The 288,358-nt window shown below is 39.2% G+C and overlaps 4 protein-coding genes and 1 long non-coding RNA gene across 8 annotated transcripts in view; 2 read left to right on the plus strand and 3 right to left on the minus strand.

The window, feature by feature from the left end:
- The first annotated feature begins 17,936 nt into the window (after positions 1–17,936).
- Positions 17,937–127,472, plus strand: COL14A1 (collagen type XIV alpha 1 chain). 2 transcript variants are annotated; one of them, XM_079300104.1, is made up of 49 exons: positions 17,937–18,064; positions 21,216–21,337; positions 26,916–27,032; positions 28,050–28,193; positions 31,220–31,306; positions 50,986–51,141; positions 51,637–51,756; positions 53,111–53,275; positions 53,649–53,810; positions 55,110–55,258; positions 56,207–56,336; positions 60,643–60,788; positions 62,083–62,212; positions 65,385–65,524; positions 67,165–67,291; positions 68,166–68,305; positions 71,154–71,286; positions 72,400–72,471; positions 73,527–73,678; positions 77,401–77,530; positions 78,560–78,682; positions 80,005–80,154; positions 80,799–80,915; positions 82,726–82,872; positions 83,778–83,852; positions 85,036–85,175; positions 86,383–86,506; positions 88,019–88,162; positions 90,087–90,251; positions 90,884–90,922; positions 91,124–91,262; positions 93,530–93,672; positions 94,540–94,649; positions 95,816–95,974; positions 99,850–99,924; positions 100,211–100,297; positions 105,007–105,060; positions 105,465–105,560; positions 106,766–106,819; positions 107,260–107,313; positions 112,860–112,913; positions 113,741–113,812; positions 115,901–115,936; positions 116,362–116,428; positions 116,945–117,133; positions 124,061–124,138; positions 125,063–125,218; positions 126,547–126,639; positions 126,730–127,472. In XM_079300104.1, exons 2-49 carry the CDS (start codon positions 21,250–21,252, stop codon positions 126,864–126,866), a joined length of 5,565 nt encoding a protein of 1,854 aa, XP_079156230.1. In that variant the 5' UTR covers positions 17,937–18,064; positions 21,216–21,249; the 3' UTR covers positions 126,867–127,472. The 2 variants fall into 2 exon arrangements, with proteins under 2 accessions (XP_079156230.1, XP_079156231.1); XM_079300105.1 differs by having other exon boundaries at positions 126,748–127,472.
- LOC306799301 lies at positions 113,699–124,735 on the minus strand. Its single transcript, XR_013773574.1, has 3 exons — positions 124,624–124,735; positions 124,149–124,217; positions 113,699–113,810 (listed from the first exon to the last, which is right to left on the minus strand). It is a non-coding gene; the product is annotated as an uncharacterized lncRNA (long non-coding RNA).
- A 1,905-nt stretch (positions 127,473–129,377) lies between the features above and the next one.
- MRPL13 (mitochondrial ribosomal protein L13) lies at positions 129,378–158,822 on the minus strand (the record flags this gene model as incomplete). Of its 2 annotated transcripts, XM_079300109.1 has the most annotated exons (7): positions 158,767–158,822; positions 158,120–158,243; positions 155,418–155,511; positions 153,717–153,777; positions 144,190–144,276; positions 143,737–143,858; positions 129,378–129,666 (listed from the first exon to the last, which is right to left on the minus strand). In XM_079300109.1, exons 1-7 carry the CDS (start codon positions 158,791–158,793, stop codon positions 129,642–129,644), a joined length of 540 nt encoding a protein of 179 aa, XP_079156235.1. In that variant the 5' UTR covers positions 158,794–158,822. The 2 variants fall into 2 exon arrangements, with proteins under 2 accessions (XP_079156235.1, XP_079156236.1); XM_079300110.1 differs by lacking the exon at positions 129,378–129,666 and having other exon boundaries at positions 143,733–143,858.
- Positions 158,823–158,840: 18 nt separating this feature from the next.
- On the plus strand, positions 158,841–187,944 carry MTBP (MDM2 binding protein). 2 transcript variants are annotated; one of them, XM_079300106.1, is made up of 22 exons: positions 158,841–158,989; positions 159,506–159,586; positions 160,632–160,705; positions 160,823–160,968; positions 161,449–161,507; positions 162,371–162,515; positions 164,027–164,144; positions 164,686–164,820; positions 165,592–165,686; positions 166,461–166,533; positions 168,112–168,229; positions 171,049–171,222; positions 172,200–172,313; positions 173,615–173,779; positions 174,138–174,231; positions 175,852–176,007; positions 178,250–178,345; positions 181,374–181,640; positions 182,836–183,067; positions 184,265–184,378; positions 186,048–186,113; positions 187,583–187,944. In XM_079300106.1, the coding sequence occupies exons 1-22, from the start codon at positions 158,914–158,916 to the stop codon at positions 187,616–187,618; spliced, it is 2,634 nt and encodes an 877-aa protein (XP_079156232.1). In that variant the 5' UTR covers positions 158,841–158,913; the 3' UTR covers positions 187,619–187,944. The 2 variants fall into 2 exon arrangements, with proteins under 2 accessions (XP_079156232.1, XP_079156233.1); XM_079300107.1 differs by having other exon boundaries at positions 164,030–164,144.
- Positions 187,945–193,972: 6,028 nt separating this feature from the next.
- SNTB1 (syntrophin beta 1) overlaps positions 193,973–288,358 on the minus strand; it is a 108,116-nt gene continuing 13,730 nt past the window's right edge. Inside the window, exons 2-7 of the mRNA XM_079300108.1 lie at positions 247,233–247,449; positions 231,423–231,630; positions 204,956–205,095; positions 198,062–198,258; positions 196,378–196,568; positions 193,973–194,201 (exon numbers count right to left, since the gene is read on the minus strand). Coding sequence (XP_079156234.1) covers positions 194,109–194,201; positions 196,378–196,568; positions 198,062–198,258; positions 204,956–205,095; positions 231,423–231,630; positions 247,233–247,449 — 1,046 coding nt within the window. The 3' untranslated portion in view covers positions 193,973–194,108. The remainder of the gene's footprint in view (positions 194,202–196,377; positions 196,569–198,061; positions 198,259–204,955; positions 205,096–231,422; positions 231,631–247,232; positions 247,450–288,358) is intronic.

A 288,358-nucleotide genomic window follows, 5' to 3' on the forward strand; every position in this document is an offset into this window, starting at 1 on the left:
ATGGAGGTTTCCTTTTTTTGTCAAATTATAGGGTAATGCTTTAATAATTTCAGACAATTCTGGGAATTAAATAGTAATTTTTAATGTTAATTTTTTAGGAAAGTATTATTCTAATTTTTGAGACAGGAGAAACTGAAACAATATGTTTTTGTCTAAAAAGTGTTTGTCTAATGAAAGACAGACTGAGAAATCAATTATTGCAATTATGAGTATTTTCTTCCCAGTGTGTAATTGGAACTAGACCACTTGTGTAAGTGAAAAAGCACATGCAAGTCACATACATAAGTACAGTTAGACCACACCACTCTTCAAATGAAGTGAGAGAACTTCTAACCTTTTAAAATAAAACTGTCATTAAAGGTTTTCATAGATCATCTTTTTAAAATGTCTTTATCTAGTGAGTGATGTGGCTTATATTTTTCACTTATATTTGTTACTTACATAAACAAAAATAGTACCTGCCAATTCAGTAATTCCCTTTGTATACTCACAGTGCAGATAAAAATACCATTAATATTCCAGAGAAGCTGAATGATTTTAAACCATTAGATTTCTCTACAAACTTGTACATAAAAAAATATTTATAGTTTAATTTTTAAAAGGAGCCACTAATGCAAGAGACAATTTAAGAATGTCAAAGGATATCATAGGAATCAATGATACAATTAATTTATACTATAAAGACAGTGTTTTATGTATAGCTGCCTAATCTTTGTACTTGCAATTCCTCAGGAAAATTCTGAAATATTCAGAAGGGGGTGGCTATATCTGTCAAACTGAATGCCCTCTAGGAAAATGGCTGTTGTTTTGGATTTAGGGATCCCCTCTCATATTGGCCATGGGAGCTATGGATTTCCAGTATTGTTGAAACTCAAGTTTTATAAGCACACACTTAAAATGCAATGCTTAGATTTAACAGCAGGGGTTTGAAGCAGACACTGAAATTTAGGTAGTACAAACTGTTCTAATGTCTCCTTTACAAAGATGCTGCCATATATCCATAGGTTTCCCATCCTGTGTCACCATAACTCTCCTTGAAATTAGAGTACAACAGTCTCTTGCTGGCTTTTGTATGGCCTTGTCAAATAGTAATCATAATTTTTTTTTCCCCAGAATTTGCAGGCAATTTACAGAGGAAAACTCTCTTTTTATGTGCAACCTCTTGCTTTTGTTCCTAAGGGGCTTCTACATAGAGACATCTACAAACTGCTCCCCAGATTACAGTACACAGACAGCTATAGGTATTCTGACCACTTCAAATATCATTTCCATCATGCCTGAGCAGCTGAACTCCTCCTCTCCAGGGAAATGCTCCCATTGCTCCTGCTACTCCTGCTGCATGCACCCAAGCAGACCAGGCTGGGAAACACTGGTCAAAAGGACAGCACACACCTACCAGACCAGTGATTTATGGATATATTTGATTTTCTTTCCTATTCTTCTTACTTTGTTGCATAGCTGACATTGGTCTTACACAATTCTTCCAGCTCAAAAACAATTTCTGGAAGATCTTGGTGGTCCTGCTTTCTTTGTATTTTTACTAGTATGTTTTTGAGTGCCTCTTTACTGTGATCATCATCACTAGCTTTTCATAAATTAGCAGTGCTTATTTAGCAAGCCTAATATTTAAGGAAAACAGGTGAATGAGCCACTGCTTTACAATCAAATATTAGCACATGTATAAACAAAGCCTTGAGGCAAGAGACCAAAGTAAGAAAAAGCTACTATAAATGATGGAATGAAATTAATTTTAGGTATAAAATTACACCACATCTACTCTTAAAAGAACTGTGTATGGTTCATAACAAAGATGGGCCACAGCTTTCATGGATTTTCTCAGGTTATGGAGACAAAAGGTGAGACCTCCACAGAGTGGTGTTTCCTTTATGCCTCTGGGTGAATCCATGACTTCCTCCATCCTGAACCAGCTGGAGCACAGCTTCCAGCCATAGCTGGGCTTGGAACCATGTAAACTCCTATCTTCACTGCTTGCTGTAAATGACTGCAGATTTTAGAAAATTTGTTTTCCACTTCAGGTTTTAGAGTTTCACTTATTAAACAGAAAAAAAAAAAGGATTAATTTCTCTGTCTGTCTGATAAAGAAATGCTGCATTTTCCCCCTTTATGTTTGCAGTGGGATGTGTGATGAACACTTGAGCACTGCCAGGGGTGAGACAGACTCACAATGTCCTATTAAGTTTCTTAATAACATCACAGAGGGAAAAAGTGTTATACATTTATGGCTAAATTTACAATTTATGTTCTTAAGCCTGCCTCTTCAATAAGAACAAAGTTGTAATTAATACTTTTACATTTATGAATACACAATCCTAAAATGCATTACACAAGAATATAGTAAAGATATGTTTGTTTGGGAAATATCTCCCTTTCAAATATAACGAACTACCCAAACAAAACATGTCCTTTAACAAAATAAGTTTCATTTACATTATGAAGTAATTTAAATTTTTTTTTTTCATATCTTCTATTTATAAAATAGAATGCAAACACTGCATGTATCAACTAACAAAAAGTACACATGCAGGCTTGACTGAAAAACTATTTTGTCAATGGAGTCCAGAAATGCAAAAAAAATTTATTAGCAAAAGTTTCATTTAAGTATAATGTTGAGCAAAGCTTGGGAAATATTAACTGATTACACTCAGAAGTGATTAGTAGTGTGCAGGATCAGGAACCCATTTCATTTCCCAAAATGCCCTAACATCCTTGCTTTGCCTGCAAAATATTTCTAGAACTATGATAAGATTTTCTTAAAACTCATTAAAAATCTTAGATGGAATGCACTAACTTTTATGGCTTAACTTGGAAAAGCAGAAACATGAAAATATTTAAGATCTTAATGTTGCATTTTCCCAATGTCTGTTTTGTTTTATAAGCACTTTCAGCTCCACTGCTTTCTGAAGATAATGTTACAAACCCTTTGTTTGTAACTGCAGCTGGGAAGTGTGTGTCTTTCATTTGTTTTGCCAGAATAAACAAGATCCTGCTGAATATTAAAATATTCAGTATTTCATTTTCTATTACACTCCATCAGGCAAATCGTCTATTAAATGCTTAAAAGATGCATTTACAAAAGAGTGCTGAGTTTGATGTTAATGTTTGATTTTCATGATAAAATGTGTGTTATTGTGTGTTACATTTTTGTTTCATTTCCCACTGTATATGATTTTATGATTATTATTCTCCTAAGAAGTTATTTCCTGGGTGTTATTGATTCACATTCCTTATAGTATTCAGCATTCCATTTAAATATAAATTCCCTTGGACCTTATCTTCTATATTTAGAGAAAGAAAAAATCTTCTGGTTCAGAAATTTTAATTTGGAAGATGAAGGCACAAAAAACATTTACCTTAACTCTTGCTGATTACTGCTTCTTTCTCAAAAAACAGACAATGCTGTCTTAATGTGCAGAGCTCCAGGAAGTCATGTAATACAGGAATAAAAACTTCACAATTAGGATCAAATTGTCCACATTTTAAAGGCTCTTTGATGATACCCTTTTCCAGTAGTTATCATGATTAACTCCTAACAATGGGCTTGTGATTGCAAAGATGACCTTTGGCACACAGGTTAATGCAGTGCTCTTTTCCCAGCACTGCAGATAGTCTGAAAAAACATCACAGCAGGGTGATGGCATCTTCTTGTACTTACCTAATTGGAATTGGAGCTCAGAAATGAAGGGCTTGGTTCTGTTGCATACACATAAATGTCAAGTGCCATCGAAGATGCTTTTAGGGTATTAGAGACATTTTTTCTGTAGCGGAGAGCAGCTTCAGGGAAGTTTGTGACCCCTCAAAATCACATCTAGAGATTAAGTCTCAGAGGACATCTTAAATATTGTAGGATACTTCAAAATGTATTAGACACCTATATGTGAACAACTGAATGACATCCCTAATAATCACCACTTAACATCTGCTAATCCAATTGTCACTGCTGGTTAATTTTTTTGGAGTTACCCAGCTGTATATTCAATTAGCACTGTTGATGGAAAAGAACATCCTGGCTATCTAGCCAATTCTGAGAAGCTGCTGCACACTTGTATCGTGCAGAACTGACTGTGAAGATGTGCTGTTATTAAATGTCTCAAGAAATGTGTATCCTTTTCCTCATGCTTTTAGTCAAGATACAAAGTGGCCTCTCACCCAAAGATTGCTTTGCTTCTGAACTGTGTATTGTCAGTTAAGGGGACCAGAGCCATTTGCCAGCTGAGCTGGAATCTGTGTATATAAATTATAATGTATAATTACTTCCTGTGTGTTTCAACAGATTCTCCTGCTTTTTGGGTGTTACTGTTTTTATGTTGTCCTGGAAAGTACTAATTCCATCCAAGGAGTCACAGCAAGGCAGCAACTGCTCCCCTTAGAGAAATAGGATCATAAGAAGGAGTGGCAGCTACTGCAGACCCAGCAGATGAGAACAGATGCAGCAGCAGCTGAGTGTTTCCACATAAATCCGGGTTTTATTTCACTGCTTACAATATGACAGGTATTGTAGCTCTTGGGAGCCTTGAGATATTTATATCAGTGACGGTTCTCTCTGCTATGTCCCTTGCACACCAGTCAGTCACATCTCAGTGTTTGACATCTCAGCCTTTGCTACAAGGGGAGTTTCTGCAGAAGGGGTCAGTGTCCAGACACAAGTGAGGAAATTAAAGTAAAATTTATAGAGGGCTTACGTGCCCTCAATTAAAAACCCCTGTTAACTCACACAGTGTTTAGAAGGCTATTGGAACTGAAGATTTCACCACTAGTTACCTAACATGTATTACTAACTGGCTAATACCTCTTCATCTTGTTCATGTTCTTCATCGTTTTACAGGAATCCTCAGAATTCCCCACTCCCATATCCACTACTTCCAGGTATTACCACATGAGCTCCTAGATCCAATGTACACAATGTAAAATCCATGTCCTGGATATCTAAGCCCATCAAGGAAGCCTGCAGAGGACCAGATCTGAAACTCAGTCTCTTAAACCCTTGCCCAGTGTGCAGCCTGCAGGACAGCTATTCAGTGAACAATAACACACCCCCTAATGCAAAGACAACAGTGCCCCACATTGACTGCACCCCACAGGCCCCATGGCTGTGGAAAAATATTTCCCTTTGCGCATTTGGAATCTTCTGCAGCTATAAGTGCATTATTTGCAACTTGGTGTTTCGGTTTTGGCAGAGTCTTGTCACCAGCGTGCCAGGTACCCGTCACGTACACCATACTTACGGCCTCCTCAACTCCACAGTCGTCTTCCAGTTCCCCCCCAGCTCCTCTCCCAGCCGGGCTCTCCTGGCTCTGAGAAGCCGAGTCTGCAACCAGCCCTGGTGCCAGGCCCTGCTGGCTGAGCTGGCTGAGGGCTGGCCTAGGCCCAGGCTCAGGCTCAGGCTCAGGCTCAGGCTCAGGCTCAGGCTCAGGCTCAGGCTCAGGCTCAGGCCCAGCCCAGCCCCGCTCACAGCCTCAGTGCAGCGTGAGGGAGGCTGTGCAGGCCGAGTGTCCCTCATGCACCCAGAGCCGCCTGTGTTCACCTGGGCAAGGCCATATTATAAATTACGCACCAAAATCGGGTAGGTTAACCAATAAGGCAATTTATTAGTTTGTTGATAAGGAACAGGCAAGCAGCGCTGGGGACGTGGGGGGTCTGTGCTCCATTGACACCTTTGGTCACTGTCCCTTTTACGGGCGGTTTCTCGGGGGCTGTGACCTGCCCTGTGCTGGGTACAGCGTGAGGCTCTCCACCTCCACTGCTCTAAGGCCCCAACTCCAGAGCTCTTGGCTCCTACTTAGTCGGGTTATCTTAAATAAGCAAAGCAGCTAATAGTTATAAAGGTTATTTACTACAAAACAACTCTTATTACAAAGCACATCAGTTTCAAAAGGCAGGCAGACAAGCAATGGCAAAGCAGTAGCAAAGCAATGGCAAATGCAGTGGCAATAAGTGAATGGCTAAAAGCCCTGGCAAAAGCCAAAGGCTAAAAGCAACAACTCTCTCCAATATAAACTCTTATATGGGATTTTTCCAACAAGCTAAGACACAAACTCTGACCACCACTTCTTAACCTATTAGAATTCTGGTTTCTTAGCACACCAGGTTACGTATAGAACTAGGCATACATACAGCCTATCTTGTTCTATGTGAAAAATGTAAGCAATATTCTTACTATAGCTCTATTATGTCTATGTCCTGTCTACAGCTGTGGGCCTGGAGCCTCTTGCTAAAGATATCAGTATGTTTTCAACCTTCACTAGAACTCGTCCTGCTGCTGTAATCTAAACCCTTTCACTTACTAAAAGCATTAGAGCTCCTACTAAAAATTACTAACTTCTACTTAAAACGTCTACTTAATGTGTGAATGGTTTAATATACTTCAATCCATCCAAAGGCTTTAATTCAGTCCCTGCACCTTGATTCCTCCCTGAAGGATTCAGAGAATCCCCTAACTCGCTGACTCCAACAGTACAGGGTCTGAGCAAGCCTGAGCATGCTGGCCAGCACTCCACAGCAGTGGCTACAAGCCTCCACCAGGTCTGAAAAGGCTTGAAGATGTTGTTAGGCTGCACTCCTGGCAAGCAGGCAACAGCAGGGACAAGCCTGCTCATGTCCAAACAAGCTCACATTTTCCTTATATGTAAAAGTGGATACAATTAATGATTGTAGTGACAAAATAATAAAAAAATACATAAAAACTAAAAGTATCAACAATTTACAACAAATATAATGACATTTGTAGATTTTATGTTCCGTGTTCATGCTTTGCTTTGGATTCAGTATTCTTGTTTATATTGATTCCATGGTGTATTTTCATAATGACACGAATCACTATGTAACATCACACACCCACAAAACATCTGCAGTCTGCAAGAGGCTGGGCCAAGCACCCAGCACCCAACATAGCATGTGCTGTGCAAGATTTGTCCCAAACATTCCTGCCTGTCACCCAAAGCAAGCATTGGGAAGCCCACAGGCTTCTCAGAGAAATAACTTCGTAGCCAAATAATGAGTATTGCTATGGTTCACACTGTTTTCAGTACAGTAACATAAGTGGGAATTTGTAAGTAAATATGACAAGTTAACATCTTTTGAACTATGAGAGCTGTAAAATGTGGGTTTCATTCTTGCAAAAAGACAGAGAATTATGAAGGGTTTGCATGTTTAATTTTACCTCCATTAATAATTCTGATTTTGTTACTGACACTAATCACACACTGAAAGCCCTATAAATCTTACACACTCACTAGGCAAGTGAAGAAAATTAATGCTAGTCTAAGAAATAGTGTTGAAATTCTTCAAGAATGCAGTTAGGCAAATGACAATAGTGATTAGAAAAATTTATGGTGACCTGTTTTATTTACCTACTGGAAAATCAGATATAATTCCATTAAGTGTACAAAAATGCTGCCTGACTGTAAGATTAGCAGAAAAATCACAGTCTGACTCCTTACTGATTTTGACAGAAGAAAGGTAAGACATCTCATATTTAGGAAGTTATTTTAAAATTGCTCTGGACTTGACCACCAAATGCAGCCTTGGTTTAAAAATAAATGCTACTCAGCACGAGAAGCAGATTTGACTATGATGAATCTGTAAATGAACATCTAAAAAATAAAAAGGCCATCAAAAAGTAGACTGGATGATCCTTGTGCCAGTAAAGAATTAAATAATTAACCTGTTGCACTGGTATTCAGGGTAGTGATTCAGTGTCACTAAAACACTGGGTGTCATTGAGGCTGTCATTTCAATAGGCCACTTTCAGTGTGGCATACTAAGCTCTCACCTAATCCTGTGAACCCAGAAACAAGCCACAGCACTGCATTCTTACTGTGCTCCTCTGCTGAGGAGTTTTATGACAAAAAGTTTTAAATATGAACAGAATATACATAGCAATTTGAACTTGTCATATGATTGTACTTTTTGGACTTGGCAAATGGCCATAGGTGGATTTTTTAACAAAAAGATAATGTAGTAAGAATGTACTACACTTGAGAAACAAAGCTGTTCTTCACTTCTTTCCAGTAATTTCTTTTTTCATTAGTGTGCAGGCAATAAATACCCAAGTTTTTAAAAAACAGAACAGCAGATATAATGCAAAGAAAATGAAGCTCACACTGTAAAGAAGTGCAGAAACACAACTTTAGGAAACCTTTATGCACTCACAGTTGATGTAAGTAAAAAAAGCCTCATTACTGCCTATTATTTTCTTTGATATAGTACAGAAGCAACTAATGGACAGATATCTGGATGGTTCTGCAGCACCTGATGGAGACCTGCTCAAGGAGAGCTTCTGGGTGTGAGCTGAGCCTGAAGATTACAGAATTTCAAAAGTGCTTATAGATCACTTTGAAATAAGCTGTTCCTATTCTCCCTCTTCCCTTTCCAGTGAGTTTTGCTCTTCATTGTAATGGAACACAGTGAAATCCTAAAGCTGCTTTTATCAGTTCACAAATTCAAATCACTATTGTAGGCTCCTACAGTTTGCATTTAAGATCCAGTGCAGAATTATTTTACTGAGGAAATCTCATTGTCCAAACCCATATTCTCCTGTTCAGCTTCCCAGACCTTCCAGGCTGGCAGCCTAAACCATGACAGGGCACAGGGAAGACAAATGGGGGAGTTCTCCAAAGATTAATATCAATCAAATAACAGTCTGATTCCCCATTGGACAGTGATCTCTGCTACATGGGAGACAGGAAGGCAAGTTATTCCTTCAGATGGGTTTAGGAAAAAATAACTGATCTGGATGAAATAGGATTGTGGTGAATGTTGCTGTAGTTGAAGTGCTATCTGATTGTCTGTGTACTCAGTCTGTTACACAGGCTAATACTAGCTGCAACAAGGCAGCATATGCAAAAGCAATGTGAACATAGAGTCTGTTATTAAAAACTCACTTCCCAGTGCAAAAGCATTCAGAGTTTTCAGACTTTAAGGACCAATTTGTCGGGTTAAACCTTGTTATGTGAAGGGACAGATTGGCTGATGGGTCAAACAGCAGTAACTCCTTTCCATGTGCTGGACAATAATAATAACAGATTTATGATTAACTACTATTTTTATTATTACAAAACACAACATTGTGAAATGCCCAGTGGTCTAAAGTAGGTGTTTTGACTGTTCTTCCAAGACTGCAAACCTCAAGACAGAGATTTTGATTGCATAAGACAGTGAAGAATATCTACTAACCCAGCATTATCTCTGAAGATTATGTTGTAAGAAACACTGTATAAGAAACAAGACATTATTTTTATTATGTTTTTTGTAACCTGTCTGACCTCAAATACTGTGTTAAACAGGCCAAAGATAAACTTTTTTCTGTGCACTGTAAAACAAAGAAAATTACTGTGACTAGTGCCAATATTACAAGAACATATAAACTATAATTTATGAAAGATGCCACCAATAAATTAAAAATTACAATACGGTCCAAAAAGTGATAATGAAAAGGAAACAGCAAAAGAGTGATGGCATGGGGATTATGGTACTTGATCAAGAAGCCTGAGATGACAAGTCAGTCACTACAGTTTAACAAACAAATACTAGAAAATTATGTAGAGACATGGACAAAGTGTTGTCAAATATTTTAACCGATTTTTGTGGAGGACATGAATTGAGGTGATGTTCAGAGCAAGAAGCAGATATTGCAAAAAGTTTTTACAACAGCATAAAATACAGTCTATAAGTGTTGAGAGTGAGTGGAGGGAAAAATAGAAAAAATGCTAACCCAAAGAGATGTTTGAGATGTTATCTGTTTTTTGTGGTTGTAGACTATTGCCTCTCCTTTTTTTCTGCTTTCTCATTTTTGTCACAATACCCTGTAATTCTTTAAATAGTTAGATCACTTTGGAGCACAATTTCTGCTGGGTCTTTGTTTAAGGCTGGAGTACACACTTGCTTTCCTCCTGTGTAATTTCCTGTTATTTTTTACTTTATATTTTAGGTACTTAATCACATTCAGTGGGAAGTGCATGCACTTCCTGGGTGCATACACAACACAGAGCTAATTCTGAAACAGATGCAGAGCAGAAACAAAACAGCCTCTCCTTTATCACAGCAATTCTTGGCAAACCAAATGACCATCTCAGTCTCAAGGGGAGCTCAGACTACAGGCAGAGGAGCTCTTGCAGTGCAGGTACCACTATCTGACCTCAGTAATCATCCCGAGCAGCACTGCAGTCCATCCCAGGGCAGCAGCTTTTCCTGCACAGAGGAGCTTCAATGGGTTGGCTTTGGCTAGCTGAGTGGAACCTTTCTGCACAGAAGGGGAGTAATCCAGGTCTGTACAGCTGATAATTTCTTGACTCTTATAATATAGATCAGATAGTTGTGCTTTAACAGACCCAGTACCTGAATTTGGATCTGCGGAAGCACAAAAGACAGAGGTTTGTGAATATACAGAAGAGATATTTATCCAAGACTGCCCCCCTCTGTTATTGCTTCACAGCTAAAAAAGGAAAAATATTTCAAACTGCTGTAAATTCTTCTCATACCTCATAAAGTGAGATTTCCAGTATACTGATTTTTAGTATCAGTATTTATTGGAAAAATAAAATGCAAATAAAATAAAACATAAATAAAGTTAAGTACTTCTGAAATATAAACATGGAAAGCATGCTGAATTTCTTCAGTGAGTATTTGAGTAGGGGTGATTTTATTGAGCTGTTTGCAGCAAATAAAAGTACTAGTATTTCTCTTGGTTTTTCTTATATGGAACTACTCTAAAATACAGTCGACAATATTTTACAAAAAAAATTACAAATTTTTTTTTGCATTTTCTTTGGTACAGGCAAATCTCAGGACCATTTCTGTTTCATAAAGTTTCTGCTAAGGTCAATTCAGTATTTTATTCATGGAAACATAACTTTGTATGTTTAACATATGCTTAAATATATATTGGAAAACTAAGTCTATTCCTGAAAACTCCAACTGTAATGCTTATAAATAAGTAGGGGAACAAAGTACCCACATCTGAATCTCATCATCCACTTCAAACCCTTTACAACAAAAGAAGCAAAGAGAACCAGGCTGTTTAAAACTGAAGAAATTAAACAGTTTAGTGAATAAAAATTTTGAGAAATATTAGGTACTATCTTAAAGGCGAATGGTCTGTATGTTTATTCAGTGGCATAAAAAATGCTATGTGATATTATTCTAGGAGACAATTATAATTATTTTTTGAGTCTACTGAACAGATGCTTTTCTTAAAATTGCAAATTAGAAAAATTGAAAATTCAGTTTTTCAGTAATCTACAAGATGCAAAAACAAATCATGATGTAGGCAACATTTAATAAATCTTGTTCCTCATTCAAATGTGTACTAGGAAAGCACTTGAGTAGAGTGAGGCAGACCAAAGATCCATAATTACACTGTTCAAGGGTGTTCAATGTAGGAACTCAGTGCAGAAGCTCAGTAGGAGAAAGAAAAAAAGCTCTGCTTCTTTTAGGAAATAGATTAAAATATGTGCTATTTGGAAAAGAATTCTTTCTTTTCCATATATCCCTTGCATTCATTACTTATGGTATTTATTACAGAGACCACCACAGTATTGCTTTCAGCTCCTACTGTTTAAATATTCATTTCAGCCAGGACTTAGTTCCAAAGAAAATTATTTCGTGCACAGAGAGGCAGAATCTGTAACTCTTATGCTTATTCAGTAAAATATGGGGGAATCCTTCCCTCACTGTGTTAAGTTGTACCATTAGTGGGCTGCAAATTATCCACACTGCAGCTAAATCCAGTGAAACCTTTCGCCAGGCTAATGTGTTTGTATTTTCCCATTTCAAGCTGCTGGTGGATCCAACTTCATAAAGTCTGGTTGCTGTTTTTTACTCAGAGCACCCTTCCTCCATGCTGGCAGTGCCCCAGGACTACCCACCAGATGCAGTGCTCTCTCAGGAGGGTTGATGAAGTCCCAGCATGTAGCCTGGGACCAAATGGGACCAGCACCCACATTAGGACTGCAATGTATTTATCTTAACTTTAGTAATGCTTTCCCCCATGACTTCCTCATAGACACATTGCTGAGGCATGGACTAGATAAATGGTCAGCAAGATAAATTAAAAATTGGCTGGATTTCTGGGCTCAAGGCGTTCTGATTAGGAGCATTAACTCCAGCTGGAGCTCAGTCACCAGAGATGTACCTCAGGGGTTGATACCAGAGCCAAAACTGCTTTGAGTCTTCATTATTGCACTGGTCAACGGTGGAAAGTGTACCTTGAACAAGTTTGCAGATAGCAAAAGAGCTGGGAGGAGTGACTGAACCATAAGATGGTTCTGCTACCATTTATAGCACCCTCACCAGGCTGGAGAAATGCAAAATAGGAACATTTTGAAGCTCAGCAAGAAGATGTACAAGCCCCTGCCCTTCAGAAGGAGTAACCTCAGACACCAGTACATGCCGGTGGTTCACTTTTCAGAACAAGCCCTAGAGCCGCAGGCACTAAGCTGATTCCATCTGAACACAAGAAAACATTTGTGTTGGGGCCAGTTTCTTCCCTTCATTGTGAAGGTGGTCAAACACTGGAGTGGGTCACCTGGGAAGGATGTGGAGTCTCTATTCTTGGAGATACTCATAACTCAACTTGACACGGCCCTGGGAATCCAGTGTAGGAAACCCTCCTTTAACAGGGTGGAGTTGGACTTGATGTTCTCCAGAGATACCTTCCAAAGACTCTGTGGTACTGCTGAGTCCAGAACATTGCAGCAGATGAGGAAACCCCTCCTTCTTGTCACAGTCTGAGGGAGAAGGAGCACACATGAGCCCACCCTGTCCAGTGAGGTAAGATGGGCTCCTGTCCTGTGAGCTTGTCAGAGAGGATAACATCACTTCTCTGGTGCTCTGCCCTTTCACTGCAGCTATGAGGAAGCTGTGGGTGCAGGAATTTTCCCCTTCAGTATCTCAGCAAACTGAACTCAATCTGCTTGCTGCTCATGGACTTTAATAAGTGGCTGAGCTCCCTCTCTAAATGGATCTGGACAAGTTGCACTTGTCAAAGACTCAGAAGAATGAAAGCAGCTCCTGACAATGTTGCCAGGCTCATATTGCTATATTTATTCCTCAGACCTGGCCAGAGAAAGTCTCAGAAACTAGCTCAGATGTGGAAGTGTAAACACGTGGTAGATAACCTCACCTCTGAAATCTAAAGAGTTCCAATTTGACTATAGGATGAAAAGCCAGCTTTACAAAACACTAACCTTCTTGCCATAACCTTCTTCATACTCAGAAGAGAACAGAAAAATACATGATTGAATAGTATTTGGGTTTTTTTTTTTCCATTTCCTTATGGTCCTTTTGCCCAGTTTTGCTCTCTTTCCTGCATGTTTGGAGGAGCGGGACCAACTCTAAACATGAACTTTTGCACTTTGATGGCCATGGCATCAATCTGGTTTCTTCTGCATCCCTTTCACTTACCTCATTACATGTAATAAGCTTCAGATGAATAGACCTAGCAGTTCACTAAAGTGCTGACAGCTCTGAAACCATCAAGGAAATGAAAATTACTCATCAGACATGTCAACAAATAATGAAGCAAAACTGGACTACTTTGACAATTCCTGCCTAAAAACAGAGATGCAAAAAGTCACATTTGTGGGCTTGCTATCAGACAAATAGTTGTAGCACGAAGAAAGCCACTAGAAAAATAATACTTCACAAAAGATAGCTACCCTTTTCAAAAGTTATTTCACTGCATATTCATACCACAAAATATTTGTCTAGATGAATAAAAAGTTAGAAAGTAAGCCTGCATGGCTAATATGTTATAGAAGGTACATCACAATTAAAATACTTTTTCTCTGTTTTAATTTGGGCAGAATACAGTCCTAAGTCCTTCACTACTCTCTCAGTGCATGACTTGCTTCATAGATCACTTAATTACTGCAAGTGTTGACAGACTGATCTTGGCAAACCACTTTTCAGAGTGTTGTATGTTCCATTATATTTAACAAAATGTAAAGCAAAAGTCAGTTATACTTCACTTCAAGTATTATTTCTGTCTCTGTGTTATGAAGTTCCTTGACTAGCAAAAAAAGAAAAATCTACAAACACTTGTTAGGCTTAGTTTGAGTCATTCAAATAGATGTGTCATAGTCAAGATCTTTGAGTGTGACTGGAACTTTTGGGTGCTGGATATCTCTTGTATATCTCTTTATAAGAAAAGGAAACCAAATTTTAGTTAAGAAGTTAAAATGCTAGTTAGCGTTAAAAACCTCATTTTAATAAAAGAATAATTGTAATAAAAGATACAAGACATGATTAGTTTTGTTAATTTCCCATTTGAAAAAATCCCCCAAAATTGATATTCTTGTTTCTAAAATCTTGTGAAAAATGGTATACACAGCATTCTTAGCATATTAAAAAGGCAGAGAAATATTCTAAGTATACCCTAAAAAACAGGAATATGAAAAAAAAAAAAAAAAGGATTTATAATTACAGTGCAATTCTGCCCCACAATGACCAAAACCATCTATTTTTTGGTTTCTCTTCAGTTTGCACAAGACTGCTGCTGGTGTTCCATTGCTTGCTTTAACCATACCATTAGATATTCAGCCAGCTCACTCTGAGGTCATGAGCCTACACTAATTCTGTTCTTGTGAAGGATTAATGGAATTGTTTCCAGCTGTATTTCCAACATCATTGCCATGTAATCCTATTTATAGAAATTTTGTGGAATCTACACTAGCCAAGCAAAAGATAGTCCATATCTTGCTGATGCAATTACTTTAAAAATGTGGTAGCTGTAAATAGTTGTTCTTTTGAGATCACTGAGTCTTGGTAAATTCAAAATAGTGGGAAGTAAATTTATGGGGCACATTCACAATCAGTAAATTCATTCTTAAAATTCAAAGATTTTTTTTGTTTGCTTACTTGCTTCTAATGGAAGACAAAAAGGAAACATTGGTAAATCATTTCTACATTATTTGTGCTCTTGCTCTATTTCCAGATGTCCACACTATACAAACTCTTTCAAGGAACCTTATCTATTAATTTGTATCTTGAACTTGTGAAAAATAGTTCTTCCTTAGAATAATACACAGATCTATTGTGCCTTCCAGAGAAAGCTGAGTAAACTCAATGGTAATAAGCATCAGCTCTAAAAGTGGTCAAATTATGTTAAAAAATAATTATAAATGAGGAAAAGAAAATTATAATAAATTCAACCAAGTTACACTTGAAAGCACAGACTTTGTGTGATCTTAAAATATTAACTTCGATTCTAATGCAAATAGACAAAAACTCAAGTATAAAGACATATGAAAGCTACAAAGAGTTATAGAATCTATTTATACATCAGTGGGATCCTCAAGAGCTTTTTTGTTTGAATCACAATATTCGAACTAGATGCAGCCACAGGATGGTGCTCATGGGCTTTGTATACTACATTACAAATCTGGGAGGAGGGGAAAAAAAAAGTGAAAGAGAGGGAGGCAGACACTGTGCTTGGTAGGCTGTTCCATGTTCTACCCCGAAATACATGAGCCAGCAAGCAATCATGGATTGTGTTGATTTACCTCTCTACATTTACCGAGTCTTCAGGGCCACTGCAAATAGACTGATCCATCAAGGGAAGTCACCAAATGTAACCTTTTTGGACTTCATTGAAGCTTTGATACTGTACCTCACAGAATCCTTCTCTATTGTCCAGCACACATCTGAATAACTCAGTTATGTGTTAGGTAAGCAACTGGCTCACAGGTCAGGCAAAAAGAGTTATAGTGAATGGGGTCACATCAGACTGGTGACCTGACACTAGTGGGGTTCCACAGAGCTCCATCCTTGGCCCTGTGCTCTTCAACATTTTCTTTAATGGTCAAATTAATGTCCTGAATGCAGGACTCAAAGGAATACTAAGTAAGTTTGCTGAAGACACTGAACTGGTAGGAGCTGTCAACTCTCTCAAGGGCAGAGAGGCCCTGCAGAGAGACCTCAACAAATTAAAGGACTGTAAAGCCAGCAACTGTGAAGTTTAACAAGGGCAGGTGCTGGATTCTGCATCTGGGATGGGGCAATTCTGGCTGTTTGCATAGACTGGGGAATGAGAGTCTGGAGAGCTGTGCCATGGAAAGGGACCTGGGGGTCCTGGTAAATGGCAACTGGAACATGAGCCAGCAGTGCCCTGGCCCTGGAGGGCCAGCACTGCATTGCCAGCTGAGCAAGGGAGGGGATTGTCCTGCTCTCCTCTGCTCTGGGGCGGCCTCACCTCGAGTCCTGGGTGCAGTTTTGGTCACCACAATATAAAAAATATTAAGCTATTAGAGAGTGTAAAAAAGGAGGGCCATGAGAATAGTGAGGGGTCTGGAGGGGAAGCCATATGAGGAGCAGCTGATGTAACTTGGTTTGTTTTGTCTGAAGAAAAGGAGACTGAAGGGAAACCTTGTTGCAGTTACAACTTCCTTGTGAGGATAAGTGGAAGGTCAAGTAAAGATGTTTTCACTCTTGTAACAGGACCCAAAGGAATGGCCTGGAGTGGAGTCAGGAGAGGTTTAAGGTGGATGTCAGGAAAAGGTTTTTTACCTGGAGGGTGGCTGGGCACTGGAACAGGCTGCCCAAGGAAGTCATCACAGCACCAAGTCTGACAAAGCTGAAGAAGCGTTTGGACAATGCTCTTGGGCACATGGTGTGGGACTTGAGAAGACTTGCATAGGGCCAGGAGATGGACTTGATGATCCTCATGTGCCCCTTCCAACACAGCATATTCTATAATTCTATGATTCTATGTGCTATTTCTTGTTTTTCTGGGTATTACTGTTTAGCTAAATACATAAATTAGGGACTGAAAGAGGTACAAACTGTATCATATTTAAAATCAATGAGCTGAACATCTTTTTGCTTCAGAGGAATTGTTATCTTGCAAGCTACTCTTCTTGCCTGGTCTGTGTATTGGCTGTTGCACACAGCTGGCAGTGCAGTAGAATAACTGCAGGTGACAAGATCTAGGTATCTGGTAGATGCTTTTTAGATCTAGGAATGCTTTTGAACTTTTGCTGTTGAAAACAACTGGACTTAAAGAATTCCTTTAAAGCTCAAACACTTCTGCAGTTTAACTGGAAAGATACCCCATGTACTATGAATTTGGACAGGAATCTGCAGGACTGGGAATCCTACTCAGCAACAGAAAGTCCTGCTTTACACTTAGTCACAGTCATCTCCCTGTGACACACTGCCTTCTCCTTCTCTAGAAGGGGCTCCTACTTACATTAAGAAAGTATGTACATATCTGTATCTCCTATGAGTGATTCTTAATTTCAATACTTCAGTGATTTCATTTGTAATTTTATACAGACGACCAGGCATGTTGTAATGAATATTTCCATTCACCTCTTAAATTCTCAGGACTTACAGACTTTGTGAATAGAAACCGTAACTGTAAATTCAGTAGGATATACCACAGGGCAACTCATATTTCCATGCAAAATATAGAATATAATTCTGCAATTCCATGTACCATTGCAGTGTCTATCCATATGGCAAAAATACGCAGTTATGTACTACAACACTTTTAATCAAGGTTTATACTAAGCCTGAAAAGTGTTGGAACACTTTTATATAAATATTTCCCCAATGAGTCACTAATCCACACATCTCAAGAGCTGGCGTGGGGAATACTTGCATTCCAAGCCGTACTGCGGAGTAGGCAGCTTCTAAATCATTTAAAAACGAAGTGAATAAGGAACTTTGGAGGGAGGAAAATGAGTTAACAGATAGCAAACCCAGAAGACCGAGGACGCTAGCAGCCCAGCACCTGCCCGTGGAACGCTGCCCGCGCCCCCAGCGCTGCCGCCCGCGCACCTGGGCGCGCCCCCGCCGCGGGGGTCGGGCTCGGGGGCGGAGGGTGGGATCTCAGGCATCGTTTATGCCTCTTCCCTCCCCCCTCCCCTTCTTTCCACCTTCTGCTCTATAATTGCCCGCCTCCTTTCTCTTCCCGTTCTCCTTATCAGATGCGGAGCGGCCAGCGGGGAGGGAAGCGGCTCTCCTGCAGCAGGCTCAGCAGCAGCAGCCCCCCGTGAAAAGGAGCGGCCGCTGCCCGCCGGCCGCTACCCGGCTGATGCCCGCACAGGTCGGTGTGCGCTTCGCTTCGTCCCCATCCAGGGCAGGGGCGAGGCGGGCGGGGTCGAGGCAGGACCGGAGCGCTTCCCATCCACCTGCCCGGCCACTTAAGCGGCGGCGGGACCGGAGCCCCGGAGAGAATGGGACGAGGGAGGAGGAGATGGAGGAGTGGAAGGTGGCGAGCTCAGGCTAGGACGGGGAAACCCCTTTAGAAAGCCCCCTGCAAAGGGGGTTTATAGCTGAGAGTGATTAAACCCCGACCAGTGCCGCTGTTGGTGTGGCGGAGGCGCTGGCTGCTGCCCGCGGTGCCTCCTCCCTCGCTCGCTCCGTGCCGCGCTCTATCGGGGCAGTCGCTCCGCCCCGGCCCCGCACGGCGCTTTCCTGGCGGGGCTGCCCGGGCTGGCGAGCGCGTCCCCGCTCCCGGCCGGCATTCCCTGCCTCTCACGGGGCCATTCCCCGCCTCAGCTCGGAGTCGGAGAGCTCCGCGCTGTGCCTGCCTTAACCCGGGGCGGGGGGCACTCGCTTCCACATTAGTGGATGCTGGCAGTCCCCCGAGGAGGAGTCGGGGGTCAGGAGCGGAGCCCGTGAGCCAGGCTGGGGCCGCGCTGCGGGGCTGTGCAGAGGCGAGCGGGTCCCGGTCCCCTCCACCGCCTCCCTCTGCGGGTCCGGGGCACGGCCGCTCCGGCTTTGCCCAGGAGGAACCGTGAGCCTGTTCCCGGGCAGCGCGGCCGCTCGCAACGAGACACCGAGATAGGGAACAATCCCGAAGGACCCGCCCGTCCCGGGACCGCGCCGGGGCTGCGGAGGCGGCTCAGCCTCCTGGGCTGGGTGCGCGGAGCCGGGGCGCTGCGGAGCACGAAGGCGTGTGCAGCGTTGGTCCTGCTGGGAGCTCCTTCCCTCAGGAGCAGGTGCCCTGTCGCCAGGCCCGTGCCACGAGTCCTGGAGCCCGGCTGCGAGAGATGCTGCGGGGAGCGCGGCTCATCTCATGGCAGGGTTCTTGGCTTGCTTGGTGTCCACTCGTAGCGCTAGTCCGGCAGATAACTCATCTACCACATACTTACTAAAAGGTTAAATATATAAAAAGCAGAAGGAATAGGATATAATTTTTTAGTCCCAAACGATGTCAGCCACAAGGTGGCTGCAGACAGGGTTTGCTTGCCCGGTTAAGTGAACCCTGACCCAGAGGTGAACTTGTGTGTAGCTGATCCAGCACCAGTTGTGTCCATTCCAATAAATCTCATTTCTCTGGCTTTTCTCTAAAAGCAGCAGTAGAGAATGTTTTTAATGCTGGATTACCGATCAGTTAGTATTTAGAACTCTTGCTTTGAATGAGGGTTTATATCAAATGTAGCAGATTCAGCCACCACTGAGTGGATATTTTAATGTCTGGGTAATTATGGGAGGTAATCCACACATCGTCAGTGGTAGCTGCCAGGAAGAATGAGTTGTTTGCTGTTCTTTGAAGAATCTTACTTTATTTGATCCCAGTATTTACTTGATCCCAGTATTCCTGAGTTAGGGGAGCAGCATCAGTATCCAACATGAGATACAGAAGAGGTGGATTTCAGTCTATTTTGAGATACTTTCAATTCCTCCTATTGCCTGTCACCGGCAGCTGTCTGCTGAGTGTGATCCTTCGGTGTTTGAGGTTTTGAGGTGTTGAAGTTTTGTTTTGTAGTAGGAAAGCTGGGAACTCTGCACAGGTTTCTGAATTATGTGTGGAGGATGGGTCTAAGAACTCTGCATAGCAGTATTTAAGTTCCTGGTGCACATCTTTGATTTGGGATCTAGGTGTTTCCCTCTGTTTTGAGAGATTTATACTATGAGATGGTCTCAAAATATGTTTTTAAGTGATGTGAAATTTGTTGATAATTTGGTTAAAACTTTGATAACCTCCTTTGGAGATGGAATTTGCAAAGTATAATCCCCCTATGTATTTCTAGGAGTTGTATCAAACATTCAGGACTGGGATTTGTGACAGCAGACCTACCAAGTCCTGACTGCAACTATAACAGCTTGCAAATACTCCGAGAAGGAGATGTAGGTCTTATCCTCCTCTGTTTAATAATGACTGAGGCACTTCAGTCTGCTTTCTATATCAGTGAATAAGCCACTTGCTGTGTGCCTTCAGGGGAAGGGAAACATGGAAGGCAAAGACAGTGATGGTATCTCAGGAATATTGGAGAAAATGACAGAGGAGGTAAATGGAAGAAACCTGTAAAACAGAAATACATAAACCAAAATGTACCCAAGTAAGCCTTCAAATACTCTACTGACAGCAAGAAATCTACTATGAACTGTCATGATTTGTTAGTGTTGTAGAATTTTAACAGGAGAGGACAGAAAAACATCTTCTTGGCCCAGAAAATTGGCTAAAACTACTGCAGTAAAGTTGAGTGAAAGAGAAATATTTCTGAGTATGGTGCTAGGCACATGTTGATATATCTTGAGACTGGTATATTGAGAAGGTAGCTTCTGTGGTCGGGTAAATTAACCACTCTGAAACTTCCTCTTTGGCACCAGAATTGTTTCCTGTAACAGCTAGTTCACCTAGGACTACCTTTAGTATTCATATACTGCTGCATTCTGAAGTGTTGATTTCTCCTACCTGGTTAAGTTAGCCTAAATGGTTTTGGCCATGATGTAAACTACTGTAGGTGCAGATAATACAATAGAGAGCACAGGATAAGCTGAATAAATAGGAAAAGGAAATTGGACAATGGGAAGAGGATGTGAGTTCCTTCAGTTCTACCTTTTTAAAAAAGCTTTAGAGTTCTTTGCTCTTACTAAGGTTCTTACAAAATTGAATTGTATAGGAATACATATTGAACTTAATTATCTATAACATACTCTATCTCCAATGCTTGTGAATGGTTGGCAAAGAATATACAGTTTATTTTTATGTGGGCCAAGTTTTCAAAACTGTTGAGTAGCCCAAGTGGGGTTCTTTGTCCATTTCAGGTAAAATGTGCTTTGGTCATAAACCTGTTGCCAGGAAAATTTGTCTCCACTGATGTCTGTGGTAAATTCCTTGTTTGTTTTTTTTGCTTGGGTTTTTTTGTTTGTTTTAATCAAAATCCATATTTCCCCCACAATTTTCATTAAAGTGGATGCCTTCTCTTTGCCTGTTTAATAAGTCTTTTTGTTCCATGTGTTTTCAGACCTGCTGATACTGTGTATACTGAGGGGAAGAAGATGCTTTGTCGACACGAGATACAGAGCTGTTTTCTCTTGGCTTTTCTATCTGTCACAGCTTTTTTCATCAGTGATGTCCAGGGCCAAGGTAAGGCATAAATAAGAAGATGGAGCTGTTCACTCTGATGTGCAGAAATAGGCCTTTTATTCAATATGCCAGTGTTACTTCCCCCTTAGTAGGATGTGAATCCAATAATACTGAAAAGAAGCAGGAATTTTACTGCTGGGCTTGGGGAGCAGGTGGGAGTAGAATTACATTTTCATGTGTGCTCTTTGAACCCAGTATCTCAAATACACAAATTTGCTCAAATATTTGTGCCATCTCAAAATTAGTTATAAACAACATGTTTTTACTCCTATTTGCATGGAAGTACTTTTCAGAAATTGCTCTTATTGTTCTCTATGTAACCAAGTAATTTTGAAGGATCAGCTATGATATGAAGCTTTTATGGAATATGTATTTTTTTCTGTTTTGGAACACTGTTGTAGTGCTTGTATCATTCCATATTGCACAGATCTGTTAAATGTCACAGACTACTTCTGCAGCTTTTAAAATTAAAATCTCCTTTGTGACTATTAAAGGATACTGCTGGGGTTGTTAGGCTTACATATTTGTTGGATTGCATTGATAGTAGCTTGACTGCTAGAGAAAATTTATCCTATCCCTTGGGGAAAGAGGGAGGAAGAATACCAATGAGTTTTTATGATTTCTAAAGAAAGGCATTTCTCTCAACTTTAGATTTATGTAATCCCTTTGATATGAGATTGCATGGGCATAAATGGGAGTACAATTGGATCCTGGGGTCTTTGAAAGCATTTTGTATAATGTGTTATTCATGAGCACATTTGGAGACTATTGGCAATGTGAGGCTTTCAAAATCCTGATAATGCAAGTAGCAGTGTTGTCCAGTCTGCGTGGCACTCGAGTGCTGGGGGAACATACCATCGTGGATGTCTGGAAACCTGTGAACAATTTACAATCTTCTCCCAGAAAACATTTAGGGACACGTGTAAGTGGTCATACTCAATGTCGTTGATGTGAGGTGAATCAAGAAATGTATGTTCCCAATGTTCTGTGCATCATTCTGGTCAGAAATTAGGTCCAGAATGTTTGTGACTTAATGAACCAATAAAGCAAAGCATATGGTTAGTCTTTCCTCTGTATTTCAGTCCTAATACATATGGTTAAGATTTGCAAAACAGGACTGGGGATTTAGATCTATCTCCAGAAAGTTTTGTGAAATTCCTTGATCTTGGAAAACCATATTCTTCTCTGCCTTTTTTAAACTTTGAATCAATCAGTTACAGTTGGAAAGATTTCTCCCTTTAATACCAATACAATGAAATGAAGGTCAGAGAGGGTTTTTTTTCCACAGTAATCACACTAGCAGAAGCTGGAGTTGGTGTACTTGATGAATAAAGAACAATGCTTCCCTTGTTCTTAGACTCTTTCAGCAAGTATCAGCTATGGAATGCTGTCAGCAGTGTGATATTAAGCTAGTGCATCATTGCCTTAGCCCAACATGATTGTTATTCTATTGAATTAGGTGATTTGAAGTCTCTGCTCCATGTTCACAGAAAAAATGTCTCTTGGCACATTAAAAGTAATAAGTTGTTTCTCAAATTTTTTCTTTTCTCAAGGTTGTCACCTCTTGAGTTAAGCTCTTCATGCAGTTGGCTAACTATTTGCAATTTAATACTATTTGTTTGTCTTTTTTACTCAACTGTCTACACTCTGCCAAGGTGTAGGAAGAGCTGGCATTAGTTCCAGCTTGTGTTTCCTTCCTTTGGCAAAGGTGCTCAGGTAAAGGTATGCAATGTGACTTCTTGGAAAGGAGAATATGTTTGTGAGACTGAAGCCAACATGCCTGAAGCTACAAATTATCCCTTCAGAGGAGCTATGTGGTTTCATCTCATTTTTTGCCCTATTGCCTTATAAACCACATAATGCTGTACAGTTTTTACTCAACAACAATTATTTTTTCAGCACTGCTGTTTCTTCCCCATTCAATATAATGTATAAATAACAGCTTTTGTCTACTTATGTTCTTATATAGTACATGAAAATAATGCTGGGCAAGAAAAACACTTGAGAATTTTTCATGTATTCATAAAGTAACTTGCTTTGGGAGTTTTTCTGTATTTAAAGATGGAAACTTTTCTTTGTGTAGCAATAATTTCCATGTGTTACTACTGTAATTGCTAAGTAATTGCAGTGCATATTAACTTGTTCAATTCTTATGACAACACTAAATTGAAACCCACAATATTTAGTTACTATCCAAACTTAGACTATTGAATGTCTTAAAAAATTGTCCATAAGCAATTTATTGTATTTTTCCTTTCCAGTAAGAGTTGAGAGTAAGAGTTGTGTTTGTAGTGCTAATTTACCTGGTGGCATAAACCAAAGCCTTGAACTTGTCAGTTTTCTCTTGGGTGACTGCTCTAATGTTGCTGACAGCCATTCTCTTTTGCATTCCTGTAAAACAACTTAAAGAGATCTAGCTACTGATTTTTATCAGTTAACTGACTCAGCTTGGATTAATTTTTTTCCCTTTCTGCAAGAAGTGAGATTTTGTTCCACAGGCAATAAAGGTCCAAAGAAATAAAGATATCCTCTTCAGGTTGGTGAATGCGTAGTAGTTCCCATCAATATTTTGTTGTCTGTTCAAGTGCTAGATTTTTAACTTCCTTAGCTATATGTACTTTTCTATGCCAGAACGTTAGTCTTTGCACAACTAAGACACAGTTGATTATCTGCCTAGGGAATAATTATTTTCTTTCTTATCGTTTATTGTTGTGTGGGAATGTCCCTTCCACTGCACTGCTGCCTTTGATACAAAAAGTACCCAGTGAAAATTGACCAGTTATGTAAAGACTAATCTGGCACAACTTTTCTAGTCCTTCACATTGTAACTCTGTAGTATACAAAAAACCTTCTGGTGATCGTGTCCTTCTTTGCTTGTAAGATCTGTGATTGTTTTTAGGGGCTCGTATAATTTTCCTGTTTTGGTGATGGCTAATAGTGATTAGACCAGAACTATGCTTCTTTGTTAGAAGGTGATTTCATAAACTGTCAAGTTGACAGTAGGATGGAAAAAAATGACAAGAAGGGAAGAAGATAGCAGAGAAAGTGAACTCTGAAATTCTAAGACCTGATTGGGGTTTTTTTTGTCAGTCCTTGATGTTACTTTCTTGCTCGCTGCTCTGCTTCTTAATCCTCATACAAATTTACCATTTCATCCCAGTAAAATCTGCCACTTTTTCACACTTGCATACAGCCATTGTTTAAAAACTTTTCAATTCCTAAGGCAAAATAACAAAAGGAATTGTATTTTTGTGAACTTCTAGGTATGATTTGTTACTCTTGTTCATTCAGCCCAAATTTATTGTGATTTATGTATAGCTCAAAGACCCAATGAATCTTGAGAATGAATTAAAAGCTGTAATCCATAATTACAGTCTGCTTGGCTTTAAAAACTTTTTGCCATAGTCTGTCATGTTTTTACAATTATAGCATGCTGAATGTTCTTGCAGAAACCTGCCTAGCAAAACATTTTGCAGTACCAGGGCCAAATTTTCAAAGAACTGATGTTGTATTCGCAGTGATTCCTGCACACAACCTTGCTTGCAGCCTCTTTCTTTCTAAACTTTGGGGAGGTGACAGGCAGACTGAAGATGAGGTCTGACAAGATTGTGCCCAGCAACTAAGGAAATGCATGGGTTGGGTTGTGAGCCCAGTGCTGTGAATCAGAACAGCTTTGAATGTGTGGAGTTCATGTGCTGCTTGCTGTTTCTGTCCCTTTGCCTCTCTTCTTGAGCTTATTCTCTGAGGTCTTTGAGAATGCACAGGTGTTGTGAAGCGATTCTGGTACTTATGTGCTCTTTTCTGTGTTCTGATGTTAAGTCCTTCAAGGAAGAGAACTGCAGAACCTGCCCTGGTCTAACAAGACTGCCTCTTAGGGAATGAGAGGCTGGTTGCAAGGGAATGTATCTCTTGTATTAAACCTTCAGATTCTTACTTCTAAGACCCAAAATATATTTAATAGTAGATGACATGAAAAATCACACACTTCTCAATCTCAAAAAACTACAGCCCGCCTTTTTCCTTCTTTCTTCCCCCAGGCTGCTGGAAAAAGTAGCACATAGGAAAAAGTTGTTGGTTCAGGACAGGTCTTTGGCTGCTGCTGGTGCTAGAGCTGCATTGGCTGTAGCAGGTCAAATGGAGAGGTCAGAGATTGTTGGCCAGCACATTCTGCCTGGCTCAGATGCTCCATGTGCTGTAATCCTTAAATCTCAGAAATATCATGAGACTGTTGGTTTATTATATCTGAAGGACCAACAGACTGTGGGTATGAGCCTAGTCAATTAAGAGCAATCTTAGCCTTGAGGAAAAGAAATTGCCACTAGCCTGCTTCAGATTCATTTTCCTGAGTTCTTAGACTTACTAACAGAAACCTTAAGGATGTAGTGGCAAAGGCACCAAGGTTGGAAAATGGAGACTATTCAGGGGGTTGTGGAGACAGTGGGAAGAGGAGGAGTTATGTTGGAGGTGTTAAAGCCTCTAGCTTGTATCTCTTCTGTTGTTCAGTCTCTGAGTATCTTCCCTGGCTGGCTTTCCCTGTAGGTCAGTTTGTTCTCTGTGAGCCAAATTCTTTTCAAATGTATGAAGACTTCCCCTTGTTGCCAGACTTGGATACCCCAGGCTGCACTGCCAGCTGCTCTGCTGCAGTTCTGCAGTGAAGAAGGGATGTGCCCCCACAAAGCAAAGTGGAAAGGTTTTGTAGAGTGTGGTACAGTATCAGTGGAGTTTGAGCAGTAGGATGCAAAACTGTGAAAAACTAGTTTATGTGCAGAGACACACAGTTGCTGATATTATGGCAACAACATGGGTTTTCCCATTTGTTCTTGTGTGGGTCGCTTCACTGATATTTGGCCTCTTGTTCAATCATTTCATGCTTTTGTTCTTTTCACCTGCTGCTTCAATTTGAAACCTAGGTGATGGCACAATATAAACAGAAGCCAAATTTTACTTACCATCCCCATTGCCTCTAAGTCTTGACTTGCCTATGCATGCCTGCTAGTGTTGATGAGACTGAAGCAATGTTTGCAGCTGCAAAGCTTTGTGCTGCTTAAGCCAGGTTTGCAAATTGGGCAGCTGCTGTTCCCTTTGCCTTGTGCATGCCTGTCTTTTCTCTTGGTTATTCTCTCCTCACAAGGATTTGAAAATTTGGCCCTGGATGACATTAATTGTGGGGAAATGCCCACAGTTATGAGAGGTAAAGGAGTGTAGGTCATGCATATTTTCAGTGTAACTAAGAGAGCAATTTTAATTCCCATATATTAACAAAGAGCATTTTTATTACCAGCTTTGCCTGCTAAACTAGTGTCTTAACATCTAACATTGTTTGTCTTTCTATCATCTGCTGTTAGGTTGTTTAGTTTGTTTTGTAAAGAGATAAATAAAAGGTCTGTCTGAGGGAAGTAGTGCACTTGGGGATGTAATTTTACAAACTAATAAACTGATGTATGTGACATTTTAAATAACTTGCATCCTTTACCATTAAAATTTTGTGTTGTCTTCCTATATGTGTTTATTTTTGTTTGTTTAGAATTGATTAGTCTTTATTTGAATTTAAAATGTTATTTTCTTTCCAAACTTGCAGTGTCCCCACCAACAAGACTAAGATATAATGTAGTGAGTCCTGACAGTGTACAGATTTCTTGGAAAGCCCCCAAAGGGCAGTTCACTGGATATAAACTTCTTGTCACACCAAGTTCAGGTAAAAGTCTGTATGTTCTCTTCTAAGGTGAAAAAACTGTCTTCCTAAGGCATAAAAGCTTTCCAGAGTTTAGTGTCATCCTCCACAATGAATAAATTGTGATCAAGCTTTGAATAATGAAGTACAGAAGAGAGATTGATTTCACTAGAGGGTGGTCAGGCACAGAAAATGCTTAAGGAAGTGGGTCAATGCTAGTTTTGCTTTGTGTGTAGTCTTTTGGAATTGTCATTGACCATCTGTCTTTACCTTTCTTCCAGTGGGGTGTAAGGAAGTCTAGTAAGCATTCAAGGGAAAGCACTGGAATCCTAATTCAGTCAACCTTTAAGGTGGATCTCCTTGTCCCTTAGCCCTTAGTGAGCACTCCTGAAAAGATCAGAAAAAATAAAAAACAATCAATCATTCTTTAAAAGTTTTTTTGTATGAAAACTTGAAAAGATAGACAATAAAGTGGCTGTATAGAGCTATAAAAGTTATACTTCTGTACATTTAAAATTAAATTTAGATACAGAAGCAGTTTTAACATACAGCTAAAATACATCTTTCTACATATTGGCATGCAATCTTTATATATGTAAATGGACATAGAAATGCTTAGTATTTATTTTTATACCTGAGAATTTCTTTGCCCAAAGAAAGTTGGCAAAGCAGTAATTCAGAGGTGATGTGGGTACAGTAGAGTCAGGACTGACAGCCAATCACAGAGTGAAAGTCTGTAGGTATGATGTTACCACTTGACAGATTTTTGTAAAAAAAGTGATTTGGCTGGACACCGTGGCTGTTTCACGAGGCCCAGATACAAATGCTGATCTTAAGAATGTTTCTGTTTAATAAAACTGGTTGGACTGCCTATCCTGTTGCTTTTCTGGGGTGTTCTCTGGCCTGGCTGTATGGGTAGTCCCAAAATGCTTAGGTCATAGTAGAGCTTGAGGTATTTTTGAGTTCTTATGTTTACTGTGCTATAAGAAAAGCAAACAAAGTCATGCATTTGTTGGATTTTCTTTGTCTTTTCTCCTATAGGTGGAAAAACAAATCAATTAATTCTTCAAAATACTGCAACCAAAGCAATTATTCAAGGTCTTATTCCAGATCAAACTTATGCCCTTCAGATCATTGCATTCAATGAAGACAAGGAGAGCAAGCCAGCACAAGGCCAGTTCAGAAGTACGTGTCTCTTTATGGGTGACTTACAGAATGTGTCAGTTATTTAATGTAACTTCTGGAACTGTAACAATGCTTACACAAAAGGGAATGATGGAAAAACAGTTTTCTGTAGTGGAAGGAAAATCAAAGCCATGTAATTTACCAGGTGTAAGTACAGGTGGAGCCTGAATTGATTTCATAGTCTATTCTTGCATTAGGCATCTTTGTTTCCGTTGGGTTGGCATCCCTTTGTTCCTCCTTTCATTAGGAAATTAGCTGGTATTTCATGGCAAGATCTTCAGTGAATAGAAAGTGTTGTATTCTGATAATTTTAAAATCTCATTTTTATTAAAAGAATGTTATAGCTGTGACAACTGGCAACTAGATTCCAATTCGGTAGTATGACAGGCTGATTTCTTAATGGTCTTCAGTGGTCAAATATGTTTTAAAAATTAAATTTGTATATGATCAAGACATGCTCTTAATGTATAGATCATAGTGATATATACACATTTTGTCTGATTTATCTTGATATTCATGTTAAACACGTTAAGTATGGTTGGTGGAGGTTTGGCTGATAATGTGGCAGTGTAGTGCAGTAGAAAGCCTAATGAATTCTGACACTAAATTTTTCTCACTATCTTTGCTAAACTACCTTTCTCTTAAAACCAGCACAAGACAAAATATGCTGAGTACTTGATGTAATGTGTATCCAAGTCCTTTTAGCTTTTCATCATTACAACTGTGTGTTTACTACCTTAAGTTCTGTCCTGGTTAGGAAATCCACAAAACCACAGATCACTTTAGCAATAAAGAAAAGGCCACAGAAGGCTACAGTAAATGTAGCTGTTTTTGAAATGGCATTTAGGAAAAATAGAGCTGGCAACTTAAGAATATGGGGATTGTGTTCTATTTAATATGCTCTGTTTGCTGCACTTAAGGCTGGAATTTCATTTAAAAACACGATGCCTTTCATGAGTAAAACCAGATACAGCATATATACAAATTCTTTTTTTGCTTTCCTGTATTATAGGTTTTTTTTCTCTTGTTCTCTGACATGTGGCCACTAATTCTTGAGATGAGAAAAGGTCAAATATATAAAGAGCTTTGAGAATATCATGTGGTTTAGTGCATTGGAAATATGGTTTTAATGCTGTGGAGCTGTAACTGATGTACGAAGAATTCTCAAGCTTACAATAAAATTTTATTGTCAAAAGAGTATTTCTATTTATATAGCAAGGTGTACATTCTTACTCTAATACATAGTGTTTAATGAACTAAGATCAATGGGGATTTTTCTTTCCTTTGAAAATGCAGATGTAAAAACACGTGCTAGATAAAATCTTTGTATATGTAAATACTGGAGTAAAACTGCTGCCTTGGTTCTTCCTATGTGGTTAGAATTTTGACAGTTCCCAAATCCAGAAATCTCTGTTAGGATGTGACCAGTTTGTCTCCTTTGAACATTTTCAGACTTTTGTACTGTTTTCTCTGCAGACTTGCCCCTCAATAGCACTAGCATTAGAGGCCAGCTAATTGGCCTTGCTTTTGGCCTTTTCTCAGAGGAGTGCTCCTACAAGAATAAGCAGCAGCATTCTTTTTGGCTGATATTATTCTGATACTTCACCTCTCATGTTAGTCAGAGCCTTGTTCAGTCAAGGATTAAACCCAGACTTCTAAGACCTGATGTTGTTGTGGCATTATCTGTAACTCATCTAATAACCAAGATCTGCCTTGGTAAAAGCTGGTTCCTCAGCAAACTTGTGGACTTGGATTGTCTCCCAAATCAGTTTCACAATTGTTTGCTAAAGACAGAGGTGACACACAGTCACACTTACTGTCCTAGTAAGGAGTCAGAATTTCAGGTTTTTTGTTCTTACCTCTGTACCTGGAGTGTGAGCACTGTGGGTTCAGTGAAAGGTTGTCATACTGAGAAAATTGTATTCAGATGTATGACAGTGGCTCGTTTTCTTCCTTAGTGTTGTGATTGTATTTTGGATTGGAGCTGGTTGATTCAGGTATTCCACATACTATTGGGTAAATTAGTGAAATCCATTTGACTTTGGCTCCACTAATGTACAACAGCATATTTGGACTGTCTTACATAGTCAGGAGACAGATAACGTCCCTTCATGCCCTCACAGTAGTTTTTTGAATCACGTAGCACAGAGAGAGACTTTGTGCTGGTTGAGGATCTCTGCCTGCCTGGGTGAATGTCAGTCATAACCCAATTTTACATAAACTAAGAAGTGTAATTGGAGTAGAATTTTATTTTCTGTGGAAGATATTCTCAGCTTCATTGTTTTAAGCTTTTCTGGCTGCTGCAGACAGCTGGAGTGTGGATACCCATTAGCATTCCAAGAAAATTCTGGAAGGGCTTTTTCTTCCCAATACGTGACTTTAGTAATGACTTTGTCAGAACCTTTCAGACTGTTACTAGAGCAATACTGGCTACTAATATAGTATTAGGAATTGATAACCAAATTGGGTTCTGCTTGGCTGTTGTGAGAGTTTTGGGACATAGTAAGGGAGGTATCCCACCCACTTGTGGAATAGGAAACTGTCCAAGTGTCAGTTCTGGAGCAGCCTTGCACTCCTGGGAGTATTTGGTGCCCTGAATACAGATTTGGGCATGGTATGAGCTGATTCTGTGAAGAGGACAGTGTAACAGCTGGCTTATGTGCTTTTGTGTTGACTGACTTGGAGTGGAACTTTGCAATGCTGGACTCTCCCCAGCTACCTTTGCCAATTCTCTGGCCTGTATTTCCAGTGTGGGATCTTGTCTGCATGGGCTTAGGTGCTGATGTCACTATTTGGACTCTCCTGTGTGAAAAGAGTCAGTTTTGAGAGCTTTAATGATGATAGAATGGGGAGAGATCCATAAAAATAATAAAAGCAAAAGGAGGGAGGGAAAACACGGAAACAATAACTCATCACTGAAGCATATCTTCAGATGCTCTGTGCAACTGCCTTATCAGGAAGAACATTACATGCTTCTAACTGCATTGTTATTAGATTAATTGATTTTTTTCCCTCTTACTTTACAGTTAAAGACATAGAGAGAAGAAAAGACACAAATAAATCCAAGGTGAAGGATCCAGAAAAAACAAATGCGAGTAAACCAGCTCCAGAAGGTCAGATCATAACGACTTATGTGATATTCTGAAAATAATCAGCTTCTTTATTTAACTTGGCCATTGTAGAGATTTTCTGTAAGTCAGTACTTGTCATCTGGTTCCCAGGGTTAAATTAAATAGAAGGGAGAAACCAGTATTTTCAGAAATATTGAAGGGTTGCTACAGAGGTGTTGCTTTTAGTTCTGTGTTTTACTTTACTTTTTTGTTAAGTCCTAAATGCCATTATGAATAGATGAAAGGAATTAAAAATAATTTAAGGTAATACTAAAATTATTAAAAGCTGCTTGTACTTCCCCACTGGGTGCACTTTGCATAGTGGAAGAATCATGCAGGTGTGTGTCTATGCAATAACTTCTTATCTTGGCTGTAAGACAGACTGGCAGTATTAATTTCCACCTTAAGTCAAATTAATACTAGTGTATAATTAGCCATGTAATAACTTGGTAAGTCTATCCTAGTGTAGGTTGTATATATGAAAACACTTGAAACATTTTGAGGGAGGGGAATAAAGGAGTTAATTTTGTCCTGTTGCAAGGAGCCAATCTTCTGGTGAAATGTGACACTGCTTGCCATGAGACATTTGCCTAGTACAGATGAAAATCTATTTCAAGCTTAATATACAGCTCTATTTCCTGTTTTTTGTTAATTCAAATAGCATCTTCTTTATGAAGTAACCCCAACAGTAATTATTCCATTCAGTGGTTATTTATGGTATGCAGAACAAGAAGAGCTTGGCATGACCTTAAATAGTCTCTCTGTGAATGAACTGGACAGTTTCAAGGATCCTATTTTCCCCTTCTATATAAATCTGTCTCCAGCAATGCAAATATCAAAGACCTCACCCAAAGCTCCTTGAAGCCCATGCAAATTTTTCTTTGGTGGGTTTTTATTCTTACCACACATTTTGTGTCATGTTGTCTTTGTTAACACTGTGCAAGTTTGTTTCCATACAGCATTTCTCAAACCAAAGCACCCTTGAATTCCATGGGGTGCATTGGAAGAATGTTAGCTGGTGTTTGCAGCACTAAAGAGACAAGTTGTACCTGCTAGTGCAGGCAGGGTAGTGGATAGGTGATCCTTCCTACATCATGTCTCAAGGAAGGCTGCACTGGAAGAAATGACAGAACTGAGAAGGAAAATGTGATTTGCTTTCTTAATGAAGGACAAGTGATAAAAGTTGAAGGAGGGATAACTGGGTTTGTACTTGGAAAATGTTGATTAAATACAGACAGAGGAAAGTGTCTGCCAGACTGCAGGAGAGAATTTCTGCTTTTTTCATGCTGTAAGGGCAAAAATACAATTGGCAAGAGGAGCTTGGATCTGCTGTCTCTCCCTTTTTAGGATTCATGTTTACTTTTGAAGCCTTTAGTTTAGGCACTTTCCTCATCCCTGCACCACTTTTTGCTCATCTGAACTTCTTCAGTTGTATCAGGGCTGTGTATAAGAGAACAAAATACATCTTCATCCAGCACTTGTGAAAAGATATTGCCTTATAGTTACTGTAGATGATTTTAGTAGAAAGCTGCAGTATTCATTTAAAACTAAGGCAAAAAAAAGTTCTCCATCAGCAAACCTGATCATAAAAAGAAAAAAATATTATGCTAATTTTTATGAATTCTTGTTTATCCCTATTTCCAATTCATCTATGTATTACTATAAAGTAACAGACTTTTTTCCTCTAGTATAGCTATTGCAATTTTCTCTGCTTTGTGCCGTATAATGATTATTCAAAGTGATGGAGATTGCAACTGAATTACTATAGTGGGAGTAGGGTTAGATTTCAAGTGAAAATGTTGGGCAAAAATAACAGCATCAGCAAAAAATATATAGCTGGGGTAGAAGTGAATTCGGAACTGATACACAGATAGTAATGGTATCAAAACTTTCTTGATTTAATATATAAACACTGTTCCAACTCCAATTGAAATTGGATCAAAGAAATAAAGAAAAGTCTGAAAGAAATGGATTAAAGAAATAACTGCAAAATTTTACAGCAAAACCATGAATAGTAACTTGATTCTCTGCAGATGTTTGATAGGAAATTATTTGAGTACAACCTAATGAATTCAGGCCAGCATTTAATTGGTTTCATAATCATTTAGTGTATGGCTAAATTTGATAGATTTAAAAGCAACCCTGATAAATTCTGTGTCTGTTTATTTTTGGTCAAGTTGGTTAGACCTTGGGAGTTTACACTACAGAAGAAATTATTACAATCATAAAATCAATAAGGTTGGAAAAAAACCTGCAAGATCCTCAAGTCCAGTCTTTGACCTAATACCACCATGTCCACAAAAACATCTCATGAATGCCACATCCATTCAGTTATTGAATCCTTCTGTGGATGGTGACATTTTTACCCATAAGAAGAGTTGAAAATAACCATTGTCCAGACCGTTACTGTTATGGTTATGGCTTCTGCTCTTGTCTTGAGTAAAGGAGCATAATCCCCCAGTTATTAACATCAAGCTTTGTTGTAAACAGGTGTCTTCTATGAGCATGTGCACACCACTTGTTACAGAATGCTTACTGTAATGATACTGATGCTTCTGTAAACCAGAAAATCCCAAAATCATTGTTTTGGGACTAGTAAAGCACATCAATGTACTTGTCAGTGAGTATGAAAAAAGAATGTGAACTCTAAGTATTACAAGCTCCAGGTTGTGCATTATGGTAAGTCATGTATCCTGCTGATTGTCCTGAAGGGCAGTACAGGCACATAATCATGTAAACTTGTTTGTAAATACTTAGTTAATATCTCTTCATTGGAGTATACAATAGGCCCCAGAAATTTCTCTTTCAGTTTCAATGGGACAAAGGTTTCACCATAACCCTTCTGCTCCTAGAAACCAGCTCTTTGCAAAGAAATGAAACATGTAAATACATGTACTCATGATTCTAGGTAATTCCAGAGCATTTCACTCTTATTTTCATCTGTGGTTTGGAGGGTTGTTTATGTAGTAGTGTCTGCTAATTACCAACTAAGGCTGTGAGCAGTGCTGGGAGATGTAAATGCCTTCTCTTGAAGTCCCAAATCTACCTTCTTCTGTCCTTAAATTAAATTATGAGGGTTTTCCTCTGTCTTTATGGAACTCTGTCAACATCTTGCATGGCTTGCTAGAAAGCAGGTTCAACAAACTAGATTAAAATGTCACATCTATTCTGTCCTACTCATTCAAGTAGTTGAAAAAGATTTACTCCTTTTCTGCTGCAAGTCTATGCTCTTATTGCAATCCAGCCTCCAGTGTGTATCCAGTAATGTCATGGTGCCAGATTAATTCAGGCTTAATGTCTAGCACTCATCCATCAAATACTCACTTTATATTTGATTTCCAGAAACTTTCTGTAATTCTTCTGCATGACTGTTTTCAAGTCTTGAATCTCCTTTCCATGTTTTTGAGAACTTGTCATTTTTCAACTTAGTGATTTATCATTGCTGTGCACACTCATAACAATGTCAGAAGCCTTTTCTCTTTCTGTCTGTTGAGAAAAAGCTCACAGATGCAGCTTCTTTCAGCATGCACTGATATTTGAGTGCTTGTACCCTGGCTTCTATCCAACTCCCTCATGTACAAAGCTCTTTTCTGTACAGTGACAGGGGTTAATACATTCTGTGCCTTCTCAGATGTTTTACAGTTTCTCAGAGAGCTTTTATGACTGATTCTCTAATCAAATCCCTTTGGGGAGGGGAGAATCAGTGCTTTGACTATATCCTCTGGCAAATATATGGCTATATCTTTCTCTGCAGAGTATTTCTCCACGTATCTGAACTGGGTTTAGTTACCTTTTTCAATACAAACAACAGAACACTGAGGCCAGTTTTATCTGTTGACACGGTTGGGGGGAAAGTTTAGTTGAGAGGTGTGGTGGTTTAGTGTAGGCTAGCAGCCAAACTCCCACCTAGCTGCTTGCTCATTCCTCTCCCCCACAGGATGGGAGTGAAAAGAGGAAGAATAGGAATGAAAGAGTTCATAGGTTGAGATAAAGACAAGGAGACTGCTTACCAGTTACCATGGTAGGCAAACAGAGTCAAGTGGGGGAAGATCTACTTAATTTGTTGCCACTTAAAAAATTTGCTAGTGTGGGTAGTGAGAAACAAGAGGCAAACATTAAAACAACAGCTTTCCTTTCCATTTTCCCAGGCTCAGCTTGACCTCCTCCCAGACTCCTCTCCTCCTCCCTTGTTATCACTGCAAGTTACACTCAGTCCAAGTCCCTTCAGAGAGGAAGCAAGTGGTGCAAAAGGGCTGTTGAGAGGTGGTGATCTGGCCATAGTGGTCTCTGTATTCCATTCTTTTCTTCTCCATGTTCATCGTCCACAGGCTGCAGAGAATATCTGCTCTGCTGTGGAGCACACTCTCCTCTGACCTTGGGGTTCTCTCTACTATTTCTCACTCTTTCTAACTCTCCTTCAATCTTTGCTGGGCATTTCTTTTTCCCTTTTTTAGATATCTTTTCCCAGAAGTGCAACCACCTGTCCATGGGCACTTGGCCCCTTTTCAAAAAGGCCACCCCTGCTGCCTCCATCCTGTCAAACCTGGCCACAAACACCCAATACCAAAGGTGCTTCATTAGTTCTTTACTAGAGTAAAGAATTTGACCTGTCCTGTTTCAATATTCCCTTATGCAAATCTCAAATCAAGATGATTTGGGACAGCCTAGGGCATGTGTGGGTCAGGTTTCTCTTCTGAATCAAGTATCACAGGTTAAGCCTTACATAGTCTGTAGACATAAAAACAATGAGAAATAAGCTCCCATAAAGGACTGTGATTTATGTATCACAATGTTAGTTACTTTCTCATTGTAACGTGCTTGTAAGAATCATGCAGTGAGTATGACTGGTTAGGGAGGTCAGGAATCTTCACTGCACAGCCCAGAACACCATGGTTTGTTCAACTTCCCTAAATCAAAATTGTTTCACCCCAGAGCAAGCCCATTAGGGGCAGGTGTGGTTTTTTCACCAGTTTCTATGAAAATACAGTGCTGTGGTGCAGAGTTAAAATACCTGGGGGAATTGCAGCTTTTTCAATCCCTTGAGTGCCTCTCTCTGATGGGAATCACCTTTACCATATGCTTGGAGCCAAACTGGTAGAACATTAGCTGAGCTCTCTGGGCTGGTCAGGAGCCAACTGGAAGCTCTAAGAAAATGGGTGTTGCTGCCCAGTTCCCTGCCCAAATGGAATGCAGAGGAAACTTTAGGAGAAATTCATTGCCAATAAAACCTAGATCTGAGTTCCACAGTGTAGAAGAGTGGGACAAGCAGGTAGAAACTTAGGACAGAGAATTTATAACTAATCTATTGTCCGTGAGTATAGAATGGACGACTTGGCAATGGAAAATTTAGGTAGTGGGTGAGTGAAAAACAGCATAGAAATCATACTGGGCTTTAGAGAAAGAAAAGCAGAAGCTCAATATATTGTGCTGTGTCATGCCATACCTTGGTATTATGTGCAGATGTCAGGCTACATTATCTGTATATATGTAATATAACCTGAAATAATGTTAAAAACAGCAAATAGTGACTTCATGTATCCTTGACCAATAGTCCTGCACTGTATATTAATTTAAATAAAAAAGTTGTTGAGGAAGAGGTAAAAATTACCTGTAAGGTTTCCTTTGAAAGTATTTAATATTAGTGACCTTTAATTTAACCTTGTTACTCATATTATTATTGTGTTTGTGGTTATACAGATATATACATATACAAGTTATAAATACGATGGAGAATAGCTGCTCATTTGGTCACAGCTACCTCTGATACATGCTACTCCTACTCTCCTTTTCTTCAATACTCAGTGATATGCAGAGAAAAGATTTTGATTATTTTGTACTGAATTGGGTTTTTAGCATTTTCAGGGTTTAGTATCATAAAATGTTCTGAAAAGAGGCCTGAAGCCATCTGTCATGTGATACCCACCTGCTAAGTAGTAATAAGTATGCCTGCAGTTTCTTTCAGGTGAGTGTGATCTGACAGTGCTCAGTTGCCTGTATAAACTGTGTAGACATATCCAAAATTATTAGTTTTGTGGTAGCATAGTTTTTGATATTTTTTTTTAACTTCTTAATGTGTTGTACATTATTTGTGATGTTATTATTTACTTAACTTCTGCAATCTTTCAGTGTAAATGTTTCTGAACTTTTTTTAATATAATGTATTTTTGATTCAGTGCTATGCATCTATCAGACAATGCAAAAGGCATATCCTTCCTCAAAATGCTATAGAATGCATGTCTGAGGTTTCTGTTAGCTCTTGGAGTGAGGTGGAATCAGTCTTCTGATGGTGATAGAAATGAGAGGTGTGGTAAGCTTAAAAAATATACTGCTTTCCATTCTTCTTTCAAGATTCCTACTACATTTGATGCAAATGAGCTTTGACATTCATAATTTTATAGCTGTTGAATGGCACTATTTAAGCAGGGTAGGAAAAATCCACAGAGAGGTATATTAAGGTACTATTCAGTTGAAGAGACTAATTATCTAATTCATTAACTTGTCTGTTTAGTTAATGTCAGATGCTTCAGTAAGTATTACTAGACAGTGTGAAATGAGTGCTGTGAGGTATTTGACTAAGCCACAGGAATGAATACCTTCTGAACTTCTGCTTCATTGGCAGTGTTTCATAGTTTTACTCACTTCATCCTGGCTAATGTAACTGCAAATGTTGGTTTTAGTCATGATTTTTTTTATTACTCGCTGAACTCCTGGGCTATGGAACTCATTAACTATGACTTTGCACGACCTATAATTTGATTTACTAGCAGGGTTTCCTTGAGCTTTTTGGAGGACACTTTAAGTCTTGATTATGAGCAGCAGAAGAAAGAAATGGCAACTATGCTGTGTGGGTATTTTCCCCCATTGCCATTATGTTCTTCCTAAGCAGTCTTTGTCTTTTCTCAGCTGTTGCACATTTTTCTGCTTCTGCAATCTAAGGGTAAAAGCAAAGTTTGTTGTAAAGTACTTAGTCTTCTATTTTAAATGCTTTTTTTTTTTTTTTGGTCTTGCTTTGGGGACCATTGAACCCTTTATCCCAGGGCCTCAGCACCAACCAGTAGCAAGACTGAGCACACAGTCCCAATAGGTCTGGGGTGATCAAGCACAGGACCTGGCCAAGCAAGTACTAACTAGCCATTTGTGCAGATGGAACTGGTCCTCTTGATGTCTTTATTGTTCTCTTTTTCCATGTGTTCTTCCCCAAACTACCTTCCAATGCTTTTGGTTCCTCTCCTAAATGCATCCTGTTACATCTTGCACAATCCCCAGGTACTTGTTCCTGTGTCTCCTGTTTCATTCCCCCCTCAGCTGTGACCCACCAGTCTCAACCGTACAGACCAAGTTAAGAAGTAACAACAAGTTATCCAAATGTGTTTCTGATTTCAGAAGATGCAAGCAGGATGAAACCTGTGTACTAATTGTTTAGTTTCCGGGTCTATGCTGGAATTGCACAAGAGGAAAACACAAAGTTTCTGCATACATTTTGTTTTCCTTTAGTGCAGTATAATATTGAAGGGTTGCTTGAATCAGATACAAGCAAGTTGACTCCAAAACTAATAGCAGTGCAGTGATCCTTTCAGTACAGCACTCTCCCTGGTGAATGGAATTTCCTGCTCAGAACTAGCTCACTCAACATCTTCTACCTTATTCTCCATTCCAAAGTGTAGAGATAACCCTGGCCATTAGTCCTTTAGCATCAGTTTCTTGATGCTGCAAAATGGGAACATTGCCTACTTCAGAGATAGAAGTCCTCCACAGTATTTAAATAACCTATGTGATAGTTTTCATTTTTGGATATTTGTAAATGAAAGTCTGCATCAGAAAATATATTGAAGTTTAGAACTATTGATTGCATTTGTTTAAATTCTAGGCTACTGCCTACATTTCCCTAAAATATGTCTATGCATAACGCTGAGGCTAATATTTCACCTTTGCAGTGTCTGTAGGGACTATGGGGATGCATTACCTTGTCATGGATGCACATCTGCTGTCATTAGCTTCCTCATGCCTGAGGCCATGAGCTCTGTGTAGGCTGTTACTTCAGGCTTTTTTGTTTTTTGTTTGTTTGGTTGGTTTTTTTTTTTGTTTACTTTTCAGTTCTGTGCTTACCATCTTGACAAATATGTTTGTAGTCTTTAGCAAAAGCTGCCTTTAGGCTCTGAGTGGCATGCAGTGAAATTTTCAGTGACATTTGCAGTGACATGCAGTCCTTTGACCTGATTGTCAATAGCTTTTTTGTGTGTGGTGTATACCTGCTTGTTCTAGCATTTACTAATCAACTAAAACTTATATGAACATAGAAATGGATCTGTTTTCTATGCTTCTTCAAGGGGAGTGGCCCCAGATCCCTATGCCTCCCTTGAGAAGACTGGGTAATGCTTGGATCATGCTCCAGCATTACTAGAAATTTTTGGACCACCGGAAAGCTTTGGCAAACATTATTTTTTATTATGTTCCCCTCACCACCGTGTTCTTCTGATCACTCTGAGGTTACTTAGTTCAGACATTATTTTCTAGACCTGATTTTGGTTTCAGACTCCGTCTCTTTGGCTTTGGACTCAGATGTGTTGCTCTGCCCAACCTTAGCCCAAACAGAGAGAATCCATGATATCTACTATCTCAGCTTCCTCTGGTGAAAGCAGCACCTGACCATCTGAACTTTGCCAATAGGGCTCTCATTTAAATGCCTACAGCCAGTGGTCTCAGTGGTTTCAGTGTGGTTAGATCACCATCCTGATGTGTGCTGAAGATGTGTGCACTGGACCCCACGTAGAACCTGCTCAGCAATCCTGTCCCCATCCATGTTAGGTTATCAGAGCATGGGTTTTTTTGACAGTGATTGTTTTTTAATTTGTGCCAAATGTCATGGCTTTCCATTCTTCCCTGGAACTCCTCATTTTCTCTCTCAGCTTTAGGTGATGAAAATATCTATTATATTAAGGAGATGAAGTCGACTTGTCAGAATATGCCATTGCTCTCTTTGATATGTGAGCTTTGGATGCTGTACCCAGGCCACGTTGGCTTCTGCACTTTTCAGAAGGTAGAATTTGATGAGAGGCATCTTTTAGGTTTCCAAGCTAGACTAAACCTGTGAGCTGCCATGCAGAGCTCTGTATATTAGAAATTCCTTGTTTAATACTGGAGGACTTACAGGAGAACTTTGACACAAGAAAACTCTTGGATAAATGCCTCTTTACTGTCCAAAAAGTTTAGCTCATTTTGCTGTGGATGAGCAATGCTTATTCCAGGAATTCATCATAAGGATTTCTCTGGAGGAAATAGCTTTTGGGTCCTTTGAGTATTACTTGTAACTTGGATTTCATTCTGCAATGGCAGTGTTTCTATGGACCTGGCCAGGGTAATTTGGAAGACTCTTTTTGGTCTCTCATGACTGAAAAACGTGGTGGGAAGTATCAGCACTGACATGGACGGAATTCTTAAGTGCTTTGCCTTTGCCATCATTTGGTAGCTGCTTTGGAGAAAACTAAGCAAGATACATTTAGAGATTGCAGCATTTATATCTACCATCTGGCCAAATTAACTAACACACAAGTGTCTTCATAAAATCTGAATAAGAGAAAAATATACTTTTGAGAGACAGCTAGCTTGAAACCAAAGACCTGGAAATTACAGTGAAGCCTGGAACTGGGAAATGGTTCACGTTGAGTTGTACATTTTGATCCTGACAGAAGAAATTCCAGGGAAGAGTGAGACAGAGAGAGATTGGGAGCAAGGGGTTGACTTTAACATAAAGAAGTCTCTCTTAGTGTTTGTAAGAGACAAACATGTCTGTTCTGGATAGGTGTAAAATGTTATTTATTTGCATTAGTCTAGGTTGTGAGTGCTAATTTGGAGGTAACTGGATGATTTCTTCAATTTGTATGTTCCAGATGACAAACCTTTGCTTTATTCTGAAAATAGAAAGCTTGGTGTTAGAAATGATGACCAATCTCCATTCTTACCAAGGCGTTCCACTGGCTTTATCTCCTGGCTCTGCTTTTCTGTAGGAGGGAATGCATTTCTTCCTGAAAGTACATTAATATCTGGTTAAGGTTGTGTATTACCTCTAATAAGTGTTCCTGGCCAGGTAGAAGCTGGAGATTGGAGAGATTGCCTTTCTGTGATCCAAAATGTCCCTTCCTACGAACTCTCCTTGAATGCATCTGCTTCTCTGAAGTGTAGACAGTGCTGACATTGATATCTAGAGAATCTGTAGTTTGGAAAATGAACAACTGTCTGAGTAGAGCGGCTTACTCTGTCTTGGACCTAAATGGTAGTTTCATTTTTTTTTTCATAAAGTGATCCAGCTCCTGATATCAGATTGACAACTTGATTTAAAAGATGCTTATCCTCATATTTATAACCCTTGAATTATGTTTCTCCTCATATCTGCACAGTAAATGTGGATAATACTTCATAAATCTGAACTATTACTAACTGAAAACTTGTCTGGCCTCTTTTTTTCATTTAGTAGCTTTCCCTAAGGCATTGACCTTTTTTTGTGCAATTTATTCTTAGTTGAAGTAGGAGGCTGCTATTCACATTCTTGAATGATGGATTAATAGAAGCTCAGCTGAATGAATGGCCTTTCATTATCTTCAGGCTGATTTTCATCTCTTCAAGTCATTAGCTCTTGAGTATCCATCCAATCAACAGTGCACTGGCATGGCTGAATTCTGCTGGCAGCAAGGCATGTTCTCAAAAGTCAGATTCAGGGTCTGTGTTGACATGCTTCATTATTGAAACACTTTCATTACTACCCTGCTGAGACATTCCTTAACAGTTCTTCATCATCTGGAAGCATGAATTCAGTCTGAAGTCTGTAGGCTTGCTCAGGACTATGTGTATTCTAGGTGAACATCTTGGTATGTCATGAGTGGTGCTTGTCTTTGATATAACATGGAAGCCACATGGCAACAAGTTGAAACTCCAGGCCACTTTTTTAAACTTTGAAGAAGAAGCAAAAAGAGCTCTGGGGAGGTGATAGCAGACAGATATATTATAAAAGGCTGAAGTGCAAGACCAATAACCTCTTGTAGGAATGTGTAATCATAAAGGATTGATGCATTCCTCAGCAAACTCGTGGATTTGCATATCCTGATGAAGAATCTTCTTTGGTTTGTACTATGATCAGCAAAATGGGAGAGAAAGGTTAAAGTTCTACTATCTGTTTTCAGGGACTCTGAGATGGCCTTGTTGAATACAGCTATAACATACCCAATTTTTGGGTTTTAGTTGCCTGCTGTATAAGTTCCCTTGCAAGGCTGGTCTTTACAGTTCCCCCTTTGAGAGGAGGAGAGTCTTATTTCTTAATCAGTCTCCTTCATTTGTTAAACAGCAAGCCTGAGCTTGTACTGAGGAGAGATTATTTCAGGGTAATTTCCACCCTTACTGCATGATCTGAGGTCTTCATGTCCATTCTGGGTCTGTTGAGGCAGGACTCTGTTCCTGGGCTGTCAGCCCCTTTTCCTGGTATCCTGTGTGCTGGGTAAGCCTTGGTGTTACAGCTGAGATATGTCCCTTGGTTAAAAGGTGCCAGGTGGTAGCTAAAATGGAATTTGCCTGGCTGTGGGGGTCACATTTTCCACCTCAGAGGTATTCTCACCTATCTGTTGGCTGTACTGATCACACTACTCTGCGTGTAAGGAGGGAGTAGTTTCCTTATCTGGCTGCTGAGTTTGGTGTGTGTGTCTTTGGCTCATTATTCTCCAGAGCTGTGGATTCTTGTATTCTGTCCTTCTGGAATACCCAAAGGAGCTTCTGTGGAACACCAGCACCAGCTTGGTGCCTGAGTATATTTAATTTCCATTTATGAAGGAAAGTTAGCAGATTAGGGCTGCATAGAGGTGCAGACATCTATCTCAGAATGAAAACTTGTGTCAGCAGGTCTTTGCTTGAGTTTGATTTGTTTATGTGGTTAAAAATGTGGACTAAAATTTCTGGTCTTTTGCATTGATCTTTCCAGTATGATAAAGGAAGGGAAAACTGTAAATTGTGAGCACAGATGGTGGCTCCTGTGGCCTGTGAAATACCACTCTTCTCTCCATACCCTCAAGACCTTTCAAACTCAACATGCAAGTTTAGCTCAGTGCACAGGCAGGGCAGTGGAGTCAAACACTGCCAGATCAGCAAGGGGAAGCACAGAGTCCTGCCCCAGGCAGGGATGACCCCCGGCACCAGCACATGCTGGTGGCCCACTGGCTGGTGTGGAGCTTGGCAGAAAAAGCCCTGGGTGGCAGGTGACAGGAATGTCACCAAGGAGGCAAACAGCCTCCTGGGCTACACTGGGAAGGAAGCTGTTAGCAGATTGATGGAGGTGATTTTTCCCCTCAGCCCAGCCCTGGTAAAGCCACATGTGGAATTCTGTGTCCAGTACTGGGCTGGCTCCCCGGTAGAAGAAAGACATGGACTTGTTGAAAAGCATCCATGGAAAGGCCATGGAGATGATTGAAGGTTTGGAGCATCTTTCATAAGTGGAGAGGCTGAGGTGGTTGGAATGCTCAATTTGGAAGACAGCAGGTTTGAGAGATATCTTTCCACTGTGTAAAAATACACTCTGGGATGAATAAAGGAGACAGAGATTCTTCTCAGTGGTGTCCAGTCTAAGGACAAGAGGCAGTGGACACAAAGTAACTGTAAGTTATATTTAATCAAAGAAAACACTTATTTTACAGTGAGGATGGTAAAGCAGTGGAACAAGTTACTCAGATTGTAGAGTCTTTCTTTCTCTTGAAGACTCTTTAGCCTGACTGGACATGACCCAGAACAATCTGCAGCTGTTGCCCCTCCTTTGATTAGAGCAGTTTGACTAAACTCCCTTCCCATCTCCACTACCCTGTGATTCTGGGAGTTGAGATTTCTCAGTTAGATATTCACTCAGACACCTCTGGTAGTTAGAGAATGAAAGAATTGCTACTTTCAAGAGGACATGAATTCCATCCTGAATTTTTGTCAACATGTGGCATCCTAAATTAGCAATACTTTTAAAGATCACTGCATATTTGTATTAATACAAGCATGTACTTTGGTTGCATTATGAAAATATTATTTCAAGAACTGCATTAAGTTAATATAAAACCTCAAATCTGGGAGCCTTTTGCACTGTAATTGTATTGCAGCAACCTCTTTTGTATCTAGAAACATTGTCCATAATATCATATATACTTAGATCCATAATGCTGAGCTATAATTTAACTGTGCTGTAGCAGTTTGTTTCAACTGGTTTTTAATGATTTGTGTTAAAACTACTTTCATAAGTGCACAGACTGTTCTCTCAGAAGGCTCTTTTCTGTTACTTTATCTGCTGTGTTACAAGCTCAGGCACAGACCAGTTCCCTATCATGTTTTAGAGGGATTTAGATGTACACCTTAATTAATTTTGAGTATTCCTGAGTACCATTTTTGTCTGAAGTGCTCTGATTAATTGTCTTCTAGACAGCCAAAGAAAACTTTCAGGGATTTCATATATTATTAAAGAAAAAGGAGAAAAATGCCTTTTAAATTCTGGCATATTTGTTACATAGGAATGGTGGATAAATATGACTGCATTAATAAAAGAAATGCAGCTTTCAGTCTTGGAAAATAATTTAGATCTTGAGACAGCTGTTTCATTAAAGAAAATTCAAGAACTGAGAGGAAAGAGAAGTAGAGAGCTATCACTAAAATCTGTAGAAGAGTTTCTTAGGTTTTGTGTGCTTTACAGGAGGATTGCAGATCATCTTCAGTGTGAATTGTGGCTAATTGGATGCAGTATATTGTCATGCTGGGCTTCAGGTTAGGAAAAACTTGCATGTTTGTTCTGTGTTGACATGTTGCCTGTTGGAAGAGAAATTATAACAAATGTTTTAAACTCTCAACTTAAATTCAGGGGAATTATAAAACATATTTTTCTGTGTAGGTACTCAGACCAGGAGTGTTTAGTGTTGCTGTTTGGTAAGCTGCTGCAGATATTGTGTTCTTCAGTTCTGTGAATTAATAATGGTCTGTGAAGAGACATCAGCACTTTCTTTCACAGTTACTTATTTTGTCTCTCAAATTAAGAAGTTCAGATTCAGAAAGAAAGTTCTAGAAGTTTTTCTTGACTAGTGACTACTTTCTGCAGAAGTGAAACTGTCATTGAGTGTGTATGGAAAAGTGCATAGAAAATGGCTCTATGTTTCCTTCTCTCACACTTGAGAATTATCACCAGTATATATAGGCAATTAATGTGTTATCCACTAGTGCTTGGATTTGTTTTGTAGCCTTAAATTCAGAAGGTATTCTATAAATAATATTTAGTAACTGCTGTGTACCTTTTGGAAGCATAAAATTTTTTAACTACAGTATTCACTGTCAAATATGATGTGATTAGACACAACACATTCAGTAATTCTTAATATTCTAACTCCACCAAATAGCAAATTTGTAGGCTTGCCAGTTGGGCTATATCAGTTTCCTGGAGAGGAATAAGGCACATGGAAAAGGGCTGGCTGATTTTTCTTTTTTCCTAGGGGCCAGGGACAAACTTCTAACCTTGTTGGGCAGCTGTTTAAACCTAATGTTCCAACATTTGAGTCCTTCAAATTCAAGCTATGGTTGGATCTAGTTTAAAGAACAGCAGTTATGTTATATGCATTTGTCTAGTCCATGGGCCTGACATATGGGATGTGTTAAAGTGAGGTCCAAGTGCAAGGATGATATCACCAGCACAGAACAGTAATATCAATGTCAGAAGTGTGGACTAGTGAGTTGCTGAATTTTTGGAGCTAGACACTGCCTCACGTTCCTTAGTTTTTTTAACCCTTTATAAAAAAAGTTGTGACATTTTGCTGATGTAGATTTGCATTGCCCTTGTCCTCAGTGGTGCTTCTGCTCAGTGTGGTGCTGTCAATCACTGTGGAGGACTGGCTGTTCTCTGTCATTCATGCTTTATTCACAAGGTATTTTTCACTCACTGCTGTCATCAAGCTTCTTGCCTTTTGTGCTTTGTTATCTCATGAACGAGTCTTCTATTCATACTGTGTTATTATTATTGACCTCTACTTGAACCTTCTTCCTCTTCTTCCACATATATTATTTGAGTTTCCACTGTGACAGAGAGTAAGAAAGGAAACGACATTGCAGACTCAGAAAGAATTATAGTCTTAACTTCTACCAGAAGAAGTGTGTGTTTTGGCTCTTGGAAATGAGAACAGAGTTTCATACCGAGGGGAGGCAAAATATCAAATGTGTTTCTGTAAAATGTATCATAACTGCATGCAAATTGAACTGTTTGTCTAAAGTCTTGAGTCCTCCCATGTGCCTGTATTTGCTGCTTTTCCCTTTGCCTTTCAAGGAACTTTCAGAGAGTAGTGGTATTAACTCCAATAGTCAAAGAACCCTACTCTAGATTAAAAACCATAGTTTTGCACTTCTGTGTGAGTAAGGCTTGCAGGATTTTTGGTTGAATTTCTGTTTTTGCCATCACTCACTTGCTCACAAGTCATGTGTGGAAGAAAAGCTGCAGGTAGGGAATGCAGCAGTGGAGGGGTGGTCAGTGTTTCCAGGAGCTTGTCAAGCCTGCTGTGTTCTTGTGTTCTGTGCAGCCCCCACGCTGCCAGAGCTTCTCTCAGGTCTCTCTGTACATTCCCTTCCCTTCAGTGGGATGATTCAAGGGTCCTGTTTTGCAGGCTCCAATAACACACCCTCTATCCCAGAAAATTCTATTTGGCTTTTTCTTTTAGCATTGCCATCATTGGCTTCACTCTCAGCCAGTTTTGACATGGTCTTGAGAGTGGTGTAACACTTGCATATTGGAAGTGCCAGCAAATCACCTTTGGTGTCTGGGGGCTTGAGGAATCAAAAAGAAAACTTTGGCAGGCACGAAGCTCTTTCAATGCTGTCTCTTTGAAAAATTTCCCTGAAACAAAGAAACCAAAATCCTTCATAGTGATTTAATTTTTGGTGGTACTGAAGCAGGTTTCTGCAAATAACTCAGCCCAAAACGTTGTTGGTAGTCTTCTGCTGTATGTTGGTGTCTTTGAAGCTGAATTTTTGAGCCTGTGCCTTCTTCTGTGAAAAGCAGAAATGAGCAGAGTCCCTTCCTCCTCAGCTTTCTGGCAGAGTGGCACATTCCTACTGCCAAGTAGTGCTAGGAAGATTGTAAATTTGTTACAGAAAGTGCATTAATATTTTACTTTCTTCCCATTAAAAATTCTCTACCAATGGTAAGTGAAACAACTGAAGACAGTTGCTAGTGTAAACTGTATAGGTTGTTATTCTGACTTTACAATTTCTGCAGTTCTGTTATTTTTGCTTACCTAAAGATCACAGGCTCTGTTATTGTTGTGGAATGCAGCACTTGAATCAGAATTATGGTTTCTATATAACATTAGGAAACATGATACAAAATTTGGTAACTGGTCTCTTCCCTACTATTCTGCTTTTGAAATTGGTAAGTATTGTATAATTCAGGGTGAGGTGGGACCTTCTCTGTCACTAATCTTTTCTTGATGACCAAGTAAAAAGGAAATAAGAACACTATTGAACCTGATCACACTATTGAACCTTGTAGTAGACTAAAGCACTGAGTGTTGAAAGCTTTATTATATGGAATTATATGCTGTCATCCTCCTTTAAGAAAAGTTGTTGGGAAAATTGCCTATTGAAGTTGTTTAGATACTTGAAGTGTTCAAAATTGCCCTCAAACCCTACAGGAATTAATGACAATTTATGATTGTATGGAAAGATTATTGAAAAAGACATTTGCAAATACTGCCAATGGAAACTGGCTAAGCACAGTGGAGTGCAGAAATTATTTGCTTCACACTGTGTCTTTTAGACTAACTTTATTAACATGGTATTTGTGTTCCTATCAGGTTTTAAAGATTCTATCACTGTGTTATTCTGTTTAATATCTCACTGTTGTTTATTCCCTTTTAGGGAACTTTCTACAATTCTATTAAGTACAACAAGGAGAAAACATAAGCAAAATAGTGGGTGTACAGAAGTAACAAAACCTAAATGTTTTATGCAGAAAAGATGCAACAAGTATCTCCTACCTACGAAGAATGAAACAAATTTTCACATTGTGACCTTGCAGTACAATCTTGGATCAAACCACACGTTTCTTTAACAAAAAATAATTGAATTATACTATTTGCATTGATCTGATGATGTGGAAATAAAACATTGAAAGGAATGTTGTTATTGTTTTCTTTATTCCTTGGATTTTGCTTCACTAAAACGGATAAAAGCTTTCATTACAAAGCCATCACTACAGGATTAAAGAAGCCTTATAGGCAAAACTTGTTGATATGAAAGGATATGAAATGTTACTAAGGGTAATAACTGGGTTTCATACTCAGCACAAGATTTTAGAAATAGAGAAGAAAAATACAAGCACACAAATCCTGTTATCTTCCTTGGGCTCTTTGATTAAACTGCTGGGATAACACTGAAAAGGTACATCTGTGCTATTGTACAGCTGCTTGGATGTGAATCAGGGGTCCTGGGCTTTCATTCTTACTGGTGTTGAGTAGCATTTTACTTTGCCAGTAGTTCTTTTGAAGCTTGAAATGCTAGTCATGACCAGTGTGAAAATGGCACAGTGTTAATGGAAGACAGATACTGGAAACAATGCAGACTGATGAACAGGAAGTTTATTTGGCAAAGATATTTAAAACATTAATTTTTGCCATGACTAGTAGATTCCTATTAAATCACAAAACATATTCCAGTTCCACTGAAATCAAGGGAAGTTTTTCTGTTGATTTCAGTGACATAAAGATTTGGACCTCTTTTGGATTTATGTTCCAATTTAAGATCATTTTTCTGATGCTTACTAAATGTTCCCCAGTGTCAATACATTAAAATGTGTTGCCAATTCAAATAGTGTTGTCTTGTACTGTAAAAGCTAAAATAAAATATTTGCTTTGGCATCTTTGTAACTGGAATTTTTGTCATGTGTTTAGAACTTATTTTTCACTGCTAGCTGCACGTAGGAATGTTCCCTGTTCTTCTAAAAACACTTGTAGTACACGTTTAAGACATTAACTATAACTTTATGGATTGGGTTTAATGCTCAGTGGATTTACACTACAGTATGAATCTAACCCTTAATTATTACCAATTGAACTCCTTCTGCACATCAGATTGCTTTTGCCTGTGAGATTATAATTTTATATTTAATGGAAAGATTGTCATTAATAATATGTTGTGAAAGGTTAAAGTTGCTAACTATATGTTTTATTTTATGTATCAGGAGAATTTCTTGGGAGCTAATGCAAACACCTTTTAGATAATTTCTCCCAACTTCTTTTATTTGCTTCTTTTATTTTAAACATCTCTGCTCAAATCAGTTTATTTCTGGCAGTGTACTTGGTGATTGCTGTTACCACCATGTTGAACTGTTAGTATTCTTTGTGAACTAATGTATGTAGTGGGTCCTGACAAAAATTGTGATGTAAACTGGCCTGCAGCTTAATCCACTAATCTGTATTTTTTTTACTGTATTGAGAGACATGGTTTTCATCCCTAAGTGGTTTGTGATGCATCATATCAATTCTACTAAACCTGCTTTGCTTTGTCTTTCCTATTTCACTCCTTATTCTATAGCCAATCAATATTTTTGCACTTCAAACATAAGCTCTCGTTTCTTACATCTGTGTAACATCATCCCTTTTTTTTTTTCCTCCCTACAATATTAGTCTACTGTTTCGGCAAACTTAATTTTGCAGTCACACATCCACTTCTGCGGAATATGACAGTTGTGTCAGAGATTCTGAAAAACTTTTCCATTCCCTTCTCTTCCTGGCATTTTCTCAAACTGAATGGGACACTTCAGTTTAGGCCACTCTGTTGGTTTATAGTGCAATTTGTGTCTAATCTCTGCTTCCCTTCCTTTGATTTTCCTGCTGGTTAGTTAAACCTTAGAGACCACTAGTATGTACTTCTGCTAATTCTCATCAGATATTTTCTGTTGTTTGGTTTGGTTGGTTTTTTTTAATGATCTCATATTCTTCTGTTTTCTGTATACCTGTAAGACTAAACTTCATTCTCATGCCTGTTCTCATAGAAACTGTGAATTTGAATCTGAGGCCTTTGCATTTTACCTCTGCTGTATTGAGCACCTCCTACTTAGGTTTAATACAGCACATTCAATTGGCCTTCAGTTTTGCTCAACTCCCAGGAGTGAGATTAACTTCTGGATTTACAAGTCTACAGTGGTGCCTAGTGGTTTTCTGTAAGGCTTTTCAGATGTATAGAAACACCTGTTTTTCTCTGACTGTGAAAGGAGCCTTAATAACTGTTTTATGTGTCTGCATCTCTAGGTAGCTCTGTCTGCATTGTCTGTGCCTAAGGCTGTGTGTCATGCCCTCTGTATGGGGACTGAAATTGTATATGTGCATTGGGAATGAAAACGAACTCTTGTTTGGTTGTTCTGTATGACAGTTAATTTTTTCTTTCTCAATTATTTTTAGAAGAAGGGTTTCTTTTCATAGGTCTCCCAAAACTAATTCTGAATGCTTTAATGAAAGAACTGAAGTAGATAATGGCCAGACTATTCTATAACTGAAGTTAGGCACATCTAGTCATTTTGCTTTTTTCTCACTGACTATGGAAGAAGGCTTTAATTGCAAAGCTTGGTGGGAGAAGGAAGGAATATATTTATTATTGCAATTTTATTGTTGAATTAATAATATTGGTTTAATTTTAATGATTCACAGGAAGCCTGTTTACCTGTAAAACTCCAGCAATTGCAGATATTGTGATACTAGTAGATGGTTCTTGGAGTATTGGCAGATTCAATTTCAGGCTCGTTCGACTGTTCCTGGAAAACTTGGTTTCTGCTTTTAATGTGGGATCTGAGAAAACAAGAGTAGGTGAGGTGCCACACTTTTTTCCTAATATTTCTGTAGCAATATAAAGGTGTTATCATTTCAGGATAGTTAACAGCTTAAAGCTACCATTTTTGTGCAAGATTCATCCCCATCTATCACTGTCACTTCTCTCATCAGAATAATGCTGCTGGGATGTTTGTAGTATTAATTCCTCACAGTTTACTGTGATCCTCAACTTAGTTAACTCTAATGCAATGTCTGTGAAAAAATAAAAACAGTGGAAACAGTAACTTCAGTCAGCATTAACCTCAAACACTTGCAGTTTAATTTTTGCAGGCAGAATGTGCTAGTGAATGGATTTTCTTCTGCTTTAAACTGGCTGAAATGTTATATTTCTGATCTGCTACTGTTCAAAAGTACATTCAATAAAATTGTTCTTAAAAAAAATTCTTGCAATCTTAATAACTGTGAAAAAGTTTTGTATTTGTATTTTTTTATTATTATTATTATTATTATTATTATTATTATTTTCTTTAGGTCTTGCACAGTACAGTGGTGATCCCCGAATTGAGTGGCACTTGAATGCCTATGGCACCAAGGATGCTGTTCTGGATGCAGTCCGTAACCTGCCTTATAAGGGAGGGAACACTTTAACAGGTACTGTGTGTGTTTGGGCTTCTGCCTTTTATTAAAAACATATTCTGCTGCACAGCCCAAGAAGTGTCAGTGCTTGTTATGAAGTGTAAAAAGGATAGGGGTTTTGCAGCTTGCCAATGGCTTTATCCAGTGTCATTTAAGTCTTTTCTGAAGTGCTTGTCCATTGACTTCACTGGGAATCAGGACAGGGTCTCATGAAACAAAGTTACCTAATGCTCTGTGCTGGAAGTAAAATCTTTTACCTGCTGGGAAGAAAATGCAAAATCCATTTATAATGTCCATGCACAGAGCTTTATTCTGGAGAAGGAAAGAATGTTGTTTCAGTATTTGACAACTGGTAATACTAACGTTACAAATGACCACCCAGGGCTGTTAGATTTCCATTGGCTTTTTAGCAGTTAAAGCACTGACACCCCAGAGACACTTGGTGATGGGTAAAGGGGGGATGCCTGACAGTCTGGGAAAAATACAGTCTCTGAATACAATTCCAGTGTCATCAAAGCTGCAGTTAGTAATGTTGGAGTAATATATCCAAAAACCCGGACATGGCTTTAAGTAAATTGCCTTTTTTTATTTTTTTTTTCCCCTGGCGGGTAAGCAAAGGGAGAAACAATGAGCAACAGTCTTTATTTTGGTAGAAAGAGTGATTGCAGTGGGACAAAGGGCAGAAGACTCTAGTATAATTCTAGGAATGAGATTACTGGGTGGTAATTTTATATGGTGATTGTTTTTTATGGATGTTAGAAGAAAATGAGTTAGAAATGTTTGGGAGACTTAAAATGAGTTTTGAGATAAGATCACATTGTGATGTGTAAGTTTGTTCTGGAGCTGTTGTTCTTATTTCCTTTTAAATACTTAGTATTTATTAAAATCAGATTCTCCCTGAGCATAAATAAAGCTTTTTTTTTTTTTTTTTTTTTTCTCAGTTTGAAAATTAGAAAAAATACAAAAAACCAAACAAAAATAAGATTATCTGTAAAATGAGGATTTATTAAGCTGTCCAGACCATGTGCTTTCATATAAGCCATTCAGGTAGGAGGAGAAGGAACCTCCTATTCTAACTCAGTAGAACTTGGTAGAGTAAGAAAAAAAAAGATTATACATTTGCAGGAATATCTATTTAGGTTTTCATAGTCAGTTTAAAATACATTGATCAAAAGACGGCTAAAAATAAATTTCAGCTTCCCTGTAGTTTATGTTGCTTGTTGGAATTTAGTTTTTCAGTAAATGAATTCTTCTTTTATGCTTATCCTTAATGAGAATTTTAACTTGAGTAGAAAAACAAACACCGATATTGGCAAAACTATTGGACATATTCATCTGTAAAAGTCTTTTAAAATGTTTTCTTTTTTAGGTCTTGCCTTAACTTACATATTGGAAAACAGCTTTAAGCCTGAAGCAGGTGCAAGACCTGGAGTATCTAAAATTGGGATACTGATCACTGATGGGAAGTCCCAAGATGATGTCATCCCTCCTGCTAAAAACCTGCGGGATGCTGGCATTGAGCTGTTTGCTATTGGTGTGTATTCTGCATACCATGTACATGCCCCATGGTACTCTGCTGTATTTTTATCTCCTGCTGGATGTACTAAGGAAGTGTTCTTTTCTGCCTGTATCCAATATCTGTCATCATTAATTCGTGTTTCTTATAACATTGGTGTTGCGACTGGAATTAAGCAGTATACATGGGTGCTACATTTTCATGAGACAGCTGAAATGATGTCACACTGGCAGAAATTAACATCTTGAATTGAGATCCTAAAAACTGCAATTTGTATTTGGTCATTAAAACAAATAGAATTTTATATTTGCAATTTTTGATCAATCCGTGTGTACAAGATTATTTTTCTTTTTCATTGCAAAATTCTCTTTATTTTCCTTTCCAATAAAAGGTGTAAAGAATGCAGATATAAATGAACTCAAAGAGATTGCCTCTGAGCCTGACAGCACACACGTCTACAACGTGGCTGACTTCAACTTCATGCATACCATTGTTGAAGGTCTTACCAGAACAGTGTGCTCACGAGTAGAGGAGCAGGAAAAAGAAATCAAAGGTGAACAGAAACAAAATTTAATGTAACTTGTGATTAATTTAGAGCTACAAATCAAAAACCTGCAGTAGACTCATGCTATATATTCCTTTGTTTGCAATAAAAGTTCACTGTCAGGGAAGTTATATTCCTAGTTATTGTTTAGATATCTCTGATCTTATGCTCTCTGTTTTTAGTAGAGGTAAATATTATGGTATTTGGTAGTGCAAAAAATAAGTACCTTCTTTCTGCTGTAACTATTTCCAAGTGCTGGGTTAGGAAATCTTTTTGTAATACAGAGTTTTGGGGATGAATTAGTTTAACAGCTGCACATGGAATTGTTATGTTCATGCTGTGTTTTCCATCTCCTAACTTAATAGTTTTATTGTCTCATAAGTACTCAAGAGTTTCAACTATTTAGATTGCTTTGTCCTTTCTCATGATGGACTTTCTTCTCTTTTTTCTTATTTAATGCAAAAAAAATAATTTGCTTCTCAGGAAAAGATGGCAGCGAAGAAAATTGTTCTTGTATGAAAAAACCTCCTCTGTCTCCAAGTATTTTGGTTTTTCTGAAGAGAAGAAATGGCTATGAAAAATATGCCATTTGCTAGAAACACAATTCTACCTGAGGCTTTTCTTTCTGAAAGGTTTCAGTGGATTTTGTTTCTATTTATCTGTTAGAGATTCCTTAATATCACAGAAATGCTGAGTTATTCTCTCTCTCATAATATATATGGATATATGAAATATATATGCATTGAATATATATATTTAATATAATATACAGATATATGTAATATATATCAATAAGGAAGACTCTCTTGAACAGAAGAAAATGGAAAAACCATGGATAGATTAGACATCTTTGTGGAAAAGGATGATTGCCAGAGAAGATGATTGTTCACTGTGTCTCTTCAGCAGGCTGTATCAGTTTCCAACCTGCTGGGGTGCACATATCACAGCTGTATATGTATTTGTATGCTTTTCATGACTGGGAGAAAAGCAACCAGAAAAAGAAAATGAAAAACCCCCAAAAAACAGCAGAAAGGTCTGGAAATAGTGATGGGAAGAAGGTCAGGAAGAGACTTGGTGTTGTATTTTTGTAATTTTCATATAAAGGTTTCAGAAAGACCAGGGGGCTTTAGTCCCATATTCAGTACTCATTATTACTTCTTTGTTTACATTGAAAAGAACCTAAACAAGTGTGCAATAGCCAATTACTTGATTTTCTGATGAGGAACAGTATTTAGAGCTTCAGCAAATATAACAAAACAAGCAACTATTATGCAGAGGGACTAAAAATTTGTGTTGTCTCCAACCTAGGAGCAATTGCTTCTCTTGGGACTCCTTCAGATTTGGTCACTTCAGAGGTAACAGCCAGAGGCTTCCGAGTTAGCTGGACCCATGCACCAGGCAAAGTGGAAAAATACAGGGTTGTGTACTACCCCACCCGAGGAGGACAGCCAGAAGAGGTAATAGGAGGAAAAGCTGCCCAAAAGTTTTTAATGCAGCAGGGGCAACTAACCAGACAGGAAATCCATGGTCCTCTTGTAAATACACCCTGAAATTCTCTATGAGGGCTCCAGTAAGGAGATTGGTCACTCTAGATGGTGACAAAGATTAGGTAGTTGCCATGCTATATGTCTGTCATACAATTTAAAGTAAATAAAGTTCTTTTAATAATCATCACTTTCAGGGGGTGGGTGAAGTTCCTGCATTTTTCCTTACACAAATAGTTACTTGAAACAATTCTACCAACACCCCCTGCACCATTCTGTTTACAAGAACAGAAGAGGTAGGAGGTGATGGTAAGCCACATTTTCAGTTTTAAGAAAAAATTATTAATAAAAGGAAGATGGTACATTTTGGGAAATCTACAATTGGTCATTGAAAATTTGGCTAGAATTGTTCATTCGGATGGGACTTCAACATTTTGTAGATGGAAAAAATGCAGTGGACTCCAGATGACAACTCATCAAATTGAATTGAAATGTAGAAGAGCAAAAGGATTTAACTAAGATTATGTTTTCTTTCCTTTTGACCTAGAAACTAGTTTAGGATGGATATATGTTGATGGAATGTTGAAGTACTCTCTGTGTGTATGTATGTGTGTATGTAGTACTAAAGGAATATTTATGATGATATTATATAAAAAAGTGCCACATACGCACACTTAAACTGTATTCCATACACTTTATTCAGTTAAGCTCTTCCTTTGTTCTACATGGTTATTTATACCACATTAACATTTTCACGATGTATTTAGTTGCTGTTCATTTCAGACACTTTACTGTATACAAATGCAGCATGAACTGAACTTTATTACAGTGTAAAAAGTGCCTAAAAGAGGGATTGATTGATTTGATGGTAATATAGTTTGTTTGCTTTATGCCTATTTAGCTATATTTTCTTTTAAACAGGTTGTGGTAGATGGAAGTGTGTCAACAGCAGTTCTGAAAAATCTGATGTCTTTAACTGAGTACCAGATAGCTGTGTTTGCTATCTACTCCAACGCTGCGAGTGAAGGGCTCCGTGGAACAGAAACCACACGTGAGTATCCTTAGTGTGCTTGCTGCAGATTTGGCTTTTAATCACACTGTGTAGGCATTAGCCTTTGTCAAAATTAAACACAGAAGGGAGTCTCTTCCAGTTTACCTTCTTTTAGTGCAGTTGTATTGAATTAGATTTTGTTTTAATAATTCTGGGCTAAGCTTCTAAGTCCAAATGCTCTGTGGGTATTTAAACACTGAGAAAGGTTTTATCTTTGGGCTGAACTTTGAAGTCGGTTGCCTTGAACCCTAAATTAGAACATTCCTATATTTTGGGTGTGGAGCCAAGTTTTACAAACTGGATTTGTAGCTGGAGATGATCTGATGAGTGGGGATTTAGGTGGGACCGGAAATACCTACATGTGATTCCAACCTGTGCCAAAGATTTCAAGGTAACTCTGTAAATTTCTTTCTCAATGATTTAATTATTTTCTTAATGCAAAAATAAGAATTTATTTGTAAAATGTGAATAATGTAAATATAAAATTTGACATTAATTTGTAAAATGATGGCTTGGGATATTGTAAGACTTAATAAATTTACAGTTTTATGTATTTGTATACAAAGTGCAGGGTTCTTTTAGTAAATATGATAGATATTAGGAACAGAAGTAAAGAGTGATTTTATAATCCAGACTAGGAGACAAGAAGTCCATATGCATCAGTATCTGATGAGTACCTGCTGAAAGAACAGAATAGCAGGGCTCAAGAAATCTATAGCATTTCTACAGTACTTTACCGACTTCCTGACCAAGGAAGGAGCCAGCCAGCAGGAGAAGGTGCTCTGCTGTAGCTCATACACAGAAACAAGGAAGAACTGATGGTGGAGGAGGAGATCACATCCTACAAGCCCAGGGAGGGTCTCCACTGACCAGTTGGTAACCAGCTGACTGGAAGCTCACATGGATGATCAAGAAGCTTGTAACAGAACTCAGACATCAAAAAGAAATGTATAAGACATATTTAAGAAGAGGCAAATGATGCAGGAGAAGTATAAATCTGCTTCCTGATCTTGCAGGGGTAAGTTTAGAAAAGCCAAGGCCAACCTGGAGTTGAATCTGATGAGTGATGTGAAGAGGAAAACAAGTTTAACCTTAGAGATTTCAAAAAAGAGAAGTGCGAAGTCCTGACCCTCGTGAGTGACAGCCCGTAGCACTGCACACTGAGGGGTGACCAGCTGGAAGGCAGCTTTGCAGAGAAGGACCTGGGGGTCATGGTAAACAGCAAACTGGCTGTGAAGCAGCAGAGCTCCCTTCTGTCTCAAGGAAGGCCAAGAGCCTTCTGGGTTGCAGTAGAAAATGATTGCGAGCAGATTTTGGGTGCTGATGATTCTTGCCCTCTCCTCAGCACCAATGAGGCCACATCTGGATGCCTGGTTCTTATGCTGGGCTCCCCCCACACAAGAGAGATGTGCACTTATTGCAGTGACTTCCATGAAGGGTTGTAGAGATGATTAAGGGCTTGACACATCTTTCATAGGAGTCTGAGACAGCTGGACCCTTCAGCCTGGAGAAGAGAAGGCTCTGGTGATCTTGTCAGTGTGTCAAATTCTTGGATGTAAGGAAATGAGAGGAGTGAGCCAGGCTTTTCTCAGTGGTGCTTATTAACAGGACAAAAGCCAATGGGCACAAATTAAAAGCCCATGAAATTAAATTTGAGGAGAAGAAGAGATGATTTTATTGTAATCGTGGTCAAACACTGGAATAAGTTGTCCAGAGAGGTTGTGAAGTCTGCATCTCTGGAAATATTTCAAGCCAAACTGGACAAGGTTCTGAGCAACTGCTTTATCTGAACCTGACTGAATGGGGAAGTTAATTAGACCAGATGACCTCAAGAAGTGCCTTTCATCCTCAGTGGTTCTTTGATTCTGTGTCAGTGCAAGTCTTCTCAATCTGAAAACAAAATAGAATAATATAAAATTATTTTTGACTTTTCTTTTAGTCTCAGTCCCCCAAAATGTCATCTCCAGCCATGGTATACCCTATGAGACAATGTTAGGACCTGTTTAATTTATTGAGGCTGAGAAAACAGTCACATACTGAGCCAACAGGATTGTTTTGTATTGCACCTGGTATTCCTTTGAAGTCACCCAGTCAAGTTCTGACGGAGCCCAGCCCTGCTGCCTTCCAGAGATTTGATCAGATCACACCCCAAGGTCGTGCAGCATCAAGCATTTTATACAGCTGTCTTTGACAGTGTGTTGGAAGTAACAGTCTGATATGTGCAACTGTTAATCACTCCACATGCTAAAGATACCTACAATGTTAAAGTTGTTTTGTTTGGTTTTTTTTACTATTCTAATGGAGAATTATGAAAAATTGTAGTTTGCATTCTTGCCTGTGTGTGAGACACTGACACATTAAAATAATCACCAATTGCATTTATTTATATAGAACATTTTAAATAGTTTACAGGTATGTGAAAACTAGACAGATATATGCATAATGTACAGATAGGAAGAAAGTTTTGTGATTTCATAGTAACTTCTAAAGTGAAATAAATATGAAATTTATTCACATATTAATTTGCTAAAAATATGTTTTTACCTAGTTTATTCCAGCTGCTGTAGTTTATTCCAGCTTTTTTAAATTGGTTTGATTTATCCCTATGTTACCTGAATATTAGGATAGTCTGGTAACTGTCCAAGATGCAAACCAGCATTATATACTACATATTTATATTTTAGATTCTGAGCTCTTTGGCTGAAAATTCCAGTAGAAAACACCAGTTTTATTTCCAGTCCCCTCTTTATCAGTTTTTTTATATATTGCCATAGTATCTAACCAGTTCCTGTGGAGAGTTAAAATGCAAGTCATAAAATACAGTTAGAGGACACTTTGCCTATAGATGTTTTAGAATCAAAATAAGGGGAAGAACAGGTGATAGATCCTCTCACTGTGACCCTGGGACAGTTTGAATAGGAATGGGACAAGGTGGTACAAAGTGGCTTCAGGATATGTCAATATGTAATTTCTTGCTGTAGGTATAAGAAATGTGAGTGGAGCTCTGAGCAAGGAGGCTGAAGTACATTTGAAAATGTTCATGGGTAGTTTCTCCCTGTAATTACAGAAATTGTGAGAATTCATGGGAATATAAATCAATGCAAGGGTTTAAATAGGATGGAGGTAGGTTGTAAAAGGTCCGGAGGAGTAAGTGGTAACCTGGAAGTCAAAACCTCAAGAGAAGCCTAGGTTGGAGTTGTGCCACCATTTACAGACATGAATGAGACTGAGTGAACAGCCTCAATGAACAAGAAAGGATGAGGCTGGCATGGTTCTGTTAGAGCTTGTTGAACATAATGTAAGTGATATCTTTGGAGATACCAACTTGACAGGGTGCAGCATTTGCTTGGACAAGGAGTTCAGAGAAACTCTATGACTGAAATTAGAATTTGTTCCTGAATATCTTCAGATTCTTCAGTTTCAAATAGGGAAGGTTTTGTATCAGTTAGCAATTGCCTTCTGTTTTTTCAGACCATTCCAGTAATTTTGGGGACTACTCTCAGTGTGTAAATTCCAAAGGAGAAGTCAAAGCTCCTTCATATGTCTCCATATTCGTGGCTGAATATTTCTCCATATTCATGCCTGAATATTTTGGTGGGATTCATAAGTGATGTACCAGCAGTGGAGAGGCCATGGGATATTATTCTGCGAGAGGAATTAAGTGAGGACGACTAGGAAAGTGCAAAATACTACTTTAAAGAGGTACAGAAATGCAAAGAAACAATTTGAAACCCAGATTGGTGCTATGTTCTGGTATCAGTGCCTCAAATTCACAAGTAAATCTCCTAATATTGTTTGAATTTCACTCAACATGCTCTCCCTTGCCAGGATAGCATTTGCCATGATTTGCAATTGACCTTACCCATATTTGCATAATCCCAATTACACAGGCCTAGGTGCCAGTTCAGATGGTCCAAACTTTAAACAGGAAACATTTACAGCCAAAATATTTTACTGTGTTCAATGTACTCATCCAAGGTTTTTCTAGGGTGTTGTACCTCATGCCTGTCACATCCATACTCTGGTTGGGAATTACTCCCTGGAAGACAAAAAACTGCTACTGGTTCCTAATAGCAACTGTGCTGAAATGCTTTTATCTGCCCCGGCACCAGGATTAGCTTGGGTCACCATTTTTTTGTTTCTTTGATTCCGAGTCCTTTTATGCACCGATTATTTGTAGGATACAGACAGCATTTTTATGGCTGGAGACAGCTATATCCCTTTGTGTTTGCTGGGGTAAACCAAGCTGAGCACTAGCTGGCTGTTGAAGTGAGAGAACTGAGGTGTGTCTCTCGTTCCCCGGCAGTTGCCTTGCCCATGGCGTCGGACCTGCAGCTCTACGACGTGTCCCAGAGCAGCATCAGGGTGAGCTGGAACGGGGTCCCAGGTGCCACAGGCTACATGATCCTCTATGCTCCCCTCACTGAAGGATTGGCAGCAGATGAGAAGGAGGTGATGTATTGTGCTTTCATTTGAATAGCAGTTACTAAAAAAAAAAAAAAAATCGGTCTTTTAAAGAACAGACTACTACATGTCCTTTAACCTCCAAAGTGATCAGCAAATACTTGGGTTTTTTTCCATGACTTAAGTTCTGCATGTGTCACAGGTTATGAATAAAGTGCAAGTGCCATTTGGTTATTTCTATGTCATTGCCATTAAAATGCAACACATTTAACCGAATGTGACTCTTTTCAAATTTTATATGAAGTGATATTGTATCATCATATAGAGGTAACATTCAAAGAAAAAATAAACTAAAATGAAGATATCTCCTAAGTGTGCTATCAAAAGAAGATGAAGTTTAGACTTTTGAATGTAAGTAAAATTTGTAGGTCTGAAAAAACCATAGTTGGTTTTCTTTTAAGTCTGTTCAACCTTTATTTTTAAATTTAAAAATAACATCTTTCATCAAAAGTGAATTTAGAAGATTTTTTTTCGAAGGAAAAGAAGGGGGAACAAGATAAAGTCTAGTCTTTGGTTACTAACGTAGTAAAATGAATGGTACATCTAGGATTTTAAAATTTCTACACTCAAGTTTATATAAATGTATGGTTAAGATTATGAACAATATCTGTGTTCAAGCAGGAACATTGTAAAGCATGCAGGGGCATGTGAACTTGTGAAGGGGGCATGAGGCAGCTGGAAGCCAGCACAGACTTGTGCTCACTGCTGAAGCAGTGGCTGTGAGCACATAATTCTGTAAAAAGTGGGGCCTCCCCAGAACTGCCTGCTTCAGGAGGACTGAGCTTTGCCCCAAAGAAATAAGTATCATAAGGCCATGTTAATGTGGGTCTCCACCAATAGGTGAAAGAGGAAAATTATACAAACACCAACAAATCTACACCTCAGTGTGCACAGAAATCAACTCCTCTAATGAGTTCATGGGGTTTTCAGGTCTGTGACTGAAGATGAACCACTGTAGATGGCAGTGTGAATAACAAAATGTAGACAGGAAAAGGCCTTAGTAGCTGCTCATTCTGGAGAATCATATTTTGTCATTGCTGATGTGATTAGTTCACTTTTAAAGTCATTTTACCTGTGTGTTGACTTTTGGCTTTTTTTAAAGTTTTAATCATTTAATTACTGTGCAAAATCCCAAGATCTTGGGATCTGCAGGCACAGTGACAGACAAATTCTCAGCAGAGCATTTGATCATATATCTAATTTCAAGTGTTTGACTGGTATTATTCCTCATTATAAGCTAATTCAGAAATAATATATGTTTTTTGATTTGTGGTATTTTTAGATAAAAATTGGTGAGACCTCAACAGATCTTGAACTGGATGGACTATTGCCAAATACAGAATATACAGTCACAGTTTATGCCATGTTTGGAGAAGAAGCTAGTGATCCCCTTACAGGACAAGAAACTACATGTAGGTAGCTCAAATCTATATTCCCTTCAGTGTTATTAAAACTTCAGAATGGTCTTTGCACATATTAGAACAGGCACCTGATTATCTGATTTGAACAACTGGGCAAGCTCTTTATATAAGTTTTTCACTGTGGATATTTAATTTACAGAGACTGAGGATTTCCACAAAACATCTTGTTTTTGCAACAGGTTTGTGAACTTGTCTCTCTCATTGGCAGTGGTACTATGGCTGCCCCTATTGATCTTGTGAAATTCCTGGCAGTTTTTTGAACTTGCTGAAGGTGAATGACGGTCACCACGTAGACCTTTGTGAAAACAGAAACATGCTCTGTTTAGCCTCCTTTAGCTAGAAAACCAGGTATGTGTGTGTGTGTGTGTGAGTGAGAGAGAGACTGCTCAGATGGAGAAAGTAAATTCCTCTGGCTCAGTAGTAGTCCAGACAGAAAAGAAGCAAAGAGAAGATTTCTGTCCAACCCCTGCTGCCTAACATCTGGTAAATGGAGGGTAGGAAAGTGCCTGTGCACGCATGATAGATGGTGTGTTTTTAATAAGCAGCAAGAATTTTGCCAGCTAAATTCTGTCCTCTGCTAATTGTACACAGACTGTATGTCAGCTCTCTAAATAGCTCCAGCATTTGGAAGACAAAGGAGTTGAAATTAGCAATTGTGCTTCTGGGACATTTTTGGGACTGCATTCAGTGACATCTCTATTGGTCCCAGCAGGGGAGTGAGTGAATCCTCTTTTTTTGTGCTCCTGGCATGAGTAACCCGGTCAGGGTGAAAGTGACTTAGATTTAATAAGTGAGAGAAGTTCAGGCATGTGAATGCTAGGAGAAATAAACCCCAGAGCAATTCCTTGTAGAGGTCAGCAAGCAATAGTGAAAGAAGCTGTAGGAATGGTGGTTGTTGGGTCTTCTCATGGAGGACAGCTATGGTTCCAATAGCAAACAAGTTCCAATAGCAAACTACTGCAATCTAGGCATGATCATTGACTTCAAATGAGTGTAGAAGATTGCCAGCAAAGAAAATCAAATATTTGGCTCCTTATCTCTCCCTACCTTTCTCTGTCTCTTTATGCCTCACTCCTCATCTTGCAGAGCCCCTCCCTGCCCATATCCCCCACTCTAGCCTTTGGTCAATATCTACTCATTATCAGATTTTAATTTTTCCTAAACAGTAGTTTATGCAGTTTTTGACTGCCTGCTTCAATTCACTTCATACCATATGATCTTGGAGAATGCAGAGCTCTAAACTTGGCTAACACATTGGATGGAAGATCACATACAAATTCCAGATACATTGGCACAAGCTGAGCTTTCATGGCCACTGCCTGATCACAGAAGCTTGTAATGTGTTAGTCAGCCCATCATCACTACTGCTGCTACTAGAACAGAATGGAAAAGGAACCCTGCTTCTCTGCAGCCTTCATTTCTTTTTAGGATGACACAATGTACCATCCCTGCTCTATAGGACTCAAAGAAGATGGATTCTGTCATATGCAGCTATTCAAACAAGCCCTTTGCTAGCAGGCTTTGATGAATCAGGCAGTGGGGCAGTCTGGAAGGGAGAAAGCTCCTGGTGATAATGCCTGTCCCACACTGTTGGTGTTTAACAGTAATGTCTTACTTCACCAGAATCTGATTTAAGCTTCCTTTTCTTTCTTTTTTTTTTTTCCAATGTGATTATTTCTGGCTTGCAATTAATGAATGGGCTACCTGGTGTTTTCTTCCTGGAGCATATATCTGCCTGAAAGGTGATCTGCCAAATTTGCTGTACTATTAAGTGCAATATCTGATAATCTGTGTTTAGTAAATAATATTTACTCATTGTATCACCTTGGTTACTGTAGCAAAACCTTCCCTATGCCAAACAGAGTCATGCTCAGCAAGCTCATTCTGGGGTGTAGTTTCATGTTGGGGCTGGGATTCATCCAAGACTCACTGCAAATATGTGAGTCTGGCACCAGGACTGCCTGTCTGGTTGAGAGCAATGCTGTTGGTTCCAAGAGGAAAGAGCTGAGACTGAGGCAGTTTCTTGTATGACCTGAATGGTGCAATGAAGTGCCTTTCACAACTGACAGAAAGTAGAAAGGAGAGCCAGCACGTGATCCTCCCTTCACCAGACCCAGAGGAATATGCTGAATGCCAGAATGTGTGGCAAACCCATCTACTGCAGTTCCAGTGTGTTCTTGTCTTCTCTTTTCTCAGAGCCAAGTTGACTTCACTGTTCCTAAGCTGGTTGCAGATTCTGGATTGAAAAATGACCTGGCTAAAGATCCCACATAATGTATGGGGCCTTTAAAATCCTTGCATTTTCCCAGCTGCTATTGTGTGAGAGAAGCAGCTTCTGAAGTGCTGCTATTTATCTGTCCAAGTAGACTGGTGAGGAGTGTGTGTGTGAGGGAAGGATGGATAGAGAAAGGTTTCATAATTCAGAGGAAAGTAGCAGATGTTACAGAACTTACAGCTGAGAGTAACAGCACAAAATGCTTTCTGTGGTGTGACAGAGAAGTGGATGTAATCTGAGAGTGTCTCTTGCATGACCTCATTTTCCTTCAGCTTGTGACAGTCAAGGAATATATAGTATAAAAGTATACAGCTTTAACAGATTGTTGTTGGGAAGCAGCTAAGGTTTCCTAACAGAAAGGGTAGGCAGAGGTAAAAAATAGCATCTTTGGAGTTCCTCTCAGCTGGTTATGCTTTTTGGACAAACTTACTCTTATGTCAGGGTCTTTCAGGATTCAGAAAAGTTTTTGCCCAAACTGTCATGAAGTATTTTTGCTGGGATACACATGAAAACCAAATGTGTATAGGATAAAAATCTAGTTGGCTTAAATTAATTCACAAATACAACCCCAAATCTATTGCTAGTATTCTGTAGGCTAAATCTTGCTGTGGTATCTGCAGTGAACAACATCATAACTTATTTCTTTTTCAGTATCAGTTAAGATGCATTTAGCAAATCTGGAAGTTCTGTTTCAGTAAAGATCTAAGCCCTTTTACCTGCCTTTAAGTACTTTTGCAGCTCCATTGATAAAATAGAAATTTCTTTAAATAGAAATACTGGTGATATACATTTTTGAATGGAAAACACACTATTTATCATTAAGACACGAAAAATACCACAGCTAAAACCTGGGATCACTTTCATGGTTTTATCTTTTTTCTTTTCAAGTGCCTCTAAGTCCACCAGCAAACTTGAAATTTTCTGATGTTGGACACAATAGTGCTAAGCTATCATGGGATCCTGCTTCCAAAAATGTAAATGGCTATCGCATCATGTACGTTAAAACAGACGGAACAGAAACCAACGAGGTAAATTATTAACACCACTTTTCCCTTAACCAATCTCAAACCTCCCCAGACTTCTGTAATTATTAGGGGTAATGTTTATAAACAAAAGCTACTGTGCAAGCTCTAGCAAAAGATTTGTGAATATTCTGAAACCTGGTGTAAATAAGTTTGGTTAATATTGGATGTACGTATGACTGGGATAGGGTGCTGAACAGCCTGGGGCACAGAAACTGAGGGAGAAACTCAAGGGAACAGTGGTTTGCAAGGAGCAGTATCTTGACTAATTGTATAGTATGGAAATATTTATTCTTGATTCAGTTCAGAAAATAATATTTTCAATATATCATGTAACATGAACTCAAGCTCATTAAAAAAATCCTGTCTGGAGGCTTTGCCACATTTTCTCAACATTTATTGCTTTAATTATATATTGAGAACTCTCTAGAAATAGGATTTTCCTTGAACACAATGCTAAGGCAATACTTAGATGTTCTAATTTAGACTCTTATGCTTAACAATTTGCAATATTTAGTTCTGCCCTGTTGCCGAGGGTGCTTTGTAATACCTTTTAGCAGCATGAATTCTGTAAGAGAATGCAAAATGGGTTGAAGTGATTAATACTGAAATATTAATAAAGAAATTTTAAAAAATATAGATTAAAAGAATAATTGCAGTAAGTGGGTTTGATTATTAAAACAGTCCAGATCCCTTAGGAAATAAGTTGTTGTTGATAACCTGGCCCTCAAGAAAAAAAAATCTTTAATGGCAGTTGTCTGTAATAGTGTCTTCTGGGACATATCTGGCCTTTCATCTGTATAAAGTGGAATATTTTTATTGAACCTGAAGAAACTGCTCCCAGCTTTAGAAGGGAGCATACTGGTTCGATGTTTTATTTCTTTTCTTTCTGCTAGGTCCCTTAAAATTTAAATTAGAATTCATTTGACCTCTTCCTATTGATTACCTTAAATGTAGATAATATGCCTGCCTGTGCTGGTCACAGTGGTATTTGAACATCTCAGGCTTGTCACAGTACACTTTGTAAAGAGAGTGAATGTTCAGTTCAGGATTCCTTTGTCTGTTCAAAGAACAGGTGGAATGTTTTTGATTGCTCTGCAGTGGTAGCATTTTCCCTGGGGTGCTGAGCTAACGTGGCACTGAATAGTTGGACTGATAAACTGTTTATACAGCTTTGAGTTTTATGTCCCTGGCAAAGTCACTTAGCTGCAGCCTGGAGAGAGACCAGACAAAACCCTCATTTGTCTCTTGACAAATGTTAAACATAAGGGTTTTCTGCTGTGATTGCCCATGATAAGGGGTTAAATTTAATGCCCAAAACACTCCTTCCCCTTCTGGGTTCCTGAACATGCAGCGATGATGTTAGATGGACAGATGGGCTTACCAAGGCGGAATTCTTTTTTCCCATGGTTTGCCATAAGTGCAAAATTCTCATTTTTGGTAATTTATGTATTATAATTGGTTTTATCAGCTTTGATTTTGTCAGAACCTGAGTTTATACTTATTCATCATTTCACTGGGTTTCTGTACCAATTGCATTACATTCTCCTTCTGTATCATTATTACCCAGAAGAATTTCACACAGTGATAATGTTTGTTGTTGGTATTGTATGGTCAATATCTACTGCAAATTATGCTCTCTCTAGGTTGAAGTTGGTCGTATTTCAACCCATACTCTGAAAAGTTTGGCACCCCTGACAGAATATACTGTTGCTATTTTCTCCCTGTATGATGAGGGACAATCTGAGCCACTCACTGGCAGCTTTACCACGAGTGAGTATTGCTGAACTTCTGAAGGTTTTCCAAGAAGAAATTTTATACTCTCCTGCGTTACTGAAAAGTAAGATCAGTTACAGCAAATGTCTCTGGCTGTGAATTCAGATATATGGAATGCTTTCTGTTATTTTCATTGGTGTTTTTGGCTTCTTTGCTCTCTTACTCTTTACTCACATGAGTAATCTCTTGACATCATGAAAACATCTCCACAGCTTTCTGAAGCATTATTCAGTGTGATGGTATTTGTATCTCCAGATGAAGTGTGATGAGTTTTGAATCATACATTTAACCACTGAATTATCCAGATGCTAGGGGGTAGAACCTTATATATGTACAGAGGAACTGCATCAAAAGGAGAAAATATAAGCCATTCAAAGTTGCTATAGTTTGTTTAAATAGTTATAGTTTCTTTAACTGTAGTTCTGCTTTAAATGAATGGCTGATGACACATATTAATCCTTTCCAACAACAATGGGAAGAGAAAGGAGGAAGGGGAAGAAAGATGAGATGGAGGAGGAAAGGAGAACATACACATATGGAGCAATTTGTTGATGCATGCAAAGTGCAAAAGGAAATGCACACAGAGTCTGGAAAGGGCAGAGACTGAGACAAGAAAAGAGCCTTCAGTGGAGAGAGAAAAAGGAGGCTTGTCCAGTGAGAATAAAGAGTTTATTCCCTTCCTTGAACTACAAAACTACTTCCCTAAGAACAAATAAGTGTGCAAAAAATTCTGTAGTGCCTTTGTTGTCTAATTCCCATGTTATACTCTTTTAAGAAACTGCAAGTAAAATGGTATGTGCCTAATGTTGCCATCAGTGGAAGTATCCCAGCATAATTCACTCTCACTTTCTGTGTGTGTAATATTTTCCAGAAAGAGTTCCAGCTCCCCAGCATTTGGAAATTGATGAAGCATCAACAGACAGTTTCAGGGTCAGCTGGAAGCCTACCTCATCAGATATTGCTTTTTACAGACTGGCATGGATTCCTTTGGATGGGGGGGAATCTGAGGAGGTAAGTTGCCTTGGCATTTTGGGAGGTGGAAAGGAGGAAGAATTCCATTTTGAGGACAACTGTGCAGCAATGTTTGCGGATTAAATATGGCCAATTGACTTACAGAAAAATCTGCCCCACTGCAAAACTCTGTAAACAAAAATCAAACCAATATTGCTGTTTTGTTTTAAAGAGGAAGTAGGGAAAGAAGAGATATTTTGTGAATAGTCAATCAAATTTCTAATGTGCCAACAGCCATAGAACTAGCATTGTTGTTTGGGGCCACTTCAGTTTTTAGAGGTTCATGTTCTTCACTTGGATGTGAAGATGGTGATGGTAGCTGAGCAGAGTAGTGACATTTTCCCATAAAGCTCCAATTTTGTCTAATGTGCTGGCCACAGTAAAATTGCCTCTGAAGCCTTATTAGTTAACATTAAAAAGGGAAAAATGTACACATTTATTGTAATTTTTTTAGATTATATATATATTCCTCTTTATATTTTTCTTTTTTCTCTCTCATACAGTATTTTTTGCATTAAGCCCTTGTACATCTTGTCCACAGTACCCTTTCCATCAGTTTGATTTTTTTAATTTTCATCACTTTAGCTATTCCTTTTTAAGTTTCTTTTTTGAAGACAGACACTTTCTCTCCTTTCCCAAATTTTCATAGTCTGTCTCATTTCCTTTTTTTCTTTATTTATTATTTCATTATTTTTTCTTCTTTTGTATTCTCAGTCTTTAGTAACTCCCAAACATCTTGCTTTCTTGGCATCTGCAGTGTGTGGGGAAGCCACATCTGCAAACTGTTTATCTGGGTACAGAACTGATGGGGCAAGATGACATTTCCCACCTGGCCCAGGGTGTCATGCACTATTTGCCATCCATTAGGTCAGAAACAAGTAATTTTCGCTTAGGTAATGTCATTTTTTTGGGTAAATTTAGCTTAGCCTGATTAATTTTCTCCCCTACACCTAGTGAGAGGTAATCATGCAAGAAAGAGAGAAGTTAGAGGAGTGAGCAGGGAAAAGGAGTTGGCAGAGGAGTGAGTGGACAGAGGTCATCCACAAGCAGTTCCTTCTGCACTCGATGAACTGACTTGTTTCTATTTCAGTTCCAGTGAGTAGCTGCCAGTGAAAGCCCTTAAGTCACATTTTTAAGTGACATGTGAGGTATCTGTATTCTTTCAGTGTGAGAATAAATTATCAATAAATATTTGAACTGCTAAGGTTCTACATGTTCACTGTATTCAAAAAGAACTGCTGGAGGCTCTGATATTTCAGAATGTCAAAATATTAAAAATGCCTGAGCTGCTTTCTTGTTCTCCTTGCATGACCTCTCTAATGGGGTCAGGTCTAGGATAGCACAATACCTCGGGGCTGTTGCCTCTTTAAGCTTCTTTCCCAGCTTAGTGATCATTCATGCAGACCAAGGACGTGCACTCCCTCATTCCTTCTCCCAAGACCCAACTTGCCAATTAGCTGAGAGGGGTCAGGGGATGGTGGTTAATCACACACCTCCCATCTCACTTCACCCTCTCTGCTGATGGGTGAGGAGCATGCAGTTGGGTGTCAGCACTGAAAATCCAGAATAAATTCGAGAGGGACCTTCTATTTAGGTTACAGTAGAGAATGCTGTTGTACTCGTGTGCTGCTATTTGTCCTGGCCACCTGGAAGTTCAGCACCTTGTGTTGTTTTTTGTAGGCTACATTACCAGGGAGGGAAAGGTGAAGGAAGTGATGCCAAAAGTATGCCAAAGTTACTTGTGAGAAAGCAATTGTGCATAGATATTTTGTGATGATTTGCCTCAGAGGCACTGGGGATTTGAGAAGAAAGGCATTACATGTATCTACTTAGTATACAGCTAGATTCACTCAAAGCTTGTTTCTGATTTTTTCCCAAGAAAAAATATGTGCCAGAAAGTGTACAACAGGGGATGCTGATTGATTGCCTTATAGTTGCAGAAAACATGGCCCCAAATCATTTCTATCAGCTTTTGGTTTTTGTATTTGAGTTCTGTGTATTTTGTATTCGAGGTCTGTGACTGTGTTATGGGTTCTTTTTCCCCAGGACCAACTCAGAAAATCTCCTGTGGAGTTTAAAAGAATGAAGTGTGACTCACTGTTTCTGCAAACTTCTATGGCAGACTTTACATAGGATAGATCTATTGTTTGATTTCCATTATAAGTCCAACTTTGATGCTGAGTATAAAGTGACCACCTTTAGAAACTTGATAGTGTTAATACAGAGAAAGGTTGTTTTATTGTAGTGTCTCTTTATGTAACCTGAAAATTATTCCCAAAATTGGCCAGCCTATTTCACCAGAATTACTGCTCAGGGTCCTGTACCTTCTGCTTTATAGTCCCTTTTGTTCCAGCTCCTCCCTATCTGGTGATCCATTCCAATAAAATAAATGAAACACACAGAAATCTGAAGTGAAACTTGCTTACAGTTTACATTGCATGTCAATCTTTTGCCATAACTGAGACTACAGTTCTGGCATTGAAACAGCATTTTTAAGACTGGGGAATATGTTTGTCATAACAATGTTTGACAAAACATAGAAATATGAATGGAAGTTCATCTCTTCTGTTATGTTGTTTTTATTGACAAATGTTTTGAATTGTACTTATTTTTCACTAGGAAAAACAAAGCATATGGTCAGCTTTAGCAATAGATTAGCTGTGGGTAAAAGCATGATATTATACATTTTAAACATTCTTAAGTGTTTTTTCCAGATATACTCTTTTGGGCAGATCTGAGTGTAGATTTCATTTATTTTAAAGTAGAATCCATCTTCTTTCTTTAATTTCAGTCATTTAATGTATGCAGATGCAGAACTGATATTCTTGAATCTTGCTGTGTAACTTAGGTTGTCATAAATGGAGATGCAGACAGTCATGTTATAGAGGGTCTGTTGCCTGACACAGAATATGAAGTTTCTCTGCTGGCAGTTTTTGATGATGAAAGTGAAAGCGAAGTTGTTGCTATTCTTGGAGCTACAAGTAAGGCAAACTCTTGATTGTGATTTACAAAAATGTTTAAGTGATTTAAATTTGATGCATATATCTTATATATAAAGCACAGCTCATCTTGGGTAGCTGTAATATTGAAACAGGTGGTGGTTTAGCATCAGGGCTTTTTCTGGCTAGTTTTTGCTTTTTCTATTTAATATTATGTGATTGCATTGAATCAAAATAGTGGTTTGGCTCCCTATCTGAGTTGTGGTATTAATAAACTTTGGATCTGGGTAGATATTCTTTCATTCCTACACTTTAATATTTAGCCTTTGAACAGGGTTCCTTATGAGAAGATACATCAGATTTTGGAAGGGATGTGTGTTAAATGTTTTAAAGTAAATAATTTACAGGAATTTCATTTAAGATGTTTGGCATTTTGAATATACCCTTTTCTTAGGTGAATTCACTCTTGGCTGAAATAATAGTCCAAAAAGCTTACATAGGCCTCCTGTGACATTGACATGAAAATAACAAAGACAAAACTTTATATTCGTGTCTAACTTATTTTATAGTTTATTATCAAAACAATGGCCTGTATTTCAGGAAGATTGCTCCATTCTCTTTTTATGGATAATTACTTGGATAAAGTAAATATGACTTACACGTAAATTCTAAAATTTATTTCTTAGTATAATTTAACTGCAGGCTTAATTCTAAATCTTCTGTTAAGATAAAAAGCCCACACCCCTCCAAATGATGCTGGTACTTCCTGGTGTTGCTGAGCATACTTTAGGTCTTTTACTTGGACAGAAGTAAAACAACCTTTAAGAACTTTCAATTTAATTATCTGGCAACCTTAGCAAATGGTCAAAATGGAAGTCTATTGTGCATAGCTCAGCCAGAAATCTGTGAAAATGTATGCATTCTTATTTGATTATACAGTTTATAATTATGTCTTATCTGCAGATCTAAGTGCTAATCCTGCAAATATATGTGCCTAAAGTAAACTAAATGAATAATTCTCTTGTAGTCTCTGAAGTGTGTGGGATACTTGTAGGTGTGAGCACATAGTTTCACTGTCATAGTAAGACATTCAAGAAAGCTACTGTGACTTCCATGTTTTGTTGAGCTGTTAATGAGCCAAATCCTGTTTTCCAGCTGCAAGTGCTACCACAGTGCCTTCCACAGTGAGCACCACCAGTGCCACAACCTCTGAGCCCACCACAGCAGGTAAGCAGAGCCAATGCCAAGAGTTTAAATGTGAATGCAGAGCACTGAGGCTCCCCAGAGGCTCCTCCAGGGCTGGGGCAGAGCTGTGGCTTTTTAGCTTTAACTATACTTTTTAAGACTACTGTTTAGGCAATTACACAATTTTGTTTGGTGTTTTTATGTTGTTTAGGTGCTTTGGACGAGTTTTTTAGGTGCGATGATTGGTTGTTGTTTAGAACGTTGCTGCTTACTTTTATTTTTGGTTTTTTAATTTTGATATTTTGGTTTGTAGCTTTTTTTCATTTAGTACAATTTATGTTTTACTGAAGGGTTTTAACAACTTGTAGAAAAACACTTAAAATAGTTTATTTTGTGCACTTGTTATAAACATTGGTTTAAAGTAAGAAATATACAGAAAAAATAAGTGTGTGAAGAAATAGCAAAATATGCAGAAAAACAACTAGTCAGTAAAATATGGAGAAAAGCAGCTAAATATAGTTTGGCTGGTGCAGACATGTCACTGTAGCTTAGGCTTGTTCAGTGTTACTGCAGGGACTCTGAATGATACCAGTGGTATTACTTAGAAGCGACAAACATTCAAAATTCACCTAAAATTTCTCTTTCTCCTTATAAATGTGAGCTTGCAAGCTCTTCAGAATCCTGTTTAGTTTTGAGTGTTCTCTTCTTTTCCCTGTAATTAGACAATTGACTTTTAAGGAACAACATTTCTGGGTTATTTCTCTTCTGTAGCATTTTAGCTTGGATTATTTTAAAGCTCCATAAACAGAGTAAGATAAACAAAGCAGATGGGATCATATATGTTAATATATGTATAAGATAACTATACATGTATATGATATATGTATAAGATAACTATTACTTTAATGTGCTTACAGTTTTTGTTATCAAGCCCAGATATGACTGAGTAATATTGTTTTGCACCACTGTGGATCTTCAGAGCCACCATGATTTCAGTAGAACTTGCAGCTACTTGCTGATAATCAGCACGATATAAAAATTGCATTAAATCTAAAAACATAATTGAGAAAATATTAATTAAATATTTCTGGATTTAGTTCTTCGAACAGGAGTCAGAAACCTTGTTATAGATGATGAAACAACCTCAAGTCTGAGGGTGACATGGGACATTTCTGACTACAGTGCCCAGCAGTTCAGAGTGACCTATCTCTCTGCAGAAGGTGACCGTGCTGAGGAAGCAGTAAGAATGGTCTGTATGGCTTTTGCTTTTGCCTTCATAAGCTTGTTTGATATATGCTAAGACATGGTATCTCCTTATATGACAATTTTTTTTGCAATCAGTAAAGGATGTGTGTTTGATATTACTGTGAGCTTGAGCTTTAAAGTTTTAATTGCAAAGCACCTGCTGCACTGCAGGCAACAGCAGTTGAATGTAAGATCAAGGCCCAGTCACACAGATGTTTAATGAGCTCACAGTTAAAAGGAGCTGGCTGTCTTTTTTTCCCTGTATTTTTAAATTCATCCAAGTTGAGTTTTTTATTTTTAGTTTTATTTTTTACTCCTAGGCATTTTTCTATCCCGAGACAGTGTTTTAATGACACTTAAATGTTTTGCATTAAGCAATTTCTGTTTTCCTTCAGCAATTTTACCTTTTCCCTCTTCCCTCATGTTATACCAAAGTTCAAATTTAAAGTTCAAATTAATTAAAATTCAAATGCAGAGTTTTCATACTTCTCATTAACCCAAACATGTCACAGTAAAACAGCACTTTTAAATCTAAGTGCCTCAGAAAATTTGTTATTTTTCCAATGACATGTGATGATCAAGATTAAAGTTTTCCTACACAGAAAAAGTTCTGGTCATTAAGATTTTGAAAAATATTTGAAAGAATGAAGAGTATTGCATGTAATCTTTCAAGGATATAGCAAACAAACCAAAACACACACCCTCCTCCACAAAAAAAAAAAAAAAGCTTGAATTCCATTACTTAAACATTTCACAATTTTTGAGAAACTTTCAGAATTCGGTTAGGCTAAGTGCCTTTTTAAAAATTATTTTTAAATTGAGGAGAACTTAGTAGTATTGTAGTGCTTGGTTTCCACAAAATACGTTATAAAATTTTGAGATAGCTACATGTAGCTACATTTAAAAGATTAAATTGTATATTTCAAGGTTATTTCCTTAGTAAATAGCTCAGAATGCAAAAATATTCCCTATCATTCTCCCTCTGTGTCTGCCACTTGAGTCACTGCTTTTCATAGGGCAGTTATATCAAAAATATGGGTTATTCTTTTTGATGCTTAGCAGCTGACATTTTTAGCCCTACATCAGGATATTTCAATAAAAATATTAAAAGAAGTTAAATATATTTTTTGCTAGGAAAATATGAATCTGTCTTTTTCCATTTCAGTTTTATTCATCTTTTATGAGACCCTGCTGGAAATGTACTTTTTAACCACCTATTTCAACTATGACCTGAAAATAAATTTTCAATGTAGTGGTGTCTTTTTGGGCTAGGAAATGTGCTCTATGGACTTATCTCAACTATATGTTAGTATACTATATAATAAAGTGAAAAACTTGCACAGTATAATGGCACAAATTTTACTGTTCTTCTGAGAATAGATTTTTCAGATTTTCTGAAATTCGGATCCCAGATTTACTTTTCAGCTCTCTAGTTCAGTTGGATTGCATGAATGTCATTCTGCTTTAGTATTCAATTACTATTATGTTAAAATTAAATTTAAACTGTTGGAAAGGTATTAAAATTGGCTATCAGAAGGATATCAGAGCTGACTCAAAAGTTCATTAAATAAAATTATAAACTGTATGATTAGGTGGGTATCTTGGCTCTATTCTGATAAATTAAGTACATTCCCAAGCCTTATTATCTTTGGTCACAATTCAGCAAACAGATTAACCACATTTCATCTTTGAAGTTAATTGTGTGCATTAACACTTTACTGGAAAAGGAATTATGTAAGATTATACTTAGAATTAGGCACATTTTAATCAAAGGAATGTATTTTATCATATAGTTTCAAGCACCTGAGAGGTGCACAACAGATGTCAATAAAACAACACAGATGTTCAGTTTTAGGGGAGTGTTTATATGCTGGAGTACATTTTTTAGGCAGAGCCCAAAAGTTCTGTGGAATTTGGGCTTACATGTACTATAGCGTGACAGTTCTGTGGTGAGTGCTTAAGATTTTTGGCTCTGATTTCAGTGATATAAGATTCAGTTACTCCTCCCTTTCCATAAAAATTTTAATAAGCTTTATAGTTCTTAATGCAATTGGCTGAAAATCAGGAACTAGAAAATGTAACAGAATACAGAAGGGTCAAGCTCTACATTGCATCTATGTTCTTGGGTGTGCTGTACATACTAGAAAAATCAAATTTTTTCTCCTCTTTAAACCAAAAAATGTTTCTCATTGCTGAAAGCTGTATTGATCTGTGGAATATTATGCACATGTGGAGAGGAAACAATTCTCAATACTTGCATCCACTGTTCTAAAAAACTAAAAAAAATTGCAAATTTTCAGAAACTTTGTCTGTTTTTGAATGCATGTGTATGGAAGAGGACTGTGAAAATCTTTCAAGAACATTTATCAATGGTTTAAATTCTGTTTTGATCAAAGAAAGAAGCACTTTGACAAGTCTCAACACCTGAGTGCACTAGATAAATTTCCTCCTTTGTATCACTTGCCAAAACTAGAAGTATTTTGAATGTGTCCTGGAGTGTTAAACTGGTGAGACCTTTCTTGAGCACATGCTTCAGAACTTTGCCATCATCACATACATTAGTCTTTGAAACAAGAAAATGCTTTTGTAAACTTAGTTTCTGCTTTCCCCCTGTGAGTTTAAGGGGCTTGTGCTTCTCTCAACTTCTTGCCAAATATGTGTAGTTGTGGCTCAAGTGATAGATTCACACAGTGACATGGGCCAGGGGATGTCCAAAATGTGACACTGGACCTTGGGACTTGCTTCCAACAGCATCACTTCAGAGCACAGCAAAGACAGGACTTGTTTCTCTTTTTTTACCATGCCCATCTGATATGAGAGGCTCCCATACAAGATTTGGAAGCTCTCTGAGATTAAATTTACTGGAAAGTTAAGCAGTTGCAAGGCTTTGCTTGTCACTCCTGGCATCTCTATTGTGGTACTGGTTTTTGAGGCTCTGGCTAAAATTCAGTAATCTATTAAAGAGTTTTAGAATTAGCTGCTTATGGGGAAACCTTTCACTGTGCTTAATTCAGCAGGCTGAAATGTACTCTAGAACCAAAATCTGCCTGAGGGAATTACTACAGCTGCTCTACCACCAGGTTGCTTGGTTGGATTTTGCTTGCAGATCTTCCATGTTTCATGGCAGTTTGGGTTCCTGTGGTATTTTTGGGATGTCATCCTACTTTCCCTCCTAAACAGCTACCTTCATTTGCTTGTCTCCAGACTAGATGCAGACAAGACAAACATGTTTTATTCCTGCTTGCTCAGTTCAATGATTCCAGAGCTCATAACCTGATATTCCTTCTTCCCAGGAATAGAGGATTTTTTGTCTCCAAAGAGCAGAACAATCAGCCTTTATTACTGAGCTTCAGAAAATCTAAATGTGTCCAGAATGAGTACATCAAGAGGATGTATTGTGTCTGTACAGTAAAATTGTTTTAAGTATTTTAAGTATTTATGATCCAAAGTGTACCAGTGGTTTATGGACCTATAGTGGCTCATTGGTTTAATATAAAACTGTGTTATCCCATAGGAACATTTCCTTTATTTTGTTTTGGTATAACAGTAGATCTGTTAAAAAGGTGAATAATGTAGTGATTTTATTTTACTGGTGAACATCAATAATATATGCAAATTCAAGCTATACAGCAATGGTAGTGGAAAGTGTTATCAGAGACTATGCAAGATAAAGTGTTTGGCTCTAGTCATTAAGCTTGATTGTTTCTGCATTTTCTGACCCCCCAGGTTATGGTGCCAGGCAGACAAAACACTCTTCTACTTCACCCTCTGGTGTCTGATACAGAGTACAAAGTTACCATAACCCCCATCTATTCTGATGGGGAAGGAGTCAGTGTCTCAGCTCCTGGCAAAACTTGTAAGTACAAACTTCCTGCCTGTCTTTGGCCAGGATGTACATTAATTACAGACTTACTGTTTGTGCCCTTTTTTCCTTGTCTGTAGGAATGTATTTTAGTACAAATGTGGGCTTATTTTGCATGAATTATATGACTTGAACTCTAAATTAATCTCAGTTGATTGATTTATAAACAATGGGTTTCTTCTAACAGACAAGTTGTAATTTATATTCAAATACTCTGAGTTTGCAGAAACTTGTTCAGTAATAAAGCTGGTAAATGCTTGATAACTAGCCCACCAAGAGCAAGCCAACTAATACAGAAAAAAGTAAACAAAGCCTGCTGAGATGGTATCAAACCAACCATTGTACTGTTAGATTTTCTTTTGTGTGAGATCATTACTTTCTAAGGGTCATTAGAAATGCTGCTGAACTTTTCATAAAAAGTGATTGCATTATCTCCAGAGTTCTGACCAAGTACCAAAAGATTACTCAGCTGTACCTTAAGCTTCCTCTCTACTGTTTGTTGTAAAAAATCCTTTCATTGTGCACTTGTAGTAATGATAGTATAATTTCATTGAGGTGTTCTCCTAATTTACATAATTTGTCTTAATTGAAGTGCTGTTTATGGAGAAACTTAAATCACTTGTAAATAATTGCTTTGATTCCATTCTGTAGGATTAAGTGTTCAAAAGAGCATGATTTATACATTAAAAACTTTAGTGCGCTTGGATTGGAAGAAACTATACAATGTATAATTACCTCTAAATTACCTTACATTTTTAGGAAACAGAAGTAAGTTGGTTTTCTAAATAAGTTTAGGGAAAAATTTTGAAATTAATTAAAAAATTCATCATTTGTTGATCAAAGTTTGTGGTTAATCCACTGAGTAATGCAAAGGATGAATGTGATTATGCGTTTCATCCTGATTATTTTACCCGTAAAACCGAGAGTACTGGGTATCATGCACTTTTTATTTGCATATCTTAATTATTCTGCATAAGTTTGTATGAGATAAACTTGTAAAAGCCCATTTTGGTTTCTTTTCAGTGCCCCTGTCTGCTCCTAGGAATTTACGTGTCTCAGATGAGTGGTACAACAGATTACGGATCAGCTGGGATGCCCCACCCTCAGCAACAATGGGTTACAGGGTTGTTTACAAACCTGTCAACAGTGAGTTCTTAAACTGATGTTTTGTGGTCATTTCTGACTAAACGTCATCTTTGGCTCAATTTTGTTCTTAAATCTATCAGTTGCAGTCACAGCCTTGAAAGTGTTAACTTTGGTGTCTCATTTTTGAATATGAAAGTTTCATAGTCACAGACTGATGCAGGTTGGAGGGGATCTCTGGACATTATCTGTTCTACCTCTCAGAACAAAACAGGGCCAGCTTGGAACAGGTTTCAGTGGGCCCTGGCCAGCTGAATTTATAGTATCTCCAACCATGGAGATTTTAAAACTGCTCTAAGCATCTCTCCCAGTTTTTGACTACTGTCACTGGAAGTGTCTTTGCTAATATGTAATAAAAATTTCCCATGTTGCAAAATTTGTCTTTTTTCACCTACATTTTGTTGTTTGCCTCTGAAGACATTCTGTCTATATCTTCTGTACCACCTTGCATAAGGTAGGTGTAGGCAGCAGTAGATTTTCCCTTAGACTTTCCATACTAAGACTGATTATTATTTTTAAACTCTTTCAGTCTATATTTTTAAATTTTATCGTGACTCTATTTTGGAGACTATGTTTGCTCTTTTCCTATTCCTCTCTTCTATTCTTCAACTTCCTTCCCCTCACAATAAAAGGTTTTCATTTCTTCTCAGACATTTGACATTTTATTCATTGTCCATTTTGTGTGTGCTGCATCCTTTGCCCACCTGTACATTGCAGACAGACGAGACACCCAGAATCCTTCAAATTTCTTTAGAAAAGCAGGGCCCTCTATTGACAGCAAATCACAGATGTGTGGCCATTAAGGGACTAAAATACTGTTCAAAGACAATACTGCTGCCTGGTTTCTGGAGTGTATCCAGAACAACCAGGGGAGGTGATGAAGGAGCTGTCTGCTATTCTGATTTGGGAAAGTTTCATTCTTTTTTATTTTCATTATCATTTTTGTACTGTATTAAATGATGCTGTTGTTTAAGTAGCTCTGAGGGACTATAGTGCTGGCTGGCATCTGCTGTCTCCCCTGTTGGTCCTGGCACACAATCAAACTGGGGAGATATTTGGCTGCCTCTTTAGAGCACTAGTAAGTCACTGAAGCAGAACAAAAGGGTCTTAACAGATGCCAGTGTCAAGCTCTGCCTTAATGAATCCCACTATGAATTTCCCAAGTGTGTAAGTTATGTCTTTTATCCATGCAAGGATTGAGAAGAATGTCTTTGTATATGGTTAAAAAAAAAAAAGGCAAAAAATTGCAATAACTTTAGGAACATGTGTAATTTTTGCTAATTTTGCAGAACAAATGATTTTCTAATTTATTTCATTTTTTGCAGCTCCTGGTCCTGCATTGGAGACCTTTGTAGGGGATGATATTAATACCATTCTCATTCTAAATCTCTTCAGTGGAACAGAGTACAGTGTTAAAGTATTTGCTTCATACTCAACAGGCTTCAGTGATGCCCTAACAGGCGTGGCCAAAACCTGTAAGAATCATTTCATGCTCTTCAGATCTCTACAAGCTGGATTTCCTTGCAACTGTGCCTTTCTACAGATCCCTGGATAAATTTTCATGTGGGAAGCTTGCACAGTCATGTGCAAACTTTTTTCTCAAATGAAAGTCTCTCTTTCTATGAGACTATACCAGGCTTTAATGTGATCTGCTAGACATTAGCAAGACAGGAATCATAAAGCACATACTATTTATTAGTCAAAAATATATTTGCTTAGTAGTAGATGTAAATTTCCTTAATGAAAAGTCTATTTAGTGTAATTTTTTCTGGCTCCATATGTAGGATTATTTGCTCTTTATATAGCTAAAGCTCAAATTTAAATTAGATGTTGACATAAATGCTGCTGTTATGATACTTTTATACTTATTTGTAATAACTGAACCTTTTAGCAGTATTCATTATATAGTTTTAAGTAAATTGTATAAACTTTTGTTTTGAAGGTTCACTTCTTTTGTAAATTCTTCTTTTAGATTTTCTTGATGTTTTTAAGTAGCTATGGACATTATTTGTTAAAAATGAATTTGCACTGGTTTCACTGTAATTATATTTTCTTTTTTTTTTTTTTTTTTATATCTTATTAGAGGTATATAACTATTGTTTTTATATGTAATTTTCAGTGTATCTGGGTGTGACGAATTTGGATTCCTACCAAGTCCGCATGACAAGTCTGTGTGCTCAGTGGCAGCTTCACAGGCATGCTACTGCCTACAGGGTAGTTATAGAGTCACTTGAGGGTAAGTTATTACATAATTTGATGTGTAGCTGCAGCCCAACCCAGAGAATTGAATTGCACAGAAATTGTATGTATGCAGCTAGACCTGGAGACTGGCTCCTGAAACACTGGAAGTGATGGACAGATGGACAGTGTACACACTGACAGTTTCAGAATGGAAGTAACATCCCTGTCCTTTTATGTCAAACACATTGATAACTTGTGCATTTTATATCAGGGTCTTTCATCTATCAGTAGAGGAAGGATGATTACCTGAGTTTTTCTGCTTTTTTTTTTTTTTTTTTTTTTCTGTTTTTTCTGCTGTGTGGAACAGAAGATGGATAAGGATGAACTGGAGATATCAAAGTTTGTAAATATAGCAGTAAATAGAGCAGTAGCTCTGTAGGATTAGGCTAGACAGCAGAAGAGGGTAGAAGGGTAGAAAAGCTCTGAATGAATCCAGACCATGCCCACAGAATCAGAACAATGTCCAGATTTGTTTGTTCTCATTCTACTGATGCTTTATGGTAGCTTATAGTAGTAATGTTACTCATATGGATAAACATGACATAGTTTTATACAGCCACACAAGGTATCTTGATGCTTTTAACACTATGCACAGAGGGTGAATTACAACCTCTTCAGCCTCACTGATTCTCAGGTGTAGCCAGAAGGTTTCTCCTATGGAGAAGTCACTATTTGTGCAGACCAGCTCTCTTATCCCAAGTAGACATCAGCATTAAATTAAAACTTGGATAGCTTGAGAGAAGTGCAGTTAGTAACACTTAATGGGCTGTGTTAAAGGTACCATGAACAATAACACCAACCTTGTGGCAACAAAAGTAATGACCTTTCTGTGGAATGGTGATAAGGTTTATTTGAAGCCCTGAAATACAGACAAGCTATTCAGATAGCAGAGATCTTGGCTTACACAAGACAGCACAGACATCCCTCTTGTCTGGGAGCTAGCCAACATTCTACTTTCTTCATATGGAACTGCCAGAATTGTTTTAGCCAAGCTGAAAGCACCTAAATGTGAGCAGAATAACCTAGAGTGTGAACAAATGTTTCTTATTAATAAATCTAAAGGGATTTGATTGTCAAGTCAGATATATGTCTGGTCAGGCACCGATCAAATATTTTTATGCTAGTGTAATACCTGATAAGCACTGAATAACTGTATTTTTATATATACTCTGTAAAATGTGAGATCTGTTGCTTGTATTTAATTTCTTCCTGCTGCAGATTTTAAATGGTGATAAAGCTTTTCTTCTTAAAATATGCCTTATGCTATTTCCAGTACCCAGCCTTTTTCTATTGTCAATGTATTTTCCAATTCAGAATTTAGCAGAATCAGTTTGGGAAGCCTGTAAATGCTATTCCTTAACCATTGCAAAGTGGTTACTAGTGAAAGCTGGAATATGATATCTAGTTCATCTCTTCTGTTGTGACATTAGAGATGCTGAGAACCAGAGGCATAGACAAAGGATGCCATAGAATTACATGATGCAACAACTCCTAGTTAGACTATGATAATTTAGGACTAGATCCAAAACCCATTCGTGACAGTGATTTTTATTGCCTTTGGTTCATGGGGAAAAACTAATCTTTTTTTTCCTGAAAATGTTTGGCACATTCCTCAGCTCCTACTTAGTATGAAGAATGAAATATTGCAGAGATCTCTGCACAGAGGTCAATTTCCAGAAGTAAGGTAGCATGTAGTTTATTAACTTATGTCACCTTTTACCCTTCATATGCTGTCATGTACCCTTTTTATTTATGATTTCAACTACATTATTCAATAAAAAAAATTGTTTCTTTTGTAATTCCAGATGGAAAAAAGCAAGAAGTAAATCTTGGTGGAGGGACGCCTAGACATTGTTTCTTTGAGCTGATGCCTGGAACCAAATATAAAATCAGTGTTCATACACAGCTTCAGGAGCTGGAGGGCCCTGCTGTGAGCATCATGGAGACAACGTGTGAGTAAAACAGAGGAGACAGAGTTCAGCCAGCAACAATAATGCTCAGTTGCTTCTCATGTTCTGCCCTTTGCCCACACATATGTTATTCCTACACAGTTTACTTTAGCTGAGTTATTAATTTTTCAAGTCCACTGTGACTCCTCCAGAGACGTGTGGGATTCCTGCACCACTGCTGTGAATTAATTGTTGTCATATTCAACAACTCTATTGGACTTCTTACTGAGAATGACACAGGGAGGATGGTTCAGTTTTCTTCATAAAAAGTTCCACCTATAAAAAAGGATACTCTGGGATGAGGTACTCTGAATATCTTTGACTTCAGGGGAAAATAAACCTGGAAACACTTCAGGTGCTTTAAAGGTGGTTTAACAGGGTGTCAGTATTCAATAGTAGCCAGATGATTGGTTCTGCCAGGCCTGAAGGAAGCTGCCTGAAGGAAGGTCCCCACAGGGAAGTCATGGACTCTCTCCCCAACTAAAAACCAGACTATGTTAAACCACAACACTTCCAGGGTGAATAAGACATATTTTGTTACTGAGGACTTTTGGTGAGAAAGGAAAAGGACACAGACCTTTTTCAAAATGAATTATGGATTCTAGGTCAAGAGTAGTGCTGGTACATGATTTTCTACACTGGGGAGTCTCAAAAGGGGGCAGTTCCAGTAGCAGTTCAGTTCTATCATTGTGTCATTCACACTGAATATACAGCCATTAATTGTTTTGTATTAGTAATATTCTCTTTCAGGTGACGTTTCTTGTGGACACTCACCTGCTTTTATCTCCAATTGCACAACTAGTTGATAAGAGATAATGAGTTTGTAATGTGGAGATGAGTAGAAAATGGTGTTTATTAAAGATATAGGGCTTTAAGCATGTTTGACTATTCCTTCTTTTATTCTCCAGTACCATTTCCTACTCAACCACCAACAACACCTTCAACACCACCTCCACCACCTACAATCCCACCTGCAAAAGAGGGTAAGTGCTACATGTGTGAGTTTCTAGTAAATTTAAAGTGTTGATGGAATGTTTTTCTGCTTCTGATGCTATTTTAGACTTGTGGGGAGCAAATCTCACAAGACATTTGCTGTAGAAACACTGTTAAGGCAACTGACTCAAATTCAATGAGCCAAAAATCTGACCTCCTTATTGTACTGTTAAAATTTGCTGAAAGGGTGGTTAATATATGTGACACTTCCTTTTTCCAAAACTCCTAAACCATACATATTTTGCAACTGAAGCAGACATCCTAAGATAATTAAACTTCAAAAGCAGCATTATTTAAAAATATGTATACTTTAGGTAATGTAAAAAGTAGGGGCCAAGTTCAGACTCTCCTCTTTAAATGCAGACTTTATTTTATTATGATTTGAATGCACAGTGTTTTGTACAGAGGCTGATAATATTTCTGTGACAGGAGCATTATTGGTGGGGACAGGATCAAGTTACATCAACTTGAAGTTGGTGGACCAAACTGACATGTAGAAATAGAGAATTTAACCCACAAGCACAGGGAAAAAAGACCTTGTATGTGTGAAAAAATAATGAGGGGTTTTTGTTATCCAAGAGACTTGGATTATGTGGAGTGCTGAAGGTTCCCAGTTCCCATGGAAGAGTGAGAAACTTGTGTGAGCAAATTTACAGCTCTTGCAGGCCATTTTGCCTAAAAGTGCTGGAATAAGATGAGATGGGTGAAACCTGCATTGCTCCTGCACAGGGCAGTTAAAGTGCATTGGACACTGCAGACCTCAGGGTAACTTTTTGAATGGAATAGTTTCTCAGTGGGAACATTCACAGCTGAAATTCTGTCATCTTGCTTACTGTGTCATTCTAGGAGTCTGGCATTGTATGAGTTCATGTGTGACTTTACTTAAAAACCTAAATAAAAATAGAAATTATAAATAAATTATTATTATTTAAAGAACAACTGAAGTGTATTCTGTGATAGAATCTACTGGTGCAGACAATTCTCCTTTGCAGAGCTCAGCTGGTTCTACACCTGCACTGAAGTCAATGCCAGCAGGTCTGTTGGCTGAAACATGACTAGTCAACATTAAACAAGAGCTTTTCATGGTGGTTGCATTTTCTTAAGTGATTTATGAGATTTCAGGAGGAGTTGAGGCATTGGTGTAATTCCAAAAATCTTGCTTTTCGTCCTCAGTGTGCAAAGCAGCCAAAGCTGACCTGGCATTCCTGGTGGATGGGTCATGGAGTATTGGAGATGACAATTTCAATAAGATAATTAACTTTCTCTATAGCACTGTTGGAGCTTTGGATAAGATTGGTCCTGATGGAACACAGGTAATCAATATTTGTAGAAATGGAGGGTGCATGGACTTGACAGGATATTTTAGACTGGACCAAAAGTTAAATGAATCAAGGAGTAACTGACATAATTTCACAGTTCTGTGGAAATACAAACTGCTTTAGGTCAGTATCTTTTTTCAATCCCTTTTTATGCACACTATATGTTAAAATTCACAATATAAATTTTGGTAGCACGAGGCCTAAGTATCATTTTGGTCTCCTCTAGTTCTAATGACATTTAATTTTTTTAATACTTTTGGTACTCGCTGTAGTGTTTAGTTATAAATAAGTTTGAAATGGCATTGAAAAGGAAAATTAAAGATTCTGTTATTTTAAATCACACACTCTGCAGGATCTACAGGGCTTGAAATAAAATTTACAATGATTGTTCCATTTGTGTGTTTGTTTAGAGAGGTACTCCAGTACAAATCATTGGCAAATATATTACTGTTTTAAGTGTTAGCTGTATAATATATGGTTTGGGATCTCACTGGAAATGAATTTTAACTTGTCCAAACTCTGAAGAATACTTTTTTTACTATTTCTTGCTATACAGCTATTTTTCCAGAATGTGGTTAATGGTACTTCATAAGCTTTGTCACAAGTTTAAACACAATAGCTGCTTTTAAACCAGGGGCATCACTTATGGAATATGAAAATCAATATATGCTTTGTGCATTCTAGGGGTTTAGTGTACAGTATTGTAATACAGGGTCTTAACTCTTGTAGTGTCATATTTGACAGAGGCAATATTTCCAAATATATTCCTGAATCCTTCTATTACTTGCTGCAGTCTTGCTTCCTAGCTTAAGTTACTTATGTGCAATTATTAATTTGTGGAGACTGAATTAAGTCCCAGCAGTTCTCAGTGTGAATGACTGTACACATGTGAGCAGCCATAGCCAGGATTTTGCTTTGGGGCTCAATTATTCTTTGGCTTCTGCCAAAGTGGGTATTACTGTTCTCATCCTGTTTGCTGCAAAATGAAACCAGAAAGTATTAGATGGTTGCCAAAGTTGCAGAAAGTGAAATTGAACTTTGTTTAGTGAAAGCTTTCTTAAAGAGGAAAAAAAGTCTGGCTTCAATTTAAGGGATGAAGCAAAGTTACAAGATAAATCCTTGTTTTAACTGGTCAGATTCACTTACTTTTTGCTTACACCGTGGGTGGTGCTTTTGTAATGAACATCTTCTATGTGCACAGGTGGCAATAATTCAGTTTAGTGATGATCCCAGGACAGAATTTAAATTGAATGCATACAGAACAAAAGAGACTCTTCTTGAAGCTATTCAGCAAATAGCCTACAAAGGAGGAAACACAAAAACAGGTGAGAAAGGCCATGATTGTAATGCAGTTTTTTCCCTGCTTCTCTAAGCAGTATTTCTTTTCCATTTGCTAAGTGGTTTAATTAATCATTGCAAAACCAGTGATAACATGCTATCTTCACACTGGAGATGGAAGGTTGGGCTCTGAAATTAGAAAGCCTTTGTAATCTGCAGTTCACACACTTCAGCTGCATGTTCACCCTACTGACCAACAGTGATAACAAGGATTGGGGGGCAGGGAGAGGGGCAGGAGGGCAAAATTATTTTGGGGTAGTGGAAGTTGGAATGGGGAGTAATATGAAATCAGCTTCACAAGAGAGCAGAAAAGTGGGAAAGGAGAGAGGGTGGGAGGGAGCTTGCAGAGCATGTAGAAATCTGGAGAGTGGAGGGTCTATTTGGTTATAAGCCAGGACAGTCAAGCCTCTGTGGGATGTTTAAGATTGGGAGGGAAAAGATGACTGTTAAGGTTGCCTTTTAATTAATCCCTTAAGATAACTTTCTGATATAAAGAAATTATAGATGAGGGTATAAAGGGTTAAAATCTGTTTTAGTTGGAAACCATATGTTTTATTATTTTCAGACTGCACAGACATTTCTTGCAGCTGTTGCATTGCACCCATTTTCAGCATTATCAAAACAATTTTCCATTTACTACAATGACATTCTCAGTTGTTAATGTAGATGGTGCCCTACAATCCACAAAAGAATGGATTTGTTATCTCTTACCCAGCCAGCAGCTAAATACCTCACAGTGCTCACTCACTGCCCACCCCTAGCCCTGGTGAGATGGGAAGGAGAATCAGAAAAGGGTAAAGACTGTGGGCTGAGACAACAGTTTCATGTTTGAAATAAAGTTAAATACTATGATAATAGCAGTAATTAAAAGGGGTATAACAAATAGAGGGAGAAAAACCCCAAGAAGAACAGATGATGCTCAGTACAGTTGCTCACCACTGATGCCCAGCCCATTCCAGAGCAGGGACTGGCCTCTCCTGGCCAACTCCCCCAGTTATACACTGGGCAGGATGTTCCATGGTACAGAGTATCCCTTTGGCCAGCTTGGGTCAGCTGTCCTGTGCACACTCCTCCAGTTCTCTTGTGCAGCTGCTCAAGGGCAGAGAGTGAGACCCTGAAAAGTCCTTGGTTCAGGGTAAGCACAGCTTAGCAACAACCAAAACATCATTATCAACATTAGCCTCATATGGAGTCCAAAGCTCAGCATTGTACCAGCAATAAAGAAGAAAATGAAGTCTATCCCAGCTGAATCCAGGACACCCACACAAATCATGTTTGCAAGCTTCACCTTCTGGATTGAAAAATGGATGGCCAGAGCCATCCAAACTTGAAACTTTACAGTCCAAATCAAACTTTTCTAAATCTTGATTTTAATAACTACAGAATGAACTAACTGACAGACTACTCAGATTTCTAATTATTTATATGTCTAACATGTGATATGAGAGCCAAAAGAAATTGAATTTATCTCACAGTCAATGTCAATTCTTGTGTTGCAGGCAAAGCCATTAAACATGCACGAGAAAACTTATTTACAGGAGGGGCAGGCATGAGAAGGGGCATTCCAAAGGTTTTGGTTGTCATTACTGATGGGCGATCACAGGATGATGTGAACAAAGTCTCCAGAGAAATGCAACTAGATGGTAAAATGGTTTTAAAAACAATTCACACGCTGTTGTTTTTCTCATTAATTGCATCTTCATTAAATGTGGACATGAAGTAAGGTTAGCTTTTGCTCCAGATTTTCATTTTCAAAGAAAACAGCAATTGCTAAGAAACAGAGAATATCACTAGGGCATGATTATATTCTGGATATTTTTGATGATTAATGGAATTATTTTTCATTTTGGCAGCAGTGCTAAAATCATGCAGTAGTCAATGGAATTGTTCCCAGAATGAAGAAGTTGGGGAATATGATCCTGAGAATCTGGATTGTCATCTATAGAATGTAGTCTTGTGCTTATGAACAAATTGAACTATTTTGTTTTCTACACAAGAGGTCCATTGAAAATTCTTATACTGTTTCTGACCTGCTCTCATGTTACACTAATTACCTCTAGGAATTTTTTAAACTTCAATTTTAGAGCTTTAACCAGCCACACCATGTTCTGAGTTTAAGTGTTAGAACTGGATTAATTGTTGTAGAAGTTTGTATCAAAACCCAAAGGTCACACACCTGGAACAAAACTAAAGGATGGAAGAAAAAAGTTATCTTCCTTTTAATGTGAGGTGACCTAAGGAAAAAGCGCATCAGTGCCTTTTATTTACTTTTAGCTTTGAGAGCTATGAAGTTCCCAGTGTATTTTGCTGATTTCTGAAACCAAATGTAATTGTCCATCTTGGCTCCCTCCTTGTTTTGTTGCTAGTTGCTGAGTGTTGGGGCTTCATAAATAAAGCATATAACAAAATAGTGGGCTTGCATAACCTGTTTTAAGTAGGAGTCAAGACAACCATATATTTGTGAATAAATTGGAGTTTGTGTGTAAGCTGAACAAAAAATGTTCATCTCTCAGGTAAGTGTTGCAGTTGCATTATTAGCTCCTGGAGTGGGAATGTCCTCCAGAGCAGATGGCACTTAGTGAGGGTTCAGCTGCTGATGTGGGACATGATTTCCCCTCTCCCATTTTTCCTGGACTGTGCTGGGCAGAGGCTGCAGATGGGTTGGGGCAGGTACAGATGGGCATCTCTGATGGAGGCTGGCACAAAAGTGCTGATCTTGGATGAGACATGAACTATAATGTATTAAGTCAAAGTTTTGGTATGCTAAAACCTCTGGAGAAGGTGATTAATGCCCCTGGTCCCATTTAAATTTAAAACCAACGTTGCTTGACTGGTATAAATTGTGACTGAGCCATGCTAGAACAGTGTATCCATTAATTATATTCAGCCTGATATAGAGAAGTTTTTCCTTCATCTCTTATGGAAAGGAAAATGTTGGAAAATTTAGTGGCTCTTTTGTTGTTCCTGAAACATGTAGAATACAGTTACCATTTTATTTAAATCTTCTAAGTCAGGTTCAGATTTTGAAAAGTATTCATGCTAAATATATAGAACAGATTCAACCAGTGCAGTTAAATTGCTGATGAAATGCAATGCATTTATTTCAGTGTTCACTCATATGAAGCAGCTTGGGCTTGAAATCATATATATACTAATATGTAGAACAGAAAAAATCTGCAAAGGACCCACAGGAAATTAACTTTTCTACTTTTTCTTTATTCTGTACTTGATGCATGGATATTTTTGTGTAATACAGTATAGCATTACATTAGAAAAGCATTAAAACATATTCTAAAACTTTAAACTACTGAGTAGTCATATATCTTTAAAAAATGCTTAAGGTTAACTTTAAATAACTAATTAAGCATAAATAGCCAGAATAAATATTTCACAGAGAATTTTTTATTTTACTTTAGGTTACACAAGTGGATTTTCTCATGCTATAGGATAATAATAAAATGTCCATGTTTAATCAGGAAAGGAGTCAGTGCAAATACAATTGTGTTCATACTGTATTTCCACTCTCAAAATCAATGACTCACAGAACTTTTCCTTTTTGTTCTACAGGTTTTACCTTTTTTGCTATTGGAGTGGCTGATGCTGACTACTCAGAGTTAGTTAATATTGGCAGCAAGCCCAGTGAAAGACATGTTTTCTTCGTGGATGACTTTGATGCCTTTACAAAGATTGAAGATGAACTGATCACTTTTGTTTGTGAAACTGCATCAGCAAGTTAGCCATTTTGATTTATGTTTATTTCTAAAGTAGCTGCTAAATACTGGGGAGATTGTAACTATTAATTTTCTATTAAGACATATTCTTGATCTTTTTAATATAATTTACTGTTGACATTATAATTCTAATTTTACTTCCACAGAAGATAAGGAAATGAAGGTGTTGTGACTTCAAAATAATTAATGGTTGTTTCTATAAAGCCAGAATACAGCCATTGATTGACAAAAACTCATTTCAGATATTTCTGATTTTCAGAATCATGGAAATTAGTTATATTTTCTTTTCTAGGCTACTTTAACCCTCTGTAAGGCTACTGCTAACTACATTTGTTCTTAGTCAGGTCACATGGTAATTTATTCATAGAGATCTAATCATTAATGTTTGTATTGTGAGAGAAAGTAGAGAGAAAGTAGCCTAACCAAAAGCATGAAACACACTCAAATTCTGAAATCTGTGAGAAAGCCACACTTCCATCTCTTTATGAAATGGAATGGACATTCCAGACCAACACTTAATGATTACTGGTCAGGAATTTGCATGGGTTTGGGTGTGTGCCCACAATATATTTCCTTGTGTATAAGCCAGGAAGCAGGCACTGTGTCTTAAATACATCTTCTTTTCTTTTCCAGCCTGCCCACTGGTAGTTAAAGATGGCAATAATTTTGCAGGTACAGTATTTTTGTGTTAATTTTTGTTTCTGCTTTATAGAATAATTTTCATTAGATTATTTTCACAATATTAGACAACACATTTTCCTTTGTGCTAACAGGCAATGAAACTCTTTGATATAATTAGTGTTGTCTTTTTTTTTGTATCCATAATGCAGTACTAATTTAAATTAATAAAATATCCCTTTTGATATCTTCCAGGATTTAAAATGATGGAGATGTTTGGTTTGGTTGAAAAGGAGTTTTCAGCTGTGGAAGGGGTTTCCATGGAACCTGGTACATTTAATGTTTTCCCATGTTACAGACTGCACAAGGATGCTCTTGTCTCCCATCCTACCAAGTATGTATTCACATATAAATTCTCAAAAACCACATGAAAGTAATTTTCTAGGGCAGGCAATTATTCATTTCAGGGACTAGTATTTTTAATTCAGAAGAGCAGAGGTGCTAGTGTATATCTGTGATATACTGATGAATAGGAAAGCTGTTTGGTGCTCTGACCCTTCAATCAGTTTAATTCAAAAATAACAGTTGTAGGTAAAAGTGGGTAAGCCCACTGGCTGTTTTGGTTTTCCCACGAGCCTGTTTCAGGCTTGTGTCTGTGTAACACCTGGCAATTTCATGCAGCCTATGTCAGGGCAGTTTCCAGTCTGCAGCACTTTGGAAGGGTGCCTCTGGAATGCAGGTTGAAGTCTCAGAGTTCAGTCTGTCCTTGAAGCAAGGGTCAGCATGAGAAGCTGCTTCAGCTGTCCTCAGTCACTTTTACTGCAGTCTATGTCCAGCCATTGGTTACAAAGGAGGATGAACCCACTTATGTTGAAGTGAGTCTGTGTGAACCCCATCTAGAACCCTACAGGGAGGCAGGACATTGTCACAAGGACTGTGTCTAGGGAGGGTTATGGAAGAGCCATGAAGAACCCCCTGTCTGAATGTTCACAGTCACTCCTCAGAGAGGAAGTGATGGAAACCCCATTTCTTGTATGAAGTGTCTGTGTTGTGCTGGGTTCCTCTCAGTCCAGCCCCCACTTCATATTGAATGACACCAGAGAGAAGCAGTGGCTCTGATGGATTACATGTGGGAAGGTGTAATGAAAAATATTCTTTAGCTAAGACAAACAAAAAAGAAAAACAGTGGGAAATGTGAAATTTATATTAGATATCATCAGAGTGTGTGATTTTCCTGTTGTGTCCCAGTTGGATCTGTACTTCTTGGTGCTGTTTCACATTCTCATTGTTTTCTCCTGGGCCTTGATAGACTGAGATGTCGAGGAATAACTTGTCTTACTTCTCTTTCCCTTTCTGCTTCTTTCTAATTTGATCTTGTGCCTTTATATGCTATTCTCTAGCTTCTACCCCAGCCCAGTCTTACTGCTTCATTAGCCTTTCACTCCTTTTTATGGTTCAGAGAACACCTTTCTCTGCATGATCCACAGGTATGTCTGGAAAAGATCATTTGGCTTTGTCACCTCATATGTGCACTGAATGCCATTGGTTTATTCTCCTTTTTGAGCTCTGTATCCCCAAACCTTGTGTTTAACCCACCCTGCTTATTGAATTTGCTTTCATTCTTGTACAGTGGACAGTCTGTAAAGGCTTTTTCCTTTTGCTTATTGACTTCTCTCTCTTTCTCTGTGGGAAATGGGCAGTGTAACATCACATTTGATCATCTACTCACACTGTGCAGAATATATTGATGATATAACATGTTAACGCTCTTTTCAGCATGATTCATATCTATACTTCTTTTATGTGCCAGAAACACTTAAGAAGGAATGGGTTGTATTCAGGGAAAATGAATTGTTTGAATAACTCTTGAGACTTCTTTCAGATCCCCTTACTATGGTTTGAAGGAATCAGACTAATTGACATTTAACATGCAGTCAGTTGTCTCAGACACTTGTCCAAGTGTTTCACTTTGGGATTCAACATCAAAAGGTTAAATTAAATTTTAAGTAAGAAATAATGAATTTTTGGAAATGACATAAAATAAAATACTTCTTTTATATCATAAACTTCCTGTCTCTACTGCATAAATTCTAGGAAACCAGATTGTATTTCAGTGTGTGATCTGTTCTGACCTCACTTTCTTTTGTTTTGGCTTTGAAATGTATAGACTATTCTCTATTCTGTGTTTTATAAAGCTGCCTATAACAGTCTGTCACTCCTAATTTTAATCTATTTATAATGGTTTAATGACAAAGGACATGTGTATTGAGACTGGTCTTCCAAGCAATTTCCATTTCCATTGTCTCCTAAATAAGACAATTTCATAGGTCCTGAGTGTGGCTATTGTTTCTTAAAGGTTTAAATTTAATTAATTTCAGCTTTATTTCCAACTGACTTCTGATGTGATCTTGAAAAAAAAAAAAAAAGTTAAATTTTAAAGTCAATTTTATAAATTTCAAGGGAAACAATAACCTCTAGTTTCTTCATGAGCATTCTTTTAGACTTATCAAATTGAGTAGATTTTATACACACATATCGCTTCTCAGTCTTGATTGATAAGGAAATATATAAAGTAATAAAAAGCATGTCAAGTGAAATTCTGACGAGTAAATCACCAGATTTCATGTTGTTCCAGTTTCAAATACATGATTTCTCTTACAGGTATTTGCATCCTGAAGGTCTCCCTTCTGATTACACCATCACGTTTCTCTTTCGGATTCTCCCGGACACACCCCAGGAGCCCTTTGCCCTGTGGGAGATTCTAAATGAAGCATATGAACCACTGGTTGGAGTTATTTTAGATAGTATGTGTTTTGTGTTTTATCAGTGATTTTAACTGTACAAATGGTTAATTCTGTGTCTAGTTTTATTGTTGCCAGTGTTTCAATCTGCTACAAGAACAACCACCTGAATCTGGCAGGGGGTAATTTCTAATGCATGGTTTTTAGATTCAGTTTTCCTTAATTTCATTTGGAGTTATTGTCAAATTTTGAGTGAACTGCTTTAAACTGCATTCCAAGGATCTATGCTAGATGCAATTTGATGTAAGGTACTCATTTGCTTTTAAAATTTCCAGTGTTTTGAATATGATTTTGAAAATTATCAAATGTGTCTTGATATAAGCCAGTGGTCCTGGGAGCATATGTAGAGGAAAAGCAGTCTGGTGAAGAGCAGAGTTAGAACCACAGAAACCAATTCCTGATGACTCTTCATTTCTGTTTGGTTTTACTTTCACAATTCTGAAACAGGGTTTATAACAAGGTTTTAGTGTTGAGAAGATGAAACTATTGTGATACCTGTTCTTCATAGCTGTCAGTTTGTCACCTTGAAATATGGGGAGAATTTAGATGCCTAATTTAATGTGGCATTTAGATGGCTTGAGGAAGAGCTTTTCTTGTCCAGCTCCCACAGAGAGCTAAGGGGAGAGTAGAACCAGGTAGGCATGGCTGAGGTAGACTCAGAACTACTGGTCCATCCTTCCTGTCAAACCAGGAAAGAGCATTTCTCTGATATAAGCTGTTAATTCCAGGTCAGTATGTTGTTTAGGAATGTGTTTTACTAACATTTGAGTTCTTGTCTTTGGTCTGCTTTGTTAAATGCAAATTGACTCTTTCTAATGTTGTATCAGGACTTTCCTTTAACACAGAGCCCTTCATTTTGATCTCATACAGATGGTGGAAAAACTCTGACTTTCTTTAACTATGACTACAAAGGAGATTTTCAAACTGTAACTTTTGAAGGTCCTGAAATAAGGAAGATATTTTATGGGAGTTTTCATAAGGTTAGTAATGGGAAATAAAGCACTCTGAATAAAAGTTTGTAAGTTTTTTGTCATTCAAAACCATGTTTCATGAGGTCAATTACTGCCAAAAAAGTGTATTTTGCATCACCTACCTTACTGTCATAAGTCTCTGCAGTATTAGATTAACATTAAACAAATCATAGTTTTTATCATGAAGCTGATGTGTTCAGTTTTCATCTCATACTTTTTGCCCATTTTAGAGTTCATTTAAAAATGCATATCTTGAAAAGTAATTTAGAAACAAATCAGCTTTTCCTTTTAAGATTTGAGTTGGCAGTGTCACTCAAAATAAAATGTCTAGACAAAAATTGGCTTTTTCATCAGCTGTAATTTTAAAATATATTTTAAGAGCTATGCCACATTGCACTTCCTTTTGTTATTTGAGAATTTTAAACATTCTTTCTGAAAGAAGGTGCAGCAGTCCTGGGATAGTAGCACCTATTTGTTGTAGAGGGTAATTTTATCATTGAGTTTTTTTCCTGGATCTTTCCTAAACAAAACAAACAAAAACTTTGAGTGTTTGTTCATGACTGGACAGTTGTAGCTAGTCCTCCCCATAGGAGTGTCTGCTGCATCAGTGAGGGACAACAGAGTATGATCAAGGCAGAAGAAAAGAATTTGGTTGTTGTGCTCTGCTTTCTGTACTGCATTTGATGTGATTGGATTCTTTCAGCGTGAAAATTTCACTGCGACAGCTTTTGCTGTCAATGTAGAATTTACAAACTAAATTTTGCTACTTAGTTTTGGCTTTTGCAAGTGGCTGGCTATAATGGTGAAAATCCAATGCTCTGTGCAAGAAATGACCACAAAAATCCAGGGATCTGAGTGGTATAGGAACATCATGTACCTCTTCTGTTGGGACAAAATATTTACTTATTGAATAAATTATGTAAGTTGCAAATTTCTTTGCAGATGTTCCAGAAGTAGAAAAACAAACTAAATTCATTAAACAGATTACAATCATAGAGTAATTCAGGTTGGAAAGGACTCTAGAGGTCATCTAGGTTATTTGCTTTGGAGTGTTTGAGTTTCATTAGCAAACATGGAGTTAGGAGCCCATTTCAAAAAATGCCCCCCTTTTCCCAAGGAAAAAACACATATATCCCATATCTCCTTTGTGTTAAAGCACCTTCTCTTTTGCTTAGTTGCATGTTGTCATCAGCAAGACCACTGCCAAGATAATTATTGACTGCAAGGAAGTGGGTGAGAAGACCATTAATGCAGCAGGGAATATTAGTTCTGATGGCATAGAAGTGCTGGGGAGGATGGTGAGATCCAGGGGACCAAGAGACAACTCTGCACCGGTGAGTGGAACAGCAACAACTCTTTCTGACATCATAAATATCCTAAACAACAACTGTTTGGGAACTTTGCAGTTACTTTTATCTTGAAGCCGAGTGAATTCATGTTTGAAAAGGTAAATCTCAGTATTTCAGGAATTCTGCAAAAGCCTGCAGTAGCTGTCAACTTGGCAAAATCGATTTTTTATTATTTTAATAAATAGAATCATAAGATCATCATTGTTGAAATTTTTTTCTCAAAAACATATGTAAACACAATTGATACATTCAGATATGGCTTGTGTTCCAAATTTAATTACATAGAGTAATACAATGTATAACTCCTTTGCCTGGAATTATTTAAACTTTGGGTTTTAAAATTTTTTATAATTATTCCCTGTGTCTGTTATTCCTTCTGATTCTCTGTTTTCCCCTTAATTAATTGTCTGTTCACTAAAAAATTGAACTGGTTTGGCATACACTGTCTCCAAAAGCTCCCATCTTAGTATACCTAAGCCTTTCATAATATAAGAAATTTTCAGTGTGAAAGGTCTCTCCTCCAGTTTAAGTGCTCAGTCATTTTTCTGAAATTACTCTCTGAAAGTAGTAAATGATTATTCTTTTTACATGACAACCAATGAGAGCCTTTCAATTTTGTTTTGTTTTGGGGGTTTTGACTTTTTTATGCACAATAGTGTTTGCTAATTTTCCTTGAACTTTGTTGACCCAAAAATGAGGTTAGCAGAGAATCTGAACCTTGAACCAAGGATTGATTTGAATAGGAATGAGGTTTCAAATATGTTTTTTCTTGTTAATATATGAAAATACTCTTGTTTAGTAATAAATAAGCCTTCAGACTGTCTCTCTACCAAAAAATAAGAGCTTTTAGAACTCAAACAGATGGATAATAATTATATGAAGCCTGTGAAGACAATTACACAGAGAAACCTTTGTAGTCACATTCCAAGAGAAACAGAAAAAGGCAGACTTAGGAAATCTTGGAATTAGAAAAGCCTTTGTGGAAAGAAATGGAAAGAAATGTGTCTTTTGTTAGGACATAGTAATCTATACAAAAAAATTCAGACTGCCCACTCACTGAAAAATTTGATTTTGTTCAAATGAAGTGTAAATCTTATGCAAGATTAGAAATGTCTAGATGAAGATGAAAATTCTTTAGTAGTGTAAAGCCATCTTCTAGTATTACCATATATACCAAATTAGAAATAAATCAAGAAAGCACCCAAATATCATCCTCTGAAGTCTTCATTCTGCACAATTTATTTGTATTGAGTAGTTTGAATAGTCACATTTAAGACATGAATGAGCTGGTTTCCTACTCCAGAATTTGGAGGACATCAAAGGAATCTAGTAGGAGGCAGGATAGAGGTTCTCAGCTACTAGATTAGTAGATCTCCTGATTTTAGAGATGCTTATTACACAAAAGTAAGCAGGCAGTTACCTTTGGAACCAAATTGTAGTATTTTTGTTCTAATTGTAGTCACATGGAACAGTTTAACATTCTCCCGCAAAATGTTTTTAGTGTATTTTTAAAATAAATCCACTACAGAGCAGCCATAAGTTTTGCCAGACATCTCAGTTTTGAGGAAATACAATTGTACCATCAATATATACAGTTTGCAGTGGTAAAATGACCAGACATAGATCAAAAGGGGATTAGACTCAAGGTGCCTAACCTTTTTAACCACTCCTGAATGAGTCAACTCAGGATTAGATTGTACGCCCTGAGCAAGAAATGTGATTGGAGACAGCAGCAAGTAATGTTTCTGTTCCTTCAGTGGGACTTAATTAAAGTCCAGCTTTTAAAAACATTATCTACAATTCACAGACCTTCTTTTTATTGATGTTTCCCTCCTCTTTAACTTTAATTTGTTTGCTTGCATATGATGTGACTGTTAATAGTATTGTGGCTAATGATATCTGTTGAGAAACATTTGCAGAGCTGCAGACGTTTAGATGAGGACTTTCCACCTTACTGATATCTGCTTGCAGGGCTGGATATTTAGAAAGCAAAATCACATGAATGCAGGAGACTTCTGAATACATGTTAGCTCGCAAAGAAAGCTTGTTTTAGGTTTTAGCTTTGAGTCGATCAACCCACACAGTGTTTTTGAAAAAGAATACTGAGTCAATTCTACATTTGGGTTGGTGAATAACAGCATTTCAGAAAATGTCTGTTTGCTCTTTAATTTACACTAATACACACTGTATTGCTATAGATGTCAGATTACCTAGTCAGACAAATGAGAGCATGTACACTATGACATAAATTTGGCTAGTGCTGTCATCCTACCATTGCTCAGGATAACAGAATAGCTTGGGATGGACTGGGTTATGGAAAATAAGGGCAATATGACTTCTGAACCTAAGGCCCTCTGCAGAACCAACTCTGGGTGATGCTGCACCCCTTTCTGGGATGTCTGGTTTCCTTCAGGGCAGTATCATGCAAATGCCCAGGTATTCTGTGTCCCAGAGCAGGGTGTGCCTGCACTTTCATCTGCTGCTCCACTCAAGCTAGTGAGGCCTCCTGGAGTTAGGAACTCAGGGGTGTGTGGCAAGGAGAGAGGGATCTAAGTGGAGCCAGCTTCCATTTGACACAGACTTGCTGGGCTTGGGGGGTCTCCATGGAGCCAAACTGAGAGTCCAAGTGATGCCTTCATGCTGCACTTGAGCTGTCTGAGGTGTTTTGCCGTGCCAGCCCTGTGCCCCATCTGCAGTACAGCAGATCTACAGACCAGCTAATATGCTGGAAGGTGAGGAGAACATCTATTTAGGTGAAAGTATGCCTTTAGTTAAATATAATTATTTGAACTTTTGTAAGAAAAAAAAAGAGGCAAAACCAGAGGTGGCACATGTGTATTCATTTTAACAGCTTTAGAAGCAAATTGCAGTTATAAGAAATTTTAAAATTCATTCCTCTGTTCTGATCTTAAAATAATGCCACTGAAAATAATGGGAACAAACCCAGAGTTCTATCTCTAGCACTTTCCTCGAATTTTTTAACATGTGGGGTTAATTTAGTGGGATGTTATGTCCTATACCACTCTCTGTCAGTATGCACATAAACAAGGCATGGAAAAAGAATAGAAATAGTAACAGAAGAAAGCTTCATCTCTCTAGATCCCTTTGTTCTGTCAGGGCTGTAAAGGAGATAATGGTTTTACCACTGAGTCCTATTTAGTATATTGTTCTGAGTATATAGAAACCACTATTTTTAGCAAATATGTGGGTTCTTGCAGATTAAATTCTTGTCTAAAACCATGTTCCCCGACCTGTGATGGGAATTTTCTTTTCTGCCCCAGTGGTTGTCATGTGGTGAGGAAGCTGTTCCCCATTCTTAAGCTATCATTGCCTGGGGATAATGGATAAGAGAGGGCATATATTCTAAAGTAAAATTTAAACTGGAAAAAATGAGAAATATTATTTGTGGCTCAGCTCCAGTATAAGTAATAGGCTACAGAAGACCTTGTCCTAGATAAAATCTGAACAGCAGACCAGAGGTTTAGGAGGAATTATTCAGAGAAGCTAAGCTTTCTTTCTCCTGACTCTTGATGTCTATTTTGCTATAGAAAGATACTGGAGTCACACAACTGGGCAAAATAAAGAATTTAAGCAAGGAGTGGGGCAAAAATCAACAGATGTATACAGCATTTAACCTTGAACAGATTTTCTCAATATCTGATAGTTCAGATGAGTTGGTTAGACACACATTTGGTAAAAGCAGTGGATGAACCATTTTGGTGCTATTGTGGCTTGCTCAAAGTCAAAAGCCTTTGCCTAATCTGAGTGCTTGAATCAAGTTATTTGCTTGCTGATGTCTTCATTTGCACTGATCTTATATCTAACCCTTGATACTGTAACATCACCTTGTTTTGAAACAGCTGCAGTTACAGATGTTTGACATTATTGTGCTACCTCATGGGCCATCGAGACAATGCTGTGAACTTCCTGGCTTGGTAAGTATTACCTCTTTCAATAGTTGTAGAGTTTACCTTTTATTTCTCTACTTTGCTGAGACAATATTTTATTGGAAATGGATGCTTAAGTGTTTTTGAAAAAGCCATTTCTCTTCTTGGACTACTTGTCCTACTGAAAGTCAATAAGATGTATTTTTTTTCTAAATCAAGTAGGTGCCTTGAGTACTGTGTCTCAGACTGTACTTAATATTATGTCTTAGATTGATAAAATACCTAACATTGAAATTCTGGACATCATTCTTCTCCTGTCTTAACCTTTTCATAGAGAGATGAGGAAAATTGTCCTGCCCTTCCTCATGCTTGTTCCTGTTCAGAAGCCAATAAGGGTCCCCTTGGACCTCCTGGACCACCGGTAAGGTTTTATTCAGCTCTGTAGTGAACTGTACCAAATAGTCCACTGGCCACCTTTGTTTCCAAGCATGTGAATATACTGCCATTGTATAACTAATAAGGTTAAATTACACTTTCAAGTGTTGGCAAAGAGATAAAATTATATTCAGTTTATATTGAAGATGCTATAAATAATGTAAAGAAGTATTATGCTGAAGCAGTTGTCTGTTCTTTAGACCTGGAACCCTTTTACCTGTCTGCAGCAGTAGATATGTCATAGGTAGTGCCATTTATTTTCAAATTTTTTAATCACCTCTCTGCTATCTGTCTACTCTAGCAGATGTGTATTAAATGTAGCTTGGAGTTTAGAGTTCTGAAATGCTCAGTTTACAGATTTCTTATCAATTAAAGATATGGAATATGACAATGCCACTTGTGTAGTATGTGATGAAAGAAGACTTTTCTCTCTTAAAAGCTCTATCTAAGTACAATATTTATTGGAAAGTAGAACTGGGAAGTACGGGTTCTTCTGAGGAGTTCTTAGAGGACAGAGAGATATCCAAAAACCATGAAGGAAAGAAATAATGAAATAATCTGCCTTGTGGAAAATTGAATTTAATTTTTTTTTTTAATTTTCCAATGAATTATGAAATGTGCACTGTTACAACTTTTAGATATGCTTAGTGGTGTCATTTTGATGGCATTCATTAAGAGTTTGCTGTTGTAGATGTTAAGTGGCTAAATTCCTCATGTTACTGGTGGGACTAGATAATCTCTTGAGAGACAGTTATTGGCCTTTCCCTCTATGTCAGTGCTAGTATCATAGCATGGAATAAATCTCTCTTCTCATTACTGTCTTGTGGAAACTGAGACAATGAATCTTATTGACAATGAACCCTATTGTCTTGTGGAAACAGAGGCAATGGGGATACAGGCACACTAAATTTTGAGAACACAATCTCTCATTCCAAGGCTAATTTTTATCAATTTAGAAAGGCTGTGCAATGGTCCATCATGATTTGGTTTAACAAAATCCTGACTGAGATATTTGTGCATGGATCATGATTTTCTGTTACAACTATATAAATATGATTGGTAACTTAGGGCTGCTCACTGAGTGAGTTTGATGTGAGGCTCTCTGGTGAAAAGTTGTGAACTGCATATTTCTCTGCTCATGCTGTGTCTTAGAGCTCCAAGTGCACATTTTAAATGAAAGAGCCAGGGAAGAAGGTAAAGGAAATGGTTTAGGTGTTAAAGTACCACAAATGACATGAGATGCATGTTTAAGAACAAAATTGACTTGCATGCAAGGCCTTCACATAGTATGGTCCTAGCAGACATTAATCCTCCTGACTACTCAGAGGTTACTCTTTCTGCAAGAACTGTTCTTCAAGCTCTGGTACAAAACCTGGAAAGAAATTCAAGAGGAAATTCACTTAAGACCTGCTTCTTGAACAAAGAGAAATTATTCTGTTCTCCTATTTGAATATTATTAAACAAGTATGGATTAAAGTTTTAATTTCCACATTTTAGCACCCAGTTTGTGTTCTGTAAAAAAGGCAATGGGATAATTCACATAAAAATGTAACTTAAATTGAGTAGTTTAACCACATTTCACAGTAAAATGAAAATGTTTGAAAATTATTTGTCTGGAAGGATGTGCATTCCTATAACTCCAAAGATGTGTGGATCAAGAATTGCTAAGGCTTAACCCTCAATAATATACTTCTATATATTACATTTAGGACTAACCATGTTTTGAATAGCATAGTGCCAGGCAAGAAAAGCTTAAAATCAAGTAAATCAAGCAGAAAAATCACTGCCAAGACAGGGAAATACATGATTCTGAAACTTGTCCTATTATAAGTGATCCCTTTTTTGCCAGACAGTTAGATGGCAGAGCTCTGAAAAAAAAGAAGGAATAAAAAGTTCAAGATCTATGAAAAAGCAGAGCAAAAGAATAAAGTCAGTGTTCATCTCTGTGCCAACCAAAAGTCAGAAAAGTCACATGTGCTATGTCTGGTCAGGAGTGTTCCAAGTCATTAAAATGTCATGTGATTTTTTATCCAAGCCAAGGATCTTCTGTTTAAGAGATTAGGATCCTACCATGTAGCCAGTTTTAGACATTAGGCTGAAAACACTCCAAATAAATGCTTCCATTTGTTTGGGACAGTAACTCTAGAAAGAATTTTTAACCTTTTGAAAACATGTCACTTCGGGTAAGACAAAATTTTGTTTAGAGTTAAGAATATCTGGCAATTTTTATCATGGGATTCTGTTTTCATGGCTTCATTTTTGGCAGAATTTTATCCTGCTGTCTGAAGTTCCCCACACAAAGTAAAATGAGATATCCCAGAAAACTAATGCCTGCATTTTGAAGGAACACTGCAGAATTGAAGAAGGTGAATGAGACAAAAATATTGAAGGATTGGAGAAATTTAATTGGAAAAAAAAAAAAAAAATATATATATATATATTTCAGTGCATCATAGGCTTTGACTACTAAAAAGAAATGAGGAGGTGTCTTGATAATAGTAGACTAAGACCCATTTTTGGGGGAAAGCACTGGCTGCTAAGAAGAAATTCAAAATAAGGGAAGAAGGCATAACATGAATTTTTGGCTAGAAAAAGAAGCAGCACCAAAAAAAATTTAAATTAATTACACAGGCTTAGGGCCATTTTCTGATATTTTCATGTTAAATAAATGCTCCTCTGGAAATTCTGCTTTTACCAAGCAAGAATTACTGGTTTACTGGGTTCAAAACATGGATGAGTGTATTGACTTCAGCATGAATCTGAAAGCATATGATTTATTGGCTCAGCATCAGGCTATTTCAAAGTATATATTCTTAGTAAAAATGCAGTCCATTTATGGGAACAAAATGGGAGAAAACTGTGACTTTGTTTATGTTAAAAAGTTGTAGTTATTGTGCTGAGGAATTTTTAATCTCAGAGTTAGGAGTAAGGCAGAGGGAGGAGAATGGACAGCAGATTAGAATGCAGAAATAAGAGTATCTGGAATTTTGCAACTGGCAATGGGAACTTGGTTCCATGGAGAATATGGGATGAGATTTTAGGGTCAGAGCTGGCCATGATGGAATGTATTATGGCCATGGAGATGTGGGATGGAAGAGAGAAGCCTGAGGGAGCTGGGAGAAGTAGTGGAAAATCTTGTAATCACACGTGTGAAGACCATGCCATGATACCTTCATTGCAGAGCAACAGTATCTGGGATTCCAGACATTCCTGTTATTTCTCTCATTAAAGTCCCATAGATACTGCACATAAGCACATTTTCTATTCTTGTAGCTTTAATTTAACTGCTGTTATTTTTGTACTAAATAGTTCTATTCAGTTATGATGTCTAGTTGTACAAAGTCCTTTCTGAATACAGTGATAGGCAGAATACCTGTAAAGCTCATATTACAAGTGATTAGGCAATATACTCAGGTGGGGGAAGAATGAAATTGATATGTACAAAAAAATAAGCTGTCCTAGAACAGAAAGCACATGTAGATGTTGTTGCAAAACACATTCATGGCAGCCATCCATAGATATATGGTACTCCAGTGTCTCAGATGTTACTAGTAAAGAAGGCCAAAGTTGGTTAATAAATGATGAGCAGATGTAGGTATTGCTGAAGAAAGCAAAAAAAGTGAAAAATGTCCAGAAGAGCCTTTTACCTAAGAATAGCTCCAAATGAAACCATGGTATAGGTCTAGTACACTCTGAAGTTGTGCTTGCTGAAAACTATTCCAAAGTCATTAGAATCACAGAATTATAGAACTGTTTATGTTGGAAAAGACCTTTAAGATGATTGAGTCCAGACATTGTCCCATCACTGCCAAGTCTGTCACTAAACCGTGTCCCCAAGTGCCACATCTACATGTTTTTCCAACACCTCCAGGGATGGTGACTCCACCATGGCCCTGGGAAGCCTCTTCTAAAGCTTGACAACATTTTTCATAATATCCAATTGACACCTCCTGCAGTTCAACTTAAGGCCATTTCCTGTCATCCAGTCCCTTGTTACCTGGGAGAAGAGCCCAACCCCACCTGGCTCCAGCCTCCTCTCAGGGAGCTGTAGAGTCACAAGGTGTCCCCTGAGCCTCCTTTTCTCCAGGCTGAACACCTCCAGCTCCCTCAGCTGCTCCTCATCAGACTTGTGCTCCAGACCCTTCCCCAGCTCCACTGCCCTCCTCTGGACACACTCCAGCCCCTCAATGTCCATTTTGTAGTGAGTGGCCCAGAACTGGACACAGAATTGAGATGTGGCCTCATTGATGCTGAGTACAGGGGAGTGGTCACTGCCACGGTCCTACTGAACACACTGGTTTTGATCCAGGCCAGAATACTCTTGGCCTTGCTGGAAATTCATCCTTTAACAATGTGATTTTGGTGAGAACAGACAGATGTGCAGGAGGTTTCAGCAGCTGGAAGGGAACCCTTGACCACATTTCCATCCATTTTGTAGCTTTCAGTATTATTTTGATTCTTAAGTAGTGTGCATTCTTGGCTCTAAAAAAGTCACATCTGTGTTTAAATCTGTCTGTGTATGGCCACACTTAAGTATGTTCCCAGTTTAATTGCTCCAGTGGAAGGATATTGACAGGATATTTACTGTTTTTGAATGCTGATTCAGGAACAGGAAGAATCTGTTTGGGCTTCTCTGGATTTCTGTTCTGTTTGAGAGTTTTGGTTTTCAGTGAGTCCCGTGCTTGTGCTTTACAGGGTGGTCCAGGTGTCAGAGGTGCCAAAGGTCATCGTGGTGATCCAGGTCCAAAGGTACTTTTTTATAGCACTCTACATTTGACAGATGTATGGGTTCTTGGTTTATCTCTACTGCATGGCAACCTTGAAATGAACTCCAGATTGTCTCCAGTGTTTTTGGGGAAAAAAAGCATAGTGAAATGTCATTGGCTTTTGCTATGGCTCTTTTTAAAACAATTACATGTCCTATTTGTTCCTTGATAAAAGATGTAAAATTCAAATACTGCTTTCACATAAATAATTCTCTGTTTTTAGTACTTATAAAGAAACCAGACAGTTTTAAATTGAACCCTAACTGCTCCATCATATTAACTCATATTTCAGATGTTTTTGAATGTATTGGTATTTAATTCTTCAAACAGAAGCTGCCTTTGTCCATATGATAAGAGTTTATTAACTTATGTCCTGTGCTACTTTAGGGACCAGATGGACCTCGAGGTGAAATTGGTGTTCCTGGACCACAAGGACCTCCCGGCCCACAAGGACCCAGTGGACTTTCTATCCAAGGGCTTCCAGTGAGTCTTAAAGAATCAATAGTCTTTTTTTCTGTGATCTTTTAAACAGCAAATAGCTTAGACTAGACTGAAATAGCTTTTGGTGTTGTGATCAGAATCCGAATTTCAGTATTTGAGGTGAAATCACAGATGTGGGTTTGACCTCTAGTGAACACGGGTTCAATGCCAACATTTCTGGTTTTTAATTTTGATCTGAATTTTTAGTCAGCTGAAAGTATTTGACTGCAGGTTGAATATGACCTGGGTATTAATATCCAAGCCTGGACTCCAGTGAAAGTAAATTCCAGTGGGGGTTGTGACATGGCACCAGACCAATATGTTAATATTTACTCTTCCTCTGTCTGTACTGCTCATCACAGATCAGTTCTGACTTGAAAGGTATACCCATGCAAGAATACCATATTCTCTGCCAAAAATTAAGCAATAATATTAATTGCATAATAAAATCTGTCATCAGAGGAAGTGATTAGGCCTGGAGTTTGCAAGGCTGTTGTGAAATAAGTCTCAGAATTTCATCATAAATAAACATTTCTACAATAATGAGCCAGTAGCACATATCTTGTTTCATATACCTGTCCAGTAGATAGGTACAGACAAGCCTAGAAAAGCAGTAATATATATATTTTATTCTGTTAGTTTTTGTTTCAAAATTCACTACATTACAATAAAATTTCATCTTTTTTCCAGCCTGTATGATACTAATGTAAAATATAATGGTATACCAAAGCTGTATACTCTTGATAGTGTTGTCACAGAGAATAATTATAAGAGGAGTTATTTCACAGAGTAATTGTTTTTATATAAAGTTAAAGTTTGTTTATTATCTAGAAAAGTATTTTTTTTTTGTGCATATGTACCACAGAAACATGCTTAGTTTCCACATTATTGGAGATACTGCTGAGGCCTGAAGTGAAACAAATCCTTTAAAGAGGAAAATAAATTAGCTACCTTATTTTTTTGGTAACAAAATGTCTATAGTTTTATCATGTTACTTATGCAACATTTAAAAATAAGTTTTATTTTCTATGTTATAACATTTATATTTGCATTTTTGCAAATAGACTTTGTTTGCTTTCAGAAAGAAACATAGTCTGTTTTCTTACTGGTTGCATTGTTGTTCTTTTTTTAAAGAAGCTGAAAGAAACTATTAAAAATAGAAAAGTAACCATGTATTTGCTTTACTATTTGTGATTCTTTGTTTACAGGGGCCACCAGGTGAAAAGGGAGAGAAGGGAGATCTTGGTTTTCCTGGCCTGCAGGTATTCCCACTTGTATACCCTGTCACTTGCCAACTTTGAATGTTGAATTGACATCATTGTGAGTTTAGGGCATAAATTCTAAACCACTGAGAAATGTGTTGTTGGGGTGAATTAGAACAGGGGTTTAGAAAGAGGGGGAATCCAGGGTATGCTGGTGTGCAGTGACCAATTCACTTGGGCCTGAAGAGCTGGTGACTTTCTTGTTTAATGATGAAATTGTGCCTCTGTAGACTCAACATCTCTGCATTTTAGCCATATGTGTTTGCTCATCTCTCATTTCACAGAAATACCTTTTTTACTGAATCCCTTCTATGGCACCACCCATTATTGAGCTTCCTAATTCCATTTGTCCAAAACATGTCATGCAGTTTCACTTGAAAATTATTTCCTTGGATTCTGTTAATTTGATTCCATCATTTGCTCTCCTTTTTAATGCTTAGGGTGTCCCAGGGGCATCAGGTTCACCAGGAAGAGATGGAGCTCAAGGTCAAAGGGTAAGGCAAAATGAGTATGTTTTACATGTGGTTTTTTTTCCCACTCTGTAATGGAAATATTTTCCAGCGTGGTTGATTTATTATAATTTATGTCACCTCTGTGCTTTCTGGAGCTCATCTCTCTCTGGGGCAATAGGCACAGGAGGGTTGACATCCTTCTGTGTGCTGATGAGGGGTGAATGTGTGATGGGAAGGAACCCTGCACAATGCCTGTGCTTTATGATAGGAGCAGATGTCACTTGTGTTCAGCATTGCCAATTAATCTCTTGGCTTATATGTTTAAAGTTAAATGGTTGGTAAATGGTATATAATTAGAATGCAATCCAAGGCAATGATCTACATTTACTTTCTAGCTAATTAATGAATAGAGAGAGACATCTACAAGGGAATCTAACATTGAATGTAAAACAATGAGGAAAAGGTGAAAAACAATACCAAAATTTAGTCAACCTTATTCTGCTCCTGGTAAAACAAGTGAAGATACTTACAGTCTAGGAGCCAGTAAAAGAAAATTTATATTCATTTGTGCAGTTAAGCCTATAAGTTCTCCTCTTTGACTCCTTGGGGAGACTTCTGTTTCATTATTAGTCAGACACTGGAAAGTTATTGTTAGCATAGTAATAGATTTCTGTCTACAGCAGAAGTTCATTATGAAATACAACTTTTCAGTTTCATTTGGGCAAGATTCACATATCCATGATTCTTTTTTTTTTTTTTTTTTTTTTGTTATGTTAATGTAACTTGAACTTCAGAGAAATCTGGAACTTCTTTGGTTTTCTGACCCTGTTACAAAAAACCCCTCACCCTATAGCAAAACACATATTTGAACTCACTGTTATGAATTCAAACATTGACATATCTTTATGTCTAGAAGTAATTCCACTGAAGTTACTGTAGAATTTGGGCGATAGATAAATGTTTTGTGTTTTTTTCCTCTAAAAAACAAGAAAACAAATTCATTTTATTAAGATAAAGTTTTATAATCAGATAATTATTATAATCAGATAAATAACCTAATTGAAGGAATAGCCTTCTAATTTTCAATTAAATTGTCTTAAAATATGTAAGTAAATGGGCTTTTTTCCCTACTTTGTAATACTGTGATGTATTATGGTTTTGCATGTTTTTATGCCTTCTTTTCGGCTGCATTGGAATATTTCCCCCTAAATTGCCCAACTTTCATACCCCCTGTCCATCTCCAGGTTAATAAAGACCTGGACCCTGATGACCATTTGGGTTTTTGCCATGTTCTGTCTAGTCTTGGTCCTGGACAAGTCGAGATGTCTTGGTGCTGAATGTGGTACAAGGGAATGCTGTGTGCCTCCTCCCTCCACATTCCTGATCACCAGGGACATTGAGGGGCCTGTAGCTCCAGGAGAAAAGAACTCTGTGTTCTAGTTCTCCCACTCTCTTCCAGGTCATTGCAGAGAGGTGATATTCCAGAGAAAAGCCAAGGCTTTTGATACAGCCTGGAGAAGTCACGTGGTGTTTATTCCATAGAATACCCCACTGTTGTCTATAAAAAGATAGAGCAATTACATAAATTGCCTGTTGCTACAGATATGGTAATGCTTTGTTCTTGTGTTCCCTCTCTTCTGTTGTTAATCATGGGAGCTGGATACACAGCCTAGAGCTCATGAAATTAGTTCTGTTAGTCTGGTATTGTCTCTGTGTGACCCTTATGCAATGTTGTCCAGCTGTAATTATTTCTATGGCAACAAATAATTATGCTATACTGATTTTATGGTGTTGTAACTCATTTAATTCCTGTGAAGTTATGACAACATAAAATTGCTTTTAATGGGCGAAGATCCAAACCAATTATTTTACCACAGTCCCTGTGAAGACCCAGCACTTGAAAAAGGGACAATTCTGAAGGGCATAACTGCAGCAGCAAAAGGGAACTGGAAAATTCCTGAGAAGTAAATTGCCTTTTTGTATAATGTTCCCTTTGCTGGGTTTCCTCCTGTTAGCCAAGATGCCAAACAGTTTTGCAAGTATTATACTACTAGAACCGAGATTTTCTGTGTTTTTCTTAGCTTAGTTATCCCTTCCTCTCTAGTATTTATTGATCTTTAAATATTTTAATTCTAGTGGTACTAGTGCTGTAGAGTTCTTAGGCATGTTGGTAAATCACACTGATTTTAATGGGTGGTAAGCATAGGGCTGATATTTGTTGGGAGGTCTCTGAGAACTTTGAACTGGTTATAATGTGATATTAGACTCATGAAGTGCTGGAATGGAGATTTTTTTTCCTTCAGTTCCTGATAATTGGAATCACTTCACTTTTACAGTTAGTTTTCCCTTCTTTTTGTTTTGATTTCTAGTATTCATAGTTTCTGACTATCCTTTTGAAATCAGTTGAGGAAAGGCTTTGATTTTCCTTTGTTAACGCTGCAATTAAACACTTAATTTGTAAAATTTCTTTTTTTTGGTATTTCTGAACTTGGTTTTTAGTCCCTGACTTATTTGCTTTTACTTGGGTTTTAGATAGAAAGAGAACATCTTCCCTGTCAGTTATGTGAATCCATGAAAAGGTCTTTTTCATAATGACATACCTTCCCTATGAAGAAGAATGGGATGTAATAAAAATACTTAGTGAAGGTTGAATCAGAGTAAAAAAAAAAGTTATTTTCTGCTAATACAGCAAATATTCTGAATATGTATGATAATATTTTATACCTATCTAGTAACCTGGTTAAATCTACATCTCAGACTCCACACGAGGACTCCCCTCCTCTCTCATCACCTTCCAGAGTGCCAGGAAAGATTTTGTAAATGTAAAATGATTTATTTTTACTGCATGGCTGTAGCTGTGGTAGTTCTTTCTTGCTGCCCCATATTTGCAGCTTGCAGTATAGGGGAGTTTTACTAAAGAGAACAGATCATGTTTCTCCACCAACAGTGCCAAGCATTTTGTGTTGAAAGGCAGATCATGAATTGGCAGTCATGCCCCTGGCTGCAGGGTTTTTTAAAAAGGTTCTATGTGAAAGTCTGTCAAGCCTGGCTCAGTAGCTTCAGTTCAGTTTTTGCTGGTACCTAGTCCTACTAGAAAAGTCACCTCTCCACAGTTCTCCCAAAGAAATTCCAGGCTACAGAAAGCTCAAGAGTTTATAATGAGGTCAGCAGCAGTACTGATTTCAGCAGACTTGAGATTTTACTGGTGATGCCATTTGTATTTTGGCAAATAAAATTCCTTATAAAATTTCTGTCAGAGCTACACTCTTTCTCTGGAACCTTTCTGCCATGCCATTAGCAAAATGTCTTCATTTAAGTTAACTTTCTGACATGATATAAACCTTGGTTCTAAGACCTACATCCTAGGTCACATATCTAAATCTGTCCTGTCCTGCTCTTGGACATGCAGTTTCATGGGAGAGGATCTGTGGCTTTGTTCAAAGTCATTTCAGTCCTGGAAGTGACAGAAAGAGCTGTTGTGCAGTGTAATTCCTCCAGTCCTTCCCCTTGCATTAGAGATGGTTAAGCAAAAAGGAGAATTCAATAAATGGGAGATTAAATAGCATCTACAAGGCTTCAGTACTCAAAATACAACTTTGTGAATTCTTACTGTGCTCTATTTTCTTCTACATTACACACACCAAAAATTATGTGAGAAAGAGCCAGAAGAAATAAATTCCCAGTCTTCCTGCCAATTTCCTGGTACTTACTTATCTCTGCTCTCAGTTGAGAAGTTCAGAATGAGTGTCAGATCCATTCTGGCCATCAGGTGGTCTTAGTAACATCATCTTTAAATGCTGCTGGCAGCACAAACAAATACCTGTAGTCTTTTACCAGCATGAGAGAATAGGTATTGCCATATTCTTTCTTGAAACAGGCTCCTCTTTGATTTGATTTATACAGAGTAACTTTCACATCTAGCAAATACAGTAGGAGGTGATCTTTTGTGGGTGATACAGACACAATGCCAAGAGAAATAATCCCTAGAAGACTAGACAGGAGGTGATTACTGAGCAGCCAGGAGTAAAAGCACTGCTCAGAAGAAAGAAATTATGAAATATATTCCAAGGAAATGTATTTCTGACCATACTGTTAATTCTACTCTTTGACTGGAGTGGGAGAAGAGAAAGACATACAGTTCTATTTTTCTTTAGAGGGCTATATGAACCCACACTAGATCCTAGAAGTCAGTGTAAAGTACTAGACTTCCCTCATCCTTGTAAATTAAGCCCTTATAAGGGTCAAACCAGTTTTCATTCTGCTTTGGAACTGAGCAAAAATAAGAAGAGTTTTTACATCCTTACTTTAAATAAAGAAAAATATGAAAATACTAGCTTCATCTGGCTACATTGTGGAATAGGAAGTTTAAGTGTACATAGATAACATAATGTGAGTTGACTATCTGGCTTATTTTTTCACTGAAACACCAGTAAAATTTTAAAAAAATCTTTCCAGTTATATGGCAGATAATATTATTCCCCAACCATTTTTTATGCCATATGATTGTCGATATCAATAATAGTTTCCAAATTATGCAAAGCATAAAAGTAGTAGAATAATTTATATTCATTACTAAAACAAACAAATATTTCGAAAAAAATTACAAACCAAAAGAGTAGTAAATTTTTCTTCTGAAGCTCCCTGAGATACAGAGGCCTGGAACATTCTTTATTCTGTGTGTAACCATAAACATCTTCAAACTTTTCAGCAATAAACCAAACACGTTCCAGTATAAACCACCTTTCAAACTGGTCTTGAGCCAGAGGTAAAACCATATTTCTCCTGTTCAGGCTGTGTAGTAATTAAGGAATTGCCCAATCACCAGGCTGGTCAGAAACCCAAGCTTCATAGCATGTGGATCCAAAATGCACATATTGGTTAATTTGTAAGAAAACTTTATTAACAGTGTATTTTCTTCTACATCTGGACAGTTTTTTTTCTGTGATGTACTCATTTTCCAGTTTCCAAGTTATCTTTAGTTTTTGGCTCTCATTTCTGGAAGCTCTGAGGCACGTTCATAATGTAAACCACATGAGCATTCCCAGTGCTTCCTGCACCAGGACCTCAGTGGCAGCTGGAGCTGATGTGCAGCACTGCTGGGCAGAGAGATCCACTCTCCATTGCCACCTTTCAGCACCTCATCAGTGGGACTGGGAGTGCTTGCAGCCAGTGAGAACAGATGTAGAAATGTGACCTGCTGGTACAGAGGTTTGACAGCAAACCCTCTCATTTATTTCCCTGCAGAAATGTTCTAAGTGAAATTCACTCAGAGGTGAAAATTGCCAGTATGAAGAATTTTGCTTTGTTTTTTCTTCAAAAATATTGTAAGACTAGCTGGATTAGATTTTTTTAAATCTTGGTGACACTGTAGCTCCTTTTCAGAAATCAACCCTCCCCAGGGCAAACAAGGAAATTTTTTTTTCCTAAGAGACCACTACCAACAGGTATTAATTAAGGAAAACAAAAACAAAAAAGCACAAGTAAACAAAACGAAAACAAAGGTAAAAAATTTATTCTGGCTGAAACACAACAGATTCGCAAAGTGCATATAAAAATCTGATGAAATTGCATTTATTTATCTTTCATAGGGCTTTCCTGGCAAGGATGGACCCACAGGCCCACAAGGACCTCCTGGCCCAATGGTGAGTATTGTCCATGGAATTTCTTACTGCAAAAATCAGCAGGATTTGGGGGGATTGTAGGTCACACTTATCAATGCTAGAGTGATAGAGCAAGGCCAGGCATTTCTCATGATGCATGGAGTTGGCTGAGAGCTGCTTGTCCAGTGTAATTTCCTTCCACTCCTACTTAGCCCAGGAAGAAAATGTCTCCCATGGGAAGGGGAGAGAGTTGTTCTGTCAATAGATTGATAGCTTGTTCTTAGTCAAGTAACTGCATTATAAAGAGAGAATTACTGCTTTGAACACTTGGAAAAAGACATTTTTTGTCAAAAATTCCAATTAGGAGTGCTAGCTGAAGTGAACCACCCAGCTTTACTTGGTCTAGAGGCTGGAGGTGAGCACAGGTGACAGCAGAGGCCACATCCAGCCTCTAATGCAGGATATCAGAACCAGTCTCAGCCTTCTCAGTTAGGGCAGCTGGGCAAACAATGCCTTCTTAATAGATTTAAAGGACTAGATGAAGCTGCTGGTTGTACTGAGTATTTTCCAAGCCATCTTGTTTATTACAAAGAACATTCTGAGTCATCCCCCTGAACACAGTATTGACATCACAGGATTTAGTCCAGTGGTTCAGCAATTTCTGCCTGTTCCAGAAAGCAGCCCAAGTTATTTTTCTCAGAGCTCTGCTTTTGGTGCTCTTTTTCTCAAATTGTATTTTTTTCAAATTGTATTTCTTTGTCCTCCCTCTGGGAATCTCCAGTTTTTGACTGATAGAACTATCCTGTCTCATCAGGACTCATGGATGTTGATTGTCATCACCACTATTTCCTTCCTCTTTTTCCACATAGGGCATACCTGGTGCTCCAGGTGTTCCAGGTGTTACTGGAAGTCAGGGGCCACAAGGTGATGTTGGAGCTCCTGTAAGTAAAACTAATTAATATTTCTGTGTCTGCTGTTGAGCATTAATTGGTTTCTGAGCCTGGCTTCACTTTGACAGAACTCCTCAATATTTATTGCCTGTGATCTGTTTACAGTTAGTGGCTAAGTTAAACATCATATTGAACTTTCTTTGTTCATTCTTTGTAATTAAATATATTTATTGATCTTACACACAGTGTTTGGAATATAGGGATTAGAGTCAAAACACAAGATTAAAACACGGAAGTTAAAAACACAACTATGTGAATTTGTAGTCTTTGTGTAATTACTTTCTTCTTTTTTTCCCTTTGCCCTTCCAGCAACTCTCTGGAAATTCAAATATTTATTAACCTGAATGTTTCCAATATATTATTCTGATTTCCAAACAGTGAAAATAATGTATTAATAAAAAACTTGATTTTTGGGGTTACTCTGTGTTTACATCAGAACAAATGACAAATGACTAAATGACTAATGACTAGTACTTTTTCGAGACTGATATTATAAATTTGACTATCATTTTCATTGAGTGGAAAATTATGTCCTCTATACTAAAATTAATATTAGGAACTTCCAACATTACATTTGTCTCTCAGATGTTATTTTTATTATTCTTTTAAAAAGTCCAGAACAAAACATTTTGACTGGAAGAAAGAAATACAGCTATGAAATGAGTGTGTAAATTATGTAAAAGAGAATATTTATAGTGGACTTCTTTGTCTCTGTAAGAGTTCAGACAATATTATGTTTTCATACTTTAACATTTGACTACTTGTTTAATTATAAAGCCTGCTCAGCTTTTTCCATCTATTACACTAAACATTCTATCTAATTTTTAAAGATGTCAGAATGAGACAGTGTGCATTTCTGACTCTATTTGTAGAATAGAAATTTTCTTCTAAAATCCAGTTTGGTTTGGAGATTTAGGCCAATACAAGCATTTTCATGTGGTTAAGGGGAAATTAAATTAAATTCACTGCTAATACAAAAGCAAAGATAATAACCTAATTCCCAGTTCTGCATAGTTTCTAAGTATAATCATGGAATCTACAAAGGAGATTTGATGAGCTATGGACCTTTTACTATCAATACATAACATGTTGACTATGCAGTTCCTGTCCAAACACATGTTCCAGATACTGAACTAAATTTTCTAGAATGTGAATATTCCTGAGAGTCATGGAAGAGCTCTGCTGTGCATGGTTAGACTCTAATAGTGCAGAAAAAAACAGGTGGCTGAAAAATTACTGAGCTTCAGTAACTTTCTATTCCAAAACATTGAGTTACAGAATATTATTAGAATATTATTAGAATATTATTAGAAATAATATTTTAGTCTTTGTAGGAGTTTCTTCTCTTCAAGGATAGAATAAGCTGTGCTTAACTGTGTGTCTGTCAGCTGGTTACCTACACAGAAGCACAGAACAGTCTGAGTTGGAAGGGAATCACAAGAACCATCGTGTCCACCTCTCCAGTGAATGGGATACAGGGATCAAACCCATGACCTTGGTGTTATCAGCACCAGGCTCTGGCCAGCAGACCTTTCCTCACTTCAGTTCCTGAGAAATGTGTAGCCTACCTAAAAATATTACATTGGTAAAGTTTTAATTGCCCTAGACAATTTGTTCCAATCCATAATTGCCCTCACCATCATTACAGTATTACATTATCCTTCATGTCAAACATCATCTTCTGTGCAGTTTAATCCCATTGCTTGCTCTGCTCATAGTGGATGCAGAGTCTCAGTACAGCAGATTTCAGACTGCTATTTTGCAAAAATTAGACCTGTTTCGGCCATGTGAAATGCACTATGTGGTAGCCTGTCCTTGCAATAGTTTTGAATAAGGAATTCAGTGTGTGGCAAACCCTTGTGAAAGTCATTGTTCTCATGTAATTGCCAAAGGTGAACATTTTGTTGAGTACTGAAACAATAGAATGGTATTTGTCACTGCCAAACAACCTCCTGAAAGCTTGTTTATTGTTTAATTTTTCTCTCTTTAGTATGTATCCACAAGGCAGACAAAGTTTAGGTGTTAAAAATTTTGAGCAGAAGAAAATGAGGATTAATTTTGCATTGAATCTTTTCACAGGGTCCTCCTGGAGCTAAGGGGGAAAGAGGTGAACGGGTAAGTCTATGTTCATGTTAGCCATGGATTTTTTTCCTGCCTGGCCTTCTGTCTCATAAAGAGCTTTTCCCAAAAATTTATGTTTCTCTGTTTACAGGCACTGTAGTTGTCTCTTTGCAATTAAGCAAACTTTCCCTCTTTTTCAGACATGGTCTTTTATATAGCCACATGAATGTTGGAAGGTGGGAAGTATGTGGCAGCACACGTCTCCAAATCTCTCATTAGGGTTATCTTCTCAGACCTCTGATTGCTGGCCAAAAAGAGAAATGAGAACTAGTGAAATAACAAAATTTCTCTGGCTTGCTTTCTCATCTGTGAGGATGTAATGTGTTAGCAATAATAAATATCTTTCTTTGCTCAAAGTGCTTTCAGCACAGAACTGATTCAGATTCAAGAAAGTGTTTCATGACACTGTTGTTATCCAGGGTGATCTCCAGTCCCAAGCAATGGTCCGGGCTGTTGCTCGTCAAGTGTGTGAGCAGCTCATCCAAGGCAAGTACACAGACTGTCCATATGCTTCTCTCCCTAGAATGGATCTTTTCCTGCCACAGTTACTTATAAATATGACACTTTTCAAAACATCTGAGGGGATCTGTTTGTTTTAGACTAGACAGCTGAGATTTATGCTCCAGCTATACTTATGTTCAACCAGATTTATGTCCAACTAGAACTGATTAACATCAGCCTTCTGGAAAAAAAATCTGGAATTGTCTCCCAGCCGTTACAGAATGCAGAAGCTTCTGCTGCAACAATTTCAAATTTTTATAGACATAAAACACAAAACCCCCCTAAACCATTACCAAAGTAAGAAAAAAAATCCTGCTCAATAATTCTTCTATTTTCATTCAGTGTGTTCCCTACACTATGTCTCCCCCACCAAGTGCACAACTTCACAATACCAAAGTATGACAGACCACAGCCTTGAGAACCTGCCAGTACTCTATTCAAACTTTGCTGAACCAGATTTTCTACTGCTAGTTGAAATGTATGGCTTTTTCTCCCTGACAGGTCATATGGCAAGATATAACTCGATTCTGAACCAGATTCCAAGCCAGTCTGTCTCCACTCGAACCATCGCGGGCCCTCCTGGTGAGCCAGGCCGGCCAGGGGCTCCAGGGCCACAGGGTGAGCAAGGATCTCCAGGCATGCAAGGCTTTCCAGGAAGCCCAGGGCAACCAGGAAGACCAGGAGAAAGAGGTAGGCTTTGTGCATCACACCCTGATACATTCTAAGTGCTTTTGTCTCCTGTCTAAATGTGAAAGCAACATTAATCTCACAAATTAATTGGTGAGCTTAACACAGACCATAATGAAGGCTTTGGGGACTCTGTCATGAAGGTCATGCAGGCTTTGCCAAGTGTGATTTGGCAGGATCAGACAGAGGTTGAATATTTAAACTGCTGAAGTTTGGTGGAATCTAATTGTGCACATCCCATCACATCATGTTTCATCTTAGTAAGACTCCAACGTGAGCAGAATCTCTAAATGTATAAGCAAAAGAGCAATTGAAAATAATCAGATGCAAAACTGATGTCTATGCTGGGGGAATGTTGAGCTTTTCTGATAACTTGAAATGTGTCAGTCTAGGAATTTCAGAGTCACAATCAAGAGAAAGAAACAAAATTGATAAGAAGAGAGAAAAATTTCTAGTTTGAGGGGTTGACAAAATCAAGAAGGGGAAATGATGAGGTCAGAGAGAAATAATACACTTAACATTTACAATAATTCTCTTCTGTATTCTCACATGTAGGCTAGATCCCACTCTCCTCCATGGGCTTTGTCTAATAATGAAACAAACTCCATGTTTAATTTATTCTCTTTCTCTGCAACCCTGGGTGTCTTTTGTGCCCCAGAGTAGCACTAACCTCAGAAGGTAACACTTAGTAGATCTATAACTGTGAGAGTGCTTTGAAGAACGTCACATGAGGAGGTGAACAGAAACCCAACAGATAAATGTGATATTCAGAAGCAGTGAAATGGTGTTGCTGTTACAAAATCTGCTAACTGGGATTTTAAAAATCAATTGCTGTGCAGGCTGTTCATTAACTTAATAGTTCCAGTTCACAGTAGCCATTATGACTGTAGTTAAAACATTGTTTTTAACAGAAAGTCTTTGAGTAAACCTGTGAGTCTTGCCCTCAAGACTGTAATTCCCATTACCATTTTGAATAAAGAGGCAAGGTTTCAGGTACTGACCCCTCAGTCCTGCTGTTGCCTGCTCCAGCTGAGCTAAAACTAGTCCAGAAAGAAGGAATGAGGGAGTGCGAGACAAATAGAAAAAGATTGGAAGAGACAGCAATTGAGAAACTGATTTTAAAAAGGGTAATCTGGAGACACTGAATGCAGATTTCAGGATACTTGATTCCACACTCATACCAGCACATTTTAAATCTTTCCATTCTTTTTGGGATGAGGTTTTTTCAAGCTAAGACTTCAGGAAAGGGACAACCAGAATGCCAGGATGCTGAAAAGGAACATGCCCAACATTTAGCCTTTACTTTCCATTGTCATTGCTGTGCTGATGTCCAGGTACTCATGCTGGGGAATCAGAGTGATTAAATACATTTAAATGAAACATGATGTGAGTCAGCTCGCTACAGACAGTATTAGTGTTTGGGAAGCAGCACTGGCAATAGAGTACAGAAAGGGTAAAAAGAATATTGCCCCTTCCCCCTCTATTCCCCTTTTCCTCTCTATATGGATAATTGATGTTAGAAGGGGCTGATTTTAGCAGGGAGTGCTTATGGGGAGTTTTATACTTGGTAGAGAGAAAGCTCTAATCAAGCATCCTTCAGACCTGCATTCAGCCAGACCACCGTGCAGATTTTCATAAAATGGGATACCAAATATTGGGAGTGTTTTACAATATTTTCATCTTAAAATGAGGCTATTTCAAGAATCTGTGTGTAAACTTTAAGACAAAATAATTGGCTGGTTTATTTGGAGGGAAGGAGCTCCTTAAGAAACTAGGCAAAAATATATAATAATTTGTTGCTCCTTGAGGATTTAATTTCTTCAGGAGCAACTGAATTTTTAGACTGATGTGTGTTTGATGTAGTAGCACTTTGCTGAGCAGGAAGATACCTTTTGCTACAGACTCTTGGGATATTTCTGAATCCATTTCTAAGGAATTGCTCTAAGTTAACCCCAAAATGCAAAAATGAAAATAAAAATTCTTTAACCAACTTCATGCTTGTGGAGAATGATTGGAAGTTTTTCAGGCATTCCTGATTCTCACTTGATTCCTAACAACACATCATACACAGAAGCAACAGACTAAAATTGCTCAGCTTCTGGATGGTTTTTAAGTTTCCAGTGACTGTAGAGAGGAGGGTAAATGGAGTCAGACTTCTTCCCCTGCCGAGTTCTGAAGCATTGTTTGCATTTAACTTGTTTGGCAAACACAGTGTACAGTCCTGTCCTGAAGATCTCCAGCCAGTCACCTGGAAGTGTTTATGAAAAATATGTTTATTTTCACTAGTGTCATCAGCATTTTGGTTGTATATGAAGCCAACTTAATGTTCAAGCCCAGTGCCAGATTAGGAACTCTGAAAGGCAGGCTCCATCTCTAAGTTCAGAAAATGCCCTGCAACAGAGTGTGCTAAGAAGTAATAATTATTAGAAGCAAGAAACACCAGTTTGCTTATCCAGCAGTGTTGCTTTTTCTCTCTCAAACTGTTGGATTGCTGCAAGAGCCTGTTGCTGGCTCTGAGCTGAGTGCAAAGTGCTGGTAGAGTGGGGGAGGCCAGATTTTTCTTTCAGCTCACCTCTCTTGCCTACCACCCATTCAATCCCAGCCTGCAAGAAGGGGACACTTCAGAACCCAGTGTGTGGAACTGAAATGGTTAGAAATGGTGCACCAAGGGGAGCTTTACTGGGAAATGTCAGCAGAGAGAGACATCAGTGAACTTCCTGATAACTTGCCTGGCCAACAGCTTCTTCTCCACTGTTTACCTTGTCACTCTGCCAAGTGTTAATCAGAGGCTTTGGAAAGAGGCATGGATTGAGAGAGTGTATGGAGCTCTGTAAGAAGTTCAAGTGGAGGTTTCTGGGTCCATGATGTCCCATTCCTGATAGGATTCCTCTCAGTACTAACACACTGAGCTGGTCCTTCCAAGAAAGACCACCTAAGTGAGAAAGAACAACTCATTCTCTTGACAGATTCAGTTCCCAGTGTCTGTTGCCAGCTGAGAGGCCACGTTGTATCACCACACCCCCACAATACATAATCCCAGATAAATTACTCGCATTTTGCTCTTTGCTTATTTGCATAAATATAGAAGTTTGGAGAAAAACCAAACACTGATTATTCACAGCCCTCACATCTATTTTAATTTTAACTAGTTCACAGCATTGGTTTCTAGTTTTCTTTCAGTTAGTTTGAATATGTTTTATTTTGGTTTTGTTTATGAGCTGGGACTTAAACAAATAGTGTCTGGCTTCTGAGACCCCAGAAAGTAGTTGCACCTCTGCAAAATGGTATAGAAACCAAAAGAGTCAACATGGTTTTTTCTTCTTTTTGGTTTCCAATTATTTTTATAATATATGGGCATTTTTCTCAACTCTGTGGAAAAATGGAAAAAGACATATTAAAAATTATTCTGAGACACTGCTAGCTTTCAGATGCTGTGAGAGAGCAGTTTTCCTACTGCTGAGTGGACTTCAGCTCTTCCGTGGTCTGAAGTGGTGAATAAAACTTACAGCTACTCAGTCCATCCCACTGTGATTAAAGAACAATAAATACCTAAGCTGTCACTGGGAAAGTTACTGTTCTCAAGCACAGCTTCCTCCTTATTTGCTTCCTGGCTTCATATGAAAGAGCCAGTTAAACATGTGTTATCAAAAGCCACGTTTACAGCTGCGATGGCAAAATTTCAGTGCAATTAAATTGAACTTTTGCCAGTTGAGTCAATTAAACATTTTTATTTACAGTTTTAGCTTCATCTGGGTTTAAAAAAAATCACAACCCTGTGTTATTATATGTCGTGCTCACAGCTGAGCATCTTGAAAAGAGAACATTTTTGGTAGTAGTTTAATTTTTCTTGAGTGCAATACATAGTTCTCCTCACAGGAGAACTAAAACACAAAATTAGGTAAAGAGCACCTGAGAGTTCCATTTGTGCATAAACCATGGACATTTTTTATTTTTTTTTTGCTAGAGAATGTGTTCATGACCTTCATTTTGTTTTCAATAACTGATGCTAGCAAAGTTATCTTTAGTGATGGGTTGGAAATAATTGATTTCAGTCGCATTTTGATACTCACACTTTCTTTCTGAGGGCAATTAACCATTGCAGTAACCAACACTGCAGTGACTGCAAGAGTGATGGTTGTCTGGTTGGCTTTCTGTAAGCCTTGCTCTGCTGGCACCAAAGGTGATTTGGGTGAATTTTGAATATTCTGCCATTTATTAGGAGCAAGCCAAGAGGTCTGTGATTCTCCTAAATCCCTTAGGGAAGCCCATGGCTTTAGCTCATGAGTATTTTGCCTTTTGAATCAGTGTTTATGTTCTCTTTAACTGGGATAAACTTTACTCAAAATCAGACTAAAAGAAACCTGATGCAGGCTTTTATCTTGGCCTTCAGTGTTTGCTTTCAAAGAAGGTTTGCCCTGTACAAGAAATTAATAATTTATTCTTGAATGAATGTTTTCTTCTTAGCCTGAGTAGATTTGTTCCATGTTTAGCATTTCTTACTGACATTTTATCCTGTGAACATCACATATGGGTGTGTAGTTTTGTGTGTGTTAATAATTATAATAGAGTGCATGCAAGGCTGTGATTTTGAAACATTGTGGCTGTTGCCTTTGAAGTCACCAAGTAATGTTACCATGCAGTAGGATAAGCAATGGTCCTTGTACCAAACATCTGTGCAGATTGCAGATGGTTGTAATGGGTCAGTCTTTCTAGGGAAAAAGCAATTAATATGAATAGACTTTTCCTTTTGCAAAGGGCAAGCCTCTCCTCGCAGGTCCTGTGTGTAAGAGATAATTTGGATACATTTACCTTGTTACAAGGCCTGAAGCACAAGTAGGAAATTACAATAGATAAGTTTTATCATATGTTTGAAGCAAGCCAGGACTAAGCAAATTTCAGGCATCTGGACAGTAACACCACCACCCTTCCTCAGAATCATGCAATGAACAAAATAAAAGGCAATAAAGAGAAAGGGGTAATGCCTTAACCATGCCAGGACAGGGCAAAGAACCTTGCAGAGGTAAAATAAAGAGATGATGCTTTGGTTAAAAGTTATTTGCTTACTATGGATTTACTGGTAGCAGTGGTGTGGCCTGTGTTTTCCATGTGATTAGGTAAGACAATATATTGTCCTGGAAGACTCTTGTTCCTGCAGAAGACCCAGAACTCCTCCACAGATGTTGAATCCACTTCAATTTTCAGTGGACTCATATTTCATAAACTTGATGAGAGCAATTCTTTGCCATGGATGGGTTTTAATTACAGGTTTTTCCACACTTAGACTTTTTGTTTACTTATTTGCTTCCAATTGCAAATTAGCTTAAGAAGGTAAAAAGGATCTTCTGTGACTCCCTGAGGGGAAACCTGATGAGGAGGGGCTGAGGTCACTTGTTTTTTTCAGCCAGGAGGCTGAGGAGAAACCCCATTGCAGTTACAATTTCCTGCTGAGAAGAGGAGGGGCAGGCACTGATCTCTGTGGTCAGCAGAGACAGGACCTGAGGGAGTGGCCTGAAGTTGGTCAGAGGATGTGTAGGGTGGACATTAGGAAAAGATGCCTTACCCAGAGGGTGTTTGGGCACTGGAACAGCTCCCCAGGGAATTAGTCACAGCATCAGCCTGGCAGAGCTCAAGAAGCCTTTGGACAATGCTCAGAAAGCATTTGGACAAGTGTTTGGTCCATGGCGTGGCTCTTGGGGATGGTCCTGTGCAGGGCTGGAATCAGACTCCATGATCTCTCTGGTGTCTTCCAACTCAGCATACTCTGTGATTCTATGATTCCTTACAAAAATGAGATGTTCTCCAGCTGTTTTTCCCTAAGAGGTAGCAGTTACCTGAGCAGAGAGGAAGGAAGGAGCCCAGGCAGTTGGAACTGTAGATATTGCCCCATCCAGGGCAGCAGCTGTTTTCCTTCTGCTCTGTGTTGATGAAGGTATAGACTTTGCTCTCCTGGCTTCACAGCTTCCCCACTTTCAGAGTCAATTACCACTGCTGGGAGGGAGGTCTGGAAAATGGGAGGGAAGTCCCACAAACCAGCCTGGATTTGGTTGTCTTTGAACCATCCAAATCAAACACAGACTTTATGAGAATTTCCAAATCACCAGTGGAAACTCAGGGTCTGGAATTTATAGTTTTGACACCTACTATAGTTCAACACTGCCTATTGTGATGGCTGCATATAGAAAGTGTTTTTATAGGATGCCACAGAGGTAGTGCAGAAGGAGGTGGAAAGCTGGAAGTAAATAGTGCTTTCTCTGAATTACTAGATTTGAGATCTCCATGGATCAGACACAAGCAGAGAAATTTAGTCCCACTAAGGACAAGTGCAGGAACACAACTCACTGGCTCTGCCTGTTGGAATACCAGTTTCAAGACTGAGAAACACTCAGATTGGGCTTTATTTGGGGGTCAGGTTTTGATTATGAAACTCCTTTCTCATGTTTTAGCAAGAATCTGCCATAACCAGAAATAACTCCTTCCATGAACAATCTTGTGCTGAACCACTCTTTGGTGGATGAATGTTTAAATCAAAATTTGCTGTAACACTAAAAATTTGACTTTTCTGGGCCACACAGTAATTTATAGCTATGAGGCTTGGAAGACTCCTGTGACTTACAATAGTGGCACCTTGGTGTAGTCTAGAGGCAGCTTTCCACAGGAAGTGCAGCCTGGAAACTGGCTGATGCCTCTGCATACCATCCTGATGAAACCACCATGGCAGCAGGAATGTTTAAAGACCCCAAGAATGACACTGCCCTTCAGAGGCTGTCGGGAAAGGATGGAAAAAGAACCAAATAATTTTTAACTTTCACCTCCTTCCTCCTCTGCCATCTGTTTTTAGATGAGAAGTAACATATGGAACTATAATCCTGGTTAAGTAATAAGCAGTACTCACACTTTTGATCAAAATGTGACTGAATACTATTTCCTTAGGTTTACCAGGTGAGAAGGGAGAAAAAGGCAATCCAGGTGTTGGAACACAAGGACCCCGAGGCCCACCAGGATCCACAGGTAAACTTACATTTGAAGCATTTGAGTTAGACCACTCTGACCCACATGTGAAGAAGCTTACAGCAGCTCTGCCCTTCTCCTAGGAGAAGCAGAGGAGTAGCAGTTCAGGCACCTTAACTGTCACAATGTTCCTATTATGTGATATCATGTTGGGATGTGCCATGTGATGGTGTCACCCATCACACAAGTATTTTCACTTTCCCAATGATAAACTGCTTCTTCAAGCCCACCTTTTTAAAATGTTGCAAATTTTTGTGGTTTTGTTGGGTTGTTTTTTGCTTTTTTTTTTCAGACAGGGGTTCTAGAAGGGGAAAAAGTTAATCTGGACTAATTGCACTTATTTTCTCATTGACTTAATGTCATACCTAAACACGACAGAGAAACTTAGAGTAATTAAGCACATTGTATCATTTATATTTAGGTCCTGAAAAAGCAGAAAGTGTGATAACTACATCCTGTTGAAACAGGAGTAAAATTGCATTGACCTCATGAGGATATCCTGGCCATTAGACACTGGTATCAGGTCACAGCATTAGCCAGAAACTGAATTGGAAGGGACTGGGAGGAATCAAGAGCTGTGCAGGCGTCCAGGGCTGTCCTGTGTCCATGCAAATCCCTTTCCAGGAGTCTGATGTTGGTGAAACATTTGCTCCAGCTCTGGCTGGGAGCTGTGAAGCAGCAGCCAGAGGGGAAGCTCACTGGGTCGGGTCTCCTCTCGGCTGCTGCTCTCCCTCCCTTGCCAGAGTCTCTCCCTCAGCTTGCCAGGGCAGTCAGAGCCAGGGTGCCTTGTTCCTCCACACGAGCTGTCTCCTGCAAGTGTTTGTAACACACTCACAGCCACGTTCTCCAGGCCAGGAAAGATGGCCTCATACCCCTGCTTTCCTGAGACGCTGCTCAGGTGTTTGATCTCCCTGTTCTGTGCAGGCCCCCCAGGAGAGAGCCGGACGGGCAGCGCGGGGCCCCCCGGCTCCCCGGGCGCGCGGGGCGCTGCTGGGCCCGCGGGGCCGCCGGGCTCGCCGGGCCCCGCCGGGCCCCCCGGCTACTGCGACCCCGCCTCCTGCGCTGCCTACGGCCTGGGAGGTGAGTAGAGAGCCGGCACTGCGGCTGCTTGCACGGGGGGGCAACTTGGAACAGCCCAAGGGAGATGGAGGCTACCCGTGAACCTTGCACTGAAATGTGGTGGCTCCCTAAAAACCCCCGTGTCCAGTGTGGCTCCACTTGGTGGGACTGCAGCACGAAGAGACCCAGCGTAGTGACCACCGTCTGATCCCAGCCTGTAAAACTGATCCTGCCTAGTGGGTTTTGTCCTGTACATGTTTGTGTAGTTGTATGAGCCTGCTCCATCTCAGTGGTCTCGGTTGAAGCCCTCCCAACTCATGTTTGTGACAGCAGAGTTTTTACACTTGTAATTTTTCAAACGTGTTGCTCAATCTCCCCTTCTATGTGCCTCTGAGTGGCATGAGAGCATGACCCCTACTAAACCTAGTAGTGTAGTGTAACCTGGCACAGGGATGCACGTGTCCATCATTAACCAGTGAAGCCATCTGGACAAAATTTTTCTTTCTGTATCTGCTCTGTATCCTACTTTCCCATCTTGTTATAGCACGGAGAGGCCATGGGAAGAAGTTAACAAACATTACCAAAAATTGTATCACCCAACCTAAAATCGAAATTTATTAGTGAAGCACTAAACTACAAATATTATGCATATTTGTTTGATGTTTACAGTTTAATCTGCCCCGAGCTGATTTGTATGTTTTACTTACCTGAATGTTTTTGTTGTCGTCTCTTCCTATCCTTTTCTCCTCACTTCCCCTCCCCGTTGTTCATTTCCTGTTTTAAGGCCCAATCCCTTACAATGGCTACCAATCCAGAAGGTGAAAGGCTCATTCTGGTTCAGGTCTCATTGGGCTGAAGGTCAGAGATGGATGCTGAACTGCTCTGTGCTTTCCAGCAACGATAATGACTACCACTAATGAACTTACAGCTGCTGTACATGCACTTGGCTTCCTGGCACTGCTAAAAATTATTGCCTGACCCATTTTTGCCTGCTAATCATGTATTCTAGCCTGTAATTGGAATAAGCTATAGCAGGCAGAGTGTGCAGTGTATAATGAGCACCGTATTACAACTGGACATTTGACAAAATGGGTGGTGGTTTCCAACTAACTCGGCTGTCTGTTGGTGGGTTTCCAATTGCTCCGGCTTATTAATTTTGTTAAATGTTTTCATTGTTCATTTATGTGAATAAAAGATGTGTATTTAAAGATTATATATATATATACTCACACACACGATATAGAAATGTATCTATCTATAAAATGTCAATTTCCTAATGAATGCTTTAATTTTCTACTCCCCTTCTCCTGTGTTAACCGTATGAATGCTCTTGGTGGTGGTGGGTTAAGGTGGATACGGTGAGCCAACCGATCAAGACATCCCAGTAGTGCAGTTGCCACATAACTCCTACCAAATCTATGACCCTGAGGACCTTTACGATGGTGAGCAACAGCCGTACGTAGTTCCCGGGTCCTACCCCTTTCCATCCCCGTACTCCCAGTCCTATCCATCACCTCATCTTGCTCAACCAGAGTTTGCTCCTGCTCAAGAAGAGATGGAAGCCGTTGAGCTGAGGTCGCCGGGAATCAGTCGCTTCGCGCGGATAGCCAAAAGGAGCGCCAGGACCCGCCAGCGCGCACCGGCCAGCGGGAAGCGCCCCTCCCAGTGAACCCTGTGAAAAGGGAAACCTTCATGCACACCTGTCCTGGTGCCTCACCTGCCACTGAAGACGTTTACGGGCTCTTATGTTAAAGGAGAAAAAAGTGTACATGGCCAGTTGACACAACAAATAATGGTAATTATCTTGCATGCCAGAAGTTTAGTATGTTAGTGGGTTGGTGCTAGCTGATGATGAAAGGTCACTTTCATCACTTTCATCATCACTTGTAGATCTTTCTCTGGAGTACTGTTCCATTCACTTTTCTAACTGTATCTGAAAAAAATGTGTCTGGCTAGGTTGTGTATGTAGAATCATTCACAAAGTTGATGTTTTGTTATCCATTTTTTCCCTGATTATTTTCTGTTTATTTTGGATGAATTGCTTTACTAGCAGAGTAACCTGACTAAATCCACTGGAGAACAATGCATCAAGTGTCCTTGCACCTGGCTTATTACCCTTTTGCAAAGATTTCTTACATTAACTGACCATTGTTTTCTTAACTCACCTAAAATAAATACACAAGAATGTTCCGTGAGAGCACACTGATAATTTATTGTGAACCTCTTTCATTTCTGTTTTGTATGCAAATAAAAGTGGTAAGCTTTTGTATGGTAATTCTGTATTCATTTGATTTTTAACTCAAAACAATTGCATTAGATTTTCAGGGGATAGAATGTAATGAGAAGGAAAAACATTTCCTGTTTTCAACACTTTGGGGCAATGGTTTTATTTTAAAGGTTGTAGTATAAACATTATTTAGCCTTATTTTTTAAACTCTTTATGGACAAAGGCAGATGTAGCTATGAGCTGAGATAGTTGTACCAGCTGCAGATGTGAGATTCCACATGTTGACATGCCCAAGTGAAAAGCCTGGCAGGTGTAGCTGGGATGGCAACTTGGATGAGCTAATGAGGTGAGGAAGGCAAAATGTCAACCCAACCACTTGAGCACAGAGCAATTCATCATCAACAAACATGGTAAGTTATAAAGAAACAATAAACAGATTTGAACAGCACTGGGACTGAGCAAGATTTAGCTCAAAATTGGTCATGTAAGTTGAAAGCATAGGTTTAAAACACTTTTTCTTCAGCCCGATACAGACATGGAGAGGCTGTACTGTACATCCCAGGACATCTTCCTGACTGGGAGGGAGTCCAGCCACATTCTACTGCAAAGAAAAGCCTGTCAGTTTGGCCTCTGGCCACTACCAGCAGCTCCCTTAGCTCACTAGGAAGATGAATGGGTACTGTGTAGACTCCAATTATCTCACCTAGAACTCACCCTCTAGCAGCCCACACAATTTGCACACGTGACTAGCAGGTTCTGGCTGGGGCTGGATACCTTCCTAGGTTCTTTCTGTTTTCCCATTACTTCTTTCACCTTTTATTGCAATCATTTTCTTGGGGCAAGGTGATAAAAGTTGATGGAATGTGAGTTGAATGTCATTTCGTTACCTGCACTTGCATTTAAAATAGAAGGTAGAAAAGTATAATGTAGTTTATGGACTTTTTTAGCAGCTTAACCCCACTTGGCAAATATTGAGGCCCCATGTGAGCATGGCTCTCTTGGCCACAAGAAGGTACCACAGCCTGGCAAGTGCAACTGATACTCAGAGGTATTATCAAAACTAAATGTAGTAATGCCTGGGCTCACAGGGTTAATGCCCCTGCTGGCACTGGCTGTGAACACCTGTGTTAATTCATCCTGCTGCAAACTCCCTCTGCCCCTCCCTGGCTAGCTCACTCCCATCCAGGTTCTACTGATACAGCTCAGAGTTCTGTCTGAGATATGCTGACCTGCAGGTCCTCTGGAAGTGGCTGAGAAGGTCACTCATAGAAAAAAATCAGCTTTCAAACAATTCTGCTCATGTTGTCTTTGAAAGATTTTGAGTCTCCTGCTAACAGTGCACAAAATATTAGTCCCAACTGGCTGTCCCTCAACACTATATCCAAATCTCAAGTTCTTGTAGGGCCACAGAGAGTGATAGGGCAACACCAGGGATGTGGTTGAACAGCCCCATCTGGTTGTTCTGTTGGTAACAAGCAGAGTTACCAACACTCTGAAGTCCAGAGAGTGCCATCTTCAAAAGCCATGCCCAGCTGGAGCAATGCTCTGCCTGGCTGCTTTCCAAGGCAAACAGAATCACAGAGATTCAAATCTCTCACAGAAAACCATGCAATATCTCAACATCAAGTATAAAATATCATTCAGAACACATTTAATGACATTCAGCACCTAGAAAGTAGTGACCCTTGCTGTTGTCACTCAGGACATCCCAGATTCAGATGCAGATAAATAGTAGTCTGAAAAAGTAAGATTATTAAAAATACAGTAGTTGTCATTTTGTTCCTTAGAGCACAATGTATCAAAAGATGGCCAAAGCTCAAGGATGAAAAATTATGGCTGGTGATCATAATTATTCTCTGCTCCTCCTGCATGGAATTAAAGTTTTGCAACTTCTAGAGTGAGCTACTTCATAGCAATAGTCAATGTACTGTTTGTATGAGACACAAATACTCATTACAAAGGTATTAATTCTTTAATAACAGTATCAAATACCACATCGTACAATGCAGAGTATAGATGGTATTAACAAGATAATACCTATTCTTAGCTATTTCAAATACAGTAATTTCTGTAATCTTGCCAAGTCAAGTTTGCTAACAGCTGTCAGAAACATTCAACATGGAAGGGTTGATTGAGCTGCACAGATGCTTCCATATTAGAAGAATTTTCTTTGAAGGAGGAGAGACACTTCTGATGGCACTTCTTCTTTTCTTGTCATTACTTCCTTCGAAAATCTTTAGGTCTGTTGGGGGAAAAAATGTTTTAAGAAATGTGCATGTGCACTACAGTGGCTTTGCTTTAAGGCTGCAGTAGCAGCCTTGTCTACTTTTATTTCCTTATTCTGGTGAAGTTTTTTTGACAAGGATGAGTATTTCCTGGATTATACAAACAAGACAGAACAAATTAAGAAATTTACTAAGACCTCTAGGAATTTACATATATCAGGACTAGCTGTTCACTCCTACTTTCCAAAGCAAAACAAAAAAACATCTAGAACTGAATGCAGTCTTAGAGGGCTTTAAACACAGGCACTAATTTGTCTTCACTTTTAGAAACAGAATAATCCATGCATAAGGTGGTAAGTTTAGTTAACAGCACAGTCTACCAAAATACTACTCAAAACTCATGATTTAAAAATCCTCCTAATTTCAATCTTAAAAGTTCTACAGTCCCCCTCTGTCTGAATCTACAATTCAGATAGAAGCAGGCTGCTGTTTGCAATCCCCTGTGATTTCCTATTCGGGCACATATCTCTCCCTGCCTGCCACACAGCCACATGTGGAACCACGTTGTCCCTGAAACTACACAGCTCAGATCAGCTCGTAGCTTTTAGAAGGCTGGGTTTGCAGCCCAGATGCATGTCTACATCCCTAAGATGTCCTGCAGAGAAGTTGCACATGCTGGACTCTGCCCAGTCCCTCCCCAGTGGTCTCCTCACAGCCCCCATCCCACACACACCTGCAGCTGTGGGAACACAATTCTCACTGCTTCTCTCATCTGTGAACTCACCACAACTCAGCAAGAGAGATATTAACAAAGGTTTTAGAGACATCTGAATAAATGCAGGGCCAGATCTTCCATGAAGTTGAATGAAAAATTCTGGTTTACAGGAAAACTTGCAAGCCACTACTCTAACCAAGTTAAATTCCCAAAGGTGGTAAATTTTATCTGTAATTTAGCTCAATAATGGAAATGAAAAGCAGACAGTAACAGAAACAGACAGCTTACTTTAAAGACTGAGAGCTTAGATGGCTGCAGAGATGCCACACAAAAATCCAACACTTGATGAGTCCTATGTTGCAGTTCTAGAATTTGCCAAGCACTAGCACTGCAAAGTGAAGTCATTCACACAACCTTGTATAAGCCCACACGATCTCACATGAAAAACTCTGGTATTCAATTTGTGCTATTTCAAGAGTAGCATATAAAACTGTGTGAATTTTCCAGAACAACTATAAAGAAGAGCTAGTGTTTGTAATATGATTAACCACAAAGCTGCTTTGTTTTCCATTTAAAAAGCATATTTTGTATTAGCATTTGGACTTGTATCTTTTGTGCATGACAGAACTGCTGCAAACACCATATAGGTTGTTTACATACTTGCTTAATGTTGAACTTGAACGTACTCAATGTTTGGTGTGTGCTGGGAAGTCAAGTCACATTTCCTAGAATCCCAGACTTCAGTACTTGGAAAAATTCATAGAATCACAGAATGGTTTGGGTCAGAAGGGACCTTAAACATCCTGTGCTTCCAGCCCCTCTGCCATTCCACATTTTGTTACTCAGATCTCACCCTGCATGCCAGAATAGGTATTTCATTATATCAAACTGTTTGTGGAGTAGTAAGAGTAAAGGATTTTGAAAAATTATCATCAGTGACTTAGAAGTTTTATCACTACATACATCCTAGACAGGTGGACAGTGCTGGAAGATTTTAGGAAACGTAGCATGGCAAAGACATCCTTGTCTTACATCTTATAGTAATTACTTTTTCTTTTTATAGGCCGATCTATCCTCTTGTACATTGCTCAAAGGATTTTGCATTTTTCTATGAATTGCTCACTTAAAACTTCATAGGGTTATGCTGGGGTGCTGCAGAGCTACAGGTCTCACAGCACTTTGTTCTGGGGTGAAAATCCTTTTTTTTTCCTTGCTTGCTTGTAATCTGCATTTCAACTTTAATGCTCTTTGTCTTAAAATTTAAATGCATAAAAATGCACAAAACACTGGACTCTTAGTTTGCAGTCTTATGAAGTTAATGAAGCTTAAAAACAGGATTTTCCACACTGAAACACTTGTGTGAACAAACACAAAAGTTTTTAAAGCCTTTTCTATTGCCACAGTAGGCTTTTTATGCCCACCAGTACTTGGCTTTTGGTCTGCTTTTGAAGAGTCCTTGGCACCAGGAAAGCTAAGCCTTGAAAAACACTCCCTTTGGCAAAAGTGTTATAGGCATTTTGTCACATGAAGAATATGAGCCCACAAAAAACACTGTCAACTCAGAGAGAATTATGAACTACTAGTGAGCATCAATGGGTAACTGCTCATTGATAAGTGACATAAATCTATGTGAGAGTCTTCTTTGATGGCAGTGCTTTTGCCCTTCCTCACCAAAGGCCTGAGTTTATGCACTTGGAACAAAGGAAATGCTATCTCCTAGAAAGGTCAGTTCAGAAATTCACACACAGGAAAGACTTCACATAGACGCTTCTCTTCTTTTTATTTTTAAAGTAACACTCTTGGAGGAAAAAAGAGTTTTGCTGCATATTCACAAGAGACTCCAAGACAAGGAGAAATAGGAGAATGTGGGAACCAATGTCTCTGCAATCTATGCTGAAATGCAAACTATTATGGGTTCACTGAAAATACGCAACATTAGTCTGTGCAGCAGATGTCTGTCATCAAAATATGTAAAAAACATTTTTATACTCCACATAAAAAGTGTTAAGACAGTTCTGTGAGTTCTAGGCAAAATACTCAGCAAATTAAATCAGCAACCCATTGATTATAGGAGGTCTCTCAGTGCTTCTCTCTTAACAAATACTTTACCACTGAGTAAAAGGCACTGAAGAGCTGGTCTTAAGCTCTGATTAAATCCCTTAAAGCTGCCCAGGGAGGTCATGGATTGTCCCTCTCTAAAGACAGTCAAAGCCCACCTGGATGCATTCCTGTGTAACCTGCTCTAGGGGATCCTGCCTTGGACTGGATGATCTCCATAGGTCCCTTCCAAACCCTCACAATTCTCTGATTCTGTAAATTCTCCCAATTTTTATCCATACTCACAGCTAACAGAAAAGAAATATAGCTGATGAAAAATGCTGACAGTTCACAGCCACTGAAACCTAAAACCAGATAAAGTTGCACATATATCCAGCTCCTAGGATCAGCTTTTGCAATGGAAAACAAAAGGTCTTAGTGGTCCCCATTGTAACTGGTACAGAGCTTCCAAAAACTCTGCAGAATTAAAGTATTTTATATAAGTATTGCTTTTTGATACAGATGCCAGCCCTACACTGCAGTGCTGAAAAAAATACAATGGATTGTGAGAGTTTTCCCATTTACAGGTAAACAGTAACTTCTCTGCCCTGTACCACACTTCATGAAATAAGACTGAGGTAAATATAAACCCTAGAACATGGAGAAGTCCTGCTATTCTTCATGGCCTTTAGAGATGACTCAAAGAGGCATGTGTCCTTGGGCTACAGCTTGCCATTGTCAATTTTTGCTTCAGTGTCTCTGCAGATTTCACAGTTACAGTTATGTTTGAAAAGCACTGCAGAGTATAGAGCTGGCACCTGTATCATTAATTAATACTGAAATTTGGTGAACATACATGTGCTTCCCTAGCAACTCAAACCAACTCAAGCATACACCCCTTTGTGCAGCTGCAAAAAACAAGGTTGTCTTTAATCTAGGCCAGTTCTCTGATTCTCCATTCTGTTGCCTCACAAGCAGAATGGAGAGGCAGGATAAGTGATGGATGATTCTTAAAACTGAGCCTTATTGCCAGAAAAAATGCTCACAAAGCTATGACCTCAGCCTCTGAACATGTCAGATGGCAAACAGAAACTAACAGCACAAAAAGAACTACTTGCATATTTGTAACTATGATGGGACCCCCCACTTCACACTTTTTTTTCAGTGTGATGTGAAATATCCTCTTCCAAGGGTATTTTTCCTGTGAGGAAGGACAGGACAGAGAACCTCTGCAATAGTTAAATGTGTTCAACTCTCAACTCCTGGAGTGAGTATTTATTTCAATCAACTCTGAAGAGATTTGCTGCACAGCTCCATCTTTATTAAATTCTTGTCAGCACATTCCAGCAATGATGTTTCCCTTTGCCTAGCAATGTTTTGTGGAACCTCAGAAAAAATAAAAACAGCCTCAGAAAAAATAAAATAAGGGAGATGTGTGTGTTATTCTATGGAGGCCAAATCTAAGTAATCACTAGTCAGTGTTAGACTGCAACTAAAACTTGATTCCAAAAATATACAGAACAACTTCACCATCTTATTTCTAGCAAACAAGCTAAAACCTTGTAGCATCTTAGAGCAGACAGGTTAGCATTACTAACCTCAAAGAAACAATGAAGGTAAGGCTGTAGAGTATTATATAACACTGTCTATTCTATACGTATTTTATTCTATATGTTATTTTACAATCCAGGCAGTATTTTAAAATGTATTTTCTCTTCATTTTTAATGACTCAGAATATCTCTTCAAATAATTTAATCCAAATGACTGTTTCTTAGAACTTTCAAATGCACTGGGATTAGCTATAACAATAGAACTTGTAGTCAACATTCCCCTTTCTTCTTCTAAAAGAAGTGACACACCTCCCTAGTTTCTTCTACCCCACAGTGCTGATAAACAGCATTTGATAACATGACCTTATCTTCCTCCAAGCTCAAAAAACCTGGAGAGCCATCTCTCCACAAACAATCCCTACTCACACTGCTTTGCTGTTACACTGCATTGTCTGAGACTTTTCTAAACAAGTTTTATGAAGTCAAATCCCATGGAATTGTTACAGTCATTTCCAAGCCTGTGTTAATGACTGCTGATGGTTCCAAACCTTCCTCTGCTGAGGAGTAAGAGTCAATGCTGCACAAGAAGTGACCTGTCACTACCTGCTCTTGACTCAGCAGTGCACACCTGGTGTGGAAGCTCTGTCTCAAATTGCAATTTTCTTTTCACCTGTGGGCAATCACCTCACCATTGAAGCACATGACCCAGAGAGTTGGAGTTCCCTGGAATTTCTGCACTCTCAGCTCCACTGACAAGGAGTGTTCAGGAAGGATTTACATCAGCTCTGCACAAGGTTGGTGCCTTAAGGCATTAGGCTTAATGTTCACAGGCTAATATAGTGACTGAGATGAGAGCAGTGGTACAAGAGCCAAATTTGAAGAGTATAGGCTTAGAATCCTGTTAAGATTTTACTGCTTCCATGATTGAAAGCACTCCAGATGCATGAAAACCCCCTTAAAATTAATAACCAACCTGTAGGAAAGGCACATCCATCTCTTCCATTCACAGTCTATACAACACTTTCAATTACCTGAAAAATTTAATGTCTGATAGGTTTTCCATTTGCATAGGTTATTCATCAAAAACAAAACCAAGAAAGTATTTGTCTTAACTCAGTTATCAAAACTTTTTAGAGTAACTCACCCCAGAGGGTTTTAGGTCTGTGGCTGCTATGTTAGCTTTTTATCCAGCAGCTATTTTCCCCCCATCCTCTTTCCTGAACACTGCAGCATTCCCCAAAAGGCTGAAGGAGTCTTCAGCATGAGTATGTAGTTTTACAGAAGCTCTCCTTGACTTTTTCTGACAAGTTTCGAAAATTTTAAGAAACAAGGACAAAATCTCTCCAAACTTGGCTGAAAAACTAGAACACACAAAGAAATAATTGGTACTGAAGTACTTCTAACATACCCCTAATTTTTTCAGTACTGAACAAGTGATATCCACTAGCTCATAAAGGTCTCATTTAGAGGAATTTATAAACAACACTGTTTAGAACAGATGACAGACTGGGGAAAACCAATCAGTGGAAAGATTTTGTGGACTGATCATGCCACTTAGTCACTAGTCCTCAGCCACTCTGATCTCATTTCTCTATGCTGGCAGGCACACTCAATCTGTATCACTGTGATGCTCTTCTCCATAATCTGGAAATCACCATCACAGGAATGTGGAATTATTGCTAACTGATGATAGTTGTCTGCTTACACAGAATGGTTCTATGGCTCCTCTTTCTGATCTGCTTATTAAGGGCAATATGTGGCTTTTAGCCTTTTCTTATAACAAAAGGCTCCAAATAATTTGGTTTTGTCTAAAACTAGCACACAATACACGCAACATGAAATTTGTTGCTTATCTGGCACACATTTTAAGGTAATTTTCTGAATAAACTATGAAACTTTGAGTATTGAAGATTTGTTTTTATAGAAAAACTTCAACACAGAGACAAAATTTACTGTAAAATCTGAAACAAGAGGAATATATGTAATTTTCAGGAACATTTTGCAAGTTGTGCCAAAGTCAATAGCTATTAGGCAAGAGGACTATAGCTAAAGGGGATTTCTGAACACATTTCATCTTTTTCACTGACCACACTAGTAAATCCAAACCCAAGAATGAGATACTACTCTAATTCCCTGTAAAACCAAATTATGTGGTTACACTCAAACATCAACACTTTGGTGCTGAGGGGAGAAGAATCATTCTTCTGCTCAAGGTGTACTTATTATCCCATGGTAGCTCTGTGCCTCTGATAAAACAATCAGTGAAATAGCTAATGATATTTCAACTATCATTAAATTTCCAATTCACACTATGGTCTATCCTAAGCCCTCAATTCCTCTGCTTGGGGCACAGAACTGTTTCCATGTTGGTGGTGTGGTCAGGAAGACTTGTCTTGCCTAAAAAGCACTTCTACAAGTATAACTCATTTTACTTGGAGAACCAACTGCAGCAACAGAAGCTGCATTTTGGAACAAGAGTAAGCAAGTTGATACTGCTGTGTAAGTACAGCTATAATCCTCTTCTGCAGAAACAAAACTCAAGATGTGTATTTTGTGGTGCTCAGCTGCACCATGTTTGCTTTTTTTCTATATAAAACTAGCACTTGCTGTAGTTTTTAAAAAGTGTCCTTAAATCAAATTATCTGATGTGCATTGAGGTACTCTTAGTGATATGAAGAATGGCTTATTAAAATTTAAAATAAAGTGGTTAAAACCTTGTTCTGTAAATCAAATTAAGCAAATATATCTAAGCTTTTTTAAAACTTACTGAAATTCCTTGATTTTGAACTTGCTTATATGAATTCTGCCTGGAAAAATATTTAAGTTAAATCAAAGGATTATATATGTAAGCTTCATCTTATTAAGATGCTGCTTTTTGAATACAGGTTTCTCTTTTGGTGATATATTCTGCTAAAAACTGTAGGTCTGTCTACAGAGCAGCACTGTACACTTGGCTTTGGACAAAGAATTACATTATTCTTCAAATAAACAGAGAACTGGGTGAAGGAGTGGTAAAATATTTTCCAGACTTACTGTCAGCCACAGGAGTGAAAAAAGGAAATCTAGTAATTTATAAAGAGTGATTAAAAATTAATCTAACTCTAATTTCATCTGGGCAAGTAGTTCAACAGTATCATATACAATCATTCTCTTATTCCTTGTCAAATTTCCATTCATTTAGTTTCTATTCTCACACATGAGATAAACATGTTTCAAGGGAAGAGGAAAGTAGCACTGGAGCTTTTTTTTTTTCAGAAAGTTCAAGTAAAAGGGCCCAGTTACCATTTATTATCTCTCACCTTCAACTCTCATTTTAAAAGCAACCTAAGCTTCCCCCAGGTAATGGGTACAAGAACCAGTAGCACTGATCTGTTTTAAGCATGCCAGAGAAAAGCCAGTAATTGAAGTCAATAGGTTAAACAATCTGAACATGAATGTGTTGGATTTTTAAGATGACTGAGTTACTGAGCCTTCTTGATTAGTGTCCAGTTGCTCCCTGTGGCTAAAACCTAATGGAGAGGAGAGCAATTTTCTTCTTAAGTATCTATGTGGCTTTTTGTCCACAGGAATTTAGTCCCAGCTCTAGTAGTTTGAAATGTGAGACTTGGTTACCTCCAAATCTGCTGTTAAATGAAATGCTACACAAAATCCTGAGACGTTTTATGCCCTTACTAAGAAAAAAAAGTTACCAGTAATAGTTCCTAGATATGATTGGGGATTAATGATCTCCAGTTAGTTCATGTAACTTCTACCAAGAGGCAAAAAAGCTACAGAAAATGAACTGCCAGAGGGATTCCTCAAAGAGTACATTGGAACAGAAATGGGCTGTATTGGCAGGATAGCTTATTCCTGGTTTATACAGTTTGTTTTTTAGGGAAAAGTAAGACTGGCTTCAATCTTTTAGAGAAGTTTGTGTTGGCCAAGCCTTCTCTCAACACTGCTACATGCTAGCCCTGCTTTGTGAGAGAAGATGAGCACTCAAGTTGGAGGGGAAGTACTAAACCCAATATAAAAACCAAATATTATCAAGTGAGGGATAATATAAAACACAATACAAACCCCAAGAGGCTGCAGACATTCTCTACAACTGAACAGAAACTAAGAAAAACACTGGAGAAATTTAATTTAGAACCAAAATTTTAAAGGTTAATGAATAGATTTGAGATGGTCCTTATAAAAATAGCTCCAGACCTCACTGTGGTTGGAGACAGCTTTGTGGTTTTCCCTCTGCTCTTCTCAAGGTAACTAGGGTGATCAGTACAAAAATTTTTCCTTTCTTTTACCTCGTATTTCATTGCAGAAAGAAAAAAATACACTTTGTAAACTTAGTAAAACTGGAGGCTATAATTTGTAACACAGCACATCACTGGAAATAGTCCAAATTTCTCTATGCAATATAATGTGAAGTGTCTTTTGGTGCTGTGACCTCATGAAGTTATCTGAAGAACTTACGAGACAAAAAGCCTAATAAACCCTCTTAGCCTCTTGCATGTGTAAAAGTACTGTTTATAACATAATTTCAGTCACATAACCAGAATATCTCTGGCTACTCTTTCTGCTCAGTTACTACATTCCAGAAATAATTTGTGTTACTAAAAATAGAAACTTGTACTAGAAAATGTAGAATTGTGCAAGATAAGTACTGCTGCTGATCTAAGAAAACAAACAGAAAAGGAAGTGAAGGCTGAGAGGATTTCTTAACCCAAAAGTTTTTCTGTTTACCAGTGCCCACAAATTTGTTTGCTGAGAATATCACAGGTGGCTTCTGGGTGCCTCAGTCTGGCAAGGCTGGCTTTAAGGACACAGAACTGGAGAGGAACTGGAGTGGCACAGAGTATGTAAGAGGATTATCAGAGCCATCTGCAGTGCACAGGCATCCAATATGCTTGTGTTTCATCACCTACAAACTTTTCTGTCTGAGAACATTGTGATTTGCTGCTTTCAAAGCCACACAGTGTTGCTGACAAACTTCCAGGAGTCTGTGTGCCATGGCATGGGGATGACACACAGTGTCAGTACTGGGACCCTGCCAAACCCACTGCTTGGCTGGAACAAAATCACAGCTTCAGACCAGGCTCTGCAACCCCCTGCCTCAAAACAGGATGTAAGATGGGGGCAGAAATCAGGAAGGTTACTCAGAAATATAAACATTAAGAAGGTGTTTGGCTTTCCAAATTTCAGAGTTTACAATATATCAGTTTTAAAAACTCTGAAAGTGTAGAAGAACTTGTTCCCCCAAGGACATGCAAGCAGCTGTCTGGCCCAAGGGGAGCTCCTAGGAGTGCTGGCAGAGGACCAGGCATTCAGTCTGCACACCAGCACCAGCCTGAGCACACTGTGCAATCACACAGCTCTGCTTTAAGGGAAACTCCCAGGAATGCATCCATCTCTCTGGAACAACACAGGGCTGCTGTTCCATATATCTGGTAACATTTTTATTCAAATACTTCTTGAAATACAATTTCCTGCCTTTAAAACTGTCTCAAATCATATATATACCCAGACAGTTAAACAACTTTCAAATGGTATATAACAGGAAAATTTGCCCATGAATCTGATGTATCCTTGCATTTTATGGAACAGAATTGTTTGCTTAGTCATATGTGGCTGGTGAATTCTGTGATGACTTCTGTTTAAAACTCATTTAAAAGACATACAATCTGAAATTTCAAACACAAGTGAAATAAAGGTTTCATTCATAGTACAAAATCAAACTCTGTCAAAGGAACTAGTTTTTGATCTTTTTCATCTTGAAATATGTCTGGAACAGACATCATTTACTTTCCTGTATCTACAAGGTTTTCCATCCCACTTACTTCAGACCTCTCCATGGAGATTCTAAGTAAAAACCTCTGCACAAGTTGGGAAGTCAGTTGGTTCTGATTAGGAATAAAAGGAAAGAATGGTTGAATAAAGCTTCTCTGACTAGGAATATTCTGACTTTTAATTCTCCATTTTCATGGAGCAGGATTCCTCTTGATGTTCTGTCATGGTGAAAGGAAGGGTGATGGGAAGGCTTGCCACTCTAGAAACCAAACAATTTGCTGGGTTTCCACACCTGTGCTTTCCTTAAAAACTATTTCTCTGTTTTAGCTTCCCACCTGCATACTGTGTCTTTCTCTGTGGTGGGACAGTCTCCAGCTACCAGCAGAATGTTCTTTGAAGAACCCTCCATAGCAAGACATTTTAACACAAAATATAGCCAAAATCTCCAATAACAGCAGCACTGAGCAAGTTCTTCACATTCCAAATGAAAATTTGCATTACTATTTCCAGCTAAAGAAAAAAGGGCTATTTTCCTCCTGATATAATAAATTCAGCTATTTACATTCATTCCTTATTATCCATCTTATGTCTGGTTTATATACAGTAAGGTGTACATTTCTTGAGTATAAGTTTTAGTGTAAAACCTCAAAGATTAATTTTCTACTTATAATGGTGTTTATTGTATTTATAGCCTTACATACCTTTAATAAAGCTCTATTTTCATTTGATCTTTTCCCTTAAAACATACAGGTATCTTAAAGGGCTAATATCAACTATTTCTTTTTCTCTAGAAAGAAGATAAACCACTAAAATTGTGTCCCTCTAACTCCTCTCTTTTCTAATCACTCTCAAGAGATATTTAATTCTCTTTTGAACATCTACCCTTTGGTAAACAGGTTGGTTATCAGGCTCAAAACTTCATGGAAGATAAATAACAGTCACATAAATCAGGAAGCATTATTAAAACCATGTGAAGAAAAAAAAGGAGTTTAAAGCTTTTCTGTGTCCTTCATTATCTGATTTATTGTAAGGACTGCTCATACTGCATGGAAGCAGTCTATGGGTTCTGCAGAAGCTCACAGATCCAGGTCCACTATAAGGCTTTTTACATCCCAAATGCAGAATGCAGGGACAAGAACAGGCTACTCATTTTAGCACTGTGTCCTCACCTAGATTTAAGATCCCAGTTCAGAGTAGCAAACAACAGCACAAGGAAAAGCCAAACAGGACTAGTAAGATTAGAAACCTATGGGTTTTTTAAACACAGTTTATTAAATATTAATCTATTTTACTATCTGTTTACTTTCCCTATATATAAAGAACCATCTGAAAAGGACTACACTCAAAAAGGAACCAACTTCAACATTATATCAGGTTGCTCAGGAACTGTGCAGTGAGCTCTGAGCATCTCCAGGGCTGGAGATTCCACAGCCTCCCTGGGCAGCCTGTCAGCTGAAAGAATGAAATGAAAGGGAACCTAAACAGAAAGTCAGTTTGGCCTTCTGAGATAAATGTATATTTCTGCAATATTTGGATTTCTACAAAACAACTCATGTTCCTTTTACGTTTTCTCTTCTGAAATACTTTTCATGTCAGGTAGTTGTTTTTTCAGTACATCTCAAATTATCAGATTTACACAACAATACTTTAACTTAACCTCTTTCTGGTTTTTTGAACAAAGCTGTCCATTTCTGGACTTCTTTTCAAAAGCATATTTGTGCTATATGCCTCTAAGAAGAAGAAGAAGTAAATACTTAATTTTGTTCCTTCTCCAGTCTTTTACAGCAATACTGTAATATTGCAAACACTACTTCTTCCATGGGTTCACACACTGAAAAAACTCAGAACACAGATTCTATTGCCTGTGCATATTCATACATCATTTTTTTAAATGTATTTGGTGCAAAGCTCTCTATTCTCACACATTCCTGCTGGCATTTTAATCAGAACACTGACCACTGTGGTTCATTTTAAGGTCCCTCTTACAGACCTCTGTATTTTACTTATCACATGAGAAAGTTATTTTACCAAATTTTGTTCAATTCTTTATGGTTTATTTTCCAATTAAGCCCTTCTCCTCCCCTCGCCCCAAAACTGGAATGCTACAGAATCAAAATACACTTTCTCCTTCAGACAGGAAAAACATCATTATTACTTTTCCAACTACTTCATATTGGAAACCCTTCCCAAGATCAAAATTGCTAAAAAAGTGACCTGAAGGTTAAACTAAATCTTATCTGACACCAGAAATGGTCTGGTTGCAGGCCAGGACAAGAAGCCCTGCAATTAGCAATGAGCCTGCAGTTAGCAGAAAGATGGAAGATAACCATCTTCATTCTTATCTCTCTGCTAGATCTTACCAGTTCCTAGAGCAGAAAAACAGGTGGGACAAAAGTCCAACACAGCAAGGGCTACTTATGTCTCCAGGCCTTTAAATGTGGCTCTAGATGGAGTAGTTGGCTGAAGGGAAACTTGTGTCCCAGTCTACACTCAGAGCACTAAAATTCTCTCAAATTCCCATTTATTTTTCTCTACCCCATAGCCCACTATCTCAACTTCTCTCTAGCATTCTCTGACACATTTTAGACCCAGTATTCTGCTCCTCTCAGGCCCACCTGTTCCCTGATTTTTCTCATCACAATACCCACTTGAGCTCCCCACCTCTCCCACAGGAGAAACACTATGATCCTCTGAGTTTAAAGCCTCCAAATCTGTTACAGGATTTCTAAGGCAGTTGCACTCCCTAGCCCCCCTAATTGACAAGGAGTAAAAAGATTGTGTACAGAGAGCAGTTACCAGCAACCAGATGAGACTGCAGAAGAGAGAAATATATAAAAAAAAAGGGGATACTTATTTTCTCTGTGCTCCAGAAGGAACGGTTCCAAGAAATTATGGGAGGGGATTTCTAACTGCAGCAGTGTTCTTACCTGCAGATTTCCCCCAAGGTTAATATGCTGACATGAAGATACTACCAATCTTAGTTTGACAGCAATGACTAAATTAGATAGCATCAGGGTTTTGTTTTTTTTGTTTTGTTTTTTTTTTTCCTGACACACACACCTGCGAGTCAATGCAATTAAGGTGGCCCAGTCCTATGGAGATAGACTCAGCCAAGACTATGGCAATGTGTGGGGGCAAAGAAATGCATTTTAAAAACTGCCAGCACAATACTATTTCCTTTGACAATACAGATACTCACAATTAGTTAGCTAAAACTAAGTGCCAGCTCCTCATTCAAGCTAAATTTCTGTGGAGAACCTTTATCAATTTTAATACTAATCACAGTTACAGAAGACTGCAGCATACCATGCCATAGGACAGGCTTATCAGCTTTACTGTAATGTACTGCACAATTCTGGTCAATGGTGCAGAATCTAAACTTCAGGACTAACCCCATGAAATCCCATAGAAACCCAGAGGTCTCAGCAATTGCAGCTTCATTCAGTAGTGAGGAAAAAAGCAAATAAAACAATTTTTATCACTGACATAGGTTAGAAGCCACCAAAACCAATCTCTCTGTTTCAGCTCAGATGAGACCATAAATGTATTTGCTGGATTCTGTTTCCTTTAACAGAGACTGTAACACAGAGGTGCCCCTATTACATAGAACAGATGTACAGACTTATTTTAGTATTATCTAAGGTGAGGAGCCTAAATACAAGTGATTTTTAATAAGCTTTTGAAAGTTTACAGGCCTGAGTAGCATTTCCTTTGGCTATACCTAACAGTTATGCATTATAGAGCACATACAACTCAAACTAGGAAATGAAAGATTTTACTCTATTCATTTTGATGAAACAGAGAGTTGAAAATATGATTTTAAGTAAAGCTTTTCTTATTAAAAAATCCAAAACAGAAATAGAAAATTTTAGCAACCATTGTTCTTTGTTTTAATGACCACCTCTCACCAAAAAAAAGACATAAAGAGAAGAATGGTTACTTTTTTCTTACTAATAGTGTGGGAGCCTATATAAGACATATTTAGTCAATGCCTCTTAACAAAATCTAAGATACTTACGGAGTCCAAACCCTCGGAAAGGCAGCAATTTCTTCTGGTGTGTACTCATCTAACCTCCTGGGGACTGCACGTGGCTGAGGAATCTCCTGTAGAAGGTTCTTCTCTATATCTTCTGGAATAACCTGAGACAGGTGAGAATAGTCTTAACCATCTCACTGTTTAGCAAACAACACCCTGGCCCACAAAGCCAGACCAAAATTTTTCAATAGCACTGCATTCTTAATGCTAAGTGTTTGACCTAAATACACCAATCTTTTATGTCTTGAATCTCACAGTTCTATGAAATAATATGGAAAACACCCAACTACATACAGATATATATTTACATATATAAAACAAAGCAGTTTAATTTTCATTTTGATTTACTTGCTTATGACATGAGTGCTATTGCTAAGACTCCCTCTTCACCCCCATATAGCACAAGGATGAAAATGTAACTGCATGACTACTCACATCTTCAGGGAACAGGTGTAGCCTCTGCATCAGAGTTCTTCTCTGAAGGTTTTTTGGAAGCATTCTATAAACAGCCAGTTTAACAATCTGAGGAAAGGTAACATTGTAACAAATAATCAGAGAGGTTACCCATAACCTGACAGGTTAACTGTGTTTCCCTGCGTCCACTTCATTAATCATTGAAGCTCTAGTCACTTTTCAGGCTGAAGAATTCTGGCACCACATTCAGAAGGTGCTCTAGACTTAAATTTTTTAAAAAGGAACACTTACTCCTCATCATATAAACATTTATTTTAATACCATGAGGATAGTTTCAGCTTAGAAAGATAAGAGCCATATTTAGCATTGTGGATGACTGCATATGATCATTCAATTTCAAAGAACTGTGAAGGTTGTGATAACTCTATATTGTATTGCACATTTATATACACACATTGTTTAGGGAAGAAAAATGCTCTAATAAATTTCCCAAGGGCTCCCAGCAACTAGTTTAACAGTGTAATTTGCTGTGTTTAAAATAGTTTTATAGTTAAAGCTTTGTACCTTAAGCAAAGCTGATATACCAAAACAGTGCATTATGAACTTACTATTTATATTTATAATATATTCCCTTGCTATTAGTTCCAGATGAACAACCTCACTTTTAAACATCAGGAACAAATAGAATTTGTACATCTAGATGATGCTCACTGTAAAGTAAATATTTCAACAGGATTTTCTCTTGGACTCTAGTAAAGATGCCTTTTATTTAAATACAAAACACATTGTTATGGACTTCATCCAAAAGGGGAACATTTGTAAATGTAAAACAATGCAACCAACTGCAGGAGGCAAAAAAGGTTTCATAAAGGACAGCAAAGCACTTAGAGCTAGACCTACGTGCAATAAATAAAATGTTTGCTCCAGGACACTGGGATATAAACTAGCCCCAAATCAGAAACTGCCCAGCCATGCTGAGTACAACACCAAGCTCCAGCCAATAAACCACATGAAATGCAGGGCACTAAGCACAAACAAATCTTGCAGGCATCTGTTTATTTCCCAAATTGTATTGAGCAAAATGGCTTCTTTTTATAAAACTAACTAAAGGAATTCAATTGAAATTTTAGAGACAATCACCAAGTTCCCTGGTGGAACCCACTAAGTTAATATTTTCAGGTGTTATGCAGCCAGTACCATAAATCTGTGGACAAATGCAATAAATCAAGATGACAGGAGAAATATAGCAGGTCATGCAGATTAATATACAGTTTTGATACTTTCTCTAATAAAAATTGATAAGCATGTATTAAGAACAAAAGATGAAAATGAATGCTTTTTGGGGATAAAAACTATTCATGCTTGTAGAGCAAGCTATAATTTATTTAGGTCAGTATACTACAAGCTTAGACAAGGGCAAGGAAGAGACAGATAATGAACCTTCACTGATTTGCTTCACTGAATACTAAAAATCAAGTGATACCATATGAAATGAAAGAAAATATACAGATAGTAATAGCAGTTCATCTGAACAGTCCTTTCATCATTAACAATTTTAATTTCATAAGCTTATTTTCCTTTCCATCCAGCATTTTTCCTTATTGCAAATGAAAGATCAAAATGCATCAGATCTAAATGAACAAATCCTGAGACTTCACAATACATTGACTGTGGAGATTTTTTTCTTACCTGAAAATTACTTTAAACTTCAGATTGTGTTAGAACACAGTGTTGATTTCTTAGACTAATAAACTGTACATACACATGATCCAACATATGACCTCTGACCTACAGATACACAGAGCTAGTCTTTTAAATATTTCAGTACTATGAAAAGAGACTTTAAAATATTTCAATGAACATTATGTTGAATATTTGATTTCTTCAAGCAACCAATGTTCATGGTTGATTTTTGATCTTCCTCTGCAGCATGTGGCAGAGACATCTGCTGAAACAAACCAGTGAGGTGGAGCAGCTGGCCTATTTTGGTTGTAGATACTTCTGATTAGTGAATCTGTTCTGAATTTTTTATCTACATTACAAAAAGAACAGTTCAGTAGTAAAAATGTGCCAGTTAAATCACTCTGTAAAGAATGACAAGTTAACAATGAAGAAATATTTTCAATGTTGTGTACAGTCACTGCAGTACTGACAACCTCAGGTGCCAACAAAGTACCATGAAAACAGGACTTGAAGAATGCTAATGGATAAAGAATGATCACAGACAATTGTATATTCAATAATAGTTTCTGCAGGTAACTATCCTAAGGGCAGTAAGCATAATCCAAGGCATGCTGTGGTACATCTACTATTCATTTAAGAACTCATTTGCCTTTCCATGCCCCCTCAGACATGCAGGAAGTTCATAACCACAAAATCTGGAAGAGAAAAATCAGTCTACATGAAGCACAAACCATTTTTTACTGCCACAAACCAGAGGTACCACAGAATGGTTTTGTTGGAAGGGACCTTTTAGGGTTATCCCATCCAACCCCCTGCAATAAGCAGGGAAAATATTCCCTAGACCAGACTGGTCAAAGCCTCACCCAAACTGGCCTTAAACACTTTCAGGAATGGGGCATCTGCAATTTCTCTGGGATGTCTGTTTCAGTCTCACCACCTTCACATAAAAAAAAAAAAAATCTCTTATTTCCAATCTAAATCTCTTCAGTTTACAAACATCACAACTTTTCCTGTCACTACAGACAAAAGATCTGTCCCCATCTTTCTTGTAAGCCCCCTTTATATACTTGAAAGGCCACAATAAGCTCTCCCCTTAGTCCTTTCCTCTCTAGGCTGAACAACTCCAACTTTTTCAACCTCTCCTCCTAGGAGGGGTGTCCCATCCCTCTGATCATTTTTGTGGTCGTTGCCTGGACCTGCTCCAACACATCCATGCCTTTCCTGTGCTGGGGCCCCAGAGCTGGATTGTGCTTCAGAGGAGTAGAGGGGGAGAACCATCTCCCTCACCCTGCTGGCCATGCTGCTCCAAAAGCAGCCCAGGATTCTGATTCACTGCAAGGTCATTAGTGCAACTACAGAACAGAAGGCTAAACAGGGAGCCAGGACACAGAAGGCAGTGCTGGAAAAATCCCTTCATTATAACTTCTGCCTCAAAGACTCTTCTACAAGCCAAAATAAATCCAAACCCAGCTATTGGAAAGACCAACTTTACATCCATTTTCTTGCCCAAAATTCTGCCTACAGCCACAACTCTACCTTCACTGGTGTGAAGTCAAAGAAATTAGTAAAGCAGAGGTTTAAGTGAAGTTGTACAGACTGCTTTTGTACCTTGAGCAAGACTGTGTAACAGAAAAGGCAGATCCAACCAGCCATACTTGCAAGGTGGTAAGTAAGTAAGGGCTCTTCTGTTACCTGAACATGCTCAAGTTTTACTAAAAGTAGACCAAAACTGAATAAAAAAGTATGGATTTGCCAATCTGCTACTGAACTCATGAGAAACCCAAACAAATGCAATACTCCCTGAAAACACACATCAGAACATGTTGTTTCTTCCAGGAATTAACAATAAAACCCCTATTTTATATGCTTGTCATACACTTCTAAGAAAAGGCAAACCTTATTGCTTTCTATGCCATTGAGTGATTAAAAATAGCAAGAGTTTAATTTTACATTAAAGTTAGAAAAGCTAGTGATTTCTGTGGTATTACAGACTGATAGAGAGATCAACTCACCCACAGCTCTCACTGCAACCTTGATCTCATTTTGAAATTAATTAGCACAGCTTAACAGTTTATTCAGTTATTCAAGGACTCTCACTGCCTCCTCCCCCAGTCCTTTACCTTTAGTTCTAGCAATGTGTAAAATTCCATATCCTCATAAATACTTACTCCTAAAGACCATGACACTTTCTCCATCAGATGTACACAGCCACCCCAGCATTAGTATTTGGGGATTTTTACACTACTGGAATGCTGTTTGCCTATTTTTTTTTTTTAATTACTAAGTTCACATTGGCTCTAATTGCAATTGTCATCTTGAATATAGCAATACCTTTTTTTCAGCTTGGCTAATTTATGCATCGCAGCACAGACATGCTCTTAATACCACAGTTATATGACATTATTCTTTTAGTCTCCAATTTAAAGGGCTAATTAGAAGAAATCTGAAGTCAACTTTATTAAAAGTCTTGTACTTCCAGTCCCTTACAACATGTTAATACATTTTATGAGTACAAATAAATTAAATTTATTTGAAACACTGTGAAGCTTAAACATTTCAATTTTTGTGACAGGCCTTGGCTTATGTGCAATTTGTAGACTATGCTTGATGGAGACAGATTCTGAGAAAGATTCTTTGCCAGATAAAACATACTTTAAAGATGGAAATCAACAGAGCAATACCACTCCTAGTACTGAGAAGCACAAAATAATTGGCTGAATTTCCAGAAGACAGTCTACCCTAACAGCTGAATTGAGTCCAATCATCAACAGGAAGCAACTCTAGAACATGGGAAGGCCACAGTGCTCCAGAGAAAACAAAATTACAAGGCATACCAAAATAACCCTAGGAGAATTTCAAGAGATACAGCAGTTACTTGGAGGTACAGTATACCACATCTTCCTTCTACCAGTCCATGGTTTTCTGTTCTCTATACAATACTGCTCTTTTCACCACACATTATAAAATACAACACGAAGAACTTTCTACCTCTGACAGTTGTACAAGCAGTATAGCAAGAGTGAATGTACAAAATACTGCCAGAAGAATCATTTGGTCACAGATAAATTAAACCTGCATGCACATGCCTGTCATTTGGCTTTCCACTGCTGCTTTCCACTTAACAAAAATGTGAAAGTTTAATGTTTTCTTTAATTTATTAACTTGACTCAAAAATAAGGAATAGATTAAGACTTTTAATACAAGCATTTATTATTGTGCACTGTGAAGAAAATGACCAAGTCAGCTCTAAGACTTACTCAGATCACCTGGAGGTTTCCAGATAACATTTCAAGATAGCATGTTCTCCTCCCTATGCAAAACTAATTTGTGTCCCTATTAAATCAGTATTTGAAGTTTTGTTCTACTTCCATAAAAAACATTACTCCCCAGTAATAGAAGAAAATGCTACTACATCTAGTGTTTCAGTAATTGACTTCTAGCTTGTAAATATTATTCTATCAACTATCTTTTACTGATGCAAAAAAAAAAAAAAAAAGGTTCTCAAATACAAATAGCAAGATTTAACTATGCTTTCTGTCTGTGCTTTTCTTCAAAAGACCATTATTAGGCAGATATAATAGCAAGTCTGTATGTGCAAGCAGTTGCTAAAGGGCATTCAAAAGGAGAATCAGAATATTTCAAACCCCTTCATATCAGTGCCAGCAAATGAACAAAGCCAAACCCTGACACCCCTGGAGGCTCCCTCCCAGCTCCACAGAGCTACCCTGCTTCATTTAATAATCCTCCCTAGCAGGTAACAATCATCCTGAACAATTATTGCCCATCATTTCTCTGTCATAGGCAATACAGCCTCTGAATACTGCAAAGGTCAATCCTCTCACTGCGCATTTGGTCTCAGCCAAATGTAATTTCTCCTTTTTCTTTTCTGGGGTCAAGTTTCAGATGCAGCCAGAAAAAAAAAATTAAGCCGAGTTTTGCCTACCTTTCAAATCACAAATCAAACTTTGTCCTCCCAGGATTACTATCCACTTCTACAGATTAGATCTGACAACATTATTTTGCAAGCATTTAAATGAAAAGTTATAAGATTTTTCCAGCAGGTTTTTTCAAGTAATCTTTGCTTCCTCTCAAATCCAAGATTTAAAAAACTACATCTTTTAGTCTTTCTTTACCAAGTACCTAGAAGTCTAAGTTTTAAAGTGCTAGTTTCATGACCATCAGTAGTTTTCCAGCAAAATAAAACTCCTGCAAGTTTTATTTTAAAAAGCCATAAAATCCCAAACCTCTATGCATTCCAAACACCTACATGGCAAATCTAAAGGTTTACCCATTTCCTTTATTTTCAAGTTTGTCCTGGCTAAGAAAACACACAAAATCTTTCAATCAGATTTTTTTAGCAGCCTCCAATGGAAATTAATGCTGTCTGCCCACTTATATCCTAAGAGATTACTGCTACAATACAGAATATTAGTGTTCTATTAACCTGTGAACAGAGTGGCTGTTTTGAACTACAGCAACAAAGTTTCATGGTGCACCCAAAGAACATATTTAATACCTTTGCTTATGGGTGGTCCAAGAATTTACATTCAAAGTCAGAGAAATGTGAACAAGCTGTTTTTTTTTTATTCAATAAGCACTTCTTAAGTAGCCCAGCCAACTTCAATAGATGAGTTCTATTCTTGGCTATTTTGCAGAAGAGCAGACAACTGAAAACACTAGAAATTTTAAACAGATTCAGAGACACTCCCCTCCTCATGCCTCTCAAATGAACTCACAAGTATTTAAGGTAAAAATGTGCAGGACTATATATTTTTGGTAACTTTTTATTAAAAAGTAAATTTCACCCTTGCATAAACCCAAATTTTTCTGAATTGCTGAAAAACTTGGCAAAATGAACAGGGAACTTTAAGCTCTATATGAAACATCAAATATGCAGACTTCTTTTTGCATTCACTGCCCCATATTAACATGAAAGATACTTAGTAATGGAAAAAAAAGAAAGCAGTCTTTTTCTAATCTCAGGGACAAAATTATACATCAGAGATCAGACACTTATGACTGGACAGGTAAGGTTTTTTATTCCTTTCAACAAAGAAGAGAAGTCATGGATTACAAATAGTTACCACAGGAAGCTTTCAAGACCTGTCTGGATAAATCCCTAGCAGCCTTATCTGACCCAATAGTTGACACTGCTTTGAGTAGGAAGCTGGACTAGAGATTTCCTCAGGTTCTCTTCAATCTGAATCATCCTATGGCCCTCTGAAAAAAGGCACATGCAAATTCAAATTCAGCACAATCCGTCTGACATACAACTACCACCTGCACGGAACATAAAGCTACAGAATTAGCAAAACAGATACAATGAGGTCAGCCCCCATTAAGTGAGAATATCACTTAATCTTCCTAGGGTGGCAGTCTAGGAAGGAGCTAGAAATGATCAGAGGTGGTAACTCAGAAACTTTGTCTAAATTCTGACAACTACACTTAGGGCTTTCAGCCTCCCATGTAAGCATAAACAATGGCATTTTGCATCAATTACTCATCAATATTACACATTGTAATCTTTTTAACTAGCCATTAGCTGTGAACCAGGTTTTCCTAAAACACACTGTATACTAGAAACAAATCTAACAGAAAAATATTTATTTTGGGAATTTGCATGTTTGAATTTAGATATAAGTAAATAGACAGTGCTAAGCATTCCTGCTATATACTATATACACACACACTCAAGAAAGTCTTATATAAACTGAGAATAGTCAAACCCATTGCAAAATTTCTATGTAGCACCATGCAAGTTTACAACATCCTTTTCCTTGGAAGTAGTCTCTTCCATTAATTTGCTGCCTTAATTTCTGTAACAGCACTATTTCCAAAAGCAAAGATGACTCATCCAATGAAGCACCCCCAGGATGAATTAGCAGGAGGCACTAAGTCCAAGTGCAGAGAAAGAGCAGTAGCCTCCAGGGTGGAAGCAACACTTTACAAAATGAAGATCTGGATGCCACAGGAATATACAGCCTGCTTCCTACAACCTTCCTAACTCCACTGGCTTCACAGGAACTGAAATTAATGTGATTAAAAGAGAAAGGAAGTGAAATAAAGTGATTTATAAAAGTCTCCATAATAATTACGTGTCATTCAGATTATGATTTGAAGATCTGTATGTTACTTAGGCTGACACTGCTCTCTTTACAGTACTACTTCTTCAGGTTTTAAAAGCTAGTTCTAAAAATAAAACCTGTTAATAAAGCATGATCCCATAATTTCCATTTTTGTCATATCCCAATGCATTTCACACCAACACAATTCAACTAGCAATTCTAGCAATAAAAACTCATTACAGCTACACATACAGAATGTATCTTGCCAAACTACCACCCACTACTACTAATTATGATAAAAACATGTCTGAAATATCTTTATGAGAGAGGCAACTGAATGCTCCATCTTCAATAGAATGACAGAGTTAATTGCTGAAGACTCACCACTATTGTGTTAATAAAATAGTGTCTGCTGCTAAATTAGACCAAGACTTGAGCCACATCATCATTTGCTGAGCCTTTGTCCAACATGCTTTAGTTCTTGGCAATGCATTTAATCCTCTTCTGTTTGCATAGAAATTCATCTATGAGTCTGGCAATAAAAGAGGTATTTCAGAACAAATGCCAGAAGGTAATTTAGAGAACATCCAATTCTCATGCCCTAACAAGTTGTGTTATACTGCCTCCCAGTGCTCAGCATCTGCCTGAAGCTCAAATGAAATAGGCTGAAGAATCAATTTTAGACATAGAACTATCAGTAATTTCCAAAGGAAATACAACTATCTCAGAGACTGTTTGCAAAAGCATTTGTTTTGAAAATTTCTAGACAGAATATTATATGGAAATGTAGGATTTAGTTTCATTTCATTTAAAGAAGTTGTGACAGTAAAAACAGAAACCAGGCAAATTCATATGGCAGACCACTTTCTCACTGAGTACTAGCACTTGTATAAGGCAGACTTGGGACAAACCAGGATTTCCAAATCAGGGATAAAACTCATTAATTTTATAGCAGATAAAATTTCTCTAGGTAAAGGAAGAAAAACTTTTATATTTTATATATAAAGTGACCTGATTGAAAGCATTAATAAATATCTATTAATATCTGTGTATCTCTTGTATCATGCTCTGAAACATTAGTACTTAGAAAATTCAGTCCTCCCATGCTGTCAATTCAAACCCCTAGAAAAAATATTTCATAACTGTCAAAATGTTTGTATCTGGCTCCCTATCTTTTTAATCAGTACAAACACATGAACACTTTTCAGTGTTCAGCATTTCAGAATATACAATAGTCTAACACAGTCAGTAAAGAGACTTAGGTTCAAATTATCACCATTTCCATTTCTTTCACTGACCATGAATACACAACATTGCAGAAAAGATTTTTAAAAATATCATCATTTAAAACCTACTGTTGAATTGCACTGGGAAGAAGAAGCAGATGCACTTTCTAACTTTTTAAAGATAAGCATTACTCTTGATGGTTCTCATAAAAGCAATAGGGTCATTAAGCTCAAGTACAGCTTAGCTCACTCAAACTGGAGACAGTTCACTTATGAGAAAGGTCAGACCCCTGAAACTAAAAGGAAGTAAATAAGTGAAAAATTAGTGAAGCAAACAAGCTTTATTTGGTCCTTTGGACAGCATGGAAGAATGACAAAAATACACAATTTATAATCTAATCCTGAAAACAATGTTTATAAAAATGGTGTCACAAGCCAAGCTTCTACAACCCTCTAGTAGAATGTTTGTAAATTAAGTTTAGATATGCAGGTAACTGATCCCATTTGTTTAGGAGAACTAATTAACAGGAAACCAACCAGTTTCACAAATTAAAAAGAAGGGAAAAATACTTACAGCTGTTGGGTCCTTCAAATGGAGCTGAGTTGCTGTCACTTGTTTGAAACCACCCGGATAACTAGAGAAACAAAACAAACATACAAGCTTAATTCTACACACTCAAGCATGATGGTAACAAAAGTATCACTACATCTTGAACAATGGTGTAATGGCATTACAGGCCCTCAAAAAACAAAGTTGTTCTCATGAGCCCAAAACCTGTATTTTATTTATCCTGCCAACTATCTAATTTCAACACCATTTGTGGTTTCTTATTCACTCACTTGAATATGAAAAACCTTGTGCTTCACAAGGAGAGGAATATGTTTTTAAAACTGCTTATTAAATACACTGTAACAGCTACACAATACAACAGGAATAAGATACACAGAACTCTGAAATATTTCCAGATGATCAAGACTCACCATCAGTCTGTGGCTGACATAAGAGCCATTCATTTTGAACCGTATTTATTATCTTCTTGCTTTTCTAAATAAATCTTAGGAAGACTTCACATATCTACAGTAATAAAATTCTATTTTTATTGCAATGGATCCATCTTTCTGAAGCTTATATGACACATTGAAGCTGCATTAATTTAGATCTGTGCATAAGCTTTAAATGAATGATAGCACAGAGTAAGAAAATACATGGAAGTCAGGTAAAGCTGGTATTAATTTTGATTGAATTACATTATTAGGAATCAGCCTAAGCAAAATGAAAATAGACCTAGCATCATGAAGACATGTCCACTGGACTTAAGTATTGGTTTTAAGGTTTTAATTCTTTTTACTTACTTTACTTACTCAAAATCAACTTAGGTACTGAAGCAAGTGCTTTAATGTTAAGTTTTTAGAGAAAGTTTTAGGTTATAGGAGAGATGGACAAAAAAATAGCACACAATAATTTCCATCACCTCTGAACAATAATTTCTCAGCAATTCAGGAATTTTAGGATTGCACCATTAGTTCTAGCAAAACTAGTTTTCTCAGTGTGATTTATTAATCTCTCAATTGGATATATTGTGACACAGAAATTATGTATTAGTATCATTGTATAAAACAGAAGCACTGAATTGATCATCCACACCCATCTGTAATTGATTATTGCACTCTCTACTGTAAACAAGCTATGTCTGCCAGAATAATATATTTTACACTAGTACACTAGCTGTACTGTACATCAGTACAGCTTGAAAGCATTTCATTTTCCAATTTTTTTTCATCCTCTGATTCAGTATTTTCTGTTAGGTAAAAAAAGTCATGGTAGGATAAAGTAATTAAAGTTTGTGATTGTATGTATATATATATATATATATATATAATGTGTAGTGCCAATAGAAATACCTTCTACTACACAGTAGACAGAATAGTCCAGATCACTGGGTTCAGAGGCTAACATAAGACACAACCTCATTCACCAAATGTATTAACTTATTCAATTGTTCAGACTACTTTTGAGTTAGATTATTTCCCTAGCAACATCCACTGAGCATTAAAAAAACCACAAAAAGAACAACAAAAAGGAAAGTAAAAAGGAAGAAAAAGGTTTACACCATTTTAAACATCGTAACACATGCAAACAAACAAAAAAAAAAAAAGTTAAAGCAAGAATTCCCTTCTAAAGCATTATGCTAAAAAAACTTCAACTACTAAGAAAATATGGCTTGAAATTCACCACAAGCTCATTACCATAGGCTTTATTTACTATAAAGCTTACCCAGTATGTGAAGAATATACTTTCTGTTCCCATTTGTTACCAGAGAAGGCAATATGTCTTGTATTTATTATGACAACATGATCTCCACAGTCATCTACAAGGTAGAATTAAGTGGAAAATATTAAAGAAAACCACAGAGGAAATCAATCAAATTAACAATTATTATGTGTGCAATACATCAACAGTAGCATATAAATACAACTTTCATAAAATAGGGTTAGAAGGCAGGTAAGCAGATAAAACAGCATCAGGCCAGATGACTAAACTGTTGCAATTATTCAGCTAAGGTCTGGAAATCTGGCTTACAGGAAAATATCTATGCTATCCAACACCTTATGCTGCATATGCACCTATATTAAGGAAAAAAAAAAGTTATTTTACTTTATCATAAAAACAGTGTCTGTGTTTTTTGAAGGGCTGAACATTTTGGCTAAGTAAAATACTTCTATTAAATAGTAACACTCTCAGGCTAAATATATAAAACAAACAAAAATATAGCAATAAGGGAAATGGCAGGGGAGAAATGCCCTAAAAACACTACCCCCAACAGCCCTGTTGGGAAAAACACCAAATTTTCATCTATCAAACAGGAGTGAATGTTACAGCACATACACCTATGTTTAGAGTTATATCAGCAACGTTAACATCAGAAGTTCTTTAATTGCAAAATTTATAGTCTATCAGTAACACCCTGCCAGAAACTGTCAGTTTAATAGGGCTTCTAGAGTAATAAAATGCTAACAAAACCTCTATTATCACATAAATATGAGAAAAGATGTAGTTTTTAATTTCAGAAGTAATGATCTTGATCATCTGTATAATCTACAACCACCCATTCAACTAAAGTGAAAATTTGTCTGAAGTTCAGCCTCATTTGCATCACCACATTAGAACACAGGTATTTGAAGAGGCCCACTTGATTAAACATTTCTGAGTAGGGAACAAAGCAGCTATACAAAGCAGGGCTTAAATAGACCATGTATTTTTTATAGGACCATGTAATTAATCAAGGTTTCACAACTAGAGTTTTTTATTATTTTTTAATCTTGTATTCTTTTAACATTCCACTTTCAATTACAGCTGTATTGCAAATGCAATTTACACTTTGTTGTAAATCTTTGTTGCTGCAGCCTTTCACTTCTGACAGTTCAGTACTAAAAACACTGTATGTCTTCATAAATATCAGGGAACTGACACTGGACTTTGTGATTTTTTTGGGTTTTGGTTGGGAAGATGACACAATAAGCTCATCTTAAGGAAATTTCTGCCAACAGCCTTCCAATTATATGAACACTGAATTAACAAATATTAATACCAAATTAAAAACAAAGCAACAAAAAAATCTCCCTGATGTTACTTTGTCCGATGAATTGTTAGCTCACAGACACTAAAATATTTGTTAGTTCAAAAAAAGAATCAAAAGAAACATCAAGTACTTAAACCACAAGCTCCTACATACTCTGCTCTCCTAAATGTCTCAGTAGTAGCAACCAACCAATTGGTGTCAACCTCTGTAAAGCAATTAGTACTGATTTACAGAATATTCTAAACAAAATGAAGTTATCCTTGAAATACTTTCCAAGACTTTGTAACTTCACAGACATAAAAGTATCAGGGGTCGTTGGCACATGGTAATAACAAAAACATTTTCCTCTCAGCATCTGCTTTACTTCTCAAGACAGCCTTAAGTCTCCAGTGACATCTTGTGGATACAACAAAATTTGCAACAGCAGAACTCTGAAATTTTTAAGTCTTTACAACACTACAAATCCTTCAACATATATGGTCCAACTTCAAGGCTTCCTTTATGTTTCAGTAATGTCTCAGGAAAAATTTGCATGGGTCTAACAGGAAACACTGTACCACTGGTGTGAAAGACCAACTTTTTATTATTTATAAAATGCTTATCCCCATGAGACAGGCACGACAGTACCACAGGTAATGAATAGGATTACAGATGCATCTTTATAGCTGAATCTCTAATTTTCAGAAAAACAAAATGATGGTTTTATTTAAACAAGGTACCTTTCAACAATGACTGCTGCCCATTTAAGAATCCAACAAGTCCAACCTCCTCTCAACACAATGTGTGAGGCAGAAAGGGCCTTTGAAGGTCGTGTCATCTAAACCCTGTGTTCAAAGTAGGACCAGCTCCTGAAAATCACAGATGGAGACTTCACAACCTCTTGGGCAACGACTTCCCACTACTCTCACAGTAAAAAATATCAGATTTTCAGAGTATCCTGTGTCTCAGCTTGTGCCCACTGCCTCATGAGAACAGAACTTCTTTGCACCTTAGTGAGAATGAAGCACTCAAAGAGTGTGGTCCTGGCACCTACCGAAAGGAAACATTCAGATGTTTCTTTATGTGCACTGTGAACTAATTCTTAACATTTAAGATCAAGAAAACATGTTCTGAGGTTTTAAAAAAAAAAATGAAAGAACAACACACTGTAATTCAGTTACTCAAAATAAATTACAAACTCATAACATCCTTTATACGTATTGGTAAGGAAACAACATTAGGTTGTGGGGGGGGGGGGGTATGATGAAAAAAGATGAGAAAGAAAACCAATAAATTTATAATTTATAATCAATTGAAAAATGTAATCTTTTACACCAGGCTTGAATTTAAAACTGAAATTGGAAGAGACATGCATGTGAAGAAAAGCAAACTTGCTTTCATCCACTGCAATACTCACTTAGTGCATGGTAAATAGGTTTATGTCTGCCTTCCAGTCTGAGGACAGTGGCAGCTGCTATCTTTCCTGGGGGCTGCATCTTCGCATCGAGGAGGTACCAGGCTCTGGCAAAGGTGGCCCATTGCTGAAAAGAAAGAGGGTCAGTACTCACCACGGGAAAAGCTCACACTACTGCAATCTGTCTTCCTTAATTAAATCGACACTTCTTTTACATACAAAAATACTAGAAGAAATATTGCAATGCAGCACCACCCCCTCCAAATAACCTTTAAAAGGACGGAGCACCGCGATACCCCCAGCGCAGTGCGATGGACACGCCTGACACCACTGACAGGTCACTGGCCCTGAGGGCTTTGTTTCAGAAATGCAGATTTACTGCAGGCTTCCATTATCGCTCCTTGAACCGCAGCATCCTGCAGGATATTTAATGCGCAAGGCCTGTTCCCTCCCGGCGAAGGGCGCAGCTCCCCCACACGCCGCGCTCGGGCCGCGCACAGCGGCAGCGGCGGAGTCCCCGTGCCCAGCCATGGCTCACAGCGATCCCGCCAGCGGCACCTCGGGGCGGGCACCGGGGCGGGCACAGGGCAGCCGCGGGGCGCTCACGGTGCCCGCCGCCGGCTCAGGGCCCCGGGCCCGTGGCCGCTCACCTGGGCCGCCCGGCTGTAGCTCGCCATCGGCGGGGCGCAGGGGGCGCGGCCGGCGCCGCTGGGCTGCGGGAAGCGGAAGCGCCCGGCGGGGGCGGGCCCGGCGGCAGCGCGGGAGCTTCGGAGCGGCGCCGGCCCGGCCCGGCCGCCATGGAGCGCTACGTGCTGCTCCTGAGCTGGGCCGAGCGCCGGGCCCAGGGCGGGCCCGCGGCTGCGACCGCCGCAGGTACCGCGGGGCCGGGACCGGGCTGGGCTGGTACCGCGGGGCAGGGGCCGGTACCGCGGGGCCGGGCTGGGCTGGGCTGGGGCCGGTACCGCGGGGCCGGGCTGGGCTGGGCTGGGGCCGCGGTCCCGGCGGGCGGGCGGGCGGGCGCTGCTCCGGTGTCCGTGGCGCTCTCCCGGCTCTTCCCTCCCTAAACGCCCCTCTGCTTTCACGCTGAAAGTGTTTGTGCCTTTAACCTGTGGGAACTTCCCGGGGTTCCTGCTTTGTTGCGATGATGCCGTGTAACTCCGTAATGCGTTCCTAAGCTGGACTCAAAGGAGAGTTTAGGAAAATTTACCTTTCTTAAACTGCAAATCTGCAGGTGATAGTTCTTTTAAAAACCCCAACCAATCCCACTAATCCCCTAAATTCACTTTCTAATATGACAACTTCATACTGTATTTGCAAGAAAGTAAGATTTAATAATGCATCATTCCATAATTTGTAGCTTTAAGCTTGTTTTTTTTTTTTTTTTCATAGCTGGGTCTGCTGCAGACATATATCAGTTCCTGAAAGAAAGTTGCAATGCATCTGTAAATGCAGATGTGAGCACATTCCCAGGTAAACATGGCAATTCATGTATTTGTTGTGATGTAGGTAGGTGTGAGGCAGGGCAAGTGTTATCAAGGAATTGGCCTGTGCTTGTTCTGCTAGGGGAAACAAGTCAGAAATTTAAGTAAACCCATTTGCTGTGGTGTGGGCCTGTTCCTGCTGCTCCTGTTTCTGTGGAGAATTTACAACATTTTAACAGCTAAGGTATTAGGAGATGATTAGATTGATTGTGAGAAATGAAGGAGAAAAGTTTTGGAGAGTTGACAAATTTCAGTCCACCTGAGTAAGGAAGAGTAGGAAAGGGCTTGTTTCTCAAATCAGTGGGAAGCGTGATATTTTAATTTCTTCTATAATATCTTACAATTTTTTTCAGTGGACCCAGTACTTGTCTGTTGGGTAATAATTCAGAACCTTAATCCACGAATATGAAATCAGTTTTTCACCTTTGAATAGATTTCTTAAGATTTGGTTTAGTACTTTTAAGGGCTGCGTGTTTGTGTTTTGTTGTTTTGTGCTTCTTTTAAAATTAAAAATGCCCTTTCTTAGTTCTTGAATTGGTTTGGATATCTACTTTTATAAGCTCATCTTGTCACATATGTCATATAATTGGGATTCACGTGGGAAAACCACTATAAGATCTTAAAATTCCTGGAGATGGGAACGTTAGGCTGTTTTCAGCTTCTCTGCTTTTTATTGCATAGAACTATTGATAGAACATCTCATTTTGTGAACTCTAAATCATATTTATGAAAGGTGTTACTTAGTTCAGATCTGATACAGATCATGCAAAAACAAAGCAATGTTACCCAGAACAGAGAAAAGATGAAATGTTTTCTTACTTACTACCAGTCAGAGGGTCAGTAATAGACAATTCCCAAAACACTTACCTACACCTTAATATGTTTAGAACTTAATTACTATGCCAAGGGAAAGTAGAACTCAAGTAATTGTTGCACATTAAATAACTACAGAGTCTTTTAACATAGATGTTTGTTATAATAGGAATAACAGATTGTAGTGAATTAATTTAAACATTTGTTTTATCTCTTTGCAGCATGCTCAGTAGCTGGTACTCCAGGTGCAAAGAAATGGTATTTTGCAAGTCATGTCATTTGTGGTTATTATCAGGTAAGACTTAACTTTTTTAGAGTAAAAGTTCCTCAACCATCTGCCTGACTGTAGAACAAGATAAAACTGTGTTGTTCAAAACTCTTTTTGCTAATTTAAGTCTTTTTGTTTGATTAGTTCTGCAGTTCTGACTGGGAGGAAATAAGTGTTGACACACAGAAAAGTGAAGACTCTCACCAAGCAAGCATTGAAGAGAACCTGGGAACCACACAAAATTTTGAGGAAGATGACAGTAACAGTCAGGAATCACTGTCTCTGACTGAGTATGTACATTGCTGTTTTTATTTGAAGAACAGGGATCTGACATCTAACAGTGATGACCCAAGGGGATCAAAAAAGTTTAGCAAGTGAGAGTTACTACCAAAGCAAGAGTTAACTATGAACAATCCCCTACTAATACTGAAAATACTTTTATTTTGTTTAGCATAGCTTTAATTTTTTTTTCAGATGATTTTTATTGGATAACTGAACAGTTTCCTAGCAGCCAACAGTATATATACAAACATTTCTTGCTAATTGCTCTTGAATCCTACTTCCAGTTTTACTGCAGATTATTTTGATGCCACTAGGCCTGCTTCTGTCTTAGTAAAAGAGGAGATGATTTCTCATATCCTAGGTATGTTTGTGCAGAGTTTTAAAGATGTAATATACTTACATCAGGTACCATTCATTAGTTGTAACTTTTTGTTTCTCAGTGACTTTGTTCATTTTTTGGTACCAAACATGTTGTTCTTAATTTTTAGTATCTATGATGAAGCTGCTGAAAGTCTGCATCAATTAGCTGATAAATTGCCTGCCCCAGGTAATCTGTCTTTAAAAACTAATCTCATTGGAGTTTATCTTGTTAGTTACTGATCTAAAAACTCACCTAGTAAAAGCATAGTGAATGGAAAAGTTCAGAGAATGTTAGATTGGTAGCTGAATTACCTTAATGCAGCTCTTGAAGACAGTTTAGGAAGTTGAGCATGGTTGCCATTACAGATCATCCTGAGGACTAGTTTGCTGCTTGTTCCTTTGGCAGGCTGTAGTTCAGTAGAGTTTAAAAAAATCTATCTATATAATAAATTTATCCATATGAAATGGCACCAAAGTAATCATAGACAGTAAGCAATAAAAAACTCAACAAAGGAAGTTTCTTATAAAAAAAAAGGAAGATGTTGTTATCAGACTTAATCTGATTTGACAGCTGCTTGCTTGTGGGTGGGAGCCAAGAAAATAAGAGGGAAAATGCATCAGAACTGTTGGATTCAGATTTTGTGAACTGGACATACATATCACCTTGCATGTTATGCTTATATAATGTTGTAGAAGTTGATTTGGGATAACAAGGAAACTCAAGAAGAATGAAAAAGAACAGTTTAAATGTTAAAAGTAGGAAAATGAGGTAGCCTAGTTACAGAAGACATCTCATCTATCATTGCTGAGTGAGAGAGGAGAAAGGTACAGAACCACTGTCACTGAGGGAATAGTGAAATACTTTGTGTTCATCTAAGAGGAGCAGCAAGAGATGGGTCAAATGTGTGAAAAGCATTTTAAAATCTTGAAGTTACTTGATATTTTTGCTGATTTTAGTGCAATCAGTGATAACCAATACTATTTTATCTTTAAATTTCTGAATAATTTACTGAATTATGATACTTTGAGTCATTCACAACTCTTTTATAGGCAGAGCAATGGTTGATGTAATCCTGCATGCTGTTGAATGTGATGGACCCAAGCTAAAGGACTGCTTACCTGCTATAGGTGCCCTGAAGCACTTGAGAGAGTGGCACTCTGCACAGATCACTATTGCAGCAAGTGATGCTAAAGGGTATGGCATTTGTTTCAGGGCTAAAACAAGGTCACTTCTGTTTTGTGTTAGCATAGATCAGTGGGTTGAAATAAAAGCAGCATGTTGAATACTTTACATGTGTGCTTTGAAAATACATAAATTAGTCATCTCTTATTGTATGGGGGGACAAATGACTCATCCTGATTTATGGTAAATGCATGCCCTAACCAGAGAAGCAGGCAAAAAAGCCATTCCTCTGCACTTCTTGTTTTCTGTGAAAGCAAAGAGTAAAATATTTTCCCTTTCCATGGGTTCAGTGTGCATACAATGTTTTCACATTGTATTATGTTGTGGGCTAACTTGTATATTGATTATAGCTTTCCAGACTTTTTTTTTTTAATGAATCCATATTACTATTGGTTTTACTTTAAATTTTATATTACCTTTGGTATTATATTTCAGGGAGGAAAAGTAGAGTGCCTCATTTGTCCCTTTTGAAAATGGAGTATAAATACTCTATTACTTCCTGTATGCTTTCCAAGATTTTGTTAGTATGAAGAGTTACTGAGACTATTAATTCAAGTTGAAATTAAGTCCAGTAATTTACTTATTGTCCTCCTCTAATTGACATATAAAGGCCATGATATATCTCACCATATAAACCACAGTGATTTGAGGTTTTTATCCCATGAAGTAAATGATTGTGTGGATACTGAACAACTTGGCAAAGGTCTCCACTTTCCTGCCCCTCCATGCCCAAAAGATTTGAAATTTGTTTTATAGAATATGTGGTTAAGATTAATCCCAAATTAATAAAACTGTTTAAAAAGGTGAATGTTCAATCCTTGGATAGAATAAGCAATATACCTACTATATAGTATTTCCTGAGATATGTGGAGGACAAGAAAGTTACTCAGTGTCTTCCACAAACACTTGATCTCATTGATATCCCAGCTTTTGACTGTATAAATTTTTCTGCTGCTTTTTAGGTAAAGTGAGATTATTTGGGTATAGAAGATCTCTGATGGAAGCTATTTCACTTACTCTTCCTGTTCTGTTGATGGTGCTGATTCCCCTTAGAAGACAGACTGCCAGCAGAACCCACAGACACTGGCTGTCCTCTCTCTTGTTGAATTTGGATAATGCTTGTGCTGCAGTAATATCTCCATTTAGAAGGTTAACTACAAACCAGGCAGGCAGACCATTGACAGCCCTGCTGGTGGCTGCCAGGCTTTGCTGCAGCTTCCAGCACCCAACATTACTGTTGTGTTTGCAGCTGCCATTGCCAGTCCTACTTGATGTTAAAGTTCTTTGCTGTCACTTTCATGGAGCATATGAACAAACTTCCTTTACTGAGCCTGAACGAGCAATTCTATAATATTTTTTTACTTTGTGGAATATAAAGCTTTTATAAAGCTTTATTGTCTGTCTTGACATACACAAGAATGTTCAGTACTAAGAGATCATAGGTAAATTCAGTCAGACTGCACTGCATTTTTTTTTTTTGTTATACTAAATTCAATAAGAATAATTCTTTGATATTTTTACAGTAGCTGGCAAAAGATTGCAGACTATCTGTCAGCAGACTTTGTATCTTCAGATGATATAATGAATACCATTGATTTCAATGAACTCTGGAGAGGAAAGATTCAGATATGGGAAAGAAAGGTAAAATAACTTATATTATTGCAGTGATTATTTTTTAAAGCATCTGTGTAACTCATTTGAAACATTTATTGTGCAGTGCATTTTATTCCTTGGGCCAAGTTTGGTTTCAGCCATGTAATTCAAAGGTAATGTGCAATGTGTCTGCATAGGTGGCAGGATGAAATGATAAATAAGATGAATGCATCAAGATCTGAACTTGAGAAATCCAGATGCTCCCCTCTAAAATATTTTTCTTAAAATTTACTGTTCAAAATTGTGTTGTTTTGTATCTATCACAAATCATTGTCATGTAAGTGTAAGTCATTGTTGCCAGCATATATCTAATATTTCTGCAAAACCCAAGAGATTTGTGACATTGTTTTCATTTTCAGTATTACTATTTTGGATTTAATAGTTGTTTATCTAAGTTTTGTATTTTTTCATAGTTTTACAGTTCTGATAAAATAATATTAATTGTTAAAAATAATAACACATCTAACTGGCTAAAGAGAAATAATTTTTACCTCTTTTTGACACATTTATTGTCTTCTTTTTTTTCCAGTTTGGATCGGGAGTGGATTTTCCAGGATTTTGTATAAAGAGCACTTCAGCCAAGACATTCAGGACTGCAAATTTAAGTTCTTGCTTTGCTGCTAAGAAAGAATGGCAATCAAGGAATACTGATACTTTGCCAGAAGCAAGTATTATTCTTCCTCTGAGTTTTAGAATTAATCTATTTTACTTTCCAGAGAAAATTAGTAATTGGGGAAACCCTAGTCAGCACTGAAAGTTCAGTGTAGAAGGCTGGATAAAATTGAGGAATATTTCTTTTGTACATCTGTGTTGTCAAAGCAGATCCTTAAAACTTCATCTGTTTGTTCTTAGAAATGCAATAGCAAATTTTTTTCAAGTAGAAATACTTTGTTCAGTTTAATACTCAAAATAGTTGAATTATGAGTTCTGTGTTTATTTAACCCTAACTTAATTTTCAAAGTTTGAGTTTGGTTTTTTATTACACTCTTGCTGTTTCATGTTTTCTACTGGAAGTAGATAATTGATGAGATCTACAGAATTGTATGTGTTGATGTAAACAAAAATAAGCATTATTGGTAAATGAGCAAAAATTTGTATCAGTTTGGAGTTCATTTTCACTGTTAAAACATGTGCATTTTGTATTGCATTTGTCTGTTCCTGGTAGATCTTATTTTATTTTGGATAAGAGTTAGAATTCATTTGATGCACATTGTTGACAGTCTGTAAAGTCAGATTTATTTAAAAAAATTAAATACCTTCCTTTTTTTTCATATAATTTGTTATGATGTTGTGAAATGTTTCTATATTCCTTTCTCCTTGTTTCTATTCCTTTCAGATGCTATTCCAAGGCTAATGACTCTAGCCAAGCACTTGAGGAATTTCTGCTGATATAAATTATATATAGTGTTACATATATGTTTGATCTCTTTTTCAGGTTTTTCATTACTATGGTCCTGCATTGGAATTTTTACAGATGGTGGTGCTCTCTGATCTACCTTCCATTTTTGTATCAGACCTGGAGTTTGAGCTGTATCCTTTTTTTAAGGATATAAACTACTACTGGTAATTGTCTGTAGCAGAAGGAAAAAGATCAGCATCTACACATGCAAGCAACAGCCAAATGAGGATAGCTGAGGGCTCATTCCATTCTAGCCTGCCAAAATAGTCATAGTGATCCTTCACAACTGCATTTTTTGTTGCTAATTACATTAGCAATAACCATGTGTTGTTGATATTATTGCATATATAATTTCTCTGTTGATGTGCATGATCTTTGTGGGAAATGAATAGAGAAATGTTTATTCTGTTAAAGTTTAAAAAAGGCCTCAAGCCTTTCTAATGAATGAATATAGCATGCTTCACCATATAGGAACATTTGTCTACAAACTGTGTTTTTATTGTGCAATGGCAAAATTTGTGGCAAGGTTTAGCAGAGGAGTTCTCTGAGTGAGTGTGCTGCAGAGATCTTGAGATATGTTGCCATTAGTTTTTAAAAGTATGTGCTTTTGGTACTAGTCTTGGTGTACCAATAATGCCTTAGGATGTGTAAGCCTGCTATGATTTTGAATACTTATATATCTGTTTCTGTCTGCCTATAATAGAGATGTCAGAGGACTATTTTGTCATATAACATTTTCAAATGTATCACTTTACCTAGGAAGGTGAATTTTAATGTTTTGTAATACTGTAGTATCCAAAATTAGATGCTTGCAATGCTTCTTTCAAATATGATGGTCACCTGATTTGTAAAAAAGAGGTGCATAGTTCTTTGTGAAGATGATGTTCCTTAACTGTTCTGTTCAGGAGCCTGTCAAGAAAGAGTACCAAGGAGGCATCTACACTGCTTTTGGACCAGATTTCTTCTCTCTCTGGCAAGGTAAAAACTTTTTATGTATACCAGAAAAATAAAGAAATGTATATTGCCTATAAAAGACACAGAATGTTTTTTTTTTTAAACCTAGTGTCTGTCTAAGCTTCTTCAATATTTAATTCTAAAGCAAACATGGATTTCAATGATCCGTGCTATACATATCCACTGAACAGTTTTTTCTTTGTCTAAGCTGTTTCAATCTCCTAAAGCATTTTCTATTTTTGAATCCTATCCTGACAGATAATTCCTGTACTGTCATTGTTGAGGTATTGTTTTTTTTTAGCAAAAGACAGGCATCTATGTGGCCTACAAAAATCTAGCTACTGTGAAATGGTAAGCTTTTTTATTTTATATGTGCATATTCTGATTTTGGATAAAAAGATTTCATGAAACATTTACAGTCCTATTTTTCCTTCCCTCCTCTGCCCTGGAATGATAGTGAGATTATTCATAGCCACAGTATTAGTTTGAAGTTGTTTTTCCTGAACATTCTATCTGCTTTACATGCAAGGTAATACATCTTGTTTAGGAAAGTTTTTTAGTGTTTATAAAATACATCTGTGCCATTCAAAACAAAACCTGCACTTTGAAAATGGTGATACAGTTATTATGAATAACATATGTTTTTTGTTTACTGTGAAGATTGTATCCCATTATCAGGATGTATGTTTCATTTTCAGTTTGTTATTTGGGTTTTTAATAACTCTCTTTCTGCCCTGCTACTCTGTTCTCCATTAACTTAGCCAGAAAAGGAAAAGGTCCTTTTTCAAATGCTGTACTCAAAGTATTTTTTAAAATGATTTTATATTGGTAAATATCCCAGGTAATCTTCATTTTACTTAAGAACACTGGACACTTGGTTATACATCTTTTACAACCAAAAGGCTTGCATTTCTACTAGTTTTTTTAAAGAAGAGCCCAAACAGTGAAAACATGTTTTCAGGTTGCTTTTTAGAGTCTGCTCATATTGAATTGAATATATATAAAAGAACAGTTTCTCATAGGAATTTTTACACTCTGCTACTGGAAATATTGCTTGTTCATAGGCTTTTCTAATACCTGTAATAGCATTGCTTTATTGATTGAGAATTCAAATATGTCTGCAATTTTTCTGTTAGTGCTTTTTGATCTGAAGTCTATGTAGAAACATAAACATAATCCAGTATCTTGTTGAGGGACTAGGATAATATGTAGGAAGGAAAAAAATTTTTTTTCTTAGGAATGCAGAATCACTGATGGCAACTATTATCTTTGAATTCACTTTTCATTCTGGATACTGCACTACAAAAACGTTTGTAGCCTGGTTATGTAGACACTTGCAATACATAATAAATAAGTTTTATGTATGAAATGAAAATTCAGCAGTTAATGATCTCTCAATTAAATCAAAAAGTAAACAATTTTTACAGCTTTTGTGTCAAATGGAGTTCCATTTTGATTGATATGAATGACAGATATGTTAAGTGGAGATGTTTTTCTTCAATTCCAATAGATTTGAAATAGTGCCAAATCAGTAGCTCAAGAATGAAATGTAAAACAGGTTTCACTAATATTGCATGTCTTATATTTGGTCTCCTTATTTAGGTGGGTGCTTTGTTTACATTGCCATGTAATGTAAGCAGTGTATTGATCCCATCTCCTGCTCAGCTGAGCACCAAGAAATGGAAGGAATATATGGCTAAGAAACCCAAGGTCATTTCTGGTATGTGTATTTTGTTGTGGTTATATGTATATATATGTGTGTGTATGGTGAGTTTTTTCTGTGCATTTGGGATTCTCTTTTTAACTTCAGTGAAATGAATCAGTGATTGAAATAGTCATTGACATGAAAAGATTTGGTGAAAGCAAGTTCAGCTATGCAAATCTGTAGAAAGAAAAATGGTAACATCATGGCAAGCTTTGGGGAAACAAGGCATCTCCTTTAAACCATTTTTATGTCCTGTCTGTCAGTTAAGATTCAATTTCCACACATCTTTGTAAGGTGATTGTAAAATCCATGGCACAGAGATTTACTTCTGCAGATGCAATTCTAGTCTGCTTCACTGAGGTGCTTCCCTTCTCATTTAAGCATTTCCAGAGGTTCTGCAGTGCACTTGCATTTCATTTTAGTCTCTCCTGGGAAAGTACAGACTATTAAGAAATGCTGAATGCCTCCATTCTCCTGGGAGCCAGTGTTCTAAACCTGTGATTGAAAATGTGCTCCCTGTATGGCTCCACTGATGGCAGCTGACTCTCATACCCCGTGCCAGTGCTTAGAAATCTAATTCGGAAAGTGGGAGAAGAGAATCAGTTTTTCTGTCTGCCAGTAAATGTGTCCTGCAAGTGGAGGCACTGTACAAGAAGTGACTGTGAGGTTTGTAGGCACTTGAAAAAATCAGGCTAAAAGGAACTTGGTGGTAACCCAATGCTTAAAGTACTTGCCTAGGACACAGTGAAGTGCTGGATTCTGCCTTCTTTTATAATCTCGTTGTTTATACATCATCTAATATGTAATTAATGTAGATTCCAAGGAACAGTGACTATTTCTGTTGCCAGCTCAAGACAAGTATGCAGATGAGGATGACTGATATTGGTGACTGATGTTTTTTCAGGTTTAGGGACAGGAAAAAATTGAGAGGAATTAGGAAGAGTTGTATAACAGGACAAGAAGCTTAATTATGGAATGAATGCTGGCAGTGTTGCTATTTTCCCAACCTGGAAATGAAACTCAAGATCATTTTAGCAAGAAGGTAATATAAAAGAGTATCTTTAATGAAACCTTCAGAGGCAGTTATGAAAAGATGTACACAAAAGCCCACACCCCCAGGGGTGAGTACATTTATAGGTTTTAAAAAATGAGTATAATTGATAAAAAGCACCAATTAGAAGAACAAGTGGTGATGCAATTCCCCCCAGGTCAAGCCCCTCCTCTGGAGCCCCCCCTCCAGCACTAGTTATACTCTGTCCAGGAGAATGTATCTCCAAGAATTGTTCTCAGCCTTGGTACCCAGGAAGAACTAAGACAGTACAGAGCCTAGTACCTTCTGGGCCTTGCAGCTCTGGAATTAGTTTTGTAATTCTGCTTAGGGAAAGGCCATTGAAGTGTACTGGGGAAATTAGCTACTAATACAACAGGTTACAGAGTTACAAATATATGTGTGAAAAATACAGAGAACATAAAAATAAAGGCAAAACACAGATAGCATCAGCACTGATTTAAAGTTCTCTCTGCTTGTTTGGAAGGGGTAGAGTACACAAGGTGTCTAGCTGGTCACAGCAGCAGCATTTCTATTTATTGGAGAGATGCTACTGATGCAGTCAAATGAGCACAAGATCTGCAGTGTCTACAGGTTATTTATCCTGTGCTCCAGTGGAAAGGTTTTGTGCAAGTATTAACTATTACACAATAGTTAATACTATTAATTATTGTAGTAATGTGATCAGTAATACACAATATGTTCTTATTAAACCCCTTGAAATAGGAGGAGAAACGTTGCTTTTGAAATTAATTTCCTTGTTTAGTTGAAAACTTGATTTTTTTAGTGGCTACCACTAATCTGACTGTACCTAAGGTTTTATGAATCCTTACTCTCTTCCGTCTCTGGAAAGGTATAATTCTTGGTGTTGGTAGTTCTTAAATGCTAACATTGAAATGTGAAATAAAAGCTTACCAATTAGGAATCAGCTTTGAGATGCCAAGATAATCTGGAAAGGAATATATTTCAAATGACATGGGAAACAGGACAAGATGACAACATTTATGTAATTTTTTTTTTATTGTTCTTTTTTCTTTCTCTTAATTTATGTATTGAGATAATGGGATTTCTCCTATTTTCTGTGTCCAACTATAAATTTTCAACAAACACAGGAATGCATATTATTTGTTGCTAACAAAAAATTATGGTACTAATAAATGTTAAGTTCCCATAGACTTAATTATTGAGTCAGTACTGCTAATATCTTATGAGATTAAAATATTTTGCTTTTGAAACTTAGTACATCAAGAAGTATTAATTATTTTGATTGCTATGTCTGCCAAGGTGGTATAAAATGTTTCCCGTGTGCAAAGATAGCAAACCCATCCTTTCACTGTTACTGTCAGATCCCACATTCATTTACTTTCAAAACTGCATACTATATGGCAGTCTTTATAAATAGAATGTCTTTATCTTTCATCCAGGCACAAGGGTAAAGCAGGGAATGAAGCTTTTATTAATAAATAATGCAGTGTCCTTGGGAAGAGTGGGTACAATATTTCCTTTTCTTCTACACTTGTATGTTCATCCATTGAACACTTACATTTATTTCAATGCACATATGCAAAAAGGCCTGTTTTTACCTGGCAGAACAGAAACTTTATTGTTAAATGGTAAAAATGTAAAGTTGCCAGTTAAAGGTTTGCCTGCTACTTAGCCCAGTTAAAGAACTTCTCCTGGTTGATGGTTAGTAAGATCCCTCACTGAACAGAAGAAAGAAATTGGAGTTTGTTTTAATGATGTTTTCCTGAGGGTGTTTCACAGTTATGTCCTGATGTTTGTTCAGTTCCAGAAATTGAACTGAAAGGAGAATCTTGCAGATATTATTTCTTGCTACAAGGCAATGGCTCTGGGGGATGTAAAGCAACCTTGATTCATTCAGCTGGCCAGATCAATGGGATGGCCACTCTTGCTGCAGTGAATGGAAAGCTAAAGGCAAAAGGAGAAGGAACAGAGTCAGGTAAGAGTAATCACATATTTATTAATGAGTATCTGAATGAAGGCAAATGCTGCTAAATTTCATAAGTTCCTTTTATTCACTCCAGACAGTATTAAAAGGGTGAAAACAAGAAGAAATATTACATTTTTTATGAATGTATCTTTTAACAATATTTTTCCAAATCCATAAGAAAATATAATAAGAGCTTATTTATTCACAGAATTTACTGCTACCATATTTTTAAAATTGGCTATGCAAAGTTATTGTAAGTCATTTCTCATAATTGAGATTAGTTGAAAATTGCTTATCAGCAAGACCAGTAGACAAATTGAGTTTTGTTATCACCTTCAGTTCTTTTGCTGATGTCCATGTTACTGCAGAGTGTTTAGGGTATGAGCTGGCACTCCTGTCCTAACTGCTCCACTAGGGAAGAGCAGGCATGCAGCCATTTATCATGGAGTAGTTGTCATGTTTCAACTACACCTACCAGATAACTCTACTAATTCCTGTATTTGTTTCAATAACACTGGCAAAGAAAAGGAGCAAAGTGACCTGCATCTTATCTGATTAATTTCTTATATTGAAATAAATCTGTGTGTGATATGACTGACTACTCTGCCATTTGTCCTAATTAAAATCCCATTAGTACAATGTCAGAAGACTGAAAGTCCTTGACCATATGTTGGGAGAAAACTTTTCTTTCCTGGTATCAAACTTAGGATCTTTTTTACCTTCTTTAAATTTTAATCATGTTATTTGTGTTGTCATTATACTGGTTTTGTACAGAAATTAAAAAATGCTAGTGAGGCATCTCTTTGAAATTATCCTCCTGGTGTTCAACTGGAATGAATTTGTTTGGTTTTTCAGTGATGAGCCATATTTGAAAATCTGGTTGTTTCCTTTGAATATGAGATTTTTATGTTTCTATGTTTATATCTTCTATTAAGTAATGACTCCAAAGAGAGATTTGTAATACAAATTTCTCCTAATTTGTACAGACTGTCATATTTCTGCCTTTATCAAGTCTCTGCCATGCTATTGTGGAGAGGAGATTGTGCAGAGAGAAACAAAACTGTCTCGTCTCCAAGTGTTTGCCTTGAAGGAGTATCTCAGTAAGTAATGGGAAAGGTCTGATAATTCTCAAACTAGTATTTAAAAGGTCTTTATTTCAAATTGGATGGGATGGCTCACCTTACAAAACTGAAGCTGTTTGACAACCAAAGTGTGTTGATCACTTTGTGAAGAAATGGCAGAAGTTTAAAAAGAAACTTTGAAGTACAGCCATGATGATCTGTCAGATAATGGAAAAGACAACACTGAATTAGTGTTAATGGTTGTTACATGAATACTCTGAATTTTTGAGCATAGCATTGAAACAATTCTATGCAATTCTGTGATGATTTCCCCAAAATCCTTTACTGCTGGATATGCCTTCTATAAAAATAAAAATTCTGGTTTAGGTTTTTCAGCTGTTTAAAATTTTATTCTTTCTTTGAAAAGTCTTAAGCAGCAGAGGAAAACCATGCATTAGAGATTTGTTAGATAGATCATGATGTATCATTAATAATAAAAACTTGAAGGGTCATCCTTCTTAGATTTTTATGACTTTGCAAAGAAGTACATTTGAGTGTCCTGATTTTTTTCATCTTAAGTTCATTGCTTAAAGAGACTCAATTAAAAGAAAAAATGCCTCAGAGAGATTGGCTGGCTTATTGAAAATGGCATGCTGTGGAGGTAATTTAAGTGTATTATTATTTACAGAATAGCAGCTTAAAGAAAATAAGATTTCTGTAAGTAATCTTGTCTCCTACCCCACACCCCCTGCTGACTTGCAGTCATTCTCAGATTCCTCTCTGCTTCAACCCTGGGGCTGGGCCTGCTTTAGAGCTTGTGTTTTACTTTCTTTTTAGTGGGTCACCAATTTCCATTCAGAGACTGAGTAGGAACAGTTGGGATTCACTGATTGTGCTAAATCATACCAGAATTACCTGGCCTGGGATATTATGGCCAAAGAGCCCAGAACAGGCCATCAGTTATACTGGAGCCACACTCCTGCAACAGCAGTAGAAACAGTGAGTGGAAGGCTCTGCAGGCTGGAACCCTTCACTTTTAGTCTCAGCAAGTCCAGGTGTTTGTCTCTGGGGGATTCAAACCTGGATATACTCAGAAATGCACATATCCAGAAGTTAAAGGACCGTGGAAACGTGAATCACATGTGACTTCAGCTATTCACTGCTGTTTTCACTTGTCTTTGGAATAAATCCATGTCTTACTGTACAATTGTAAGTGTCAAGTTAACTTATTTGTGTTCCTGGTTTTGGGTGGGGATTTTCTTGTTTAATTGCTTTTTAGCAGGTTCCCATTGTTCTTTGTTACTTAGTAGATGCAGTACCTTTTATTTTTTCCTTTATAGAGAGAAAGGAATTGACCAAGCAGCCTGCAGTTATTTCTACCAATGAGTTCAAAAGCTTATTAAAACTTACAAGAGAATGTTTTATGGACCTGTGCAGCACTTGTCTTCCTAAGCCAGTTCTACAGAAGGTCTGCAATAAAACCAGGTTATGTACTGTGACATGTGGTAAGTATTTTTATTTACAAAATACACTGTTTACTTTGGAAGTTTCTGCATACTTGTCATCAGTCTTTTGCTATAAGGAGTAAAGTCTTTTTACCAAAAGAAGAAAACATAGAAGGAAAAGTAAAGTAGCTCTCTAGGCTTATTTTGCAAACTGAAATTATCCTTGCATTACCTATTTCCTCTTTCTTCCTTGTTAAAAAAATTGTCCAGAAAACATTTCTGATTGCATCACCAAACAGATTTTTATTTACATACTTTTAGAGATAGGCATGGAGGAATATCTGTATACAAATGGCTGTATGTCTGTTTCTTTAAGAAATAATATTCTTTATTTAGGGTTATTCTACATTTCTTGCAGAGACTGATTTAATAGAGCCAAATCCATTGGAGTGGCCAGAAAGACATGTTCTTCAGAATTTGGAAAACTTTGAAAAAAACAAACAAAAAATGAGGTAATAATGAAATGCTAGGGATTTTCTTTGGAGTAGCCATTCAGCTTTACTATAGAGGGACTTTATATGTTGATAAACATTGTGTAGCTGTTTTCATGTATATTGATAATCTTTCAAAGAAAATATTGCTTAAGGCTAAAACTATTTTTCTGTAAATTTCCAAAGATGTAATTTCTTGGTATTTTAAGAAGTATTGTTTTGATTTGACTAAATGCAACTGGAAGCTAACTAAAATTAGAATAGTCCTTAAACTAAATGTCCAAAATAGCATTTCTAGAAAATAGTAGCCATGGTAGAAAAACATACAAAAGCTTTTCTTTCACCCTACATAACCTAAGTAAGAGATAATGCAGGTGTTTTTGTCAACATGTGCAATGTGTTCTAATCTCCTCATATTTCCTAAATAGTCAGTACTTAATATCATATATCAAGTAATTTTGAAGTCAAAGAGCCTATTGGTTTTATGTTTGAAATTATATTTAGTTACATTTTGCCTTCAGTGCTGTTCAAATGAAACCCCATAGGTCTTTGGGTCACTTAAGAAGTCCTGTTGATTTAAATTTAGCTCTCACTCTATATAAGACTTGTCAAAGAATGTTTAGGATGGATATTAGGAAAAGGTTCTTCACCCAGAACGTGGCTGGGCACTGGAACAGCTTCCCAGGGAAATGGTCACAGCACCAGCCTGACAGAGCTCAGGAAGGGTTTGGACTTGGACTCCAATGATCCTTGTGATCCCTTGCAACTCAGCTTATTTTGTGATCCTGTGACTTAATGGTTTTTGGTGGTGTTAATGTTCTGGCTGACAGACCTGTAGAGCCAAGTGTCCAGCTGTCCTTTTCTGAGTCACTTCCATCCCATTTCTCTCTTTCAAGTACCATAGTTGGCCATGGCTTAGATTGGAGTTCTGCATGTGGTAAATTCTCACATTAGTTTTCTCATGGTGATATTATTATCATCATTATTATTATTATTGACTTTTATTTCTGAAATAGGCAAAGTTCTTCCTTTTAATTAGCTGAATTAAAATTAATTAGAATTTTTTAATTCTAATTAATTTTTAATTTTTAATTAATTTAATTAGAAGCTTCCTGAAGGACCTTTCTGTTACATAGTCAGTGTTTATTGCTCACAGTCTGAACTGATAATCTTTCTTATCCTGCATCAGGATACAACATGTTGCTTAACAGTAGAGGGAGAACTTTGATACACTTGATATAAGACACTAAGAAAAGAATAGAGGGTTGTATGCAGTAGTGGCTTTATGGTTCCTTTCCTGTGTATTGTATTTTTTTTTTAATGGGAACCAATTTTGGTCCTAAAATAGAAAAAAAAAACAGGTGAATAATCTTTTTTCCATTTTGTATTTCATAACCAAGCTCTAAATTCTTGAAGAAATTACTTCAGTCGAATGCTAGAGAATCTGCACCAATTATCATGTTCTTTATCATGAACATTTGTGTGAATGTTCTTAAGGAGCAACTTTCTTCATTTTACTTTGTTGCTAGTTTAATTGCTCCAGACTAGCAATGATTTAGTATCTTTTTAAATTATGTTGATTAAAAAAAAAAAGGAAAAAAAAAATCTTAGATTGGTCTTTGCTTGCTTCCTTTTTCCCAGAGTTCCTCTGTTTGCACACTCATCTGAGCAATTGCTGGGACATAAAGACAGCCAGAGGGAGTCCCTGACGTTGCTGGATGCCAAAGAGCTGCTGAAGTATTTCACCCCAGAAGGGCTGCCCGTGGGGGATCTCCAGCCTCTCCAGGTTCCCAAGCGGTATGATCAGCATCTTAAAGCCACTGAACTCAGAGCTGATGTAGGGGCATGTAAATAAGGGTGCAATGGGAGCCACAGTGTGGCCTGATTGGAGTTTATAACTTGCAACATCCTTACATCACATGCCTGCCAGGGAAATCAACTGGTTTGGTCTCCAGTCAGTATTGCTATTTAGTTCTTTCAGAATCTGAAATGGCTGGAGATGATGGTCTTGGTCCTAGGCATTTAGATAACAAAATAATCACCTGAGGCACAAATATGTTCCTGATGGAGCCCTGCCAAGCTGCTGCTGCCCTATGTCTGTTTAAAAAAGAGTATTTCTAGTAAAGCAGAAGCTACTGTGGCAGAGCTTTATTTTTTTTTTTTTTTTGGTGTGATTTCTCTCAGTGAAGGGGAGTCTAGATGGGAAGACAAAACAAGAAAAGGAAATAGCTGAGCCTATTTAACTGTGTCTCCTGTCATGCTTTTTATGTGGTAAAGTGCTTCTTGAAGAAAACTTGTGGTGACTTTGCAATTATTCATTCTTAGAGTGTTTGCTGGTAAGTATTAGTATATTAACCACTGCTTTTTCAGCAGGAATATAGATACATGGAGTTACTGGAGTAATTTTCAGGATCTGAACATCTGTTAGATTTAAGGCCACACTCTGTAAGAGTCATAATGTTTGTAGAAGCAGAGCCTGTTCTATTTGTGCAGTGTGTCACAGACTGCTAGGTGAGCAAGATATTCTTTGCAATCACTGCAATGTAGTTGTTGACCTTTTTAATACTGAATAATAGAAACTATGATACAATTATTTGATACAGCCCTTGATTCTTTTTCAGACATCATTATATGTAGTAAAAGTGCTTGTGAGGGGGAAAGGTTCTTTAGTATTTTGGATCTTCTGTAGGATTTTTGAGACCTGTAGCATAGTTACTGAAGTTTTGAAACTAAAATTAATATGTTCTTAGCAGAGAATTCAAGTAAATTAGAAAAAAATGCAGTAAAGCTTTAGAATCTTCTACTAGGTTGTTAATGGGTGCAGAATATTTCGAATTTTGGCTAAAATATTTTCCTTCCAACTAGTTTTGTGGGAAAGAAGTGAATAATTTTTCACTACAAAGATCTATTTTTTTAGTCTTTGATTTTTTTTCAAAGCCTCCAGAGAAGCACTGTAGCATAGAATACCTTGAGTGTCTTGAATGATTTGCTTTGAGCTACAGATGAGTGAGATCTGAAATTGAATCGAGTCCAGCGGAACACTGTACTCTGAGCTGCTCACTCCCCTAGCAGATGCTCTGAATAAATTCTCTGGAATAATGAGGAGCTTTGCACAGTAGGTGATCAAGAACAGTGAATACAGACCCAAGGATCTTCCTGACCAACAGAAGAATTGAAGAGATTTTGAGGGAGACTGATGAATTAAAGGCATGTTCACTTGTTTTCCATGTTTGAGCTTAGATAGAAGCTTGTTAGATTACAGTTTTGGCTGACAATCTTTCCAAATTATCATCTTGCTAGATTCAGCATCACATCTTTCCTGGATGTTTTTCTCAGATTATTCCAGTGGAAATGGTGCAGAGGCAGTCTATATGAATAAAATTTGAAGCAGTATGTAAGTTTCAGATTCTGTTACATCCTTGCCTTTGTCTCTCCCCTTCTTTAGAGATAAATGTCAAGGTATGTTGAAATCTGGCAGCAAAATCTTTCTAGCTGCCTTGCTATGGCTTATTCTGTTGAAATACCTTTAAACAAACACACTTACATGATTTAGCTGCAGAGAGTTACTAGCTGGAATTGAAATATCCCAGAAAACAAGCCATTAGTTCTGAAGTCTGGGAAAGATGAGTCTTGGGTGAGACAACAACTTGAAGCTAAAGGGAAAGAATTCACTACTTAAAGTGCATGTTTGAAAAATGGGAGGTCACTTCCCAGTTCCTCTCAGTTCATTCTACTCCTCAGGTGTGATATTCTGATATTTGCCTAGTTTTAGTGGTAAATTGTTTGGAGCAGTGATCTTAACTGTCTACGAAATGTTTAAGAGCTTCTGCAACAATAACAGCTCAGTAGGAATCAGTTGAACATAAATTCTCACTTCAATAGAGACTTGATTTTTCTATTGATGCTTTATCCTGGGGGCTTAGCTGCAAGACATGCTGTTTTGGTCTTCCTATGTCAAGGCACTTGTTTCTGATTTTTGGGAGTATAATTTATCCTGATGGCAACTAGTTAAAATAGATCTGTATTTTTCTCCTTTCAGTGAAAATGCATTTCTTTTGACACCAGAGCTTACTCCTCGAAAACTCAGAGGTTTGCCTTTTGAAAAAGCAGCTGGATGCCATTATCATGGACTTGAGTAAGTTTCCTGACTTCTTTTCAAAGGTTTATTTTTTAGTCTCAAGTCTAGATATAATTAGAAATATTTCAAGCAACATGTTAAGGGTATGTTAATTATGGTTTAAATGTCACTGGTTTAAATTGCAACATTCCTGCCTTGATGGTAATGTGGAAACATTGAAGGTCTTTTTTTCTTAGTTGTACTGCTGTATCTATTCTCAGTGTCTCTGAAAATTTTAATTCAGAACTAAAAATGGCAAGGGAATTAGTACATACCAAGTTCCTAGAGTAGCACATGTTTTAAGTACATACATAGTTTCTGCTTTTATATTTAATTTTAGACTTATAGTCAAAAGGTTTAATGAGACCTTCTGTGATGCTGTTATATGTATGTTCAGGGAACCTGAAAACACCAGCAGGCAAGTGTTAATGGTAATGATGTTCAAAAGGATCCATATGGTTAGGACTGTTAGTTAATCTCAGCCAGCCAGCAATAGTTATTTGTCAAAGCAAGCAAATGGGCAAACTGTCACATAATGTAGCTGCATAAAAATAGTCTAGAAAATTACAAATATTGACATTGAGGAGAGAAGTAAAAAGACTGTAGAAATGCTGGAGTAGATAATCAGCATAACTCTTCCATACAGACAGTCTTAGTGCAGTATATATTAAGAAATGCAGTGGATACCAGGTATAATTAGTTCAGTTTTTGTGCTGCCTCCTAAAATCACATTTTCAGATTATCAGGTTATCTGAATGTGACTAACAATGCTGCTGGTATTTTTCTCCTATCAATTTTACAAATAGTTTGGTTAAGCCTGTGTTTAATGTCTGGTAATTTTAGCCAGGTTCTCTAAGGCAATGAAGCACTCCTATCTCTTTAGTTGTCTCTTTTTCTAAATGGTAACTCATGAGCCTGTTAGCCTTTTTAGATTTGTAATAAGTGGCACAGAGAGACAGCTGGATAGAAAACAGAAATGCATATGGTAGGTGTGGGAAGAAACCACTTGTCTGTCTGTCTTGCTGTGTGGTATCTTGCTGCCCTACCTGACCTCAGCAAGGAGTGTGCCTGAGATTTCAAATTAGGCACAGCAGAGCTTGTGCTGCCTCTTCTCCTAGCAAAATAGGAGAAGAATAGACCACAAGTATTGTGGAGAGCAGGAAGATCCTGGCATATTAATATTGCAGGGGCAATGTGCTGAGCAGTATGGGAGGGAAGCAGTAGAGTGAGATGTAGTGTATGCCCAGAACATACTTTAACAGGAGTATAGTGGTTTTGAGGCAGATGTGTTTGGTGCTGTGCAGTTTTCATCTGCCCAGTTGCTGTATGTATATATGGAACTAAAGTCTTGTCAAACAAAACATGGAGTAGCAGTTATCATAGAATGGTTTGAGTTGGAAGGGACCTTAAAAATCATTTAGTTGCAGTCTCCATGCCACGGGCAGGGACACCAGTATCCCACATCTATTTCCCCAGAGCTGCTCTCAATTAATTTTTCACTCAGCCTGTATTTGTGCTAGCATTGCTCTTACCCAGGTGCAGGACCTTGCACTTGGCCTTGTTGAACCTCAGGGTTTGTACAGGGCCACCTCTCAAGCCTCTGGATGGGATTCCTTCCCTCTAGTGTTGGCCATGCCACAGAGCTTGGTGTCCATGACAAACTGCTTTCCTGAGGTCCAGGGATGAGCTTGCTGTGTGCTCTCCTTGCTGCCCTGTGGATCTCAAACTCCACTCTTTAATGGTCCCTGCAGCCAAGGCTGCCCTTGAGCTTCACATTCCCCACCACCCCCTCCTTGTTGGTGGGCACAAGATCCAACACAGCACCTCCCCTCACTCAGAGAAGGATGTTACAGCACATTCCAGGAACCTCCTGGATTGCCTCTGACCTATGTATTGCTCCTCCAACAGATTACTGGGGTGGCTCAAGTCCCCCATGAAGAGCAGGATTTGTGAATGTGAGGCTCTTCCTATTTATGATTAAATTAAACTTTTGGTGTAATAAGCATGTGCCAGACCCTTGAATGCTGTTTTGCAAAGAGAAAGCACTTGCCATTAAAGCAGTGAGTAAAATGGCAATTTAACTTTCAAAGTTAAATGGATTTTTATCTTTGTAGGGTATGTGACTACTCAGGGGACTGAGAATATAAATAAGAAAAATGAAATACCTTGAAATTTTTAAGTTAAGACAACTTACTTTCTTATCAGATAATGAGTTTGTGTAGTGGAAAGTCTTCCTCAACTGTAGAAATGGATTAATCAGCCAGTTATTAGAAAAATTAATTTCTTCCTGAATATGAAAATACTCTGAAGAGTGTGGAAACATCAGAACTACCAATTTAACATGACTCCATGTTAAGAAATGAAAGTAAAGAATATGTCTTGCATTCCTAAGAGTAGGAAGCATTGCTGAGCAGTTTGAAGGATGGGCTGAGCAAGAGCTCACACTGCTCAAAACAATTTGTAACAAAGGGGCTGAAATAATGAAGGATTTACTGAGAAAAGTTAGTCAAGATGCATTTTGTGTTCTCTCATGTGTATGTTTCATTGAGTTAGCACTGTTCATTTGTTATTTTTCAGCCCCACTGTAGTTAATACAGTTTGTTAATTTGTTTGATTAAACCACTTGTTCATTGTAATCAATAGGAAACTTGTGCTTGTTCTGTGATACTTTTTTTGTATTTTTAGTACTTGAAAAATGTGAATTTGTCATACAGCAGTGTTTATCTCAGACAAAGCTAAAAGTTGCATTTCAAAGAGTTTGTTCAAGGAAAAAATTCTGCTAATGTCCATGGAAATCTTACAAGAACAGGGTAAAGAATTACAAATAGTGTATAATTCAGCTTCTTTGTTGGAGTTGGATTAAAGTATAGCAAAATCCATCAGGCAAGTATTAATGTACTGTGTTATCAAAAGTTGCCTTTCAGAACAGTACACCAGTTCAAACAAAAAAAAGTTTTGGAGTTGACAGACTGTCAAAACTAAGTTTTTCTGATTGTAATAAAGCAGAGATTTCTCTCACAGGTTTCCTACCCAATTTCAATTTTAGGTATTGTCTAGATAACAGAAGAGCCTTGGAGAGAGATGTGGGATATGCTGAACTTCAAACTCGTCTTATCCGCTGTGAAACTCAGACTACCTGCACCAAGGAGTGCTGCCCTGTGCCACTTGCCCTGAGTCCTCTCCCATCTCCTGCAGTCCTCTCAGAGCCTGGAAGTGTCCCTGATGAGGAGCCTTTACAAAGTGAACTCAAAACAGAGACATCAAGGCTAAAACGCAGATCAAAAGACCTGGATTACTTTTATCCCAAGAAAAGGTAATACACTGAATAAAATGAATCTTTAGCATGAAATGTTTCTGTAGTCTCTTGTGAACTGCATCTTTTCTTTCATCTCAAAATGTTTTAGTGAAGCTATCTAGACAAATGTTCTAGTTGTTTAATCCTCTTCTGTAGGTTCTGGTTTTTTTCTTTTTTTTTGAGTGTGATCTCTCATGGATGGTGTTAGATTAATCAAAACCATGCAGCACAGGCACACTTTATTTAACATATTTGGGGTTATATCTGGCAGTCTCAAGTGCCTTTCAAAAGATGACAGCCTCATCTAGGACTGAAACAGTCAGTGCTCTTGCACTATGAATAAACAACTAAAGGTTTAGAAAGCCAAGGATTGTACAAACAGAATAATTGAATTTCTAATCCAAAGGACTGCTGGCGTAAGATGACCTACCAAATTTCATTCTTATTGTCAGCCCTGTTTATTAAAGTCTTTTCTGGAAGTTTAGTTTTTAAAATTTCCCTTTGTACCTTGTCCTCACTCTGAAGATGCAAACTCTGTCAGTGAAAAATAACTGCTAGGTAACACTATTTCCAAATTCACTTTTTTCTGTAATACTTCATTTCTTCCTTATTTCCAGTTTGATACCCTTTGCATTCTAATCAAAATAAGCCTTTAACAGAGGTCTGGTTTTAGAAATATGTAGATATTTTGCAGCTTACTGAATAGTTAGAAAATATATGATTATATTTGACATTTTGTAAATTGGAGTTTGGAATTACTAATGCTCTTACAGCTGAAGGATCAAGGATTACAATGTTCCCATAGAATTATAATGCCTAACTTCCTGTAGTTAAAGATGAGTTCTGACATTCCTATAGGGCCAAAAGAAATTAGGTAGTTTCAAGAAATTTTGTCTCGTCCTAAGACTGGAGGTCAATTCTCTTCCCAAGAGTTTTATCTTCTGAGTTACCTGATTTCTTCAATTTGTTTCTAGACCTTTTTTAATCAGAAGTGCAATGGGTCTACATGTCAGAGCCCAATCCAGTCAGCAGAGTGTTCTTATACAAAAAAATTTACAGAATAGAATCCTGTCTGTGTTTTCAGATGTTTGCAGGAATGCTCAGCACTTACTGCTCTAAAGCAGCAGCCTCTATAGCAGAAGCAATGGCACTAAAAGAGTCAGTACAAAACCTGAAAGTTATTTTTATTGGGATGTTTTATTATTCTTTCTAGGCTAACCAAATCTGAGAGTACAGACTCCCTCCTGTCTCAGGCGAGTGGAGGCAGCAGGAGTCACTGTGCAGTTGCTGTGATGAGGAAAAGCTCTGAGAGATCCATTTCTGTGGCTGCAGTGCCATCAAAAGTGTCCAGCCAAGGCCACAGGGCAAGCACCAAGGCTGGCTCAGCTGCAGAGCCTGAGGCCTCCAGGCAAGACAAGGAATCAAGATCCCAGAAACACACAAGGGTAAAAATCTACCTTGTTCTCTTAGTGAAGAAGTAGATGTTTAACTTCTTTCCACAAGACTTGATTTGTAAATTTTTTTTTAACTCAAGGTGAACTGTTATTTGTTATTGAATTTCATTCTGTTTCACTTGTGTAAAAGAATCCTGAAGGCACTGAGGAGGGTGCTGCAGAAGCAAAGAATGAAAAAGCATGTAAGGAAATTTTATCATGCCCAGAGAATTAAGGCTGAGAGAGATAACAATGAGGAATAAAAAAGGTTGAAATTAATATCAATTAATAGAAGTTATGAAATATAGATGATTAATATAAAACCTAAAGGCACCACAGAGGTTTATGTGCTGGAAGGGTCAAAGGCATTGTGGAGGAACAGACTATTCTGAGAATAAAAGGATTCCAATAGTTCTATAAATCCATTAATTATCATAGCAGTTAAAATAATTTGATGGAATAATGTTTAATTAATAGCTGTGTATATTAGGAATGCCTCTTTAAAATACAATACACAAGACAGTATGGTCAAGCCAGAAACAAATTTTAAATTTATCCCAGGGTACAAGGAGAATATTGCAAGAGCATTAATGTACTATCAAAGGCAAGTTGGAGTGGTCCAGAGAAGCATAAATTGGTGTGACTCATTCAGACCTACAGCAGAGTTTAAACATCTGTGATGTAAAGAATATCAGAAAATTTTCTAATAAGACTTCAATGTTAGATTTTTAAGTGGTTTTTTTTTTTAATATTTATGCCTCAAACAAGGGAATATCAGTATGGCAAAAAGTGATCTTTACATATATATATATATATATATATATATATATATATATATATATATATATATATATTATATATATATATATATATATATGTTATATATATATATATATATGTTATTTTGGAGAAGAAAAAACCCAAGATAATATTGACTTCTTTTTTTATCTTCCAAGCTCTATGTGAATATTCACTGATCCTTGACATGTAAGCATTTTCTTAATTTTTCTAAATGAAGGAAATGGAAATAGATTGTTAAATGACTCTGCTCAAATTCAGGCAGTGAGCTGATCATGTTTGGCAATAGATTAAAGACAGGCAAGATCACAAAATTCAGGTTTTCTGTCTTGGGCTTTTTTGTTTCCCCTTAGACAATTTTTTGTGTAGTACTTGGGATGAGCATCTGATTGTGTTTCTTCTGTTTCTAAGATGCTGAAGGAGGTGGTTGCTAAGACTCTTCAAAAACATGGAATTGCAGAGGATCATAAGTGCTTTGCATCGTGCAGCCAGCGTCTATTTGAGATATCAAAATTCTACTTAAAGGTAACTAGAAGGCACACTATTACTTTATTCTTAGTTAAGTGAAGCCACTCCTGAATAAAACTTGAGATAGCTTAATCAACTCTGAATATCTCACATGCTAATATTTCCCAGTGGTGTGTTAGTAATGTGTTGATTGTGTGGAGAAACCTTTGGACTTGTCAAATGCAGAAGGTAGTTTTACAATATATTTTGGTGGGCTTTTGCTTGTTTTGAAACCTTCTAAAGCAGTAGCCTTTTATACTTAGTGAAATGATATACTAAAGCATGGGTCACTTTTAGAGCTGCAACAGCTGGGGAAGCAATAGAGTATCTCCCAGATGTAGCTGTGGCAGCTCAGCTTCTCCCTTGTTCTAAGGTTGTTGGCTAAATAAGTAGCTTACAGAACTGACTCAGAAATTGCAGTTCCCTGACATGATGTGTTCTATTATCTAACATCCTGGCTCAACAGCATCCTGTAGAATTGCATTAACATCATGTTTAGGGGGAGATGAGAATTTTTTCCATAATACCTGGGAGACTGTGAGTCAGTGCTAAAGCCCATGTTACTTGGTCTGAGCATAAAATCAAGTTAATTACAGTTTGGAGTGATTAAAAGCTATTGCTCACAAGCTGAGCTGCTGTGCTGTTCATTTGCATGTGTTTAACCTACCCCTATGGGTGAACCAGCCCAGTTTAGTCAACTTCAGTAATGGTGCTTTAAGCTAAATGAAAGCTGATCAGGACTGGATGCTTACACAATCAGAACATCTTGCTGATAAGCACCAACTTCTAAAATTATTTCAACACAGTTTTACAGTCATTCTGTAAGTGCTCCCAAAATCTCCCTGAAATATGCCCTGAAGGAAGATCTCCCAATCCAGAATCAGAAAGGGCTGCATGTAGGGATGTGTGAGTAGAGCAAATCAGGATTTGTGGTTCCATTCCCAATGGAAAAGGAAAGGGAAGAATATGGCAGTGATCCTGTCCTTTCCAGAGAGAGGTGTCACGGGATTTTCTTCTCCTGAACTGTCTTGCAGCTCCAAGTTTGTGGGAGTCCTTTGAATTCTTTTGTGTGCTACATAATCCAAAAGCATGGTAACATAGGTATCATTTTCCTCTGGAGAGAAGTAGTACATGAATTTTCTTTCTCTTCAGGCAAAATTTTGTTCTTGCTTTGTTTAAGAGTAGATTAGGTTGGTCTCATTAAATGGACTGCAAAATAGAAAAGTCATTCTAGGTTTTCCCCTTTTCTGCACTGATTTTATTTTCTGATGTCTGGTTCTCTGTTTTTTGCCAGAACTCTGTATTACAGGGTAAGCTTGCAGCTGATTTCCATGTTTATATAGAAACAGGATTTCAATCAAGACTGTAAGAACTTTGAACATCATTGAAGAAAAACTGTTCTGGAAATTATGCAGAAATGTGCATACAGAAGGTTAGGAAGACTCACTCATAATTGAGTACTAGGTTTGGACTGCTGTAAGGAAATCTGCAACCCTGCAAACCTGGAATAGATTCAAATTATTTTCCTTTTTTGTAATTAAAAAAGCAAAGTCAAATAATTCTTCCGTTGTTCTGAGCAAGGTGATAAAAGTATAACACTACACTGCTTATTAGGGCTCTTATAACCCAAATTAGAGTGACCATATGAGTTTGCTGACTTCTGTGGCTTTTTTTTTTTCATATTTAGGACCTTAAAACTTCTAGAGGACTTCTTGATGAAATGAAGAAAACAGCAAATAGCAATGCTAAACAGGTCAGACCATGTGTTTGTTTGTTCCTGTACATGGCCACAGGATGGTTTAGTCCACAGCTTTAAGAGATGAAGAGGTGCATACCCTCAGCTATGGGTCTCATTTCACTCTCATCTCACACCAACTATGACTCAGTAGTCCCAAAATTTCCAGGTTTTGGAAATTTGTTTTGGTATTTTAGTTACAGCTCCCGAGATGACGTGCCACAGTGAGAAATGGAAATGAAGACAATAAATCACTGAAACAAACAAACAAGAAAAAAGAGAGATGAGATTTTTCTTTAATTAGAATCATTAGGGAATTCTTCCTTTCTTGTGTTGAAGGAAATAACATTTCAAAGGTTAGGGAGTAATAAGCAGGTTTATAAAAGGAAATAAATTATTTAAAAGAAGCAATGAAAATCAGTAATTTTAGGCTTGTGAGTAACTGTAAGCACAAGGGATATCAGGTCAGGTTATTTGTGCAACATGGGACTTACATGAACAACAGCACAGAGCAAATGATAGAAGTAAATATTCCTCCAGAAATTAACTAATTTAAGTTCTGAGACATACACTAAAGTGACTCCATGATTTGGGGGGGGGGGGGGGGGGGAAGAAGGGAAAAAGTGTCATGCATAATTACAGTACAGTTTTCATAATTATAAATTAAATGGAAGAATTTGAACTGAGGTAGGTAAGTAATAGAATACACTCTCAAGAAAGCTGGTAGATCTCCTGAGAACTTACTCTATGAGAGCAGTGTTTGCTGTGTTCTGTGCTGTATTCCTCTGTGGATTGCTTTGTGTGGATGATAAGGTTTCAAAAACTATATGAGTTGTGATGTTTGGTGTTGAACTGGGCTGTTGTGCTGCTACACTGCTTCTCACCTCCATCTTTGGGCAGAAAATTTGTAGTTTTTTATATGTTTTCTGTTGGCAAAAGGCAGTAAAATTGGCGTTCTCCTAAACTGCTTATATCTCCATGTATTAGGAAGTCTTTTGAAATTACTTTACAAAAATATAATTGCCAAGGACTAGTCAGTGGTCTGAACAATTGTCCAGTTTGGAAAGCAGCAGTGATAATAGTGGTAGATACTGCAGTGCACAAATTATCCTTTATTCTTTCTTCTCTGGCATTAGGAACTTTTCCTGCTGGAAGCATGTTTGGCATTTGTTTGGCATTACGTGCACTTTCTTGCTTGGTAAATGGAGAGAATGGTGAAGTATTTCAATTCAGGGGTTCTAAAAATGCCTTTCCTAAAGACAAAGCATTCTGTAAGATTAAATACAATTCTAGGGTAATGCTGTTTCCTCTCAGATTACTCACAACACTTTCTGCTCTTAAGTATTTGCTTTTAAATCCTGTTTAGTAAATACCACAGAGATGGTGACAAAGGACTAAAGAAAGAATTGATAAAAGTCTGTGAGATGTTCTTAATTTGCTTTCAAAACCAGGAGTCATGTAAATTGCTTTCTCATTTCTTTGCCCAGGTGATTGAATGGGTTTTGGAGAAGACTGACAAGTAGAGGCACTGTGTGGATTCTATTCACACCTTCCCAGGAGCTGTGGAGACAGAGCACTTCTGACTAGAGAAGCATTATACTGCCCAATGCACACACAGATCTGCACACTGGGAGGACTTTGGTCAGTGTAATTCTATAGACTCATTCTTCAAGCATATGAAAGTTTTAATTTTTTTTTTAATTGAAATGCAAAGAGGTATTTTATATGTGTATTTATGTTTGTTAAATGGAATATAGCTTGACTTGTTTTATAAAGCTTTGTATATTTTTCAACCAGTGTATTGGTTTTATATTAATAAAAAACCCCACGTATTTAATTTTGATAACTACTACTTTGTTTTACCTTTTTGTGTGAAGATCTCCATTCTTGAGCATCCACACTTGCAGATCTCTATTCTACTTAGTACAGGTTCCTCTTGTGTAAACAGCTGTTTACATCATCGAACCATTAACATTTTATACACTGATTAAGAACAGTTCCTATTCTGCAGGTGAAAACAAACAATCAGAATTTGAATCATAATTATCTTTGTGTTGTAATATAAAGAAGAAAAAAAGCAGGGCTTGAAACTTGATACAAGGTCCCATTAAACAAAGTTTCTTTGTTTTACAAGCTGAATTTTCATTATAATTTCCTGTATGCTCTTTGGAACACTCCTGAGAAAAATATCTAAGGACAGATCTGAGATTCCTCTTCCTGGAAGAGGAGAAAATGAAAGCAGTAGTGGCAATGAGGATGGTGAGAGCTGGAAAAGAGCTGGTGTGCTATGCTGAAATGCAAGGGCTAAAAGGAATTTCTAGCTGTTTTGTAAACACAGTAAAATACTAAATTTAGCCTCAGTTTGTTTAAGTATCTGGCATGTACCTGACTGGGACTAATGTCATTATTCAAGTTAGTATTTTGTTGAGATGAGGAGTTCCTTTCTGTATTAAAGATTTCCTATTTATCATATAAACTAATGAGATTAAAACTGATAGATGCAGGGCTGTTTTTTGCTATATTATCCTGGTAGGAAAATAGATTAAGCAGTACAAACATAAGTGAAACATAATGTTGTGAAAAAGCAATCGAACTAAACCATGTGAAGGTTAGACTTAATACTGTAAAATCTATGTAAAATCTATGCATTCTCTAAAGAGCCTTCCTGATCTTGTGACATTATTCTTTGCTTAATTCTATTTGGTGTAAAGCTGGGCCCTGTGGAGATTTTTTCATGTCTTACAGGATCTTGAGTTTAACTGTTCTGTTGCTTTGTTCCCAAGTTTACCATTATCCTGACCTCTACAGGACCTTTTCTGGGTGGGTGTGTGCTTGGTTTAACTGAGCTGCAGCAGCAGAGCTCTGGAGTTGCTCTGCTGTGACAGTGGGCTCTAGTGAGTACTGTGTGTGTCTAAGCCCAGGAAAAACATAACTGTTTGTAAGATGGATTACATTTGTCTGCAGAATGCCACACATCCACAGCATCCAGTTTTAGTGATGTGGTGAAATAGAAATGCAATGAAGAGAGTTATTTAAATAATCATTTAATGAGTGCATGCACAAAATTTTTCCAATGTAATGATTACTGTGTATGGCTCATATTTCTTTGCATTCAGTATAGAAAACAAGGAAGTAATCAAGACATTAACCTTTCTTAACATCTTATAGTGAATCAAGAAAGTCTCTACTTCCAGTGAGAGCAAAAAAAGCTGTAAGCTGTAGCCTTATCTGTTCAACCTGGATGCTGATACTTTTGTCTCAATACTAAAGCAAGCCACTGAAAGCTGTATTTTCTACTTGATTTTGGGAAGTTTATGTATTTGTAATTAGAAAAGCTTTGTAGTTAATAATTATACGTAAGTTGATAAGTAAAAGTACAGAAGCTCTACATAATCCTGGAGGCTAGCTGCCATGAGCAAAGAAAATACCTTCAGGAAAGTAATTAATACTTTGAACTGGTTTTCTTGTGCTTCAAGTAAAACCCAGTGGTTATTGGTTTAATTAATTACATAGACTCAAAGGCTGGCCTGAAATAATCAGCAGGAAAGCAGTTAGGGAAACATAAGTATTTTGATGTGTTGGTTTTCTACAAAACAATTCCCAGTGCAGAACTAATACACTGCTATCCATGTTTCATTTGCCTTTTGTGTTGTTGACTTTTTAGGACAAATAGTAGATGGGTTATTATTGTGGCTTAATAGCTCTGAGCCCCATTTAAGCTGTGATAACTGTCCCTGTCCATGCTCTTAACCTACAAAAGAGCAGGCACAATAATTTGACCTGGTCCACCGTAACAGCACTAAACCAAATTATTTTACATCTGTTGTAGTTCCAAGACCTCACACTGAGAATTCCTGCAGCTCAGCTCATGTGCTGTAACTTAAGTGATGCAGAATGTAACATCACCTCTGAAATTCAAATTATTTTCTTGTTTGTGGCTGCTGAACCCCCAAATCCATATTTTGGGCTCTTGCTTTCATGTTTTTGCAGATCAGGATGGAAGTTATATTCACCAGTACACATTTCTGGTTTACCTGCAATTCATCCATCCTATACAATAAACATGTACCATAACATAGCATAATGTAATAATATTGTGTGTTATATGTAGAAGCACATCATCCATCCATGTTATGTGCTTATATTCCCACAGGATTGGGGTAAGACAGCACTGATGTGGCTGCAATTACTTGGTGATTGCTTGTAATATTACAGCAATTACATGATGAATACACTGGGCTACCACAGAACTTAGCTTGGGTACTAATGCTTGTCCAAATTCACAAACTTCTTTGTCCCAATACACAGTTCTCCCTTGGAATTTGTTTTCTAAATTTGTTTCTTAATGCCTCTAATTGTTTACACAAGCATAGAAATTCTGATGAAGGAAAAAAGATGAAAAGCCAATCCCATGTGGGAAAAGCAGGTGATTATATTCAACAGGAGGTTATTGTGTTTGTTAAGTATTTAAAATGTTTTTCCCCTCATTCTTTTAAATTAATTTTTGCCCTAATGAGTCTGGGGGTTCACTCTGGGTTATAGAAAGCAGGCTGAGTTTGTGAAAATTTTGTGAGCTTATTATTAAAGTCACCACTGAATTAAAAAGTATCCTTAACATACACAGTGTGTGTATATATAAAAAAATATGTAATATATACTGTATTAATGGTCTCTCTGTGTAGTAAATAGACTCAGTAAATATCTAGTTATCAATCTGCCAATTTGACTTCTATGGAAAAAACCATAAATTTATAAATCAATGGCAGTGTAATGATCTGGAGCACATAGTTTATTTAAGCTCTGATTCTGCTTCCACTGAAAGCAAAGAAGCTCCAATTAACTTTTAAGCATGGGCAAGAGGACAGTGAGAATGCTCTCAGGTGGAAATCAGATCAATCTCCCATTCAAATCAGCTGAGCTTATCAATGTAAAGAGCAGGATGGACTGTGCTGCCATGTCCTGTGGAGGAAGAAATTCTAACATTCTGCAGAAAGAAAACATTTGTTTTGTTATTTGCAGAGGATCAATTCTAATGGTGTCTGTGGTGGTGATTTGCTTGGTAGCATGTCAAGAGTCTTGTTCTGATTTCTAAAATACCTTAAGGGAGGTGCTGGTTCCATTTCAAGGGCAGGACTATTAGAAACACCAGTATAATTCCCTGAACACAATCAGATCAGCTTTATTTTTTTTTTTTTTAACAAATACATTAGATCACATTTTTCCAATAACAGTTTTGCTCCAATATGTATCCCAATTTTTCTCATGGTGAAGCTGTTGTACAAACTTCCTGATAAGACCATTCCATTTATAGTCATTATTTTGTGAAAAGAGTGAAACTGGAATAGCTGGAATATCTCTTTTTAGGCTTTCCATGAGGCTTTTCTGTCATAACTTGGGTCAGACTGAAAGAAAAGGCTTAAATTCCCACAGTTAGCTTTTCTATTTGGGCCACTAAATTAAGAATTAAATCAAAGGAGAAAATAAATCTTTTCCCATAACCATTCATAAGAGAAAAAAAGGCACATGTTGGCCTCAGTCCTTGAATGCAGAAGCTTGAGCAGAAATTTCTCCTTTTTCTTAATTTATTTATAAGTCTTCTGTTACCACCTAGTCCAGTATAAGTGACAGAGAAAGCATTGCAACTTCAGCAGAGATACCTGAATGACCTGCCTTGAAACATCCCTGTGGGATTTCAGGTTTTTTTAAATTTTAAGTTTTTAAGTCATTCCACCAATGCAATTAACAGTTCTCTCAATTTAAGAATTCTTAACAGAAGCACTGAAGTTTAAATTATTTCTCCCAGCCCAGAACCAAAGGACAGCCTTCCAGATAGTTTGTCTGGATACAAAGTAAGCTCACCTCACAAAAATCCAATAAATGATTTTATTAAATATATTCTTTTCCTCTAAAATATAAATATTCACTATACTCTTATAAATGTGGAGTAGGTTCATATTTCATTTATCTATCCCATCCAAATATGAATCAGTCCAAAATCTGAAAATGAAGAAATAGCATCTGTAATTATAATTATTTTTTTCTATAAATATATATAATATGAATTTTCTTTGCAAACTGCTTAGTTATTCACTTAGACTTCATATAGTACTGAGCACCTTAGATTACATTTTGTGTCATTTCATTGTTGGCACTAATACAGGAATTTGTAATATTTACAATGCACATACATGTTAGGTGTAACATTCCAGTGATTTGTAAGTGTTAAAAGGAATAAGGAAATAGTGCAGTATAGTTTACATATGACTGTAACCTACCTGCCCAGAATGCAAGTTTTCACTGCAACCTCTGGAACTTTTATAGAAGCCTGTCTCCAAATTTTTAAGTTATACTTTGGAACAGCAATAAGAAATGTCCTGAACTGATTTTTGAAGACTTCCCACAAGAGTTTCCTTGGTAAGGTGACATGAGCTCCTCCTCAGAGCCTGTCCCCCTGTGTACCGACTGCTCTCAGCTTCTCAGAATCTCTCCCAGAAGCTTCCAAGCCCAAGGAGTCCCAGGTAACTGCCACAGAAAGTGTGAATGGCAGTGGGCACTAAATGAGAAATGTCCATCTGGAAATTACTGGTAAGTTATGCAACATGTTACCTCTTACCTTGTTAATTTACATGAGGAATTAATTTTTAAGTGCAAGTACCATGACAATAAAATGAAAGTGCAGAGCTGGGTGGATCCCTCCCTGGTGTGCCTTTGACTGGTGAGAGGTGCTGGGAATGGGACTGCTCTTCCAGTGGGGCATTGAGCTATTATTCAGTGATTATTTTAATTGGTATTGATGATTAAGATACCTGTGGAAATCACCCTGTTCTTATGCTGTGGATGGACAGCATGACTTATGGTTAACTCTCAAACTTAGCTTAAAAACAACATGGAACAAAATGTGTTTTTAAGTTTCCACCAAATGATGCCAAGTTGAAATCTATGTGCTGTTTCAGGAATAAAAAAAAAAAAATGTTGTAATATGAAAACAGAACATCCACAAACACTGAATATATTACTACCTGTACATTACTGTGTATTACTTCCTGTTCTTCAAAGTGGGAATTTAGGGCAAAACTCTAAAAGCAGACAGAACCTCACCTCTGTGTGAAGCTGTTCTTTTTACAAAAGAACAACAACATAAGTGGCATCCCTGTTTTGCTTCTTCCTATTCCCACCAGGTCACATGATGCCAGTTTTTTACTTCCAGGGCAAGCTGTGTGTATCATCTGTGGTGCTGGAGGTCAGTGTTCCTGCCTGCTTTTGGCTGCTCAAGTGGCTGTGAATAAGGCTGAAACTCAGTGAATCATGTTTTGAGTCAACAGTAAGCTGTCCCCCCTGAGAGCTGGCTCTCAGTACCATCCCTGTGGCTGGTCCTGCTTTGGCTCCATCACTGGGAATGTGGGTGATGTGGTTACTGCTGAATGTGAAACGTGAAACTGCCCCTGGCAGGGGCCCTCCAGCTGTTACCCAACCACAGCTGGATTGCTTCAGTGTCCAATTTAAAGGTGTTTATTTGCAGGCTCTGGGTATTCATGCCACGTTCTGGCAGTGCTCCAAAAGAAAAATCTCCTGTAAGAGGTGCACAGATTATAACTGTAAGAACCTTTCACTTTCAGGTAATGGGACAATCTTTAGAGAATTTCTGCCCAACCTTGGCTTGCATCACAACCAACATATCTGCATAGCCCTTTACTTTATATAGACAAGTACATTGAAATAGGCACAATTTATGATTCTGAAACATTTACATGTATGGCACTACACGCATTTATGGTCTCACTTGGGACTTTAAAATCCCATTATTTACAAGGAAATCCCCCCTCTCCTTGTCATTCCATCTCTTTAGCTGGTCAAAATGAAAGCCAGGCCTTGGAGGACTGCAGAAATGACCAATGCCCAGTCCTGAGTCCCAGGCTGGTGTTTGCTGCCAGCTGGGACAGGTTGCTGCTGCTGACTGTACTTCATATTAGTGTGGTTGCCCCGTCTCTCTTTGAAGAAACAGATGGATCCCACTTATGCCACCAAGCCCAGTCTTGTGATCTTTGCTGACAGGAAGGAATGAATGATGAAAACAATTGGTTTTGGACAGGAATGAAGGTCCAGTTGCTGAAAGTACAGGAAAAAAAAAAGTCAACCTGAGAATTATAGCTCAAACAAGAAATCATTTACTGAGTACTGAAGCTGCTGTCTGGTATTTTGGACAGGCTTCCATTAATAACAACCCTTCTCTACACCATATTGTTTTTCCTTTACATTCAGCTGCAAATATTTAAACTAATAAGCATCTTGGAAGCAGGTGAGATCTTGGTGCCTCTGGTCTTGTATCCACCTAGCTGAGCAGCAGAACACGTAGTCAGATTCTGCAAGCACTTTTCCAAGAGGCTCAACCCCTCAACTGCCTGGGATGGTGGGACTGCTCTGTCTGATGCCCAGTGCATCTGCTGTTGGTGCAGCTGAAGTACTTCAGGCAGTGCTGCACAGCTGCTTCTCTATTCTCACAGCCAGCAGTGAGACTCCACTCAGACTTTATTTTCCACAGCCATGGTTCAGATAATCTCACCACACGTTAGGCATGACAGGCTTGTCAGTGTGCAGACGCCCAACAACAGGGTCACATCAAAACAAACCACATTTGCCTTTCATAGTGGTGCATTCTGCCCTGCTTCCTCTTTCTTCCAGGCTGCACTGCAATCTGAGAAATGCTCATCAGGCCTTGGCCTTGAAAAGCAGCACCTGGGCTCATCCTTTCTTGAGCTTATCAGAAACACCCACCTGCTCCCAGGAACTACTGCTGTCTAAGGAGTTCATGTTTTCCTTATGAACAACCTTGGAAACTGCTTTCCTTGCCTGAACAGCACAACATTCCTGTTCTGACACTTTCAAAGAAAGTGCCGACCCAAACTGTGGCCAGGATGAAACACTCATGACTAAAGCCCACTCTCTTGTGGCCCTATAAACTGCTGTCCAAAATGAGACCCTTTGAGCTCTCCTGGACTGCAGCAGGCTGTGACCAGCACCTCCCTCTCAGAGCCAGCCAACTCTCAGGTCTGAGGATGACCAAACAATGAGTCCTGGGCTGGTACCCTCCCTCTTCAAGGCCTGACCCCTTGCCTGTTGGGAGATGCAGAAGCATCCAAAGTGAGTGTACTGTAAAGTTTGAGTGCTGTTAGTGTGTTCCTTCTTTTTATCCTTGCCTTCACTATTCTTTTGATATACACACCTTAACACACATATACAAGCCCCATGGATAGTTCTCAGTTCATTTCTGGTTTGATTGCCTGGATTTTGATTGTCTGGTTTTGTTGTTGCTTTGTTTCCTTGGTGTGCCTTAACTGTCCTGTAGGCAGTAGAGTGAATCTTGCCAATGAACTCTGTCATGCTGCTGCTAAATATTAAATCTTAATAATTAACTATTCTAATAATAAATATAATAAATATTTAAAATAATAAATAAATCTAAATAATTAAATACTAAAATTACCTTTGTTGGTAATTTTTTAAGCAATCTCACTCATTTGTAACACCTTTCCAGCAGTCATGAATCCACTTTATTGACAGCTAGTAAGAAATTATCTTCAAAAGTATGATAATAGGCAGTTTGCAAAGTATATATTAACAAAGGTATGTTTAGAATTAAGCACCCACCATGTTTAGGAACTGCTGAAAAAATCCAGGAGGAAAGACCATGTTTACAGTCATAATTAATGGATTTAAACTGCTCATTGGAATATGTGCCTTATTTTTAGGCATTGTGACAGCTTAGAGGCCTATGCAGACAGTTTGCACAACTTCTGTAGCTTTTTTTTCCCAGCAACTGCATGTTCAAAACTACCTAAAACATAGCTTGTCATAACATGAAGTCTCTATGTGTACATTGGAATTAATAAGGTCTCATTCTTAAGTTCTTTCCCTCAATCATTTTAAGTAATGTATACATACAACAATTTTAACATCTGGCTATTTAGTGGTACAGTTTGTTCTTAAATATGACAAATCTTTCATCTCCCTTTGTACGGTTTTACAGTTTTAACTGTCTTTTTAGTTTATCTCCTTCTAAAGTCTGACCATCATGCTGTGCTAGAAAGCACAATGTCTGAATACTGGTACTGGAACCTGGCCAAATGTTAGAATGAAACAGAATGGAATACAGAATTTCAGTTGGAATGGGCCTACAGTGCCTATCCAGTCCAACTTCCATTAGTGCTTCTCCACCCCCACAGGGATAGGGAAGGTTGGACAATCAAAGAGATGGTAACAACCCTTTGCTAAACACAGTACTTACAATTTCTCCATCTTTTTCTCCAAAGTCTAAATAAAGCATCCTTATGCCATCATCTGAGGACATTTTCAGTTTTTCGTAGGGGTATTGTGCAATTGTCTTGGGGAAGGCACCATCCTGCGGTTGGGCTGTAAGGGAGAATCCGTGTTCATAGTGGATGGTCAGGCGGCACTCCTGGCTCCTGTACGTGCAAGCTGGAGAAGAAATCTAAATTCAGTCTCTCACTTTCTTAAAAGCAGTCCTTCATGTTGCATCATACATCTACATGCTGACAAAAAACAATGTACTGAAGTTTAAGAAGGCTCAGACTGGTGTTTCCTCCTTACAAACCTTGACAAAGTCACAGCTACTCTTCCTGCATCTGATAGACACAACCAGAATCAATAAACGTGGCACACAACGCATGAGAAAATTAGGAACTGTAAAGAATTTCCCTACAGTATTTTGACAAAGATGAAGACACTCCTGAGTCCTCAATAGTGTTGTGGTAATTGAAAAAGGGCCCAGATAATTGTATGTAATAGCTACTGCAGGAGAAAGTCTGCATCTTCCCCTCAGCTCTGAAAGAAAGGCCATGATCCAAATTAAAGAATGAAGAGTTTTGGAGTTCACATCCCAAATTCACTGTTCCATCACTTTCTTGGAACAATTCTACCAAGAAGGATCCTTGGCAGTAGGATAAAAGTGCTGTGATAAAATAAGGGGCTGATTTCCCTCCTCTTTTGTAAAGAATGGCATTGATGTCATGGTGCTGAGGAGGTGCCCCTGTTCTGGAGCTGGTTCTGAGCTGGTGTGCACATCAGAGGCCCTCACAGAGCATCCTGAGCTCCCTGTGGGCAGCTGACAAGCAGCCACATGGCTCTACCTGAGCTTTGAGAAACCAGAACTGCCCTTTGGCACGGCTGGATTTGTGCTTTGGCTCCTGCTCTCAAATTTTTAGGAAATGAGTGGAGATAAAATTCAACATTAACAGCCCTGCCAATTGTAGGACTAGCAGGAGAAGCACTGCAAAGCCTGGGGGCACTCAAGAGAAAGGCCCAGCCTCAAACACCAGAGACAGTCCAGGCTTGCAGCTACCTGGCCAAACAGGACATCACTCCAGAGCATCTGCAGCCAAGTTCTTTTATTCCAATCAATTTTCAATCAATGTACAGAAGCACTGAGAAGTGACACCCTGATATTCAAGGGAGGAAATTACTACCCATCAAAATGTGGCTATTAGACTGGTTTGTGCTTTTTTTACTCTCCTCTAGTGTTTAGAGCTGGGTGAATAAATGATCACTTCATACTTGTGAATGTGCCACTCCTCTTCTGCCTTCTCCCTCTGCAGGACAAACTCCTGCTAGGCTCACAGGAATTTCCTGAATCTCAGAAAATTTCTCTTTTCTGTGGGTTTCTGGACAAACCTCTGGCAGTCACTCCTCTGTGACATGCAGGCCTACATGGCTGACTACAGACTTGTTTCTGAAACAACATGCTGAAAACAAACCCGAAAGTGAGCATGACAATGAGTGTGCCACAGGTGCCACAGCATCTGGGACAGGCTCAGAACCTGACAGTATTTTAAACAAGCAGAATCCTAAACATGCACATTTCTTAAATAAATCACCTCTAGCAGAAGGAACTTGAACTGCCACGAGTGTCACAGGGAGGGTGTGGAGGTGGCAGAGCTGCAGGTGCTACTCACAGGTGGTGATTTCTGTGATGAGCTCTGCAGAGTTGTGGCAGCCCTGCACCACACTCCTCGTCCACAGTGAGAGGTCCCGGCTGGTCTCAGTCCTGAACAGATGGGTTTCAATCCCCTGCCTTGTACCCGTACGCGTTGCAAACGACAAATCCACCCCTGACTTCGGTGAGCCTTTTCCTGGGCCAGAATGAACCAGCCTGAAATTGCATTTGAAAACACTTTAGGAAATTGTAACAACAGTGCACTGCAACAAAATTCCAACCTGAGCACAGCGTTGCTCTGCACATTCCTCATACAGTGGTTGGGAGCATGAGAACTCACAGCTGCTCTGCATTTTCTCAGAAGAGTGAAGGTCCAAGGCAGTGAGCACAGAAGCAGCTGGACACACAGGTGATGACATGGATGTCCCAAAATTACTTAATGAATTGTACAAAACATCCCTTTGGTTGAGGAACTGAGAGAACTCCCTGAATGGTCTGTGGTGATGGAATCTGGTCCACAGATACAAGTGCTGGCTCAAATGAGGCAGCTGAATCCATCTTCCACGGTGAAGCAGCATTTGCTCTAGAGCTTAAACATCTGCTGTCAAATTCAATGATATATACTGTTGAATAAAGTATGAAGCTCTGTAAAATATGTAGATGCCAAAGTACTGTCTTGTACTTACTTTTCCCACAAGGAACCTGTAAAATGCAAAATGCTGCAGCTACTTGTAATCTGAAATTCTCTCACATTTGTCTGCAATTAACATTTTTTGCCCAACAGCTGATCTCCTGTGGCCAGGAAAGGTTTGTTCATCTGGGCAAACAAAAATCACCAGGAATATTTCTTAGTGAGAAAAATCAATAAAAATTAATTCTTCCTTAAATCTGCCCTTTTGTGTTGGTGGTTTTTTGGGGATTTTTTTTCCCTCTTAAAGTATGGACAGTCAACACAGAATTCACTCAGGGACACAACACTGATTCATCTGAAAAGAATAATCCAGGGGAGCTCATCACTCTTGGAGATTCAGAGACCAACCCTCAGAGGCAATCACAAAATGAAATTTGTCTGAAAAGCTTATTTCTATCTTGTGCCTTCTGTTTTTCTTTCTATAGGCAAACAATATACTTCATAGGAGTCTATAAAGCATGTGGCATGGTAGTAGAACAGTTGTGCTAAGGGATAAAACATTAGATTAAACTAGTCTACTGAATACTAATTTACCCTCAAATTATATTTTTGCATGAACAAGAATAGTTGCCTGTTAGCTGACACTGTGTGGGTATGCCACCAAACAGGGATGTTTTAGTAGAAAAGAAAAAAAGCAAAAAGGAAAGAAAAAGCACAACATTAGCTTTTCAATTATTGATGCACCAGCCAAGAGCATCTGAAATTTTCCCCATGCTGACATATGGGATGCACACTGTGGCAAACAGATGCACTCCTCTTTCAGACCCCACTAGAAGGTTTGCAAGATTTGTTTACACCCAAGTTCATGAAACTTTCTCTTGGTTTTATGGTCCCAAGGACTCCTGGGAAGCGAGACACAGTATCCTGGGCAGAGATGCCCTGCTGTGTCTGGGCAGGACAAGAAGGGCTTTTTTCCCTCTAGAGGCTGAGTTAATGCCCCACTCAGCTTTGATACTCAAGGCCTCCTGCCTGTACTATAGACAGATTTTGCAGATGGGGACTGAGTGGCAAACAAACAGCCCAAAAATTTTAATTCTCTTCCATTTGGTGTGACAGGGTGCAAACTGTGAGGGGAAGCTACATCTTGATAACTAAGGCAAGAATCAGGGAACTGAAATCTCCAGTGACATCTGCTGCTGCCTGTCCCTGGGCAGTCACCCAGGCACAGGTATGGCCACTGCTCTCATGCTGGCTTCAGCCACTGGGCTGTGGAAAACCAGCCTGGAAAATCACACCAAGTTTGTAATCAGAAATAAAACTACTCTACCTTTTTCCTGGGTCATCCCCTTTCTGCAGTGCTCATCAGCTGTACTAAAAATCATTTTCTATTACTTATGTTACTGAATATATAACAAACAGATGGTTCCAATGTTTGATTTCCTTCCAAAACACACAGCACCACCACCCACTCCCCACACCTTCATGCTGTATCCATAGTACTGTATTGTAGGTTTTCTGTATATGGATAGAATGAAGATGTACTTTACAAATTAAAGTATGTGAACACATCCAGCATGAACATTGATTCTTGCCTGCCTTTTCTTATTATCTCTTCATTATTAAAAGTCTAGTCTCACCATGTAAAAATGTATTTCCATCAAGCAAGTCCAGATCATGCTTTGGAAAGTCATGCACTCAAACATGAACTAGACAAACATGCAGGGGGACATTTGATAGTATTTATGCACCAGCTGCCAGTTCTCATGCATTGGGTACAGGTCAAAGGATTCCCATCCCATAAAGTTGCATTAATGTGGGCCATTTCATTCACATGAAATGTGAATGAAGGTGTTTTATAGAAGGTGTTTTATCCTAAAGATACCTTAGAAGGCAAAAGACACCCTTAGAAACCTCACAGAAGGCTTCCACTGGCTCCTGCCTCCCATTAGCTGACTGCAGGTCAGGGTGTGTGGTGTGTGCTGTGCCCCAGAGCTGAAGCAGCACCCCAGGCCTGGCTCTGGTAATATTCACCAGGCTCTTGAGGGTTCCTCTGCTCCATGGAGGCTTCTGGGGGAATCTGTGAGCCTGAGAATGACCCCCGAGCATATAAGGCTCCTGGGGCCCAGCAGAGCTGTGAGAGGCAGGAGAAGGCTGGGCAGGAGAAGGCAGGGCAGAAGGCAGGGCTGGAGAAGGCTGGGCAGGAGAAGGCAGGGAAGGAGAAGGCAGAGCAGGAGAAGGCAGGGAAGGAGAAGACAGGGCAGGAGAAGGCAGGGTTGGAGAAGGCAGGGCTGGAGAAGGCAGGGAAGGAGAAGCAAGGGCAGGCTGGGAGTGTCCACACAGTGCTTGGGGCACAGCACCTGGAAAACACAACCTTGGCAGGTCCCACCAACAGTGTGACACTACTAATCTCTCTGTACTTCGGGGACCTTCTTAACCTTATTCTTTGAAAGCATTTGATAGCAAGATGGGCATGGTCTAACAGGAAGGGCTGGTGCGGGGTGTGATGCACTGGGATCTGCTTCTGATTGTAATGCTATGCGAAGAGTTTCAACAATTTACTGCAACAGCCAGATCTAATGGTCTCTTCAGGAAGGACAGTGAAACCAGCACTGACATTCAAAGGATGCTTTCAGCTGCTCACATGAGATTTAGCTCAGAAGAAACCACGTACAAGTGCATCAACACCCGTGCAGCTCTGCTGGTCAGAACACCACAGCCATCTGACCTTTTCTTAGCATTTGAGACCTGCCCTGGAATGGCTGTGCCCAGGAATGGCTGTGCTCCTTGGAAACCATCCACATTCTCTCAATTCATCTGCACGGAGGCACCCACAGCCCCCCTCATGGCCTTGGGAAGACAAGAAGAAAACTTGTATAGCACCTCATACACCTTCTTGAGGCTCTCAGTGTTCTCTGCCTGTCCCTCTGCCCACTTGCTCAAATGATTAATCAGTGCCCCAACTCCTTCCCCATTTTTTCCATGTCACTATCTATCAAACTGCTTTAATACTTTCTGGTTACAGACCTTGGCTGTACACAAAAGCTTCTTACCTGATCTTTAATCAGAGCCCAACATGGGCTGCTTTTTTTTTTTTTTTTTTCCTTTCATATCTGGCTATGATAGATAATGGAATTTGATTGCAAACATATAAGATGTAATTACTTAAGCCCCATTCCCATGCTAGAGGGAGGCACTGTTATTCAGGCATAAGGAAACATTGAAACAGAGATTATGACAAAAAGGTCCTTGGAGTCAGGGCTGTGTGCCAGCTGCTGTGCCTCTCCGTGCAGAGATTTAAAGCAACAACTTAGACTTGATCTCAGTTTTATTTGAGCTATTATTTATATTCCACGCAAAGCTGAGAAAGACTGACTGGAAAATACTTTTAGGTCTTCATAGCATCTATAGGTTGTAGGCAAACTTATCAACAAACAAGAAGGGCATGTTGAAATGTGGCTGTTAAAGGACTGTGAGAAGATTGTAATCCTTCTACCACTTTCCAATTTTCTCTGCTCATTATGTCTTGGGTAGATTAAGCATGACTGTACAGTATCTGGCACTAGAGATTTCCAGTTTCAGCAGCTTTTCAAATATGCATTAGCTAAGCAAAAATGTTTTCCCAAGGACTCATAAAAATCTGAAAGATGGGAGCAACTAAGATTACAACATGTGCTCTGCAAACTTTCCAGGTGAAAAGTTCTAAATTGCACTGATCAATGCACAGAGGGGATTGAAAATCCCGTCACGAGGAGGGGAATCACTGACCGAGAATGAACACAGCAGTCAGTACCAACAGAGAAATTGCTGCATTTTTTGCTATAACTGTACTCAGTGTGGCAGATCATAAAAGGAGGATTCTGCAGGGTTTTAATCAAAATCATCCAAAACAGGAAGTGTAATGATTTAGGGAATCTGTCCATTTATGGGATCTGCTGTATATGTGCATTTATCACATTGTGACTCCATTCTGAACACCAAATTCTGTATAGCTGCTGTCTTTTTATCTGAATGTTACATTCATTGATAGTAGTAAAAAAAAAAATCCCAGAAATAGGGCTGGGATGGTTGTCAGGAGGTCACCTAGCACGTCTCCCTTCACAGAGCAGGGCTAACTGTGCTGTGTGTCACCCATCCTTCAATGTCCCCAGTGATGAGGACTGCACACCTTTCCCAGAGAATTTAAACCAGTACCTCACCAATTCCCTGCCACAAGTGCAGTCAGCTATATTCTGTTGTGTTCAGGAGGGATCTAGAAAAGATGCTCCCCTGTCCTCCTTGTGTCTTTTCATATCTGAAAATATTGACATGTTTTCCATGGACTTCTCTAGATTATTCTCCACCTGATAGTGTTTCTATGTTATATATTTGCATTGTTTTCTTCTAGACCTTCCATGGTTAACTGGCATCTTTTTGGAAGTGCAATGCCTGTCATGAACATGAAGTATCACCTGAGGCTTTACTCATTCTCTGTAGTTAGGTATGATTACTACATCTGCCCAAAATGCAACACTTCTGCTATAAGCCAAGATGATTGTCTTCATTTTCCCCTCTCAAAAACATAACACCTTAGATAAAAGCAATTTTATCACAGTGCTTAGGTGCTTCCTGGCAGAGCAACTACTTTGTTGCTCATATTGCACCCCAAAACCCTTTTTCCCCAGCACTGAACTTTGCACTTTTCCTTTCTGAGCTGCACCCTGGCTTTCTTACAGACCATCCTGGCTTTCTTCCCAGTCTGTAAAGACCCTTCTGCAGCCTGACACATGTGCTTTGTATTCTCCTCCAGCATGAAGACCAATGTTTTCCCACTCAGGAAAGTATCCCATCAGACAAGGAGATGACTATCCCCACCCAAGGCAAGTCTGTCTGCTTGTGACATCCTGAGAAAAAAATATTTAACACATCTCAAGATGTGGACTTAGATTGTTTAATGCAGTATAAATTGGTCTCACTGATGATGGGAGCTGAAGATACTCAGCAAGGAGTTCCCTTTACACATGATGAAGTGCCAGGAAGGGGCAGGGTGCACTACAAGATACAAGTCACTTCAAGGATGATTTGAGCTCATGTGAAAATGAAACCCCTCCAAAAAGGGGAGGAAATGCATCACCTTCTGCTGGGGTACTATTGCTACTCAAACTCTAAGGTGTAGAGACAAAGCTGGATACAGGCTGCAATACTTTACCCAGCTTTCACTGGGACCTGTCACCCAGAATTGTCAACATCCAGCACCATGCCCTGCAGCAGGCTGCAAGTCTCTCACCCCATGTTAGGGTAACAAAGGAGGAGTCAGAAGCTGGCTTCCCAGGAAGTCTGAAAGCCCTCTCATGGGTAGGTAGACTGGAAAAATCAACCATCTGTGTAAATCAGTGAGTTCAAATTTTTTTGTTAAATATAATGGCTTGGCATCAAAGCGTCAGTTCATTTGGGGAGACAGAGAGAACAGAAATTAATGAGAGTGCAGTAAGAGACCCACTGCTTCTGGCTGGGGCAACCAGCCCTTCTGAATAGGAACTCATTGAAAATGGTATAATAGAGGCCTGTAGCAAGGCTGAAACAAGGAACAACAGCTCTTTCTCAAGCCTTTTGACCATGCTGGCAGAGAAACATGATTAAGATTCACATCAAGAAGCACAGACAGTTTCCACTGCATAAAGACAATCATGGGAAAGCTCTCTCTGAATCAGTGTTAATGGATACCTTCAAAATAATGCAAATGCTTATTTCCAACCTAGATTCAGGAATGTATCTTCCAAGCTTACCATTTTAAGCTAAAAAAAGGGCAGGAATTAATTTGCTAGAGCAGGAACAGAAGCTGTGCTGAAAGTGTTTCCATCAACATGTGGAACCCTCCCAAAGGGCCAAACTGCTGGTGTAGAACTGCCACACCAGAATGTTCAACTCAGGGCAACAGGTTCACTTTTTTGCAGCCAGGAGGAGCAGCTGGAAGTTGGAGTGTTTCTGCCAAGCTCACAGGTTTCCACACTGAGACAGGAATCTTAGGAGATTGAGCTCTTGGCTTTTTTAGCTCTCCTGCCTCTGTAACCAGGCCAAGTGGCCACATCCAAAATCTCAGTGAGTTTCTGGTCATCAGCCTCAGCCAGAACTTGAAATGGAGGAGAAAAGAGAAGTTAAGCTCAGCACATCAGCCCACTGAAGAAGAACCTTTTCAACCATAACATTTCAAATGTGACTACAGCTGTGTTCCAGCTGTACCCATTCCTGGCTGACTCAGCTGTTCCCAGTGCTCCTGAAAGCTGCCATGATAAAAAGCAAAGGTACCTGGTGGCGAGCAGGGGGTAGGTGTGCACAGGGCTGAACCAGGCTTCCTTCATCCGTGGCATGCTCTCATATATTAGGAGGTCTTTCTCTGTCAAAACCACTAACACTGGCTTCCAGTGCTTCTCGTTGTCTCCTGGCACCTGGAAAAGAGCAAAGTCTCAGTGAAACAAGAGACAAAGTTACCACCAGGACATGCCAGATGAGACAAACACCTTGAGTTCTGGGTGAGAAAATGAACAAGAGAGTTTTACTTCTGTGGCTTTTTGACATCTCCCACCTGAATTTATAATCAGAAGCAGCAGAAATTGAATAATGTGCAAGTCCTCTGCTGCTACCATTAGCACTGCTATTTCCAGCCTTCCTTTGCTACTGGCTACTCCATAAATGCAGTACTGGAAAAACACTGAGGTGGAGCTGGCTGTAGTTAGCTGTGGTATGCATGAAAGGACCTTAAATGTATATTTATAATGTGCACCATTCATGTGTAGCTGGCACATTAACCTGAGTCCTGGACACTGCTGCTGCTGTTTCTGTTTAAAAAGCTGCAACACCATCACTCTTAAAGAAGAGTGACAGGTAGCAAAAACTAGTGTTTGGGAGTAGATGCTTTTTTCCTCAACAGTTCACTTTTTTTTGCTTCTTCCTTCATACCATTCTTCCAGTTTTAGAAGTGCCTTTATAAAGGCACTTTATAAACCCCACTAAATGTGGGGTTGATCTCAAGCACTGACTCAGTGAGGGCTCTCCCTTCACATTTCAAACCCTTCTGTCAAAGGTGTCTAAAGACCAGAGCATCAGAGCCCTTTACTGGCTGCAGAATGCAGATGTGGAACTATATTTCACAGGTTAGATGTGTGATGTCCACATGGCAACACAATTATTGTTACGGGGACTAAGTATAGATTCTGGTTTTTACTTCTATTCTGGCAGCATAGAAATGTCTTAAAATAGTTAGGAATATGAAAGGACCTTTGTTTCAAGTAGGAATGAAGCTCTTTCACTGACAAACTAATAATTTTCCTTTTGGAGCACCTAAAGAAAAAGAAACACTGGTCCACAGTAACACTCACAGCCATGCATTCAAACACAAACATCTTGGCTGGGTACTAAAAGGAATGAAACAAATTCTGAAATTCACCAGAGAATCTGCTTGTCTCCATGACTCCTCCACTGAAACCTCTTCTGGGATGGAGAAGCAGCTGCCTGTGCTGTTCTGTGGTTGATGCCATGGACACATACCATGGGCATGTGTCACTGGGCATAGTTGGGTGGAGAAATGTATAAAAGGGATCAAAGTTTGGCCAGGCTGGGAGTGGCACACCCAGGTATGATAATTCAGAACCACATTTCAAACACTTGTATTTTATACAAAGGTAGGCTCCCACACATTTCTGAACTTTTAAGGGCTTTTAAGACCATTGTAATACACCCTTACATCAGAACACCAATGCCCAAAAGTAGATCGTAAACCAAGATTATTGACTTGTGCAATTTTTAAGATTTATTTCTCCCTCAGAACTAAGCTTTTCTAATAATCATATTCCTGTTTACAGCATTACTTGCTCATAGGTTATTCATGTCTCTTGAAGTCATAAACAGTTCATCCTTTCAATTTCTACAGAAGCATTAATACTTATTTATAATTTTCTTGTGGTGACAGTTTCTTGACACACAATCTTTCATTTTCGAATAGGGTCGAATAGAGAAGCCACATAATTAACACACCTATTACAACACTGACAAAAGAATGCAAAATTCAGAGCTCTCACAGTCTACATACCATGAAAATATTCACATGAGAAAAAACATCTTCAGCTTCTTAATACCACAGCTATTAATTGCAGTTAACACCCCAGTTCCTAGCATGGGAATACAGAAATGAGTGTCACAGTTAATGCTAACATTCAGTAAATGTTAATGTTTAATTTTGGACCACTTCACTGGTGTTCTTTAACTAGAAAGACTTTAGTACATGCTTTTGAAGATTTCCAGAAAAAAAAAAAAGGAAGATAAATATAAAATCTCTGTGACCACAAGCAATCTAAAGTCTAGGGGAAGCTGTTCACAGCTTTTCTGCAGAACCATCTTGCCTGTGTAGCATTTTCAATCACATATTTTGCTATCAGGTGGCTGGTCAGTCAATAGTGACTTCAGAAACTTTGGGGAACACTGTTCCCTGTAAAGCAATTACAGGAAAGAGAATAAAACTAATTTTACCAGCTGGTCCCACAACTCTTTGCCAGACAGCTGTAAATACTATGAGACAGGATTTCCAGCATGAATCCTGGAGTTCATGACCTGCACTGTGAAACCCACAGCTTTGCCCCCAGCAGCAGGGAGACTGTGGAGAAGATGTGGCTTGGTCATAAGGTATTGAGGATTGTTCTCAAGAATAAGTGACCTTACACACTATCTCTCCTTGTAGGATGCATCCCTTGTTTGTAGGGTGTGTAGTGGGAGAGGTGAGGAGGTGAATGATGTTTGCCTGTGTTCTGCTCTGAAACTCTCCCCAGTGAGAAGGGCCATGCAATACACACACTTTAAAGCACAGTTTTTAAACCTTACTGGGACCATAGCTGCCTCACTGATAAGGAATGCTGGTGTAAGCAACACTGCTGCTATTTCAGACCTGAAGAAGGATTTGGGTGCCTGAAAGCCTGTCTGTTTTTTCCCAACTCTAACAGCTGATCTAATAAAAGATACTGCCTTTCCTTAAAAACCTTGAATTGCATCACTCTTCCCTTATTTTGCAGGGTTTGGATCAGGCTGTAACAGCTGATGCCATGCTGTTCAACAGGCAGTTGGCATTTCTGGAAGATGTCAAAGAGAACAGGCTGTCCTGTAAATCTCAATAGCAAATTTTAAAAAGGAAGAAGAGAGGCTGCAAATATACCATTGGCCTACAGGATACATTTATCACAAATCAGCATGAGAAATTAATCCAGATCAACAAGTGTCATACCAAGCATGGGTATAATAGCAAATTACAAAACAAAAGAAAAAAACCCACGCTGCTTATGGGCAACTAAGTGAAGGATTTGTTCACGTTTAATATCTGATATACCCAAAAGATGAAATGCCTGTGTAAGAATAAATTTAAATATAGTTTAAGATACATTTTAAAGGCATGGTTTTAGACAATGATTAGGTCCAGCTCCTTAGCCAGAATCTTGCAGAATTTTGGCACTTGCACTACAGTTTCTTCGCTCCAGTTCCCACTTGCACATGTACAATTCAAAGTGCATTGATCTGTGCTGCAGACAAATAAAATCACCATCCACTCTAAAAAACTTTTCAAACTCAACCCTTTTTCAAAGTCAAAACTGTTAAATCAACTCTAGATGAACTACAGAAAAGTCAGCATTCCACAACAAAATGAATCAGCAAATATTTTGCTGGCATTCTGGACAGTGCTCAAGCACCTCCAAACAGGTACCAGTGCTCCTTCTGTGTGTCACAGAGGTCACTGCTTATATTCCAGGTGAAATTCCACTTCAAGTCAATGAAGCTGTAAATGTTTATACCAGAAGTAAAGTTGATTTCTTTTTTTTTGTTTAATAGACATACTCTGCCCCTAGATCAAAGTCACAAACTTGAAAAGGGAGAACCTTTTCTAAGAAAATAACCCAAGTGCAGTGAAGAATTGTTTTTGCTACTCCAAACCTCTTTGTTCCTCATTTACTCACCCCATTAAGTGGAAATGCCACTTTTTCCTGTATGCACTTCTTTCGTTTACCTTTCCAAATTCAGAAAATATTTCTGTGCTGCAGGGAAGAAATCTAATTTTTTTGTGTATAATAACATGATGGCTGGGCTTGGGATGACACCAGAGGAGACCAGTGTTCATGACTAGCTCAGACCCAGACTCCCCCTGCAGAGCCAGGTCAAGAGTTCTGTGTTTGCACTGCAGTCCCTGCTGGGCTGGGAGTGCTCCTGTGACACACACGGTGGGAATAGATGGGAATGTGGGGGCAGACAAAATGTGTGGAACAGCAGATGTTGGATTCCACAGCTACATGGAGACCTGGCCATCAATCCCTGGCTGACACAACCAGGGTGTTCAGTGCAGGGCATGGGCTGGAGACACAGGGATGGAGACACAGGGATGGAGACACAGGGATGGACACAAGGGATGGACAGACAGGGATGGACAGACAGGGATGGACACACAGGGCTGGACATGGCAGACCCATGGCACCCAGGATGGGCCTGAGCTCTGGCTGCCTCTGGAGGCCTCTGCAGTGCCAGGCTCTGCTTTGGGACCAGACCTGTGTTGCCAAGGACTGACTGCAAGCAGTGACACAAGCTCATCAATACCTGCATGGCTGCTCTGCTCCTGCTGCTTTCTGCCCACTGCTCACAATGCACCCTCAAGGAGTAACTCCCCTGGGACACAGCAGTGCTTCCAAGGAGCCAGCTGGCTGTGCCTGAAGTGATGGGCATCCCTGTCCCCTCCAAAGGGCATCACAGCTTACAAAACTTTGACAGTTTTCACATATAACTAGTTGCTATAAAACAATGGGCATCTCAATGGACATAAATCCTTTTACAAAATGTTGGACCTTTGCTCTTTCACCTGTTGGGTTTTTCTTTGGATTTCAGTTATTCATCTACTTCAGGGTGTCAGGAATGGATGAAAAAATACTTTTAATCTGTGAAGTTTACAGATAATTAAATTAGAGACCTTGGTCTACTCTGAAAAGCTGATTTATATTTTTGTTACCTCAAAAGGGACATTCCAATTACATTCCCTGTTTAGTAAACAAATTATAAACTGCCAGCAGACCCCACTGCAGCAAGTATCCAGAATGTGTCTTTTAAGAGACCACTGTGAAGTTTATGTTTACAGTAAGTGTTTTATTTAACCCCCTTTTCCAACACCTCCTCCCAAATCCCAGACCTACACTATCCTCTTACACTGAGCACAGAAGGAGCAACCAAGAATGAACTTTCTTGCTATTTTACCTCTCCCTTAAAATCTCTCTGTGCTGACAAGCAAGATTTGACACAGGCTGGGATGGGTTCTCTACGTATTTCTTGCCTTTTCATTGTGTTTTGATGAAGGGTTACATCTATGTTCAGAATAAATTTGATTCATTTACAGAAACCCACTTGTCAGTTCCTGAAAATAACAGCTGGGACTGAAAAGGGTTTTTGCAAGATGAACAGCAGGGATGCAGAAATACATCCTGCAAACCCCAGCATATGCAACAACGCTGGTATTTGCTCGAGCTCATTTGATGGGAGGCAATTTGCCTGCAGGAGTGGGTGTAAGTGACAGCCGTAGGCAGGGGATATCAACACCTCCCATACCACATTCGGGTGTGTTTTGCTGCTAAACTTTGTAGTTTTAAACAGGAAATAATGTGCATGTTTTTTTAGGATTTCAAAAAAAGTAATGAAAACGTGTCTGGTTTTGTTTTTCTCTTTTTTTGACCCCAGCGATGGCTCAAAGGTGGCTTTTGTCATTATCAGATCTGGATTGAAGTCAATGCACACGTGAAAATCCCCCAAAGGGCACAATATTGCTCCTGGAAGGAGTGAGCAATACTTGGCCAAGGTACCAGAGCTGTGCAAGCAGCCAGAGCCAAGAGGGCAAGGTGGAACCACAGCAGGGACCACACTGAGCCACCCTGCAGCTCATACAGGGACCACACTGACCCACCCTGCAGCTCACACAGGGACCACACTGACCCACCCTGCAGCTCACACAGGGACCACACTGACCCAGCCTGCAGCTCATACAGGGACCACACTGAGCCACCCTGCAGCTCACACAGGGACCACACTGAGCCACCCTGCAGCTCACACAGGGACCACACTGACCCACCCTGCAGCTCATACAGGGACCACACTGACCCACCCTGCAGCTCACACAGGGACCACACTGACCCACCCTGCAGCTCACACAGGGGCCACACTGACCCACCCTGCAGCTCACACAGGGACCACACTGAGCCACCCTGCAGCTCACACAGGGACCACACTGAGCCACCCTGCAGCTCCTGAGCAGAGCCCAGGAATCACTGATAACTCAGCTACAGGCACTGCTGGGCATGGACAAGACAATCATTCTCAAGACAGCTCTCTTCAATTCTGAACTCCTCATTATCCTTTAAAACAACAGGGCACAAGCCAACTTTTGCCAAAATGAACACAGTCAAACGCATCAACACTGCAATATTTTCAAACAATGTCCTTACTCTCTAGACTAACGGGATTTTCAAACAGCTCTGGCTCACATCCAAAGACCTCTAAATGCAAGAAAAGTACCTAAGTGCTGTGAACTCACCCATGCATGAATGGCAAGTGATCTGAGACCTTTCCTGCAGCCAAACAGGAATGCCCGATTCCAATTTTGCAATAGAGGTTTGTTCCCAAGTTTGGTGAAGTCAGCTGGAATTTTCCTAATAACTCTTTAACTATGCTCATGAGAAACAAGCCAATAACTCTTTAACTATGCTCTTGAGAAACAAGCCTAAAGGTTCAGTGTCTTCCACACCACAGAGAAGAAGTAGCCAAATTTTTCTTGGAGGTGAGATGGAAGAGGATGACATTCAATATACACAAATAGAAGCAAGGGGAATTTTGATTTGGTACTCAGAGAAACCTTTTCTATGTATCATGGTGGTCAAATACTGAAACAGACTGTGAATAGCCACCCCTCAAGTTACTCACAACATGACTAATAAGGGCCTGAGCAAGCTGTTTTAGTTGGGTCAGTTTAGTGCAGGAGGCTTGTATTCCTTCCAACTTGTCTTACTTTGTGAGTCTATGAAATACCAGATAAAACTGAAGAAGTCCAGATTTGGATAAGAGAGTCATATAGATTGTCCCTAAGTTAAAGATGGTTGTATAATTATTCTGTTGACATACAGATTTTCATGTGTTCCATGAATGCTGCATCAGTATGAATGCATTAGTAACACAGAATAGTTATCACTGCTAAAGGGTTTGCAGGATGATTTGCCTTGAGCCTTAAATCCTCTAGAGCTGTATAAGAAGTGTATCCTTGATGCTCCTATCTTGATGAAGTCTAACACTCTGCATTTCCATTGCAGCAGATTAAAGATCAGAAACATAAGGGAGTGAAAAATCCCAGCATCACACAAATTTTATTCACTTTACCTTAAGTAAAAATGTATTACACAACATGAGAAAAGTTTAAAATTCTGATGTCTTGTCTTGAGATCCACAGAAACTTATTAACTAAATACACAGAAATCCAAGTCCAGGGGACTCAAAAATGGACAAAATGGTAATTCATCTATATTTGAAATCTCAACCATGACCCACAATTCTTCTGCTGTGCATGAAGCTGGGATTTGAAGGTCCATATTCTCCAGTGAGACAGGAGATTTTACCTTCCTGATACTGTCAGGAATCATTCCAGGGAAAATCAAACAGGCAGTGTGCACAGGAGATGGCAAAAGCCATAACACACCATTTGTTAGGACACTGATTGCTTTTCATTTTAGTTAAGCTGACCATTGTGATTTAAGAAGTATGCTGGTGCTTCCTGGGTAAAACACATTTTCTTCTACTAGCAGTAACTTCAGACCATGACAACACTGTGTGAAATTGGAGTAGTAGTAATTTATGATAGCAAAGCTTTGCAAATAGCAAAGGTCCACTCCTGAAATGATAGTGTTGAACCAAATTACTTTTTAGAAAAAGCTGCACTTTGCTATCTTTTCTTGTTTTCATTTTTATTGCTTCTCAGAAATTTCCAGGGGAGAATGGGGAAGGTAAGAGGACATTTCATCACTCAAGGGCAGTGGCCAACCTGTAAGTCACAAGATGACACAAGATAACATAAGTCACAAGAGACAGATGCAGGTCAGACACACAGGAAGGTCAGCACAGCTCCACTGGCCACTGAGGCTCATCAGGAGACAGTGGACAGCTGAAGCTCAACTGACCTTCAAACACAACTCCACTGGGAACAAACCTGGACTGGATGAGCTCACATTGTTAATACTGCTTGTAGAAGAGGCACAGGGAGGGAGGACTAAAAGGAGGGAAAGACCATTAACCCCAGGCTTTTCTAAACAGTTATACTGATTGAACAAATTAATGGAAAGCCTGAAGAGTGGGTTGAGCACTAACCTGCTATTTATAAGCAAAAAACTGTAAAGTGGAGGCAATCACAAGTAGTTACCTCCATGACCTGCCAGCAACTGTTTTGATCTGCCAGAGGCAGATTCTTTCACACAGCAATCTCTCTCTTCCAGCATGCTCACACAACCACACATTCAGGACAGAAGTGAAGATGCTATTAGCAGACACCTCTGAATCTGTTGTGTGTGCATGCATAACTTATTTGTGAAGTGTCTGGGCTCTTCAGACTGCACCTGAGAGTGGCTGTAAACTTAGTATCTGAAACAAGTCTCATGAACATATCACCAAAAAGCTGCTGGCAGCAGCTACCTGAAGTTTAATAAATATTTAAATAAAAATCAAAAAGTTAAAATGTGGTAGGAACTGTACTTCCAAGATGCAGCTTAGTTTTGGGAGAGGTCAGCAGCTGTGTTGTCTCCAAAATAATCACTGGACCCCAAAGCACAAAAAATCTAATGCTAGGGGAAAAACCTGTACTTCCCTTTAAAATGGAGCAGTCTCCTTCCTCCTTAAGCCAGGCTTGGCCTGTGGAAAACCAAGGAGCACAGCACAGTCATGTGCTTTCTGCTTCAGTCCATGGAGCTGTTTTGCACATCAGGATCAGGTACAGAAGGAAAGGGATTCTACTTTGTGCTGGAGATTTTGGAAGCTCTACCACATCTCCTGTGCAACTGCCCAAGAGCAGATATTGCTACTCAGTGGTGGGGAAAGCAGGTGTGCTCCAGGATACCAGAACAGCCACTGATCCCTGCTGTGCCCTGCAGGTTACTGTGCTGGAGTTGTGCTGTGAGCAGAGCTCTGCTCAAGCCAAGGGAGTACAACATCATCAGTGGGGCATAATGGAATTGCACAAGAGCAGAATCCATGTGCAGACACCATAGTTTCAACTCACTGTCCCTGAAGGGTCTGTAATTTGCAATTGAATTTGACCTCTGCTGATCAAAAGGGTTCCACATTAAGATAGATGGGTAATAATATCCATTGCCTCAAAAGATACAAGTATGTCATCTTTCAATTCAGTAAAAATGTGTGGATTTCTAAATAGCAGCTAAGAACACTTTTCAACAGCATCCAATCAAATGTGAATGCTGGAGGTGGACTTCGATTTGAAAGCAGCTTGCAGTTTTTAATGATGGCTGAAACATGAAAAATGCAATTTGAAATTGTTACAGTGCCTATTTGGTGAAGGACAGGTAATCATCAATGTCTACATTAAAACTAGAGTGACTGAAATCTGTCCCAGGAGATGTTCTGTGCCTTTGTCTACCACATCATCATCCCAATATTCAGTCTCAGAAATAATGGCCCATCATGACTGGTATCTTTTGAAGACTGACAGATTTGACTAGTTTACTCAAGGGTCATAATAAATCATAAGTGCTGGAAGTAAAAATAGTAGGGGAGCAATACAGAGAGAATAAGATGTTTCATTTTCATTGTTATTATGTTGTCTGAAGGACAATCCAGAGTACTGTGTCATTTCAGTCTGTGTGTCACTGATCAATATTCAGCAATACTGATAGACTTCAATGCAACTAATGACCTCAAGCAAATGAGTGAATTCACTACATGCTTCACACAAAAATGTTACCTTCAAAACACAATTAAAATCTGTATGCTATGCTTCATCAACTGGAATTTTGAGCATGCTGAGAAATATTTGGTAGCCTTATCAAAAAAACAAAAATTCAATTAGAATTCTTAATAATTTCACTTAATTTTGACAGAATGTGGAGCAGCCACAGATGTCTGAAAAATTTGGTGAAAATTAGTCACAATTTGGAATCCATATCTACTTATTAAGATTTATCACAAAAAAAAAAACCGTACATGTCTTTTTTCTGATTTATTTATTTACCTAGTTGTCAGCTTAAAAGCCATTTGATTATTTGAAACCTTTTTTTAAACTATTACAAAGTCTGTATCTCCATTACCACAACAACAGACCTCCACCAGCTATCTAAGAAATTCATTTTGTTTTTGGGGGGAGGAGAGAGAGAAAGGGGGAGAAATTTGAACATGCACTTTTCATTTTAATTTATCATATTTAACATTTTCTGATGGGCAGGATTTTTATTTCTTTTCCCCCAGAAATCCAGTGGAGCTCCAGCAGACCTCTGGATCCCTCACCAGCTGTGTCACTCCAGGAACCTCCTGGATGACTTGAAAGATGAACACTGCTCAGGCTCAAACAGCCTTTGTTCCCAAGATTTGTCCAGCCTGTTCTTTAAAGCCTTTCCTGACAGAAACCCTCAGCTACTCTATTGTAGTCCCAGACCAGTTTCACCATTAGGAAACCATTGCCCATTCTGGAGCACCTGCCACTGGGGTTACTGTGAGTTCAGGGACCATTACCTGCTTGGGAGACTAGCAGAAAATTTGAATGATGTGCATTTTTAACTGAAAGTAGTTTTAAGATGGTCTTTACAGTAACCCTGCAGAAGTGATTTCAGGAGAGCAATGGTCACAGAGGAAATGGGTAAGTGGAAGAATGCAGCAGAGGAAGTTCAGAGCTGAGGATAACTGCAGGTTGTCACTGTGATTTGTTGGACAGCTGTCACCACTAACTGTGTGGCACATGAAGAAACACACACATCCCTAATGATGCAAATATAACTGGCAAGGCAGCTTTAATAGGAAACCACTGTTACCAACTGTAGTCAGCCAAATTTCCCTTGGGGATGTCAACCGAGGTTCGAAAATCAGTCCGAGGTTTGCCTGGTATTTAAAATACATTTTTAATTCTTGCTGATACATCAAGCCTTTTTGCTTTGCTGACATTCCATAGTTTCAAGCTCTTCTCTGTGGCTAGGAACATACAATAAAAATGAGAGCTCAGCTTTCATAAAGTCTATTTATTTCAGAAGTTGCAGCCAAAGAAATATCCTTAAAGTAGAAGTATTCAAGCTATGAGTTTGCCACCTGTAGTCAGGAGCTGCCACTTCCCAAGAGCCATGACTTTCCCAGATCTATACTGTTTATCTTACAAGACCAGACAAGATCACAGCCCAGGGGTTTACAGCAACAACTGTTTTTTAATTAATCTATTAATCTAATTATTAATCTATTAATCTAAATGACCAAAAAAGCCCACAAAAAACTAGCAAATATTGAAGGCCATGTGTTAATATATCTTATGAATATTCAACAGAGCTACACAGGGAAGACAAATAAACAATGTTCTTTCTACTGGGCACTTATCTATGCTGAGCTTTCAATTAGCCACACAGGACAAATGGATATAGTGCTGTGCCATGTTATTTCATCTAGATTACTTTAAAATACACAATTAGGGCCATCAATCTACAGACCCAAATCCTACAAATATCAGCAAATTACATACTGTCAGCTATGTAATTTTTAAAGCTAATGCTCTCTATCTGTTCTAATTCTCAGTGGTTTATATTTTTTAAAAGTAATTACAGCATTTAACTACTTTCAGAAAATTCTACTGAGAACTGAACATCTTTCTAGAAGAAAAACTTGGGAGGAATAAAGTTAAACTCCAAAGTTAGTATAACCAGATTGCATGCTACAGGTTACCTGCCTGTGGAGCCAGGATGAGAAACTAAGGTTTCAGACTTAAGCAACATCCCTGCGATACATAATTTAATAAAATAAAGAACTTCCTGGTAACAGCATTAGACTTTCAGGTCTCTTAATAAACATATCACCTACTCAAAGATAAATTATTTTTGGCACAAGAGACATACAATCTTACCAACCAACTGACTTGATCAATGGTAACTTCTTTCCTGCTGTGGGCTAATAAATCACTCCAGCCAGCAAGTGCCAACTATTTACAGTATGAGCTGGCTCAGGATAACTTGAACATCACAGAGCTGCTACAAATTCTGCACCTATAAGAAAGTGGAAACTCCAAGAAGACATGTGTGAATATTATCAAGTGACTACACCTAATTCCACTCTTGGTGTTAGAAATATACTTGCCCTGAAGGAAATTTCACTAGGAAATGTTATTAATTATTTCTCTTGCTTTTATTACTACAATAGAGATAGATTTGTCTATTCATTGAGATTTCTTTTGTAGTTTGTACTGGCCTAAGCATCTTATATATTGGTAGAAAAAAATCTTAAATAATTTACTTGAGTAACATTGCAAAAAGAAAATTGGGAACTATGTATTTCATTACATAGTTATATGCTAATATTCACATAACCTATTTTAGAAGTAGAGCAAATGGGATTGCACTGGCTATCATATCAGCAGTTTCATACCAAAATTTCTGGATTTTTAAATACCCTGTCCTCATTGGCTTTTTAATTTCCTTAGCCATATGGAAAACATTCAGGCACAATTAACTATTTGTCAGAAAACAATCTATTAATTAATGCCATTCTGTGTGAATGGGCTGAAAATCACATTCTTTGCTTGCCAAAAGCTTCCACTTCTGCCTCATGTTTGTGCTCTGAACTAAACATAGCTACAGATACACAGCTTGACACAACTGACCAAGGCAGAAAAGAACAACTGCTGCCATGGTTTTTCAGAACCAGCAGCCACTGAGATTTTCTAAAGATAAGAAGGGGGTCAAGAGAGCTCCACCTCTGCATCTCCTAAAATTCTTTACTGACAGATCCTTGATTAAACTAGGCAGAAACAGATGAAATCACAATTAAGACATTTAAATTTGTGACAGAGCTTGAAAGAGGAAAAATTTGAAGGGGGAGGAGGGAGAGTAAGTTACAGTGTTTTTTAGGCTTAACCTTAAAATTATAGAGTCTGACTTCAATTATATTTATATATCCTTTTGGTTCTATTGACGTCAGTGGATTCACTCCTGAGTTATGCCAGATGGAAATCAGGCTAGATATTACAACATTTTCATGCATATAACTAGCACCCCTTTAAACACACCATTTATTCAAAAGTACATCTCAGCCAGCTCAGAGAGCCCAGCCAGCATCAGAGGCAGGGGCAGTCAGTGATGGGGAATGCTGAGGCTGAGCTGCACAGACAGAAGGGGAAGAGAAAGAGATGTGGAGCAAACTTCATCTGCTGTTATCTGCACATGCATGTAACCCTTGCTGCTGCTGAATCCTGGGCACTGAGCTGATAATGTCTGGGGCTGACAAAAGGCAGCATGGTGTCTATTTGCTTCCCTTGAAGAAAAGCAGTCTGAGATCTCTGTTACCTCTAAGACTGGTATTCTTAAAATTAATTTTTTAGCAGAACAGCCTGTAAATGCTATTGTTTCCAAAAGTGTGAACCACTTTGCAGTGGCTCCTACACAGGGCTACAGGTGTGTAACCATTATCAGTTAGTGGTTGCCTCCTTGTCACTGTTTTTCAGAATTGTTCACTCTCTTGAATGTGATCTTGTAACCACAACCCATTCCTTCTGTTTGCACTTGCAAATATCCAAGCAGCTGTTTCAAGTTATTTGAAGAGGGCAGAGACTGAAGTTTTACTTGATGTATCGGGGCTAACAGAAACTGATGATGTACATGACCTTTGATGAATGCAAACTCTGAGTCCAATCTGAAGGAAAACAAGAGAAGGGAGCTAAAATTCCTCTTTGAAGTCTTCTTGCAGCTGTGAAGAGATAATCTTACATGGTTATGAAAGGTTCAGAGAAGGCTGGTCTTATTCTTGCCATTAGAGAAGATTTCAATACCTTCCAACCCACTCAACATTCTGTACACTTGTCTGCACCCTGAGCTCTCTGCAGTTCATCAGTGACTTGCTCCTTCCACTATCACCTTCCTCCAGGCTCTCCTAGCTCAGAATCTTCCAATCTCTTCCAGTGCTGTCTCACTCTTCCCTTTCCCCCAGCTCTAATTGTCTTTCAGAACTCATCCATTTGGCTTATGTCCCAGAGGAACAAAAATCACAGCAGAGAGTTATCAGATGTTTGGTCCCATGTTTCCTTCTTCCTCTTCTTGCCTACTCACATGGTTAGTTTGGAGCAGGGTCTGTTTCCGCTGCAATCTCACACCATGGCATTCCAGCTTTGGCTATACCCCAGGCACTTTCATACCAACATCATTATTAGTATTATGCTATTAGCCACAACAACCTCCCCCAAATCCGTGCTGCTCTTTCTCATTTCAAACTCTTGCAACAGCAATGGAAGGATCCAACAGAAGGCAGCTCATCCTCGATAGCCAGCCTTCCCAAAACTCACAAAACCAGACAAAACCATCACATAAAAGGTTCTCACACTGCCCCATTTAACCTGTGAAACCCCTTTCCAATCCACTCCTCTTTGCAACACTTCCAGCTTCTTCCATTTCTTCCAGTTGCCTTTGCCATTGTTACACATGCCTGCAGTTTTGGGCAAGCAGAATTAAACCTCTGTTTTGAAATTTTATGTGGGAGAATATTAATGTATTCTTTAGCCCTGTGATTCAGGGATCCAAAGAACATAGAAATAATAAGCATTTTTTGTGGAATGAATACATGTGTATGTTTAAACATGAAGATTTAATGTATTCCCCAACCTGAAGAGCCCTGCACTAAACTTCCCAGGGTGACAGAAGCCAGAGACAACACCACAAACTATTTATTATAATAATAATGTTCAAGCTTTTCATTCCACAAACAAATAGGTAAGCTTCTATTCCTGTAGCAGGCTTCTCCTCAAAGTGAACTTTTTAGAGCCATTTCCATAAACATCACTGGCATTTCCAGCATGAAGTACAAAAAAGCAGCTATAGCCACACTGCACATGAGCAGCTACTCTGGCCAATGCCTGCAACTATTTTCAGCACAAGATCAACAAATTAATGTTTACACAGCAGCATTTGCTCAGCAGAAATGCATAAACAAAAAAAGCTCCAAGAATAACAAGATATGTTCACGCAGTTTCAGGAATCTTCACTGCAGCTATCAGTCATTAGTAATTAAAATCCAGGTGCTTCCTTTCAGCAGGGTTACTGGTACTGCAGGAACACCTGAATCTCCGGGAATCCAGAAACATCTGAGAAAACCTTTGGCAAATCCATCTGTCTTCAATAGCAAAGTCAGTACATTGAGAGCAGAAGGTCCAAACCCCCAGACATGTCCTTCAGACACAGACAGACATTTGGCTCCAGACCCCTTTTTGTCCCCTGACTATTGAACAGGCTCACTGTACAAGCCAAAATGCCCTTCCAGCAATGCCACAACAATGCCACAACGATGCCACAACGATGCCACAACGATGCCACAACAATGCCACAACAATGCCACAACTATGCAGGATGGGGCAGCTTCTCATACCAAAGAGAACTTTGCTCTTCTAGCAGATCCTGTTTTAGATACTTCCCTTCTCACCCGTCCCTTTCAGCTGTTTCCTATCTTGCATCCAAAGTCTAACATGAACACCAAGGACTGGATCTCTATGTACTTTGGGTTTTTCCATTTGATTTCACTCAATTTTCTATTTGAAGCAGTAATGGTCTTCCAGCCTTATTGATCAGTTTTCATTGTACACAGAACTGTGTGTGATTTGCAGAAATCAAAATTATTCTCTCTATTTCTCTGTCCCTTACATGTAGTTGTTTAGAGGTTACATTAAAAGCTTTACATTGAAATTAAAATTAAAGTTAAAATTTAAAATGTTGCTTTTGTACTAGTCATTGAGTAACCCTTCCTATCTTTTCTAATCCTTCAAATGAGGAAAACAGTCAGTACAAGGATATTGTTCATGTTGGGATTCTTGTCTATCTCTCCATAAGGATGATTAGCAAAGTACTGTCTCTCCCTAGATTTACAATTGCAAAATGGAGTGAAAATCTTTGTCCTTTGAGGACGTTTTTGGAAATGATCAGAAACACCTTCTTTCAAAACCAGAGATGCTGGCTGTTTGTGGTAATTCAACAATTGGTCTTAATAATTTTACTTACGAATAAAGGAGAATTTTGGTAAAGTATTGCTAAATAAGGTACCTACTAATAAAAAAAAAAAAATCAAAAATGAAACTTCAATGCTCCCAAATTCCTTGCAGTGCCATTACAGTCATTAGATTGTAAGCTCTGACAAGGTTAAAGCTAATGTTATTCAAAGGCTGTTCCCTGAAGCAGATTCCCTTTAGGTAGTAGATTCATTGTCTTACTGTTTAAACATTCAGGCTTTCCTCTCTATTTCACAGTTCATAAAGCACCTTTATGGTACTGAGGTGTTTGTTTTTCTTCCCCCAAACAGCACAGAAGGCAGTTTGTTTTTCCAGCTTTGATTAAACCCTACATCCCAGAGGCAGTGAGGCCGTGGCACTGCCCTGCTGTTTCCAGCTGTCTCCTCCTGTGAAGATTCCAGCACCATGTCCCTCCTGCAGCCCCAGCGTGTTCTGCTGGCTCTGAGGTTAATGTGTACACAGCACAGCTCATTAGCCCTGCTTCACTATCTGAGCCAAAAATCAACGTGATTGATCCAACAATATCTTTGGGCTTGGGACTAACACTCAAATGAGGTCTCACCAAAAGCAAAGGTCAGCAATTTGGCACAGATTTCGCTGTGCACGGAGAAAGCTTTTCTTCCAAACTATTCATCAGGGAAGGTACAAATGACAACTAATATGGGCCTCATTAAAAATGAGTAGAGGAAACCCCCTGTGGAATTCAGCAAGGCTCCCTTGCTATCAAAGTTATTTTCAGTCCTTTTCTGAAGCTTTTATTTACATTACAGTAAAGACAACGTGGAGCTTAAAGACGGCTGTGAGGCTTGGGGTTTAGGAGACTCCTTAGACTAATTATCATGATGTGCACTATCAATTACTGTCCACTTAAGAAGAGAGGGTAATTCTGCAGGCAGAAATAAATCTTTGGATCTGAAGAATCTGGAGTAAAGGGAATAAAAGGGAATAATTTTTTTAATCGGCAGTTTTTTTTTAATGTTAAAACTCCGTTGTCAAAACATTTCCCATCTTAAAATAACTAAAATAAAACAATCATTAATTTAAGACTGGGAGAGAGAAGAGGAATGATACATGAAACCTTTTCAATTGTAGATTTGTTTCAAGTACAGTTCTTACAAGGATTTCACTCATATTCAAGCACTTTTGCCACAGTCAAGCCCTGAAATCAGAATTTATCAGAACTTTATCAGAAAATACGTTATTTTACATATGGTATCAGCATGTTCTTCCTTCCTCAGTAATGAAGGGTGTTGAAAATACTATTGATGCAACAATTAGACTGTATGAGAAATACTTCCTTGCATTCTACAGAGTTGCTGTGTTGCAATATAATTGTCTAATGGCACATTTTTGTCAGGGTTCTCATGATATTATGCAGGATAATTTTATTTTTACAAGATTCAATAATAAGGTAAAAGGCTGGTATTAATAGCCTTAGGAATTTATTACATAAACAGAGGTTGAGCACTAAAATTGAACTGGATTTGCAGAGTAGGCACTGAGTGAATGTCTTGCACACTGAAAATTGTAACCCATATAACTTTTCTCTCTTCACTGCTCTTTTAAAACACTCTTATTCTTCTAAAGGTCAATTCCTCTTTCCAACAGGGAACACAACATCTCCTCAAGATATATTTAGAAAATCTGTTTATTTATCTCTGTTAACAGTTGTTTGGTAAAACAGCTTTCAAGGCATATATTCTCCTGCTTGTAGCAGCAGTGACACTCTGCTCTCTTCCACAACAGTCTCCAACATGAACCAGCTCATCTGTCCTAAAAGCACTGCTGGGTAGAGAGAGCACTCCTCTGACTGCAAGCTGAGTGGGTGAGCATGATGAGCCAATAATATGCAAAAAGAGAGGAAATAATCTAAATGTTTCCCTCCAAATTAGGGTATTTTTACCAAGAATAGCTCTGCTTTTGCCAGAAGTTTTCTCTGGGGATCAGCTGAGGGACCTGAGGGGAGAAGAAGGGCTGCAGAGCAAGGAGGCTTTTTTATGGCCAGTTCTGCTGCTTTCTGATTTATTTATTCATGCCATTAATCAGAAAGCTGAAATAGGAGTATTGTTATGCCAGTAAATAAACCAAAGAAATGATGACTGGGGTGAGAGGAATTCATACTGGGCAAAGCCTGAAGGTCAACACTCCCCTAATGAGCCCCTCCATTCCCCTGAAGGTGATTTTTAACTTCAGGAGCCAACACCAGCAAATGAGAACCAGGTAACTTTGAAGACAGAAAATGCTGCTTGATGGGAACTTACTGCCCAAAAAAATCCAGGATTCTCTAAGACAGACAATCCATTTCTTTTCAAGCTTCTAGCACACAGCCTGTAAGCAGAAAAATGCAGACAAATGAGCGAACAGGCAGAGTGCAAGGGCATAGCCTTTGTTTGCCAGCACCCCACACTGCACAGCTGTGTACCCAGGGTGGATCAGCCCTGGGCATGTAAAGATAAGTCTGCTTGGCCCAGAGAAGTGAAGTGAGATCAGGGGCTGAAGGGTGTCCCCAGCTCTGCTTGGGTCCTTGCTCACAGCTTTCCTATTGCTCAAACTGCATTTGCCTCACTCTGTTTCAGCTGAGTTTGCCCCAAACTATTGCCTTAATGGCAGCTTCCTCACCCTGAATAACCACTCCACAGCATCTCCAAACGTCCAAGGTGAGCTCCACACTTCCTCATCCATTGTGCTGCTTTGTTTTCTCCCACCTTGCATCCCACAGCTGGGCAAGAACAGGCACTTCCCTTTCCTATCCCACCCCTGCTGGCACCCTACTTACACCAGTGAGAGGAGGCACAAACACACTGGGGCACGAGCAGATCAGTTGCTTTGGTGGCACTTGAGTGTTCAAAATGATTAGGAAGGCCACCCTCCACTCCCCACTGACAGGATATGGGTTCAGCAGAGGTCTCTGCTCCCTATGTACGTGTTTTATAAAGGAGGTTCATGTTGCATTTAAATCAATTTGAATAGCAAAGAGCATCACTGCCTCAAATTCCTTCACTTCCTATCTTTCTTGCAGCATTTTCTATCAGAGGCTGGGAGAAAAAAGGAAGCCTTTGCCCAGCTTCTGAAGGGGGATCAAAGCCTTCCTTCATATCACACCTGTATCTTCATGAACTGTACTGCAAATATGTTTAAACAGAGACTTCCAAATCTGTGCATCCCCAAAAGCTGAGATGTCCAGCACATGCATGAGGGGAGCTGGGTGTCTTTGGACAGATCAACTGCAACTGCCAAGGCAAAAGACAGAAAGGCCCAACATCCTGAAAATTTAGCAAAATCTAGGAAGTAAACAAAAAAGTAAGGAAGTAAACCAAAGTTTAGAAAGCTCCTTGTCCAGCAAAATCCAACCCAGCCAAACAGCAGTTCCAGTTTGGGTTATCTAGAACAATGAGTTTAGTATTTGTGCCATGGCAGACACACTGTACAAAGCAGCCAGTGCTCAGAACCACATCAGGATGTGCTCCACACCACAATAGGATGTGGTCCCACAGCTGCCACGCAGTTCTGTTAGAGAAACCAAGACAAACATCTCCCACACCTCAGGAAGGCACTGAACTCCCTGTTTCCTTTCAGCATCCTCTCCCCCCTCTCAAGCTACAGCCCAGCATTTCTCCTTTCAAACCCTACCCTGGGTTTGCTGACCTGACATCTGCAGAGCCCCCTGTCACTGCAGAGCCATGTGGATCCTGCCTGTGGCTGGTGTCCCCTCCCTGTGGCTGGTGTCCCCTGCCTGTGGCCGGTGTCCCCTCCCTGTGGCTGGTGTCCCCTGCCTGTGCAGGCACAGCTGACAGAGCAGCAGCCACACCTCAGGCTCAGAATTCCTCCTGACACAGGGAGGGAGGAGTTAAATCAAACTCTATGGAGAGGAATGATTATAAAAAGGAACTTTCTCATAATTCCTGGGGTTCATAGGAACAGGAATAGATACATGCTGTATTTTATGGAGAAAGCTAAGTCATCTGCAAGGACAGCTGAGGCAGAGGGAGAGTGGGAAGGATGTGATTACCTCTGCTGGGATCTGACCAGAACTAAAGCAGCCCTCATGGGAAGGGCAAGGGGATATGCAGGGCCCAGTTCACACTGCAAGCTGAGTTGCAGCTCAACTTCTGCAAGAATAATTTAATACCTGAAGGCTACCACAGGCACAACAATGCTCACTCATTATTTAACTTTGCTCCATAATTATCTGATAGAGGGGTTTTCCTTCACTACAACAACCAACTGTACTGCAGAAATACAGACTTTTGATTTCAGGTCCTTCATACATTTACCACCATATCCCTATAATTTTCCATTATTTATTTGTACCTGTTATCCCTTCCAGTCCCCTTGCAATGAGCACTTCACTTCATTTTATTGTTTGCTGGTCTCTCATTGGCATGGGGAGAAATAGCATGTGTGTTACAGATAAAGGCTGGCAAAGCCTTTAAAACAGCACAGTGAATGAAAAGGCTCTTTTCAGCCTGAGTTACAGCCTTTTACTGAAGCCACCAAAAGCAAGGAAAGAACGATGTCACTGCTGGTAAAAATGGCCTGTGGAGGAACCTCACTGAAGCTTGGAGAGGAAATTACTCTTCATGCTATTTCAGGTCTTTCCTAAGAACAGGCTGATCGTTATCCCAGATAATGAAGACTGTTAATGTAATTAAGAACTCTGTTCTGGTGTTTTACAAAGCAAACAAATAAGTTCTGGAATTAATAAGATGCAAGGTTAAGTGACACAGGGCAAAACCAGGATTCTTCATTTGGATCTAAGTGCTCCACAGCAAGTCATTAGCTGGCATTTAAAAGTGCAATTTCTAATTTAGGATACAGAGAAAGTTTTCCATTTGAGGTATGTATAATCTCTAAAAGGTCAGATCAATTTTAAGATTATTACCTGATATATATTATCAAGCATTTTTCTCTAATCACAAAAATCAGGAGGACAGGACCAAATTGCCTTGCTCTTCTTCCTGGACAGTATATATGGGTAATATTTCCAAACTTGTCTGTAAATCCCTGGCAAGTAAGTTAGGCAGTTCAGAAATTGTTATTTTAGCAAACACCCATTTTTATATCAGTTTACTTATCTTGTTAGATCATATATTGATTTGTACTGGGTTAACACACAGTACAACCCAAAGCTTGCTGTAGCTCAGCCTAAACAAGCACAGGTACTTTCCAGGCACACAAGTGAGACTGGGGATTAGTATAACCTGGATTTTATCCTGAAGATGCTGCTGGTTCAGACTGAGCAGCCTGATGAGGCAGCTGCCCCAGAGAAACAGTGACACACTGCCCAGGGAAGCAGCAGCTTCCCAATGCCCTCCTCCTTGCCACAGGTTCTCACTACTTGTCTTACACTGGGATTTGCCTCTGTCACAAAACCTGCAGAAAATTAATGGTGTCCCTCCAAAAGTAATGACTTTTCTACCAGAACTGCCACCACCATGATGGAAGAGCAGGGAGGGCTAAGGGGAACAGTGGCTGCTGCAACCACAGACACAGCCCTGCCACAGTTTGTAAAATGCTGCCTAGTAGATGCTGTGCTTTATTTAAAGTCAGATATAAATAAATAAGATCAGATAACATCAGACATATAATGTTAAAAAATGGCAAAATGTTTTAACTACATGGTGGGCTATGGTTTTCTCATGCAAAGACATTTGAAGCTCACTTTTACAATTTGGAAATTATATAAATTTTTTAACTAAAGATCTCCATTTCTTTGAAAACTCATTTGTCTATGATGAGAATAACAACATGGCTCTGTTGCTGTCTACTTATTTTGCTAACCTGTGAACATGCTTCCTAAGAAAATGGTAACATTTTCATTTCATACTGGGGAAGAAAAATAACCTCAAATACACTCTCATGTCATTTGCCTAAATCTTGTTTGGACAGCTTGGTCATCTCACAATTTTCCTGTTATCACCAGCTCCTCTGAATTAGAGTGAGAGCAGGGAGATAAATGTAATACTGCAATATACAGTTCGATACTGAAGATCACTCTGCTGTGACATGCCTTGCACTTCAGCACTAACACAATGATATGGTTATCTGAGGTTTCAGGAGACTGAACAGCCTGTAATATATTAACACACTTTTCATTTCAGAGATAGTGTCAGGAGCTGAAAAACAACTCTGGTTCACCACGCTGCTTTGGTTATTTCCCCTCAGGTCCTTCCTTCCCTCTGAAACCCACACCAGACTGGTGGGAGCAGCAACACCCTGCCCTGCACAGGCAGAGCAACAGCAACCAAGTGCTGGGCTTAACATCTATGAGAAAACCCCACAAGGTCACTTTTTCTGCTCCAAGAATTAACATTCTAAAAGACAACTTGCAGCAATTCCTATTTTTAAGTTTCTCAAAGGAGCTTTGAGATAATTTTAAGGAGTCCTGCCTGTAAGACATTTGACATCCGGAAAGCAGAACAGTCTCTGGCTGCAGCAGTGCTTTTTCTTTCTTCTAAGCCTACAAGAAAAGTATCACTGGCACAGAGAGGACAGAGAGAGATGCAACAGCTCAGCATTTCATTTGGTTTTGTTTTTATTTCTGAACTGACCCAGCTTGATGCTGGCGCCTGGCTACAGTTTCAGCTGTCCCTGAAGCCAGCCATGCTTTTGCTTGTGTGGCTGAATTGGCAAAAGCCACCTTCACAAAACCCCTTTTGCCAGAGCACCTTTTTGTGTTTGCAAAAAAGAAGAAAAAATTTAGATAAAGCTTTTGCCAACAGTATTTTGGTCTATTGGAGCAGACGTTACAGAGTGATAAAATAAACTACCATTTCCTCAGTGTTTTAGCTCTTAGTCCAGAGCAGAATTTGCTCCTCATGATGGAACTCAGTGGTAGATGGGTAAGTGTATGAAGAGCAGCCAAGGCTGTTTCAGCTCCTCTTTAAGTTATGAGATGTGCAGAAGTATGAAAAAGGGTGGGGGGAAAGCTGGAGAAAACATTTCTACAAGGATTGAAAGTGTTTCTGGAAGAGCAGAAACAATACATATTTGGAAAAGCTCCTCAATTTAGATGACATTACTAACTACTTCTTCTTTTTTTAATTGGTTGCTAAAAGTATCTTTACAGGGAACATTATAAAAGGACAAGATGAAAAGATTAACTATTCCCTCATGCTTTTCATGTTAAATGTTCAGATCTTGCTGAAGTGAAAAGACATACAGGAAACACAAAGTGATGAGGTGTGTGCACACTTCATTACAAACCAGCACTTGGTATTTCTCTTAGTTACAGAGAAGTTTTGGGATGCTGGTGACTAATACAACTCCCTAAATACAACTCCCAGTCCTTGGTCAGCTTTAGAAACCTTCCTCATAAGGCCAAGGTCAGGACAAGGCTATTTCCTTAATAACAGAGGGAAGAGGGCATCTCTAATGATTGCTTCTGGCTGTTTTTCTCCTTGCCTGTAAGAAGGCCACAAAGAACATTTGCTTTCTTAAAGTGATGCAGAGCTCCCTATTTACCAGCTGACACCCTCATTGCCCACCAGGAACTGAAGGTAGACTTACAAGAGGGAAATTTCAGGTTGGAGACCACAAGTTTAGAGCTTTCTTCACAGGGAAGTTCAGTTAAGGTGGTAGAATCCTGTTAACATGCAATGACTTAGTATCTTAGATAACCTACTATTTATTTTAATGCTACCCACCTGAGGGAGGCTCCCCTAATGAATCTATTTTTGTAGTGTCATGTAGGTTGAAGTTTAGAGCTAAGTTTAGAGCAGAGTCATATAAAAAAATCAAACCAGGAAATAGCTTAATTGAAGCAGAGAGTAATCACAGCAAATTACAGTGAAATTTCCATGGGATTACATTTTGCATTCCCCAAACAAGCAGAGGAATTCAGCTCACAGTCTTCCCATTTTACTGAGAATTGACTTTAAGGATATGCAATGTAAGGAACATAATATGCTGCCATAAAAGCTGTCTCAGAAGTTACAGTCCAGGATGGCTCTGTGAGCCTGTGGGCAGCCCATGCTGGAGCTGGCTCCTGGCAGGGCTGGGGCCCTGGGCAGAGGTGCCCACCCTGGAGCAGGCAGGACCTGTGCTGCTGCTGGGGATCCACACTGGAGCAGTTTGTGAGGAACTGCTGCCCTTGGGAAGCACTGATGCTGGAGAAGCTCCTGCAGGATTGGTCCTGGGACAGGGGAGCAGAGTCAGGATCCTCCCCTGAGGAGGAAGGAGCAGCAAAGGTGTGATGAACTGACCACAACCCCATTCCTGAGCACTTGTGCCACAGGGAGGGGAGAAAGGTAGAGAATACCACCAGGAAGGGAAGAAGGGAGGGGCAGGGGAAAGGGTTTTTTTTAAGATTTGGTTCTATTTTCTCATTACCCTACTCTGGTTTGTTTGGTGATAAATTCAATTATTTTTTCCCCAAGTCGAGTCTGTTTAGCCCATTGTGAATTGTATTTCTTTGCCCTTATCTCAACTCACAAGCCTTTTGTTTTCTCTCTCCTGCCCAGCTGAAGAGGGGGAGTGATACAGTGACCTTGATGGGCACCAACCAGACTGGTATTCCACAAATCCCTGCAGAATTTAATCTCTTCCCACTAACAGACCCAGGTTTTTCACAAGGAACATCTGTGGTGAGCACCTCCCTCAGCTGCCTTGAACACTTCCTCTGAAACAGGACATAAACAGCTGGCATATCCACAGTATATGCAGGTTAACTCTCATCCAAGTTTTACATCCCACAGTCCAGTAAGAAAATAAAAATATTTTCACATCACATTTTGCCACAGTTCTTTACTTTTCAACAGGTCTCTAACATGAGAGAAACGTGGCAACTTTTGACATCACTCTGTTATTACTGCACAGTTCTGAATGGTTTTTAGGGAAAAAAACAAGTTGCCTTTTCAGTAACAATGTCTCTCTCTCAAGGCAAATCTCTCAAGGCTAATTCTTGACAGCCACCATAAATACACTGGAACATGCACAGAACCACAGCCTGACCCTAACAAAGGCAAAACAAGTTTCACCACTAAATTTAGAAAGACCTCAAAATGGTCCATATTGAGTAATACAAAGTAAGATTTCAGACCATAAGGGGGAAAAGAAAAAGAAAAAGGAGAAAGAGAGAAGCATGTCAATGAGATATTGTGTATTAACTGTAAGAACAGGAAATTCATAAACTAGAAGTCATGTGCCCACTTAAGATGATGTGTGAATATTATATTTACAAGATCTCTATGATCTACTGCAGAGCAGCCACCCCTTCAGAGGAAAGCATTTTGCAATAGGAAAAGCCCCTTAATGTTCAGCTTCTTGCAAGTTTATAGAAATACAAAAAGGAAAACAAGATTAAAGATCTCATGGCTGTATAGTTTAATACTGCTAAAATTTACTTACCAATCCTTTGGTGTTTTAATCCCAAATTATTCCCCAAATCTTCTACATTTTCTACAGCACTAAGCTGAAGAGTTGTGCTGTTGTCCCCACTCTATGAGCTTGGAGGGAGGGATGGGAGAAGATAAAAAATCTGCCTGAAAGGCAATCTTTGTGTCACTGCAAGTAGGGTAGAGAGACCTGTGTTTTGCTAAAAATTAATGGTGTGCATTCTTAATGGAGACTAGATAGAAATATGGCACCTGTGCCTTCCATAGTTTCATCTACAAAATCCCAAAATGAGATAAAACATGTAGTGTTGTTTTTTCAGGGCAGTTTCAGTCAGTTTTCCACACCTGTGCTGGATGCACAGGTTGAAAGGGCAGTGTGTACACAGTGGCCATTTCTCACACACCCCAGCTGGAGGGACAGAGATGCTCTGAATGACTGCCCAGGCAGTAGATGGATGGGAATTACTTCTAGGCACAATTCTAACACTGCTACCATAGCAAATCCACACTTATCAGTTGGTACACTGCCTAAAATGAATTCTGAGGCTCCTGATTTAAAATCAGATCCTCTAATACTGATATCACCCCTGTGTAGTCATGGATTGTCTTTCCAGAGGTCAACAGATCCCAAACTACCATCAAACTGAACACCAGGTTTTCTCTGCATAAAACATTTTAAGACTCAACCTTTGGAAGGCATGCAAGATCTGAAATTGCAAGCTCAGCAAATGCAGGTTACAATTAAAGAAGCTCCCAGTCTTTATGGAAGCTCCAGATCATGCCCAGCTCCAAAGGCCAGGAACATGGACCAAGTACAGGAAGGTGACAACTCTGATACATGGTGGGAGCTGTAACAGCAGGTGAACTCAAGGACTGGTGTCAGATTTTGTGACTCATGTCCCATCCCTGAACTTGACATGAGACTTTTTGATCTCCCAGGCAGGTTTTTGTTAATTGGCATGTAGAAGCAAAGACTATGGGGGTGTTGTAGTTTTTTGCTTGTTTTTTTAAAGCACAAAAGGTGACATGTTAAGAAAAGAAAGGTCTTCAAGGAAAGGTAAACCAAACCCCAGAATCTCATTTAGTCTCTACTTCAGGTACAGAGAATAAGAGACAGAGAGTTTAGAAATAAAAATAAGAATGTTTTCATTACCTTTTCTGCAAGCCAGCCTAGATGCCTAATCTCTCGACTTCCAGCAATCCCTGTTTTACCCAGCTGGTCTCTGACCTCTGCAATCACCCTGGGGATGAGCTCATTGACACTGGAGTGGATGGCATTGAACCAGGCCTGGGCTGTAGCTGAATCCTTACTCCTGAGCACCACGGTGTGCTTGGCATCAGGTGAATGAACTTCAATAATTCTAGAAAAATGGGGGGAAAAACATTATGTTCATTCATATACTAACAGGCAACTAAATTTATTACCTTGTTTTATAAATGCAATGAGTTAGAAAGAATAGTAATATTGAGACCTATCACTAAAAACTTACCTTTACAACACCTGAATAGAGTAGGATCATCTTAACTAAAGCCAGAACTCTACTGGCATTGTGATAAAATCCTTGAGAAGGGGATTTGCCTGTGCTGATGCAATCCCACATACAGCATGTCACAGGAGTTCCAAATATAAAGGCAAGAGGAGCCTTCACTGATATGGGCACTGCCCAGAACTGCAAACTGCATGGAAGATGGCTGTGGAGAAGCCAGGGATAAGCTGCTGCCTTCCTTAGCTGGTTATCATGGCACAACCAGAGTTTTCAGCATGTTTAATTTATACATGCAGAGACAAATAAAAATCATCCTCATCCCAAACAGTGGAACTTTCCCAGGATTGTTCTTTGGTTTCAGTGATACCACTACACATGAACACATGTCTAGCACAACTGGCCTTCTCTGGGAGTTGCCAGCATCCTCAATGCTCCATTTACATCCTGCTAGTGGCCAGATGAAAGTGCTAACAACCATATGATTGCTGCTGGCAGGCACCTTTTACAGATTTTCAAACTCCTGTAGAAGGAAATGAGTTTTGTTTCAAAGAAAACATTCCTACTGGACCAGTGGGTTTCCACTGTGGTTTGAAAAGTACAACTGAACAGTTCTCAGGAAAATGAATCCTGCTCATTGTGGTAATGGGACCTGTGCCAACACCTTTGCTAACAACAACAAAAGTGCTTTGACAGGCAGCTGCAGCTATTTCAGCTCTGTTCTTAGTGAAGTTATTAGTTATTAGTGAGGCTTTGTATGCTCTTTATAGCTTTGTGGGCAATTCTACTTGAACATCTGTTAAATAACCCACAAAGTAACAGCCTGTTTTATCTTTATGTGGCAATTATGAAGCAAAGCCCTGGTCATTGCCCATCTCTCAATTCTGTATCCCATTTGTAATTTTTATTATAAAACTACAGTGACAGCCCTGAATGTTACCCTCCCAAATTTGACCTGGAATCTGAGCCTAATCATGTACTTCTGTCCTGTGTATGGCTGCCCAGTCTCTGGGACACACAATGACTCCTTTCTGTAGCAGAAAATTAATTAGTTCAGTGGAACTTATTCAGGTTGAAGTTCATAACAGTACTGTAATGCAAATATTTGTTGTGCAATTACAAAATCCAGCAATTTGGAACATAACTAACAAGTAAGAGGTTTTAATTATTTGGTTAAACCAGAGCAGAATCCAGAACAGAGGGTGACTGTATCTGCACAGCTCAGAGAGGAAGGATCCCTGGTCTCGTGTTTGTCCATTTTGAGAAGGGGAGGTTTCCACGTAGACACTGTTCTAAATATAGAAAAGGTCATGATTTTCCAAACTCAGCAGCTGAACTGTTCAGGGTCTTAAATCACTGGGTAGCTTAAGAAGTGGCTTGATTTTTCAGGAAGCACTGAGCCAACACAGTAATGCATATTTCCTCAGTAAAGCTGCTGCAGTTCAGCACTATCTGAAAATTAATGTTCTTATTTAGCTGCTCCAGAATGCACCAAATTTTCTGTTTCAGGTATCAAAGCAAAATTCCTTGATACATGATGGCAGTCTTGTGAACTAGAAAACTATATTTATAGATAGGCACATTTCAAATCACACTCTCATTTTTTCTGTACTGCTAGAAACAGCCATCTACTTCATGGTTAGGATTTAGCCATTTGTGTCCACTGGTCATTATGATCATGCACAGCTCCCATACTGTGCTGTGCTGTGTCTGTCTTTCCATCACAAACACAGCTCTCCCACTGATGAGTCCCACTGTGACTCTGAACTGGAGCTGGAGCATGCTCTTGTAGGCAGTCACCACTAAAATCAAACTAGACAGGCTTGGATTTTCAAAATTCATTGGGGTAATCAGTGAAATATTGCTTATTACTTACAGAACAGTTTTTGGCAGATCTTACAGCATTTCACAAATGAGGTCAGTGACAGCATCCTCATTTCACCAACAAAAAAGTGGAAAAAGAACCCAGACAAGACAGGGAACAGGCCAGGAGAAGCCATCAGGATTTTCAGTCCTCTATCTCCCATTTTAACACTTTTTAAAAGAAAAATTATTTGGACAACATGGCAGTACTGTGCTGCATTTGAAAAATGTTAACACACCATATAGATTGTGTGAAACAATGCTCTTTACAAAGCCTGTGGTTTCTACATGGGGACTTCCACCTACAAACTCACTGCACGTCATGCAGTAAACAAAGTGCTGAACACAGACTCTAAGGAGTCAGAAGAAAGTGCTGATTTTTCAGCTGCAAAGGATCAGCAGCAAACTTGTGTGATTTCTTTATGTTAGTTGCAGCAGGTTTTGACTTAAAAATAAATTACAAAGAGTCAAAAGAGTTTCCAAAACTCTCCAATTGGCAACTTGTTTACCTCCAATTTTTAAATTCTTCCTTTAAAAAAGTGGATCAACATACAAATACGTATTTTAGTAGTTGGGCCTTCATCCAAGTGCATTTTTCTTGATGATGACTATTTAAGTACTTGTACAAGAGTTCTGACCCTTAAAATAATGAACATTTAGACAGTTATTAAGAGATCTGTTTAAGGGGTTCTAAATAATGCATATTCTTTCTAATATCTACATATTCAAATGTGATATCAAAGGCTAAATTCTAGTATACATACATATACACACATACTGAGCCATGCTTGCAAAAATACTCATCCTTCAGTGACTTCCAACAGAGCTAGTTTGGGAAAGCTTGTCAGTCACCAAAGTTTGATGGTGATGCACTAACAACTGCAGAAAGCCTTCCTTGTTCCATGAGCTGAGTAACAAGATGACTGGACAATACTACTACACTTCTCAAAACTTAGTTCAGAACAGGAATACATGCTGTTTTGACTGAGTTGAAATTTATTCTTTCTATCCACAGCACTTGTCCACTCCCAGAAATACATCTGCAGGCATCATTCCTTAGCAAGCTGCTATGTAGCCAACTATATTTACACACCCTAAAGTCTAAATCCTCAACTGTCTGAATTGTGCTACTGGCAATTGCTGTACGATCTAGACAAGAAAACCTCAGGAAATGGAGCTCATGGATTTCCACCAAAACCCCAGGACTCCTGTCTCCACAGTCAACTGGGATGGAGATACTAAAAGAAACTTTAAATCCTCTTGGAAGCCCATGGGCTCTGACTGCAGTCAGATGCTGAAAGTACTGCATCCCTATAAACTCTTTCCTTTTCTGCCTTTCAGCCCACGCTGCTTTGATTCACCAGTCCAATTGGATGATGCTTTCTGTATAGCAGCTGACTGATGGCATTTCCATACTTTCTGAAAAGAAAAAAATATCAGTGACCTTAGTAAACTCCAAGACTAAGGCACTTAAATGTTTTCAGCAGTCTAGCCATTATAGTTTTGATTTGTTCCTTGGCTAAACTGACCACCTCTTACTGACTTCTGTTTATCTGCAGTTCAGTGATAAAGTTCCCTTAATTCCCCACTGAACTGAAATATTTAGGGCAATGCCACAGCTGTGTTTATTCTCACACTCCACCACAGTTATGTAAATACTGCATATGGAGCTGTTTCTGATAAAGCCCATACCAACCCAAAGGAATTATATGTTAGCTCTAGATGACTGCCAAGATGCGCGGCATCTCTCCAGCTTGGCAATGCATATGAATGATATCACATTTTCTCAGAGATCATTTGGCAAACCTTACAATAAAAGAGTAATTTTCTCTCTCCTTCTCAAAGACCTCAGTGAGTTGAGGAGTGTTTCCAGCATCCCCTTCTCCATGGCAGAACATGGGGGTGACACAAAACTCAGTGCTTCCAAATGCTGTAACCTGGCACGTAAGAGGAAACTCCCTCCCTCTCTTCATTAGACTTTTTACTTCACAGAGGATCAAAAGAAATTTAGAGCAAATGTTTGGTAGACCATACACATTCCACGTTTGATAAAGCTTCTTTCTGTAAGTGTTCATCATCTAAGAAATACCTTTTATCAAAACTCTTGAAAGTAATTCTGCCACCAGCATTGGCTCAGGACCAAATCAGGCACTGAGTTACACTTCATGACTCTTCCTGGGTCAGATTATGTATTCAGTGACTGATTAAAGTGTGGAGTAAATCCCTTGAAGTTAATGATAAGCTGGAGCCAGAGTTATTGAAGTCCATCTCACTACTTTGATTTTGCACTGGCACAGAGGAACAAAATAGTCTGTCACAGACTTTACAATCTTAAAGATGAATTGAAGGTCAAACTGTTCACTCTGTCTTCTCCATCACCATCTGCACATGAAACCACAGTAAGTAATTCTGGTTTTTTTCTGAGTGTACAAACATAGGAGCCTTTCCAGGAAAAGGAGGGATTTAGAAGAACACAACCTGATTTATATTTATATAGTTGTAGGTTTTGTTATATAAAATAAAATTTTAAAAACTATTAAGGTTCTTTTAAATTGTACATTCAGCATCAGGAGATGAACCAGGAACAGAACACATTAAAATTAAGCAATGGAAACTTTGAGCTTAGCCTGCAAGGAAAATATTCCAGAGATACTGTTAGGCTCGCAATGAATTCCCCAGAACACTCTCTGAAGAAGCATCTTCATTTGATGAACCTAAATGGAGGTGAAAGCAATTTTACCAAGCAAGCGCTACTTGGTAATCAAGTGGAATTTTTCTGTGTGAAAGGCTCTTGGTCCCCTTGCTGCCAGAAGGATACTTGCTGCATTAACAGTTACTTGGTGACTTTCAACTTACACTGCTAAAACTGATGTAGATACTTTCCTGGGAGCTGGACTAGACTGATGTCCAACCAGAGGGTGTATATATCACTAATGAGCTGTCACAGTTGATTTCATTTCTATTTGCCACCAGCCGGGCTTTGATAAAAGGAATGTCAGTGGAGTTGTGCCACATGCAAGTAAAGAAAGGATTTGGTTCTGCACTGGACTTGCTCACACCATTGCATGCAGATGCTGACCAATCTGCAGACATCACACACTGCCTTCTCCACCCAGAGCAACCACAAAAGTAATTAAATAGTTTATAATGTATATGGATATTAACGAGCAGGACTCTTACATCACAGTGCCAAAAAGATCTCTTATAATTTACTCTATTGATTTTTTTTCTTTTATATTCTGGTTGTAATTGTACTGAATATTGGTAATCCAGGAATATAGAATTCAGCCTTCTTCACAGTGGACTCAGCACAAAACAATGGCAAAAGAGCTGTTTCAAGGAGCAGTTGGGGTGAATTACTTACCACAAACAGCATTATTTCATAGAGATGTCAGGAATTTGATTTAACTTTTAAAAGATGCTGAAATTTTAAGAAGATGTGATTGGTATATTCAATACACTGACCACAGCTCCCTAAACAGCTGTTTTCCCTGAAGGAAAGCCACAGCCAAATTCAAAGCAGCAGCAGCAAAGCAAACCTTCTGCTGCTGGAACTGCATCTGGGCTTGGCAAAGAGCATATGAGTGCAGCTGCTAATAGTTGTAAAGGACCCCTTCAAATTGAGAAGAGGTTGGAGGGTCTCCTGCTGCTGCATAAGTAAGAGATCAAGGGTTTAGAGATTAATTAGATATCTTCTGAGAAGGAATGCCACTGCTGCTGTTAGGAAGCACTGAAGTAGGACCAAGGGGAAAGAAGAGGATGTGATCCACAAGCATGAGTGAAAACTGATATGGAAACAGGAAAAATCAGTAGGGCTGCTAACAGATCAGCTCTGTCTCGTGGATGAGTTTGTCACAGAAGAAAGTCTTGCTGGAAGAGAGAAGCAGCAGGTGCACCTTATCTAGTAGGGTATGTCTCAATGTCTCATTATGTTAAGATCTACTTTTTGGCTTCCATGATCAAGAAGCCCAGGGATCACTGCTTACTTGCCAAGTGAAGCAAAACCAAAGCCAGAGAACCATGGCTACAACGCCACAAATTCCTTCTGGATCAACTGCTGGGCTCTGAGTGCTGTGGGGAGAGGCAGCACTGGGAGCCAGTCCCCCAGAGACACTGCCAGCTGCTCTGGGGACAGCACACATGGGTCACCTCCTGACACTTTCACAACTGGCAGCAGACCTATCTTCTCACTGAACAGACACAGAGACTGCTGGAAAAACTATATGTAAATGATGAGAAGAAGTAGCAAATTCAGCAAAACTCTTACTACAGTAAAACAGGAATTTCCATCAGCAGAAACACAGGAGAAATCAAGCTCGAAGTGACTGGAGGGTGTTAAAATAGCAAAGTATTCACACACAGCCTAAGCACTGAGGATCAGCCTCAGCATGTACCAACACTGAGCTGGGGCACCTCTGACAGCAGCCAGGGCTCACACTGTGGATGTCACTTGGTGCCACACCTGTGACTACAGGAGGTGCAAGAAGGAGCAGCTTTAAATACACCCGCTGAAAATCCTGCTCCTTAATTAATGGCACATCAGGCCAGATCAGAGCTGTGAGACTAAATCCAATTTGCAGAAGGGCTGGTAGGTGAGGGAAAGCCCAGCACTGAGCACAGGACAGCAGCCAGGCAGGAAAAAGCCTTGAGACTGTCACTCTCTCCAAGCCATTGCACAAAGACTCTGGGGACTGGGAGCATAGCAGGAAACTGAAAACCCTGCACATCAACTTTCTTTCTTAGGGGATCTGAGCGGTCTTTAAAATGGTCTTCAGCATTATTTAGCAGCAGCTTGAATGTCAGCACTTACATAACTTTACATACAGATGCACATAAAAACATGATTAACTATTTGTTCTCCTTTTTCCTGCAGAAGTCCCTCACTGCTTTTTGTTTCCCTTTATTTTTTGACACATTTTTTCTTTTTTACAAAAGTGTTTGTTAAGTAAAGTCTGCTGCAGTTTTTCACTCTCTGGGTTTTTTTGCTCTGCCTTGCTGTTTGGCTTCTTCTTTAATCACTTTTTCTTCATTTGTGTTCCTCTCTTCCCTCCATGCATTTCTCAGAGCAGTTCCTTTCCCCTTATTTCCATTTCTCAGCTCAACCCTCTACAGCTGAAGCTAACTGGAAAAATCAAAATTCTTTGACTTTTTCTAAACTCCTCTAATCTGAAGTAACAGCTGAAAAAACCCCAAAATGCAACACGAAACCCCACCAGAATATAGGGTTTTTTTATTATTTAAACATTTGCACAGGAAAGAAAGACTTTGGTTAAAAGTTTGTTAATCAAAAAATCCAGCTGAAAATATTCTTCCAGTCTCAGTTACTGCCACCTCCTCGTCACCCACATCCTTCCTCACCACCCAGCTCACAGTGACACATTTTATTCTTGTCAGGTCACGTTCAGCCCACACAGACACACACACACACACATAGACATAAAGTTTTATTTACAGTCACATATATGCATGCATGGACATTGCTTTTGAGTTACACATGCAGGAGGTTTACCCATTCCTATTTGATTGATGCTGGAGATGGGAAGGACATCAGGAGCTCACCTGTATGGCCCCAAAGGATGGGGAAGGGAGAAAGCCCCACGGCATTATGCCAGGAGAAAAGAGTCATCTTTTTTTTTTTTTTTTTCAAGAAAATGAGACATGCCTAGTCCCAAATTCACCAGGACCTGCAGAGATTCAAGGTCAGTCCTGACATGCTGTAACTAACCAGTTATCTACAGTTATCTATCTACACTGGTATCTCAAACACCCTGCAGGAAAACTCAGGGATTTCCACTGTGTCCCAGATCCTAGCACATCTCCCAGTAATTCAGTTTTCAAACCATTGCTCAGAGACTACAGCAATCTTTAGGACATTAGAAACATATTCTAACATGATTTAACAGAATAAGAATTAAATCATGAAGGGAAAAAAAACCAACGTAATGATGTTCACTCTAGTTTGGCCATCTGTCTCAAAAAGGACAAAAATGCTCATCTTTATGGCAGGGATAGTCTTGCAGAAATGCCTGATCTCAGTGGCCTTTCAAGAAAAAAGAAGAAACTGAGGCTAAGAGAAAAATTGGTATGATCCAGACTAAAGTTGTGGGAACATTCACAAACGACAGAAAACAACTATTCGGCATAATGAAAAACAAATTTAAAAATCACTATCAAATCTCAAGACATCACTGCCTTGAGGCTTCAGAGCTCCAGCTCCTACAGGTTTGGAAAACTGCCCTTCATCAAGACAGATGACTGCAGCTTAAAACTGCACCAGCAATTGCAGAGCTGCCCAAAAACCAGATGATGTAGATGACAGAGAACCGTCAGACAACAAATTATAGAACCATCAATTACTAAATCTATCAGTCAATGAATTATTAATTGTAGCAGTTAATGACTTGCCCCAAAAATATTGTTATGAGAGAAAAAAAATGCAGTGTTAGAGGTCTCTGATCTGAGAACCCTAGCCCTGCATGCACTGACCTGGCCACTGAGAAGGGTCCCACGGCCATGCAGTGAATAGAGGAGGAAGAGGAGTCCTTCCCATGACCCATCCCACAACTCCACTCCTGCTGCCCATACCCCAGCTTCTTCTACCCTCAGAGTACTGAAGAGGGTGTAGTCAATGCCTTTTTAGCTGAATTACCTAACTTCTCTCAGCTTGAAAGAGGCAGCAGTAGATAAACCTCAAGTGCTGTCTACTTATTCATCCCTTCCAATAAAGAGCAGATTTTGTAAGCAGATTAGCACTTACAGGAACACAACAAGAGACATCAGCTTTCACACAAAAGCTGGATTTGGCTCCATTATAGTAAAATAGTAGCAAAGTTTAAAAACACATTTTCACCATGACTTTGAATTCACAGCTTTTTGTGGGCAAGGCTGTAACAGACCAAAGACACTCTGACAGCACAACAGGGTGATTTAAGGTTGAGGGGAGAGTCAACCAGAGTTTCACCCTGATTATCCTCACTTTTTTTCTTTTCTGGATTTGAATTACATTCTTTCAAGTTGCTTTACTTTAATGTTGGATTGTTGATACAGTAATCTAAGGAGATAATAAACACAGCCCACCAAACCAAATGCTAACAAAAATTCTTGATATAAATCAGACTCACTTGAGCAGGCTCAATGACTTCTTCAAAGGACTTATTGATATTCATATAGTAAAACATGTCTGTACCAATAATGATAATTAACTGCTATGTGCCTTTCATCCAAGGATCTCAAGCTGTAGCTCATAACAACACTATGAATTAAGTATGGTCTCTGCATTTCACAGAAGTTCTTCAGGCAGACAGCAGCTCAATAACAACACAAGGAGCAAAGCACAAATTGCTTGAGGAGATATGGAGGGTGACTTTTAATACTGGTAATGTGCCCATTATATATTTTTATCTATGCTCTGTCCCCCATTCAGATGTTCTTTGTCTTTCCTCTGCCTACCTACAACATACAGTAACAGAAAAAAGGCCCAAGTTTCCTAAATCAGAGCCCACTTCAGATAAATCTGTACTGTGCACTAAGAAAAAAAAATAATTTTCCACCTCCCCAGGAAACCCCACAGAGCTGTGGATTTCCATCCTGGGTGGAAATGGATGGAAACAGTGCTGGAAATGTGCCATCACCTCCTTATCCTTGCTGCAGGGCTGAGCCTTTGCCAGCACCTAACCCTATCTGTGCCTGCTGCTGCCAGTGTCATGGACTGTGCTCAGTGCTATCCAACTACCTCCTAAGGCAGAAAACAAGACAAGTGTGACCTGTGCTCTCCAGGAGTGGCTGTAACTCATTCTGGTTCTCTGGTCACTCTGTGGCAGAGCCCTGCCCTCTGTGAGCCCCAAAGATGGGGCTGACTTGGGGAAACCCTTCCCCCAACAGCAGAGAAAACCCCAGGCTGCAAAGGGGCACCCCTAAGCCACCCTGCTCTGGGAGGAGAACTGGCATCTGCTCTGCACACCAGGGCCTGCTCAGACCTGGCAGAACCAAGCTAAGGTCCTGTTCTGAACAGGGCTAAACAGGAGAGAGGCAGGGTGGGGGCATGAGCCAGACCATGTTTTCCTCAAGAAAATACCCAGAACATTCTTCACTGCCCAATACTTGCTTCCCTGTCCTCACAGTTCTCCTTAAGTTATATAAGCAGGAACTTGAAGAAGTGCAGGAGCTCCTTGGTCTTTCATTCCCTCACCTGCTTCAAGATGTTTGTCTTTTTATTGCATTTTTACAATCTTCTGCTTACATCTTATATTTGTTGTGAGCATTCGTGACTCAAGTTGTTTGATGCAAGGACTTGTTTCTACTATGTCATATTAAATCTGTTTGAAGCTCAGTTTTCTTCTTAAAGAAGCTTGAACTTTCATTTTCATGTCTGATTGTAACAAAAGTACATGCAAATTCACTAGAATCTGTTTTCTATTTAAGATTTTGAAATGCCATTTTAGAATCACACTATGCTACTTCATGCTGCATAAGTAACATACTTGTATACCAATTACAGTTCAAAATGTTGCATTTCACTGACACTGTTACTGTGCATTGCTGAAATTACTGTTATTAAATAATGTAAAAAGAAATTATTATTTAAAAATGTGTGCAAAAAGAAGTTTGGGGAGCAATGGCTTTGCAACAGATCTTGTGAATACTTTGTTCAGTGAATCAACATTTCCCAATGCAAAAAAAAAAAAAAAATCAACAAAAAAACCACCTCAAAGTAATGAAGCTGCTTGAATCTATTGCTGCCCTTGGAATAAACAGGTCTCAGTCTGTCCTGTTCTGCACCTCCTTGATGTGTTGGGAAGCCCAGGCAATTCCCAGATGCAGCTCACTCTGTTGAGACCAGAATGAATGGATACCAGCCAGTTCTTCTGCACCCTGTAGTGGGTTGACCCAATTCCAGGCACACACCAAAGTTTCTCTGTCACTCCCCTCCACTAGTGGACAGGGGACAGAAAATATAACAGTTTCCTAAGTTGAGATAAGGACCAGGAGCCATCACTCACCAAATACCATGACAGACAAAACAGGCTCCAACTTTGGGAAATTAATTGAATTTATTACTTACAAAATCAGAGCAAGATACTGAGAAGTAAAATAAATCTTAAGAACACCTTCTCCCCTCACCCCTTCCTTCCCAGGCTCTACCTAATCCCCTCCAGGAAGACAAGGAATGAGGGTTGCACAGGTTGTTTCTGCTGCTGCTCAGGGAGAGGAGTCCTTCCCTTGCTCCAGTGTGGGGCTCCTCTCATGCAGTTCTTCATGAACTTCTCCAGTGTGAGTCCATCCCATGGGCTGCAGATCTTCATGAACTGTTACAGTGTGGCTCCCTTTCCACAGGGTGCAGTCCTTCAGGAGCAGGCTGCTCCTGCATGAATCCCCCATGGGGTCACAAGTCCTGCCCCCAAATTTGCTCCACCTGGGCTCCTCTCTCCACAGGCCCCTGCCAGGAACCTGCTTCACACAGATTTCCCACACCATCACAGACTCTTTTGGGCATCCACCTGCTTCAGCATGGGTTCCTCCATGATCTGCAGGTGGATCTCTGCATCCCTGTGATCCTCCATGGGCTGTGGGTGGATCTCTGTATCCCTGTGATCCTCCATGGGCTGTGGGTGGATCTCTGCATCCCTGTGATCCTCCATGGGCTGTGGGTGGATCTCTGTATCCCTGTGATCCTCCATGGGCTGAGGGTGGATCTCTGCATCCCTGTGATCCTCCATGAGCTGTGGGTGGGTCTCTGCATCCCTGTGATCCTCCATGGGCTGTGGGTGGATCTCTGCATCCCTGTGATCCTCCATGAGCTGTGGGTGGGTCTCTGCATCCCTGTGATCCTCCATGGGCTGTGGGTGGATCTCTGCATCCCTGTGATCCTCCATGGGCTGAGGGTGGATCTCTGCATCCCTGTGATCCTCCATGGGCTGTGGGTGGGTCTCTGCATCCCTGTGATCCTCCATGGGCTCTGGGGCACAGCAGCTGCCTCACCATGTTCTGCACCAGGGGCTGCAGGGGAATCTCTGCTACAGCACCTGGAGCACCTCCTGCCCCTCCTTGCTCACTGACCTGGGTGTCTGCAGGGCTGTTTCTCTCACACGTTCTCACTCCAACCTTATCTAGGCACAATTATATCTTGAAAGTAACTTTCTTATTTTCCTTTTTAAATGTGTTATCACTGAGGTGTTACTGTGATTCCTGAATAGCCCAGCTTTGACCAGAGGTGGGTCCATCTTGGTGCTGGCTGGCATTGGCACTGTAGGACATGCAGGAATTTTCTGACAGCTTCTCACAGAAGCCACCTCTGTAGCTCCCCTGCTACCAGACCTGGCCATGCAAACCCAATACCTATAGAATTTACCTCGTGAATTTTATCTTCTGATTGTAATTCTCAGTCCAATCCTGAAATGGGCAATGATAGGAAAAGTTCACTGCTGGGAATTTATCTTGGGACATTTTTCCTAGCTTACAGACCAAAGTAAATCTTTCCCATCAGAGGGCCAAATCCTGCCAATGAGTAACCTTATCATTAAGGCTGGACTCTGCTGAAGTTCCCTCTGGGGATCACACTGCTCTGGACTCCTGACACTGGAAGAACATGATCAGTGCACACCAAGGGCTGACAGGATCAGGCCTGGGTTTAGCTGAAAGATGTGCAAGCAGAATTTCAGGGTGACTTCAAAAGCAGATGAGAAAACCTTTTCCATCCACATAGCACTGTCACATTTCTCCAGGGAATGTCATGTCTCCTGTGTTATGTAAAAAAGGACCTTTGTATTATGTCCCAAGATTTTAAAAGCACCAACAGAAAAAAATTCACTGGAGAGACATTTTTTTTCTCCTGTTCCTTAATATCATCACCAGAAATTGATGAAAAGCTTTTTACACTGCAGAAAGATATTCTGCTTATTGGCATTACTAGCCATGATCATTTCCACAAGTCTCTTCACTGGGAGGAGATGCTTCTCAGTAAGGCCTGATATTAACCTTTGCTGCTGCCACCAAAAAGGTCACTAATGTGAAAACACAGGCAAACAACTGATTCAAGTATCAATTATTTTAACCAGTTTCTTCTAGCCTAAAATACAAACCCTGCACCTACAGAAGAATGGCATAAATGCTCTGCAATCTCCTGTTGCCTGCCACGTTATTATTATTATTAAAAATTCCTACATATTAATTTTGGTATTGCTTTGTATTAAGGATTTTCTCCTTGCCATCTTACAGCTCTTTTTATCAGGTAACAGAAAAGATAATTCCAAATCTCCTCCAGAGTGAACCCAAAGGTAGACTAGGTGAAGAAGACATCTGAGAACTGCTGGCTCTAAAAGCACCAGACTTCACTTCTGCTCCAAAATAAAAAGATCATCAAACCATCTGAGAGTAGACATGGACTTGAGAATCTCTGAACTGGGGTCAGTCTTCCATGAGAGAAAAAAAATCCTACGCAGGGCTACCAGCTCTAATGGGGGAAAAAATACTCCTCCATGTCCATTAAATCTACATTTTCCTGCAGCTTTCTAAGAACTGGAGATAATTCAGTGCCAAGTATTTCTTTTTGGGTCTCTTAACATAGGTATCTTCTCATGCTGAACATCAAATCAGTTCATCCTGGTCCCAGAAGACCTGCACTGAAGAAATGACTGCACTGGAAAACCCAGGCTTTCCATGCCTACACTTGCTAATAAATGAAAATTAGCTCAGTTATAGTCCAAAGGAGCCCTTTAATGGCCAACATATGCTGTGGCATCCTGCCAGCAGAGCTCTCTTAAAGCCATCCAGCAGAGTGACACCATCAGTTACAAAATCTATGTGTCAGGTCACCAGGTTATGAAACAGAAGTGTTGTAAGCATGCAAGGACATGGATTAGGCTCTGCTGTGAGCAAGGATAAAATTATTTTTTTGGAATCAGATTACTATCTTGGAAGGCATTCCAGTGGGAAAGGGTCACTGCATTGTTATTGCATTTGTACTGGGAAATACGAGTTCCAGTGCTCAGAATTGTTAAACACTGAAACCAGTAAAGATACTAATCCATGGGGTGCTACTACAACACAGCAGCTAGCACAATGGTGAGGTACTGCATGCTGGGATGGAAAAATCCATCTTAGACTGCACTGTGCTGGACTACAGTAAAAATCAGAAGTCACTCTTTCCACAGGAAATGACAGCAACACAAAATGAAAACTATGATAACAAGCAATATGACTCTCCCACACATTACTTCCTAGTAGCACTGTAGAACACATACATTTATAGCATACATCAAAAAAGTCAGCTCCATTGGAGAGGTATCATGAGCCATGAGTGTCCCTCTGAGTCAGTCCTGGCTCTCAAACCAACTTGGGGCCAGGAAAGTGACAGAAGGTAAAAACCACAATGAAGTCAAAAAAGAAAGGGGAAAAATATGAGAAAATAAAGTCAACACAGGCAAAATATCATTAAAAAATGCGACCTGTATGAGTATTATTAAAATACACTCCATGGCAGAGAGAAAGACAAACTCTCAGACAAGTGATACGGCTGTCAAACCTTAAACTACGCAGATGTACGTGGAAAACCAAAGTGGCCAATATCAACAAACATCTTGATCTAAACTGAGAAGGCTGCTAGGGTTATTTCTGGTTTACAATTGCACTTTTGCAGCAGTCAGTTACCACTGACTATGGTGGCAACCACCACGTGAAATGAAGAGCCGAGGCAAAGTAAAGCCATACTAAACAACAAAGCATGGAGGGAGAAAATTCAAAGGTCAGACAAATATAAAAAGGAAAGATAGAAAACTACACAGATACTAACTAATAAAGTTTCTGAATTGCAGCGCAAGAGATTACAGAGAAACTCATCCTTCCCAAGCCACTTTTTACTCTCCTCACTTCTCCTTATCCTTCTCTGAAAATGAAAATGTAACTCTTTTTCATGCCTATATGCAAATGCTGAGAATCAAAGGCATTACACCCAGCTTCTGAGCACTGCAGAAAAACAAAAAGGCCATTATTTGGATGGAGAATCAGTCTGTATCACTGACTTGACTGTTCTCTTTTTTATTAGCAGCTGTTAGAGAAGGGATCAGGGAGTGTGCTGGTGTAGTGCAGCTGTTCCACATATGTTATAAATAAAGGCTGGTAAAACCTCATCCTATTTTTAACATTAAGGAAAAAAAACCAAGTCACAAAAACTCCCCATTAATGCCTTGTAAGTGGAACTCTTCTCCCCTTCATGACTTTAATGTCCAAAATTGAATACTCAAACCAGACCATTCTTAAAACAATATTCATTAAAAAAAAAGGAAAGAAAAGGCAATTTAGTGGAATCAGATGTAGCCAGCCTGGAGGATGTAACCAATTAGTGTGTACAGTGTCTTTTCCTTCAAAAGAAGACACTTAATCAGGATGAAAACAACTCCCTGAGATTCTATTTCCAACAAAAGTGCTGGATTGCTGCATAGAAGTTTCTCTGGCATAACCCAAAGCTGAGCCACACTCACGTGGCTCAGACACCAGCACCCCCCCTTCCCAAAGCAGCGCTCCCTCCCCTTGCTGGGCTGCCACGTGTGGCCAGAGGGGAAAAGCTCAACAGCCACTCAAAGTGGAAGTGAAATCCCAGCCCCAGGCAAAGCCCCACTGACCTGTTTTCGGGGTCTGCCACTGTCATGTTGCGTGTCACGTAGCACATCTTGAGGGGAATGGTCTTCCTGTCCCTGTGTATGGAGAGCTGGAGCTGCGCCGTGGGCTCGGCAGAGGCACAGCCCAGGCGCGGGGACTCGGGCGGAGGCGTCTCCCACCCGATCTCCGACACCGGGGAGCCCTTCTTCACATAGGGGGTGGCTTCTCTCATGTATTTCACTGTGGAAGAGACAAAAGAGATGGAAAACAATAAATGAATGAATACTCAGGAGTTGCATGTCCGTGTGAGTTCTCTGGACTGGTGTGAACCCTCAATGCTGTCCATTATTTCTGCTCACTGAGCATCCCAGCATGGGAAGCTGTGCAAATACAGAAGATGGAGATGTGCCTGCTGCCAGTGTCAGTGAGGTGCTAGCAGTAAAATGAGGGAAAAGAACAGAACTGGCAAAGGAAGATCATACAACCTTAGAGGGTAAAGCCAGGAGAGCCATCCCACCTTTCTGTGACAGTGGGTAAGCAGTCATGCAACAATTGCTTCATACAGAAGCCGTGAGTTGTCTGAGCTACAGGATGTTTTAAAGAAAGATATTCAACCAAGTGACAGTGAACCTATTATTCCCCTATCTAAAATGTTCCAGCAATACTTCCAGTGATTCCAACTCACATCTTGCTTCTATTTCACACTTGTCAGTGTCCTATCACTAATCTCAACAACTATTTCTGCTTGCTGGGAAGGAGCTTTACCTAATCTAGTTGTACATATATATATATATATAGAGTAAACAAAACCCAATTCACTTCTTAGTTTTCTCTTGGGGAAATAAAATTGACTTTGAGCCTTTTGTGAGAGTGAAGGTGTCAGATTAGATCTCAGCCTCTTCCGGCCTTTTTTCCAGAATGGATAAGAAGACTGAATGCAGGATTCTGAAAATATCTTACTGCATTAAAACTCAGTACCTCTTTTATATGTATATTTCATATTCCCCACTTTATGCAGGCAAATACTGCAACATTTTTCTCTTGTTTTTTAATTCTTTTGGTAGTTTAAGCTCTCTTTTGCTTTTACTATTGATGTGCTTGGCAAATGTGCCAGCCACAGCCTCCTTCCTTTTCACAAACCTGATGGAGCTCAGACAAGATGTCCCATTTAAGTGCCCTGGTTAAGCCAGTACTCCTCCTGTACACAGCTGTGGCTGCATCACTGGCTGCTGCCACTCGATTGTACCCACAACTCCATCAGCAGTGACATGACCTGGAAGGGCCTGGGCATTGTGAACTTCTTTGGGGAAGTTATTAAAATGCTGTGAGAGAACATTTCAAGGAAATGGTGTAGATCATCATGCCAGCTCAGCTGAAGAAGCTGGGAACGACTGAATAACAAAAAGGTGGGTAAATTAAAAAAGGGCATTGTGGTGAAGGATGTTAAATTAGGGAAAGCTAACTGAAGTTTCTGAGTTCAAAATGAAAGCAAGAGAAGCATTCAGAAGAGTGGAGAAGAACAACAGTGTTCCTGTCAAAACCACAGATCAGGTGATTAGCTTCAACAGCACTATTTTCAAAAAATATACTTCATAAAAATTTTACCAAGAGAGAAACCAATACAAATCTAGAGTCCAGGCTCTGTGAGCACCTATTGCTATTTTTACTCTAAAACACCTCAGTGAGCATTTTACCATTGTTCCTTTTATCCTTTTTCAAAAAATCTGTTAACTTCAATCACAAGGACTTCTGTATTTAGGTATGCTATGGGATATGTCTTTTTGAGAAGAACCAATTTTATTGAAAATTATCAGAAAGGCTGTTCACTCAACACTGATGTTTCTATTTCCTTGTCTGATCCTATTCTGAGTATTTTCTTAAATTAATTCGTTCCCTTCTCAGGAAAGACATGGCACAGAATTCCACCAGGCTTCCAGAAACTATTTCAGGCAAAAGAGATGAGATTGATTTTTTTAAACTTTTTAAATATCTACCTAAAGTCCACCATCTAAAAACCTGTGTCACCTAACTCCCCAAACCAGTGCTCATCCTTGGGTACTTCAAAAATTACATGATTTTCAAAGGTGCTGAAGATAAACAGTTGTTGCCAGTGTCATAGGTTTAGCAGTCACTATTTCAGGCTGCATGTACTCACAGCCTTAGGGAATCCAAGAAACAGAACAGACACAGATGTGGTGAATCCATTCCTGTTAACACTGAACGAACAGGACTCTGTCATTAATTTACACGAGCAGAACATTTGAAGCTGTGAAAATCACGTTCAACTTCAAACAAAATTTTGTTCCCTTTAAAACTAGAGATTAATGATTGATCTGTTGAAAAAAACATTTGCCAGCAAATGTGATTCCAAACAAAGGTCCAGGTCTCAATAGTGTTTCTATTTCATCCATGCTATTTTTGTCCTTTTTCAGTTGCAGCTATATCCATTCAACCTTAGCATATTTTAATTAAGAATAGGAGAGAGGGGCAGGGGAAGGAAGGAAGCTGAAGTAAAAAATTGGCTGAAAACCTAAGCAGGAACACAAAATGTGAATTTAATTCCCTTGAGATGGGACAGAAGAAAAGAGGCAGCCCCTCCATGTGCCAAAAGCCAAGTTTCCTTGCAATGTACTGGTGAATTCATGGCAGCTGCAGTGTTTCACAAAATCCCATGAAAAAGGAAGCAGGAGTAGGGGGAGAGCAGAAACACAATCCTCTTTGCAGAAACTGAGTCTCAAAAACAGCAAAAGCCAAGAAAACTACCTTGAGGAAGTACATCCTATGAAAATTCCTTCCAGCTTCTGAACTCACAGACATCTAGTTTCTACATCTCAACAGAAGATGGTTGCTCAGCCCCAGGGATATGAATAAAGAGCTATCAATGCACTGATAAACTGCTAACATCATCTTCATATGAAATTTCACAGTAGAATGAAAAAGTGAAGTAAACAAAGGCTTTCTGTTAAAATAAAAAAATAAAAAAATTCTAGCTTCTATTAATAACATCCCACTTCCTACTAAACACAAGCTCAGTTCTCTGGATTCATGGCTGAATTCTGCTGGGTTTTGCAGCCCAGACTTTATGGATGTTGCATATTCAGGTGTGTTTCACATTTTAAAAGCCTCCAAATGGATACATATAAAAGCACAAATAAAAGATGTGAGTGGAACAGGTGGCAGAACTTGATCCATTTTTTTTTGTTATTATCTAAACTTGAGGGCCACTGATTTCCATTTACTTCATCAACATCTGTAATTAAATGTCCATGACCAAAGCTCAGTTTATGAATTTAGCTGAAATCAGGCACACACTGTTCAGATGACTCATAAGTTTTATCAGCAATTATTGCCTATTTACCTCTAAATTCTGGGTGCAAATACTGCAGAACATGCTGTTTTATAACAATACACCAGCAACCCTGCTACATACAGAGCAATTTAGGATGACCCCACACATTTACATTTTGCAGCCCGTTCACAAACCAGTTCTTAATCCACATAGCAAAAAACAAGTTGATCCCAGTATCTATTATAGGCATATTCCTGTTCCACACTGCACTATCTGAGAATCATGGATAGAGCAAACTTAAACTGTTTTTAAAGTTTTAAAACCAGAAAAAAGATTATAGAGTCTGTTGGACATTAAAGCAATAATGTGGATAATACTCTGTTTTCAGAGCATTATACTCAAGAGCTGAATTTCCTTTTCAAGATGGTAGCACAAATTCAGTACTGAAACATTTAATAAAAATAAATAAAGCATGCCATTGTATAACAGCTCTGAATTATAAATAGCTATTTTATAGGCATGTATACACATATATATACCTTTGGAGTATATACATATGTCTAACACATATACAAATATAAAATCTGTATTTATATAAAAATGCCACAATCTTTAAGACCATCAGAACACTGCAAACACAGAAAACAACATGGAGGGACTTAGAAAAAGATTCTAACAGTTTTATTATTATAACTCAATTTACTTATAAGCAGTAAGTTTAGTCAGAAGTTGTCTAAACTCATTTGTTTGATGCTATAGCTCAGCTTCAGAGATCCTTATATTCAGTACTAATTAATGATCCATACCCTTTTGCTGCCCCACTAATAAGAAACTGCGGTCAGGCAATTAAAATTCCAATCTCCGGAGTGCCCCTCCCCACAAAGAGAAGAGGAAGAAGGGAAGTGGCAATCAAATGAATTAATCCACTGATACACATTGAAATATTTTGGATTTATTTTTTGATCTGCAAGACAGGCAGTGCAGCTTCCAAAAAAGCACTTCATTTATTCACACTTCTGCCAAGTCCCAAGACTCCACAATTAATCCTTTGTTACTGTTTACAGATGACTTTTTTGGGGGGAAGAAGCAGGCTTTTAATGAGAGAAATACTACAGAGCAGCTTGGTCAGGTTCTTGGCCAGATGCCTTTCTGAGGAGCTGGGACTCTTCTGACACATTCAGACTGTTTCCTAGGAGGGAATACAAAGAGCACGAGGGGAAGCCAGCAAGCTAGAGGAAAGCTCTTTTGTTACTACAGGAATGAGGACAGGATGTGTAGGTTTACAATACCAAAGTAATAGGAACAACATAGCCGAATCTGCTTGAAGACACTTGATCAAGGAATTCCCCTTTGCAGGAGAAAAGCACAGAGAGTCCTCTACCATAATACCAGAATTTGCCTGCTAGGCTTTATGTGAGAGATCAAATTTCCTCTAAACTCAAGCCAAGTGCATGCCTTGTAGTGAAGCACTGGATAAAAATGAGATGAGCTGCTGGTGCCACTATCAAAACTAAGTCCCAAAGAAAAGAATTTATCAATCAGACCATCTATAAAGATGTGTCACATGATCCTTTCAGCAGCTTCAATATAGGCATAAACCAAAAAACAGTCAACAATCCTGCTTGTCAGTGTTCCCACTGTATTTCCTACAGAAAAACTGTTACTATGTTTGGACAAGTATTATCCATTAACATCATCTGCTTTCCCCCATGCTGAAATGGATTTGAAATAGTAAACCTCTTGATCTGCCAAAAGCATCAGATCTCCACCTCTGGAAATGATAGAAATTAGTTAAAATAAACACCTTGTGAGAATAAAAATCTCCTTTATGCTCTGGCCATTTCTCACACTGTAGTGAGAATGTTCAGTTTCCCATTTTCTGCTGTTTTTAAATTCCACTGAATTCAGTGTATTCAGTCTATTCATCTGCATAAGAGGCTTGGATTTAAATCATAAGGGGCTGTTTCTAAATCCTTTAAAAATACATTGCACTTATTATGCTTTTTATATGGAATACAAGAATGAATGTTTCAAAATAATAACTTCAGAAAGATCCAGGAGACAAACACATCTTTAAGATAAAGTTTACCTGAGAGAACCACCTTAGCAATTGGTTCCAAAAGGTAGCTAGTAAGCAATCAGGCTTCAAGGTTGAGTTTTCAGTAGGGTACAAATAGGCTGAATTAAAAATATCAACAACTGCATTTTAAAAATATAAAGAATACTTCACAGTGTCCTTTTAAATTTGCAGCTGCTTTTATAGGGAAGGTGAAGCTATGTTAAGGAGTGCTATAAGCACCATCACACACTTTGACTCAACAAATGAAGGCAGTACCTTCAAAGTACCTTGTAATAAGCAATTTTATGTTGTTGAGAGAATTTCTTTGTCAACAAAGTAAGAAGATTTGCAGTTCTGGCCCTATCAAACAGGAGAAAATGGGACTAAATAGCTATTCTCAGGAAGACATGCAAGGGTGCATTTTGTGAAACCTCATGGTTTTGATACCTTGAATAGGTCACAGTGATTAGTCACACTGTGTTATCTACAACAGGCTTCAAAAAAACATAACTCACCACCAAAAATGTCTTAGAAGTTAAGAAATGGCAGGGGAAAAACCAGCACAGGTCTTGGCTGGAGCAATGGGCAGCCCCTGTGGATGCTTCCTCCTTCCCATCTGCACCAGGGACCTCCAGTCTGATTTCAGCACTTGTGAAACTCACACATAAATGGAGATTACATTCCCAGGCCACCCCACGCTTCTGTGTAACATCAAAAATTCTTCCATTACTTATCCTAAGTTTCTTTGCTGTGATGTGGGTCTGATTCAGCCACTGATTCCCTACACCTGACGCTTCCCTTTAGCAAATTTCTTCAAGAGTTTCTGAGTTTCCTTAGCATAAATGTTTTCTAGGGAGGGAAAGCTTTGTGTGTCATCTTATGCAGCATATCAAATTTGTCACCTGTAAAGCCTCCAAATATTAATTCATTTTCATTCCTCCACAAAGCCATGGTTTTGGACTGCCCATAGAGCAGGATGAGCAAAGCACACAGCCCATGCCCCAGCAGCCTGTACCACCAGCCTGAAAGCTTCCCCTGCACTCAGCACTCCCCACTCCTCTCTGAGCTCACCTGCAGCTGGACACTGTTAACCATCCCCCTTCAGCTCCTCTGTGGGCTGTATGTCCATGGTCTAATAATCAAGTTCATGTCTGAAGTTAACAGCATGCATGCTTGAGGAAGCAGGACGAATTTCAGGGCTGGAGTGAGATTTTCTGTATTTCAGTTCAAAACAGATTAACAGAAACTAATCAGACACAAACTTGCATCACACAGAATCACAATGGAACTGGAGGCTGGAATATGTGACACGAGCACTTAAGCTCATGAAGAGATTAAAAGCATTCACAGGTTGTCAGTAACCTGGTACACAAAAATTTCAAACTGAAAGTAATAATAATGATAATAAACTAAAGGCAGAATGTTCCCATTGGGTGTTTCTCAATACTTTCCATTATAATGTCCATTACTCATACCTGCTACGCTGAATGTGCTACAGTTTCCTTCAAGTAATTTAGTTTATTTTAAATTTCAAAGTTTCTGTTTCAGTCAATTGGATGTATTTAGTTTTGATATGTCATTAATAATAATTGCATGAATTTTAGAGTCAAGGTCCCATAAGCTATTCATTTATCTTTCAAAAAATGTACGTACTGCAGCAAAATAAATGCATATACATCTCTCTCTTCAGAATCTGAAAAACAAATCTTAGCCTGTAAATCCTAGGTACAATGTTTGGTTAAACAGAAGATGCTTATAGCTTGATCTAGGAGACACTGCTGCCATCTTGAAGAGCTTCTACTCAAAAGAATCAGGACTCAGTGGAGAACAGGGAACAGCTACATTGCACAAGTGTCTCTTACCAAATAAACTACAAATTGAAAAACTACTGCCAAAACCTGAAGGCTGTAGCTATCTAACCTACTACATTTTTAAGTAAAATGTGACACAGCTCATTTGCCACATTGTTATGTGACACTGAACTCTGCAATTAGAACTGTGCAGCTCTTTCATAATGGAAATGGAAAACATCTGAAACTGGCAATTTGGGAACTGAACATGAAAATTACCAGTAGCATTTTGAGAAAAAAGCATTGTGGGACCTGTGAGTCACTCACTGATAACCAAACTGGAGCTTCTGCTTGTCCCCAAGGCAGAATGTTTCCTAAGTTTAGAAAAAAAAAAAAAAAAAAAAAAAAAAAAAAAAGAGCTGTTTAGTCAGATGATATTAGGAGTAGGTAATCTTACTCCAAAGTACAATAGAAAAATGTAACTTAATGTAAAGCAGTGAAATGGACTGAAATACATGTCTTCAATGGAACTGTAGCACTCCTATTTCTAAGGGCCTTCTCCTACCCAAAACTGACACTGTCTTTTAAAATCCTTTCACTAAATCTCAGGAATAAGTTGAGTCAGAATTTTTTGTGTGCTGCTCATGCTTATTTCCTTGCCTATGCCAGTATTTATAGATCCCTCTCCCATCACCCACACACTCAGATGGAATTCAAGGTGTCTGGCATTGCCAGCATGCTATAATTTTTCTATTTACATGAGTAATCTCAAGTGTCAGAACAAATATTTCAACTGCTAGTGATTATGTGAAAAATACATAAGGGCATTATGGTTTTAGAGGATGCTGTTATTTCAGCAGGCTCACAAATCATTAAGTAGGTACAGGGTAGACTGAAAATGGCACTCACTGAGAGGGAAATTATTATGCTGTGTATGATTGTACCTGTTTTACAGATGGCTAAACTGACACAGGCAAGTTAAACTGCCTTCCTCAAAGTCATGCAGTAAGTCACTGAGAGAGTTCTCAGCATTACACTCAATTTCTACCTATATTGCTTTCCCTGTTTAAACAACTCAAAGAGATCCTAGTGCCAGTGAAAACTGGATTTGCAATGTCTATGTCTTCTCCCTGTGAGAAGATCTTTGAAGACCTTCTGAGATCTACAGGATTTATTTTGAAGAGCAGAGCTGTGATCACTTGCAAGGTTTCAGTTCATCCTTTGCATTTTTCACTGGACAATACCAAGAGCTTTGAAAATGAACAAACTCAGGGCATGCATTCAGCTAAAGACCTGCTGTAACTCCTGTGGCTGGACTGTGCACCAAAAGGCAACAGATCAACATAAAAGTCCTTGTTTTGGGGAATCCTTTAGTTTGCAACCTTACCAACAGGACAAGCCAATGGCCATATCCAGAATCCTCAAGTACCAGAGATTATGAATCCCCATATGGGGAAGGGAGGAAGGAATATGAACACTATTTAAGTTCAATGGCAAACACAAATCCTAAACTGATTAGGGGAAACTGGGATGAATGTTTCTGACATATTTCTCTGTTTTTACATAAATCAAGAGCACCTTTGCCTGGTTCTGAAGTCCAAGCAGAGTCTCACACTGCCTCCACTCTCCCTAAAGTAATTTGCAAGATTACCCAGCAGGAGAGTGGCAGACCTGAAAAGAGGTTTGGCTGAACACCTATTTCCTGGCTCATCTAAGGCTAGAAGAAAACGACATGAAGCAGACAGATTGCTTGCTGAGGCACTGGAAGGGAGAGAAGAGCTCTCATGACACCACCCCTTGTATTTGAAGGGGTAAAGGAAACAGGACTGTATATACAGGAAGGGTGATGAAAAGAGTCAGACAATGAAATATTAAACCACATCCTTGTGCCTCAGCTCTTTGGCTCCCAACTGAATGGTGCTCTTTTCTACCAGGGATTATGGTTTTCTCTAGGAATAATCCACTGAAATCCTATCAACAAACTACAACAATCAACAACTAAAGAATAAGCACACTAGTCATTAGAATCGGCTAAAAGGTTTTCAGAAACCACCACACTTTGAGCAAGCATGGGAAATTCTCAGAACTGATGCACAAAGAGAGTCTGAGACTGAAACCCAGCTGTGCTGCCACAGGACCATGGATGGCTCTTTGCATCTCAAAGTCTCTTACCAAGATGACAGCTCCTCTATTCTCATCCCTGAGGAGCTATAGTTACTGCATCTTAAAAAATTCCAATGATCCCTGATGGAATATGGCCCTCCTGGAACTTTGGTGCATAATGCAATCTGGGGTGAGAAATACTTGGGAGGAGGGGCAGGTTTATTACTTTTAAATAGGTTTATCTAGAACTGTTCTACAGACAGGTTCTCAAAAACTAATTAGTGAAGACAGTGAACAAGGGAAGCAATGAAAATCCTCACAAAAATACTGGTATCAGAAACTGTTTTTTTCCGTGAAATGGTTCTGTGAACTACTTTTAAAAAATACATCTTCATTCAAATTCTTTTCTTTCTCTACAAACAAAGCAGAACTGTGAATTGACATTTTGATTTAAAATGTCTTTTTAAGATCAAACTCCTTTTCTAATAAATATTGCATAGAGTTTCTCAGCATCCATTTTGTCAGCTGGAAAATTTATACAGTTATGATTCTATTAGGTTTCTTGCAGTGGACTGGGCATTTAATCAATGAGAGCAAAGAGCATCTAAATAGGGTTAGGCTGCAAATTCCTTTCAGTGAGAAGTTAAATCCCCATTAGCTTTGAGCCATAAGCCCCCCTGGGTTTAGCATGAAGCTTAAAAGATAACTCTGTGAGGGGTCATGGCTCTTTACTGAGGCACAGAAAGCCTATTTCACAGATTGCCCTGCAATAATAATGTAAATATAATCCTGTTTCAGTGGGCACTTTATCCTTACAGGAAACAAGCAATGTTTTCCGTCCCAGAAAAAAAAAAAAAAATCACATTAATCTTCAATTTAAGGGTAAAGTAATTCCCTGCTTTATTCAAGCCCTATTATAGAGAACTACTGAGTCTGTCGTGGCCCTGTGCTGGTGCTGGGGCAGCAAAGTGCCCCCACCTCTCTGTAGGGCAAGACTGGCACAGGCTGCTCCCAGCAGCTGCTTTCAGCAAGTGAAGTTGACTCGGCACATCAAAACACGTTTGCTAAACGCCGGTTCTGACTGTTTCAGGTTAGGTCAAAGCCAGGTTAAAATAGTACAACCTATTGTTTTTCAAAGCCTTCAAACTGCCTGCCAAGTACTTTGTGGTCAACTAGCACAAGAGGCTGATAACAGGGGCTGGAAAAGAAACTGGCAATTTCAAGCTGAGCTTCAAAGGGCTGTAATGAAATGCAACCCCCGTTCAAATCATCAGAGAGAAAACCATTTGTTTAATCAGTGAGAAGAATGCTAATTTGTTTGTATCTCAAATTTATTTGCCATTTGTACTACTGGACCACTTACCAGGATTAGTGAGGAACTAGGGCATGACAGCCTCAGATGCTGTGCAAACACAGAACAAAAAGCTGGTCCCCTCCCAAAGATCTTAGACATCAAATACAAGTTAAAGGACAATAGGGACATGACAAGGAAATAAGCAGGCAGAACAACCCACAGTAAAAACTATGCATGTATCTCCCCGTGTTGTTACAGCTGTATTGCATTCCCTGTACGGGAGACAGCAGTAGCAGGTGCTGTTTGTAAAAACACTGAAAAAACAGGAGTGGGGTGATACAGTTGCTAGGATGCTTTTACAATTAATAGTGGCAAGAATTTTCCATTGTTATCACTGCTACTTCCGAAGCAGGGATTCAATCGAGACAAACTTTCAGCACCACCTCAGGCATAAAAGGTTTTCACACTGGAGCTGTAGCCTGAATTCTGCTGATATAAATATAAATATAAAAGCATTTGTCTGAAGCAAGGACAGCTCGAGTGACTGGGAGCAGTTGGAGCAGTTAGCCAGATGAGGATGCCCAGCAGAGCCTGTTGGGGCAGGCAGACTAGCCTTGAGGCAAATACAATGAAAAGTCTTCAATCCATGTGCAGATTAACAGCAGCTCAGCTGAACTTCACAATCTCTGTCTTGGCCTCGTGTGTTCAGGCCAATTCGCACAAAATGGAAAAAAATACCCTGTTTGTATGACTGTCCTGTGAGACCTGGGAATAATCCTGTTGCAAAAGGAAATAAACTTGCAAGTTTTGCAGACTGAAAGCAAAGGATGTACAAAATACATGTGTATGCTTCATTAGTGTAACTGGTTTTCTTTATGCTCTGGTGTGGGAGTACCTTTGAAATGAGTAGCTGAAAGCTTTCTCAGCCACATCATCTGTGCTTTTACAGAGGCCTGGGGATACACAACAGGGATAACTATCTGTTTGAGGCTTGTTTGCTTTATTTAGCTCAAGGGCAGGTCTCTCTTGCTACTTGCAGAGAGCACAATCAGATTATATCAGTGCTGCTGCTTTCTTTGCCTTTTTAAAAATTATTTTTTAACAGCAGCAGCACTGATGGGCACAGACAGGGAAAGAATGTATCAAGAATAATTTCTGCCTCAAAGAGCTTCTGATCTCAAGGTCACTTACAATTTCTGCCAAAGTCACTGGGTTCATCATCAGTGGGAATTAGCTCAGGTCAAATGGTCAAAGCTGAAGATATGAATAGTCTATAAAGAGGAAAAGAATGGGAAGTGGGAGGAAAACTAATCCTGGCAGGTTATAGAGCAGCAGAGTAGCTGTTGAACTCCAGTTCAACAAGAGATATCCCAAATGGAACCACTGGAAAAGAGCTTTGTCAGCTTTAGTGCTGACACCATACCTCAGTGCAGATTGTCAACATCAGCCTGCCTGTGTCCCTGCAGGGTGACTCTTCTCTCATCATGCACACCAAAGGTCATCAGAATATTACCAACATATACTTCTATATTCACCTAAATAAGCTGACTTTTGGGCTTATCACTATTGTAGATTTGTGCTCCAACTTTTAAAGGAGAAGTTTGAAACTCTAGATTTCAGCAAATACCAGAAACTGATAATTCAATATCTATACCATACTCATCTACAACTCTTTTTTAAAGACCAATTACCCCCATTTTAGAGGCCATAAGAGGCTGAAGTAAAGTTGGTGGCAGATTGAGACCCTAAAGCAAAACCTTTGAGTAATCTGCCTTATTTAATTTAAGAAAAAAAGATGGGGATCTGGGAGAGGATTTTATGCTAGCTGGTGGCAGAGGTATGTCTGTGACATTTACATCTCTTCCATCACAAAGAAGTGTTAGAAGCTTATTCTGGTGGGTAAATAATGGCCCACTAGTTACCCCTAGGCTAGGAGCTGAGAGTATTGGAGTGCTGTATACATTCTTTGTTTAACCAAGGGTTATTCTGTAGCTCTTTCATTAAATGCATGATAGATTACAGAATGTACAAGCCTATCAATTGCAAAGAGGGCAGACCAGTTCTGAAGTATGTGCCAGTAAACAGAGTCACTTCAGCTTCCTAGATCACTTCAGCTTCCTCCACACTGTTTTTCACACTATTTATATTGCACTGCCTTGTCTTAGCCCACTGAAGGGACAAATCATCATCACTTTCAAAGACAGGACTAGGAGACTAGTAGGGCACTTTCAGATTGACAGCACAATCCCTGGATCTCAGTTTAGCTTACAAACACTAGACCTGGCTCACACTCTGAGGTTTATAGGATTTGTGCTTAGCACGCAGTGACACTAATGATCAATGACCAGAAAGCCCTCTTCAACAGAAGTGTTAATGAAATAATTCAGTAGCAACAGATATACAACAGAGCAACTATATAGACACAAGCCAGTACAGTAACACATAGACATTTATAAATGTACACAGATTTACATGCATCTTTTTAACACGTGCCATGTCCTAGGGTACTGTTAGAGATTTCTGGCTCTCCATTCCTCCAGCAGCTGTTACCTGATCACAATGGTCCTACCCCTCAATCCCTGGGACCAATTCCACATTGGTTCCTCTGTCAGGAACTGAGCAGCAGCAGCAGCAGTATCCCCTTCAGCCAGCATGTGCCCAGCCCCTTTGCTGCCTCCCTCCCACGGGCACACACTGCACATCCCTCACCCACCACAGTGAGTCCAATCTCTTCCCTCCCTCCCCATACATTTCACCTTCCTTTTTACCCTTTCCTTCCCAGAGCAGCAGCATCTAAACTCCTCTGCTAATGAGGGGGAGGAGGAAACAGAGCAGGCACAGAGATGACCTGTGCTGCTGAGCCAGGCTGCCCTTGCCTGCTCCCCATTTGCTCCGTGCAGAGGCTGCACACAGGGAGCAGCAGCTGATGCCAGACCCAGCACCTCTCCCACCCTGGCAGTGCCCTGTGCTGGGACAGGTGCTGCAGGAAGCTCCCAGGCTGTGCTGTGCAGCTTGCAGAGCTGTCCCTGTGGGAAAGCACAGCAGCAAGGGCAGAAGCATCCCATGAGCCACGTGTGGTACTCTGGTGAATGATGCCAACGTATTCAGGTCAGGAATTCTATCTATTATTGCACAGAAGTATTGTCTCCCTGACAAAATATCTTTATAACATTCATAGCACTCTCTAACCAGTATTTTCAGGTCACTTCACAGCAGCTCAACACCCACCACAGCCAGATCAAGTTGTGGCAGTAGGGTTTTAGTGCTCTCTGCAAATAGAAACCTTGGATAAAACAGAAACGAGGTGCCCATGCTGGACCATGGCATGGCCACCACAACCTTCTGGCAGGCATGGGAAGTTAGAAGAAAGTTAAAGATAGAAATATATTTAATAATATAGAGTCAAATTGAGTTTTGAGAAAAGTATTGTGATCTTAATGGAAAACTTTATCAAATCAATCACACTGTATGCTAAAAACAAAACAAAACAAACCCCAAGAAAACTAAACAAAAAACACCCAAACACAAACAGAATGTTTATTGGGGCTGTTACTGAGATGTTACCTAACAGGATGAGCAAAGTCATTAAAGCCTATCTCCTTGAAATTCTTCACTTTCTTATAGTCTAGCCTGCATTTCCAGAGCATTAGCTGCAATGGTGAATTCCAGCTACTTTCAATACAGGCAGTAATTAAATGGTTATAAAAATGTGGAGCTGGAATGCTGACAAGCTCTATGAGCAGCATTATCAGCAGTGACGGCCAGGGAGTCAATCTGCTGCACTTCTCCAATGGTTTAAATAATGTTTGTCAGGATCCCACAGTCAACACTTTCTCCCCCCTCCTCTTTGCATCATGCCGCAGTAATTGTGCAGATGCCTGCTGTGCTCAGGAGATGGAAAGCTCAAAAATTCTTCAGGAGAAGTGAAACACCAACAGAAACCCTCAGTCAATTAAGTCACGTTCCACCTTCCAGCAAGGCTAAGCCAATGTGCACCGACAGCTCCTCTCTCTCCCAGACATGCATCCCCCCAGTTATGACACCCCAGATCCTCCTTTATTTTAAATACACACTCAGCAGTGTGTGGCTGACATGTACCCATGAGGCTCAAGAAGGAGTCTCATATTTTTACCTCAGAATTTGTGATCAGGGTTTTCATAGTAGATGAGAATCTCTTGAACAGCATTGCTACAGAAAAGATGATGGACTATGCTATGGCCTTGGTCCCACACTTGTTACCAAAAACCATTTCCCAAATCTCATACATTGTTCTTGTAGCAGCAGGGCCTCTTTGTCCCGCAGGGGAGAGGTGAGGAAAGCAAATCCAAGCACAGGGGGACCAGTGGCCCCTTCTGCTGTGTCCATTGCCCCTCACCCCTGTGCTGGAGCAGAGCTCTGCTGCCTGAAGCCAAGCCTCTGACTTGGGCTGTGATGAAAAGCAGGCTCCTTTGCAAGAGTATCACTTTTAGAAGAACCACTGTTTTTCTTTAAATTCAACAGTTGCTCCTCCAGTGGGAGGAAAGGAAGTGTGCACAGGCAGTCCTGCTGCCAGCCAGACCATCCTGCATGGAGCAAAGCCCCAGCTGCTCACACAGCCCTGCCTGTTCCTGGCATCCAGCAGAAGCAAAGGCACACACACTGATGCTTTCCCTACATATTCCCTTACACAAAGGACTGTTTACTACTCTGTAGTCCTTCTGCAGCTTCAAAAAGGTATTCAATTTAAATTACCTTTTCCTACCATCCTCTGTTTTTGATATCCTCACTACGTTCCTTTTTCTGGACACCCCTTTGTGCTTGTGCTCTGTTTCTGACAAAAAACCTACAGGGTTTTCCCAACTGGTAACGACTAAGGAGAAGAAAAGAGATCAGCTCTATTTTACCATCTGATTTGTTTCATACAATCAATCAATCAATTAGGTGGGTCAGAGCTGAGTAATTCCCGAAAACAAAGTCTATGTAAAAGCTAATCATCCTTCACTGTTATTCTCACCTTTCATCCCTATTCTATTCTTGTCAGCAGCTACACACACTTGTCACACCTTATCCTCAAATGCTGATCTCTTCAATCAATGCACTGTCTCTGCCTTCCTTCTGCACTGCCCAGCACTGCAGTGATATGATCCTGACGTGCACTAGAATGAAAAAAGGTCTGTCTTGCTTTTGGGTTGCTACCACTACAGACATCCAAGCAGTCCCGCCAAAAGCTGGAGAGGCAGGAGGAAGGAAAACACACCTCAAACCTTAGACAATATACTGTACCTCCTTGGAAACACTGATCAAAGAGCAGGGTAGAGAGACTTTATCAGCAATCTGCTAAAGGAAATAACCAGAGGCAAACCCTCCTTGGACACCAGAAGATCTACAGAAGAAAAGGGGTATTAAATATTTTCTTCTCTTGCAGATTCTTTGGTAAAGAGATGTAAAAGCTCAGCAAAATGTTTCCTGCACTAGGACATTACAGCTCTCACTCTTGACACTGGACTCTGATGTTTACAAGACATCAGTTCCCACCACAGTCTTATAATATTTCTAGTTGATTAATTAGATTAAGAGATAAATCAACCATGAAACAGGATTCACCAAAAACCAGACTCTAATAATTCTGGGGCTGTCAGACTTCATGTTTTTGCAAATAACCAGGAAGTCCAATTACATGCACAGCAAAACACCCAGAACATTAGATTCCTCAAAGAATTTACAGAGAGAGCCCAAGCCCAAAATAACAGTCTGTCTGAGGAGCAGCACAAGACACGCAGCTGCCTTCAGCCCTTGCCAAAAGTACCCATAAAAAAAAGAGTCATCCCCACTTAGCAATGCTCCATAGTGGGCCACATGGAACCCTTGATGGAAGCTGAGTGGAGAATTGAGGCCTGAAGAGCCATAAACCCTCTTCTTCCCACACATGCTCTCCATGTGAGAAGCATGGCACTAGCTGGACACCACCAGCATCCAGTGAAGCAGCTTATTGAGGATTTGAGTCACCAAAGCCATCAATCCCCTTGCTCAACCAAGCATGGTGACATTGGTCTTTTAAGATGAAAAAGACCAGGAAATCTTCTTGTAGAACAGAAGTCCAGCCTGGCTGAGCTCCCGAGATTTCAGGAGATGATTTAATTGTCTCTGCTGCTTTGGCAGTTAGCTTTTGGTAGACACATGCTGCTATTCCCTTGGTGATCAAGTTAGCAAAATCAAATCACTAAAATGAGAAGTCTGTGGAGAGAAGGAGGCCATTAATGTGACCTAACATAACTTAAAATCTAAAATGAAGACAGCCAACAATGTGGCATAACGGGAGACATTCACTGAGTTAAAATTACTGTGTTGGAAACTGGCACTCTCTATAGTTCACATAGATAAATAGTCCTCTCCAGAGGGCAATTCATGAAGCAGTTATTATAAAGTGGGAAGAAATCAGCTTTTGGAGCTGCCAGGTTTACTCCTTTTTTTCGTTAACAAGTGTGAAGAGTCAGTATTTCATTGTAGCTAGCTGTCAAGCACTTAGCTAAAGTTCAGAGGGACCAACTTCACCCAGAAGACCAAGAGACTCCACTTGATCAACCTGTATTTGATTTTGCATCAAATTCAGTGTTTCAAATCCAAGGTCATATCATACAATTATAATTTGTGAATGCTCAAGTGGTACTGCAAAGACTTGTGAGACAAGAAAATAAGAGTAAATTAAATGCTCTGGAGTTTCCATAAGGTTTTTTTGATTACATTACCATACCCAAATCACATACATATACATTATTCTTTTAACTACACACCATAATCAGAGATGGCAAGGCAATTCATTAAGTTTTGCAAGCCCCAGCTAATGGATCTTGAAAAAAAGGAAGCTCAAATTCATCCATCCCTCCTTTTCCCTTCCCTTTCAAACCTATTCTAAATCAAAGGTACGGATTATCCTGTTTCCAATACAAAGCCTGGATAGGCAGAGATAGAACAGACATTCAGGAATTCCTCTGGGCAGGTTTATTTGAAAGGCATCTTGCACAGACAGTGAGGAATGGATGGTAAAAAAAGACTTTTCTCAGCAGGTGTGAAATTGAATAATCTTTTAAAGTAACTATCTGTGTGAGGCAAAACTAAATAGAAATATAAATGTAAAAGATCGTGACAATCAAAGAATAAACTATGTATTGTTCTTTTTCATATAGAGTTACACAACTACACATCCACATGGCAATACATTACACAGCTCAATATTCATCCTGACAGCTCAGGAACCACCTGTCACATCCAGACCCTGCAGAGCTGCCTGCTTCTCCTCAGAAATCTCTCATGGAAGCCTGAGGGTCTTGAAATCTCCTGCTTTTTGTCTTCATAAATCCAGGATCATAAGTGAGGCACCAGAAATGTACTATTTACACCTAATTATGTATGAGCAGAACAGGCAAAATGCAGCTGCTGAGCATTCACCCCAGCCCCTGGGGTGATGTCAGATTTTCAGCCTCTGCCTTCACTCCACTGCTCTGCTCAGTGATGGTCCCCAGTGACATTAACAAGAGTTAAAACTAAAGGCCAAGCTGTCAAAACACAATATTGTTACACACAGTCCTGCAAATCTGACTGTTAACTTCTCTTAACTACTGCCACCAGTATTTATTGTGAAAATTTTTACTTTGAGATCAATGAATTCATGCATTTGAACAGTGAGGATTGTCTGTAGGGAAGAATTAAACTCAGAACTTAGTACTACTGAAAAACAAGAAAAGGGAAAAAAGGTTGCAGGAATTAGACAATGTATTGCCTATGTTTTAATTGATGTTTTCTTCTTTTAAAAGAATAAATATATTTTTGATACAACTAAAATCTGAACTGCACTTTAAACCCTCTTCCATCACTGAATCAGCAACTACCTTATTCCTTTTTTTATGGTAAAATTACAACAATTAGTTTTAACTGGACAGGAGAAAACAAACCACTTTATTGCATATTCAAAAATATTTCAGCAACCATAAATTAATTTTCTCTAATGCAAACACTAATATGGAACACGATTATTTAGGAACTTAGACTGAAATTATATTCAAGCATAATGACTAGTACCCTCAAATCATGATCAACTCACCCTCTGAAAAACTAGTGTCCACAAGGGAACCTTGTTCTGAACAACCACTTTAAACAACTGGCCCCTGTGCCCAAGGTTTTCATCACATAAATTCTCCAGGTTCACATTACTGCATGTTTTCCAATCACATATCACAATTTCAAGGTACAAGTCAAAAGTAAAAGCTGTATATGAAGGTCTTTCAGGACTAGTTTTCTGCATGGAAGGCACATTAATATATATTTATTGACCAACAGTGATTCTGGGGGTTTTCATTTCCAAATGCTAAAAAGTATATGTAGAAGGGGAGAGTACAGGACTTGACTTTTCAAATGTCAGAATTACATGGGTGTATAACAAGTAAGAAATTCAAAGCTATGGGGAAAAATATACTTCAAATCAGGCAAGGTAGAAATAAAACCAAGATAAAAACAAAGTTTTCCAAGTCCATACCCAAAAACATATAGAGGTCTAAGCTGACTACAGCATGTAGAAACATATTTTAGTTTGCATAGAAAATCTTTGTTATTTCCTGGCAATAAAAACAGGACAATGATCTCTCTGCCACAATCTCAGTCAAGGATGGGTGGTAAAAATAGTGGTCAGAAACAGAGCTCCAAGGAATTTATTTGGTAGCTGTAGAAGAGACTTTCAGAGGCCAAAAGTTATTTCAACAATGAAGCAAATCCCTTCTGTGCCCAGACAGTCCTTCTATTGGGACAGTCTATGGCTACAATAGAAACAAGGCACAGTTAATCTCCAGCAGAGAGTGCATGCCTTGGCTGAACCACAGCGTGCTCCCTTCCTGTGCCCCCTCCACATCCCTGCTGACAACACCAGAGCTGCCCAGGCATCAGCCAGGAGCACACAGCACGGCTGCTGAGCTGCAGGCAGAACTCATCCCTCCTCTCTAGGCTTTTCAGCCTTTTTGCTCATGGAGGCAAATCAGAATAATTAAGGTTGGAAAAGACCTTTGAAGACTATCGAGTCCAAGCTTTGACCAAACCCAGTGCTGTTACCTGAACCATGGCAGTAAGAGCCAGTCATTCCTTGAACATGTCCAGGGATGGTGACTCCATCACCTCCCTGGGCAATCCATTCTAGTGCTTTATCAACCTTTCAGTGAGGAAATTTCTCCTGGCACAGCCTGAGGCCATTTTCTCTTGTCCTACTGCTTATTGCATGGGACTAAGGACCAATACCCATCTGGCTACACACTCCTTTCTGGTAGCTGTACAGAGTGATAAGGTCTCCCTTGAGTCTCCCTCAGCTGCTCCTCATATGACAGAGACTCTCTAGAACCTTCCCCATCCCTCTCTGGGCTGGGCTATTTGGTCAGTTTTCAACCCAGCAAAGCACACACCTGTCCAAGCCATGGGCTGCCAGCCTCTCCAGGAAAATGCTGTGGGAGGCAGTACTGAAGGCTTTACTAAATCCCAGGTAGACAACATCCACATCCTTTCCCTCATCCAGCAGGAGAGTCACCTGGCCAGAGAGGACCAGGACCCTCCTTTCCCAAATCCATGCTGGATGTGCCTGATCCCCTGGTTGTCCTGTATGGCAATGTGATTGCACTCAAGATGATCTGTTCCTTCCCTGGCTGACAGGCCTGTGGTTCCCTGGATCCTCTTGTAAAACGGGCATCAGAGGCCAACCTTTAGTCATCCAAACCCTTCTCAGTTAACCAAGACTAAAGATAAATGATGGAGAGTTGCTTGGCAAGCTTTTTCACCAGCTCTCTCAGCACCCTCAGGTGAATCCAACCCAGCCCCAGATTTAAGAGTATCTAAGTGGCACAGAAGGTCACAACCTCCTCCTGGATTGCAGGGAGTCTGTTCTGCTCCCCATCCCTGTAAATCATCTCAGGGGACTGGTTTCCTGAGCATAACTGAGACAAATAAAGCATTAGGTAGGTCAGTTTTTTCTCATCCTTGGTGACAATGTTTACCACCCCATTCTCAGTAAAGAATGGGGCTTTCTCTGGCCCTCCTTTTCTTGTTCATGTATTTATAAAAACATTATTTGTTATCTTCTACAGCAGTGACAAGACTGAGTTCTACATGAGTTTTACCTTCCTTATTTTCTCTTCACATGACCTAACAACATCCTTGTACACTTCCTGAACTGACTTACCCTTCTTCTAAAGGTTATAAACTCTCTTTTCCCTGAGTTCTAGAGAAAGCTCGCTGTTCAGCCAGGCTGGTCTTTTTCCCTTCCAGCCCATCCTTTGGCACATAGGGACAGCCAGCTTCTGCACCTTTAGGATTATCCTCTTGAAGGATGTCCAGCTTTCCTGGACCCCTTTGTTATTTAGCACTGTTTCCCAAGAGACTCTGAAGTGTCCTGCACAGGCCAAAGTCCACCCTCTGGAAGTCCAAGGCAGAGGTTTTGTTGATCCCCTTCCATACTTCACCAAGAATCAAAATCTCTGTCATTTAATAAGCAGGCTGTAGAGAGATGGGAGTCAGTCAGAAATGGCCTTAAATTGAGCGTGGAAAGGTTCAGATTAGATTAGATTTTCTTTTTCATTGAAATGAAGTTCAGGCATTGGAATGTTGCCCTGGGAGGTGGGAGTCACCATCTCTGGAGCTGTTCAAGAGGAATTTGGATGTGGCACTTGGAGAGGCAGGTTTAAGGGTGATTATGGTTGATGGTTGGAGTAGACAACCCTTGAAAGTCTCTCCCAGCCCTGGTGATTCTGTAATTCTGAATGGCAATAACATGAAACTGGTGTACACAGAGGAAAAAAAACCACACAAACACTAATACCAGAGAAGGTCCCTTACAAAATGCCCATATATGTTTCTAATACAAAGAACTTTGTCACAGCCAGAGCTGAAAGGAGAACTCAGCTTAGCAACCACCAACAAACAGGCCTGCAGGGAAATGCTGTTGTTGCATGCAGGAATTCTTTGGCATACATTTGTAAGCTGCTTCTTTACAAGATTAAAAACTTTGAATATCCTCTTGATAGTCTTTGCTAACATATACTGTGGTCAGGCTGCTGCCAGGCATGGGTTTGGTTACCAAAATCAGACATAAAGAACAGTCTGAACACACACAATCTATTTACAGAAATACTTCTAATTTCAAGGAAAGGCTGAATAAAGCCAGCAAATACAATTTCTTCTAGGAAGACAAAGTAGTCTTTTCCCCTTTAAAATATTTGCACTAATATTCTGTGGTTACCAGCTGACTGCCAAAAGAAAAGCTTTGCCTTCTACCAATTTCCACCCTTTGCATGTTTCATGTATATTTCTCTGAAAACATCTTCTCTGACTGGCAGTCAGATGCTCAATTTTCGATGAAAGTAATGACAAATGAATCCAAAGAATCTACACTTACCTTCCTTACCTTGGACTCATTTTGAAAGCCTCCAGAAGAATTTAATTAACCACTGAACAAAAGCTAGGAAGCTGTAGAGGTTGGAAGGGACCTCTGGAGGTTGCCTGGTCCAGCCCCTGCTCAGAGCAGGACCAGCCTCTAGCCAAGAACCAGCTGCTCAGGGCCTTGCCCAGGCAAGTTTTGAATTCCTTCAGGGATGGTGATTACACAGACTTTCAGGGCAACTTGTCCCACTGTTTGACCTCACATTCTGAAGAATTTCTGCCTTATATTGAACTGGAATTTCCCTTGTTTCAACCTGCAAGATTAAAAAAATATCAACTATGGCTATTTGAAGCCTTTAGAACTGCAAGTGTTGGCAAATCCCAATTCCTCAGGACAGAGATGGGAAAAGTGGAAGGACAAAAGTCTACATCAACTAAGTTTAGTAGAGACACACACACATGGTCAATTCCCTCTTTTCCCAGTGCTGATCCAGGTATTTTGGCCAAGGGCCCAAGGTGATTTTGATCACAGCTCCAAACTGGAGCCTGGGTCAGTGCCATGAGGAGCATCTGTTTTGTTTGTATTTGTATCCAATTCTACCACTAATCAACTCTTTAGGAAATTTTTAAGTTTCACACACTGTGGATTTTGAAGATTAAAAGCTCAAAATACATCACCTGGATACAATTGGTTAGATAAGATTTCTGAAGAGATTATACAATTAGATAAGATTTCTGAAGAGATTATACAATGAATAACCAGACACAGTGAAATAGCTCAGGAAATGCTTTTGAGTTGCTCCCTGATGTTTCTCTTTCCATCTGCAGAATTATTTCTTTTTTTAAAAAGTCAGACTTAAAAATAAAGCAACTAAACTCAGGTCAAGAGTACAACAGATGGAACAAATGTTTGACTTGGTTTGAATATGTTCAAAAGTTTTGTTGAATTCTTATGCAGGCTGCAAACTTTACCATCACACTGTACCTTCTGATATAAATTTCTGATTTAATACTGACCCAAGTAAAATATGCCAGTATATTTTCATCTCAAGATAGTGCCACTTGACAATACTATTTCTTAAAAAAACCAAGATTTTGTCTTTATTGCAATAAGCACAAAAAAAAACCCCAAAAAAACAAAAACAAAAAAAGCAATAAAACAACATTAAAAGCCAATATTAGAAGCTATATCCCAAAGCAGGGAGATGTCAGATTGTCAGATATACAAACTGTATACACCAATTTGTATAAATCCCATGTAGACAATTGGTCCCTTTCCTTATTTTCATGAGGAAGTTCTAGCACCAAGTTGTGTATTACATGTTTAGGTGCACATGATAGGAACTTATTTTTTTCTTTCAATTGTCTCTGTTAGAGAACAGTCAGACCAGAGAGTCATTTTTAGAATAACCTTTAAATAGATCACTCAGCTCTGTCATCCTATTTGCCTACTGAAGCGAAAACAACAGCTTCATTCACCTACAAAACAAAACAATAAAAGCCAAAAGCTGCCTACCAAGCTTTTACTCAGTTCACTGGTGGCCACAGTCTCCTTTCCATAACAGCATGGGGATATTTCCTCTTCCTCAGGAAAATCACTTGCTGGTTTATGCACATCCTGATATTTGTCCATCAGGAGACTCCCAACTATTCTAGCACAACACTGTCAAGCTGGTTTTGGCCTGCAAAGGCATCACTCTCTTAGTGTAGATTCCCCTTCTGGTTAAGATGTATCTGTAAAAAAAAAGTGATTTTAAGTGCCAACAAGTCAGTAAGTTCACTCCAAGGTGAAACTGAAGTATGGAACAATGTGCAGAATAAACTGACACACTGAAGACCCTTCTCAAAACTTTTACTACCAAGACATGAAAGTGACATGAAAGTCCTCCAGAAGACATCTTGGGTTTTTGATATAAGGCAAGTATGAACAGTAAAACACATCCTTTAGCAGCAAAAGCATGCAAAAGTTTGGCTTTTGGTGGTCTAATTCTTTACATCTCCTGAATTATTTTTCATTATATCAACTTAATTACATCTTGATGAATTTAGCTCAAGACAAATTTACAAGCTTAGATTACAAGGAGGACAACTAAATATTTTGGGGTCAAGACTGTTAGGGGACAGGAACCATGGATTTGGGACTTGTTCTAATCCTCATGAATAATAAATCTTGGGATATCAGATTATTGAGGTACTCAAGGTACAAAAAAGTTATGGTAGATCTAGAACAACCATTAGGTGGTAGTATGACAAAAGTACTAAATTGAATAAGGATTCAGCTGTCTGAACATGTGGGCATCTATTCAGATAAGGTTCTTCTGTGAACCTACATTTCATTAGCATGAATGGAAAAACAGGAAAGTGGGAGAAATAAGCATGCCCAAGTGATACAGGCAAAACACAACCTCCATGTGACATCTCTTTGTTTCTCAGTCACATTAACAACTGCATTTGTCATCTACGGAGTTCTATAAATCTACAGGGCGCAGCTGTGATTTTGAAAACCTGTGGCCACCACAGACAATTTGTGATTACTGTTCATCCTGCCCTTCTGGCCTCACACTGCTTATAAAACAATACCTGTAATGCAGCTTGCAGGAACTGGACCAGATAGCCTGATACTCTCTTAATATTAATTGCTCATGAAAAACCCTGATTAAGGCCCCAAAATCCAACACAGTTTTGTCTGCAGACAAGGCATGAGTAGAATTGTCTGGCACTTGAGACAGGAAGACTGTGCATAAAAAATGAATAAAAAATTAATACCCAGCAGGTAATCAAATGACTAAAGCAGTTTTGAAGGGCTTTATTATTATTATTATTATCACTATTTTTGGCAGGTGGTACCAAAGTAGTCTCTTTGCTCCTAAACTTGTGTCTCTCAGTTGGAAATACAATGTGCAGTTCTTGTGCCGCAAGGCTGAATTAAATTACATTTTAAATTCTATACTCTAAATTCTATCCAGTAAAAACTTCCTAAAAAACTTTACAGGCAAAAGGAAAGAACACTTAGTTCTTATTAATTTTCATATTTCCAGTTCTGCCTTCAAAAATGAAATGGTAAAAAGCCTATGATCTGTCAACCCACTCCAATTCTAAGTGGTTCACCTGATCTCAGTTTTTTTATATATAAAGTCACTGATGAATGCAGCATTAAGTGCATGGCACTTACCTTTTGGGAGGGCAGAACATAATGTTACCAAGGTTCCTACCTTTCCATGTACAAAAGGCCAGGGCAGAAAATGCAGTAAGCTTGTAATTTTTTTTTTTTTTTTTCCTAAAACACTTGAAAGATTTTAAGTGCTAGAGGGTGTACTTTCCAAATGCTTATGTAACCTGTTACACTTTGACTACAAGGATTTTCTCTGCTCTATATAATCCAGCAAGCAGACTAGGAGCTGGTACAAGCAGCAGACAGGCTGCAAACAGGACTGGAAGAAAAACTCAACAGCTGTCTGTCTCCTGGATTCAAAAGGCAGGAAAAAAGCTGCACATCTGCAACTGGCAGGGAAAAGGGCACCAGATTCAAACCCACAATGCAAAAAGCCCAAGAAACAAAAAGTCCCAATGTGTGACACAGTTCATAACTGCCTCTAAGGCAGCACAGCATATTTGACCATAACTTTATGCACTGCTTAGTCTGAGACTTGAGTTTTGGTACTGTCCCACATCCCTTCTGTGATCAGCAGGAAGATATTTTTGCATTAGCTTTCATATCCTTAATAAATACCTGCATCTCCCTACTAATGTAACCAGCAGCTCAGCAAACCCTCACCGTGGCTCAGCACACACAGGAGCCATTCCTAAAGCTGGATTCAATCATCATTTCTCTCTAGAAGTGCAAAAGAGGAGAAATCCTTCAGGGAGAAGAAAGAAAACCCCAAACCCCAAGATAAATCAGAAAAGTCTCATCAATGAGCATGTCCTGTAACATAAGTATTTATCTACTGAGAAGTACAAGGAAAGCAAACAAGCTATTAATTTGCAAAGGTCACTGAACAACCATCAGATAACAAAATTCAATCACTACTGACATGAACTGAATTTCAAACACCAGTGGAAGGCCTTAGCTTTGTGCTCTCAATTTCAAGAACAAACCACCAAATGCTGTCAAGGCTGCTGGTGCAGGAACTGAACAGGGACACACATCTCCGGTTAGGGAACAAGAAAGCTGCAGTACACACTAAAAGGAAAATCTAAAGCCTGTACTGTATCAGTGCAGGGTGAATGTTTTAGGGGTGAAAGTCTTCATTTTCTTGGACAATCAAATCAGCACTGTTTGCCAGCACAGACACTCAAGAACCTTTTAGTCCAAGTTCTCTGCTCAACTAGGCACTGCATGCATCCTCATAAGTCTGCTGGGAATGAGGCTGAGGAAATGCACCATCCTCTGAACAACCCAATACCTTTATTTTGACCCTCCCAAAACAGCCATCATCATTGGCACAGTAGAACTCCCATGAAGAAAAAACTGATTGCCAGTTGTGAGTAAAAAGAAGATTAGATGGATTAGTGCAGACAGAACTGTAAATGGAATGGAGCTGTGAGTTTGACCTTACACAGTGCCTAAGATGCATCTAAAGAGTGTATTTACCTGCTGCAACTGCAGAAAGTCTGGGAGCAAGGATTTGAGTGCTTATTTTCAAGTATTTCTCAATAGCACTGCTACCAGGAAAAGGGCTGCTTTAAGGAGATGCAATTTTCAAACCATTACTTTGAAAATACTAGAAAGCAAAAAGGGAGGGAGAAAAAAAATAAACCAGAGATAATTCCATCACTGGCATTCAGTCTGCCCAGTAATAAACTCATGTGCCTTGAATAGAGAAGGAAGGAATCTGGTTCTTCTGCAAAGTCCCAGGCACTGCAAGCAGAGATCAGCCTAAAGAGAAGGGGAAGGGTGACTGCCTCCCAGTTTGCAGGCACTGTGGCCTTACCTGCTCCAGTAAAGCTGCAGCTGGAGCACTGGCTGCTATGTGGGCTCCCCATGTCTGTTACTCCAAGGGCACAGCCATAAAATGAGATTTAAAAATAAAAAATAAAAAATGTGGAGCTGACACACAGTATGTTAGCACATATTGTTTCAGTTTCCCTTCTCTCTTTGCCTCACTGCTATTGTTTATTTAGACCATAGGCACTGTGAAGAAAGGACACTTCTCCCCATATTTGGATAATGACACCCCAAATTTCACACTGCACTATAATCCAACCAGGGCAGGCTGTGCTGTTAAACAGGGTCAGACATTTGTCAATGGATAAGCTAGTGGGACTCTCCAAAGGGTTTACTCATTAATTAAGAGATGTTACAAGACAAACCAGTACAGGCCAGTGAGGGCTTGCAAATAAATAAGTACAGTTTGTTCACAAGCTTAAAGATTATTACACTCAACTGGCTGAAAAGATGGGAAGAGGTTGGCTGGTGCAATGAAAGAAGTGGGAAGCTTTGATTTAAATAAACATAAAAAATTTCATCCTGGTTTGCATTTTTTTCTAAAGTTAAATCTTAGATAACTTTTTCTTAAAGAAAGTTATAAATATAACTGAGCATTGAATTATCAAATTATATTGACATGCAGCTATATACTGAGACATTTGGTACATTTCTCTTTGTCAGCAGATAAACAGATACAGCATAAATATTCTAATTACTAAAATTAATTATTTGTATCACTCCTGGCTTGAATGACATTGAGGATCTAGAGACAAGAAAAAAATTCTGTTCCAATTAAACGGCACTTTTACATGGACCTCTGCAGAGGCTGCTTCTCCTGATCCTCCCCTTCAACTCCCTCCAGTGAGATTAACTGATTAATTTAAAAACTTAAGTTATTGGAGATTTGAAGCAAACGCTCTAAAGCCACTGGACTTGGGGTTGAAGCTGGAAATCAGCTGCAAGGTTAAAGCAGACAGCAGCCCTCAAACCTGGCCTCCAGCTCAGAGGGTTTTCACTAGTCTGCTGAAGGACTTCACCTCATCTCAGATCTAACTCCATCCTTGTCCCTCAAGAAATTCAGACATGGAAGGTGAAACTGTGCCATTCAGCTCACTGAATTCAAGAGCAGTTCCTTCTCAGTGTAATTTAGGTGTTCAAATACAGCTCAAGGAGAAATGCTCTGCCACATCACCAGGGAGAGGGTCTATGCCACGGTTTAAGGGTCTGGTCAGAGGCAAAAGGGCTGAATTATGGAATGACTATTGAAGTACATCAGGGAGTCACAGAGAACTGATAAAAACTCCCCATGTGCCTTGTGCCATGGCCACTGAAGTTATTCCAAGGTTGAAGTCAAAAAATGTACTATTTGTAGCCTGTCTATCAAACAGAGCTGGCAGCAATTCTTCACAAGACATTTAAGTTCACTCACCAACCTTAATCCCTCTGCTTTCACTCTGCTGGGGACTCCAGGGTTTCAGTTTTTTGTGGAGATTCTATCTGGCTCCCAGTCCTATGCCAGAAGTGTTCCAAGGTTACTTTAAACCAATCTGGACAGACATCAGATACTCCCATAAGGCGTTACTGATGAGATTAACATTAGCTATTACAAGGCAGTGAAGAAATCTAAAGGTGACAGTGGAAAAGGCTCAGGGAACATCAGAACAGGGAACTGCAAGAAAGAGAAATACATTGACAATACACTCACATCAACAAAGCCTTCTCTGCTGGTCACCCTGTCTCAAGAAGGATTTTAAAAAGTAAGAAAAAGCAGTGAGGATTAAAAGGATGGCTGTAAGTGCTGGCTTCCAGATATAGCAGTAGAGTGAGGATATCAGAACATGTTCAAAAATGTGCTTGATGATAGAAATGACAGAGAAAACAACAACTATCCATCATTTTTTCCTGCCAGAGAACTAATGATCATGCTGTGAAATTATCAGCTAGACAGCTTAAAAGAAAAGTATTTCTTCTTTTACATTTGCTTGCTGCAAGATACTGCAGGCATAGCTTTGGGTATTCCAGAGCTTAAAAAAAGCCTCAAACAAATTCATGGGGGTTGGGCCAGTGGTGGCTATGATGTGGAGTGGCTGGAGCACAATGCCTGGATTCACAGCCCAGAGCAGAAGAGGATACAAAGGGAAGGAACAGCATCTCACACTCAGGCAGATTTTTATACATTCCTACCATGGTGGCTTTGGCTGGGATGGAGCTTATGTTCACCAGAGGAGCTGTGAGGGCTGTGTTTTAGGTTTTTGCTGAAAGCAGTGTTGATGACACAGGGATGTTTTTGTCATTGCTGAGCAGGGCTTACAGTGTCAAGGCCTCTTCTGCCCCTCACACCTCCCCACCAGCGAGGAGGCTGGGGGTGCACAAGGAGCTGGGAGGGGACACAGCCAGGACAGCTGACCCCAACCAACCCAAGGGACATCCTGCACCATGTAGCATCACACCAGTATATACAGCTGGGGGGAAAAGGAGGAAAGGGAGACACTCATAGTGATGGCATTTGTCTTCCCAAGTCACCACTATGTGTGATGGAGACCTGCTTTACTTGGGATGGAGGAGCACCTGTCTGCCCATGAGGAGTGGTGATCAAACCTACATATCTAAGGGTGGTCCCAGCCCAGAGGGGGCTGTGGGGTGAGGATGTCTTCACCACAGCTTTGGAAAGTTGCTGGTGAGCAGCAGCCCTATGTGCTTCCCACACACTGCCAATACAAATCCTTCAGAGAGCATTCCAGCAGCTGGAGGTGTGCTCACCACCCCAGCCCAGCCCAGGGGTGAAGCCTTCACTCACTGAGGCACCCCAGGGATGCTCAGCAGCTCTGTCCCTACAAAGATGTGATTCCAACAGCCACCAAAATTGCAAATCTCTTCTTCCAACAACCCACACATTGGCAGTGGCCTGACCCAGCCACCATTTTCTGGATTCATACCAGGCAAGTTCCTCAATCTCCAACATCCAGCTCCACAAGGAGCAGCAGCAAAAAAACCCCTGCACACAGCAGTCAGGTCCTCCTCCTTCTCAGCCAATGCAGGAAGAAAAAGAGTTAAAGATGGGAGGACATGGTGAGAGGAGGGACTCGTGAAGCCTGGCTGGAAAAAGAGTAAAGACTTGCTGTGATAACTTGGGGAAACAGGATGTTGCAAGGAGCCAAATGCCCACGCTGTTCCCACACACTGATGAGATGCTGTCCAGACTCCCCACCCCCTTGAGGTTTGTCTTTATTTTTAAAAAGTGCAAAAAAATCCCCAAGGCAACACTGTAGTGACAAATATAAATGACTCTGAGTAAGCCCCAAGACTAATTTTCTCTCTAGTTCCCCTCCTCTCAGAGGTAATCTCATACCTTCACAATAACAAGATCAAGAGAAAACACATCTGTGGTCTGTCTGCTGGGGGGTCAACAAAACACTTTGCATCTCCCAGAAGCACTGAAAACTATTGCAAGGCAGAACATTTTTCTGTTAGTTCCCCTACGGCTCTAAATCAGCCTTTGTTACTTCAAGTAGTAAAAAAGTACCAACAAAATCAATCAAATTGGCCCTGCTATTAGTATTCTCCATGCCACCATAATAGTGATTGAAATACCAATACCCTTAGTCCCACATAAAGCAACCTTCTCTTGAGTAAACAGAGGAAGTTTGCAACTGTTCAAAACTTGCCCCAGTTTAAGAGCTGCATAAATGAGGGAACAGTCTCACCAGGTCTTTCAGTCAAAGTTCAGAGCTCTGAACCTGCCAAGGAAATGGGGTGTCCCATTCCAACAGTCTATTAGGTGGCCATAAAAAAAAGGTACCAAATCCTATTCACCAGTAAAAGATACCTACCTGAAGAACATACATGTTTTACACATGTAAAATCTTATTCATCTCCTTATTCAGACAACAACCAAAATGTTTAGAAATGTGTAGGCAGAAATCTGATTCCATACAGTACTTATGTTTGCATATCTGGAACAAGAATGAAATAGTCCAAGTGAATTTTTTTTCTGAAGACCTGTCCAAAGAAACCTGAAGTTAATGAAAAGATTCCTTTCTACTTAGCAACTTAAGAAGGTTTTGGATTAGGTTCCAGTATGTGACTGAGATTCAAGAAAACACATATGGTCTCTTTCGTTTTTAATCTCCTACAGACACAGCATTCAAAGGAATCTAATTGATCTTCTGCTAATGATGCAATAAAAAAATCATTCTTACAGCAAATAAAGTACATTAATGCTGACCATATTTAAATATCCCACTGAAATAAACCATAATATTTGTTCCCTTGCCATTTAAGAATAGTTCCATTATTAAAAATACAGCGGAAGTTTTGCCAGAACAACTTCTGCAGTCTTTATTTCTTGCTTTCATTTTTCATTATTTGTTTTCCCCAATGCACTTCAGTTCCATTAAAATTGGACATTTTGGAAAGTCCAATTTTTTGCTGATTTTAAAAGTAGGAAAATTTCTGTTGCTCAGCTTTGAAGACATTAAACTATACATAGGAATGCACAAACACCTGTATTCACAACCTCAGCCTTCAATTAATACTGACTTTGCCTTCATTAAAGCAGCATATGATATTCTCCCCATTTTTTGCAGCAGCTGAGACACTTGTGGGAAGAAAAATACCATTGCTCTGACAAGAGGACAGTTTTCTTAGCCCATCTGTAAAAGACCCAATCTTTAAACACAGACTGGGTCCATAAATTGCACTTTATGTAGGTTTGTGAAGGGTAGAGATAACTACGCATTTACTGTGAAGCAAACACAGGACAGAAATAGCAAGAAGATTCCTAACTTAAAACTTTAGGGCCAAAATAACAGGTGTTTGAAGCAGTTCACCTTCTGAGTAAAAGACCCAAAGGCAGGAGCTGCAGTGCCTTTGTGCAGGCAGCTCCCCATGCTCGGGCTGTGCAATCCCAGCTGAGTGCGGAGAGCTGACCAGGGCTCACAGCAGAGAGGATGCTGCAGCAGAGACACAGGAGGGCAAACAGAAAAAAAACATACTCAGGGAATGCTGACCCAGAAGACACAAATGTAGAGAGAAAAGGCACAGAATTGCTGGGCTCCTGTCGATGTGGATGAAGGTTCACCTCATAGAAAACTTCTGTGCATTCTATACTTGAGACAGACCACATGAAAACAAGAGTGTGCTAAACTGACCACAGGCCCTCACCACCAAATTCTCCAGGCATCAGCCTTGAACATTTTGCAAAAGATTTGCAAATGCTTTGGTTCTTCTTTGTTTTTTACACTATTTCCTCTTCACTCTCTCTACTGCTTTGGCTTGTGAAGCCAAAACCTCTGATCAAGCACCAGATTAAAAAAAAAGGCACATTACAAAAGCATTCTTTATTCCTGCATTTGAACAAAGCTGACATTTCACATACATTCATGATGCCCATCAGCTAAAAGGGTTTACAGGACAGACACACTCCCCCTGGGCTATCATTTCTGTAATGGATTCATTACTAAAACTACATGACACTAAAGGATGGATTGTAGATATTCAAATAGCAAAGCTAATTAACTAAACATAACTACTGCCTTTGAAACTTTAATAGATGGTAATAGATGGTAAAATAGATGGTAAAAATTTCCATTTATCTATTTTTATGTGTGAATTGGAAACATATGTGAAACTCAGTGCTCTGTCATGGAAATTAAGAATGGTGTTTTCAAGCTACATCATCAGAAATCCTGAAGTGAAGTGAGGACTGTTACCTTCACTGCTGTGGCAGGTCCTTGGGATTAGATGACAGATGACTTTTCATCTCTAATTTTTATTGGATTTGGAGATGTGCTTTTTACTATCACAGAAATGCTTCTTTGTATAAAGGATACATTTGCCACCTCTCCACTTGCACCTCCATTTCAGGAGATTTGTAGCCTTATTGAATACATTTATTAGCATTTCTTAGTTAACTTCGCTCACCCCAAATTTAAAATGTTCAAACTGCTACGGCACATGAAATCATAATTTCTGATGTCCATCCTGCTCCTCAAAAACCATTACTGGTGTAAAGAGGGCTCACACTTTGCCAGAATACCCTAAGGCAGACTAGTATTTTAGCTCCTTTCCAGATTCAGCATGCTTAATTTCAATATAAAGTTAAAAAAATTCGGGCCAACCTCACATTTTGTATCTCCTGCTGTCTTTGTTGTTGCAAGAAAGATACCAAATCCTTATCCAAATCATTCCAACTCCTCCGTCCTGTGCAAAACTGACGGGCTCTGTACCACTGAACTTTCAATAGCTTCATTCTCTCCAAGGAAGTGAGAAATGTGCAGCAAGACCTGGGTTTACCTTCACTAAAGCTGAGACCTGTGTTTACCCTCTCCAGAAAAAGGCAGAGACCTCCATCAGCCCAAGTCACAGGAAGGGTGCAACTTCAGGAAAACAAAGATAGAAATATTTTCATTGAAAATCGCTGCTTAGGCACCTTGGTGGAACTGTGAAGGAAAAAATGAAATAAAGAAAAAGGCAAAGGGAGAAGGAGAGATGAGAGAAAGACCTTGTGAGGTCTAAAAAAATTAACCTGCAGAGCCACTTACATGAGCTTGAAAGAGCAAGAACGACTCCAGGAACACATGCAGAGATGTAGTGTGTAAGATGTGATGTTCAAATACAGAAGAAAGGAAAAGGAAAGAAAAAACATAATGGGTGCATCAAGCAGAGCTGTCAAGTCTGGTCCTCTACCTTCACCCTGTGCCACGGGTCACTGCCACCACCCCACAGCATCTCTGAACAAAAGGGACACTGGCAGCTCAACAGGGACCTGGGAGAGGAGAAGGCAAGGAAAGGAGGGGAAAACCAGGTGATTTTATCATACCAATTGTTAAGATAAACTGACATAGTGCCACTATTCATCTGCTCTACAGCCAAAACTCCCTGAAGGGTTTCTGACTGCCTCCACTCAACTTCCTTTTGGGCACTGGACCCAACACTGGTTAGGGATATTTGAAAGGTAATCTGAACCCAGGAACTAATGTTGATCTCCAGCCTTCACTGTTGACCATGTCTTCACACAAAACCTCAGTAAAAGGCTGGTGTAGTTGAGTCCCCTTCCAAAGGATAAGCTTTTGTGCATGTTTCTCAAAACCCAAAAAGGGTTTTGTGAAAAGGGACATGTGAGGTATTGCAGTCTGTATGCCCAAACTGTGAGTTTGGAGAGATGTCATCTGATATATTCACAGCAAGGATTTCCATGGCCTCCCCACTCTAATGCTTTTTAGTCATGTTGATTAATTCAAATAACCCTCCAAAAAGGAGATAATCTCTGATTCAGACGCAATGGTTCTTATTCTCATACTTTCACAGAATGTGAAACTTTCAGATAAACTGATATGCTAAAATGCATTAGTTAAAGGAAATAAAACCCCTACCAAATAAGAACAACACATAAGGATGTGAAAAAGGTTGCTGTCTCCAAAAGCACTGCATTTGGCAACTGCTCAAAAAACTGCTCTCCTGAAAATGATACCAGCCAGCATGTAATAATGATTTCTCCAGCAGGTTCAAGAAGTGCCATGCCAAATTCTTGGTCCTATCCACGAGCTGCTGTTTGTCACCCTCTCTGCTGGGCTCCTGACAATACACTGGGTGAAAAACTATAGCAGGGCCAAAGACAGTGAAGGAGTCAGAAAGTATATTGAGACAGGGAAGCACTTCACTCTGTTGATGAAGCAACAGAAACACTCCTCATGTTCAGCTGTGTGAACCAACTCCCTGCCTGATTGCAAAAACACTGTATAAGGGACAGTTCAGGTCTGCATGGCCAGTGCAACAGCCCCTAACTATTGCTGACTTAATTCTCTGAGCCAGGCCCCTAGAAACCCAGATAAGGGCCTGAACCATGTGAAGAAGGGTCAGGAACAGGCAGCTGAGGGAGGAAGGAGATCAGTGCCACAGTGACATGGATTTGAGAAGTGCAATGCAACCAACACCCCAAGTTCTCACACGTGCATTAACTCACACCAGATCAATACACTAAAGTTGTTGGATCATGCAAAATTACATTTCCACATTGCAGCACTCAATCTTGTGGAAGAGCCATGCCAAGGACCTGGAAAGCAGCCTCGTGCTAAGAAATGAGTTGTAACTCCAGAATAAGAAGATGCAAAGCCATCCTGCAGGCATGAGGCAGTCAGCCTTGCAACCAGGCCTAAGGGTCACCACCCTTTTGCACAATCCAAGAAGTGAGTCAAATTCTCAAGATCATTTCAGAATTTTCCAAACCTACTAATCCCGTTTTTTTTTTTCTTTTTCTTTTTTGTTTGTTTTAGGGTTTTTTTGTTTTGTTTTGTTTTGGGGATTTTTTTGTGTTTTGTGGGGTTTTTTTCCACAGATCTTTGGAACCTTCACAATTTTCTAATTAAGCTACTAAAGATAAGCTTCTTACAAATCTGGGGATGCTTCCTGATTATTTTTGTTAAAAAAAAAAAAATTCAAGACAGGAAGTCTTTAAATGTTCAAACACCTGGTATTCTGGATAGTGTTGCCAGATTAATTTAGTATGTTGAAGAACATGCAGTGGAACAAGCTAGTGGTCAAGGTGCAAAGAACCAGAATATTCAGGCTGGAGCCACAAAAACTCAGAAATAAGAAGGGAGAAACAATAGAAGTGACAAGCAAAAAGTTTTAAAAATCAAATTTGTTACTAATACAACAGGGACTGAATACAGAAGGGCATAGTGTTGCAAAAAAAACTTACATAAATAAACTAGAGCATTTAGAAAAGCTACAGACCTCAAAAACCAACTCAAACAGCTATGAAATGGGTAGAAAAGTCAATGCATTTAAATGGCCTCCAGGCACAGCAAATACAGCTTGGCTAGGTACAGCACAGGACAAGTCATCCAGAACTGAGATCCATGAAAACACTAAAATAATCACAGGATTCCCACACTTAAAGTGTGGCCAGCTGCACAGTGTGGACCAAATTTAGCATGCCCAGGAACACAGTGAGTTTGAAGTTTTCAAGACATGTCTATGTATGAGAATATGAAATTGGGGGATTGCTGGCACAGAAACCTGTTCATCAGTAAGATGAATTTTGTCTCTAAGCAGGGTGCATACAAGTGAAGCTGCTGCACTGCAGTCTCCCTTCCTGTGTTGATGCAAATCAACACGTCACCATGCCCAGCTCCAGAGGCTTGGTTGAGTCTGTGCTTTGCTCCCTGGCACAAGGCTCAGCTCTCTCTCTTCTTGCCTACTGAAGGTCCTGGAGGGTGTCTAATTTTCTAGATCTTGCTCCTCACTTCAGCTGTAAGGTCATTGCTCTTGCTGTCAAATCAACCCAGCCTTTGCTCAGGACAGGTACTTTTAACTTCTGCAGAATTTCCCACTCCCCCACACAATCCAGGAGACATTCTGTATAAAAGATTTATATCCATCCTTTGTACAGCAACACAAGGTTATATAAAAGCTGTGATATGCAGAATACAAAGCAGGTGAGAAGCACACTTTAACTTGTAGGTGACACAATTAACACTGAAAATTCAAAATTATCACTTAGAAGTCTGGCACTTCAAAAATAAAAAAGAGAAAAGGTGGCTTTTTTCTCAACTGTGGCACAACTTGCAACACTAAGAGAGATCCCAGCCCTGCTCCATCAAGGAGTATTTGAAGTTGGTTTCACCAGGGCCAGATTTTATCCACTGCATGTTGACGGTAACAAGACAAGCCTCAGCACGATGGGTGCAGTTTCACAATGGATTTACATGGATTTTAAATATGAACTGTCCCTCCAATGGCTCATGCTTCCCATGGCCTTGCTGCCACTCAGAGCCCACCTGGGGACCTGGAGCACACAGCACACAGCATGGGCACAGGGAAGCAGCTGGCAGAGCTCAGCTGGAGGAGCTGCCAAGGCCAGGGGGATGGCAGGAAAGTTCTGATCAGTCAGCTGCAGTTTCACAACACACTGGCTTCAGTGACAAAACCATCTTGCTGGGCTCTTCCTCCAGCCTCAGCACTTCTGCCTTGTGCTGGAGCCCACAACTCCCTCCTGCAGACACAACTGCTTCCCAGCCTGCTCTGTAAGCTCCATCATAGACACAGGAAGCATTTGGGATGACAACTTTTCCCATCATACATTTAACCCATGCAAGTTTAAATAATCTGCTTCTGGCACGGCATCACACAATTCAGTGCAACCACAAAGATGCACTGCAAGGATGGGCTCTGCTCATGCAACTCTCTTGCCAAGGCCACACACAACACTGTTACAGGGTAACATTCTCAAACAGTATATATGTTTCTTCACATTATTATTGTAACAAAGATATACAGCTCTTTCTGCTCTTTGGACTATATCCTGCCTTACACAAAATTCCAGCTCTGGAGAACCATGTAACTGATTGAGACCTGAGAAATACAGGACTGTCCTTGGGTTGCAAAGGAAAAACTTGAAAAACACTATAAGGGAGGGAATATATGTCACATGGCTTTAGTCCCCTAAGATGTGTAACTGGAAGTCAAGCCAGTATCCCTGTGGTAAGTGAATCACTCAGTGTTTCTCTCTGCTGCTGACCCTGAGAGGAGAGACGCTCAGCATAGCCTAAATGTCTCAAGTAAGCAGAATTCTCTCTAAAGGTATGAACATACCTGAGAAAGAGGAAAAACCCCCAAAATCACACACACCTTTCTCTGCCTATTACCTCTAATGCTCAGAACTAGAAATTAAGATTTTGGGGATGGCAATGAGTAAAAATTCAACTAAACAATGAGTAAAAAATTACAGTATAAAGGCAACACTCACAGATAACAAACAATTTATTTATAAAATATTTAGTTTATAAATAAAAGGAATAATAAAAAAGACAAAAAGGGAGAATGATTTATTCTTTCAACCAAAAGGCTAAAGCAATTACTTAACATACCTTTAAGGCTGTACCCCAGACATTGGAATACATTCCCCTCAAGTTAAAGTCTACCCAGAAGCCTGGGCTGCACTCTGGCTGCCCAACAAGGACTGAAACTACCAGGAGAGAGATTTCTTAGGCAGTTGTGGTACAGGGACAGTAGCAGTGGGGCATTTTCCCTCCTGCCCCACAGGATGTAAAAACATCAGTCCATGGGGATAGCATCCCAGCCACAATCCAGCCTCACACACTGCTGGCTCAGTGATCCTCTGCCCCAGAGGGAAGATCAGTGCCAGCACCCCACACACCAAGGCATCAAGATCTGCTGTTACCTGTGCAGCAAATGCCATGACCCAAAAGCAAACGTGCCACACCAGGCTTAAAAAGACAGGTTTCACTTGGCTTTATTTGCTGAAGCCCTGCCCAACCCAAAACCACAGGGAAGCAGAGAAGGATCAGCATAAGGGAGCTAGAGGAACAAAGAATGGACTTTGGCTCCAGCACAAAGCTGTTTCAGCACTCAGTTTTTAATTAGTGTTACTGGACATTAATAATACTGCCTACCCTGGGAGCTTGGGCCCACCTCTCACAGTCCATCACCACTGCTGCAAATAGAGACAGGCACTTGGAGGTGATGTACACATTCTTGTCAGGATCTAGCTTCATGGCTGCCCACAATCCAGGCCTGGCTCCACATCATTAACCAAGCTAGAAGGAACTGGAGCACAACTAGTGTGCACAGATATCATCCCACATCCCTCCATGACAGTGTGAGAAGCACTTGTGCTGGTGATGGGAGCACTCCACACCTGGCTACAGAGGCTCAGCCCCATTAACCTCAGCAGCTTACAGTGCCAGGCTGAGGCAAGGACAGGCAGCAGGGACCCCAACCTGTGCAGCATTTGAGCAGTGCTTGGGACAGCAATGGCTTTCAAGCATCTTCCTCTTCCTACTCTTCCTCTGATGCATTATTGAGATAAAGCCAAAGGAGCCATGCAAAGGACACTGGCACAGCTGGAACTCCAACCCCAGACACCCCCACCTCTCTGCTGCTCAAGGTTAAAGGTGCTGCAAGCTACACCACACTCAGGAAGAACTAAGTCTTGAGCCAGGGGAAGTAAATCAAGTCCGAGTTTACTTAAGGATAGTAAAAATACCAAGCTTGAACAGCATCAGTGTAAGGCATCATATATAAACAAAAAGGGCAGAATTAGACTCTTTACATCATTCCAGATCTCCTCCGAAATTTCACAAGGTCACACCTTCAGAAGTAACAATGGCAGACGTTGTTATTGGATTTTGTAAGTTTTAAATTGTTTCCACTAAACACTTGAAGATTTAAGGAAAGAAAATGTTTCTTTTTGCCAAGGAAAGAAACAACCAGCAGCAGCTTTGCTGGGCACTAATGCACTACTCAGAGCACTAGGGCAGCAAGCAGCTCCAAGCCTCCAACCAGAGCAGAAAACTCCTGCAGAGCAAGCTGGGCAGTCTTGTGACACAGCTGAAGTACCTCACAGCCAATATTAAACTTTGGATTGTAAAGACTTAAGCTGCTTCACTGCCTGCTCCACAGTTCTCTCTGTAGCACCATTTTAACAGGGACACAGAGAAGCCACTTGTCTCTCTTCTGCTGCCCAACAAGCTGCAAACAGCTGGCTGTGCTGGTCAGAACCCATTTTGCCCATTTCTCAGAAAGAAGAGGAATGTTTGTGCTGGGGACACAAAGGCAGATCTGTTCAGAGCTGGCTGCAGCACTGGCTGACACAGGCTGGCGTCAAAGGGGGAAGGGTGCAAACACAAATCCCATTTCCCCCCAAGACTGTTCCTAGCAAGGGTCTTTATTGCAAAACATTGCACTTTGAGAATATTCCTGTGAAGTGTTCATGGAAATCTCAACTGTGTAAATTGGAGTTTAATTTGTATATTCAACATTGCCACTCTTTAGAAAGAAATTAAACAGGGCTACATGTTTCCAAGAAAAAAAAAAAAAAAAAAAAAAAAGAAAAAAAAAAGAAAAAAAGCTATGATCTGCAAAAGGCTGCTTCTCTCCTTGGCAATTGCTACAATTTGCAGCATAGGGAGGGAGGGAGGGAACATAATAAAACATGAACATTTTTTTCCTCACCTTGAACTGGGACAGGCTCAACAGCAAGCAGCTTTATATAGTACAATCAGCATTTGCATGCCCACAGCAGAAAGAAAACAATAGTCATGGCTCTTGTTCTTGCATAGCCTTACCCAAACTCAGCCTTAATGAAAACAACATGACAGACATTTTATATGCAAAGGTCATCCTCATCTACAGTTGCAGAATCAGGATGTGGACAGAGGAACCTGCACACACTAAACCTCAGCCTAGAGAGACACTGCAGAGCAGGTCAGGGCACTCAGGGCACTGTGCCTGCCCACCCTGCTCCAGCCCACAAATGGATTTGTTTGCAGGGCCTCCCTCACCTTCAGCAAGTGCCTGTGCAGAGAAACAACAGATGCAGCCACAGTAGAGGCAGCTGGAAGGAAAGCTGGTCTGGGGGGATGACAGTGCCTGCCAGGCTCCATCCCCTTCTGCACTAAAGAGGGACAGGGTGGAAGGTGGTGCTGGGACAGAAACAAGGGCAAAGGAGCTGGGAAGGGGTCTGGAGCAGGAGTCCCATGATGAGAGACTGAGGGAGCTGGGGGTATTTAGCCTGGAGAAAAGGAGGCTCAAGGCAGACCTTCTCTCTACAACTCCCCAGAAGGAGTTTGTAACAAGATGGGGGCCAATCTCTCGTCCCAAGCAACAGAACAAGAAGAGATGGCTTGAGGTTGTGCCAGGAGAGGTTCAGATTGGATAGTATGAAAAATTACTTCACAGAAAGGGGGTAATCAAGCACTGGAACAGGGTGCCCAGGCAAGTGGTGGAGTCAGACCATCCCTGAACATATTTAAAGATGTGTGGATGTGTAATGTAGGGATGGTTTAGTGGTGAACTTGGCATTGCTGGATTAACAGGTGGACTCAATGATCTATAGAGTCTTTTCTCACCTGAACAGTTCTGGGACTCTGTAAACCACTCCCATCCCCAGAGCAAGCAGACTAACAGGCCCTCTTTTCTCCAGCCTCCTTGGCCACTGGCTCACACACACGTGTCCTTCAGCAGGGCTATTCAGAGGGCTCAAGCTGTACCTCAGGGGTCCTTCCACCAGAACAGAACCCAAAGGAGTCAATACCAGGGGCACTGCAGTTAAAGTGCTGTTGAATCAGATTTACTTTTTGTTTTTCTATTGCTTATAAAAGAAATAACATTCAAAATACATGGCATTATTATTGCAGAGCTGTGTTTCACATGATTTTTCAGAATCAGTTATTATATTTTAACTGGGTACTCTTCATGTAATACTGTAGGATATTTCTTAGCAGCACCCTCCAAAGCTATGATTACAGGTTTAACATTATTGCTTAGCTTCAAC

The sequence above is a fragment of the Erithacus rubecula genome (genome assembly GCF_903797595.1).
Source record: "Erithacus rubecula genome assembly, chromosome: 3".
NCBI lineage: Eukaryota > Metazoa > Chordata > Aves > Passeriformes > Muscicapidae > Erithacus > Erithacus rubecula.

What these genes read in the sequence shown, in the direction of transcription:
- COL14A1 (XM_079300104.1), top strand. Translation starts at nt 21,250, where the DNA reads ATGCTTTGTCGACACGAGATACAGAGCTGTTTTCTCTTGGCTTTTCTA. An exon ending in TACAGGACAAGAAACTACAT is followed by an intron (nt 62,213 to 65,384) that starts GTAGGTAGCTCA and finishes TTTCTTTTCAAG; the next exon opens with TGCCTCTAAGTCCACCAGCA. An exon ending in CTCAGCTCCTGGCAAAACTT is followed by an intron (nt 77,531 to 78,559) that starts GTAAGTACAAAC and finishes GTTTCTTTTCAG; the next exon opens with TGCCCCTGTCTGCTCCTAGG.
- MTBP (XM_079300106.1), top strand. Translation starts at nt 158,914, where the DNA reads ATGGAGCGCTACGTGCTGCTCCTGAGCTGGGCCGAGCGCCGGGCCCAG. An exon ending in TTTCTTCTCTCTCTGGCAAG is followed by an intron (nt 166,534 to 168,111) that starts GTAAAAACTTTT and finishes CTCCTTATTTAG; the next exon opens with GTGGGTGCTTTGTTTACATT. An exon ending in TACTTTTATCCCAAGAAAAG is followed by an intron (nt 181,641 to 182,835) that starts GTAATACACTGA and finishes TATTCTTTCTAG; the next exon opens with GCTAACCAAATCTGAGAGTA.